This window comes from Chaetodon auriga, chromosome 11 (assembly GCF_051107435.1).
Source record: "Chaetodon auriga isolate fChaAug3 chromosome 11, fChaAug3.hap1, whole genome shotgun sequence".
NCBI classification, from domain to species: domain Eukaryota; kingdom Metazoa; phylum Chordata; class Actinopteri; order Chaetodontiformes; family Chaetodontidae; genus Chaetodon; species Chaetodon auriga.
This window is the reverse complement of record NC_135084.1, coordinates 16,843,925-17,129,773: the sequence shown is the minus strand read 5'-3', so window position 1 is coordinate 17,129,773 and position 285,849 is coordinate 16,843,925. Positions and strand designations below refer to the sequence as shown.

The window sequence follows — 285,849 nt, the reverse complement described above, 5'->3', positions numbered from 1 at the left end:
GTATTCTGCTGGTAAAATATATATATTATTGTTTTTAGGATCAGTCTGCTTTAAGTTACGTTCACATTAGGCAACTGTATCATGGTGGAAAAACTAAAAATGTATTATAAAAAAGGATGTGAACTTGGATGCATGGAAACATATTATCAAAATAATCTGCTTCTTTTTAAAAACACCTGCAGTGGGCTGCACCAGCTGTGTGTAAACTCTAATTTTTAATTAATTTCTATCTTAGGACAGAGTTTATGCCAGTGTTTGCACCAGCTGAAATAGTTCCAACATAGGCAGAAGTTATAATGTATGTCTTACACTGAGCCTTTAGCACATGTAAAGTCATCTGTGAAAATATTGGCATGGCATGGTGCATCATTTTTTAAAGTGTTGAGTAGGAGGAGCGAATTATATCAGTACAAACTAACGTCAACACACTATTATCCAGCTGCTAACGTGACTAAACTTGACATGAGACACTAATGTTATACCAATATTTTGGTTAGTTTGGACTTCAGACCAAAGTAGTTAAGATGAACTTTACATCTTAGAGGTGCAACCAAACAATGACACAGCTTTAGTATCAAATTAACTGGTTTCCACATTATGTAAAGCTGTTGCAACAGGCCACTGAGTATTATCATTAAAAACTGGTAAACTCTGAATCTAAATGACCTTAATCAAAGTTCATCTTTCTCTGGTTTGATAAAAGAGGATCCAGCCTTGCCCTCACTTGCCTTTGCCTTTGGGGCATGTGTCATTTAAAAAGAACACCATAAACACCATGAGATCCTGGGCCAGATTAAACAGGCCTTTCTTGGCACTTCCATAGTCGCCAACACTGACTTGTTTTCAAGCATGAAGCAAATCATATATTCTAACACGCAACAGTCTCTTCCGTGGAGGTATTGTCATGTTGCAACTGCAAAATGACGATGAATTGAAATACAGTTTTTTCATTACCTCAGTAATATGAAGCTTCACGACAATCTGGGCCAGAAGCCACAAAAGTGTGTTGGATGATATAAAATACTGTCTGTAGTTTGTGCAGAATGAATCTTGGCAAATCTTTTGTCAATCTCTTTACAAAGTTTACACGTAAAGGTCAGTTCATCAACCTGGGTGATGTCATCAGGGGTATCTTAAGTTACCCCTTAAAATAAATTGAGGCTCCAAAAAGTGATGTCAGGGCGCAAACACTACATGAAATTTACTGTTCAAGCTCCTCAGAGAACAAATCATTTCCATTTTGGACGTTGAGTGAGCTTTAATGTCTGTTTTGCCAGACTGTTCTTATCCCCTCATCATCAAACTGACTTTACAAATGACTTGTCATACTCAAGTTAACGTACAGAACTTTCGTGTCCTTCATAATTGTACATATTTTAACCCAAAACATCAACTTTTCCTAAACTGGAAAAGGCAACTCATACAGACATTTACATTCTGGCTAATTTACTGAGTATTAATGATCCCTTGAGGGTTAATCCTAACATTACGATGACTCTCTGATCTAGTTTCTATAGACTGCAATGTTCACTCACAAGAAAGAAATACCAAAAACTAATGGCACAATTTCCAGGAAATTTATTGAGCATATTTATGCTCCCCAAAGGGATAAACCCGGTTGAATTTAGTGACTCCAAATTCTGTCTTTCCCTGAAATGCCGTCATTTCATTTTGTTGAGCGTCATGAACAAAGTCAAACTAAAGCTCAGCTTCACTGAAATTATTCAACAAAAAAATTCCACACAGACATGTAGTTGTAAGCTGTCCAACACACCATATGCTTTTTAATGTATAAAACACACCCTGAGCAGCAGTATAAGATCAATAAATTACACCTCATAAGCAAATAGACAGACAGTGTTTGTTTTATGTCCTCTATTGTCATTACATCATTAGGAATTCATGTAAAGTGCTTTAATTATGCATTAGGCCAAAGCTGGAGGGCCCACCTTAAATATTTATTGATGATAAATGTCATATTTCATTATAAACTGGCTTTATTCATGGTTGGTTTACTCTTTGCTTCAGTCAACATTCCAGCATGTTTGCAGTCACACTCTGCTCCAGCAATGCTTTACAGGCTCTATATTAGTGAAGGTTTAAACAGTTTATAATACAGTGCTAACAATGGTGGAAAGACTGTAAACAGCTGTACTGAACTACAGCGTTTCTTCGTAGAACCGCAGGGCCTAACGTTCCGGGGATTCAAAGCTAAGCAGAAAAGCAGCATGTTAAAATTTAAGTTCTGTGTTCAAGTGTGTCATCCTTTCTCACAATGGTCATACGACACCTACCCATCATTACATAAGCAAACCACAAACGTAAATAACTGAAATAATGGGATGTGAGGCTTTACCTGGCTTTGCTTTATTAGCATCTATTCAGTGCCCCCTCAGATGAATAGATGCAGGTGCTGTTTGAAGAGAAAAAAAAAAAAAAAATTGCTGCTCTGAATTCATTTGATTTGCTGTGGTGCATCAAATGAACCACAAACTGAGCAGATGGGAACATCTGCAGAATGGATGGTGGTTGATTTCGACCACAGCTACTGCAGTGATCCTAGGATGTGAACACACTATGGCTTACAATAAGAAGCACCCTTCTAAAATTGAAAGACTAATTTGTTAACTTCTTCAGCACTGCCTGCTGAGCCCTTCCATTATCTGTTGTTGCTGTATTATTTCACCATTTTAATATGCATGGATTTCTAGGTCAGCATACATTATGTAGTCTTTCAAGTTTGAATGGGAAACTGTACTGAATTGCACAATGGATATGTGATCAAAATCACAGTGGTATTTGAAGCATGGCTGCAGTGATCCTGGATCTATAGTAATGAGAATTTTTCCCTCTAGCCAGGATTTCATCCTCTCTGGAGGAAGATCAATTGTAATCATCTGAACCCTCCATAGTAATGAAAGTGATGGAAGGCCTGCTTTCAGATGCCGTTTTCACAAGCTCCAATGAATGCTCCATAACTATCATATCTGGCTATTGATCAGGGCATCACACAACACTTACTCGTGTGAACAAATATGCCTCATACAGTAACTGCCACAATCAGTGTATGTGTTTAGTTACACATCTTCCTCTGGAGAAAATTTGCCGTTTCAACATGATGTTATGTTTTGGGGTCGTCAAGACCCCAGGTCCACTTAAACAACTCAAGAAACACACTTAATCACCTTGATACTTCACAGCTTTTCCAAATTTGATCAGAATTGCTTGTAAACGTAACTTTGACCTGATGCATGTTTCAGATGTGTCTTACAAAAATGATGCTTTACTTTCGTTTGGTGTCCCAGCTGTAAAACAAGGTTAAATATGATGGATTTTCAAATAGTTTTATTATTACAGTTTGTTACAACAGGGAGTTATACGTCTAATTTACGACAAATTTAAGTGATGTCAGTATGTAGGATATAGCAAAATAGCTGCATAGGTCATCTGTTCAACTAGGTATAAGCCCATATTTCCATTATTGTTAGGTTGCAACCAATAGTGGCCTTTGTAATTATGACGAGAACAAAGGAGGAAGTCAGGTCATGTAGTATAAAGAGCAAGACAGTCTGCATATGGAGGAAGGTGGGTCGGCCAAACAAACACAGGACCGCTGTTCATGTGAAAGAGAAACTATAAAATACGTTTTGTAGTAGGTACTACATTTTCCCTTTCTTTCCCAAACACAGAGTGCATATACAAATGTTATATTTAAGTTTTATGTAAGGTCTTTGACAATTATAAATAATTAGCCTTTAAATACATAAAACTAAGGTGTTACAATACACTTTGGCTTTGCTGTTTCTGTGCGTTACTGCACAACAAACACACAACTGCACAACTGGGCACATACAGTACTTTACAATACTTACTGTAATACTGTAATACTGTATATCCTCATATTTAAACACTGCCATGTTCAAAATCAACGACAGGAAAATTTGATTTTTTCGCCGGATGAAATCTGTAATTTTCCACTCACCCCATACCAGTCACAACTCCAGTGAAGTTTTGACTGATACCGGACCATTCATCCTCCCAAACTGCTGATTAATGGGACAATCTTTTAGACAGAGGAAGGAAAAAAATCAAACATAAAATGTCCATCAAATGTCCCTGAATACCTCATTATTTTCCCCGCTAACAGTGCTCTGGTGACGTGGTGTGGTGAGACTGCTGGTGCCTTTTTAAAATATTCACTGAGGGAAATAGAGGGAATAATGACTGGAGGTGCAGTGTAATTGTTTGGCTACAAACACCTGATTATGGTGCACAAAATAGTTTGAGAAATGTGATGGACATTTTATGCTGTTTTGTGGCTGTAAAAGGATGGCTCCTTTAACTTTCACGGTCTGCGGGAAGGCTAAGATGGAAATGTGGGGGCTAAATCAGTGTGTCTGACAGTTATTCAAATGTCAGTGGAGCTTTGATTAACATGTGGGCGAGAAGATAATGAATTTGAATGAATTCCTTTAACAATGATAAGACAACTCATGAACAATGAATAAAAGGAATATGTACTTTTATATTACATCAGTCTGCTAACAAATGGTGCAGTTTTTAAATCTTTTGGGGCAAGTCCAATTCAAGTCTCAAATCTTTCAAGACAAGTCCAAGTCGAGCCTTAGAAGAATAGTTTTACATTTTTGGGAAATGTGCTTTTTCACTTTCTGGTGTGGTGTGAGAGGAGAGGATATCATTCTCATATCTCCTCAGTAAATATAAAGATAGAGCCAGCTTAGCTTACATTTATATTGCTATAAAGACTGGAAGCATCGAGCAATGTGTCTAATGGTAACAAAATCTGCCCACCAGGACCCTCAAAGCTCATTACTTAATAGATTTGATCCAATTTAAATAATCCATAGAGAAACTGAAGTGTAAAAAATAATTTGCCGGGGTTTTTTATGTTTGTTTTTTTAGCGGGTGATGATGTGATGAAATATTTCTTGACTGAGACCAGTAACTTCCTGGAGTCGTAGCTGGTTTGCCTGCCAACTGGTTCTGACCAAGAAATAATTTGGCTCGTAACCCCCCATAAACACAACACTTCTGTTTATGCTAAGCTAAGCTAACCCGCTGCTGAAGCTTTGTATTAAATGCACAGCAGTGACAATGGTATCGAACTTCTCATCTAAGTCGGTTCCAAAAAGAAAATAAATGGATTTTCCATTAAAGACAAGATCAAATCAAGTCTGAGGTCATGTATTTTTTTCCATAAATGAGACCAAATCATGTGAATGCATGTGCCTAATAACTAATATGCACAGCATGTGGCTGTAAGGCCTGCCTGTCACTGTAATTTTAACTTTCTTATTATTTCAGGATTTACATTAAATGAAGTCAGTTTTATTTATTGTCCGAAATCTCAAATTCATCTCTAAGGGCTTTAAAATCTGTATAGCATATTCTCAGAAACATCAGGGAGAGGAACAGAGGAGGGATCCCTCTTCCAGGGCGGATGCAATAGATTGTGCAATAGTCATATGTGCAGAGTAGGCCGAAACAACTGCAGTGATAAATGACAGTAGTGGATAAATTGAGTGCAAATATTAGGACCTGGGCCACACCACATCTTTTACCACAAATACCTGGAAAGAGGAAAAACTAAACAACTTCACCTGGCCAAATCTTGCGATCAGTGTTGAATGTGCTTCTAGGTATCAAGTCAAGCCAAGTCTTAAGTAAGTTAAGCTCCTGGCAGTCAAGTCCAAGTCACGTCTCCAGTCCTCATTTTTGTGTCTTGAGCAGAGGTGAATACAGCAGAGCTGTTGCTATCTGAGTGAAAGCCTTTCACATGTAAATGCACACACTGCAAAGCCATGTTCATCAGCTGTGAGTTGTCTCTCTCACTGAGACAAAGGCAGAAGAGAATAGCGGCCATAAAACCTTTCCCATGAGCCACAAGTGCACATTAAAGTTTGACTGATGTGGAAATTATTTCTTTACATATGGGCACAAGCAGGGCGCCACACATAAGAGCAGATTCTCCTTTAAACAGTATAAACAATAAATTCAAAATGTATTCATTTCCAAAAATTATATATCTAGTCAGGCCATCTTGCCAGTCATATAAAACATACCATGAAGAAATGTTCTTTAACTCCTGGAGACACTTACACAGTAAACGGCAGTATCATTAAAACAGTGTTAACAATCAAACATATTCTCTTTAAATATTTTGACGCCACTACCTAGATCTACCCTGTGTTCCTGCCTCTCAGTTACCCTTCATGGAAAACATTTGTCCTGACCGAGGAGCTGGAGTCAAGTTATGCTGTTGGGCACGTTTATCCATCAACAACAATTACCCTGAGAGGAAGGCACGGCTGTGAGGCGCGGGCTACGAGGTAAAAGCAGACGGCTTTACAATACTCAAAGCTGCTTTTCGGCTATCATTTAGCTTCGTTAATGAATGATTAAAGAGATGCAGTGAGGTGTTCGCCTCTCAGTGAGTCAATTCATGGTCCCTCAGGTCTTCAAACACATCATCATCTCAGTGATGATCCTTCAGTTCCACAGTGTCTGGATCACTGCACACCACTGAGCGCCAGGCTAAATAAAATCTAAACCAAGCTCATAATGCTGTTATGTTCTTCTTGTTAAATCAACAATCCTCAGCTCGAAAACAGATGAAACCTCTGGACAACTGTCTATCAAAGTGGGAAAGTAAAGAAATGCACATAATCAGCTATAACGGACAAGGAACTTTTTGTATACTTATTTGCTTTGTATAACAGCTGAATGTCTGTTTGTTTGCTCCTTTTGGCACTGCATGTAGATACACTGAGAGCCCCTAACAACTGTAGTCAAAATTCTTTCTGCGAGCATCCTTTGCCAATAAATAAACTGGATTCTGGTAATTTTAGATGAATGTTTAGAGTCCCTTCTAGCTACAGTTTGCCTGATGTCAATCTCATGATCAATAAACTTTCCCCCAGTATCTTTCTTATGTCACTGTCACTTCTAAATGCTATGTGACATCTTGATTTCACCTCTGATACGTGCCTGGGTTGCTTTCCTGCTGACGCCCCCTGTTGAGGATCATATGATGCTCTTGTGTTGCTTTGTAATGTTTTGCATATGGCTCCAGGGCGAGGGTCCAAACTCGGAGTAGAATGGTGTTTTTGTTCAACATGGATCATCCCCGAAGAGTGCAGGCATGCACACTGCTGCCTCAAACAAGGTTGTCAAGATGTCCGCGGAGGCCCAACGCCAGCACGCCCCACCAGGCAGCTGCTGCCTGCCAGGCGCCCATCTACAAATAATCAACTGTGGGAGGAGGTGTCAGTCTGTTCTGTCAGGGTATACAGTGTATATCCAATCCTGAGTGAAATGTTCAAAGCTATTACACAAAGAACTAGGCTATAATATCTTTTTGAAAAGTGCTGAGAATATAGTAGAATCAGAATTTAAGCAAATTAAGCCAATTTTGAAACTATTCTGTGACTTCTATGCATGAATGCATTACTGATTACTTGCTAGGCACAGGCCCAGGGCCCCCTGACCCTCACACAACCTCTGATTGAGATGACTAATAGCATTTCTTGTTGGAAAGTCAATCACATGACTACTAAAGAGACACAAAACAACCACAAGAAGACGCAAAACGAGCACAAAGAAGATGCACAACTACAGATGCAAAACGACCACAAGGAGATGTAAAATGACCACAAAGAGACACACAACAACCACAGAGATGCAAAATGAACACAAAGAGAAGCACAACGACCACAAGAAGACATACGACAACTATAAAGACATGCAAAACTACTACAAAGAGACACCAAACGACCACAAGAATGTGTAAAATGACCACATCAAGACAGAAAACAAATTCAAACAGACGAACGACCACAAAGAGACACAAGACGACTACAAACGATGAGGCTGCGTTGGTCTGGGTGTTTTGTACCTTTATAGGAGAGGGGGGCCTTTATATGTGGAGATTATTCACAGGTAATAACACTGTAAAAGATTATGCAGAGTCATGACAGAAATGTGATGATTGTGTTCTTCTGGTTTACAGCACTATGAAGGTGCATTTAAGGCAAATTTAGGCAAAAATATTTCGTTTTTTCGTGTTTTGTAATTGGTATTTTGCAGCGTCCCTCAGTGCTTGATTAGTGGCGTGCTGCTTTGATGCTACTGTAGGACACAAGGCATCGTGTTTTATCATTTCACACTGAACAAGACTTCTCCTTGTATTACAGAAAAGCCGATCAGAATTTGACAGCTCTGTGATCAGGTGGCACGTCAAACTCCATTAAGCGTGACTGTGATAGCTACAGGGTCCATGCCATAAATTCCTAAGTGTTCTGTTCACACTTTTTGCTTTGATATTTTTAGTTCATCTCTGTTTCCTGTGGCAATTAATATTGGTTTGACCACTTTTCATAGAAAATCGCCATGTAAAATGCTGCATGAAAATCCTCCAGTGCTACGACTTTACCCCCGTTGCAAATTGCTTACAGACAGTCGAGTTAACCGCAATCAGTTTGTATAAACAACATGAGAATATAGCTCATGCTACTGAGCCAATACAGCGTCTCACAGGCCTGGCTGCCGACACAAGTTATGTAAACGCCAAGGCGACAAGGCAGATCCTTGAGAAGAGGTGCCCGGTAGGAAGCAGGGCCATCATGCCAGCTCTGAAGCTCTGAAGCCATGACACGTCAGGGAAGACCTAACAAGTTGTTCCTTTACGTTAAAGGAAAAGAGGAAGGACTTAAAACTCTGTATTTGAGGAAAATTATTCATGAATTGAAAACTGAAGGTAATTGCTATTCAGGCCCAATTCCACAGCTCCAGGGTCACAGTAAGCCTGAAGTCAGCGGTGTCTCTGCCTGGTCATCGTGGCACTGCCATCGCCAAGACATGAAGTCATAATGTGTCAGCATTCATCTTCCAGCTCCCGAGTAAATCTTAAAAATACTGCTATGTGGAGGAACGATCTGGATTTAGATGAACGGAAACCAACAAACCCTTAAACCTTCGGTGGTTGGAAGGAAAACTTGCAGTGTGACATCTCTGTATTATCGGTCACTTTCACTCATTCCCTCCAGATGGGTCCTTGAAGTGGTTTTCAGAGAGTTTCTGCCAAAATAACTGAAAACCTTCAACCCAGTTGTCAGAGGATTTTCCTCCCTGCACTTTTATTTTCCCATCTACTGATTCAAGTGATTCTAGGAACATCTGAGCCTCCTCATATCCATGTAAATACAGACAAACGCCAGCCTGCAGTTTCAAAGTGAGCGATCAGAGGGGGTGCTGCCAGCAAACAGGGTCCTCTTAACAGGTGGGAGGGACAAACCCAGCACAACCTGTTGTATAAAGACCGTGCATCTTCAGCAGGAGAGTACAGGATTTAAACATAAAACTCAACTTAAAGGAGAAATTAAAACTACTGGATCTCGGTTGTAGACACGTGAGACCCTACAGAGACAATATAATAGGAAGATTATGTATCCTCTAACAGGCTATAGGATTATAATGATGATTTATAGCTTGAACAGACTCTTTAGGTCCCCTCTTTGGTCGCTACAGCGTTAATAGTCCCGGCAAGCCCCACCTCCACTACCACCTTTTATGATAATTTCAGCGTGATCTCTGCACGGACTCAGGGAGCCGCTGAGCGCTCGATCTGTCGGCTGCTGCATGTCGATGAGGCGCTGGACTGACACAAGCAGCCGCTGAATCACTGTCGGGACTTCTTATGAACGGCGTCGTGTCCGTATAATGTCGCCGCTGAGGACGCGCGGCTGAACGCGAATATCCTGGATCCAGTTAGAGAGGAGGTGAACGCACCTTGCATCCAGCCATGGGAGGTCAGATCACCAGAAATACCTTGTACGGTAAGGAGCCTCTGGCCTCAAACGACAGTACTGAGTCTTTATTATAAATGAAGCCGGTGATTATTCTAAGAGGAATAGAGGCGAGTTGCAAGCGTGTTTGTGCAGCCTGAAGCCTGAGTGCATGCAAATTGTAGGCGTCCTGATAGCCTAAAATAAATGAGAGGGGGGAAAAAAAATAAAAAAGTAGCCAAGTTTTTACCACCTTCTGTAAGTCACGACTGGCTTTGAATGAGAGGAAATACGAACAGGAAGTTGTGTTTTTCAGAATGTGATAAGCTTCTGTCTACAGCATCATATTATGAAAACGCTCCAGAGATGTTTCAGTTTACAGGAAGTCAAAGCTCAAAGAAATCAGACAGGGCAAAGTGAAACAAGTTGGTGCAGAACTTCTTCCACCTGGTTTGTTATTTCTTTAGTGCCAGGCACTGAAAGTGATACACTTGCAGGCCTCATGAATGACAGCATGTTGGCAAGGAGTGTCACAACTTTGTGTGCTTTTATGTTTCTACTCATGTGGCCATGAACTGATCACGTCTCAAATGGAGATAACAGGTGCACTGGACGTTTTAATTGATGAAAATTCTTGCAGAAGCTTTGTCTACAAGCTGATACAAGATGTAATTTAATTTAAATTTAATTTTCTGACTTCTTCCATGATTAGTTTCATTGGTTATACAGTCATAATGTCTAGTTTTCCTTTCTGGCAGTCATACAAACTCACCATGTATGAAACTTATTTACTATATTGCAATGTAAATGTGCCTAATACTGTAAAGAAGTAAAGCATGAATGTAAAGTTGATTCATTGCTGCTGTTTTATTCAGACTTCTGTACATTCATTGTTTCCTTTATATTCTGACACGGTGAAACATCCTGCATCAAACATTTGTCTCAGAGAGGAGTTATTGATTATGTTGACTGTAGAGCTGCAAGATTAGTCAATAAACTGATTAGTCGATTTCCAGAAAATTACTCAGCTACTATTTTGATAGTTTTCTTCAGTGATAAATTTTTTAAGCAAATCATTTCCTGGTTCCAGCTTCTCAAATGTGTGGACTGGCTGTTGGTTGAACAACACAAGCATTATAAATCAACTCAATCAACTTCAGGGCTTCAGGAAATTATATAGACCATGTGCTAAAATAAAAAAAAAAAAAAAAAAAAGTTTAATCGACAATGAAAAGAGTAGTTTCATCCCTCTTTGTACATTTGATGAGGTTGGCCTTCTGTGAATTTACACTGGCAAAGATGAAGTGCAATGAATCTGATGATGTCTTCTACATGAGCTGATTTCACTCAAATTGTGAAGCAGACACATGCACTATACGGGAATCTGTGGCTTTGAGACGAACCCATGATGTTAATTGATACATAGTACACATCCAGGCAACAGTAAACACCTAATTTCCCACACGGACCCCCACCAATCCATATAGTCCTTTCCCCAGTGAGGGGCCACTGGTGTGAAGTAATAATGTAAGTGCAGGCAGGGGCGCTGCTAGAAATTCTTGGCCCTCTGACAAGAACTCTGTCAGGGCCCTGAAAGTGTAACCCATGTCATGTTGCAGGACCCTGTCCAGCTCACAGGCTCATGAATCATTCAACTCTCCCCATCTTGTATTGTATTTTGATGACTGGATTCTTTTCTTAATGTGTGGAGTGTTTTAAAAGTCTTCAATGATTATCTCATCGGTGAGATTACATGTGAGAGGGATTATAGCTCTTGTTTTCTTGTTCGACAGAAAGTGTGCTTTAGTTTTAGCTTGTGGTGTACTCTCATTTAGAAAATAGCTCCACAATGAGCAGCACTGATGATTCATTACTAGAGCTGCAAGTTGATTAGTTTATTCATCATTTAGTTGATTGGCAGGAAATTAATCAGCAAGTATTTTGATAATGAATGAATCCATTTGAGTCTTTTTTGAAGAGAAAAATGCCCAGATTTTCTGGTTCCAGAGCTTCAAAAATGAATGTTGTCTGGTTTCTTTAGTCCTCTATCATATTAAATTGGGGATTTTAGAGTTTTGGACTGTTGGTCGGACAAAATAAGGCATTTGAAAACATCCCTTGGACTCTGGGAAACTGTGAAGGCCATTTTAGACTAATTACTAGACCAAACCATCAGTCCATTAATTGGAAAAATAACCCACATATTAATCAAGACTGATAATAACTGCTACTTGCAATTAAACAGCACTGTAAAAGTAACAGGATACACATTGATACAGAAAGATGTTTGAGAATCACTTTTGTTTACCTCTTATTGAAGCCACACAAGCTATGACATATTTTCAAAAGAAAAAACATATAAGTGCCCTTTGGCTCTCGAGGATGCTGCCTGTGAGTGCTCGTCTTGTGAGGGGGGCCACCGAGCCTTCGTACTAACGTCACACCACATTACGGCCTCAGTTGAGGCCTCTTAGTGAGAGTGAGCCGGGGGATAAAACACAGAGGAGCGTAAGAGGCCAGGTGATACTGGCCAGGGCCGTTCTTTGTCTCTGCACTGTTTGTGCTCCAATTAATGACAGCAAAGGCAGTCACATTGTGCGCAGCAGTGCATTAAGTAACATTATCCTACCTTAAGTTGCTCATCTGACACTTGTTGTGGCACCTCTCTTTTATCATGATGGAGCTCTGGTCACTGTTTAGCCTAATGTCTCCGTCAGGTTGCGTGACTTTTTAAACACACTTCAGCAGCCACTGTATCACAAGCACCTCTGGCTCTAACCAGCTGCCATTTACAGTAAATCAAATGTGGTATTTTTATTTACCCATTTGTTTACTTTATGCACACTTTATATAGTCCTCTGAGTGCTGCAAGCAAACTCCAACATGTCTGAAATGTAAAAATAAAGCTGAGATGATATGAATATAGTGAGAGTAAAAGAAGATATTGGATTAGATGGTGAAGCATGAGTGTTGCTACACTGTCTGTAGAGTCCTGTGAGGTGTCGCTTCTGTTTTCAGACTTTACAGGAAATACTCTATTCGGTCTCAGGCCTGCTCATTGATGGAGTACAATACAGTCCTGTTTTATTTTCCTGAAGACATCACGTCTGACATGACATCATGGATGCAATATGGTTGAAAGATTTGTTATGACTTCATTTAAGACCACTGTTGTGCACAGAGCACAATTCGACATTGTTCTGCAGGGACAAGAGCATGCGAGGAGGTTAACAAATACACTGTACTGAGCCCAGAACACTTGGCAGGGACTCTCTGATTGTGATTTGAGGGGAAAGGCTCCTTCTCGTTTAACCTCAACAAATTATACGTTTTTACATCCATGGAGGGATATAATGTCGTCATCCGCTGCTCAGGCCTCTATCTCTGCCCTGAAATCAGAACAATAGGGGTGTTACAACAGACCTGGTCTCAGAAGTCACATGACTGGTCACCGCCAAACCTGACAGCCTGAATTGATTTGCCTCTAGGGTACATTATAACACTCTTGACCCACCAAGGTCACTCAAAGGAAAACGTGAATATCTGTCTTTCAGCGACGTCTCTTATTTCTCTCACAGACAAGTACAAGCAGCTCCTGCACAGTCTTCCAAGTATAGGTGTGAAAATGTGAGCAGTTCTCAAGGACAGAGTGATAATTAGGCCTAAATTATTTATTTGGCTTCAAGTTTTGGCACATTGGCTGGGTTTTATGGCACTTTAGGACCTTTAAATGTCATTATAGAGAGGACCTAAGTATTGTAAAGTAGGACACTGGATCAAATCACTTGAGATATTTGTACATGTTATCCAGCGGTCCTTCCTTACATCTAATGAGAACCCAGTGTTTGTGAGAAAATGCCTCCTCCACAATACCACAGTGACCTTGGCAGTGTGCTTTGAAGAGAAATATGGAAACAAAAGGGGAGAGTTGGTCTTAATGAAAGGGAGTGAGTGTGATACCAGGCTCATGACGACTTTGAGCAAATTCTTTAAAACCCAAAAGGAGAGACGTGATGTGAAAAAAAGATGTTTTGCTCTATTATGAGTTACTGTAAGTGGGAGCAGTCATGATTCACACATGTTCACATGGGAAAATTTTGAAAACCTCTGCTGCAGATTGTGAGTCAGTTGTTCTCCTTTGGATCGGCTCTTATTTTGCCACTTCCTCTGCCCGGTGAAGCACAATAAATGTCACTGAATCTAATTTAGTAGCTGCTATTTTGCACATATGATTGTGTTCATTTTCCATTTTTTTCATTCTGATAAAGCACGCCGTGTGTACTTGACATAAACACTGTGACTGATGCACTCATTAAATCATGACTCACAACTGGAAATAACATGCAACAGCCATGTCTTGCTATTATAAGAGTAGCTTTGAATATACTGTATCAGCCAGCTGAACACACACACACACCAAGACCTGAAGAACTTGCTCTGTGCTGTGTTCATGTAGCTATTAGAGATGCTGCATGATGCACCTTAACATGTTGGCCATTGTTTTTGTTCTTCATCCAAGGACATTTTAGCATGTAATTCATCTTGCACATTGTTCTTTCATGGCTACAGTAGGTGTGTGGTTGTACTTTGCTACCTGGAATAGATGGAAGCAGAGCTCAAATATTAGATTATGTTAATACATTTTTGCTTAACTGGATGTTACCGGAGAGGATGTGAGAGGAAGTGACATGTGACAGAGTCCATCTGACGATGTCAGTATTTAAGGTGAAGCCTGCCATGCTACCGACGTGATACAGATCCAATCTAATTATCTAATCTAATCTAAAATTTCAGTATTTTACTGTAAATTGTGCCCCAAGAACAATTTGTTCAGTAATTTATTTTCTGCTCCCCACCTGTGGACCAAACAAAGCATCCATTTGTATTTCTCCACATAGATTCTCTGAATGGACCGTTTCCTGCCACATCCCACCGATGCCACCACAAGCCCAAACGCTGCATGCCCGTCCAGCCGTGCGGAAGTTTGTCCTCCTTCCCTCTGCTCTTCCATCCCAGCACCAAGGGCTCCCAGATTGTTATGGACATGTCCCAGAGGACCGTCAAGAGACAGGCCAGCTTCTGTAACGCCATCACCTTCAGCAACAGGCCTATCGCTGTGTATGAGCAAGTTCGGCTGAAGGTAAAAAGAAAACACTAGTTGTGTCCCAGTTGCATATTTTATATGATATATTCTCAATCTGACAATGTTTATACAATATGATCTGTTAAAAGTGGAAAAATGACAAGAGCTTAACTGAGAAATTCCAGCTGCAAAACTAAAAAACACTGGATTAAAATTTGGTCCAGTTTAGGTTAATTTACAACCCAGAGTCCCAAAAAGTTGGGACACCGAGTAAAACAAATAAAACAGAAAGTGATGATTTACTAATCGATTGTGACATCTGCTCAGTTAAAACAGCACAAAGTCAATATATTTAATGTTTGACCTCATCAGCTTCATTGATTTTTGCAAGTATCTGCTTATTCTGAATTTGATGCAGCAACACATTTCAAACACATTGGGACAGGAGCAGCTAAAGACTGGGAAAGTTGTGGAATGCTCCAAAAACACTTGTTTGGAACATTCCACAGGTAAACAGGTTCATTGGTAACAGGTGATGGTATCATGATTGGGTATGAAATGGGCATCCTGGAAAGGCTCAGTCATTCACTTTGTGAACACCTGATTGTATGAAGGACATTACTGCATGAGCTCTGGAACACGTTATAAAACTGCTGTCGGTAAACACAGTTCATCTGCAAATTCTGTTTTTATTTACAACATCCCAACTTTTTAAGAATCAGGATTGTAGCCTTAATGCTGTAAGCCAATCTTCTCTCTCAGTATGTTTCTATTTTTCTTCTCCCTCTCGGTCTCTCTCTCTCTCTCTTTCTCTCTCTCTCTCTCTCTCTCTCTCTCTCTCTCTCTCTCTCTCTCTCTCTTCATCCCCCTTCTTTGCTCTCCTGTTTTGATTTTCTCTCTTTTCTCTCTCTGCTCTTGTGTGGGCCAAAGCAGCAGCAGCTTAGAACAAGTTTCCACTTCACCTATCAGGCCATCTATGTCTCGAAAGTGAGAGAGCAGGGCAAGCATTGCCATGTGAGGTATATTGTTATCAGGCACGGTAAATGCTAAGTAGTAAAAAGAGGTTTGAAATAAGACAAAAATTGTTTGCAGGTGATAAACATACCAAGGTAACTAGTGCTAGTCTTATTTTAGAGATTTTCAGCCAAGCTAGTGGCTTGGCAGTATGGATGGCAATTGTGGTTTGTGTGTTGTTCCATACTGAAATATCTCAGCAACTACTGGATGAATTACAGTGGAATTTGTTACAGACATTGAAGTCCCCCGAGGATCAATTCTAATAACTTTGGTTAACCCCTAAAGTTTTATCTAGAGTCGTCATCACATCAGAATTTTAATTTGTCTGATACTTTAGTTTATTACTAAGTACCCACAATTTCCATCAGCTTTGTGCTAACATGCTGAAATAAAATTGCGAACATGGAAAATATTAATTACACCTGCTAAACAAAAGTAAATTACACCTGCTCCACACTTGCATGTTAGCATGCTGACATTTAGCATTTAGCTCAATGCATGATGCTCCAAAGTTCAGCCTCTCAGAGCTGCTTGCATGGCTGTAGTTTTTTAGCTTATAGTTCACAGAACAAAGAGAGAGAAAATATAAAGATTCATTTTATATTGATTTTCTTCATTAATTAAAAATATTTGCTCCCCAGATCACTAAAAAGCAGTGCTGCTGGAGCGGTGCTCTGCGGCTTGGTTTTACTTCTAAAGACCCATCGAGGATCAACCCAGACACGTTGCCGAAGTACGCCTGCCCTGACCTGGTCTCCCAGAGCGGCTTCTGGGCAAAGGCCCTGCCAGAGGAGCTCTCCAATGAGGGAAACGTCATCTCCTTCTGGGTGGACAAGAAGGGCCGGGTGTTTTACAGAATCAATGACTCCAGCCCAATGCTGTTCTTCAGCGGTGTGCATGTCTCTGAACCTCTGTGGGCTCTCATAGACATCTACGGCCTCACAAGGGGGGTCCAGCTACTAGGTGAGTCATGCATTCAGAACCGGGTCCTTTCTGAGAAATGGTGACTCTATTTGAACTTAGCAACAGTTTGGGAGGTTTTTAGTCATGCTAGCACCATGCACCATGTCAGTCTCTCAGTTGGTTGTTCCACCACTTTGGTCACGACTGAAATATCTCAATCTGTTAAATCTGCTAGATGGGTTTCTATGAAATTTGGTGCGGGCATCCATAATCTTCAGAAGATGCAGTCCGACTTTATTGATCTTCTGAATTTTCATCAGTCCAATGCTTTGGTTTACAAATACCTACAAAACTCAGGACATTCCCATCTGTGCCAGCAGCACAATCAACACACTAGCATGTTGATGTTAGCATTTAGCTCCAAGCACCGCTGTATTACAGCCTGACAGAGCTGTTAGCATGGCTGTAGACTCTTAGTTTTCTGACTCTGATGTTTTACCACTGGAAACCATTCTGCATCAGATGTTTTTTCAGTGTGAATGGTTAAAAGGGGATGTTACACACAGCTGCTCTACTTTTCCCACACCGACCAAATAGCTCAGTGGAAAAAGATGGTGGGAGATTAGGTAGATTGTATTGTTACCACGGTTGTTAGTATCAAAGAAATGTCCCTAAAGGGGGAATTTCAGAATGTCTGAAACCCCTCTAACAAGTTCTCCGTGCTGTTTAAAGGGTCATTACATCAAAGACATTAAGAGCAAACAGGTCCCCCCCAATCATTAACAGCAGTTTTTCACCGCACTGAATCATCTGAAGTATGTTTGGATTTTAGATTGAGATGCATTTATGAAACACATCATGCGTTGAAAACAGCTGTCTCCAATTTTTCAAAACAATACAAAACTATGCAAAATAGATAAATAGGAATCCTTGTGGATGCCTCAGTACTTATTTATAACCATTTCCAAGAATTGCACTGCCTCTCTCCAAAGAATAGAAGCTGTCAGCGCCGTTAATAAAAATAGAAGAGGCTCCCATATTGTGTAGATAGTGCCATTTAACCTCATTTCTTGCGGTGTGGTTGACAGCGAGAAGCGTGCTATCTCCTGATGGGCTGTTTGGTATCCAGCGCCAGAGTGCGACTATCTGGGGTTCACTGGCCTTGCAGTGCTGACCAGCACACAGCTCTTGTTGAAGAACAAGAGGAGTGTGTTGGTCATCCCAAGAGGACAGACAAGGGGAGGGATGATGTCAGGTAATGACATGTCTGGGGTGTTTTTTCCAAGACAATCACACCAGAGGAATGTCTCACTCTTGGGATCCAAGTCTGAATTTGACTTCATGTGATCACCCTGCCATCACCCCAAGCGAAGAATCATATGATTAAAGGAGAGTTTTCACCAAACATTTTAGTGTAATAACAGAATTTTGTCAACTTTATTAAAGTCAGAATTTCCCGTAATGTAGTCATATGCATATGGATGAGGCCAGCAGCCCTAAATCCCATCGTTTCTTCTCTGGTTTTCCCACATCGATCACCTTTATCCCCACATTGATGGCTTAAACCGAAAAGCCTCGGCCCTCAGTCAGCTGAAGGATCACTTGGCTATCAGCTTTCCTCTATAGCCTGAGAGCGCCACTACTCAAGAGCATGGTATATCTCAAAGGCCCAGTATTGTCTTGGCATTTGGCTGCAGTTCAGCAAACACTTAGTCTCTAAAAAATGGACGGACACATCAAAGTCTGGTGTTGTGAACTGGCACATGTGCCTATTTTCCTTTAACAGAACGGCGCATTTTGATTCTTAATGATGCTTACACCAGGGTCTGAAATTAATGCTGCACCAGCTGATAAATTGAGCCAAATTTCACCTGTTGTGGGCTTGTTATCACACAATCTGTCCAGGTGGGAATTACAGATCTACTGCAGTTGTTCTCCCCCCCCGACTCACCCACCCCACAGGAGACAAATGGAGCGTGGACCTATGAATAAGCTCTGTGGAGTGTAGAAAATGGCTTGGTTAGGTGACCTTGATTTGGCTTTTGAGATAAATGTTCAAGACTGGGAATATAAGGGAAAATACGTTGCGATAAACTTGTTGACTTAGTCAGCGAGAGAATGTGTTTTAAGAGCTTTTGTGTATTAAAGGGGCACTCCAGCAATTTTACATACGAGGATCTACTTGTCACCAAGAGTACTACTCAGTCTGGGAAACAGTTGCATAATCTTCTGCGGCTCTGAAGGGAGCTTTTTAAGGGGAGCTCTGAAGCATCGCACTCCAGTAACATTGTCAAAATCACTGCAACAGAAGCAGAGAATTCATCTTTGTCATTCCACAAATTCTTCCTCCATGTCAAAACCATTACCCACAATGCATCTTGACTCCCAACAATTTGGTTGAAGATGCAGAAGTTATGCTAGCAGCAGCTAATGTAGCCTCCAGCTGCAAGCCTGGCGTGCTCTAACTCCACTCTTTCAAACTTGTAGCCTTCAGCCCCAAACCGACGCTGACTCAAGTGACATCACTTGAGGCAGTTTGTCCGATTGCACGCAGCTCTGTCTGGAGCATCAAAAGGCTTTAAACAACTTTTTTCACATATACAGTAGTAATCCAAAAGACCTGTCAATAAACCTTGATGTATAAAATTGGTAAGTAGAAAATAACCTTGATGTCTTTATCTCCCAAGATGTGGGCTTTGAAAGATAAGTGCATTTACCAGAAAGAAAGGGTCTGATGTATTAAATGGTCTAATGACAGTATTTATGTTTCAGTACTCAGGACCAAAAGTCAAGATATTATGACATGTGCTGCTTTGATTTTAAACTTTTTCTCTCTCTTTGAATTTTTTGTCTGTCTCTTGTGAGTCCCCCAACTTTATCAAAGCGTAATGGTGCTGAATCACTGGAGTTCCCCTTTGACTTTATATATAAATATATGTGGGTACTGATAACAGATTTTACTTCCCCAAAACATGTAACCATTGTTTCTCTAAGCTGAACCATTCTTGTGTCGTGACCTCATTCCCCAGCTGACACAGCCGTCAGCTCAGACCAGTCAGCCTTCGCTCTCTCACTTTAACACCCATGTAGTGAGCATAACCGGTGCTGATCACGTCCTTTCTGTGAATAGCTTCTCTTTGCCTTTAATATTACATGGACAGAATTATGAAAGTGTCTCTGCTCACATGCCAAGACGCATTATCGTATCTGTCAGAATCCTCCTGTGAAACCCCACCTGAGCTTAAAAGTCTACTGGAGACAGTCTTACCAGCACAATGCGTCATTGCTCGTCTGATGTAATCTTTTGGTGGTTTGATTATTTTGCTTGAACGAATTGGTTCTGTGATCCTTCCTCCTTCCATATTTCTATAAAATCAGAAGCTGTAAAATTCATTCTGAATTCACGATAAAGTTGTATCATTGTGGGAACCATTTCCAAAATTACTTGAGTTTTTGTCATTCGGTAGCAGTGACCTACTGTGAAAATGATCATTTCAGCCGTCAGATGTTTTTTTTAGCCTGTGGATAATCCGCATCAAACACATGCTCCGCAGGATTCTCATACCGTTGTGTCTGTTTGATCTCTTACAACCTTACATGCTGTATTAAGGAATTCATCAAAGCCATCCATCGCTGCCTTTTCACCTGTGCTGTCTCTCAATGCATCCTGCTGCCAAACAGCTTTACTGCTATCAGGTCTTATTCTGATGTTTAAGGATCTTTTCAAGAGCGATGTTGTTTCCTCTCCAGGCTGTTATCAAGGGAGTGCAGTTCAGCAGAGAGCCACCCATGCAAAGAGTCAAAGGTGATCCAGAGATCACTGAGACAGCTTGAAAGCTGAGATGGTGTTGCGTAAGAGAGGAAGCTAAATTAATCTGCTGAAATCAAACTGAGCCTCAGGGGTTGTCCAGACCAACAATGCTGCCCATGCAATTTAAGAAAGATCTGTTACATCACCATACTTGTCCTACTCACGCAGCTATCAATAAAGACTAAAGTGCCTTGCTTGGGTTTGGTACAGAACAGCCTGTGCTGTTGAGGATCTTGCGGTGCTATGCTGAGACACATTAGCCCTGAGAGGGACTTATAAAAGATTTCCTCAAGTGTATAATATGTCCGAAGCAACATAACTGTTTTCAAAGCACAATTTGTCAGCTGCATATGTCTCTGTTTACTATATTTATCTCTTATAAGAAACCTTAATAATAATAATTAAAAAAATCACTATTTCCTCATTTTAAAAACTTTAAGTCTGAAAGGTTACTTTTCAGTTTTTTTGTTCACTTTGCAGCATTTGAGTTTTGTCAGGTTTGTCGTGGAAGCTCCAGAAATCAGGTCACAAATAACTTGCAAGTGTTTTCAGTTTCATCTCCCTGAAGTGGAACACATATGGGAATGCTGTGCCTTTCCGCAGTCAAAAACGATCTTCCCTCTACACATGTATGGCGGCAGTCTTAACAGAATGTATTTGTTTATGGGACGACTCCCTAGAGACCACACAGCGTCCGCCGTTTTGTACAGGTATGATGGATTCTTTCCAAGTTAGATAAGCAGAGCGAGTCAAAGGCATCTTTTGATGGATGCAAGATGCTCTACTGGGGGTTTGTTTACTAGAGGTAGATGAGTCACTTAATCACTGACAGAACGGTAGTGATCCGTGAGACCGGCGTCAGCTAACATCATCTGCAACCTGTCTCTCTAGTCATTAGAGAAGAATCCAAGATGGCTGCCAGACTGTCAAGAGGCTGAATACCTCTCAGGTGATTAAGAGGAGGGCGATGACATCAATCATCTCTGTACACGATATTGCGATGCATTAGGCCTGTAGAGCATCATAGTGGGGAAAAGCTGCTGTAAGATTTTCATGCTTACCAGCGTTCAGAGACATCGCTTTCTTTCCACCTCAGAGGACAGAAGCTGCAGGACCCGTTTTTGAATGCAGTCTGCATGCAGATTTTTAGCCATGTTAGTGGCATGTTGGTCTATCTCAGCATTGGATTTCTATGAAATTTTATAGATATCATGTCTGGTCATCAGGATGAATCTGTATGACTTCAGTGGTTCCCTGATTTTTCATCTAGCGCCACCAGCAGGTCAAAGTTTTCACCTGCTGTGGAATAGATACATTTGTTGTAGAGACATTGGTTCCTAGGTTATGACTTTCAAGTGACATGAGACGTGATCAAGTGACTTTTTCTATAGCGCCACCATGTGGATTTGTGTGAAATGTCTCAACAATCTATTGGATGGATTTCCAGGAAATATGGTGCAAACATTAATGCCCTTCTAATAAGCTAGTGCCATTGTTCATTATTGATTAATTACTCTATGAATTATCAGAGATTAGTGAAAAATTACATCATAATTTCCTTAAGCCTAAACTGATGTCATCAAATTGTTTTCTCTGAACTTCTTTCCAAAACCACCACGAAATTCAGTTTGCTATACAGTAGGTTAATAAATGGATGAAAATCTTACAACGTAGAAGCTGGAACTGGATAATATTTGACATTTTTATTAGAAGAATGATCTAAACAATTAACCAATCACCAAAATGCTCAAATAATGAACGTATTGTATCAGCATCTCAGCCTGTTAAACAGCTTTGTCGTGTTAGCATGCTGACATTAACATTAAGCTGCGCCTCAACACATTACTGCCAGCGTGGTGGCGGACTCTCTTTTAAATCGGTTGGTGCACATTTGCAATATTTCATCATATTGGCAGAAATCATTTACAGTTCTTCTTATCATGTGAACCTAACGTTATTCTAATTGAAACTGAAGCTGCCTGTTAGCAGATTAAGATCTCTCTACCTTTGACTCGCACCTGTTTTGTCAACAGATAACGAGATAGTATGAAAATGCTGAAAAGCTCTTTGCTGCACAAACAAGTTGGGTTGTCTGAACCTGACTGTGCTGTACTTTCCTTTCTTTGTTTCTATTTTTGTCTATGTTCACTCAGTGTGCCTAACGCTCACGCTAACTTGCTACAGATCTTGCTTATTGTTTCACTTGTCAAAACAGATTATGTGGAGTTTCACAGGGTTTTGATCTGTGGATGAAATGGTTTTTAAATAAAGAGGTCACACAGGTGCAACCTGACATGAGAAGCCAGATAGACAGTGTTGGTAAAAATGGTTCAGTATGACAGGATGAGGAAAGGCTATAAAACTCAGAATACAGATATATAAAATCAAATACAAGTAGAGCTTTGAATTCAGTCGTATACTCTAATCATGTTATTATACTGTGAAGGCGTGGTCCTACCTGTTTCCACAGAACATCATAAAGGAGCACAACTAAAGACTTTTGTTAATTTTGATTGATGCAGACGTGTGAAAGGCTTGAAGGGTCTGATTACCCTGATGTACTGCAAATGGATGTTGTATGAATACGTTTGATGTCAGGTCTGCTGGTTTCAGCCAAATCCTGCAAAAAACAATAAACTGGAAATTCAGGATGGTAATAACAATATGCAAAGTTATCAGTCAAACAACGGTTTCCAGCCAAAGGCAAACTGCAGACAGCGAGGGAGAAAGGCAAGAGAAATGCTAAATGTCTCCATGTTATAAACATTTAGTAATTTCCCTGAGCTGAATTCTTTTGGCAGATTTAGACTAAAACCATGAATCAGGCTGTCGCTCTTTTTTTCCCCTCTTGCCCTCTTTTTCCTCAGACTGTATGCTGATCACACCAATAAATCATATGGTTCTTTTTCAAGAGGCTGGATATTTAAACCTGATTACTAGTCACATTAAGATTTTGCAAGGCTATGCTCCCAAGCTCTCCTCTTTTGGAAATTACTGAAGCCTGCAACTTATGCACAGGTCAAAAGGATCCGTTAGGACCCTGTTGATACCTTTTTTGGGTAAAAATCGTAAGCCTAGAGATGATTGTGCTCTAAGGCTGTGGTAAACGTGTGCATTTCAAAGTAGGTACATTGTCCACCTTAACTTTCCCACTATGTCCGATGCTGAAGCTGCAACTATGCTCCTTGGCAGTCAGCCGCTCCTTTGTCCCTTCCCAAGGCCAGCAATGACATGCTAGCTTTACAAGCTAAATTTAATAATTTTTGTATCAAGGCAGTATTTTAACTGCAATGTTTTAATTGTGATGGGAATCAGATTTGGAATTTCTGATAGCAGTTTCACTTTGATTGGCGTCTGCAGCTGCAGGCTTGCCACTTGATAATGAAGATATGTAATTATAGTACATGAGTCTGCTAACAGCAAACAATGTAAATTAGAGAGGAATATTTATATGTGGTGTGGAATTGGGATGCGGATAACATAGATAACTTGAATTCCAAAGCAAAGGCACTTCATTTGTGAATGTCACTTAATTAATTAAGGGATTATCTTGCAGTCTCTAACGCTTCAACATGGAGAAATATTTTAAAGATGTAAACACAGTGGTGAGGCAGGACTTCAGATTGGACATGTAGTGCGGTCATTAAAAAAGAAGAGCGGGAGAGGAACAGAATTTTCATCACAGAAGTTGAAACAATTACTGATGATAGCAGTTCACCTTGTCCAAGATAATAAACCCTCTTAAAAATCTGCAGTACATTGGCTGTAATCAACAAGACAAAAACGCCGGATTAAGGAAACCATGGTAATGGTGCCTCTGAGCCTGGTGTGAGCCAAGAGCAGAGCAGGGCACCAAGAAGTGACTTTAAAGAATAAAAGACATGTTAGAGATTCACACACTTTGTAAAATATTGCAGGGTGAATTCTCTTTGTCGAGGTATTTTGTTTAGCGTGAGGGCTGAAGAAACAAACTTTGTTCATAGCAGCATACAAAGCGCATGTCTCATGGTCACTTCACTCTGTAAGTGGACTAATTTTTGTAATTTAATTGCAATTTCCTTTTCTCTCTGTATCCCTTGCCAGCGACAGAGGCATTGTAACTGTTATAGTTGGTATAACAAGATTTTCCTTTTATTCCACCTTTGGAGCTTTATTATAACTGTTGGTAAGTCATTCAGTTGGTTGACAGTTGGTTACAATGAACCGAGAGGCCTGCTATAAACTAAAATGTTGGAGGACTGTCCCTTGACCGAACATCTGCCAGCATGTACACATCGGGATTAGGGTCTATGTATTTATAAGAGCTCTGTTTCAAGTGATCTCAGAGCTAGGAATTTATTTGATTTGTTGAACCAAAATAAATGCCGCTGGACAGGCTATTGTGCGTCAGCTGGGATTTAATCGGCCCAGATGGAATCGAACAGATTTGTGGAGAAATCAAAATAGAAATCGTAATGGAGCCTGTCAGGTCTGGATCCTGGGAGCTGGGCTGCACAAGGGGAAGCCTTCAGAGAGGAGGCTAATCATTTTCAGATGACCAGAGTCTCGTCCCAGTGAAGACACAGAATGCGTACTGTGTATTCTGTGTGTACTAGTGTGCAAATGTGTCCATCTGTGTAGTTTTCATAGAGGTTCTCTTAATATCGTTTTGACCAAAACAATGAGATGAATCTGTAATTGAAGAAACGTGTTTGAAATCAAGTTGAAACACCTCATCAAGCAATGGATACTATTCCTCTTTGACAATACTAAAAGTTCTTCGGAGCAGGCTTGTCTGAAAGTGCATGGTGTTTTATGCATGTGGAGACACTTAAGTTAGTTCCAACATTGCTTTTAACTGATCTCGGAGACACTGTGCCCTTGTGACATCCCTTAAGTGCTGAGTGTTGCTTTCACTGCTGCCATTTGTCACCTCCCCGTGTCCCATTTTCTCTCCACGATCACGATCCAAAACCCTGAAACATCTGGCACTAAAACAGACAGAACAGAAAACGAGAGACTCGACTTGATCTCTCAAAAACGCCACATATGTGGCTCCTATTGCACATGGCATCCCAGACACTCAAACTGTTGGGCTTCTCCTGTGTATCGATATCGTAGCGTTCTCTGGCCTTTTAGCCCCCCCTGCTTCACGCTCGTGTACTTGTGCCATTATCTTGACCAGGATACCACTCCTTAAAAGCTCACCAACGCAGGTTTTTTTCTTTGACAAGTGAAAGCCCTTCCCTCTCCTTTTTTGGGACTGACACACAATCTCCCTTCTCATGACAGATGACTTCACTCACTCATTCTAGACAGAGCCCTGGATAGGCCCCCTAGGCATGCATACTTAGGGCAAATCCCCAAACACACACATACACACACACACACAATTGGTGCAGCTGACCTTGTATAGAGGTTGCAGCTTCGCTAAAACCCCCAAAAGCCTCCTAATCCTGTTCCACCGGGCCGAGGAATAAACTGAACCCTCCCTTGTCTACTCAGGACCATGCCATTGTCTGACTGAGAGCTGTTCAAGACTAAAAAAGGAGCAGAATACATGAAAATCCCCAATTCAATTCAGTGACTCAGATCAAATAGGCTTCTTAGTAATGCACTGGAATACATGCAGGCATTTCAAGACGAGGTGGAGCCAGACTGCGTTTGGTTTGTTTTTTGTCTTATTAAACGCAGGACGTCGGTCGTCACTCTGGCTTGTGTTAACAGTGAAACAGGATGCCAGTTTTGTCAGTTATATCCTGGACATCCTCCTCTGCCAGTGTCTCATTCACTTTTCAGGAACAGGTTTTTCCAGATTGCACCGAAGAGTAAAGTTGAAACTTGTTGTAGTAGGTAAACATAAAATAGGTCAGGAGGTTTTCTGCAGGTGTATGGTTTGGTGTGGCTGTGTTTTACTTCCTCCATAATGTTCAGCAAGTCCGATTCCTGATTTTTTTTCCCCCTCACAGCTACAGTGTTTAATAAAAAGCCAAAGCCAAAAGGTCAGCCATTGACCCTGCAGAACAGTGTCAGTCTGGTATGTGTTCCTCTATTTAACCAGAGCTTTTCTCCTGTGATTAAGTGCCTGGAGCTGTCCAAAGACCACTTCATTTTACTAGGACAATTTCAGGCATACACTTAATCACATCTGTATTGTTTTGGTGCCAGAAAAAAGTGATTCAGACTTTGCCTTGCTATGCAAAAGCTTCAAGGACTTGAACCCTCAAAGTTTAAAAGTAGAATATAATCAACGTTATGTTCAAGACATGCTATTGTAAAACCACTGAAGCGTTGCCAAATGTTAAAACTCAAAAAATGTGCTACACAAAGCTGCAGTGAAATTTACTACAGGTACCATGTTTAATTATCTAACATAACTCAAAGGACAATGGACAAGACTGCACCTGTCTGTGTGATGGACATTTTAATGAGTGAGCGGTCTGACGGGAAGAGTTGGCTCCTTATCAACTGTAATAACAAACAGTCTTTACGAACTGGCAACAAAAAGAATGAAGATTGTTTGCGCTTGTGCGTGTCCTATTTCAGCAATTATCCAGTCACTGTTATGAATGATACAGGAAGTATGAACAGGTTGAACAGACTGTTTCCAGCCATGTCCCTGCTATGTCTGTGTTTGTTAGGGCAGCACTTCTTTACACCTGTGCATGCAACCATTCTGTGAATGCAGCAAACACGCTGCGAATGTTGGTGCACACACATAAACACGTCTTCATCATAGGACACGTAGATAAACATAGTGTATTGTGTGCTTCTAGCTCTGTAATCTCTCTGTTTGACTTGATGCTTTTCATATTTGTCAGGTGTTTTATGTGTGAAATTCCATCTCAAACTCAGGAAGAGGTCATACATATTTATTTGGTACACGTCTTTATCTCTCATTGTTTTGTCTCCTTTTATCTTTTGTACATCTTGTTTTTTTGCAGAAGGTAGAAACTTCCTTGTAATGTTGCTATTCTCCTCACAGCTTGTTTTGACTGCGGCACCACTCTCAAAAACAGACACTGCGAACCACAGGAAGCCGTAATAGCAAGAATAGAAATTATCTCTTGTATCCCAAAGTCAGCTAACTTTGCCTTGAAGATGATAAGGCTGCTAATAATAAGAGCCTCATGCTCGGTTGTGGACACTCTTGACTGAGGAAGTAATTAGGCTCAAGCAGTTTATCAGTGGCTGGCCGGAGATGTGCTGTCTTTGTGTGATAAAGAGGAGCTGGTGAGGTATGCCCTTTCTCTCAAGTGTCCATCCCACCCTATTCTTCATCCTGTCCTCCTCTGTCGCACTCTCCTGCTTCATCCACTTTTCACAGGGGAAGCCCAAAGCAGATCAAGGCTAAGAGCCACACAACTCAGCCATCATGTCACTCATCTGCTGGCCTGTCCCTCCCCGCTCTCCTCAAATGTCCAATCAGGCTAATTTTAGCCCGTGTTAGAGGGCCGTGTTAAATTTGGCAGCGTGTCCCTAAGCGTGCCACGATGCAGATCCGTTTGTACCGCCTGTGCGCATGGAGAGACACACGCTCTCTCTGTTTTCGTTTTTGCAGCCATGTTCCCATGTGGCTTCTCTTTTACAGTGAGCAGAGCTAGCATAGGAAGGGCTGTATGTGAGGGGGCTGCACAGCACGGAGAGACATGTGATACAGTTTTCAGAATGCCTTTCCCTTTCAATGATTGGAAAATGAGCCGCTTTTAGCATCCAGACACATAACTGAAAATGTTAAGGGGTAGCATATAGAACATTAAGTCACTGCTGCTGAGATAGTTTGTTATGTAAACACCTAGATCTCATGGCGGCTGGCTGCCTTCATTAAAGAGCGGCCTTTTTATACATACAATCTTTGGATTTAATAGATGATGATAACATCTGCATTTTCACACCTTAGGCTCTTGATTGTGGGAGCACTCCAAGAAGACTTAAGAGTGAAAATAAGGATATGATAAGTCAGGAAATGTGGCACATTATAACAGGACTCCGAGCTAAAGATGGAGTGGGAGGCTCAAACACAGCTGAGCTTTGCTGTCTTTCAGTGGCTTCATGTGCATCTCTTATCTCTTCATTGTTACATAAAGCTGTTATGTCTCTTTTACTGTGATGTAGCTATTGGCCTGCAGCTACAATATGGTCCCCCTCACACACACACGCGCACACACACACCCACACACACACTTGAAATTCTGGTATGTTTCTAAACATGTAAACACTTAGGCATTGCGACTACAAGCTTCAGCAGGGAGAGTGCATTAGAATTAATACGTTACAAAGCAGAGAAGCCGGAAGCACCATTTGTTTACAGTGACGGGTATGATGAATGAACAGCACACAGACAGTGAATGTAAAACAAGCCAGTGCTGTACATGGAAATATGCAGAATACTAAGTGGGTCCATCAACTGAATGTGGTTTGGTCTGGACACTTTTTCCTTACTTGCAACAACTGTAAATGCAGCTGTATTAGTCACAGTCTGGTGTTATGATGTTACCCAAATAAAAATCATTGGAAAAGCAGAGAAAAGACATTCTGTGTTGGTTCAGATTGAAATCTTCACTTCAAAACACCACAAACAAGTGATTATATAACATTTCTGTGTGGGTTTTTTCCACAGACAGTGAGATGCTCCCCATGGACTGCCTGCGTCCTCGTTCTTTCGCTGCTGCCCACCGGGCCTCCATTCAGCGAAACGGTGATGACCCTCGCCTTTCCATCAGCCTGTGTGACCTGAGCCTGCAGCAGCAGGAGGCGCACCTAGAGGAAGATGATGAGGAAGAGGAACGGCTGCAACCCCTGAGCTCCACCTCCTGCCATGTGCCGCAAAACTCTCAGAACTCCCAGCAGTGCTTGCTGCTCCCGAGCCATTTGGACACTGATCTGCACTTCCACCTGGTGCATGGCATCCATGTTACCGCGCTGGATAAGCACACGGTGGCACGGCTGGACCACCGTGGTGACGAGAGGACCCTGGTGTTCACCAGCCGGCCCCTGCGCTGCTCAGAGACTGTGCTTGTGAAGGTGAAGGCGGGCGTCACACGGCCCGGCGCTCTTTCTTACGGCGTGACATCGTGTGACCCGGTCACCCTGAGGCCGAGTGACCTCCCATCCAACCCAGAGTCCCTGGTTGACCGCAAGGAATTCTGGGCTGTGTGTCGAGTGGCGGTGCCACTTCACAGTGGAGACATCTTGGGCTTTGTGGTGAACGCAGAAGGGGAGGTCATGATGAGTCATAACGGCATCAGTGCAGGGATGCAGCTCTGTGTCGATAACTCCAGGCCGCTGTGGATGTTCTACGGTCTGCACGACACCATCACACAACTCAGGATTTTAGGTTTGTTCACTTCATCTTCAAATCTTTTTTCTTTTTTGCTACTGCGTCTTCATTTTCTAAAACAGCTTTATCATCTTAAATAAAATTTGGGAATGCAAAAAAAACAATATTTATAGATGTAAGCATTCAAGGAAAACGGAAACTTTTCAGAATTAAAGAGAAAACAACTAGTCCTAAGAACATAATTTTAACTTTCATTCAGTTTGAGTGCGTCCTCACTCCAGGTCAGATTCATGTTCCCCATGTGTCTGGACTGTGGACAGAAACCCATAACTCCAAGCCAAAGAGCCAAACTAGGATTTTACCCTAAACCCCTGTTGGCAGTGAAGTGACCGGGACGTTTAACTGCTGAGTCACAGTCTGACTTTTAAATTATAATAAACATTAGTCTCATTAGATTTCAGTGACCATGTTTGCATCAGCAACGGAGGCAGCAGTTTTAACAATAGCTTGATTTTTCTAACTTCACTCGAACATGTCCCACAGATCTTTACAGGGTGTCGTTTGTAACTTTCCATTCAGAAGTTAACGCAGTCTGTGATCCTGCTGCGACCTTTGGAGGCTGAATTCCCACTCAGTCGAGTCATGAAATAGTTTCCCCCTCCTTTGCTGTCTGGACCGCTCTCTGACTTTTTATCAACTCGTATATCTCTTGGGAATTTGCGTTCTACCCCCACAGTTCGCATATGAATGTTAACTTTGTGTCTTCAGTCGAGCAGATTTGATGTCAGCTCCGTTTGATTCCTGCAGATTTCACACAGTGATAACACAGCGTTACCTGAAGCTCCCCTGAAGTTTATCATGCCTGGTGTTGAGAGTCTGGCTCCCTGGATGTGGGACTGCATGCACAGTGTAGGACTGTCTGACTCTCTCTGAATTAGCAGAATGAGAACATGTAATGGCTGGCAGGTTCAGGAGCTGGTGGCTTAATGATAAGCAGTGGCTGTAAGTTTTGGAATAATTTTCCTCTCCAAATGAATTTCTTGGTTTTGTTGGTTTTGAAAGCAAAACCATGCAAATGCTGTGGCGATGATCACAGGCTGAAGATATGCTTTAGATGACGTGTGGAGAAGCGTCATTTTCTGGTTTCACTCAAAGAAGATGCGTCTGTGTTGCAGTAAAGATCTTCAGATCATTTATGATTTAACAGTTCAGGACATATCATTTGTGCGCGCGCAGTAAGTGTGTCATAGCAATTTCCATCTTGTCCAGATAATTTAAGAAGTGTTGAGTTGAAAAAATGAAGCCTCTGATTTTGCTAAGAGTTTATTTTCAATGACTTTTGACACAGCACACATCTTCAGTGGAGAGGTAATTAAGCTTCACCACATTTTGTGCAAATCCAATTTAAGTTTGAAATATTTAGTAAGACTTGCTCAGCTTTAAAACTCCTGCACTTAAGGATTTTAAATTCTCTATTTTTCATAAGATGGAGCTCCAGCATTGCTTGGACTTAGTGTATTATGCTGCGACTGAAATACTGCAGAGTGCAGCAAGCACAAATGTGAGTGCTTCTGATTTGTTTACAGTCGCTGCAGATAAATACATTCATCTTAATTCTTTGGAGGCAATCTTCCTCCACCACAGCGTCGTCTTCTGGCTACGTTGATAATGATTCTACCCCAAAAAAGTTAGCCGATTTCACGGGAAATCTAGAATTACAGGCAAGGTTTTCAGAGAAACTTCAGAGCTGGTCAAAATGCATCGAATCAGTTCATTCTCGTTGTTCATTTCTGGATTTCTCTTCTCCTCTCTTTCATGTACTCAGTCGGACCAGGGCTGAGGAGGTTATTTCTGTCTTGCGTGGGCTCCCAGCAGCCAGCATTATGTATCAAGAGGGGGGCCGTGATAGCTCCTTATGATGCCCTCCATATGCATTATTAAAATGTAATTGCATGGAGGTTTGAGATGCTGGGTTTTCCACCCACACCTCCCTCTCGTCACACTGGTCCTCCAGTCATCTCTGCACTTCCTCTTTTCCTCTTGCGCTTTCTTACTACCCCCCCTCTTGATTCTTTGGGGTATGAGCGTTCTTCGAGTCATTACCCACTCCAGCTGTGGGGAGCGCATTCGTGACGTCTCTGCTCACCCACTCGCTGCAGCCGCACGCCACGAGTTGCCATGGAGACATCTAGCCACTGAGGCAAGTGACAGTTTGTCATGGCTGGGTGTTGTCAAGCCTGTGAAGTGGAACAGATGGGAGTCTGTTGCTCTCACATGGTCATTTTGTCTGTGTTATCCTGGAAGCCAAGATTTTTTAATTTCCTGTTAGATATTTTCAATCAATAATGGCCTACGGTAGTCGTGTATTTCCTCATTACAGCCGTGCTGCGGTGGTTTTACAGCTGTAATCTTGAAGCTGCTTTAATCAATATCTTTATATTAACAGCTGCTACTACATGTATGTGGAAGAGGTCACTGAGTGTCAGACCTACCGAGAATTATCACCACATGCTGCATATCTCTTCAGCTCCGTGGAGCGTTGCGATGTTTTTAACTTAATATTTTGGTTCACTCTCGCTGCTCTAATAGCAGCGTTTTCAGCCACATTAGGCAGCCGTTTTCAGTGAGAAAGCTCAAAAACAACTACTATATGACACAGTTAGAGACTAACTGGTGAACATAGTGGAGCATTGAGCTGCTAAGGAGCCAGATATTTTCCTCAGGAGTTGGTGGAGATCAAAATTGAGCAAAAAGGAGGGAGAATATTGATCAGGTGACCACAAACATAACTTAAATTGAATGCTGATATAGCTCCATTTCTGCTGGATGCGTAAATAAGTCGCTGCATGCTGTCGAGTTTGCCATATCAGCTTAAAAGCTTATTTTAGTGTTTACAGCCTAACGTCTGTCAGACACTAACAGAAAAAGAATTGGCTGGATGGGGGGGGGGGGCAGAGATCTCTATATTTGATGAGCAAGTGCTGAAAGCCACCATTGACATGGTGAACCACAAATAAGCCTCCGTTACTGCCTGCATAGCTAAAGACATTCACATACTCATTCCTGGTGGCACAGCCTGCAGTAAATTCATAATATGAGAGAAGATGAAAGGTCCCCTTGATGAAGGGGTACATGAATAGACATGAAGGTTAGCCATTCTTCTTTATTAGAGTTGACCAAGACATTTGCTAACAGCCGGGCTGCCTCACAGGTCATGTTAAGTAGGTAATGGAAGGGTGTATAAACGCTTCTGTATGCAAATATGGCTCTGTATCTCACTCCTAAATATGAAAATATAAAGGATAAATAAATAGGTGACTCTGAAAAAAGCATGTCTCAGCAATTGATCCCATGCAGCGCCATCCTTAAATGCAGTCACATCGCAGGAAGGCTTTTGTACGGACTACCACAAGTCCTGCGTTCAGTAAGACTTTGCTACATCTGTTAATTTTTTAGCAGCAAACTGGTTGTTGCATGACTAAAAAGCTACTATAGTTTGTTTACGCAGGCTGAAACCGAGGCTGCAGTGGTTGGAGTGGTCCGAGGAAAAGGCATCAGAGTTCAGTGCAATGGATCAGGGCACGTAGCTCCAGTTATGCAACAAACTGTATACATTTTTGTGCGAACAACAGACCACATAAATGTGCCCTTTTCTTTTTTTAAGCCAACAGTATTTCACTTTTTCTGCAATTTCTCACCATATGTGGTTCTTTATTTAGTTGTTTCTCCACTCCACACTGTCATTGTAGGAAAATGCGTATAAGCAAATTGTGGGTTAGGATGTAAACTGACAATATTAGATCATTTGACACATGGAGGGATGGTGATGCCAAATAAGTGGCCATCCTGAAAGTGCAGCAATATTTCTGCCATGGTCAGTTGAAGGACAATGTGTAAACAACAATGCCGTGTGCCTGCCAGGCAGAATAGATCAGAATTTGTCGGTGGAATCGAGGTCGGTATTCTCGTCTGTGAGGAGAGATGAGCTGCCAATATGAGCACTGATGTCAGAGCCGCTGCTCATGGGGTGCGGATGGGGTTGGATCATACAGGACAGACAACAGATAGACTGTGGAAGCGTTTTGTACCCTACCCAGAGGGATCATGGGCTCATGAAGGAGGAAGGAGGAGGGGGAGGTGCTTGGCGTCTCTGACGAGACTACACCAACTCATCGGCTCTTGACTCACTCACACACACCCACACACAGACGCTGTGGACTCACAAGTCATCTGCTTGGTGATAGAAAAGATTTGATGTGTGTGTGTGTGTGTGTGTGTGTAAGAGAGACAGCGAGAGAGATGCAACAAGACATCCACTCTCCTCCATTTGCTAATTATCAGCTCTGACTCAAGATGCACAGTGTGAATGATGGAAATTTTTCCTTCTCAGTCACGGAAGCGTTGCACTGGCTCTTTTGAACACAGAAGTGTCTTGCTTTCAAAGATTGTCAGTATGTTTGCAAATCTTTGGTGTCTCTTCTGCACATTCAGGCTCATCTCTGCACCAAGACCTTCGAGGCCCGTCGGTCCCCAGCTCCCCGTCCTGTACACCCAACACCCCCACGATGCTTTGCAGCGGCAACTCTGAGCCCAACCTCAACACACAATTGAACATCAACCTCAATTCAAGCCTCAACTCCAACTACCATACAGTCTTCTCCTCCTCCACAGGTTCGTCCCAGTTTATTCCTTTATCTTCTGTCTACCTCCTCATCTGTATTCTCCATCTTTTCCAGACATAAACTGTGCACAGAGAATTCTGTTTCTCCTGTAATAAGATCATCCATAAAAGCCAGGTCTCCGATTCAAGCGTTTGCATATGCTGTATATTTCCTGTCCATTCTTTTGTCTTGTTTATCCCTTTTTTTGTTAATGAAATTATTTAAAATGCAGACATGCCGGAGAGCACTGAAACAGCCAGCAGCACACAAACACCGACTGAACAGCACCAACACATCGACTCACAATCCGCATGTTAGCACATGAGGCAAATATTTACCTTGTTGATTGGAACCAGTGATCCTCGACATCACTGCAGTCCCAAGCTGCAGACAGTATGACAGGAAAGCTCCTGGCAGATAATGGAAGCAGAAGGAGTGAGGACTGGAACACAATTATTCCCCCATAAAGTCGTCCTGAAGCTTCATTAGCAGAGAAAAACAGTGGGCTGGGTATTGACAGCTTAAATAAAAGGTGCCTTGGATATATGTTGCAGTTAGTGTCCGCCTGAAGTACTTGGAAAGCTTCCTCCATTTTTTGACATTTCTTTCTCTGTTTTCTCACACTCCCTCACACATCTCTAATTTGTTTTTCTCTCATCACCTCAGGTACAACCCCGAGCTCTCCGTTCTCCAGCCACCCAGAGTCCCCCACCTTCCCATCCTGCTCGGGTTCGTGGAGCGACGAATGCACCATTTGCTACGAGAATGCGGTGGACACGGTCCTCTACGCCTGCGGACACATGTGTCTCTGCTACGCCTGTGGCCTCAAACTCAAGAAGATGGCCAATGCGTGCTGCCCCATTTGCAGGAGGACAATCAAAGATATCATCAAGACCTACAGGAGCACGTAGTGCTGGACAATGTGTCGCATCAGTTCAGCTCAAGAGGTTGTCAAAGCCATGTGAGACTTAATAAAGACGGACACAGCGCAAGTGAAAGCCCCACTTGTTTGTGTGTGCAGTCTGGCTCAGGTACTCCACAGCAGGACCCCATCATTAAAATGTTTTATCTATGTTAGGTCTAGTGCACAAAAGCTCACAGTTGCTCCTGCCTGTGACATCTCAGACCATCAGAGAAAAATACAGTGTGATCAGCTGCAGTGACTGCAGACAGGCCAAACATGTCGCACCTTGACCTACTATCCAGTGATTTGTGCATCTGCGGAAGAGTAAGAGCAATTTGAGGAATCTGCCCCACTTCCCACAGAGTAAACCTTCATTCTGCCAGTGATAGCGCTGCTGCTAGCCAGTTTGCTGAAAGTAAAATTGTCCAGAGCTGCGGAAGAAACAAGGAAAACAAATCTGTGGTTTCACTAGCTGCTCCTTCACTGCTTGTCAGAGAGTGCTGGGTCAGAAAGTAGAGTGAGAATCCATTCTCTACTAAATCTGAGAGAAAATCAAGATTTCCAGACTGCTTCCAGAGGCCAGTGAGGAATTAGTAAAAAGACGTTTTTGTGGTGAAAACTTTGCAGCACCTCTAAAATAAGCCATTTTTGAATGCTCCTCCTGCAATATATCATTGAAATGCCTAAACCTAATGGGTAAAGAAATCCTTAAAGGAACTCTGTTGTGTAATAAATGAAGTGGTTTGTCGGATATATCGCTACCTGCTGTGCTTCTGTGAACTTCAGGCAGGGTGAGATTGTGCGAAGGGTGAAAAAGTGTGAACGTTGTCACCATAGAAGGTCATGCTTGCTGTGAATGAGGATGTAAATCAGTGAAGAGGGAGTGAGGGAGGACAGAGGATGTTGTATGTTTGGGATGGAGACAGGCGAGGAAGGGGGCACCCTCGCTGTGCGTCTGCTCATCGTTTCAGCGCAAAGAAAGCGTTTGCTCACTCAGGCACACCAGATACATCAGACGTTTGTATGAAAGCCTGTAAATGTAGGACCTGCATGGTTTGCATGTCCTGCTTCTTGGCAGCCGTCCCCGCCATCTCTGGCTGCTGCTCAGTGCGCCGGCTGGATGCTGTAATTGGACAAAAGTCGTTCAAATAAACACTGGTGGGCAGTGAAGTATTTTTAAAACGCTGAAAGAGCACACAGGGATGACAAAATCAGCTTCTTCATCGCTGCAAAAACCCATGCAACACTAAGTTACAGATGGCTTGGCTTAATTCAGGTGACACACTTCTCTCCTTCATATGTACATTTAATAAGAACACGATTATTTGCTTTCAGTGACGACATGTTTCAGTACACTGTGTCTTCAAGTGGAAAAAAAAATTCACACGTGTGCAGTCAGTGACAAGGATGTAGCTTGTTATTGTGGGAGAATGTGAGAATTTCATTTGCATTATCAGTTTCTGAGTGCTGCTCTCTGTGGGTAAAAGCAAACTTCAAGGACATTTTCACTTGACTAATCTCATGCATTATGTAGTGCTTTGAATTGTTAAGACATACAAGCTATTTTCAGGTGTAATTTTGGCCTTGATGAAACATTACTCAGTCATTTGTAAAGCAGTAAGTGCTGATTGTTTGTTTTCAAGGTGTTAGCTTCAGCTTAAGTCATCTGCGGAGGGAAAACTAGCAGCCATGTTGTGTTATGTTTGAGTCACAGTTAAGTTTTCTTGTGTGCCTTTAAAAAGAGAAGTCTGGACAACCGTCGGTCTGTTAGGCTCCTTACTGTGAAAACCGAGGTTCATATCCATCTTAAAGTCACTCTCATGCGGTGGTGACGTCTCTGACGCGAGCAGGTGTAACCACACAACCTACCGACACAAAGCCAACATTTCAGCGTGCTTAATATCAGCGTGTGAATTTAGTCACGGCTCAAGATGAAATGTTTAGATATCGCCTTGTCCCTTCTGCCACTGCATTTGCATAATACTGGAATTTTGATGCTCAGCCTTTACGTTTCTACCTGTTGTTGTTTTTCCTCCTGACCAAATATGACCGTGCAGAAATAAACCATTGTGAAGGATTTTTGATAGAAAAACGGTATAGATGAGTGTAATATTAACTGTACATTATGAGGTTTATTTATTTTGTCAATGCTACTATAAAGAATTCTCACTGTTTGTTTTATATGTATGGCTATAGTGTCCAAAAAGTAAGAATATTGTTCATCGTATTGTTGCATAGTTAAAGATTTTAGACAACTTTACTCCCCTGAAAGGCTTTGAGGATCAGCTGATTTTCATGTAAAGGAATAGTTTGACATTATGAGAAATACAGGTATTCACTTTCTGGTGCAGAGTGAGATGATCAATACCGCTCTCTAGTACATTTACTCAAATACAGTACTTCAGTACAATTTTGGATGCAGGAGTGGAGTATTTTAATATTCTGGCTCAGTATCCGTGTCCTACTTTCACTTAAAATGGCTACAATCAAAACACACTTGTAATACAATTGTATTATATCACCAGTGTGTTGAAAATATACAGAAATATACTTTAAACATTAAAGCACACTTTAATTGAGAATGCTAATAGTATTATGCAAAAGACTTGAAAATAAATGTACTTTTCTAAGTAAACTGCATTGCTATCAAAAGCATTTGTGATTTAGTACGCTTTTTGAAAGTACACTTAAGTACAATTTATAATACACTTACAATGAAGTACACTTTTTAGAAGTACTTTGAAATACCACTTTAAGAACTGCAGAAATAGTATATTCATTTTTAGTAGTTTAGTAGAATTTAGTAACATCTATTTAGAGGTATATTTTTTTAAAGTCAAATATACTTAGTAAGCACAAAAAGTAAAAGTGTACTTGTAATGACTTTTCTATACTTAAATTGTATTTCTAACACACTAAAGGTTACTACTTTTTGACCAGGGAGGATGCAACGTGTTAATTGTTGAGTGTCAGAGATGCTTGTTGTTGCTAGCTGTATCTCCTATTTTCTTTATGCTAAGCTAACCGTCTGCTAGCTGTAGTCACTTAATATGAGAGTTGTGTCAGTCGTTTCATCTAACTCTCAGAAAGTGAATTAGCCCATTTCCCAACATGTCAAACATTTGCTTTAACACCATATACTAGAATATGGTCGTAAAAGGGAACAGAACGTGTCAAGTTGGCATCGGTCACCTATTAGTTGATAAAAATTATGTTTGTCCTACTTGTGCATATTTAAATTATATCTTGAATTTGTGTTGTAGTGACGCAGGCGTGAGTAGTTCCCATATGGCCGTAATTCTGACAGCCTATTTTATCAAATGTGACCAAATCTTTGCTGTCCAAACAAAACAAAACCAGCAAGTTGTAAGAGAAGGTGGGCACTGTGCATCTTGGACAAGAAAATCAGCTCTTAGCTTTGATTTCCTGGGCCTGGGATTTCTATTAGTTGTTATGAAACATTCTTAAGTGGTTTAATTATGTTCAGTTTGTTAAATAAAGTTTAAATCTGACTCACTGACTGTGTGCCTTTAAATATTTCTTATTTATTACATGAAATAAAAGACATTTTGCACCCATACAGCACGTCTTTAGGTACAGAAGAAAGCCAATCCCCTGCTTTGGTTTGGGCATCTAACTCGAACAGCAATAACAAGTTAAAAGTGACCGTTTCCATTTCACAGCTACAGTCCGTATTGTGTTTTATGCACAGCAGGAAACTGAAGTCAATCTGGCACAAAAGACGGGGAATGAGAGAGCATTAGTGCCATTACCTTTTCCCAAAACATACATTATACAAATGGTTGCTAAAACGTCTTCTGCAAGAAAATTCAGACTGTGCAGAACAAAAAGGCGGCCATCTTTCAGATGCCTAACACCCGACACAATCACTCACCACAGTAGTATACTTGACTAACACCCCACCATATACTATATGAATAACAAAGGCAAGGGCTTTTAGTAAACAGCTATAACTCACAGAGAAAGTGTTTAGAGTCGTGGTATGTAGACCTGGCCAGAGTGAACATCATCTGTTATTTACTACCCTGTGGGCCTGGCTCTAATGCAGCACAGTTTTATGCTGCACTCCAATACGCACAAACACAGCCCATGACGTCCGGACATGAAACAGGCATCAGTGGCTGCCGTTCATGACCAAGTGTTCTCAGAGTTGAGAGGGAAATACACAGCCTGGGTCTGTGACAGTGACATGAATACAGTATATCTCAGCGGTGTCTGTGTACACACAGACTTTCCACCCAGACCTCTCAGTGAACCTGGCTGCCGGCCTTCTGAAGGCTTAAGGGCTTGGCAGACTTGTTTGAGCTGTGTTGTGGTATCTCTTCTAGACAGCTGTTTGGTCAAACACAAACTGTCCATTAAGGTATCAAATTTGTATTCCAAAAAAGCATGACACTATTGATTATGAATTTTAACTAGACTTCAGACAGTCAGAATTTGAGTTCGTTCCTCTGTTGTAGTTAAGGCTTTAAGCTTTTGATGTTCAGCGTGATGTAAAATCTTTTCCTCTGTCTGCTTTGCAGTGTCCAGGGACAGACTGTGAGAAGAAGTGCAATTATATTAAAAAGTACAACTTTGTTTGTTCTCCAGATCAATTGAGGGATCTCACCCATACACTGTCTAATTACTGTGTTGATGAAGACAGAGGTGAAGGTTACTGTGAGGTTGTGCTCAGCCTGCAGTTACAAGCTGAGTGCTGCTGCCCTCCAGAGGCCAGAAGCAGCTCCAGCACCTTCTGCACAGGACTGGAAAAGCATCAGCAACGTGGGACAAGGTCAGAATGAAAATGTTTTCAGTGCAACTAAAAGGACGCACCTTCCAACTGTCCATTTAATATCCAGTCCACTTATACATTATATGAATGATGATAAAAATAGACTGGGAAGAGGTTAATTCACAGTCATGATCACTATTTTTATATTCATTTTTTCTCTTTTTTCCTCATTCTATGATAATAACATACATCAATTCAACAGAAAACTCTTGACTCAAAGTCTACTTACAACTGTGGGGTTTCTCAGAGCTTTAAATCACATCTTACGGTCTTCATCGGCTTGCTCAGCTGTCAAACTAGTACTTCTAAGGCCAAGGATTGACTTCCACACTCAATATATGTGAGTTTTTTACCACAGCATGCAACAATGTCTGACACAATGACTGATAAACTAGCATCATATTTGAAGTTATAAGCCTCTTGGGGTGTATTTATCTCTCTACACATCTTGCATTTCCCTTTTCTTCTTTCTGCCTCCTGCGATGTATCATTTGCATGCACAAATAAATGCAAACTGTGCATGAGTACAACAAGCAAACAAAGCAAGAAAGCAAACATGCTTGACACTCAGCCAGCAGACAGGCATGTTATAAGATGATCAGCAGGCACCCATATCTTGGTTCCAAGCCAGTGAGCGTAGTATGAATGTAGAAATCCCAGTAGAGGAAACAGCCAGTGGGATGGACATATTTCACATTAAATTCCTATGGGCTGTAAATCTTATTATATTTCAGGCTCCAAATCCAATATATCAGCAATATGCAGTGTCTGACACTGGAAAACTGCATCAGTGTTTTGATTTGGTGTTTCTCTGATTATAGCTGAAGGCGACAATATTATAGACTACAACTCCACAGTGGTAACTTTAACTTTTGCTTTGTCAGTTGATGCTAAATTAAGCAGCCCAGTGACCACAGAATGAAAACCATCTAAGGTTCTCCTGAAGCAGAAGTTGCTGGAGGAGGCCAATCAAAGGGAACTGCACCACTATCTGGCTCGGTGCTGTGGGTAAGAAATGAAAGGGATGCTGTGCAACCAAGTGTGATTTAATTTATTTGCAAAACAGCATCCAGCTGGTCAAACACTTCAGCCGTATTGCATATGCACAGATGTGAGTTTATAGATATAAACACATTCGATATTGAGAGCTTTTACTTATTCCAAGGCACAGAGCTTTTAATGCAACAGAACTGAGAGGCCCATAACCAGTGATTGTGGCCTGTGATAAGCTCTCATTATAGCGACTGTTTATTATGCATTGATTTGCAATTAATTTAGCAGCTAATTATTCCCATCGCTCATGACTTTCACAACACCATGTGGGGCATTAAAGGCCAACTAATTTTTTTTATTTTTCACTGCTACAACAAACATTTCTGCAAAAAAGGGAGAAAATTCGTACATTTGTTCTTTTCGTGACATTACAAGAGCCACATGCTATGAACAGTAACACTGGCTTTCATGCAAAAGTCTTAACAAATAGTCACCTGGGAAAAGTCCACTCCTGATATTAGTGTGCAGGCTAGCTAGATAATTAGCTGCAGCAAATTAAACAGCATGTAAACTTACTTGGAAATGTCACTTTGGTCCCGTTAAATGCTAATACCACTAACAACACACCGTCTCACTATGACATGTGGGCTACAACACAAGTTTGTTTACTTTGTTTCTCCTTCCCTGCAGCGTCAACACCAACACTAAAACAGTTATGTGTATGCTAAGTAATATATAACAGTTGAAATGATCAGACAATGTTGGTGAATAAGCTGTCGATATACACTGCTCAAAAAAAATTAAGGGAACACTTAAATCACACATCGGCTCAAGATGAACAAATTATTCAAGTTGATCATCAACCTGTTGAGGACAAAGTCACACCAAAAATAAATGTCAAAAATAGAAACCAAGTCAAGTTGATCCAACTTGCATGAATTTCATCACAGCAAACGCAAGTATGGACGTGCCATCCTGGAGGAGCTTGATTATCTGTGCACCCTGACCAGACAGCAAGCACTGCCTCATGTTACCATTAGTGACAAGGACACTAACAGAAATAGAGAAGAATCAGTCAGGAAGGATAAAGAGAGAGCTATTGTCTGTGGCCACCACATGCAAAACCATCCCCTTTGTGGGGGTTGTACTGCTTTTGTCTCTCCATTGCACCTGTTGTCACTTTCATTTGCACCAAAGCAGGTGTGACTGAGTGACAATCACGTGTGCTTCTTCAATGGACAGACTGAGATCCCTTAAGTTTAACTGACTTGATGTTATACTGTGATGATTAAGTGTTCCCTTATGTTTTTTGAGTAGTGTAGTTTAAAGTAAAGAATATATAGTTGAAATAGTTAGCTAAAAACAATCAATAAACAATTGAAATAGCTAAATGTGATGGATAAAAGTTGAAATAGTTAGCTAATAATAAGGGTGAAGTAATTGAAAGTGATAGTTAAAAGTAACACATAAACAATGAAAATAGTTTAAAGTAATGAATAGCTTTAATAGAAAGCTATAAGTGAGAGATAAGCAGTTGGAGCATCCAGTTTCTGCCACCAGTGATAAATGCATTTGACCAAAGCAACCAAAAACATCCCCTTTTAATAATGTTAAATAACATGTGGTTTCTAATCTATTCATAAGAATGTATCTGGAACATGGCGGGTGGCGTTGATGGAGAGGTACTTTTGCTAATTTGACAAGATGTGGGAGTACATGTCAGAAAAGGTTGCATACCACTGTAGATGAGGACCAAACTTGATGTGTGGGCAAACAGTAACTATGAGTGATGAGAATTAAAAATAAAACAAAGTACTGATGATTGTTGAAAAGTGCATTTATTTAATTCATTCTTTTGGCACTTCAGTTATCATCACTGGTCACACAGTTAACATAAAACAAAAGTGAGCATCCCAGTACTACTGTAGCTGAAGAGTTACGTCAAATTTACTGCCCAGCAGAAATTCAAAATGTTATCATGACTAATAGAGCAGTTCATAGAAATGTTTAAACGGTTGTCAATTCTTTCATCAGTAAATTTCTTAAAATAATAATAAAATAAGTAACATGATTTTTTAAGTAATGAATAAATATTTTCACTGACGTTTTGATTTTGGACAATTAGCCTCTGAAATAGAAACAGTTTCAGGGGAGATCGTCAGGGACTGTTTTTACATTGAAGGATAAAATACTGTGATAATCAGAGATGCTCACAAATTGTTTCGTAAGGACAATATTACACAATTAAGTGGATAAAATATTTCACATAAAGGTGACATACAGTATAAAGAGATATAAAAAAAACATGCAAACAGACAGCACCAAGATGAGACTAACACAAAGCAGCTTTGGCAACAACTGAGATTTTCTTAACGGAAAGGAGGAGGAAAAGGTTTAATTTCAACAGCTCAAGGCATCGTCAGTATAATGAATCATTTCAAACATGCAGTAAGCTTTAAATGCTTAAAAAGTTTTAAAAAATGACATTATAAACTTACAGAGAAAGGTTCAAGTTAAAGGTAACCACTGTAGAATATCATCAAATCATTCTTCCACTCTGGTGTTCTCTTTGGCTGTGTCATTAAGTCCCAATATACTGCTCCTAATGCGACGTCTCAGGCACTGTCTCATGTAGACTCATTTGACCAGATGTCTCATTTTATTTCAAAGTAACAATTTGATCGGCTGCTCTTTCTTTTGGCAAAGGTACCGGGCACGATTTCAATCCTTACTTAATGTCTTAGGGTTAGCCTTTTTCACAAAATAAATGCATCTGTTTGAGTAGTCTTTACACGCATGTTCAGAGTTCTGTCAGCTCCACACATGAGCGCTAGTGCTTTCTCTCGAGGTAATTTGAGGGAACCCATCCCTTCCTTTGTCTGCCATTGTCTAGAATCTTGCAATACCACCATCCATTGGGGTTTCTATCCAGGACCTCCAGACTGGTCCCCTCAGGAAATCCCATGGTCTCCTCATCGCCATGGTAGTCTGCTATGGAGACATACACCTCTCTGAGGTTGTTATGAATGATGTGGGGCTTGGGTTTCACTGTGGATACAGGGAGGGCATTCTTCTGAGAGCCGAGGCCAAGGGATTCAGAGCTACCAGTACCAGATCTGTTCCTGCTGGGTAGTGCTATGTTGTTTGGTGCCAGGCTGCGTGGCACCGTGCCGAAGGAGGCATTGCGTCGCACTGTGGGGCTGGCACGAGGGTGGTCTGTGGAGTTGAGGGACTCATTTCTCCTGAGAGAGCCAACAGGGCTGGGACCATCCCTGATTGGGGCTGATATGAAGACAGACTGAGGTCTGACAACCTGCTGCTGTTTGGCACTATTCTGCTTCCGTGAACCGAACAAGCCAGTAGGTTTGGAGAGGCCACCGGGAGGCTTGGTTGGGATGGGTGGGGTTACCTTCTTTAGGTTTTGGTTGATGTTGTTCAATGCCTGCACCCTTTGTTCGTTCTTTTCAAGGCTGTTGGACTTACTGAGGCTTCCAGGTTTAGTTGGGGTGCCATCAGATTCCGACCCTGCCATGTCATCTTGTTGCCTGATGGGCTCCAGGTAGTAAGTTGGAGCCCAACCCTCTGCATCTCCCCAGCGGACATACCACCAGCCACTCTCCTGCTTCTCCACCACTTCCACCTCCACTCCAGCGGGGAAGCTGAGCTCAGACTCTTGGACTTTCTCATATGGATCTGTGGTGCGATACAGGTTGCAGCCTTCCAGGTCAGAGTCTCCCCGGCTTCCTTTAGAATAGATGGAAGAGAGATCAGATGTGCTCTGAGAGGAGAAGGAGTCCTCTGAGGAGATGACTGAAGCTGTCTCAGAGTCCTCTCCTTTACCTTTGGTGCCATTCTTCAGCTGCCCTGTTGGCCGCAGCTGTCTTCTCAAGGTGCTGATGTCCATCTTCTCTGCACTGGATGCCTTGGCTAGTTGTGGTTTAGGCCTCACCACAGGCTTTAGTTTAGAGGAAGACTTGGTGAAAGAGGATGCCTTGGTTTCCTCTTGGTCTTTCTTGGTTCTGGATAGATCTGGGGTTGACTCAGTGGAGGCAGATTTAGGACTGACTGCCTCCTCAGCTTTGGCTGAAAATGGGCTCCCATTCAAGTCAATCTTGAACTTGTTACCAGCAGGTCTCCATCCACCTGATGTTGGGTTTGCAGTTTTGCCGGTTTCCGACAAAACACTTGTCTTGGAGGAATTTGAGTCCCTGCTGCACTGCCTCTCTGGTGTCTCCCTAAAAGGCCGGAAGCCATCATTCTCATAGATACACTCTTCTTCCCCCTCCACCTCCCCCTCTGCCTCATGGCCATCTTCAAAAGACTCACCCATCTTGAAGGAGGCACTGTGGAGTGAAGAAGCCGGAGAAGGCTTGGAGGACAGATGGGATCCCTTCTCGGAGGAAGTGTCCTCATTCTTTCCATCCACCAAGGAACCTTCTCCTCTCAGAAACTCAAACTCAGACTCCAGATCCAGATCACCAATGGCAGGAACATCATATTCTGGCTCTTCATACACTGGCCTCCCAGGAGATACAGGAGACTCTGGAGCTTCTGACCCAGGGCTGCTGGGAGGTGCAGTCTCCACTGAGTCCTGTTTTTTGACAGGTGGAGCTGGGGGTGGAACTTTTGGGCGGCATAGAGTGCTTGTTCTGCGATTCAGGTTTGGCTTTTTGCGCTTGTCAATGTAGGAACAGGGAGCCCATCCTTCCTTCTCTCCTATCTGAACATACCACCAGCCACCAGAGTTCTTCTCAATGACCTAAAATGCATGTTCAAAATGAGTTTTAGTATCTATGTGAAGGCATTTTCGATTTAGATTCAGAAGGCAGGGTTGTCACTGAGCTAGGATGAATAAAATCATTGAGCAAGAGATATACAGTCATTACCCAAGTTTAAGATTGTCATGCTAGTGAAGTTAACCTTTAAAAAGGATGCTTACCTCTGCTTTCTGTCCTCCATTGAAAGTGATACCATCAGATATACAGGACTGGAAATCTGCGATGGTGTAATACTCTGCTTCAACTGTAGGGGGCTCTGGTGGGGATGGTAACTGAAATCCCTAAGCATAAATGAAATTTGCACTGTTAGACATACTGTGAGTGGTGGAAGGTAACTCAAGTACTGTATTTAAGTCTGGTTTAGACAGAATTTCCATTTAATTTTACATTTATCCGACAGCTGTGGAAACTAGTTGCTTTTCACATAAAGAATTTCCATTAAAAAGCATATGATCATCTTATAAAACAAAGTTTTGGATTTGGACCAGTTTTCAACTTTCTTGACTTGAGGCTGCTAAAAAAATTATAATAAATAAAAAAAATTAAGACGTCTGCAGCTCCAAGTTGTTAGCATTTCCACCAAAGAAAGATCTGACCTTTAAACTTCTGAGATGGTTTCATTTAAATAATTGTTTCAGGTAGTACAAGGTAAAATGAATTATTATTTCACACAAGCACAAAAGCAAAGATCAGAAAAGAATCCAAGAACCGAATACAATATTTTCTCACTGAACTTTGTTTTTCCTTCTTTTCTAGCCCATTGATCATCTCATGATCCCTCACATTTATCTTGTGAGACTTATGAGGGGGCCTGACCCCAGGGACTCGACTAAAATACTTAACTTTTTATAGAGTTGTAAAAACCAGCTCCACCTCAGTGAGCTGCAGCAGTAAATTGCTGCTTTCATACTAATGCATTACAATGCAACATATAAATATTTAAGTCACAGGACTCACAGGATTTTTCAGCAAAATGAGCACTTTTACTTTTGATACTTTAAGAACGTCTTCTTCTAATTAAGCAGGATTCCGAATGTCACTACTATTTGTTATTTGTTATTGTTTGTTGCTAATTCTTCGTACAATGGAAAAGTTGCAGATATCAAAGTCCTGCGCATGACCATTCATTTCAGTTAAATTCAATGTACACATTATGCCTCTGATGATCCCTTTAATTGCTCTTTAACCATGAACAAAAGTAAAGACTGTAAACTGCTATTTAAAATGGCTCACAAGGGGTATACATTTATTAGCAGCTATAAATGCAGCCTTTCTAACAGCATGAGCTTCAATCAATAAAAACTACTTAAATGACTGGATGACTAAAGGGATGGATGGATGGCTAAAATATCAAACCCTCTTACCAGGGTTGCATCTCTTCGAGGAGGAGGTTTTTGCCTGAGGACGGGGGAACCTGTGAAACAATCACAGACCAAGAAAAGCATACATGATTACATTGAAGAAAATACATTTATGAGCCTCAAGAAATTTAACAATAAGATTTTTAAGTTTGAAATTGAGAAATTAGCAATTTGCTGAAACTTGACAGAACTTCAAGTCTCGACATAAATTCAAGCACGCAACATGAGATGACTTACCAATTTCCACCCGGTGAGGGGCGATGCGGGCAATAGCTGGTGAGGCAGGCTCTGCTTTACTCTTTCCATCCTGTGGGGTATTAGCAGGGCTGGAGTCAGCACATGGGATTGGCAAGCTGATCTCCTTCCTGGCCACCTGGGGGCTCTCTGGGACACCTTCAGTTTGCACATCTTTCTCACTCAAGGCTTTCTTGTTAAGCAGGTTACTGATCTCCATGATGTTTCCAATGATCTCCACTGGGCCCGTCACAGTCTTCTTACGGGGAGAGAGGTCATCCTTCAGCTTCTTCAGGTAAGAAGCTGGAGCCCACCCCTCTTTATCCTGGTACCTGTAAGGTAAGTTGGAGGAGAAAATGATGTGAACACATCATCTTTTCGGAATGGTAACAAATGTCTGAAGCAAGTGAGCAGAGGTTTACCTGATGAACCACCAGCCCTCCAGGTTCTTCTGAATCACCTCCACAATGACTCCTTTCTCAAAAGCAATTTCATCCTTGCCCTGGCTGGTGTAGGGCTGCACTGTTACGTATTTCTCTTCTGCCAAAGCCAGAGCAGAGAATGGCAATATTTTAGAGGCCATAAGATCAATAAAACAATATAATTATTGGAAAAGAGAAAGAAAAGAAAAAGAACAAGTATATTCTATCAATCTTTTGTGAAGATTTTTTATATTTATGGGGTTACAGCAATATATAAAAATAGATTCTCTTGCGAGACATTGGCACCAATTTTGCGATATGATACTGGAGCAGGGGTATATCTTTTCTTTAAAACAGGAACTGCTCTGCTTTCTGGCAGTTGGTTCAGCAAGTAGAAGTGGTATGTGTGTTAAAATGGTTTGCTTTTTTATGAAGCTGAGAGACCTTTATAATGCAACGAATAACTGCAGGGCATAATTAATTCTTGCACTTAAAAATATCATGTATGAATCTTGTAGTGTTAGCATCATTACCATGGGCAAAACATTCTGATATTATTGTCTTATGAGCTGCAGTCTGATTCCCAACACAAATAAGGGTTACTGGGGTTAAAGGATAGCGTCACATTTTTTTTAAGTCTGTCTTAAAATAAGACTCACATGCCCATGTGTACATTGAAAAACTACTTGCTCCTCCTCCTGTCTATACTGGCCTCAAAGAAATGCCATCTTAAGTGATAGGGGACAAAATCCACAGTCCCATTTCAGCTAAAACTTGCAATTGGGTATCTTCTAGCATTACAGTATTTTTAGCACAAGATTCCATCTTTTTGCGACTGTCCCTCCACCATGGCTCAGCGAGGAAACACTGTGGAAACACAACAACAAGAAAAAGACTAACTTTGGAGGATACTCGTGTGATTTGACAGCCTCAAACTGCTTTAACCTCAGTGCATTTCTGCACGAAACGGAAACCGTGAATTTTGTCCCACTTTCATTGAAAACACTTTAGAAATGGATGCCTTTGCGGTCAGTGTGAATAGGAGGAACAACAATGCTTACAATGTACATATCTGCGTGAGTATTGTTTTAAGGCAGAACAGAGAAAAAATGTAATCCTTTAAAGCTTGGGACAAACTGAAGACTTGCTGAAAGACTGGACAAACCACACATTAAGACAGTCCATGCACAGATGTTTGTCTTTGAGAGTCAGGAAGGAGCACAAGCCTCATAACATAGTAAATACACTAGACAAAACACTGATCCGTAACCAATGGAGTTCTAGCAGTAGACGATCCGCAAATTGAGCGAAAACACCAACTGTTGCATGTTCTTTATATGCAGTGGTATTTGCACTGAAAAAGACACAATAAAGTGCAAATTTTGGGTGACATCTTGGATGATACGGTGTAGGCTGTACAGCCTATGGAGGGAACTGCAGGTGAATGAACTTACAAAGCTCATTTCAGGTAGAGCTGTTTATTTTACAAGTGACACCAATGGTCACCAACATCTGTCACAAACATCAAACATGTTTAAAATAATTTAAAAATGACTTGCAAGATAAGAACTATTACATATCACACACTATAGCTGTCGGCTGTCAACACCGACTGTCCCAGATTGCAACAGACCAGGTCCAATCATCACCATCAGTCATTACACTGAAATCATCGTCAAGATCAGAGCAACAGTCATAATCTGTGTGCCTGTTTTCAGACACTGATCATGAATCGCAACCTCAATGGTTCATTTCCTGTCATCTCTCTATCAGCATAAAATAAATAAATAAATAAAATGTAGTGGTCCATACTATAAACCACTTTAAGATAACTAAGGTCACAGGTATTCAGAAAAGAAACTGACCAAGAGGAACCACAGCACATGGAGCGAGCAACTAGTGTCCTTAGCCTTGTGACTCTGAGCATCTCCTAACTCAGCACATAACAGAGAGCAGAGGCTCCATTCTGACTTATGCACTCCCATGAGGCCAAGGGGCAGAGCAAAGACATCATTTCCTGTCATTATAGCGATTCCTGTCTGAGAGCAGCCGGCACAGGGAGAAGTGTTCAAGAAGGAGAGGAGCACATAAAAAGGCCCTGTTCTGTATGCTGTCCTCCCTCTTGGTACACAGGAATCAACATTCTGGTGACAAATTTTTCCCTTTTCCTCTTCTCCACCCGTTTCCAGGGTTGTGTCAGAGCTTTAATGGGTGTGGGATTGTAATTCCCTTTGCTTGCAAAAACTACAGTAAGCTCCACGGGTAAAGATATTTCTGTACGCTTTATTTTCCTTTTGCCGGGCTCTTCCGGCCTCTTTGTGTTGGGGCTGGTAAACCATTTTCCTCTCACCAACCTCTTTCAAACAACATCCAGCAATGCAACTAAGGGAAACTCTGAATCAGATGCTATGTTAACCACAACATGCATCGCCTGCATCAGTGTTATAAATTATTCTTGCAGAGTCAGCAAAATATCAGTCTTTTTTTTTTTTTTTTTTTTTTTTTTTTAAACACAAAGCAGGATTTCAGTGCTAGGGTGGAAACAACTCTCTCTCCACTCCAGAGAGCAGCGTCCACTGCCAAGTGCAAAGTTTGGGCTGAACTCAATAGCCTATCCTCACTCCTCTGTCAGCAATTCAAATGCATCTCCTGTGAAAAAAAAAAAACCCTTGGCCTTGGTAAGAAGAACATGTGCAACTTTGTGATTGAGAATGTGATTTTCTTGCTAAATAAGTGACAGATTAATAAGGCTCTTGTTTATCTGTCAATACTGGTTGCTACCCACACCACAGCAGGATAAATGTCTGTTTCTGCCACGCTTTGGTAGAACACACGCTGATTAGAAAACTACATACACGCTTCATTTTCTCATAAAAAAGCAGAATATGGCTCTAAAATGCAGCGTGAGGCATTCCAAAGTCTATTATGCAACTACTTTCAGATGAGTGGGCCGTTTTTTTTCTGGGATTCTGGGAAGATTGGTTTTGGCACGCGGTGTTTAATTATAACAAAAACGCTTACATGGAGCAGTTTTGTAACATAATTTGAGCTTAGCATCAATAATTGGTGTATATAAAAGTTGCTGATTTCACCTTTGCTTTCCAGGCTCATTTCATATCAACGTCAGTTAGTGGTTAGTTGTGGTGGATTGTGGTTTATGATAAATGCTTTTGCGGGATGACGACACATGATGAAAGGCTGAACAAATGTGTGCATGTGGAGAGGGACGAGTTGAGCCATGTGATAAGAGGGGTGAGGAGACAATAACAAAAGGGAGGGAGGGAGGGAGGTGATGCAGCATCTGTCTCAGTTCACCTCGGCTCTGCTGCCTGCTGATGACACCCCCCAACGTCCATCTCCGGTCCAGCCTCTTCAGATGAGCCTTATGTCGCTTAGTAACTGACAGACAGACACACGTGGTGACCAGACGACAACAAACAAACACACATGGGAGACACGAAGAGCAAGCACAAATGTTACACAAACACACAGCACACAAATGACATGGATCCAACCCGGAGAGGCCAATTATTAGCTACACGGGGGACATAAAAACGAGACCACAAAGCAAAACATGGTGGACAGTTAGAGTGGATGGGTGAGGTTACACAGGAAGTGTTAAACCAAGACATCTTTTCTGCGGCCTGTAATTAGGATGTTGTTAGAATGGTTTTCCCATCCTGTTGTGTTAGAGCATCTGGGACACACATTTCTGCAGCAGGAATGCCATCCAATTAATAGAGCAGCTGACAGTACCGCTGGTTGGAGTTGTCAGAAAGTCTATAGTTCCCTGTGCCTGTTGTAGGTAAAACAGCGCAGATGGAAAGCGTTTCTGCCAGCTTGTGTCACATGTCAGAATGATTGAAGGAGCCTGTAAATTATCTTATGTAGGACAAAGAAGATCCTTTTTATCATTAAATACCCTTAATTTATCTGACAGAATCTGAGAGACAGGTGAAAATGAATAAGAAAATCGTATCCCACTATTGCAAAGACTTTTAAAGGAATAGCTTGACTCCATGCCTGGTGAAGAATTAGAGAACACCACTCCAACTGTGAATATGAAGCAACAACAACAACAAACCAACAGTAAGCTTAGCTTAGCACAAAGACTGGTTCTGTCCAAAGGCCACTAAAATGACTTATGAACACATTATATCTTGTTTGTTTCAGTTATACAAAAATCAGCCCATAAAAACTCCACTTCACCGTCCTATGGGGGTTACGTATGAGATCATTTCTTGCCTCTGAGCAGTTGCCAGGCAACCGGCAGAGACTCCAGGATGTTGCCAGTCCCAGCCAAATAATTTAGACGAAATGTGTTAATTTGTGAGCTTCAGAGGTGTTGGTAGACTGATATTTAACCGTTCGGCAGAGCCTGGCTAGCTGTTTTCTTGTAGTCTTTATGCTAGGCTAAGCTAACCATCTGTAGTCTCATATTTACCATACAGACATAAATAACTCTCCTCCAGGAAGCATATTTCCCAAAATGTCTGACTACTCCTTCAAGCAATAGGTTTATTTTTTGCATAAAATGTGATCAAAACAAGGAAGGGGGGATGTTTTTACTCTTTGATCAGCGGGTAAACTCACATCTCAAGCTGTCTGAGCTTTCAACATGTCTCTTTTTTTTGGCTTTTGAGAACGAACGAACATGAATTCCAAATGCAGGTTTTCAGAAATGTGTGTTTTTTTTTTCTGTGACAATGTGGTGGCACAGCCTGCTGAAGACCACAGGACTGACAAAGAAATGCTGTATGAGCTTCATGCCATTCCCATGACCGACCAGACACATAAACACTAATTACACTGACAGATTGTCCTTGGTGAAAACCCCCTGGCAGCAAACTCCAGCTATCTCTGACAGAGTGGAAAGGAGAGTTGCGTGCGCACTTTTGCATTTAGGATTCTATCTGTGTGCTTCTGCATTTGTGGTATGTTTATATGTTGAAATCTTCTTTGATAAATGTGTATTCTGTAAGTCCCAACGGGGAGAAAAGGGCATTTAAACATATTGTGAAACAGAAACACTGTTTAGCCTAATGTATTCCCTCTCTCTCCCCCTCCATCCTTGAGTCATAAGATATACAACACCGAGGGGATCCAGGGTCCCATTGTTACAGAGTACAACAACTGTACAGCAGAAGATGTTTTGGCCAGAACGCTGGAAAATCTTGATGTTTGTTTGGAAGTGTAACACGCAACTTAATTATTTCCGTGCCTCCACTTTGTTGGGTTTTCTCTAACACAATACTGCATAAATCTTAACCAATAAGCTGCAGTTGTTGCACTACCTGTCAAAACTATCAGTCTGTCTGAGTATTTGACACTAATTGAGCTCTATTGCTCTGATATTAGAATTTTTCCACTCCTTTAATATTGAAAATGTTTGAAGAATGAGACAGCTTGAGCTGCTCTTGGATGGCTTGATAACCGTATCCGACAGGGATCGAAACGACTCCATGATTGGACGCTGTCTTCAGCTCCACATGTGTCTGCATTATATTCTGGCAAACTGATGTCTACATAGGTGTGTTTCTTATCATGGTTTTGGATCCTTCTCTGACTCCAGTAAGCTCACGAATTTTAACATCAACACTTGTCTCCTGTGCTGTAACTTATCAGCAATCCACAATGATAAGCAGACATTGCATGAAATAGCATAATTCATGTCAGAGCTTGCTTCAATTAACGATGTAACCATGATTTAAAGAGCACGACTCTTGAGATATTCCCGTTTTATTCCTTACTGCTGATGGAAACACATGTCTCTTTCATGAGCTCACTGTGCGGAGGTCATATCACGTCATATTGTGCTGCATCTTTACTGTACAGAGCATCACTGTACAGAGCATCACTTCAGTGGTTGTGGTCTGGTCTCTGCTGGCGCTCCTCCTTGCTGTTTACCCAGGCCTGAATCTACACTCTGTTCAAGTGTGCTTATAATGGCAGGCAGACAGAGAGAGGTGTTCACTCCAGCCCGGCGCCAGCCGTTAGCGTAGGCCGGCAGTGGTGAAGTAGACGAATTTGCTCCATTTTGTCACAGATCAAAGACTGAGGATTGAGGGCAGAGGTGGTATCTGTGTGTGGGTGTATAACAAAGTGTGAGGTGTGTGTGTGGGCAGAGGCAGGAGAGTCTGCAGAGACTTACCTTCCCCAGCTTTAGAGGCGCCCAGCTCCAAGTCATCCCGTGTGCCACTGTGGGAGTTGAGATAGGTCGCAGGGACCCAACCCTGCTCCTCTGCGGTGCTGACAAACCACCAACCTGTGGAGACACACAGAGGCTGAAAATCACCAGGACTGTGTAGGATGTTTAACAAACATGTCATACAGTGCATTACATAGGAAGATACAGCCTAAACTTTGAGTGGAAGGAATTAAAATGCCTTCGGAGGTCTGGAAGATATGTTGAAATTTTGCAGATGAATTTGGGCCTGTGATAAGATTCCCGCCCCAAAAAATCCACATGATAAATCTCAACAAAGACAGATGAAAATGAACACGGATGACGTACGACCATAGATCTTCCAGTCTGGCTTCCATCCGCCGTCAAATCACTTGCATCTTTGTTTTAGTCAAATCACAGGGATGACCTACACATGAACATGAGAAACTTCACTGTGTTGCCAACAGAATCTACAACTACAGACAGGGCCAAGAACATCAGAGGGAACGCCGGCTGGCTGTAGCTCGACTCGTGACGAGGTCTCGTTCAACCTGCGTTTCATCAGGATCAGTCGTGATTCCAGTGGGTAGGACGATCCTGAAGCACTGTTACAAGCCAACATATCCATTTGCACTGTTGCAGCTGATTTGACTCAGTTCCTCTGACAGCATTGCTCTGACAGTTCCTTTATGACAAATGCCTCAGCTGGAGAGGTGCACAAGTCTGATCCCAATAAAGCGAACGAAGTGCATTTATCCACTGTGTCACATAAGGTGTGCTGATGTAAAGTACGACAGGAGACCTAAAGTGAGAGCTAAGTGACAAAGCTGGCACAAAAACAGTCCTATATGTGGTATGCTACACATGCACTATTTGCTGTGGTTACAGGAATACAATATGGCTGACAGCTGTCTGGACAACCCATAAAGAGGAAAGGAGTGTTCCATTACACCTCCACAGCTGGTCCAAACGTCCAGTGTACATTTTCCTACAAAAATGGTGTGTTATGAGGTAGTTTAATTGCACATAATTAATAAAAAAAAAGAAGCAGAATGTAGTTTGAGAGCCTATCATATTAATTGTACAGTACAAGGATGAAGCAAAATTACAGGATGCTAATATGGAAATAAGAGCAAAGACATTTTACACCCCTGCATTAGGTAATTGTTATTCATCTATATGTAGTGAAAAATGTTCCTTAATCATGTCCTTAATCTTACAGTCATGCCGCACAATTAGGCAGGCAGCATTTAAAGGGCGCTGTGAATTAGAAAAAGCTAGTTTATTATTGGTGTTTGATTGTTGACGTGAACATGCAGTGTCAGTGTTGAAGACTTTTTTTTCAAGAGAAATGGTTTAGTACAGTCAGAGAGAATTTTAAAAATTACTACACGCACCATTTCCCACCTGCTGGATGGTGGCATGTGATCTCTCAGAGCGGAGATACAAACCTCTGCCAGCAGTGAACAATTGGCCAACCTGTTATTACATTCAGAGATGTCATGGTTTTCTCTACATTTTACTGATTTCTGCATTTGTGCCTGTAAGATTTGGTATCAGGTTCCTTTCTCAGGCAGTTTCATACCATAGTTATACTTATAAATACCTAATAATTGTGTAATGTTGGCAATCCCAAATTCTAATGACTAACATGACTGGATCAAATTGTTCTCTGGCCTTACGCCAATCTGTCCACCAACTTTAACTGGAGTGCTAGAAGATGTCCTGCTGACAGACTGCATGACTTTTTCAGTGCAGGAAATCACAGAGAAAATCCTTCCAGGGCTTTTTTATCTTACGCAATCAATCTCTGTGATTCATGTGAGGGATGATTTATTTTACTGAGGATCCTGCTAAGCTACACAACAAAATCATCTGTATAGTGGGGCTATTTTGCATAGAGTCAGGGTGGGTCTAGATAGGAGGATGCTGTTAGTGTTTGGCTCTGAGCAACATGCTGGCTTGGACTCAGGTACGTAACAAGCCGTGTAATGCACTCAGTCTTTGCACCAAAGCTGTGGCTTGAACAAAACCTCATGCCAATAAATCAGAGAGAGCAACAAGCTATAAAAAAAACAAAACAGTGCCAAGCAAAAGGACACAAAATGCAGATACGGTGGAGTTGAAGGTTTGTGAGAAAATTCAAGGATTGTTAAACATTTATTATACTGTCATCCTAATTTTAAATGAGTTCATTATACCAGCATTTTGCAATACTTCATTAAGTCACTGACGACATTAAAATAAATCTGATGTGTCCTGTTTAATGACCAGCAAAGGGCAACGTCAACTACATTAGTGGTACATTAAATTAAATTGACCATTATAAAGAAAGGTCAGCTTGGCAGAATGAAAAAGACCTACATCAACTAAATAAAGAAAAAAATTCCTTACATTAGCAAATTGCCATTTTCAAATTAACATGGCAGCTTGGGGGAAATGTTATTTTCACTTTAGCAAACTGACACTTAAGCACATAAGCAAATCCAAGACTAAGGTGTAGAATGTGCTTTAATTGAGAGCACTTGGCTGTAAGTCTGAACATACATGCACAGCGAAGCCGGTCACTTTAAAAGGCCTCAGTAAACACATGCTGTTACTGATGGCTCGGCCCACCTTGCTTGTGTTTTTCAGCCATGCTCACATATGGCAGGTGCTTAGGCTGAGTTCACCGAACCTCAAAGGAAGCAATAAAAGCAGTTTTAAAAAACACACACACATTACACAAGTGCTGTTTTCGTGGCCATTGCAGGTTAATGTCAGACAGGTTGCACTTACATGAAATGCAAGAGAAAAGCCCGCTTCTAATCGAGAAACCTGCTTTGTGTCTTTCATGTGTTCATTCACGGAGTAACTGCAATTCAATCTCACACAAAACGAGGTCCACAGTGGATGTATTACACATATACAGTAAAGTCCTCCCACTTATTCTAAGCTTTTTTAAGATATTACTTTAAGGTAATAGTTTTTTGTTCATTATCTTTGTGTTTTTTTTTTTCTCTAAGCTGCTGTTAATTTTCCCACTGGGACTGATAAGTGCTCTATCTATTCATCCATAATTATAGAATAGAATATAATTTGCTGACTTTGCTGCTACTAATCTCACCAGCATGTCGCTTTGCTAGACACAGTATTGCTCTATTAGTTCAACACCACTTAATGCCTTAACGCTACTGTAATTTTGATCTTATTGTTTGATTCTATAGTTATTTTATACCCTTTGTAACTATTTATTTTTTTAGTTGCATGTTTTTTCTGGCATTGTTTTGCTGCTGTAATACCAGAATTTCCCCTCTGGGAGATCAATGAATATCTTATCTTGCATAGGCAACACAAAATGACAAAAATCCAGCTTTCATAAACTATGTGCTGAACATGAACTTATTTAATCCATAGGCTATGTTTCAAATGAAATGACCCTATAAACGTCACATATCATCTCTTTTGTTTGCATCATTCTTGAGGAATATCTATTGGCAGGGGAATATGATTCTGAACTTCATCTGTGACAGGGTTATCATTAGTGCATTCATCATGACCAAGACTTTAAACTGAGGTCATTACAAATGAAACAGCTGTTTCCTGGGTCTCCAGCTGCCAAGACAGAGATTTTGCATGAAGTGAAAAAGTTAAAAGCAAAGCTGAGTGAATTGTGAAGAGTGAATGAAGTCGTGGATTCAGTTGCTGAAAGGTGAAATTGCAGATAATAGGAAGAAGATTAGGAGAGGAACGTGCTCTCTCTTCCTCGTTTCCGGATGGCAGAGATTATCCGAACAGATGTGGGAGGAACAAAGGTGAAGGAAGCATACCTTGTGTCTGGAAATATGTGTGGGGGTGTGTGTTTCTACGAGTGCACATGTATCAGTGCAACTGTCTGGTTCCCACAGCAGAGAGTGCTGACACACATTACAAAGCTACACCTGCATCTGTGCCTTTGTTTTTGATCAGTCGATAACACAAACTGCTTTCCTCCATGTATCCCTGCATCGTTATCCACGTAAGGAAAAGTTGAAAATCTTGGAAAGCTGCTACAGAGTTTCAACCACAACGGAAAAAAAAAGAACACAGCCAAATGCTGACTGGCAATACACTTTGCTAAACATTATTCAATATTACGATTATAGCTACTTAGTCAACATCCTGAGTAAATCAAAAAGCTTTTAAAGCGTTTGAGCAGAGTTTCGTTTCGGGGTCAGTGGTTGCATAAGACAATAGCTAAACCCACAACCCTCTGGTGGAGATCTCACATAACACCATCACACCATAGGATCATGACCACAGGCAACAACCTCAAATGTCACAACCTCAGAAAGCAAGAAACCAAACAGTTTGTCTTGACAACACTGTTGTACTAGACTACAAGGACATCATGAAGCACTGGGTGTTTGAAGTGTAGCTGAGGGCAAGTTGTAACTAAGTCTGTGCTTTGGTATTCGAGTGCAAAACTGGTCAGATTACATGTGTAATAAAATAAAGAAAATGATGATGTGAGCCTAATTTAGACTGCATGAAACATGCAGATCTGGATTTAAAGCACAAATGTGAGATTTGGGGAGTGGTGGGGGGTTGGATGAGAAGTCAGTATAACTCTCATATCTGTCTGGACCGCAGACCGGATGGTAAGTCATGTTATGAAAAGGCTACAAATCGTTTTCTATTTTGAGACATATTTTCTATTGATCAATAAATTGTTAGTGACGCTGAATATACGGTGTTGCTGGAGATCCTTCACAGCGATCCTGTCCCCAGAGGAAAGTGGGTTTAATGTGGCTTCGTTGACAACGTTGTCATGGTCAGTGATTTGCTATCAGCTCCTAAACCTGCAGACACAGAATATGTATTGTTTCCTCCAGTACACGATTTCTACAACTCGTGTAAATGTAGCTGTGAGAATCTGAGTCAGACATAAATACAGACTAATTGTCTGAGAATTGTCTGCCTCGGCTTTGTGTTGGCCAATCATAAAAGATGTGACATAATTGACCGTGAATAAAAACAAATAAGCGTGTTTCCAAAAATGTCAAACTGCTCTTTTAAATAACTATGAGCAAGGCATTTCAAAAAACAACTGACTGCATTATGAAGAAAAAGAAATGTTAGCTATGTAAGATGAAAGCTTTGCAACAATTTGACAATGCCAGATGGAAAAATGCTACTGAGGCACTTATTTTTGCAAAGAAAAAGTATGAAATGTAAACAGATGCTCACTCTCAGACTTTTATGGAGCTGTCCTCGTACGCTCACCTGTATTATACCCCTGCAAGTGCAGATACAGACACATAATGAGACTGAGCAGCAGTTCTAAGCTCTATTTGTCATACAGTATCTGCCATCTGGAAACTCGATCAGCTTTAAGACCCATGCTTCATTTTTACTGTAATCAACAACAGATTCTAAACTGAAACGAGAAACTAGATTTATGCCATTTGGGGTTTTTCCCAAGGTGACTGGATGACCTATAAAACAAAACCACAATCTAGATACACAATCAATCAAGTCAGATAGCAGAGCAACAGCATGCCTAACACACTGTGACATTGCAATGCTCCTTAATATCCTCCTCATCCCTACAAATATATCATTGAGATAAATAGACCTTTAAATGTACTGAAATCCGACATCAACATTGTTTTGTGCTTTGGAGTAACTCTGTAATACTCGTGAAAGATTTCTACACATCTAGCATGAATATGAGAACCACAGATTCAGCAGCACAAGAAGGCTTTTTTTTTCCACGACCTGAAATGATGAGGAATGCAGTGGCTCAGCAGTCCTGCAGATATCTGACACCACTGTTGAGCAGAGCAGGAGAAAACACCATTCATTTCCAGCTTCTGTATTCATTAACAGTGGATCCAGTATCAAGGCACAAGGGGGAAGGTACCCAGTCCAATACACACACTTCTAGTTTTCATAAAACACTGGGTTTCAATTACCTGGGTGGCTCTGGTGTGGGGGTGGGTTTGGGGGAAAACGGCACAACACAGCTTTCAAGGGCTGATGTTGACCTAAGGAACAACCTCCCAGCCTCTCAATGGATCCCCTCATGGTCTGAACGAAGCTATAGCCCACAGCTTGTGTGCTCTCTACTGATTTGGAGACACAGCAGTCCTTGAGGGTCTGAAAGCCCACCTTTTAAAATGCTGGTTTAACTCAATGGTCAATTCTTCTGTGACTGCGAGAGAGGCACCTTTATGGCTCCACAGACTGATTTCTGTGCACTATTATTACGACTATTTGTCCTCTTAAATAGTGTTAATGCTCCTGTTCTTCATCCACTCTGCCTGCGTTGCTCTGTGACAAGATGCAAGAAAAAACAGCAGTAGGAGCCTCCGTTGAAATGCCCGTTACAAACCTCCAATTTGAGTTTCCATATCTAAAAATACAGGATAAGGTTAATTTCTTGAGACAGTCATGAGTACTTCCTATGGTAAGCTGAAAGAATGTGGAGGATGGGGATTACTATGAGAGGATAATGTGTCTTCCATCTGCTGCTGCAACTTCAGCTTAAAAAAGACATTTAACACTTGGCAAGTTTTCTGCGTCATGTCTTTCGTGGTTCATTGACAAGAATTATAGGGTTTTTCTTTTATACAAGGCAACATGTTCTTGCTGAAACTGCACAAACTGAAGGCTTGCACACTAGCAGCACTAGAACACTGACCTTGTCTTTAACCCTCCTGCCTATCAGAGACAGAAAAACTGCAACAGCCATTGTTCATGATGCTGTCACACTTGCAGGAACCACTGATGCTAAAATCTGCATAAAGCTTGCAGATTTTTCATTGACCCACTGATTATAATACATGTTTTGGTGCTACTATCTATGTACTGAAGGAAGTCAACTGTCATTCTAATAAACTGTAATCTGTGCAGGCTGAACAAGAGGACCTAGGGAGTACTGTAGACCAGCGCTACAGTAAACAGCACAATGATAACAATGATAGGAGAAGCTACTAATAAAAAAGGATCCAAGTTGAATTTTAGTGAAATGAAGGCCGGCACGATAGCATCAGCAAACTGTTGTTGCTTTAGCTTCCCTACATAAATCATATTCATTGAACTTAGTTTCTCTCCATATCTTACCCTGGTCACCCCCCCACCCCCAATTTTATCTAGATCAGGAAGTTATGTCATTATTCACATACTGCCTTATAAAATTTCATAGATAACTTTCAATTCTACAGGAGTAATGCTTGAAAGAGTAAGTCTGCGCTCTTGGCGTAAACTCAGTTCCTGGAAGAATCAGCCTCTCTGAATACTGAACTCCTGCTGAGCTGAGCCCTGAGATAATCTCGCTTCCAGCCTGAAGACAGAAACAATGTTGTATTGGTACATTTTTTCCATGTGAAGGTAAAGAAGACATTTTGCACATCCATCTCTGCCATGCTGAGGGGCCAGACCTGCTTAATCTGCCAGGATTGGACTCCAGCAGTCTCTACAGGCTTTCAGCCAGGCAGCTGAACATCACCCGCAGGATTCCTCTGTTACCTTCCAGCTTCTCTATGGCTCAGATTTGTCAAACTTAAAATCTGTTCGTGAGGACAAACAGGGCAATTTTATACAGTTAAGATCGCTGTCTCCATAAGTGACCCTTAAGGCTCTTCCTGAAATTTCACTCACTCCACCCTACTTAAGTAAGCTCACTGGAGCAGTAGAGATACAATACAAACTGTACATGGGTGGTGCCAGGGGGTCTTTGGGGGAGCCAGAGGGACTGACGGATGTGAGCTGGCCTCTCCAAAACAGACAGGCATTCCTGGAGTTCATCTGGCAAACTGTAATTCATAGAGACTGACTTGGAATGGAGACAAGTTAAACCCTGATTGGTCCACAGAGACAGATTTTCAACACAGGACTGGGCACAACACACCTAACGCTGCCCTTGAGGTGTAGGCAAACCAGCTGCATTAAGTACATTATTTCCAGAAGTGACTGCAAATTATGTTTTTCCTTCCTACATACTACCCCATTAAAGGGCAAAATTTAAACCACTGAGTAGAGAGCATCTGAACTGACCAACAAGGCTGCAAGCTTAACTTTGGTTAACATCTCTCCAATATAGTGTAAACTGAGGAGGCATCCTGGAGGATCCATTAAGCCATTATAATGAACCAACCTCTCTGAACCACTAACTTTGGCAGGAAATGTCTTTTTCCATTTTCTCCCCGAGTTTCTCCCTGCGCTACTCTCTCCTCCTGAGCCAGCATCTCCCCCTGGCAAACTCTCATAAACTAGAGAAATAAAATAGCTGCAGAGGGAGTGAGGACAGAGTTAATAATTATAAAACACATTTTGAATACAGCATAGGTTTTGACAATACTAAAATGTAACTTGAGTAATATTTTCATATCGCTCCTGCAGATTGCATGCATTTTTATGGGTCTTAGCAAACAGCAACGCCTGAGTTTTAAAAGTATTATGCCAGAGAAACTACATGCTACACAAGAACATCAATCAGTCTACCTTGGTGTACCCTGCTGATTTACCACATACTGCACCTACTTTAAACTTAACAAACCAGAAATCAATATAAACTACTGTACCAACTGAAAGAGAGGCCACGACACAAACTGTGCGATGGAAAATACTGTCTTGGCTCGGGACAGCAGGCTGGAAAAGTGGAGAAAGCTGAGCTCGCTTATAGGTCTGACCTAGATTCACTAGCCCTGTTAAAGGCGCATATTATCTAATCCAAGGTAAGGAAAAGTCGATAACTGCATGGGCAGCAGTCACAGCCACGGTCTATGGTACAGTTGCTTTTACAGCAGGACTTCTGCTAAAGGACTGGGGTGAATGGCAAAAATAACACAGAGCCGTTTTTTTTTTTTCCATTTCTTGATCTGTCACTGCTACACTCTCACACCTTTGTGTAAAAAAAAATCTCATATAAAGCCAGTCAGACACACAATGCTGATACAAAATGAGATGGCAAGATGACAGCGTACAGATATTTTCCACTCAGTGCATCCAGAGAAATCTGCATGGCATTAAAGGAAAATATGTGACTATAGCTGGAGGCTCAATAAAAAACGCTTTTATCATTATAAATGTAATAGCCACCTTTTAGTGCCTCTAACTCAGCACATTTAGCTCTGTAATGCACAGATCAATGTGTCAGAAACCATTAAAGGGTTTGTACTTATCCTGCAAGGGAATGGATGCTAAATCAAATGAGCTCTGAAATCTTCTTAGCACACACCTGGTCTTGTTAGTATTGGCAAAGGGATATGGAGTGATGTCACCCAGCCAAATGGAGCAGATTTAGCCGACTTCCATTGCAGGAGGTGTTGAGTTTTTACTTAAATGCTAGCACTGCTGCTGGAAACAGTCTCCATAGCAAGATGTAGAGGGGTGGAGGGGTTGTATTTACTTCAGATCTCTGTGAAAGTGTCCATCAGTGTATAATAAAACTGTCAAATAGCATTAGTGTGTGTTTTAAGAAGCCTAGATCCTACTGTTTTTGCCTTCTAGAAACTCATGACAAATCCAACCGAACCAGTGATGAATGAATGAGCTGAGCTGAGAGTGGCAACAAAATATAGCCTGCATCAGAGAAGAGGATGAAACAGAGCTATAATAACATGGAAGCGAAGCTGCAGCAATAACACGGAAGCCATAGAAATCATAAATCTGCAACGAGACCTCTGAAGTGCACGAGTTTCAGATTCTGCATGGGTCATTGACACGCAGAGCAACTGCTACAGCTTTGCATCGTGGTCAGCTGAAACACAAAAGCGAAGACGGGGCCTCAACTTAAAAAGCACAGGACCATGCAGCACAAGTTCATGGAGGAAAGCGCTCATATAAGGCCCCCGATAAAAGGACTTCAAGGTGTTGGAGTATCCGCCTCACTGTGGCTCCCCATAGAGTTGAAATCCTACTGGAGCAGGGAGTGAAAACAAATACACGAACCCTAAGGCAGGACACGTGACACTTCAAAGTGATCCGCCTATGCGGACCCTCTTCCTTGAGGCCAGTGTGGCATGGCATTTTCACTCACACCCATCATGAAACCCAAGTCCCATTGCCTTCCTGGCCACTGCTTCCTCCTCCATCTTTCTTTCCCCACTGAAGGACACATGAGTCCCATTACTGTTTTACTGTCTCAGCACACCATTAAAGCTCAACGTCAGACCCTGTTTCTGGGCCCTCTCCAGTCACTCTCGTGCTCCAAGTGGCAAATTCTCTTCAAAATAAAAGTGACTCAGGGAGGTGCTTAGACCAGTGATAGTTGATAGTTTTACTGTGTTTAAGACACATGATTTGATACACATATAGTGAATAACATGTAACTACAGGGTCAGTAGCTTTTTCTGTGTCTCTGTGTCAAAACATCTGCAAAACTATGTAACCAGTTTTCATTTTACAGCATCTCAAACACAAATATCATATTTACATGTTTTTTTTGTCTTCAATAGATTCAAGTTCCTGGAAGCATTACATCATATTCCTAGAATAACATGAAGCTTTGCTTTATGTCAGTGTGCTGCTGACTCATTAACCACTAACTATTGTGAAACTGAATGACATATTACCTAAAACATCACGTTGGCCTTGTTTGCTAGCTCTTTCCAGGGGTGAAACAGCTGACTAAGGACTCTGCAGCTGGCATTTGTAAATCCGGCATGTCTTACTGGCTTTCCATTAAAGTGAGGTGGAATAATTAATGCGAGTCTGGAAGACATTCCTCTTGCTACAGGCAACATTTTGGCCCTCAGCCAAAACCAATAGTGGGGAAAAAACAGGGCTGACTGCAGGCCAAAGTGAGCCTCCAGATGGGGCTAAGTAACAGCTAGCAAGCTGTGGACAAAGGAGGTGAGAGGGTTGAGTTAGGGAAAAGGGCAGCATGTTTGAGGAGCTATGGTCTGAATCATGAAAGAGTCTGTTTGTGTCTGACATACACACAACATGCATGCAAACTGTTCCTGCTCAACATGTCTTTGTAGCACAGTTGTTTTGATTACTCACCACTTTCGCTCTTTTCAATGACGTCGACCACCTCGCCTGCTTGAAGGCTGATTTCTGCAGGCTCTTGTTTCTCGTAACTGGCCACCACCACATACTGTTCCAGGAGCATGGGATCCGAAGCATCCAGACCTGGGGTTGATGGGAAAAAACATGCTGTCAGCCAGCTGCCAGCCATAGGTCCACGAGAACGACTGCTGGGCACTCGTTGTGCCATAGGCCACTTTGTCTGTAGAGCTCAGCCAATCACAATATTCACAGGGCTCAGTGCATCTTCCTGAGAGTCTAGCCATAGAGCTGCATCCCCCTCCAGCCCAACAACGAGGGCAACGGAGATGCTGAGAGTCTAGGAAAAGAATATCCCTCCAAAAAGTGAAGGATCATGCAGTCAAGTGCAGAAGATCCATTCTGTGTTACTGAAGAGGCCTCATCCTTACTGTCCAACGAAGCTGGGACTGGGACATTAGATGCAGGTAGGCACATTAACACAGTGGAAAGAGGAGCAGCAATGAGAAAGCAGAAGTAGCTATAGCAGTGCTAGAAAACTGAGCTAAAGCCAGCTGAGGACAGGACAGTAGAGTGGGAGAAAGAAATGGTTTCCCTTGGAAAATAAACCATCTGCTAAAAAGCCTCTTTCTCCTCAGTTGGGGCTGGAGCTGGAGGAAGAGTAGGGGGTTGTGTACACCAATCATAAGAGTCGGCACTAGAGGTCTTAAATAGAACCAGATGAAGGGGCTGGAGCTGTGCTCAGAGGGATGGCCCTCTGTCTCCATGAAACACTAGAGCTCTGACTACGGCGTGCAGCCCAGCCAATGGAAATCTTCCTTTCTGTACTTCACAGAGTTAACCATATAAACACCAGCAGTGACTTAGTTTTTGCAGTTTGTGCCTGTTTTCAGAACTTGGTCACATCCACTACTTAACCAGGGTTTGGTTCACTCTAACTAACAACAGGGAAGCCTTTTTTTAAGACAGAAGCATGTGATTCTGTTTGTAAAAACGTCTGAAGAGCCTATAGTTACTGATATATTCCACTACATTTTTCCCCCTCACATGGGTAAGGTCACATTAGCTGAGCCTGGCTGAAGCCTTAATCATGAAAAATCCTTAAAGCAAGCATAGCTGAAGGAGCTAAGGCAGATCTAACAAGCGTCAGCTGGATTCCAGACACGAGCCCAGCTGACTTTCACTTCACACATTAACAGGAGCTTCTGCTGACCACTGAGTTCAAAGCTCCTAATAGAAGAGAGATAGCGGCTGCACACTTAAGATTAGATCTGTTTACCCTCATAACGCTGCAACAACAGATGCACAATGTACTTTTATGGTGTCTGAATAACAGTAAAAGATCCACAAACAAAGTACAGATCACAATCTCTATTTATGGTTCTATTGGTATCAGTTGGTGAGAAGAAAAATGAAATATGTAAGCTCGTGACTCACACAATCAACAAATATTTCCAGAAAGATAATGTCACACGAAGAAGAGAAAGCAAAGCGAGCTCAAATAAAAAATATATTTTTTAAGTGTGGTAATCACAGTTTCTGGAAAAAGGAGCTCTGTCTTATCCTGAGGATGGAAAATAAGAACAATTCAGTCCAAAAGATGGAAGGTTTGAGGCTTAGATAAGGAATGATTGAGGCAACGTGGATTAAACTGCCATTTCTCCAAAGGGGTGACCCGGAGACAGTTCTTCAGACGAAAGATTAACATTTCTCTATCTGGATAATATTTTGCGCTCAGTTCAGGAACTACACTTGAAATGTCAAGGAACTCATAACTTATGTGGATGAACTCAACACCATTAGCATCTCAAATGCTAAAACTGCCAAAGAGTCTGACACTGGATTACTGTGGTCTGTCTGTGGTTTATGAAGCCTCACGTTATTTGTGCAAGATGTTTTGTCAAACCACAAAGTTGGGTGCAGAAACACTGGAAAGAACATATTATTTAAATTCTGGGTACTGCCTTCTTGTTCTTCAAAGTATAATATGACAGCAATTACTTTAGTTACAGCAAGCAGTGATATTTATTTTGACACTATTCTTGGAAATGTGTGGTTGGGTGGTTTGTTTTAACTCGCAGATCAACGAGCACTGGTCACTAATGATGTAGCCTCAACAACGACATAAGAAGACTGACTGCAACATGTTTTGCTGCAACTATTGCTACTGCTATAACTATCACGATCCACCATTTTCCTTCTAATCAGACCACAACAAAACAGCAAACCTGTGAATTTATTCTGTACCTTTGCTTATTTAATAATGAATCTGGCCTTGAAATAGAATTATGACTTGTCGGGAACCGAATTCCAAATAAATATGTTATTGCGGACATTGTCTAAACAACAAAAAAAAGAAAAAAGAAAAAACACATTTGTTAACAATATATTTTCAAGACAGATGGACATAAAACGCATGACCTCATAAAACCAAATTCTACGTCAAATGATGTAAATGGCGGTTTATAAAACACACGATTAACTACTGCTGTGAGTGAACAGTAAATCTGAGACCTGAGGTGAGTGAGTAAAGACTTTGTCAGCAAAGTCAATAGGCCTGAAAAACAAAGGCTAATATTTCAGTCTCATTCAGGAAATGAAATGTTTTGCAACAGCAGGAAGACAGAGCCAGAACAAGGAGAACATGTGTGAGAAAAACGGGGTGAAACAGTGCTGGACGGGATAGCTTTATTTTCAAATGGACTATGTACAGAGACACCAGAGAATAAAATGAGACTTAGAAATTACTGTGTACAAAATAAGGTTTTGATGAAATGCAGCAGCGCAGTAAAATTACAGTACTTCAATCAGTCACCGCCTGAAAAAAGCCGGTTTAACATGGTATACGAAAGTTGTTGAGCAGTGATTGCTTCTGCACATGCCAGGGGGTATGCGGAAAGACTGTGAGTAGCTGCACTGATTTGACAAAACAGAAATTACGATTTCATTAAAAGCAAACACGGTATACATACATCCACCTACAGAACCATCTTTAAAAAAAAGGGCATGACAAGCCAGCACAGCAAGCAAGTGCAGAAGGTCGAAATAGCTTAAAGCAATGGATAAATGGTTGAAAAAGTTAGCTAAAACCAGGCTAATGGGTAAATGGTTAAAAATATAGCTAAAATGGATGAAGGTTAATTGTATGAAAAGCAAACTTAGCCAAAGTGATATACACATTGTAAAAATAAATACTTCTATATCATTAGTAATTGAAATTAAATTCATTAAATTCAAATGACCAGATTTGGAAAATGATGGGTGGTGTCCATGAAGGAGTGCACAAGTTCATCTGACGGGGCTGTGGGGATACGTCTGACGAAAAAAGGTCGGGAACCGTTACAGAGTGTGTGAGCATGCGTGTGAGCTTATATGTGTCTCGTGGAGCATGTGTACGCAAAGCGTATACCTCAAGTATTTATGAGCTTTGAAAAGGAAAGTATTTCCTTCTTGGCTTCCATGAGATAGCCCTATTAGCCACTCTCTGTGTTTATATCTCTCCTCAGTCAGATTTATACATGTGCTTCCTGCTCCCACCCTTGCACTCCCAGAAGTCCTAACTCCATCCAACCTCCACCTCCACCCCCACTCACCCATCATCAGCTCCATCCAAAGATGATGACAGTTGGGAACTTTGCAATAATTCACCACCAAGAGGAGGAAACCAGGGAGTCTAGTCTACCCATTTATACCAAGGAATTTTTCTTCGTGAGAGATTTTCAGGGATCAGTCATTTTGGTTGATAGCATGGCTGGCATTGGCCTTTATGTCTTAGTGCCATACTTTGAACCCTGGGGTAACTTTACGAGAGCAGATCTGGGTTGAGAGGAGTAAAATTTGGCAAAGTGCAATGCCTTTGTTTGGCTCATCAGCAGCAGATGTGCAGTTGGATTAGAAAGACACAGGACTGCTGTTCAATGTAGTACAGATGTACTCATGTCATTGAATCAGTATGTGGCCCTAAGGGAGACAGGGCAGACCACAAACAAATAGTACAGAAACTTTCCCTAAAATCATCTTACAGTACGATAGCCTTCACAAGGCTGTTAAAACTGCTGAATATCTTCATCATCTTCACTTGATCTGGTGATTGTCTCTGTATTTTAGGGCTAGATAAGAGCGCAAATGTCATGGAAGTTAAAAGTACCAGAAACATTTTGAGGCATGGCTGAGATTTGCAAGATTTTGAAACCGATTGTTTACAATCATATTTCTTCGTCTTCTTTTTTGCCTTTGCTGGCACATTGCAACATCACTGAAAAGGTTGCCGCCTCCAACTGTCATGCATTAAACCACTGCAGGACTGAGTGTCACGGAACTTGCGTGTATGCATGCACATGACAATAACAAAAATGGGACCCGCTTGTACAAACATTGCACCACTACTACTACTAGAGGTAACTTTAGTAGCAGCGTCATTGCACCGGATGTTGCTAATTCAGAGGGTTTCGGAAAAGTCCGGAATCAGAGGGAAACTGCTAATTAAATAAAAAGAGCTTTAATCCTCCACTTCATCAGGTTTTCCAATAAAAACTCTGACACCCCTCTTAATGCTTGACAACTAGAATATGAAGAAACTGCAACTATATCAAAGAATGCCATAATGTAAGGTGTCCCAACAACTGACCCTCTATACAAAACTATAGATCAGATGAATATATTTTTCTGATCTCATTCATTCTCATCTTATTTTCTGGCTTAAACATGGTATTCAAAGCAAAAAGAGCCCGCGGTGACAAATGGTCACTTATCAGGGACTGAGCGACCTGTATTAGATCTGCTCTATGCTGGAGGGAGTGGAGCTTTGACTCTGCCAGAGTTAAGTAGTAACTTGGGAAAAAACAAACATTTCCATGAAATGAATGGCCACATCTACGACTTTTAACACCATCTCGTAGAAAAAAAGGCAAAATGTCTGGCAAAACCCGGTTTAACCACGAAATGGATCTTTCTGCTACTGTGAGACTCATTGTGTGAGTCGGGGGTTTCGTTGAGAAAGAAGCTGCTGAAACAGTGTATGCCTGTTAATTTGGAACTTCTCATTTGCCTTAACGATTTCCTATGCCAGTTTAAAATCTTATCCATCTGCAAATACAAACAAACACACAGCCCTCTTGACCCACCCCCCATCTAACAGAACAGATTAACCCCTTTTCCACTCGACAAGCGTGCACACACACACACATGCATACCCACATACAGCATGTAAACACCCACACAGACACAACCTCGAGCACACATACACACCCTCTAAGCCCCCGGAGACCCGCAGCTCAAATAAAGACAGCAAGTCTGCACACATAAACACACTCCCTCAGTCCGTGCGCAACACTGAAATGGTTTCCACTTGCCACGTAAACCTCCTCTCCTCTCCAGCTGCTTTTCACATGCACTACACCCCTGAGCGCTCCATTTCTTTTCCTCTCTCCTCAATCTCTAACTGTCTTCTGCTCATCTCACTTTCTTTTTTCATACAAATTATCACTAATGCTTTAAAGATGATCTGAATCTGCTGAAGCTCAACATCCTAGAAAGTAAACAGCAGATTATCTGAACATCTGACTTCATTTGAATACTCAGGTTGTTTAGTTTTCCTTATGAAACAGTTATCCTTGTCTTTTTTTTGGCCTCATGTTGATAAAATATTATGTATTTCATCACCATAGCCAAAGGGTGCTTCCTTTCGGGCTTGGTTATGATAGCAGCCCCATTTATCTGACAGTGATTTATGCTCATGCCCGATATCAGCAGTCAATTCTGACAAGTCTATTATATGTTAGACCTTATGTAGATAGCGGTGACTTCTATGATGCTCCGTCACTGATGGAGACTTCGATCTCATACTGTGGAGCTCTTGAAGTGGAAGTCACAGTTTGAAGACAATAAATGAGATATGGGCCAGAATCTTACTGAAAACATATGAGAGGAAATCCCAGAGTATATAACGCAATTCCCTTTTAAATCACTTTCTGTCCTCTGGTCTCCATCACCTAAACAACAAGGAAAAACAATCACGACGGTGATAAAAATGATGAAGACAACGATGGCAATGACTACATTTAAATGCAAATAAATACTCCACTATCTAATATACAATACTCTGAATTTTATAAGGGTCATGTTCCGTTTGGGTATCCAAAATTAGATCTTATTCTGATTGTAGCATTTTCCAATTAAGACATGTGGGATATGCCGATGTTATTTGGGTTTTAGGAGCATTCATTACGCATGTATGCAGCACATCCTGACTATGCGTCTAAACTGGGGTTTTTACCGCAGTTTGCAACACATGGCCTCTCGCCTGTTTACAGTCAGCTCTGTGTGTTGTCTAGCCAACAGTTTGCAGGGCTGGAGTAGAGGCATTTCTGGTCTGAAGGAGGTACACACCTACTTTAAACTTTCTGAAGTACTTGGATATCAACAGGTTTTTGGACATGTAAAAATATCACAACGATGACCTTTTCAAGAAGGCGGTTGAATGGAGAGAGGCTGTGTTCATTAAGCGTCTGCACAGCTGCATGTTGATTGGAACATTGGTGGAATATTCATTTTCATTAGCCCTGCAAACTGCTTAGAGGGAAGACTGTCTTTTTTAGAATAAGGGCAAAATCAGGGATATTTTGTGCATGTAAACATAGACAATGGGACCAAGAATGAGCGATTATCTATGAGTGTGTAGGTAAACAGAGCTTAGTCGAACCTCTAACCACGAGCAGTTTTGTGGTAAAGGGCTACATTCTCCTGTTTAGGGCAGGGGCTCAGTAAACTCTTATGGGAGACCTGCACCATGTAATTATGGAAACCATAGGCTGCAGCTACAGCACAAATTCACCACAGCCTCACTGCACTTTATCTGCTGTCCGGCTTTAAAAGAGAAAAATCAATCTTTCAGCTGTGTTAACCACTAATGTCCAGCAAGGGGACTATGGTGAAGGTTTGCAGAGGGCTTGAACAGTATGTACTCCATGTTGATGGTGAAAAGTAAGTCATCATGAGCACCAGACATAAAGTGTGCTATTATTGTTTGCATTGGTAGACTTGATCCCATCGAATGATTTATAATGTACATGTTACTACGTAGGTGCTAACAGATTTAATATCAAACCAAACCAAACAGCTGAAATGACTATATGACGAACTTTCCAGGCAGCCAATATGAATATAACTGGAAACCAATCTAATATCTTGCACAGACTGAATGTAGGCTACTTCACACACACACACACACACACACACACACACACACACACACACACACACACAGACACACAGCTGAAATAAGACAATTTTTCCATTTCGCTATGTAGCTGGAATCCCCTGTTACGTAAAGCCTCAATACCATGGAACACATAATGAAATTAGGTTGGGGTCTTATTTCGTTTGGTGGCAACTCCGGCACAGCTTTTTCTCAGAGTGGATCGCCCACAGAAAATTAACTTACAGGTCACTTACTGAGACTTTCATTGCCCAGCTATGTCATACCTAACTGTGGCAGCTTGCAGGAAGGATGGCCACAGCAACTTTGTATCTGATTGCAGGACTAATGTGTAATTTAGTAATGCATGTGGGTATTCTGAGACTGCATGCACACACAAATATACAACACTTGCACAGCTGTTCACTAAACCCCTCTCATACTTTTCCTGCAGCCTCCTACGCTCGTATCCCCATGCTCAGCTGAGTCATTCAGTCTTTCTGTCTTCACTGCACTCTCTCTCTCTCTCTCTCTCTCTCTCTCTCTCTCTCTCTCTCTCTCTCTCTCTCTCTCTCTCTCTCTCTCTCTCACACACACACACACACACACACACACACACACACACACACACACATAAACAAGCCTGGCAAAGCAAATACATAACATAGAGGTACAAACAGGTGGTCTCTTTCACCTAACACTGCTTTCTTGAGAATTTCAACACACTGCAGAAGCGTTGGGTCAGGATGTGTTTGAAGAACATGTGCTCTTCCTGACTGTCCATGTGGTTGCTTTTATGTTTTTATATTGATAGAAGAAAGCAAACTGAATAAACTGACTGGAAGCAAGACTGACGAACATGAATATGAGAGTAGAACTGGCAACCCCAAACAAGAAAATAATTTGATACTATTCCTGTGACCATGTGCACCTGGCAACCATTTTCCACTTGCCCTGATAAAGGCTTTAATGGCTGAAACTTATATGCATGTTTTTGCTCTTATTATGATTTAATGTTGAGACATTAAAGGATTTTTACTTGGCTACCCTCTTGAGTGTCTCAGACCTCTCAACAATTCTCCTCCTATAACAGTGTCATACTCATTATGGGATGTTAAAGAGGTGATCAAAGTTGACGCAGCAGAACCAGAGATATCTTTTTATTCTAAGCAAGGGCTGCAACAAGCAATTATCTTTAAAAAGTATGAATGCCATTCACAATTTCTCTGAACTCTTGCTGATGTCTAAGCAACAGGCTAAAATAAATAAAGAAATGTGACAAAGTACTAAATCTTCTCATTTCAGAAGCTCAACCCGCAGAATATTTGGCATTGTTGCTTGAAAAATAACTGAAACCATTAACTGATTGTCAAAATAGTTGCTGTGACTTCAGGCAGTTTATCAGATTTCATGCAGCTTTCTCTGGAGCCACGGAAGATTCGAAATTTTCACAGTACTCCCCAAGAGCCGGAAACAGACTTTGATGTGTAAAAACAGCAGAGTTCCCCTTCACAGCTGAAGTAGTTTTGTGCAAATACATATACTCAAAAACAAATGATGAAAACTGTTACTATTTGTACGTAAAAAGAGGCCTCAAACACACACTATCACTCAAGTAAGCAGTTTGGATCCTTACCTGATTTGCGTTTGCCGGAGCCTCCACAGTCTCTGCAAAGGAAGCAACACCAGAGAAGCATGGTCAGTGTGAGTGTGTGTGTGTGAGACAGGTCAGTGCATTAATACAGCTTGATCAATGCAGTGACTGGTTACTGCTGAATCTCCAGCCTGGGACCATCCAAGTGCAGTTGGCACACAAGCACCAGCCAAACCCTCGTTGAGAATGCACGCTGAACTTGACCCACTACCAGAGGGAGGGAGACAGGGTGGGATACAGCATACTGTACGGGTGTGTAAGTGTGTCAAGGACAGTAACAAAACAAATCAGCAGATATTCTTGCCAATATCCTCTAATGCGTCCACTGAATGTTATCTGTTCAAATGGTAGATATGGTGTATCTGAGCGCGATGCAGCTGCCTCTGTTTAACAGAACAGCATTTATTTACTTCACAACAGTATCATATCCCCTTGATTAGTCCCATTCATGTTTAGATGTGAGAGTGTCTTTCTGTTCCAAAGCATGGACTGAAGCACAACACTGAAAGGATGAGCATTAGTGTCAATGAACCCACTCTGTGCTTTCACGCTCATCAGAGCCACAGAGCAGTAATTTGCCACTGACTGTGTGCACATTTACTGTACATGTCTGTGTGTGCTCCTTCTTTGGTTTGGTTTCTTTTTATTTAGACTGGAGCAGATCATTTGCATAATTGAAAACCTGTCACTGCTGTTGGATCTGTTCAGCCGGGGAAAATATGATGCTATTATTTCAGTTTGACAAAAATTAGTCATTTAGAATTAGAGAAAACAAACATTTGCACGATGAGCACGGGATAAATAGATTCAAATTGATTCATTAAAGTGCTGTCAGTTCAATTTGAATGCTCATGCTTCATTTACTGAAATGCAGGTACATAAACAATGATGCCTGACATAATTCATCCAGTTTGATGAGATTATACAGCAGAAATGTGTAAACATTTCTAAACAGAACAAAATTCCAGACCTGTATCTGCATGTACTGTACATGTGTAGCTTGTAGCATGTTGTACATTTTAGGAGGAGCTGGCTGAGGTGCAGAGAGAGCCCACTGAGGAGAAGCCGAGGTTTGACGCAGATGGGAGCAGACACCTGGCTCTCTGGAGAGGCCAGCAGCAGGACTGCAGCCATGGCCGGTTATGGATATGAGTGCATGTTTGGATAATCCTTGTCCAACATTTGGTTACAAGGTTACAGTCTGTTCATCAGCTCTCTCTGTTTCATTGATTCCGATCAACAAGAAAAGTACAACTTCAACTCTTATTCAGTTTCTGAAGTAGAATATTTTCTGCAGTAGTACAAAGACGCTCTGTCACATTTAGGATTTGCTTTTAGAGAAGGATAAAAAATGTAAAATGGCATTGAAAGCTGCAAAGTGTCTGGCAAGCACCCTAGTTCAAGCTAAGCCACACTTCTTGCTTAATCAAAACATTTTTTTTTTTTTTACCAATAGCTGTATTCCTCTGTTAATTCAGATAAAGTCATTTTTGGCACAAGGCTTCTCTGTTTCCAGATGCATGAACAAATACGAGTTATGAGACATTTCCAATCACACATGTAACAGCTTACAGCTCAGTTCGGCTTCATTAAAAACATTCATGATATACTTACTTCATTTTGAAGTAAAACAACAAATGCAACTGTGAATACACTATTAAATTGGATTGTGACAGTAAAAACAATGTTTATATTGGATCTTCTAGCAATGCTCATACTGTTGAAGCGAATTTCACAACTTTCTATATGACATGATGTGCAGCAAACACAGTAATGCTTAACATTTATGCTGAGCCAACATAAATATGGTTGCAGTCTATTAAAAATAAGCATAGTCTAAGAAGATGATGTGCAAAGTATCACTGGAGAGGGTTTTAAAATCAAAACAACTCACACATCATATACAGTGTGACTAGTTCACCAATTCTTTTCAGGATGGAAAAGCAAGCAGCTTGAGTGGCACTATTTCTTTCTGTAATGTAGCATAAACTCTGGGATAGATCACAGTATGTTTATGGTAACAGCTTCAGATACTGTTGACATCAAGACATCGTGTGATACAAATCAATTGTAATACATGTTACGCATTTCTGAAGCGTTTTATGAAGCATCCTGTGTTTATTTGGTGAAAGTCTGGTAGGGTGGAGATGAAACTGAGAGAAGCACTATGGAGGGATGGGGAGAAATGATGGGGATAAAGTAGATGCTTGACCTGCCCTGCTAGCTCGTGACCCATAGCACAGAGCTGGAATAATATGCTTCCCAGGAGGAGACTGAGCACACAACTCTGGCTCTGTGCGCTTTCCTCCTATCACCAGTAAAATCTAATAGATGAGGGGAAGGTAAGGGGGGCGAAAATATGTCCAAACACTATTAAATGCTTAAGATTTTGAGCCCGTGTACACTTAAACCATTAGTTAACAATAGAGAGTCACAAAAGTTGGGAGGAAGCCTTTACAATTCATAAAGTTCTGGTTTCATTCCGTGCACGCCCATGCCAGGAGATGCACATGCGGTATATGGACATACACATAGACTGCATGGGCTGAACACATCATTAAAAATCCAAGCCCATGAGAGTCCATCCTAAGCTTGAGTTGAGAATAACCATCTGTTCGCAGCTCACTCTTTGTAGGTGGGCCTATTAGAAATGGAATGTGTGAGACATTAGTCCTTTGCTCACATTTCTCAGCCAAGCCAGAGGACTGAAGTGCCCGCCCCACTGCATGTATACATTACACAGACACTCCCACCTGACCTAACGTTAACCTCTGCAGGAGTAACCTCCAGCTCGGGGGTCAATGGGTCAGCGTCATTAAACAGGAAATCATAATGATAGAGCTGGTTTGTGCACAGAAAAGGTACAGTAGGGATTTTTGTGTGTATATCCTGAAGAAAGGTAATGACACTTATTCAAATCCTCACAAAAGCACGGTAAACTCATGCACACGGGCCAATATCTCCAGCAAAGCTTGGTCATGATTACACAATGATGTCAGGGGAAAAGAATGTTAGTTTGACCATGAATCGACCACTAATAACTTCCCTTGTGGTGAAACGGTGATGTAAAATTAAGCTTTAGGCTGTAAAGAAAAGACTTTAAAACAACTTTATTGTCTCTCATATACAAATGCATGATTATGTACTTGTATTAATCGTGTTGTGTTTACACATTCCCAGTCTCGGGGACTCAACTCCCATTTGGGGACAAAAACAGGGTCCCGTAAGGTAAATCGGTCCATTTCTGGTTTTCGGTTAAGGTTAGGGGGTTAGATACGAGCAGCTGTAATTAAAGCTGCAGTAAATCTCCAGGAGATTAAAGTCAGTCAGTGCAATGTCTTCCAGAGTCATGTGTGTATCTGTTTACATGCATATGGAAGGAGTCCACAGTAGCTGTACCATAATGCATGCACATCTGGAGGAATGTGTTTTGACCACAGGTTTTGTACCAGCAGTATGATCATATGTTTTGAATAGAGGCTACAGAAGTGAAATGTTTTGTTTTCATCTTGACACGAGCGGCTTTGCTCAGAATTGCAAATAGTCTTTACGACAACAGTTACTGTGTCAAAGAGTTACAGTACACAGCTTTGAATACTGGCTGTTACTGTTTTAAATAATCAATTGATTTAATTCTGAAGACTCATGCATGATCAGATGTCCTCCGCCTTCCGTCATGTGAAGATGATAAAAGACAAGAAAACATAATTCTTCTACTTCATGCTGCTGTGAGTACAGGAACCCCTTTGACCCCTTGACTGAATTTAGATGAAGTTTTTATCTCCAAAATCATTCAGCATGGCAGTTATTCCCTTTCTTTTTCTACGGTATCTTAAGCCACAGACGCTATGCTGCCGTGGATCCTTGACGTCAACATCACAATCTTCACAGTTCTCACAATCTTCACATGACTGACTCCCATTCTTCTTGTTCTCGACAAGTCTACAGAGTGTGGAGCAGTTAACAAGGCATCCAGTTATGTGATATAAAGGCATATAAAAGCATTGTTGACAAACTACCTCAGCATTTATAGAGCATTTATATCCTTTTATCCACAGCAGTGGTGTGCCAGGAGATGCTGCCTGGCACAGTGCAGACATTCATCGGGGTGGTGTGAAGACCCAGCATCAGTGACCATACTGGACTCAATGGGCCTCATGCAAGAACTACTTGTACAGATAGTCTGCAGTTCTCTACAGTGAGAAAAATGTCACCTGAAATCATAACGTCTCAAGGTGAATCATTCTGGATTCTAAATATGATAGAGATATTGACTAACCGAGACAAACATCATGCCAAATTAATATTCTGTTCACCAACCATCATCATCCTCCTGGCTTGCCAATTTACTGAGAGGTTTTTAAGATTTGATCATTGTTATTGGCATACTTCCACACAGCAACTTATTCAGCCCAGCAGTTGTTTGGAAAATTCTCTCCCTCCAGCAGCTGCGTCAGGCTCTTATGCAGGTCTCTGTCTCGTATCATCCTCTGTAGCACCCGACAGTGTAGCATCGCCTTGTGTAGGCTATAATGTTATCCTCTCTAATATCCCCTTGACTGCCTCTTATATCAGTCATGGGCTGCTTTGCTTTAGAAAGACATTTTCTATTATCTACCTTCATTTGAAGCCATTCTCTCTTTTTTCTGTCACAGCGCAGTGTTTCTCAAATGACACGTCGTTGACAGCTGTGTTATTAATGTTTTCTAATTGCTTCTTGTCCTTGAACAACACTGCTAACACTGTTAAGTTTGTTTGCTGATTTCCTCCATGATTTGAGACTTTTCTACATTAAAATCTTGTTTTTGATGACGTTTATGTAAATGAAACTTGCCCACAAACAGCAGAGCAGGTACCCTTATATGGCAATTTTAGGGGCGTTGAGTTTGTGCACTTCAGGGACTTTAGTGAATCTGACTTGGAACATTCAGATGATCAAGCCCAGTGGCCTTGAACCTGACTTGACTGGATGTATGCTCAGCGAGTACAGTCCAGGAAGTACTGATACTTGCAGTTTCCTCAGGAGAAGGTCTTAATCTTTCTTTTTTTTTTTTTGTATGCTGCATCAGTGCACTCCCCGCTGGGTTCCATATGCTCAGACTCGCAAGTCAAAATGTAGAGCTCAAGTCTATTAGACTACGACCGCACAAGCCGACCAACCTTCAGAGGAACAAGAAGTTTACGTGCCAATACAACTAAGAGCTGGAATACATGGGCAGAGGCCAATCAACATGTCAGCAAAATACAAACAGATGAATAAATAAACATGAGCTGGTTTGTAAAAGATTTGTAAAATGTTGATGTGGAGACACATTATTGAATTATTCATAATTGCACCATTGCCCTTGACCAGGTTGCTGGCCTCAGAACTGCAGATTGTCTCCAGGCGCTGCGCTGTGGCTGCACACTGCTCCTAAATAGTTAGGATGGATCAAATGCAGAGGACAAATTTCCCCTTGGGGATTAATAAAGTGTAACATACTTATTACTATTCTAAAAAATATGAAACAAAGCAATGTCACATTGCAGATAGGGCACTAAAAGACATCTTTCAGTGAACAAGCAGAAACACGGGCTGGCACTGATGGTACAATTTATCTCAGCAAAACGCCTTAAAACTACCTGATGTCAAAATCATAAGCACGATCACCTTAAAAAGCACCTGACTGCAGCTTGTTGCAACAACACAAAGTCGCCATTCAAATCTGCATAATGGTCAAACTAACGCTGCAGTGTTGAGAGAATGATTGATCACCAAAACCTTGCGTTTTAATTTTATATCCAGCCAGTGGCATTCATTATCATAAAGGAAATCTAAACTCTAGAATTCAATATTCACTGCATGTGCTCTATCATAATCAGTTATTTGAGGTGCCGATACGAACCCAACGATGTAAGATTATGAAAAACATGTTTCTATTATAATGACTATTTGTCTTAATTTCTCTCCAAGTTTCTCAAAAGTTCCTCTTTCTTGTGAAATATTCAACAGTGTTCAGCCTTTAGGCCCCTGAAACTACTTTAAAAGAGGAAGTCATTACTTGAATTTGAAGGAAGTGTCACTTTGGTCCAAAGGTTCTCAGGCCAAATAGAGTCAAAACCAATTATTTAAGCATTGTATATTTGTGCAATCTCATTTGCTGACTTAAGGCAATGAGGTGTCTGAGAAATATTTAGTGATCACGTTTTGATATTGATGCTACTATACTTGAGGCATCACAAGAGAAGATATTTATTTTTCAGCTCATTTCACTGCTGTCTAACTGAGAACTTTCCGCATAGGTAAAAGCAGGACCATTTATTATACAGTATCATTCCTGTAAAGTTCACAAAGCTACACGCTATTTAACATTAATCTATTCATTATCATGTATCAATACAAATCTAAAAAGGCCAGTCAAGCCATTAAAAATGCCAATTACTATTTGCTTTGTGTATGCCTGTCTACAAATCAGCTCAAACATAAACCAAACCTCAGCCTCGCTGCAGTGTAATGTGATACTTTCAGCCTATTGCATGGCTCCCTCTTGTGATGGAGCAACGTCAGAGCCATTTCTTTTCTTCTTTACTGTGCGGTGACATCTGTTCACCGTTAGATGGCAGTAGCAGATGAGGACATGGCCTCACTGCTCATGCCTAGGGTGGCTGACAACTGGCAGAAATACCAGTAAAATGGATGTGAATCATATTTCATGGTGGAGAAAGTGTCACCAGTATGACTGGGCTCATAATTAATCAGTGTAATAGATACACATTTGAGTGATTGGATGAAAGGCTTTTTACTGCCTGTGCTCACAGTGTATCAGTACCTGTGGCTTTGCCGTCATCACCTGAGCAGAAAAACAAAATACTTCTCAAAATATCAATGCTTACTTTACACAAAATGTAATAAAATAGCTCTCCAATTAAGCTGGAGTACAACTTTATGGTTGTAAACAGTCATTTTTCCTTTTTCTGACACGCTTCTTCACCATACCAAGTCATTCTCAAATGAACCGCCACCCAAGTGAACTCAGCACTTGGGTGGCATGGCTTTTAGACAATCTCAACATCTCAGTTTAAGCTGCACTCGACCGTCTCTGTGACTGGAGGAGGATTTCACTTTGAAGTGGGATTAACATGTAAGGGCAGCAGGGGTTAGAGGTGGTGGGCCTGGCCGGAGTGGAAAGACCCCCTCAAGAGGTTACTCTACCACATTCTTCTCTTTGAGCGTGCTGGGAAGTGTACAAGCAACACCTGATTTTACATTCATATCATTGTGGGAAGAAATATGATCACAGACATACTTTGATTGCACACAGATCCGACTGAAAGAATTGAATTTGAACAAAAAGTACTGTAGCAGCCGGTCTGTAATTACTCCCACTCCGACTTTGAACTGAGTATGACAAATGACTAGCCTGAGCGTTTTATCTGCTCTGAGACTTGAACTCAGCCGCACTCTCATGACTCAACTGATCCTTACGCATTCGTTTTGGGATCAGGTGTCACCTCCCAGAAATCATTATTAATAAAACACAGTGCCTCCCAACCAGCATCCATCAATCAACCCTGAGACACAGCAAAGCCTCCGGATCAAGATGGGTCAGTGCGGGTGAGAGGCATCTGTCCCAGCTGCTGAACCACACACACACAGTCTGCGGCTGTAGCTTCCACAAGGTTTGTTTGGTATCTAACAGTTCATATAACACAGATGATGCTAATGCTCTGTGATAGCTTATGATTTGTAAAGTATGCGGTGATAGTTACTCACTCTGTGGGAGGGTTGAGGTCCTCTAACTTGGTCTCAAAGAACTTAAGGACCTCCTCACTTTGGGAAATGTGGGAGGGAAGCTTCATCAGAGCCTGCGGGGGAGAAAGGGAGGGAGAAAGCTACTGGTTGCAACAAGAACACAAACTGAAATGGTTGCATGTATTTTCTGAAAAAGCATTGTAGTTTGTTTTGAATGGCAGTGAGTAACCAGGTTATAACACTTAGTCACTGTACAGTCAGTCAGATGAGAAGACCAGGCAGGGATGTGGAGGGTGTGGAGGGGAAGGAAGAAGGCTCTGAGCCCAGAGTGAGGGTTAAAACAAAGGAAAAGACACAGAGGTGATGGATTCTAACTACTGCCTGTTCAGCTGCATGCACATTCAAAATGAGATGCATCAGCTCGCTGCACTTGAATCAGAAAAGACTTACAGGAACAATATTAAAAAGAAATCTAGTTTTGTTGCCTTTAAGCTTCTTGACTTCACTGCAAATCTTATTTAGTTCCTTTAAATGAAAACTGCTGCCACACTTGGCAGAGCACCTGCCCCACATTCCCTTCTCTGACCTACTGAATATAAGAGGGTTAGGTAGCCATCTGCACACACTACTACGCTTCAAGTCTGCTGATTCATTCTTATTCTTTAGACTGTGTTTTACCCTTGTGTGCCCCTATTTCCCTTGTTTCCTTTATGGGCTGCCTATTTACATTGGTGACAGGAAACGACCAGTGCAGATAGAGCAGTGGCTTTCCTGCTGAGGCTGGTGGGGGGAGATAAATGTTGAAGCCTGCCTTGGAAATACTGCACCAAATGTTCAGGGAGTAGAGAATTGACATAGATAAAGTGCTCTTTCAGGCAACACATGAATAAAAAAATTAGTATTCAACTTTTATTGTCCCAAAAGACAAGAAGTATTGTGTTAACAGTGAACAAACAGACACTATGGACTCAAAGTACATCTCTGAGGACAGTATGAGACATACAGCCTTGGTCTTACTTTGCAGTAATTATCCAGGTGCTTCAGTCGTCTGACGGCGACGTCTCTTATGTGACTTCTGCGAAACAAGACTTTACCTGAGGAAAAACAGCACTGTCAGTTGCAAATACATATCCAAAAAAAAATCACATTTCAGATAATCAGATGAATGATGAAAAGACAGATCCCTCCTTTCCTCCCCCGTCAAGTGGATTCAGACATTACTGATGGTGGGATGTAAACTATTGAGGAATATATGGAAAACTCATTCAAAGTTGTTTGAACAAGCTGTTAAAGTTGTTAAGTTGTTAAAATAGAGGTTGTAATTGTTATACTGAATGACAAAAAGCTGGACAGATTGATTAATGGAAGCCAATAGGACCCACTCCCCCTTTTTTCTTCCATCTGTTAATGAAATGATGAAACCACTGGCAGGATTTTGCTCTCCCTGTATTTTACTCATGCTCAGCCTCCCCTCAAAAACTGCTCTCCTTCATGTATCTATGTGTATGTCGATATGTACACTGCATGCATTACTCTGTTTTATTGAAATCCTAGATGTATATGGGGGGGGGGGGGGGTAACAACATGAAAATACAGAAATAAAACCCCCAGCACTGAGCACATCTTCTTTGGATAACTGTTTGCATCACAAATTATTAATTCATATGTTGTCAGTGTGAAATCCAGCTGTGGAAACATGACATGACATATTAAAAAAACAACAACCTACACTGAATTCATGTCTTAAATCTTTAATACTACAGGCTTGATTTGAAAAACCGAAGATCTCAAAGGGGTCCTCTAATCCATAAATCAATGAGAGCAGTTGTAAAAAGTTGCTCTCCCCCCTATTCATTCTCACTTTAGAACTCAGAAAAGACTGCCCGCTAATATATCACTAAAACCCACCTAACAGTGAAACTGTGCATGCTGTTTGCTGTGAGTGAGCGAATACAGTTCACACCATGTTGGGCTGACAGAGAGATCAAAACAGCACTGGGCAGACTTGAGCAGTACAGCTTGTCTAACAAAGGATCTCTTCACTGCTCTCCTCTGCTCAGGGCCCACAATGAGTTTATCAGATTAGACAAATCCCTCTCTGCTAGCCTCCCACTGACATGGCAGACCGCAAATTGATTTGGCCTGGGTGGAGTATGGCAGTTAATAAAACAATGAAATGTGGTAGGCAATGCTATGGAGCATGTAGGAGTACTAACAAACGTCAGTTGTGCATGGAAATGTCTGAAGGCGTTTCCTTTGCTTGCACTTAGAGCAGTCTCTTGGATAAATCTGAAATTGACGTTGACAGCTGTCTGTATGATGCATTGTATTTATCACCTGGTAAAAAAGGAATAATCCTCTTTTTGGGGTCCTTCTGTCCTCCTTCAATGGGGAATTTGTCGAGGATTCGCATCTGCAAAAGTGAGGGAGAGCGACACAAACATGAGCTGGGCAGCAAAACTCAAAAACATGCCTTTTCGATTGGCACGATAAAAAGAAAGAAATGCCAATGTATAGTACGTATGTAAATGGAAGGGGTCATTATCTTGTAACTGAGGGCTAAACCACATGACCTGTCTTTTATCTACCACAAGATTATCAGGAAAAAGTGGAGGAATCTGAGATGAGAATAGAACCAAAAAAAGGAGATTGCAAGCTCTCCTGGAACAGTCAACCTTCTTGTTATGGTACATGAGCTCAACGAGGGGTGTAATTACATATGATCTGAAAAGCTACTGTGTCGTGCAACTACAAGCAGTTTCACTTTGATCTCTGGGGCAGCAGACAAGGTTACATCACCCACACTTACGGAAAAACAAAAAAATCAAAGCAAGTTCCACTTAAGGAGCTGGAAAAGACGTGAGAGCAGATAATTAACACTTTGATGTTAACACTTGATACTGCAGACCGTTTACAGGATCCATGTATTGAGAGATCTGGAGAGGTACAGACATAAAAACAGATACTGTGTCAAGTCTTTCATGGTGACAGCGCACAACTATTTCCCTCTAAGTGCAGCAGTTTGTAACTGTTTCAGTCTGTGTCTGCTCAGATACTCATATATGTGCGCATCCGTCCCATGTGTGCGAAGAACACTTGCCTCGTTGTGTGTGATGTATGAGCATGTTTTGTGGAGTGTTGAAAAATATGCATTGCAAATGTGTCTGTATCAAGGACAAGTTTCTCATTTCCTCCCTGCATAAATCACCGCAATACCGTGAACGAACATGAGAGCATCCTACAGTAACGGCGAGCTCAAAATCCAGATGTGGCCCCGCCTTTGTTGGTTCTGCCTTGCCTTGTTCCAGATGTGCTTTGTTAAATGGCAAAGACCGTGAGCGTCAAACTGAAGCACACTCAGCTGGGAGGAGGAGACTGGGAGACTAGTCTCGGTCTAAACCGAGCCAAAAACAACCAGGTGGACAAACAGAATCAGACTTGGAGGGTAATGTTGGACCCACTCTGTCTGGGCCTGCAGGAGTTGTTTGTGGGACCTCTCCAGTACGCGTTGGTTTGGTTTCTCCTCTTGTGGTTCTTTCTTTTCTGCGCCCATCTGCTGCCTTTGCTGAATCTCAAAATTTCTCTCAGGGCGTGTCATTTCTCCCCTCCTCCGAAATATAGACAGCTAACAAGAAATGGTTTCTTTTGAAGAGGACAACCGTCATTATTGTGGTTCAAGGGCAAAGTAAAAAGGGCTGAGCAGAAAGAACAGGCCTGGTTAACCACACCTGCACTTAAACATGCACAGCACACAGAGTTTTATGCTCCTAAAACTGCAAGACATTAAATATATATACAAACCATTGTTTTTCTTTAAAATACTCTGGCAATAATACAGTTTTACAGCAAGGGCTGTAATTTCCAAAAATCCCAGTTTCTGTAACAGTGCACTGGCAACTGTTGTGTTTGTCTGACACACTAAGCTGCACACTCATCATGTTATCAGCCTCCCAGCTGGATGGAGCCGTGCACTCCCTCTAAGATGGGAGTGTTCACTCAGCACCTTCAGAAACCAGCTCGGCCGACAGAGGCTCCACATCCAGAAGCGATGATGACATCACCCCCCGGGGGACCTGCCTGGATGGACTCACAGCTCCAGAGCACAGGTGTGAAACGCCGTTCCTATGGCAACAGCCGAACAACTTGGAACAAAACTCTGAGAGAAAACATTTCTCACATTTCATATACCTTCAATTCAGCAGCTTCGGGGACTCGGGAGGCTGTGTTTATTCTATACTTTTTTCCAAAACTCTGCAGAGGATGCTTGGTTCTGTTAAGCTGCACAATCAGCCAAGTGTTCCCACTGGGAAAATGAACATGTAGCAACAGGTGCTGTGATGTAATCACGTTTCCCTGGGTCTTTTTCCACGCTCGATAATCAGCGTCGAGAACAAACGCCAGAGAAAGACACAAATGCTCGATCATCACATAAATCTCTATTTTGGCATCATAACATTGTGGACATGACTTACGGTGACAGGAAACACCCAAACAGCTTCTGTGCACTGTAATGATAATCATTTGAAGCATTTAAACTTAATTGCACTCGCAGGAGTGGGGAGGGGAGGAGCGGACAAAGAGACACTGCACTGAGCAGAAGACAAAGAAACTGCTCTGAGAGGAATCTCAGACAGGGGGAGTTTGGAGGAATGTTTGAGTGGGAAAACAATCTGATCCCATCTCTGGCTTGTGTTGTGACATCTGCTTGACAGTTGTTTACTGCAGAGAGATTACGATGCAACAGCCCTCTTGGTCACGAAGTGCCTGAGATTGACTTGGACTCACATTTTGTCGGCAATGTTGTTACAAAAGCTGCGTTGTCAGAAACAAGTAATGTAAACTCACATCTTATGTCTCCTCTGGTACTGAAGCAGACTGCTGCAACAGTGATGAGTGTTCAAACCTTTGGGCTGCTCCTCTCTGCAGCCCGCCGGTTCATTTGACTATAATCAGTCTATTCATTCAGAGAGGAAACCCTACTGATGGTAAACATCAAAGTTTGTTTACAGGTCTATTACATATTTGAAAAAAAAAGCTGTGGAAAGCTTTTAGTGGCTCCAGAGGGAGCTCCGCGAAGTCCAAATCTAATTCTAAATTGCCTACAGTGATGTCACGAGGCGCTGTCAGTTGGTGCTGAAGGCTACGGTCTGAAAAGTTTGAAAATGAAATGAAGTTAGAGGGAAGGGAGCTTACCAGACCTCTGCAGCCTGCTCCTCATCTCTGCTCGAGACTGGCTCGAGGCTTCATCAGCTGCTGCTAGCACAACAGACCGAATCTCAGACCTAACTGTCAGCGACTGCGTTGCATTGTGGGTAATGTAGGCACCAGGTTTTGAAAAGGAATGGAACGAGGGATAAAAAAGATGTCTTCAGGTCTGCTGCATCAATTTTGATCCTTTATGAAAAACCAAACGTCCAACGTGAGTGGACAATGTTTTAAATAACCTTTAGTTTGTCTTCCTTCATAGCGCCTGCAAAGAAGCCCAGGTTTAACAACAGGTTTTTTTTTGTTTGTTTGTTTTTTTACAATCTTATGTCTGGAATGTAGGCCAGCCAAATTATAATGCAGACGGAGTAGAGCTGACCCAGGTCCAAATCCCCAATCCAAAAATAATGACGACTAAGGGGTTTTTGGGGAAGTTTCTGTCCAAAAGGAAACCAGGCCAGCTTGCACACTCCACAATCCCCCTGTGGAATGCTGTGACCCATGTGCTCTGTGGTTGAAGGGTGTGGAGGTGGGAGACCTCACTAGCCTCCCTCTTGACGGTAAACTCTGTTTGACACACTGACCAATTCTCCTCACGTCAAACATGCGCGGGTCAGAAACATTTCCCTTCAGCACCAGAAGCAGCATTTGGTGGACTTCAGGTTCAGCAGCACTCAGCATGAATACAAATGTCTCTAAGGAATCAGTGCGCTTAACTTAAAAAGAGCATACTTCACTTTAGGTCAGCAGAAAAGACGATTGGAAGGAATCAGATAAAAAGGAGACAGGATCCTAATAATTTATGATAATTGCTTCCCTGAGGAGCAGTTATGAGTTATGTTTAGTGCACAGGAGAGGTTTGAAACATTAGCAGTGAGTGCACTTTTGGACATCCATTTGGCAATGAAAATGGATGCTTCATCCTTAAAAGATAAACAGCAAAGCTGGCTGTTGTTGAGAAGGGGTTTTCTATGACCAGCTGCACGCCGCTGACTTCTGTTGGACATCATATGAATGATCGTTCGCTGTGTGAAAGGCGTTTCTTGTTCTGTGACCTTACTTGACTTTTCTGAATTCTGAATTAATTGTTATCAGATGAGATCATGGTCACATTTTGTCAAGGGCCAAGATTGTCAAATGCATTTTTTTTCCCTGTCAGCTTTTAGTGAACATAAAACATGCAATTGTGCTGCAAAGACAGAGAACTGCGCAGAGATGGGCAAAGACTGTAGGTGTCATTTGGCTGACATACAAACAAAAGCTCAGTTTCTGCCTGGAGAAAAGACAAATATTTTAACACAGGCGTTACAAAAGTGACTGTCATGCTCACATTATTGAAACCAGGAGGAGACATGTAGTGGTTAAATGGCTGTCTTATCTAAACTTCCAAGGGAAAGCATCTTCCTTGCAGTCAAAACTGTGCATTACCCCAAACCCTTTCCTGACCACAACTTCCTCCTTATTTTTTCCAATGCGCTCTGGGATTGCTCCTTGCATTACGTAAACTTCAATATGAATTGATTTCTAAAAAACAATTGTTTGAATTCATTTTTTCTAACAGTGGATGTTTTATGCACCTTACCTTGTGATTTCTTTTACAACTGGTCAATCCAATACTAGTCACAGATTATCTGCGACTGCCAGTGTGCTTCACTCAAGGCAATTCATCTTTCACCTATATGCCCATGTTCATATAAGGATAAATAAAACACACTATTCCCACCCATTTTGTATGAACAGCTGCAGACTGTTGTTCTTCACAGATTACCGTGGCCAGGCAAACACACCCAGGCAGCAGGGATCTATGGACAAGACTAATGTTTACAGAGACAGGAGAGAAGCTCTGTTTCCATCAAACAGACCAGGGCAGAAATTTTCCTGGCTATTAGCAAGAGACCGGAGAACAAAGGGTTTCCTCTGCTGCCTTCCACACAGCCAGCCCACCAAAGCCACAGCGCTGCAGAGTGCAGTCTGGCAGAGAGTTATCTGAGACGAGTCAGAGATGGTCTTTTACAAGTGAAATGCTCGATGAGGTCTGCAATAATTTAGGCTTAGACCGCTCACACTGTTGCTTAGGCTACTTAGCTGTTTCTAACAAACAGGGCTGGGCGATTAATCAAATTTTGTTTTAAATTACAATTTTGGCTTCCAGCAATTATGAAAACAAGATAATTCAGATAAAATGATTTATTCTGATGCATTCCATTTCGCAATGATGCTCTGGCTTTGTCTCGTGTGATAAATCCACTGCTCGCCCTTCCTTTACAGTAGTGCACTTCCTCCCTAAAAGTCCAGAGTCACTCTCAGCCTGGCTGTGGCGTGTTAAGTTTTGCTCACTGCGGTCAAGCGAGCCACTATTTCAGAATAACTTGTCAAGCCAGCTGCTGCTTGTTTTTGATACGCATCAATCTGTGCTGGTATAGGACCGGTTGGAGCGGCCAAAAAGGATGAGGGTGTCACATTTCAACAATTATTCTCTCATTTAGGGACCGAATAAAAGCAACATTATAAACATATCTAATATTAAATAATTGAATTAAAATAAAACATCAACAAATGCATGATGTTTCTAAAGTCAATGAGAAATCGTGATCTCTGTATTGACCAAAATAATGTTTTGTGCCATAATCGAGCGGCCCTACTAACAAACAAATCATAGGGCAGGCAATTCAGCCGTGCCTTGTTAAAATATAAACCTGAGTCAATGAAATGCAGACATTTCACTGTAGGCTACTGGATCCCTCAAAAGAATCCTGAGGCATAACTTTGCCCCATGCTGTATTCTGCATACTGGCTGAGGTCATGTTTTCTTCCTGCATCTGCTGACTGGATTTCCCCCATTTCCCTTCTTCCAAGCAGGCTCCACCAGCAGTCTTAAATGAGACCTTTCACTAAGCGCACTGCCGTCCAGCAGCTGAGCAGAAAAGTGGGACGGGAAAGGTCAAATTGACCTCACAGAGTTTAAAATCAAGAGGACATTCTCAACATATAATTTGAAGGTTTGGAACTGCTCATGTGTTAAGTGGCTGTGGGAGTTTATTTATTTACAGCATACCTGTAGGTCAAAGAACTTGCTGTATCTCCTGTAGATGACATGGGAAGTGGAGTCTGAGTATGTGACGTTGATGAGGTACACCTAGTGAGAGAAAGACAAACACAAACAAAAAGAGGTCCATTAGGAGCAAAGACACCACGGCACCGCTTCAGCCTGACTGGCCCTAATGACACAAAGTGCATTCCCTCCTGACTTAACTTCAAGAGGTCATCACAGGTCAGATAAACTCATTAAGTTCATTTGTTTCCATCACACATTGGAAAGCTATCAGGGGTCAATGACAGGGCCAATAGATTTCAAGTATTATGTCATAAAAAACATTTATAATGAAATACATCTGTGTCTTCGAGTGCAGCAGACTGAATGTGATGTCAGTGGTCTTAAATATTTCAGAGCAATCTTAAGCCTCAGTTTTACTTATTATTCTACAGTGCTGGTAACAAAAAGCTGCAAAGTTGCATTTCAGGGACTTGTATAACTAAGGACATTTTACTTTTGAAAAGTGCACCTGAATCCACCATCTGAGGAAACAAATGATACTGCCAACAGTATTCAGCACTTCTATCTATCGCCAGGAATAATGACAGGGAAGTGTTTACTCGTACAATAACTCAAATAGGAATATAATTTCCTTGTCAGACATCAGTCATGAACTGAACAAAACACTGTTGCCGGATGTTTTCCGAAAATAAATTCTGTATTTGCCTAAATAATAAAGGGCCAACAAACAACTGTGCACGTCCTGAGGTTTGGAAACAGATGGCCGCACCTACTGAATTTCCATCTAGGCGCATGGCACAGAATGTTTACAAAAGCAGCATTTACACATATGGTGGCAATCTGCAAGGGCACCAGTTTGAAATGTCGTCTTCATTCTGCACACAGTTCATTAAGGAAAAGTGTGCAGCGAGGCGGAACAAGTCCTCCAGCAGCTTGCTAATTAGATACAGACAGCATGACCAAACACTCTGGATTTAGGCAACAACATGGCTCAAAGTGAGGGAGTGTGAGGTCAAGATACATCCCAAGAGAACCACCGACCACATTTATGTTTGAACATGACAATACAACTTACACAAGAGGAAAACAATCTGAGATTAACACATTGGCATGAGTTAATTAATGTGGAATTTTTTATGTAAGATTTATAGTCGTGCTGGGAATTGACTGTGGTGGTTGCAACCGACATTATTGATCCAAAGCCTACTGTTATTTAATGCGAAAGGATTACATTCTTTACAGCAGATTTAAGACAAGCAAACACCACAAATTAGTGCACATTTCTGTGCGGGTTCATCTGCACTAAATCATTAGACTGATGGTCATATAATGTAGCTGAGCACATTTTTATTACACATATTAAACTCTGTATTTAACAAGGGTGTTCATGTAGTAAAGTGAACAAACTGAAGACTCCCCATTGAATCTTATCTCTCCTGAAATTATCCTTTAGCAGTGTATGTAAACAGGGATCAGTTGCCATGCCGCATCCGGCTCCAGTGCCACAAGTCCCTGGAAGGAAGTCACACTTCAGTGGGGACAAAAGACAAAGGGTTGCTTCTTTCCTCTCTCAAACCGGATAAGCATTTTCAGTTGCTTAGCTCATAGATAATGAGATTTTATTTTTTTTCTCCCTCTTCTTCCCTCGTGGGGACTTCCCAGTCAACCCTCACCTCCGGCTCCCATCCCAAGGGAAAGTCTGTGCCCTGTGTTTAGAGGCCTCGGGGAGCGTCCCTCGGCAGGAGATGGATGATGCAATTGATCCTAACTCTCAGGTTAATTAATCCAATTGTACCTGATGGACTAATTGATTTTTGCAGTCCCGCTGAGCCATGTCCCGTGGCCCATCGGATTTGATTACTCAAGTCAGTAAGATAACACCCAGACCAGACCCTGCAGTGAAACATTACTAGAGGTCTACAGCCATGCTAGCAGTGCTACATGCAAATCTTAGAAATGCTAAAAGGCTCGCAGTACTAACTGAATGAACGTATTTTGACCTGACAACGGCACCAGAGGAAAAGCCAGAGGTTCACCGGGATTCAACCTCTGGATACCACGAATGTCTGTAAAAAGAAATCAAGGCAATCCATCCAACTGTGCTGAAAAATGTCAGTCTGGACCAAAGTGGTAAACCAACTGACCAACACTGCCATCCACTGAGCCACACTGCTAGCAATGGCATCAAATACTTCTTGGCCATGCACTGGTCAAGACTGAAATATCTCAACAACTATTGGATGGACTGCCATGACCTTTGGTGTACACATGTTTGTCCTCCACAGCATAAACTGTATAACTTTGCTGATGCCCTGACTTATCCTCTCGGGCCAACAGCAGGTCAGAGTTTTCAGCTACAAGATGGAGTGACTCAGTGAGTGAGTGAGAGAGGGAGCTTATGGTTTGTCACTGACTGGTTGGATGGTCACCTGATAAGGAGTCCCAGTCGAGCCAAAAGACACAGGGAGCCCTGACACAGGAGGGTTGGCCTGTAACCAGCAGGGTGCAGAGCAGAGCAGTGACTGTGACCTGCCTGCCTGGCATGACTGTTACACGTGTCAGCATGGGTTTCTCCTCCAGCAAGTTCCACCTGTTTTAATCTTGGCCAATCGTGAGAATCTATTTGAATCAAGAATAGGGGCTGTCCCATTGGCTAAACTCAGAGGGAGGGGGGTGGGGATATGTGCCCGACATCATCTTTGCCATAACCACCCAAGTAACCTGTGCAGACTGACTACTGACTATCAAAGGGATACTCGCCACATGGTCACACTGATCTACTAATATGTTCAGGTAATTATCGTTGAATAAAGGTTTGGTGTTTGTGTGGATTTACAGTACATTTGTCTACAAAACTGATTCAATTATTCCTCTATATAAATTGAGTTAACTTAGAGAGAAGTGAGCTGAGATGATCTGAATTGGGTCTGCATTTAACATTACACCCTTCAAAGTCATGATTTTTTGTAATTTAGTGCTCAAATTTTGATTTTTATGGTTTTTGATGCTTACTTTAAAAAGCTGAAGGAAAACAACGGTATGTAAGAGTGCTTCTTTCAAGGTTTGCAGGAAACAGGTGATACTAGCTGATTGATTTTGTGTTTTCCTGATAAGATAGTAAGTTCTTCTTATTTCTTATTATCACAGTAACATACTGTGGTATGTTACTACTAGTACTTAAAAAACCATGGTCTTAAAAAGAAAGTGATACGATCCAGAGAATAATTCTGTATCACTTAAGGAGCAACCTGTAAGATGAGATGTTTCACAAAATATGTGAACAAACAGGTTACATCGTTTGTTTGTTTTTTTTTTCCTGTGACTAAATGCTTGAGATAACCATCACCACATATTGCAACCCTTCTGAGAAAACGTGTCAGCGTTTGGCTGGTTGCCATCTGACACTTCGCACCCAGACGCACAAACACAAGTATTCAGTTGAGGTGTCATTGAATAACAATGCAGAAGACGCTTTGACTAATTTGTTTCACTAACTTTCACAGGTAGTGGAATTATGATATGGGCTGAGTTAAGAGGTGCACATTCTTCTATACATTCAGACTGTTTTTTAAATATTACTTTATTTATAGTATATTTGTATAGTATTTGTACTCAAATTCAGCATATTTATCGAGTAGATGAAGGAAATATTCAATTATGACTACAAATGGGTAAAACTTCCTTCATGTATTTATTTGCTTACTCATATGTTTTAGGACAGTCCTTTGTTTGGGAAAAGGGAATATAAAAATAAATTCTAAAGATAAATTAAGATAAATAAGCCAGTTTAAGTGCTCTTCTCTCCATTTCAGCCCTGCCACATTAAAGTGGTGTTATCCCTCAGATGTGGCTGTGATGTGAAGCGTTGTTGTTTGTGTCGTGAAAAGTGGACGAGGAGGAAGAACTTTAGCCGGTTTTCTTTTGTTCAGGCATTTCGCTGTTTGTAGATGTTTCTAGTAGCCGATAAAAAAATGATGTTGTCTGTCAGGAGCAAGTAAGGACAAAATCTGAGGCAAGAAGCTTTTTTGAGCATTTTAATCTCAAACTAATATTTTTCAGGTAACTAATAAGCAAACTTTAACCACTAAAATGGTACTGTGAATTACTTCAGTTACAGACATTTGTGATGGTATGGGATCAGAAAATGTGCATGGGTCATTTTAGCAGCCAATGTTCTAGAAAAAAAGAACGAAAATGCGTCATATCATCTTTTTAAAAAGGCACTTAGCTCCACAACAGCTTGAAATCGGTTCAATAGCAGTGTCTGGTTCCCAGATGGGTGTGTTAATCTGTATTTTGTTGTGCATTGGAAATAACCATTAACCATGAAATTCTGCTATATTGTTAAGGTTTAAAATGAACTGTAGTGTGTCCATACCTTAAAAAAGACTGCGAGTGTTGTGCAAGTTCACATGTCACAAGAGCGAGCTCGAACTTAAGTTTGCACAGATTAAAATGAGGTAGTTCACATTCTTTCTACTGTGTTTTCTTAATGAGCAGCAACGGTTGTACATCTGCTACAATGTAGTCAAAGTACTCGGGATGTAACAGAGAACATTTACTTGCATACTGCACTTAAGTACAAATTTGGCGTACTATATTTGAGTATTTCCATTTTATGAAATGTCATACTTTTGCTCCTCTACTATCTCAGAGGTAAATACATTTGTCTGACAGCTTTATTTACTAGTTACTTTTTCAGAATACATTTTTTGATTAACTGAAGGATTAAGTCTTCCTTTATGGGTTGAAAAATTCTCCTACTTCTTAAGCTAAATAAACTATTTAAAAACTCTCTTGGCTTAGCTGGAAAATGCATCGTCACAAGGCTGAAAACAGAGCTGTCTCTCTGAGCTCATGAAAAGCTTTCGTGTGATTTGTGTGGTGTGGTGAAATAGGTGGTTCTCACAAGAAAGCAACACTACAGCATGGTGATTTTATACAATATGATGCATTGGTGTAGATTCAACTATCCAGCAGTATATAGAGTGGTTAAAATTAGCTCAACCTTAAACATCTACAGCAGTAAAATGCAACACACCCATTAACGCAGCAGTAATGTTCATCCAAAAACATCAGTGTGTAGCATCCAACAGTGAATTCCCCTTGCCTCACCCTTCCCAAGCATGTATGAGAACCTGCAGTGGCCTTCAGGCAACATAAAAACGCAAAAGTCTATCTCTAGAAGCAGTGTTTGGTTTAAAACATAGCATTGCAACATGAAAGACTCCATTCAAGAGGATGCACTCCATATGTAGATATGAAGGGCTTGTTCTAAGCAAACCAAAACAGCATTCTTAGTTTCAGGTGATTATACACTGATGAAAACATGGTTATTTATATTCCATGTCTGCCAACTGATCCACCTCAAACCTTTACACTGGACCTGTAATTTGATGAGACGACTGTTTGATTTTTCACTGCAGGGTTTCAAAGACGAGAACCATCGGAACAACAACTCCCTTGCTGTTTGGGGTTCTCCTTGTGGTTGTTTATCTCTGTAAAGATTTAACTGACCGCAAAACCATTCCTCTCCAAGAAAATGTGAAAAACAATGGCGGTGAGAGGGCACCCACAAAAAACAGCTCCTCTGTGTACTCCTGGCCAAGATGTGAACCAAATTTGACTGCTGCCACCAGCCCAGACTTCAGCTCTTTCTCTAATATGATTCAAGACTTTCTCTACTATCGTCACTGTCGCCATTTCCCCATGCTACTGGACACACCTGACAAATGTGGAGGAGCAGATGAATCTGCAGACGTCTTCCTTCTGCTGGTCATTAAAAGCCCCCCTGCGAACTACAACCGCCGAGAGGTGCTGCGCAAAACCTGGGCTAAAGAGAGGTTGTACAAAGGCGTGTGGATTCGAAGGATCTTCATCTCAGGAACGATGGAGAACGGTTTCGAGAAAGAGAGGCTAAACAAACTCCTCAAACTGGAGCACCGTCAGTACAATGACATTCTCCAATGGGACTTTCAAGAATCACTCTTCAACCTCACCTTGAAGCAGATACTCTTCCATGAATGGCTGGAAATAAACTGTCCAAACGCTCGCTTCCTGCTCAATGGCGATGACGATGTCTTTGCCCACACAGACAACATGGTCGAGTATCTCCAAGGCCTCAAGGATAATAATGGAAGCAAGCACCTCTTTACTGGGCATCTGATCACAAACGCAAGTCCCATTAGATCATCAGCGAGCAAGTACTTTATTCCATTTCAGGTGGACGATTCAGAATCATATCCTCCCTACTGTGGTGGTGGAGGCTTGCTCATGTCTGTTTCCACAGCTCTGGTCATATACAAAATGTCCCAGTCCATTCCTGTTATTCCTATTGATGATGTTTACATAGGGATGTGTCTGGCCAAAGCAGGGCTCGCACCTGCCTCTCATATGGGTGTGAGGACACTAGGATGGTACATTCCCTCCAAAAAACTAGATAAATATGACCCATGCTATTTTAAAGAACACCTAGTGGTACACAGACTCCTTCCTGCCGACATATATATTATGTGGCATAGAATACACGAGCCTGATCTGAAATGTAGTAACTCAAAGGAAACTGAAACTGCCATTTACAGGTGGTAGAAGAGCTTCCAGCACTAAAGGGATGAAATTTTCACCATAACCGTTAACCTGTACCATAACTGTCTCCAAAAAAAAAACAAGTTTTCACAGTGTCTAAAACAAGATATTAGACAGTTATAATAATTATCCTTATTACTAATAATGACCTACTTCATATAGACTTCATTTTTTTGTTTTTTACAGTAGAATTCAATACCATAGATAAGCAAATGTTTATGGTACGATAATCATTGATTTAAAAGTGTACCATTGCAAACCTAGTTGTAACTGCAACTGGTACAGATCTGCAGCAAGACCTTCCATCTAACCGAAAATAAGCTGCACATTAGCACATTATTACGTTGTTGTTTTTTGCTACAGTACACTGTACATATCTGCTCTGTGAATCGCATCTCCTGTGTTATCCATTGAGAAAATAAGGAGAAACCAAAAGGGAGAAATTTATATTCTAGATTTTGTTACGGCTCCGCCAAACAGCATGAAAATGTACCTGCAATTACCCCTGCAGCTTGTCTGGATGTTGGAGGGGCTGTACTCTTCACTCCCACTGCAGGGTTGTTAGCTACAGCCCAAGTTTATTCATATTCCTTCTGTCAGGGCTCAGCTTGACAGCTACTGTCAGTCAAATAAAGACACACCCCTCCAGCTGCCAAAGGGAGCACTTCTGATATTTCCCTGAAGACCTTTTTCTCCCTTTTAATTATACAAATCTACTGACAATAAACTTCAAAAATACATTGACAATATTTCTGACTGCACTAATGGATGACTGTGAGATTCCAGGAGGTTATGCTAGCAGCTCTGTGAGGCTGTCTTTAGGCACTGCGGTGCTTTGTGCCGTGACTTTGTGTGTGTATGCATGTAAGAGCCATCCTGCAGTTTTCACATAAGGTGCATTTTTTTGTGGCTCACATTTCACGGCAGTATTTGATCACTTTGTTATCATTGTACTTCAACGCCAGAGGTGCATTATGCAGTTAGTGTATTTGGTTGTCTGACTGCATCTTTGTGGGCTGGGATAGCCTGTTTATATATTCATATAACATTCGATCTTTGGATATTTGAAGCACATATGAAGCTTTGTTTGTTTAATTTGGGCTGGTTTAATTGAAATTGATGGGCTTTAAGCTGTGATTGGGCTGAAAACGGTCAGTCTGATATGACAACACGCCATCAAATTCATGTACCGTGTTTTTGTAAGCTACCGTCCAGGGACCCCCAACTAAAAGGGCCCCAAACAGCTAAAAGATTTATTCCAGTATTTAGCGATACAAAATATTGAATTATGGCACTATTCTAACTCACTGTACCCCAGAATAACTTACAAGAGGCAAATATGCAACCCAACTGAATACTACTTAAGTTCTGTGAACTTCTACTTCAAAAGAAAACATTGTACTGCTACATTTATTCAGAAAAGTAATAATTAAAATGTGACACATTATCATTCATTAAACTATCCAGCATCATGTAAGAATGAAAAGCTCCACCTTGAACAAACGTGAAGTAAATTGAAGTAACAGTGGGCTGAATGCCTCCTTCATGCTTCACTTTAAGCAAAAATTGGAATGCAGGACTTTTGCTGTGTTGTATTAATGTTACTATTATTAGTTAATAGTTTTACCTCAGGAAAAAATAAAAGTTTTGAGTACTTCCACCACTGCCAATCCCAACATTGCCACTTAGAGGAAGGGTGAAAAGTAAAGCACGAGGGCGTTTGCCTGAAGGCCCCCGAATCACTCAATCCGGCCCTGGTCAAATGTCCATCCATTCAGATTTCACTCAGAAGCCTCAAACGTGAACCCAACGATGGCACAAGAGGAAAATTCAGAGGATCACCAAAGTCACGGGGATCCATCCTCTGACCACCATGCCTGTACAACATCACATATCGTGTCACACCGATATTTCAACGCTGGACCGCCGCTGCCATCCATAGAGCTGCAAGCATGGCTAAACTTTCAACAGATGACATGCAAAGCTACATCTGAGAAGTCAGATACTTGAACAACATGACAAGGGAAGCACAGAACAATGAGCCTACTTACATAATGTTTGGACGGATTCCTCCTCTTCTGCACGTCCACGACATTAACGTCAAGGAGCGTGCGGAGCTGCATCTTGATAAACCAAGTAGGATCTGCACCCAGAGACACTCTAAACGCTACAAAAGAAGATGCTCAGCCATGAAAACGATACAGAGCATCAAAAACCCGAAGGAAAGCGCTTTTAGAGCACTCTGGTGAGAAAAGCAAAGTTGGTGAAAAGGGGGGAAAAAGCCTCTCCGCACTGAAGCTTCGGAGCATCCATGAAAGGATGGTGTCAGGCGATCCCGTAGTTTCTGGGCTGCTTGTGAAACATGACATCGCAGTAAAAGTAGCGTTTAATCCGTGTTCTCCTCCCTCCAGAGGGGCTGGCCTCTGGACAGGAGGGCAGTGCAAATCAATATGCAGGGAGGGAAGGGGGGGGGGGGGGGGGCGTCCTGCGTCGGCTGGCTGGACACACTGTACGGGCCCCTTTGAAGAAGTGAAGTCAGGCTGTTCGGGACCTCTTTCTTCTTTCTCATGTGTAACATTAGACCGATCTGCTTTAGTTTGAGAGTTTGGACGAAAGTTTGCATCGCCTATATGTTGAAAAGCACATCTGCCTCCAATAAACAAATAAATAAAAATTGGGGGGAGGTAGCTTTTATTAATTTAATTAATTTTCTAAATACGCATCAGTCGAATGAAAGCACAGTATTAAGAATACCTGATATCTAAAGCCACGTATTTGTGACAGTAAACTAAACTAAATACACCTCTGGATGCACATGTTGCACTTTTAACGTAAAGAAAACAGCTTGCATGCTTAAAACAACAGCTGCGCGGAAACATACAACTTGGTGTCTGTAGGCTATAGCCTCCAGTCACATTATATGCGAGCTGAACACTACGCCCACGGCAGAAGTGTTTGAGGCCTGAGCAAGGAGGTGAAGAACGTTGAGTTAATGTTGCCACACGGGGGCGCTGCACAACACAAAAAGTGGATCCACCCTATTTACTAATGGGTGCAAATGGTGCATATTTTAATTTTTTAAAAATTATTACTATTGCTATTTTCACTGAGCAAAAGACATTTAATCAAGCACTGCACGTAAAACAGTTTTGAGATATTTGTGTTTTATTTGAGGATTTAATGCCACTTTAGACTTCTACTCTACTACAATACAGAAGGGAATATTGTACTTTTTACTAAAGCTATAGTTTTTAGTGTTTTGGGTTCTGTGCTTACCTTATAAAATGTGATCATTTGTTTAAAAAAAAGATATATAATGTAGCTTATTAATGTTTTTTTGACATGTACATATTATCATTGTCAAATATAAATGTACACACGCTGTATATACTGTATATTGACATGGATACATGAACACACTGTCATATCCACCTACTTCATGTAGTTAAAGTAGCCTGTTGCATTAAATTAATCATTCAATAATTAGCCTTTTTTTTTGTGCCATTGCACTTTTGCATTCTTGTTTACAATTTACAGAAAGCCTGACTTGTATATACACCTAGATATTGTATTCTATTGTTCATTGTATCTGCTTTTCAGATACACACTTTATATCTTTTTTTCACCTAGTTGTATGCACGTAATAGTTAAATGTCTATGTTTACCATTGCTGTCCTTGTTCTTAACTGTATGTCTATTTCAGTGTGAGTACATTGAGAGCAATGAAAATCCAGTCAAATTGCCTGTGTGTGTAATGAACACTTTTATGTTTGATATTTAAGTACATTTTGCTGACGACACTTCTGTGCCTTTAAATTAACTTGTACATTCTCATTGCAGAACTTTTGATTTGAATGGAGTATTTTCACATTGTGTACTATTGCTACTTTTACTTAAGGATCTGAATACTGCTGTGAACATAGTTTTTATTTTTATTTATTTTCTTTTTTTATGTTTTCATTGTTAAGTTCTTCGCTACTAGTTGAAAGACACCAAAACTAAAAATCAATGGGCCTACTGAATTTTACATTAACCAATGATCAAGCAGTGGGTTATAATAACCAAAAGGAGTCTTGATGGTACCTTAATATAGCCTATATTGTTTTACCTTTGATATTGTTGATTACATATCTGCCTTTTCTGTCACTTATGAAAATAAAATGTTAACCAAACTGAATCAGAAAGTTTTTCGCTATCTGTTTCACTAGTTGGTTGGGACAGTCCCGACCGATGATTGTGAATTGGCTAAAGTGAGTTAACCTACTATTTATAACCCATCGTTGACCTGAATGTGGCTAAAATGCTGAAGAACTTCTAGTTACCATTTTTTTCCTCGTCATGACGACAGGAACACAAGAAGCATGCGTGGTAGGGCCGAGGGGCTGAGCCGCTGAGCACGTCCTGCCGAGGAGATCCAGGAAACAGATACAGCTAATCAACCGCGTCAAGCTAGCTAGTAACAGAACAAGTGATAGAGGAAACGCGGACAGTTAGCTTCCGAAGTACCGCTAAACACATCGTACATAGTAGTACACAAACCCGAACAAGTTAAACAGCCGCATTCGTACCATATATATTGACAATAATGTTAAATTCCGTGAAAAAATACGCATTTTCATTCGGCAAAACAGCAGCAGCGTGAACGTTAGGCTTGGCAAAATGGCATAACGCTGTTAGCTAACTTCCATGCCCAACGGTTACTCCTCAAACATCAAACCTCACAAGACCTCTCTATTACACACTCAAAAAAGACAACAAACATCGCGTTGTTTGCCCGTTTGTTATGTGGAACGCATTGTCACTGATTTTCTCTTAATTTCAATGACTAAAAAGTGTCCAGCACGTCTCTTCCACAGTTACTGTTTTATTTTGAACGTTTTCAGCGGAAATGCAAATCATCACGTTAGCTACCTTGACGCCAGTCCGCTAACTTCTGTGTGGTCAGCCAACCGAAGCATGGGGTCCTTTGACTCACCCCTTTTCACTCGCTAACGATAGCTAAACATTAAAATAATGCCGATATGGTCGATATTTACAGCTTTATTTCTTAAAAAACGGGACCACCAGCCTGTGCGGAACGGCGAGGTCTTCTCCGTCACCCTCACCTCCCCGATCAACGTCCTGTGAGCACTGCTATCTGTGATGTGATTATGAATAACTGCCGTCGAGGGAAGTTATAATTGACATTATCATAGCTGAATGGCTACAACAGCAGCCTGTCCGCCTTCATTTAACGCCTGCATGCAGTTATTCTATTAGCCATTTGAGCTCCGCGTCGGGAGGAACCGCTATATTTTCTTGGCGGAAATAGCTGAAGACGCCGCATCCACAGCTCGTCCGAAAAGATGTCTTTCTTCAATTTTCGGAAGATATTCAAGTTGGGGCCTGATAAGAAGAAGAAACAGTATGAACATGTACACAGAGACGTTAACCCAGAGGAAATTTGGGAAATCATTGGGGAGCTGGGAGATGGGGCGTTTGGGAAAGTGTTCAAGGTAATGTATTACATCCGCCTTGGGGTTTTCTAACCTATTTCTTAAGACACTCGCTTCCATTGTGTTTCATGTGGGTCATAACGTTAAAATGACAGCAGGGATAGCGAAGCCCCGTTCAGGCCACCTCCTCCAGGCCACTGGAAACTGACATTACCCCTTCATGCGTCTGTGCTATGACAGTTACTCGTACTGTAAGCTGGACTTTTACTGTTACCTGCCTGCTAACATCTTCCTGTTGTGGATATGTAAAGATACGTGTGTTGAGGGACACCTTAACTCACCTGTAAGTGTGTCGGGGGTATTTTAAGCCAGGCCCTGTTCACTGTCACGTCAGAAATATGACTTTGCCATGTCATTGAGTTGGCCTCAAACTGTTGAAGGTATGATTCACTTCCACACAGTAAACGTGGCCTCATAAATGTCAGACTGGATTGTCTAAGAGCGATCAGATGACAAACAGATCAACATTTTAAAAAAAATAATGCTATAAATCCTGAGAGCAGCTGCCCTTCAAAGACAGATGTGGCCATTCTGCAGCCTACAATGGGCCATTTGTGAAAAGGCAAGGGCAAGTAGCTTCTTAATGCAACACACTGTGACAGGTGCACAGGTGTGTGTGTGTGTGTAAATTTAGTGTTTACTCTTCAGGTTGATGGTCTATTTGTTTTGCCAACGCACACTGTACATTATACATGAGGTGGACACAACACAGGCAACACCACCACAGTATAATGCACATTTAATGAAATGGCCCCAAAACAATGTTTGTGGAGCTTTTATCGTTAAGTTTTTGTTGAGAGAGTGCCAGAGAGGGGTCGTTCCCTCTCAGGCTGTCGTTTGTGCTGTCAGATTGCTTTATATGGCGTGGTTTTGTGTCCACCACCTGTAATCTCCGCTACCTGACGTACCTCTCCAGGTTATCTATGTGTTGGGCTGAGAAACAGCCTTTGGAAAGGTCAGCAACATGAGCACCAGTATGTGTGTCTGAGTGGAGGGTATATTGCACATGAGCTGAACATCACCTTAAAGCAGCCTCTTTGAAACAACTTTGCAGAGAGGATCGGGGCAAAATTAGAACACAGACAGTTAACAGATGAGAAATGTAGGTGGTCTACTAGTTTAGATGAAGATCCGTCTCTTCATCTCTCACTCTCTGACTTATACGGCCCCTTCCTGGAAGTCTTGTGATCAAATATAATATATATAATGCAGCCCGACACTGGCCCAGAAGTCTTTATTTTCCAGTTTCCCAGTCTTATTAGCTGATTAGCTAACTGTGATGAAAGCCAGAACTCCGCTCACGTTTTCTCGTCCTACAGATGTAGATACTCTTTTGTGTGTATGAAACGCATAGATGGTCTGGAGAGGAGTCGCCTTCTGGTCACATTACTATAAACACAGGCTGCATATTTCATCAGTTATTTCACAAGCTTTTGATGGTGGCCTCTTTTGGGTGGGGTGACAAAAATTGCCAGCAAAGTGTGAATCAGCTGTTCAAGAGAGCGAAAAAAGAGAAGAGACCTGAACTCACATGCACATCAACGTAGCTTGTGTTGTATCTTTTATTAGTGAAGAGGTGTATCATTTTTTGGACCTAACACGTTCGCATTTCCTGTCAGATCACATAGTTAGATTTTGACAAGAGTGTGAGAGACAAAATTTCAGCCCTTCTGCCGAGCACTGTGCCCGTGCAGTGCAGCTCGAGTGGTGTGAGATTTATCCTTACTACAATCTATTCAGACGGGTGAAATGATTCGCTAGTCTTACAAGATCAACTAACAATGTGCAGGATTATATGATTTGTTATTATGACACGCACAAATAATCTCATTTAATCCCTCAAACCAGACCAGCACAAAGAGTTTAGGGTAAAAATTTATGACTGAAGGCCGCAGACTGCACTCCAATCACTCAATGGCAGACAAATTGCCGCTGCCCTCTCCTTCTCGAAGCGAATACTGAATCTGCATATGTATTAGTGATGGCCTGCGCTAGACAGGCGTCAGGCAGTACAAAGGGAAAGACACAGGGAGTGTGTCAGGTCAGAACTGTGTAAATATAGGGTGTGACACACTCTGCAGCAGTTGGTTCTAACACTCCCTCCCTTTTCTTTTTCCTTAACTCCCTGAGATTGTGTCTGTATCCATAAACATTAAGTCCAAAGCTGGCCTTAAAATAACTTCTCAGCTACTTGTTTGACTGAGTGTGTGGTATTATTATTTTTTGCTTTAGTCTCTTCAGTACAGCCTAATCTGGAGTGAAGATTCTGGGGCTCATGTTATCAATGCAGACAAGCATAAGCCGTTTCCCTATTAAATCATACATTTATTTGGTGTAATCTCTAAGTTTCTGCCACTTTAACCTTACGTTTGAGCTAATAGTCGGTTTGTCAAAGTGAAAAGAAAGAAAAAAGAGAAGGCAAGATCGACAAGTTCAGCATTTGTTAGAGTAGATCAAAAGATGATGGGGTGTGTTGGAAGTATTTTGATTTTAAATGTTTTTTTTATTATTATTTTCTGTAATTTTCTTTCTCAATATATAACAATGTTATCTTGAAGTCTCTATGAAATGTATTTATAGAGACTGCTTTGATCTACACAAGCCATAAAGAGTTTCAGTGTTTATTGCTCTGGATTCAGAATGGCTTTTGTCCTAAATGAAATTGTTAATGCACAATAGCCACTCCACAGCACTGCCCCAGCAAAGCAAAGCACGCCGCTTATTCTGTAGTCCAGCCGGCAATGTCAGAAATCTATCGAGCAGCACGCTCAATTGATACAAGCCCCCCATTTGTTCTCTCTCTTTACAATTTTACATGTTGTGAATTATGTGAATTTAATCAGTTTTCTACTTTTGCTTTCAGGCTCAGAACAAGCAGAATGGGACCCTCGCCGCTGCCAAGGTTATTGACACGAAGACAGAGGATGAGTTGGAGGATTACATGGTCGAGATCGACATTCTGGCCTCCTGCAACCACCATCACATCGTCAAACTGCTGGACGCCTTCTATTTTGAAGGCAAACTTTGGGTAAGCAAGCAAGTGCCTGACTGAGAGAACTATTTTTTCCCCTTGTCTATTGCTGTTGAGTTGAAGCCAAGGAGACACGGAAGCAGTGAACCAGTCACGCATGGAGACACACGAGTTCACAAGCCAGTGTTCGTTATGCTGTTACTCAGAGGACTCTAGTATCATTCTATTAATGGATAGTAGCGGCGCATTTTTTTCCACTGTCGCTTACATTTGAAGAGTTTAAAACCCATCATGTGACGCAGTCAGAGGCTGGTGTGCAGCTAGGACTCCATGTTCCCCTGCAGGATTGCCTCACCTCCCAGAAGTCACAGGTCATAATTTGGATATAATATATATTAATGATTATACGTCATCTAATTTAAATGCACAGTGTGTCATTTCTGCAGCTTGGGGTCTCTCAATAAAGACAGTGAAAACAGAAGAGGCAGCTTGATGATGTCAAAGTAGGGTGGGATCATGGGAGTTGTTGTTTTAATTGTTAAACAACCACCACTGCTGATGGCAGTCTGTGTGACGTGACTCAGGCAGAAACGCTCAGGGACGTGGCAATGTTTTAAAGTTTTATTCACGTTCCATTTAGTCTCGTTCGCTGACTTCCTTCTTCGCTCTGACGTATCATCTGGTGTCTCCCGTGTAGTAACAGGCAAATGAAACGCAGCACCACGTTGAATAAAATTAGGGATTTCTCTGGGTTTGAACATGATTGGAAATATTTGGGATTATGTAAGTCCACAACTCAACAAGACATAAAATAGGTCTAAGCGTTTGTACACCCTTTGATGCAGAAATGTTGCATATACCCTCAAAGGATTCATTATATTTCTACAGTGTAGGAATGTTCTGACAACAGTTGGAGCCAGCTGAATACTCCCCACTGGTTTCTTCATTGTGACAAAAGAGTAAAATTCTAAAAACCCATTTTTCGTCTGTGTCTGCTTCCTTAGCCAATGCCATTTTAATACATCGTCAGTAGATCTCATTCTGAGTGCAGTAAGAGGCCCCAGAACAATTAGGTCCTGGCAGGTGGTGTCATGTGACCGTCCCTTGTGGACTGGCCACATCTATGGGATGATAATGGAGTGGTTTTGGTGGCTAGAGAAAGTGCTTGTGAATAATTCAGAGCTGCATACAGGTTGTCCCTCAGGCCCCCGTCTTAAAGCAGCATGATGAATGTGTGACTGCCTCTGCCTTGCGTGTGTTTGGTCAAGTTGATATATAATATGTTTGTTTTTTCAGCAAAAGATTAATCAGGAGAAATTTGTAGCTGAAAAACAGCATTTCCACGCATGTTGAATTTCAGCTGAGATTTCGATCAGCAGATTTTTATTTGTGCACAATTGGAACACCCGTCAGCATCAAGAGACCGTAAATTACAAGCGAGATCTATTGTGATTGAGAACAGGAACAACCACTCGGTTTCTCTGTGTCTCACTGCCTGAATAGAGGGCGGGGCTCGGTTGTGGCTTTGATTGATTTTCGCCTATCATCTGATACCGTGAGCTGCCAACTGACTGGCAATGCCAATGTAGATGAAGTGGCGGTTGGGTGCATTACATCAGCTCTTACAACTGAGGTCAGGAGCTGGTCATTTTACATCTCCATAACAGTTCTGTTATGCTCATCTAACGATAGCTGAAACGTGCGCTGTGAGCTGGAGAATCCATAGTTATGGATCTGATTATCAGACAGCAGGTCATTTGGTTTCAGCACATCAGGATATTTGTTGAAGGCACTACTACATCATTATGTTGTACAGCATGCTGTTAAGACTTTCATACTGTGAGTGACAAGTGGATGTAGATTTAAGCTGTGAAGGTTGACTCCTGGCCTTATGTCATCAGTGCATTTCCTTTCACATCTTCCCTAATAGAAATGATATGGTTTGGAAATGTATACCTGGAATATTTGTTTGTGGCAGGAGTGAAATTATGGAATTATATTGTCTACACTGCAGATGACGTCTTGACTCAAAAGAGGGTGTTGGCTTAAATTTACTGTAATGCTTAACAAAATGAGGAAATCATTCCTCACTGTATGATGAAATATCCTGGATGTGACTCAGATTTAGACGTATACAGACACTCTAAAGAAGAATATTTTGTAGGAATTGTTCTAACACAATGACCAACCATCACAATCTACTCTGCACACTTTTTGCTTAAAAATCCTGCTGAACAGACGTACTGTAGAGAAACGTTAAGGAGAGGATCCCAGTAACTGTCTCCAGCTTACAACTCGGACCTCCACTGATGTTTCGATCCAGTGAGGACTGACACATAAAGACAGTCCGGAAATAGAAAGGAAAATATGTGTGGATAGATGATGCTCAGTGTGGCTGTTCTGTGTCTGATCGATTGGCTTCTTGGAATGTCTCCACGGCATAATCAATAACATGGAATAGGGGTTGTGTCTGCTCAGTCTTTTTCCTATAGAGATCATGTTGTTCACCTACGTTGCATAACACAAATTCCTCCTTTAAGCAAATTGTGGATTGGTTGCGTTACAGCACACATGACTTATTTCTCCCCTCCTTTTGTTTTGCCGTTGCAGATTCTGATCGAGTTCTGTGCGGGTGGTGCGGTGGATGCCATCATGCTTGGTAAGTCCCTCGTTCATTGAAGGAAACAGAAAATTATTATAACATTCTGGAGCTTTTTTCTTTGCTCCATCCTCAAGTGCCAGCTCTTTTTATTCCATCCAGAAGCCTCCTCTGTGGGATTTTTTTTTCCCTCTCCCCAGTTGGAGAGGCCATTCCAACTGTGTAATTATTGTGGCTCAGCTTTCAAGGAGTGGTTATTCCACTTCTGGTGCATGCAGTTTCTCTCTCCTAAACCTTGAAGACCTCACTACTTTTTGTTATGCATGAATTACCATGACAAAGAGCATATCAATTAATTCACTTTGCTGTTGGATGTTGACGCAGTCTGCTCTGTCTGACTCACCTAGAGCGAATTTCATCCCCCAGATTTATCCAGTCATACATGCTGGCTGGTGTGAGGGTGGAGTTTGGTCCTCCAGTTGCTATTGGATACCATCAGGCTGTCATATTTTATGTTAACATATCCAAATGGATTATTCTGTGTTTGTAAAAGTGCATCACAACAACCACAGTAACAAAATGTGATTGATCCGTGTGCATGTTTATCCACAGAGCTGGAGAGGCCCCTGACAGAGCCCCAGATCCGCGTGGTGTGCAGGCAGACCTTAGAGGCCTTGATTTACCTCCACGAGAACAAGATCATCCACAGAGACTTGAAAGCCGGGAACATTCTCCTCTCCTTGGATGGAGAAGTGAAACTGGGTAAAAAAATCTGCTGCCGTTGTAATATTTCACCGAGTGTGAAGGATTATTCAGCGAGGAAAGGTCACTCATGTTCCAGCGAAGCACATGTTGGGGTAGTCGCTGTAGAGCACTACACAGAACAATAGCTGATTCGCTGTTGATTTCTCTCTCAGATATATGTCCTTGGTGGCCACTCTGAACCGTCCTGCAGGGCCACCACTAATAGGCTTAAAAAGCTAATAAGTAAAGGTAATTGTGGATCCCTTTGCCATCAGTGCCATGGCAGCCGGCAGAGCTATGCGACTTTGGGGATAGTGGTAACAAGTACACAGCGCAGTGTTTACATATGATAAAACTGGAATGACTCATTCATGTGGTGTCGAGTTTAAAAAAAAAAAAAAAAAAAAGCTCCAAGGAGAGGACTGTATTTTTTATACCCCACTTATGGACTGGAGTTGGTGATACATTGAATTGGTTACATAATTTTGCAGAAGTAAAAGTATTCATGTTGCTGCTGTAGCATCTATAGCTGCTGGCTCCCCGATGATTCATGCTCTGTAGGCAGAGGGTCAGGACGCAGCCTAGCAAACAATAATTATCAAGCAGTCACCAGGGACTTAATGATAGATCTCACTTTCCCTCAAATGCGTACATACTGTAAGCAATGTGAGAGAAAGACGGCAGGTTGGAAGAGTTTGACAGGTGACAAAGCTGCAGGGAGTGATGATGTACTCCAGGAGTATTATGAAAAGGAGACTGAGGTGTCTCTGCCCACTTACAGGGGTCATGTTTGAAAGCTTGAAGCAGGTTAGTTAAGAAGGACGTTTGTTAAAACTGTTGCTCTCGTAGAAATGTGATACATGTTATTTAAATCTTCTGTTCCAATGGATCCACAATACATAAAGTGTCATTATGGAGTTTAGTTTGATGTGCTGATGAAAAGGATCTTAATTCATTTCTGCTTTCAGCTGACTTTGGGGTGTCTGCTAAAAATACCAAGACGTTACAGAGAAGAGACTCTTTCATCGGCACTCCGTATTGGTGAGTCATGCAGTCTGCATGCTGGAGGGCATTCACCCCTTTCAATCTGATAATTGTCTTAGCGTGGCCCACAGCTACGGGTGATGATTTTTTTATGCTCTGGCACAAAAGCTGTGTGGAATGCGGGATAATGGAAAAAGCCTCATTCAGCACTCGGGTGTTTGATGACCTCAGCCTAAAATGCTGCATGGGCTTCCTATCTTTCAAGTTCCAGACCGACATGCACGCACGTACTATTTTATTGTCCTTTTTCTTCAGTCGGCCGTTAGGGATCATCAAGCAACACGCCTGAATGCCCACACTAACTCGCAATCCAAAATTAACCTAATGCTAATCACAAACCCACTGACTTCTAATTCTGCAGGATGGCCCCAGAGGTGGTAATGTGTGAAACCTCCAAGGACCGTCCATACGACTACAAGGCCGACATCTGGTCCCTCGGGGTAACCCTGATAGAGCTGGCGCAGGTTGAGCCACCCAACCACGAGATGAATCCCATGAGAGTGCTGCTGAAAATAGCCAAGTCCGAGCCGCCCACACTCATGCATCCCTCTCGCTGGTAAGACGGTGCGCTGGTGATAATTAGACAAGAGGTGGCACTGGAATGTTTCCGGATTGGAGATAAGGATGTTGTTTACTGTTTAATGTGTGAAAGCTTGGTGAATTGTTAATGCTTGACTGAATGGCCACAGGGGGAAGAATGCTATTCATTTGATTCCACGAAGCAGCACACAGGGACATTTTCTCAGGTCTGTGGACAGCAGGCTGATTCATTTTTATTTATTCTTCAAAGGTCACCAGAATTCAACGACTTTCTGCGAAAAGCACTTGATAAGAATGTGGACAATAGGTGGAGCTCAGTACAGCTCCTACAGGTGAGCTGCCCTCCTTCATTCACTCCCTGCTGTTATCTCACAGCATGTAACCGTATATGCAGCTTACAACATAACCCAAAGAATGCATACACACTCAACAAATAGTAAAGGTGTCATTTTCTGTTTTGCTCTCTGTTCTTAGATGTGATTCAGCGCTCTGTTTGTGAAGAATAAATATATCTTTCATGTTGATGTCTTGTGTCCCTGTGCATCTGTGTAGCATCCTTTTGTCACCAGTGTAACCGATAGCAGGCCTCTCAGGGAGCTCATCGCCGAGGCCAAAGCTGAAGTCACAGAGGAGATCGAGGATAGCAAAGAGGAGGAGGAGGAGGAAGAGGTCGATACACCTGTGGTATGCAGTTTTATTGGTGTGCATATATAATAAGCGTAATATTTTTTTTTTTACCACTGACTGATGACATATTGCGATGTTCGCATTGCTCAGGCGGCTCCTGGACACAAGCGAGCGCCGTCAGATGCCAGTGTGGCCAGCTCAGAGGATGACAAAGTCCCACCGACTCCCTCCACGCTGGAATCTGTTACAGAAAAGACGGAAGTCAACCATGCTGAGGACCGGACCAGTGATAAGCTCTCTGATGAAGGGCTTGGAACAAGTGAGGTAGACAAGACTGAGGAGGAGAAACTCAATGAGGTGTCTGATGCCAGTAATGAAGACCTGGGGCCTGGGCTAATAGAGCCCACCAAGGACGTGATCTCACAAGATCCTACAGAGCCTAAACCAGACGGTGGTCAAGATAAAGAGATTCCTGCTGAGCCTGTATTATCACAGCCAGAAGAACCTGTAGATAAAGTGGATACTCAAGAACTTGAAACAGATGGTCAAGAAACAGAGGAGGAACAGAAGGAGACACAAGAAGTGAAACCAGAGGATGAACCTCCTCAAGTAATAGAAGAAGAAAGAGGACACGAAGCTGAAGAGGTGAAAGAAGAGGAAGAAAAAGAAGCAGGTACTGAAGAATCCAGAGAATCACAAGAGCAACCTGAAGATGCGCCAGAAGAACCAGAATCCATACCAAGAGAAGTGGCACAAGTAGAAGAAGAAGAAGGCAAAGAACCCGATGAGGAGATGCTTCAACATGAAGCAGCAGATGACACAGATAATGGCACAGATGTAAACACAGAGAATATAGAATCGAATGTAATGGACACCAACATAAATGGAAGTGTAACTGACTCCCCCGCTGAGATTTTGCTGGAGAAGGAGGCCATCGAAAGTCAGCCAGAGGAGAAGCCTGAGGATGAGGCCCCTGAGGAGGCAGGACCGCCTGAACAAGACAATCAGCCCAGAGAAGAGGTTGAAGTAAAGGAACAAGCACCAGATGAATCCACAAATGGAGTCAGCGATGAAGCCAAAGACACCTCTGAAGAGCAAGTGGTCCCATGTAAAGATGCCCCTGTGAAGGAGGATGAGGAGAAAACCACCCAAGCAGATGAGAGCACTTCCCAAGATGCTGTCTCTGTCCTGGAGAGTGAAACGGATTCAGAAAGCAAGATCGAACATGGTAGTCCTGCTGTGATCAAACCAGATGTGGAGAAGGACTCGGACTCTGGAAGCAGCTCTGCTGCTGATAGCAACAGCCTTGACCTCAATCTGTCCATCTCCAGCTTCCTGTCCAAGAGCAAAGAAGGAGGCTCTGTATCTATGCAGGTAACATGATCTGTGCCTCACTCACAACCTCAGTTGTTAAGTTATCAACACTTTTTCTGATCACTTGAGCCCCAGACACATTCTTGTTTCATTTGTAGGAGTCAAGACGTCAGAAGAAGACACTGAAGAAGACACGTAAGTTCATGGTGGACGGCGTGGAGGTCAGTGTGACGACGTCAAAGATTGTGACAGATAACGACACCAAGAATGAAGAGATGAGATTCCTGAGGTACGTCTGTGTGCAGCCTGCCTGCCATTCTGATGGTCTAAATATGTCACATGGCCTATTTAACATGTCTGCCTTAAATAGTTCCTGTTCACGTCACAACCCCCACAGCTTTTTACAAATGCCGGGTTATCTCCTGTGATGAACGCCGCGTTATGTTACTGTCATCTCCCACGTTGCCTTTTAAAGACATGAGATATCCTCGCTCCAAACGTTTACACCAGTGCTGTCTGACTAGTTGCTGCTGGGTTCTTGACCTCATGTCAGTAACGCACAGAGTTAACATGTATAAATTTAGCAACTAGTGATTCAGAAAACAGGAAAGTAAGTCTCCAATTAAATATGAATGGGAGACATTGTAATCAATTTTAAATTGCGTATGAAAAATAGATGAAGAACCAGACCATAAAATCCCATCTCAAAAATGAAATATTTAAAGTTTTTTGTGAATAGAGAACTGTATCATCAATGACGAGCCACTGAATATGAGATGCGTTAATATGGTGGCACCCTGACTGCACTGTTGTGTGTGTGTGTGTTGTGTGGTTTCCTCAGGCGGCAGGAGTTGAGAGAGCTGCGCCTCCTGCAGAAAGAGGAGCAGAGGGCCCAACAGCAGCTGAGCAACAAGCTGCAGCAGCAGAGAGAGCAGATCTACCGGCGCTTCGAACAGGAAACTGCTGTGAGTCAGTTTGTTCATACCACAGTGGTTTGATGTTTTTTTTTTCATTTGGCCAATTCCTAGGAAATGAGCTGCTTCTTCTGAAAGTTGGTCTAATTTTGATATACATAAAACATGTAGCCAAACACCAGTCTGTTGCTATCACTTATCATTTCCTCATTCAGCATTTCTACTGTGAAGAGCAAGTTCTCTCAAAGCCAGGCTGAGATGACTCCATAGAAATGTCTCTTACTGTTAATCTTCCCTTCCCTCCTCCGCAATTAAGGCTTGAAACTCATGTTGTCAGGCTGATGCCAGCGTCTGTCGACTCTGTCTGTGCAGGCTAAGAAGCGTCAATATGACCAAGAAGTGGAGAATCTTGAGAAGAAGCAGAAGCAGACCATTGAGCGACTGGAACAGGATCACACCAGCCGCCTCCGGGACGAAGCCAAACGCATCAAAGCGGATCAAGACAAGGAGCTCTCCAAGTTCCAAAACATGCTGAAGAACCGGAAGAAAGAGGTACTGTAGTGCACGACTGCTTCTGCATGCAAGTGCTTTTAGCAGGGCTGATTAGCTCTTAACTGGGGGAGCTAGGGGGTCGTAAGCATTTGCATGTCATAAATACGAGCTGTTTAATGGTGCATGTGTTTAACAACTTAGCCGGTGGCTGTGTCATATTAATCCTATGGGAGTGGTGTGCCTTGCTGTTCTGCCTGGTGCTGTATGTGTGCAAATGATAGCAACAGACAGACTGTGCTATCTTTCTCCTAGATGCTGCTAGCTCCATGTTGTTGTATCCATTATTCATCAGCCCCGAGGCTTCTAGTTGCCTCCTAAGCAATACTGTGCTACTGAGTCTATTTGTTATTTTTAGAGAACAATTTAATAAAGGTTCAGTTTCAGGCTAAGGATGAAACCTTATCATGATGGTGTGCTGGGCTTGTTATAAAGAGTCTGTATTAGAGTTTTCTGCCTCTTTCTCTGCTTGGCAGCCTTAAACACTTTGATAGATTTTTTTGGGCGTGCTCGTCGTTTGTGTGTTTCGCTTTACGCAGCTTTTTTATGGCAATCATGGCAGTTGGCATCCATTGTACATTATGATGCCTTGGTGGTTGTTGTGCAGCTTGCAATTTGCTTTCTGGGCCATTTAGAGTATATTTTCGTTGTGCAGGTTGGCTTTAAGTGGTTGCTTCAGCCCTCAGCTATGTACTTTGTTGTGGCTGTTTAGCTGCAAAAACAAAAGCTATTTCCTATTGAAAAAATGCATATTTTGTCATTTGCAATGTTGTATTCTTTATTCAAAATGTACTGTCATTGTGTATTTAACTAACCATGTCTCTTGTATGAGTGTGTGAGGTGGCTTTGGTCATGAGATGGCCCACTTGGTGTTGGCTGGTGGTGTGGGGCTCATCTGGAGAGATAATGAAAGCCTTCATTAGGGTAACTGATGTGGAATCATCTTTAATGTCATCTCTAAGAATTCAAGCAAGCACAAACACAGAAAGCTCCTGTAAGAACACTTGTAATAGTGGACTGAAACTCACCAAAGTTTTTGTAGACATACTTAATTTCTTAAGGCATGTAAGAAAAAAGGCCTTGGACTGAGACAGCAGGCCATCTGTGCTGACAGTAATAATAGAGGTTATTTCTCACTCTCACTGTTTGTGGCCTCTGTTGAAGAAAGATCCACCCACCTAGATGGTTTAGTGTAGCCACCAGTGTCACAGTGGTACACTGGTGTTAAGCGCTGAGCTGTAGTCTATCAGCTGCACTCCGGCATCGGGGTGTAAGCCAGAAGAAACGGCATCATCCACACATCTGTTCGGTCCGTAAGCAGACTGAAGTGGGTCATGGGCACCAGGTGAGATATTACATATTTCGTTTTCACCAAGGTGGAGTCCTTAAGATGTCCAGGACTTCTGAGAGTGAGCTCCACGTTTCAGGACTGATGGTCATAGTCGCCAGATGATTCCAACTCAGTTACTGCATTTTAATTCCTAGAGGGAAATGCTCATCTTACTGGCTGTGGGACTTAATTGAATGCGAAGTAATACGGTGATACATGAAACGCTTACAATGGGAGCTGATTTTGAGACTAACATCTTCTGCCATGTGTTTCTTTTGACATGACTCTAACTCGTAGATTTCAAACTCACCGTTCTGAAAAACTACTAATCAAAAAGACTGACTGACTAGTTCGGAGGAGCATCAGACGTAGGTCGTGGGAATCAAGCATGCTGACTTCCAATCAGTTGGTGGCGGGATGCAGTTATATCCTCTCAAAGTGGGCCGTGCATGTCTTCTACTGTTGTTGGCCAGCTTTGTCAGATTTTCAGAATATACAGCATCAACCAGCTTCTGCACACACACTGTAGGTCAAACAGGAAGTTGGACAGTCACCCAAACACATGAGAAAAGAGCTCATGAAACGCTTAAAGGAGGACCTGTCTCTCCTTAAGACTGCAGAGGTAAACCGTCAACCTGCTGCCTCTCACTCTGTCAAATGGTAACATTACTCTTTCTCTCTTTTTCTCCTTATCTCTCTCTATATATATAACCTCATTCATTCTCTGTATAATCTCATTCCTTCATATGCACACAAACACAAAGACCTGCTGTGTCTGCAATGGCTCCCTTTTTCCTAATATATCGAGCGCACTGTAATAACTTTCTGACGTTTTATTAGAGTGTCTGAAATTTCAGCAGTATGATTATACGCATGATAATCATGAGACTATAGAAACTGTGTTGCTGTGATGGGCTAAGATGCAGATCAATGAGCAGAACTGCTTTATGGCTGGATTGGATTGGATTGGATAGCAGAGTTGTGATCAATCAATATCAGTGTGATGAAGCAACTTGATCTGTTATGTATTTAATAAGTTTAGCTGGAACTGGATGAGCCACACCGTCAGGCTCGTCTGTAAATGGGTTCTGTATTGAGTTTCCACTAAATGTAATACACTGTGGTATTCATCAATATCACAGTATAATAATGACGGCTGATTATTCGTTCAATTGATAGAAGCTTTGATAGCTGAAATCACTCTCGTCCTGTCAGCGATGATGAAAAACGATGAAATGATTCACAAGTGTCCGCTCTCATTTCACTGCTCGCCTTAGAGTAACCCTGCAGTGTTTATCATGCGCTGAGCGGGAATCAATGAACAGGGGAGAAATTGCAGACACAGCAGACATCTGTACTGAAAGCTCGTCCGAACTCTGTTTCACTGTGCATCTTTTATGAATTAGACATGAGTCGTGCGCACAAAGGCCTTCTTTTCTTTGAAAGGTAACTCTTAGATTATTAACACTCCATGAGCCAGTAGCATGGAAAGCAACAAAACTGCCTTTTAGCCAGCTGGATTAAGCTCGAGTGCCGGAATTATGAGCCGCTTTCAAGCGTGAGAAGAGATATTAATAACTAATTAACTGACCTCCTCCTAACATTCATCCAGAGCTGTGCTGTGCGCCGCAAACTCACCGACATTCCCAAAGTGGGAAACGGCCATCTCTTACATAACTTGGGCAGAATCAGTGTGTGTGTGTGTGTGTGTGTGTGTGTGTGTGTGTGTGTGTGTGTATGTGTGTGCGCGCGTGTGCGTGCTGGTGTGTGTTTGTGGGTGAGAGTGCGATCCTCAGCCTGCTGTGTGCTGTCTGTCCCTGATCAGGGCGAGTGCGCTGTGTGCTCTCCTCCGCAGGCAGTGGCCCAGGTTATGATACAGTCTTTTCAGTTGTCCTCATGCGCACTCTTCAACGCTCAGATGCAGGATGTAAGTCCCCCCCCCCACACTCTCTCCCCCGCCCTGTTTCTCTCCTCTGGCCCATACTTAGATGTGAGCAAAGTTAAGTGACAGGATAGCTTGTGATGGTTTTGCTTTAAATACGACACATGTAAGCATGGGCGGTTTGTTTTTTGCTTCTTTTTTTTTTTTTTCTGAGTGTTGTCGTCACTGTGTTTGTGCGGTGGTTCTCTCTTCCTCTCCTGCTCAGTATTTTCCCTCCACCAAACCACAAATGTTCTACATCCAGTCTGTGTATTTTATATGGCGTTGATATTGCATTACATCGTTTGCATCAGGCTACATTGAGTGTGGGAGTGAACACTTGAACACAGCGCTCTTTCCCAGAGGTGGTGTAGTTGTTGATTCCCTTCTGTCTGGATCCATGTTTGTCAGCCAGGGTCCAAATATAGAGTGACCGCCTTACAGGATGGATGTTAAAGTCACTTGTGAATAATTCAGTTACGGTATCACATTGTAAACAGCACAATTTGGATTCAGCAGTGTAATGGTAATGCTAGGCTTTCTGCTGATCGAGCGTGTTATTATATGATCTATTATGCCTAATCATAGTTAAGTAATAGCAGTGCATAACCTACAATTTGCCACCAGCTGGGTGTTAGACATCTAAAGAATAGATCTTTACATCTTTATAAAGTGAGAAGAAAAGGAAGTTTAGTGAGCAGACAGCTCTGGCACGTTAGGTAACGGGTCATGCATAATGCAGACTGTGCTCTGGACGGTGTTAACGTCAGTGTCGATGTTGTCTCACATAAAGCTGTGAATCTGAATCTTTACTCAGCTGTTAACTTTTCTTCCTCTCTCTCTTCACCTCCATTGTGGATCGTTGCCATCCATGATCTCTGCGTGTCTCCTCCTCTGACTCCAGTTGATGATGTGACATCTTAGTGCTCTGTGTTGTACTGAGCTTGAAGTGGTTGATTCGACTAGATGATATCGTTTTATTTCAGGCCGTTTTTGATACTTTAGACGCATTTGCACTGTGACATGTTCGTGTGCTGTCTCTCTCTGCTGTCCCTCTGTCTGATGGCTTCCTCTGGCTGTTTCTCATTGCTCTTCCTCTCTCTGGCTCCTCAGGAGCAGGAGTTCCTACAGAAGCAGCAGCAAGAACTGGACGGAGCTCTCAAGAAAATCATCCAGCAGCATAAACTGGAGATTGCCACTATTGAGAGAGACTGCCTCAACCACAAGCAGCAGCTGATGAGAGGTAAGGTGGAGGAAGAGCAAAGCAATCAGCACTCACCACCTAATAAAGCTTAACACAATTTCTGAATGTGCATTTCCTACATTAGAGTTTCCATTTATTTCAGTGTGACATGAAAATCAGATTGTGGAGCGTAGTAAAGCCGAGTGAAGCTGTTGTGGTGCGTTCATGTGCTGCTGAGAAATTGGAAACTTCTGGTTCTGGTTTCCTGCCAGCACAGCTGAAGGCACCACATCAGCAGACTCTTGTTATCAATCCGTGCTTAGATCACATTACAACTAAATTTGACAAAACAGGCAACCTGATGTGACTGTTTACTCAGGCGTCGAGCATCCTGTGCAAGTTTCAGGTCCCCCAGTTCATTTTCATAACAGACATGAAAGCAACAACCGCCTGAAAGGTAGAAAAAATAATCCTTTTTTAAACTTATGTCATCTAATAACAGAGTGTGTGTCAGTGACTGCTGTGTGTGACATGCACAGAACGAGGAAAGATGTGCTGCTTGAGGAGACGTGTCGCAGCTTGCCGCGGCTGCCCGACAGCGTTGCCTGTTTTTCATTACTCTACTCGTCACAGGCGAACATGCATGTGCTTGTTTGCTCAGTCATACTTGTGCGACATTAGAAGGCGATATTTTTGTGTGTTTTGTAGCTCGAGAGGCCGCCATGTGGGAGCTGGAGGAGCGCCACCTGCAGGAGAAGCACCAGCAGCTGAAGCAGCAGCTGAAAGACCAGTACTTCCTGCAGAGACACCAGCTGCTGAAGAGGCACGAGAAAGTAAGAGCTTTGAGAGAGATGGAGTCAGAGGAAGCGTGCAGTCTTATTTAAATAATCCTGCTGAACTCCACCGCTGTGTGTTTTCTTTTTGTAGGAGATGGAGCAGATGCAGCGCTACAACCAGCGGCTGGTAGAGGAGATGAAGAACAAGCAGACTCAAGAGAGGGTTCGTCTGCCCAAGATCCAGCGCAGCGAAGCCAAGACCCGCATGGCCATGTTCAAGAAGAGCCTGCGGATCACCGCCGCTGCCGCCATCACCCTGGAGCAGGAGAGAGAGCGGATAAAGCAGGTACAGAGGCTGAAGTGGCTGAGCACGCACGCGCTTTTTTTAGCAGCACTATGTCACCCTCACAAATGGTCACACCTCGGATCTGTCCAGCACAAACACAGCGCTCTTAACGAGCCCGGTCTGGCTGAGCAGAAACTTTCCATTCACCGTTTCACGAGCTTCTCCGGCTCTGCATCGTCCTCCAAATGCTGTTTCTACCTCGCCTTGTTCAGACCAATGCGCAATGTGGAGGAAATCTAAAACATCTTAAAAATTCTCTGCAGCTAGCAGGAGGATGTTGCCTAACACTAAACACAGAACAGTGGAAAGCAGATACCAAGAAATTATGTCACAGCTTAATCTGGGCAGGGTTGTGCGTTCTGCATTGTCATGACAGCGCGTCGTATTTTCGCTTAGTTTGCTTCTCAGGAAGAAAAGAGGCAGAAGAACGAGAGGCTGCATCAACACCAGAAACATGAGAACCAGATGAGGGATCTGCAGCTGCAGTGTGACTCAAACATCAGGGAGCTGCAGCAGCTACAGGTGGGGCTACATCACACACACACACACACACACACACGTTTTATGTGTGGAAGTGTTGACCTCATCTGCAACTGTGATTCCATTAAAGTTGGGACACTGTGTAAAACATAAATAAATACTTTCTTCCCCAATCATGACGCTCTCACCTGTTGTTTTCTTACAGAATGAGAAATGCCACCTTCTGGTCGAACATGAGACCCAAAAGCTGAAGGAGCTGGACGAGGAGCACAGCCAAGAGATAAAGGAGTGGAGGGAGAAGCTAAGGCCCAGGAAGAAGGTATATTTGATGTCCACTCCCTGCTCGGCTGCCTCTTACAAATTCTCTCTACATTCTTACCACATTCAGTAAACAGTCATCCTCTCAGCGGTTGCCTCAGTTGTTTGTATCTGCTGCCCCCTGCAGGCGTTAGAGGAGGAGTTCACGCGGAAGCTCCAGGAGCAGGAGGTGTTCTTCAAGATGAGCGGCGAGTCCGAATGCCTTAACCCCACCACCCAGAGTCGAGTATCCAAGTTCTACCCCATCCCAAACCTGCACAACTCTGGGTTATAGCCCCGTGTCTGCCTGTGCTGCTGGACAGACTCTTATCAAACATGGCTGCGCTCCCAGACTCCTCCTGGTGCGGCGGCATCATTTCTGCGACCGTTACTGATAAACGTGAAAGTGTCCTCACTGCTTTGACTCCACAGTTAGTGAGCATGACGTGCCTACACACCGTTCCCTCACTTAATCAGTTTTTCTCAGCTCGCGGGGAAACGCCGTATGGATGATGTGCACTTTCTTTGAGCATGTTCAAATTTTCAGAGTGTGCAGTTGGTAGTTAAGGCCAATCATGCTTGTCAGATTATTGAAAGCACAGGCTGCTACAGTATGAATGATCTCCAGTGCCTCTTTTTTTTCTGCATTTAGGCCCTTTCCTGTGTTTTCTACAGCTTGCAGTACATACAGAGCCCCCTGAATGTCTCGCACTTAAATACCTGGTTATCATTTCCACCCCGTTATCACAAGAGGGATTTTAATCAATGTCACTTAAGATGGCGATTAAACTCTGAGATCTTATTTTGCTGCATGTAAGGCAGAGCTGGTTCAAGGGAGATGCGCTGATGAGTCAGCTGACTCGGGAGAAAAAGTCTGTTGTTGTAAGACTTTGTTATGTCTGTGTAGTTTTGCGTGGGCGCGTTGGGATCGTAAGGCTGTGAGTTCCACTTAAAAGAATCGTACTGTGTCGTAAATGAGTGAAATGTTACATGTGTGCACCTACATATGAAGTTTAATCAGATACTGTGCTCACCATGAGGAGTTTACCGTCTCCAGAGCAAACATGTGTCGCTTTAGTATTTCAGTGACTCCCAAACTTACATTCCTGGTTTAGTGAAACACAGAGGTGAGCTGTTACTTCCTGGAGAATGATTGAATCACTTTACCTTCTGGGAGTTAGGTTGGGCAGTGGTCTCACAAACAAATGCTTTTGTTGTGAAGACAAATGAATATTAAAGGAATGTAAAGCTGTTGATTTGCACTGTTTTGCCGCTTGAGCTGAAGAAAAAAAATATGCAGTAGTGAACTGTCAATGTGTTTTTGACAGCGAGTCTCCTTTGTCTCACCCAGGCCTATTCAAACTCCAAACTGACCGAGTCATTTCATGTTTTTTACTCATTATTTGACTTGTTTTTTTCTTTTTTTTAAAAACGTGCCCTTAGTATTTTATGACCACATCTAGTTTTCTAAACATGTACTCCTGATGTATTGATGCTATAATCGCTCTTTTTGGTGAGCCTTTCCTCTTCTTGAGACCAGTGTTGTACGAGAGGTAAAATGCTGTATCTGTAACTGTGTGAGCTTGGACGCGTGAGGAGATGTCCATCGCTGTATTTTATGAGCAAAGTGTCGACGGTTCACAAAAAGAGACGCACTCCAAGATAACCTGATACGTTTCTTTTGCCACATCAGTGCATGTTATCATTTCTGTATGCCGACATTAACATTGACTTGTGTTTTTGTCATGAATGCTGGATTTTTATTGGGGTTATTGGAGACTGTGTCGTGTGAATTACACCATACGCCCCGTAGATTTCAAATATTTTTTTATTTCGTTAAGTTACAGCATTTTGATGTGTCGACCACTCGTCATTCTACCACAATGAATATTCTTAGTATATGCAGTTTTTGATGTCAGATCAAATGTATTTAAAGTGTCTTTATAAATGGACATTTTTCTTTTTGTTGTAAATAAAATATTGACTGTTTATTTGACATTGGAAACTCCGTGAGTGACATTTTTGTTTTAGTCATGCAAATATCAAGACTCACAAGTCCAAAAATAGATTTATTTGCATGTCTTTCAGATTCAGACGGATCAAATGGCAATAAGTTCAATCATGTCAAACATATTCTGGGAACATTTTATAATTTAATCTTTCCAACACTTTAAGAAAATATATCATTTTCAGTGCGCTCTCATACAAAAATATACACTCCAATCAGTCATTTCTTAGTGATTATCTGAGTCCCTTTCTCTCAACCATTTTTTTTTTAACCAACCTTTCAAGTAAATCAGTCTTGACTGCAACAACATTTACTGCGACCCTCGTCCCCACCTGCTGCACACCTGACCCTCACCCTGGCTGGGGCTGTGTCAGGTTCAGATAATGCTGCTTTCTATCTTTAAAATGTTTCGTATGGGGGTGAATGGATAAATGCTGTCTTTAAGGCCAGACGCTGCCTTGATTTATGTGGATAATCTGACAGAATTATACTCTTTCATGAAACATTGAAGAGTTACATTTAACACTCATATAGTCCTCAATACAAGATAATCCTCTAAAGACAATGAATAAAAAAAAAAAGTACACCAGACACTCAAGTTACACAAGCTGTGGGAGGAGATGCTGAGTCCAATTAAAGCATCAGCTACTTACTGCTTAAAAATAGATATTCTCTTAAACAAAGCTGCCCCTGGAAAAAGTTTGAATGCAAGCAACTACTGAGCAAAGTAAACATTTACACCCACATGTAAAAAAAAAAAAGACGTCTGTGTCAAAAACACTGACCAGCAGCTAAAGTCATTCCTCTGCTGAAGCTGTTTTAAAGAGACTGATGCATTTTTTTGGCCACTTTTATTTTCTCAAGTTGTCCTCTGACTTCTCTACAAATGGCAAGAATAAGGAGCACTTTTGACTACTTGCGTTGCTACAGATGAACCTAAAAAAAACAAGATGAGTAAAAATGAAATGTGACATGACCCAGTAGTACATTAAGCCTTTAGCCACCGATGGCCTGACGGCGATGCTTCTTGTGACGACCGACCACTTTGTTGTCTGCAGTGGATGAAAGAAAATGGGGAAATCATGAGTTACATGTTATGTAATGCTGGACATCTTTGATGTGGTTTGACAACATTTTGACTGAGGTTACCTGCATCCCTCTTTTGCACTCGGTGTGGAATTTGGACAGTGTAGGACCCTGGTAGTCCTGGTAAACCAGGGCGTCCTGGATCACCTGTAAACACACAAAACTCTTGTCTCAGTCATGCCACTATAATATTACTCTGGAAAACATGCAGCGTTTCATCGTCTCTGTTTAAATGTACCCTTGTCTCCTTTGGGTCCTGGGTACCCTCTGTCTCCCTTTGGTCCGGGGCCTCCTGGAGGGCCGGCGATGGTGCCATAGGCTGTGCAAGAGCAAAGGCGCAGATTCAGTCATGATGAAGCAACATTTTCCAGCTACGCTTACATAAGTCTGGATAGTTTTCCACTGCTGTGAGATTGAACCTGATACAGTATGTGGAAAGTCATAACTGTGTCTGCTCACTTCTGAAGAAGTTCATGAGGTCAGCTGTGACATTGCCGTAGGCACCGATGACGCGGCTTTGGCCAGCTGGTCCTGGAGGCCCAGGTGGACCAGGGGGGCCTTGAATCGCTCTTACATTCGTCTTCCAAGGACCTTCAACCAGATAGTCCTGCAGCAGGCCTTGATCTAGAGGGGGGTTGTGATATCAAAGTACTGTAGAGACACTCGTGTGGCCATACAAAACTAATTAAAAGCATCATCCTTGGCCATTGTAACTCACTGAATCCACAGCAATGCATTATGGGAACGGTAGTTAGAGCATATTGACCAACTAAGTGAGTAAAATGTTTGACAGCTGTAATGCACTTACTCTTGATGTAGTCTGTGACTTTCAATGCGACGTTGGAGTAGTCCAGTGTCTCAGCGAGCCTGCTGTGGTCCATGTCTCTGCGCTCCGAGCCGTAGCGAGAGCGAGAGTCGCCCTGAGAGTTGCCCTGAGAGTAGCTCTGGCTGTGCGTGTAGCCATGGACGTAACCCGGCTCTCCACGCTCTCCTTTCTGACCCCTTGGTCCTGGAGGCCCTGGAGGTCCGATGATGGTACGACGGATATTGTCGCCTGAAAAACAAAAGTTCATTTCACGTTTAAGTTATGGAGGTTCTGTCTGACAGCACATACTGATCGCATGTCTTTAATCTGTCTGTGTGGGAAGTTAGCAGCTCACTGGTCAGATACTCCTGAACTTCAGCACGGATGCTCTCCCGAGGGAAGTTTCCACTGTAGGATACTGATCCGCTGTAACCGCCCGATTGGCCTGGTGGTCCCTGAGGACCTTGAGGACCAGGAGGACCGGGAAGACCTCTGAACCCAGAGCCTGAGAAAGATTCAGTGCAAAGTTAATGTCATTCTAAGTGCACAGCAGGATGAGGAAACCTTATGGCCCCATTTAGGTTAACAGCATCAAACAAACAGTCATAACAACCACAGAATTGAATTAACGCCTGCTGAATGTTAAGCTACATAAACTTTGGCTCTAACGCTGGAATGTTGTGTTACATCACAATAAAGATAATCTTAGAACCATCAGCTATCATCTGATGATGACTTAGCCTCTGGGAGCAACGGCCAATGTTTTGGGGCTTCAAGCGTAGCCAGCGGATATCCGGAGAACAGGTAACGGATATCCTGGCCAAGACTTCCTCTTCTGTGTGTCAGCCATTGTTTACTGTCTGATCAGCAGACTCGAGTTGGAGTTGAGAGAGACCACGAGTACGACTGCATTGTTTGACACGTACCCAGTTTACCAAAAAAAGCTAAATTGTAGTCAGATGATAGCCGATGGGTTCTGAGATTGAATCAGGCCAATGTGTTCTCCAAAGGCTGCTCAAATGTGATTGGCCAATTCAACTGGGACTACAGATGGACTATAAATGGAAACCAGAACGCTTCCTCCACCAAACTCTTAACCCTTGCCTACAGATTCTGCATTAATATGCAGATTTGTGTTTATAGAGAATACATTAAAGAGGGCTCCAGGGTGGGTCAGTGCACTGTAAAGTCACTGTCGGGTGTGGTTACAGGTGTAAATAATGAGATTTGGAGATTTTATTTATGGATGGATGTGAGGTTCAAATGCAGATGGACCCTGAAAACGTAAATGTTGAGGGATGGAACTGATCTGAAACAGTATGTTTTGACAGATTGGTCTGGACTTGAATAAAACATGGTGTACTGGACATGATCAACTGGAAACTATTGTTACAGTGTTAACACAAGCCTGCAGCATGAAGTGATTGAGGCTGATATGAAGCATTTCCACGTTCATTTTCAGGGTTTTTTGCAGAGTTTTTTTCCTCCTGTTGGAAGCAAACACACTGAAAGTGCATCTGCAAACACATCGCCTTTGGTTTATGTTTACAACAAATTCAAATTTGTTTAGCCATATGTGCATAAATATTTAATCCGGTTTTCAGTAAATATTCTCTCAGGGAAGCAGATATGATGATAATTAATGTTTGGATGAGTGTTTCCTTTCACACAGTGTAATAACATTGGTTGTAGGTTATGGTTTCCATTCAATGAAATGGTGTGTACAAGATGTGCCTGGGTCATATTTATCTGACGAGTTTTATATGTTGTAAGAGCTAACGTGACATTTGCTATGTGAATCTTAGCCATCACATTAGCTGTTGAAAGAATAAGTATTAGCAGTGACTTTTTATACATTGTGTTCATCCTGTCTGTCAGACTTACTCTGCAGGTAACGCTGAATCTCCTCCAGGCTGTGGCCACGACCTCCTGACCCGTAGACAGTGGCAGAGGTGACTCCTGGTGGTCCCTGAGGACCAGGGGGGCCAGGCTGCCCTGGGATACCAGGAGGACCAGGAGGACCGTGTTGCACAGCAGAGTTAATCCATGAGCGGAAGTCTGAATCTAGGTAGATGAAAGTGGGAGGAAGATGACGAGTGGGTGACTAACTTTTCACTGTTGTTGGAGAATGTGTGATTAGCTTTCCAGGTGGAACAATGTCAATGTCTGTCAATGGAAAAATCAAATAAAATTACTTCTCATCAATGAAGAATAGTCAATCGTAGCGGTAGAAAAGCCAGAGCCCGCTGCACCAGAAGCCCCAGGAGGACCAGGTGGACCGGGTGGACCGGGTGGACCTCTAGCAACCCCTCTGTCTGAAAATGACAATAAAAGCAGTTTGATGGATTTAGTCCAGACTCCACTCCGGGGTTATTGTTTTCTGTTAGTGCAACCTGTGCTCACCATTCATGATATTGAAGACATATCTGGAGATCTCTTCTACATTGTAACTGCTTGAAACTCCTACTGATGATCCCGGTGGTCCTGGTGGTCCTTGTGGTCCTGGTGGTCCAGCCAAATATCTCCTCACTTCATCTCCTACGCAGAACACAACAGAGAGACATAGTTTAGGCCGGGGCTTCCTCTGAAAAACTCAGTCCTCAGACTTGTTTGTCTTCACAATGAAAAGAGAAGAAGTTGAAGAGTTTACAAAGACAGTGAACTGTAAATATCTGGAGTGCAGCGTGGATAATATTTAGATCTGATACCATTTGGCTCAGCTAAGATATGTATCATACTCACTCTGAAGCATGGTAATGAGAGCATTGATTGTCAGGGAACCAGAGCCAGGTCCAGGAGGACCAGGTGGTCCTGGAGGACCCTGGACGCCGTTGCCGAAGCTTGAGCCTGAACCTGCAATTGCACAACAAAGTTAACGGTACCCTCTCCTGCTATAGTTTTATTATGATAACATCAGTGGAAAAGAGCAGGCTTACGTTGGATGTATGCAATGATTCGAGTGGCGATGTCGTCCATAGAGCCTGAGAAGCTTCCAGGGACTCCTGGAGGTCCAGGTGGACCTGGAGGTCCGGGGGTTCCAGACTGCAGACCGCGTCTACCTGCACAGAACACATGAAACACGTTCAGACTCTCCTCTGTCCCTCTGACAGCCTATGAGTTTGTGACCTCGCTTCAGAAAAACTCTTACTCAGGTAGTCGCTGATGTACTGGTGCATCTCACTAGAGGAAGCAGAGGAACCTGGAACGCCTGGAGGACCAGCAGGACCTGGGGGACCAGGAGGCCCTTGGGAGACTGAGAGTGAGCCTGAGGAAAGACGTTAGGTGGAGTCAAACATTGAAGCCACTCTTAACTAGTTGAGATACAAAAAAAACAACTTGACTTTGTGTATTTTTGTAGTTTGGATAATAATTGTGATTTTTTTCTACCTCTTGAAGAACCGGGGAGACCAGGAGATCCAGTGTCCCCTGAGAAATGATGAACAACAACAAAAGCATTATCCTCATGTAACACACAGGCAAATACAGTTTTTATTCTGAAATACAGACAATGAATCACTGACAACATTCACAGATTCTGTAAGTGTTCGTGGGTTTACCTTTAAATCCTTGTGGTCCTTGGGGTCCAGGAGGCCCTGGTGGACCTGGTGGTCCAGGGATCCCGTGTCCCCCGGAATACGTCGACACTGTACAAAACAAAAAACAAATATGCAGTTATACATTAAGCCTGCACATCCTCAGCGCTTGAGGTTATTGCAAATGTGTCTTTCTAAAATCCCTGAAATGTGATGCAGTCTGATCTGTGTCTGCAGGCTGACCTCTCTCAGAGCTTCCTGGTCTTCCTGGGCTGCCTGGCACACCTGGCTGGCCTGGTTCACCTGAGACGCACATGATATATCACAGTTATTTATGTTGGGAAGGCTCACAACTATCTATGCTGTGAGTGATTTAAAAAACGCACACATATTAGAGACAGATAATTACCTTGGTATCCTCTTGGTCCAGGCAAACCTAAAATAACGATCGACATGTTACAATAAAGTACTGCTAAAACTATAAGAGAGGATGTTTCTTTAAACGAGGCACACAGTAAGAGATCTTCACAGAATCTGATCACCTTGAGATCCTTTAAGCCCAGGAGTCCCGGGTGGTCCTGGTGGTCCTGGGTAGGATGTTCCTGGAAGAGAAGCAGTGTTGAAATGTTACTGTTCATTACATGTCGAACAGCATCCAGACATAGCACAAGGTTTGGATCATACCAGAGCTGGATGCATATCCTGTGTCTCCTTTGTCTCCCTTAGGTCCTGGTCTTCCATATCCTATACAGCAGAAAAGATTGACATGAAGACAGGATGAGCTTCACATAAAAAACAAACACACCACAGTGTGCAGAGTCTGTGCTTGAAACAGTGGATTAAATGAGCTTAAATACGTACCTGGCTCACCTGGAGGTCCAGGTGGTCCTGGAGGTCCTTGTCTTGAATCTCCTGATGAAAACATTTTTTAAACAGTCAGCAGCAAGATCATTCTCAGATGATGTCAAACAAATCATCAAAATCCTTAAAGGTGATAGCTTTGATGGTGTGTTTCATTTACCTGGACGTCCAGGAGGACCTGGTGGGCCGGGTGGGCCAGGTTGGCCAACCAGATTTGAGGATCCACTGGAGCTAAACTGGCCTAAAAGAGAAGCATACATTTAAGTCACAAACAGTATGTTGCTCTGTGGAGGAGGATGAACCAGGCTAAAGGTGCAGAACATTACAATTTCTGTTTTATTTTGCTGAACAGCGGCCCCTGTGGTCACAAATGGAAACTGCAGGATAAAAGGTAAATACTGTACTAACAGGTCGCTGACAGCAGCAGAGGGAGGGAGTGGTGTCATCAAACTGACTTTGTAATCTAATTTTTCTTATTTCCTAACATTAACCACCACAAGCTACCAGAGTAATAATAATCTAATAATATAGCACAGATATATCAACAGTCACAGAAGCCATTTTTCTGCATTGCGTACTTTTACTTTCATTTTTTGTGCTTTTACTGAAGTACGATTGTAGATGCAGGACTTTTACTTGTAACCGAGTATTTTCAGTGTGGTATTAATACTTTTACTTAAGTGAAGGATGTGAATACTTCCTTCACCACTGCAGCTACTGGCATCAAAATACTTGCGTGCACTGAACTGGATTTCTTATGAATTCAGCTTTTCATTTGCAGCATGAAGAGTGTGTTATTTATTTTCCTCTCAAAAGTCACACAGTCTCACTTTAATTATATTCTGTAGCAGATAATGTTACACCATGGATGCAGCAGGTTATTTCTCGCCTCTAAATGCTGAATGCCTTAAAGCAAACCAGTAAAAAAAAAGCACTCACTCTCAGCTCTGGTTGAGCTTATACTTTCAGTCGTTCTCACTGTTATTCCTGGTTCTCCCTGCTCTCCCTTATATCCTCTGTCACCTTTAGGACCTGTGAAGACACACAAAATGCATAATATGAGGCTTCAAGGGCAACCTATTTGAATATAAGAAATTTCCTTTAGGGCCAAAAAAAACAAAACACCTACCAGTTTGGCCAGGCAGACCAGCAGGGCCAATGGGACCTGAGGAGGTAAATCAATAAAGACTATAAAACACACACTCACACATCACAAAAGTCATGTGTATTGCTACTACTGATATGATATCACTGAGGGCGGAGATGGAAGATATACAGAATGTCGAGGACATCATCTGTATACTTTCCGGACTTTAAAAGTTCAGACCTGATAATCCTGGGGGTCCTGCAGGGCCGGGAGGACCAGCAGGCCCAGGTGGTCCTGGGATGGCAACAGAAGAGGAGCCAGCTAGAGAGTAAAAAGTCAGAAAACAGAAGAGGTCAGATATACCAAAACTACTGTCTAATGCATTGAAATCTAAGTTTTATCAACTTCTGTTACCTGCACTGATGACTCGTCCTGGTGCACCTGTATCACCTAAAACAGATACATGCAATCAGATGCAGAGTAACAGTGCAAAACACATGATATGTTAGAAAGCAGAATGCCCTCAAGGGAGCTGGAGTTTAGTAGCTGTACCTTTGGCTCCAGGTTGTCCTGGATTTCCTGGTATTCCTAAAAGTAAAAAGATAAGTACGTTTTTAGTGTTGTGAACATTAAAAGGAAAGGATTTACAAGCACGCTGCAGAATTAAAAATAAAAGTACAACATGTGCTGTATTAATAGTAGAGTGGTACCTGGTGGTCCTTGAAGCCCAGGTCCTCCTACAGAGGGGAAAATATGATTAATACATCATGTCATATTATCCACACATGATCATTTTAATATAGCTGAGGATCAAGTTTCATAACTCCAGGCTCAGTTTACCTGGAAGTCCATTATCTCCGGGAGGCCCAGCAGGACCTCTGAGTCCAGGGGGCCCAGCAGATCCACGGTCACCTGAGGGCCAAAAATAAAAACAGAATTTATAAGGATTTTTTTTTTTTTTTTTATGCATCTGAAATCCTAAATATTTTGTCGGAGAGGGAAAGTTTCTTTCTTTGTTTCTGCCTCGTACATTCTTGAGTTGTCTAATGTGTAATTCTCGTTCTATGTAAACTTTATATAATGACTCGCTCACCTCTGGATCCTTTTTGACCATCAGTTCCAGACAAGCCTGATGACATAAAAACAAAGAAAACACAAACACGATATTGAATATTGATCCATTAGCTACTCTAAAAAACAATCTTTTGTTGTTATGTTTATTTTCAGTGTCTGTTACTCCTTTAATGAGCAGTAGGGAGAGCACAGGAGGCTCCATGAGCAGACGCTTCTCTGCTGCCCTCTGGTGGATTTATTTAATACACTCTACTGCCACATTGACATCAGTTGTAATCAAGGTTATTACAGCTAACTAAAGCTGATCTCGAAACTACATTACATTTGCTGGTGATTTTTTTGTTTTGATCACCTTATTCCATTGCAAGCAAACTGAATTAATAGTTCTAACTCTCTGCCAGAAAACCAAAAAGAAGAATACTATAATCCAAGTGTGTGAGAATTAGTTAATGATCTGAGACCGGAGGTCCTAAGACTCACCCATTGACCCTTTGGATCCTTTCTCTCCAGCTGATCCAGGCAGACCTGGTAAACCAGCTTCACCTGAGGAGTGAGACAACGAGGTTAGGAAACTGTACAGAGTATATAATATGCCAATCTGACAGCTTTAAATAGAGTTTAAAGCTGAACTGACCTTGCAGACCTCTGAGACCTTTGTCACCAGGTTCACCTGAGATAAACATGAATTAAACTGTGGTTAGAAACAATCATTGACCCCACAAATCCTATTAAAACCTGAAGTAGTCACAACAAACCTTTGGCTCCTTGAAATCCATTAAGCCCTCTGTCACCTGCAGAGTGACAACAGTGACTGTGAGTAACATTATAGTATAAAAAATATACTAAATTAACTATGACTTTCACTGTATTTAGCAGCCGAACAATGTCCATGTAACCCACCTTTAGACCCTGGCAGCCCTGCCTCTCCACGGAAACCTTGAGGACCTGGTTGACCTACAGCAAAACAGTTCATGTAGAATGTCAGGGATTCAGTCGAGGCGCTGCCAACAGTAGTTTCAGCAGCTGCTGGTAAATTTGAGATAATATTCAGCTAAGTGCGTGTTTTTGGAACAGGGAGAAACTGACCGGGTGGTCCAGAAAGCCCAGGATTTCCAGGTGCGCCTAGAACAGGGATGAAGAATGTGGAGTTAAAGAACTGACACAATGGTGTAAAAGTGGGAACTGACAAATGCAGCAATCTACAAAGATTAGGAGATACATATATGTGTACTTATACATAAATGCTACAGTTTCAATATCTTTAAAGGCACAATTAAACAGCACTAAGAGTGTCTTTCTTTCCTCATTTGAGGTTTAAATGGGTTCCTTCTATTATAAACAGGAACAATGGACAGCAAACCGTTAGAGCCTTACAATTATGAGGAGGGATGGGACACAGAAAATGTTTTTGTGAAGCTTTGTTACCTGCTGAAACAGTGAATTAATGCTGTTCTTGTGCTTGTAATTTAAATAATCCTCAGAGAGCAATTCAGAGAAAAGCATTTTCACGTTGAACAGCCATCACGTGCTCAAACGTCCATGTTGTGGTGTTTTCTCCGTAAAAGCAGCAGGAGTTTAATCATTTAGGGTGTTTTTATTCCTACTGACTGTATGTGTCTACGTCCATAGACATATGTTTATGGTCTGTGTCGAAGCAGAGATCTTGTTTGCTTTTCACTTAATTATGTGCAGGCTTTAGCAGCAAACTGCCTCTATGCTGCCACCTGGTGCTGTTTGTTGTTCATACATCATGAGCTAATAAACCGGTAAAGATGAACCTTTTCTCAAAGGCAATGTCAAATGAAAACACTGAGAAATTAGATGTTTTCATTTGTTGTTTATGTAAACATGTAAAGAAAATGAGGGTCAGGAGTTATGCTCAATGATCTCACCTTTTGGTCCGATAGATCCTGCAGGCCCAGGAACTCCAGGATCTCCAGGAGAACCTACATAAACCAAACACACGAGATCCTGAAGTGACACAATCAAGACACACTCAGAGCTTTTAGTATCACTGATAAACACAGAAGCTCTGATACCGCTGGGAATCTGAGTCATACCTTTATCACCTTTCGGTCCAAAGCCTGAAGGTCCTGGCTCACCTCTGGGGCCAGCTGGGCCCTCACGACCCCTGATACCTGGTAGCCCATCCAGTCCATGATCACCTGATCAGATTTTGCATACAGATAAGATGTGTCACTCAAAACAAGCCAACCAGTGCTCTTGCACCATGTAGTTTGAACTGAGGCGCTCTCTGTACCTTGGTTTCCTTTCTGTCCTTTAGGACCCTCAGGGCCTGCATGTCCCATTGGACCTGGAGCACCTGAGGTCAAAGGTCACAGTCAGTTAATGACATTATGATGTCACATAATAGTGCTCAGAAAATATAAAATACCGGTAATGAGGAAGGAAAACATTAGTCATCATTCCTCACCTGGAGCTCCAACGAAACCAGCATCTCCTGTGAAAAGTGAAGCAAAAATTTGATAATGATGAGAGACGACAGACATATTGAAATACACCTGATCTACAGAACTACAACTGAAAAATCTGAAAAAGATTTCTGTAAGTAAGTGATTTCACTCCCAAACCTTTAGGTCCAGTGTCCCCTGAACAGAACAGAAAAAACATAAATGAATGTGAATTCATTACAGCTCATGCTGATTAACTAGAGAAAGGCCGTTTACAGTCTATTAAAGAAATGAAGTGTGAATTTCACCTTTGGGTCCAGGCAGTCCTCTCTCTCCCTGCACTGAGGATGCTAGAAAACCTGAGACAGAGGACACCAGTTCAGTGAAAATGACTGTAGTGTGTGTGTGTGTGTGTAAGTTTATGCGGTCAGTAAATGTGTGTCATACCTCTGAATGCCTGTGATTGGATTTCATTTCTCAACATGTGGTGGATCATCAGCTGAAGAGCAGCGCTGTCTATGTGTCCTCCAGTCACTCCGGTCCCGAAGCCAGCACCACCACTGAGGCCGGTACCACCGGCACTGCCAGCACTGAAACTGGTTCCAGAACTTGTACTGCCATGGAAACTGGTACCATGAGCACTGCTGGCACCACCACTGAAACCGGTACCACCAGCACTGCCAGCAGCACCACTGAAACTGGTACCACCAGCACTGCCAGTAGCGCCACTGAAACCAGTACCACCAGCACTGCCAGTAGCGCCACTGAAACCAGTACCACCAGCACTGCCAGTACCACCACTGACACTGGTACCACTAGCACTGCTGGAACTGCCGCTGAAACCGGTACTAGTGCTGCCTGCGCTGCCACTGAAGCTGGTGCCGGCACCTCCAGCACGAGCCCCACCGGCCCCACCGGTGCCTGTACCACCACCTGTGAGGCTGAGATCTATGCCATTGCCACCGTTGGAACCACCGCCAGCACCAGCAATCGCAATTCGTGTTTTGGAGCTCGAGCCTCCACCTCCACCTCCAGCGCCCAGGTGTAGCGTGTTGTCAATGTGGCTGCTTCCTCCACTGTCCAAATTGGCGTCGATGGCGTTGGAAGAACCTGACAGCCGACTGGTACGAGCAGCAGCGACCGAGGACTCGGCCTCCAGGGTAGCCACTCGATTCTTCAGCTTTCTCACATCCTCAGCTGAGAAAGAGACATCAAAATTTGGTGAGTTGCACATATGAGGAGCACACATTTAGGCTGTGATAAGGAATAATTCTCACGCTGTAAGTTCAATAACTAATATAGCATCACAGGCTGCAAATGTATCTGTGGTAGCCACAGTCTAGGATGAGGAGCTCTGACAGCTTTTTACTGCTTTAGTCCTTATTTCGTTGTAAGTGTCATTAACTTTCCTACAAAGCAGTTTGTGTTGCATTTATGCATGAAAATGTGCTATAGAAATTAAGTTTCTTGTTATTCTAGTCAGCATTTTTTCAATTACTGTTATTACTATTAAAAATGTATAGCATTCACAAACTAAACAGTCAATAAGGAAGTCACTTTTCTGATCTAAATGAAAGCACAGAAATGTACTGTGACATGAGAAAGACAACAGAAATAATGAATATAACACTGTAAACTAATCTGTTTGAATGGGACAGGGGTGTATTTGGGTGGGCTGCCTACAATAATCACAGATCAAAGCCAAGAACTCCAATCTTCATCATTTAATGTTCACATTAATGTTAACTTCAGTGTCCAAATTAATGGACGTTTAATTATCTCACAGGTCACTTCTACCCTTATTAAGCCTCTCTTTGATGTGTACACATCTGTATGTCGTAACTATTCAATTCACATTTAATTTAACACATAATATGTAAAATACAAAGATTTTATGAATCTATGTACCTGTAACCCACCACAGAGTGTCGTTACACTGACGGCTGTACATTGTGTGCTTTCTGACTATGATACCAAAGTGAACCTGAAGACAGTAAATAGACCAGATGTACTGCACAGGATCAGATAACTGCTCATTAGGATTTTAAGTAAATCCATTAAATGAGAGGTTATTCCAGGTAATTTTTTATCGCATTTTTGTCAGGAAAAATCCAAATCAACTCTCCTTCTGCAGGAAAACAAACTAGAGTCTCTGATGTCATCAAACAGCAATTTCTGGAGCTGCTCCACTGACAATGAATGCCAGACCGACTTTATGGCAGTGAGACAGTACCCACAGATCAAGTTTCCAGGGAAAGGAGTACATTTACTGCCTCACAGCTCTTAGCAGGCCTGTGAAATAATGCTCACCAGCCTGTAAAAGCTGAAACACACATTTTACTGGCGCAAAGACGGTCACTCCCACTCGCTTCATGGCAGAGCAGCTGCACAGAGTCCTCTCACGACCCCTGAGGTTTTATCTTTGGTGGGAGATTTCTGTCTTTCCCCATTAAATCTCTTAATGTTTTATAAGTTGACCGTACCCAGTGCAATGAGCCCAAAGAGGAGTCCCAGCAGGAGCAGGGAGAGGAGGAGAAGACCCAGCAGCCATTTCCACCAGGAGCAACAGGAGTCGGAGCAGCAGCACAGTCCTCCACCTCCGAAGATGCCGCTGTCTCTGTGAATCTCTGACGACGGAGCAAAGAGCAAAATCCTCACTTTCAAACACTCAAATACTCGCCATCATGTAAATGTCAACATCCATGCAATCAAAGATACCTGCATAGGTGGCTTTGTCTTTCATCACAACTCCAGATGATCCATCTGATGAAGACATAGCAAACATCAGTGATTTAGTTTTAGAATCAAAACCATTTTTTGTTATTTTATCGATGTTTTTAACAAACACTCACAGTAAGAGTTGCCTGTCTCCGTCTTCAGTGGCATCGTCTCACTGTAGCTTGAAATAAGTTTCTCTTTCTTTATTGAGTCTCCTGACAGTGAACCTGTAAAATTGAGCACTTTTTAAACCATTTTTACTGTATTTATTGTGTTGCAAGCATAAAAACAGCACACAAGATCAAAATATAGTAGACAATATTATGATTCAATGCAATTATGCACAGAGAAAGAGCTTCAACCACTACCAACAAATCAAAAACAAAAAAAAAGAAATAAAAAAGGAATCATGTAATTAAGCAAATATCTTCAATTTAAAGAGAGAAGAAGAAAAAAATGTCAATAATTCCTGTTAATAAGCAAGATGCTCTGCTTGCAGAGGTCACTACGTCTAGGACAATTAAAATTAACCATTAAAAACACTTTTTAATTCAGTTCAGGTGACTTTGTCATGTTTGACTGATATTGATATGGAATGAGAGGACTGTGCAGATCCAGGAGGCTGAAACTTAGTCAATGTGTCACGACTTCATGTCCATTAACAGCCCCCAAGAGACCACTATCAGGGTTTCATGGTATACTATTATGTGAAAACAGGGTGGGAGAAAATTCAGAGTTTGTCCAGAAGGGGGCAGTAGGTCTCTGACTAACCTCCTCCGACATGAACACTGGTGCCGCTGGTGAACTGCTTTCCGCTGTCTTTGGCCAAGATGAGCATCTCTGTGTCCCTCCTAGCCGGAACGTTCTCCTTTTCAGAGATCAGGAACTTATAGTCTTTCTTATAAGTATCATCAGTTTGGGATCTAGTGGCTGACAACAACAGGAAGAGACAGACAGTCAGGAATCCTTTCAGAAGTTTTGACTGTGATAACTTGGGGAGAAGGGGGAATTTAAACTATTGTGGACTTACTTGTAGAGACTCCAGTGCTGACGACACCACCACCATTTGACAAGTTCTTTTGAACGCCATAACCTGCAAATACACACATATACACACATAGATAAAGACTTCCGTACAGTCAGGAAGATGCTGTTTTGAGTGCAAGATATTTGAATGTGTGAGGATATTGATGAAGCATGTCAGAGAACGCGCTGATGTACCTCCCAGGTTGGCGTTTACGTTGGCTCCGCTGGTGGTGAGCACACTGCCAGAGGTGGGAGCCAGATTATTCTGAAAGCCGTAAACTATAAACAAGAGATGGACACAGGGGAAAAAAAGAGAAGTGTTTATTTATTTATTACATTACAAACAAGACCACATTTCACCTGCAGGTAACAGGTAGTATTCATGGGACGTTTGGTCTCACCTGACAGGGATGAGGGTGAGGTGAGGCCGACCGGCGAGGAGCCTCCTGGCATGTTGTTGGTGTTGGTCTGGTACGTGTAGCTGCTGGTGTTGCCATTGACCACCGTGGTGGAGGAGGAGGGCAGCGTGGAGGTGGACCAAGAGAAGGATGGGAGTATAGTATCCAGCGTGTCATACTGGCCTGATCTCACACTGCTGTCGTACTGCCCTGATTTCAAACTCATGTCATACTGTCCTGACTTCACACCAGTATCATACTGGCCTGATTTCAGACTGCCATCATACAGGCTTGATTTCACCCCAGTATCATATTGACCTGATTTCAGGCTGCCACTATACAGGCTTGATTTCACACCAGTGTCATACTGGCCTGATTTCAAACTTATATCGTACTGGCCTGATTTTACACCAGCATCAAAATGCTCGGATGTCAGACCGGTATCATACAGGCCTGATGCATCAATGGTGTGGAAACCATCTGATCTTACACCAGAGCCAAATGAAGTTGAAACTGCAGGAGAGAGAAGACACAAAGAAAAAAAAAATCTGTCAATAATATTCTCTCCAATGCAGGATTAAAAAAAAAAAAAAATGAAAGTTGAGACTTTCTTAATGCATTAAGACATTAACCAAAATTCAAGTTGCATTATGTGTATGTAGAATATGTAACAATGCTTAGATATTTTCCTCCTATGTTGTCCAAAATGTCCAAAAGGAGTCTGTCAGGATTCTGGACATACTCTAACTGTGGTATGTGTTGTCTGAGATCAAAGGATCTATCTTTCTGGAAACCAGATGCTTAGCTCTGTGAGTCTGTGAATGTAACGTAATACACAAGAGGCATGAAGTGAGGCCATTTTAAACCCCATATCTTTAGGAGGGAGACAAGGTGTCTATGCATCTTCAGTATGTGCATATATGATTTACTCTGGTAAGAGTATATACCCGACTGAGAGGCCACAGAGACGGTCTTGGTTTCCACGCTGGCTTTTTTAGGGACAGGCAGGGTAATGGAAGTGTTGGAGGAGCGAGTGGGGCTGACGCTGCAGGAGCGTCCCTTCAGCAGCTTCTTTACGTCATCCAGCTCCGTCCCTGCAAAACCACAGTCGCACAAACAATGCTCAACAAGAGAAATATATAAAGAAATATTGTACTTTTTACTCTGTTACATTTACTGCAAAGTCATACTGTAGAGCTGCAACTGCAGAAGCAGTTGAAGTAAAAAAAAAAAAAAAAAAAGGTTGAAATTATCACGCTGGACAGCAACTTATAGAAAGTTTTTTTTTTTTACTTTTAAGCACATGTGAGTGATAATACTTGTTCTTTTACTTGAGGGAATATTTTGACAGTTCCGGACTTTTACTTATAATGGAGTATTTTCATCAGTGGTGAGAAGTATTGAGGTTTTCTGACTTGAGTAAAAGTAGCAATTGAGCACTGTAAAAATATTCCGTCACAAGTAGCGCATCCTAACTCCTAACTGCATTCATAACTTTACTTTTGTAGAGGTACATTCTCTAAGTATTAGCAGCAGAATTTGCTTTAGGTATAAAAGTAAAAGGTAGAGGGCCCCGGTCAGACTGTCTGATTAATGTAATATTACTACTGATGCATCAGTTCTAATAATGTAGCTGGTGGAGGTGGGACTAATTCTAACAACTTTATATACTGCAAGGTAGTTTGATCTGTCACAGTGCATCATACAATGTGGTAAACCTGATGTGAACCTCATATAAAGTAGCATAAATAGAAAGTATAAATCCCTCAAAATTGTACTTAAGCATAGTGATTGAGTAAAAGTACTGAATTACATTCCACTTCTGGCTTTTGCATTGCTGGACTGCAACTTAAGTAAAATCACTAAACCAGTGCTGAAAGTACAGCTCTGTAATGTGACACCCAGCTGAGGGGGGTTAAGGTGGCACAGAATGGCTAACTGTTAAAAAAATGTGGATTAAATTATCGCAGTTATACACTTTAATCAGCAGGGGGAGCATTCAACTTCTATAAAACTCCATTTTTTTTTGTTTCAAATGGGAGGTGGTGCAAACAGTGACTCATGTGTGCCATTGTTGCCACCACAGATCTGCCCCTTAACTTCTTCCCTACATGAGCACAATGCAAACAAACTCATGATCCTCGCTGTTTAAGTCTCACCCTTTCCTTTTTGCTGATGTGCTGTATATCTCCGGTGTGGGGGAGCTGCACATGTGTTACTGATTGAAATTTCATGGAGGCAAACATGCATGTGAGAGGTGGAGGAGGAGTAGGAATGTCCTATGCATGATATGCTGAACACTGAGCCAAAGCATTTGACAGCAACATAATTCAAAAATCATACTGCTCCAAAATGAGCCAGCAGTAAAAAAATCTTTCACTGTCCAAGTGGTTCTCTGAATGAACAGACTCAAATAAAGATGCTTTGTTGCTTTATGAGGGATTACATAACCAACAGCAAATGGATCAATGTGTCTCAAGTGGTCTTACATCTGCAGGTGGTGGGAGAGGCACTTTGTAATCTGGCTCTGATCTCGCTCTCTGGAAAACACACAATAGACAAAGGAATCCCGAATTTAATAAAACTAAAACCCGGACAATCCAGAGTCAGATGGTGCAGAAATAATGAGGAGAGGAGGGGAATAAAATGAAAACCTCTGCTTTCGCTCCTCCCTCTTGTGGTGCTGGAGCCTGCAAAGAAAACAGAGAAAAAAGAAAGGGGGAAAAAAAAAACATAAATACACACACAGACACATTATGAGGATAAAGCTGGAAAAACACTGTTCAATCAGAAAGTACATAAACCCACACAGGTCTTATTCTCACTTACAATAGATTCCATAATCTTTGCGTGTAAATTCTGGAGAGGAATTAGCACTGGAACTTCCTAGAAGAAAACACAATAACAGCAGAAATGTTAACAGCACCCTCATGCACGAAGGCTTCCTTCTCTTTTCGAGTTTCTGTTCTCGGCACCCCTGGTGCCAGCCGGGCAGCGCTGGGTTTATGAACAGGATCTCACCATCATAACCTCCTGAGCGGCTGGATATGTTCTTCCTCTCCCGGAAAACTGGCGACAGGCCACCTGATGAGCCAGCAGTCTGCGCTCTCCTGGCACCACCCGACGAGCTGGACCTGACCTTTGACACCGAGCTCACGAGATAACTGCTGCTGCTTCCTCCTCCTCCTCCTCCACCTCCGTAACCATCTCCGTCTATGTAGCCCCCCCCTCCATCGCCTCCCCCTGAGGAGTCTCCTCCATGGTAAGCTCCCGAGGACGAGCTGTAGCCGCTGCTGTTCACACCTACAGAAGCTGGAGGGGTGATGCATGCATGTTATTTTTGATTTCCTGCAACTGTATCCTCTCTGCAGCGAGAATAAACAAACTGGAATATGCCTGAGTCACATGAAGGTGACCTAAACGCAGCAGTATAAAAATTTGTAGACAGTTCTGAGACAGTGGTTTGTGTTTAATCAGTTGTGTCAATCAGCAAAAACTGACCCAAGTCAATACTGATCTATTATTGTAAACTTTATTCTCCATACATTTTGTTTCACGATTACCTGCAGGCAAATTTCAATTTTCTACCAATCGAACACTGACAATTAGACCCTAATTACCAAGTTCTTCCCAGGAAAGATCAGATGAATTAACAGTTATGTATTATTTCCTTGCGTGGAAATTTCGGGACGTTATGGGCAGTGGTGGAGGAATGATTCAGACCCTTTACTTCAGTAAAAGTAGCAATACCACAGTACTGTAAAGGTACTCTGCTGTTATTTTCTAGATTAACTGAATGACAGTTGGGTTTCTAAAAATGTCAACACGACTACACAGAGCTGACAGTGAGAGCGTCTCTTTTGTCCAACTATTAAATAATAAAAATAATAATGTAACACATTTTTATGAAGCTACACATATTCACCATTAACAAGTTGCTTATTAGCATGCATATTAGTAGCATAATGGCTCTTTATTAGTCATTATAAAGCATTTGTTTATGCCTTATTCTTGTGCTTAGAGGGTGATTAAGGGTTAGGTTATTAAGATCCTAATTAATGTACAACAATCTCTTTACTTACTTAGGCAGTAATAAGGGCATTATTGAGGGAAAAGTCTACTGGTAATTGTAGAGAATGTTCAGAATGCAGAATAAGGCATTAGTAAGTGCTTTACAATGACCAATAAGGAGCTAATATGCTATCAATATGCATGCTAATAAGTAACTAGTTAATGGTGAATATGTGTAGTTTAATTTCAAGTGTTACCCAACTATCTATTGGAGTAAAAAATACAATAATTCCCTATGTAAGTATAAAATGGCATGAAAAGGTAGCACTAAAATAAAATAGAAGTACCTCAAATGTGGACTTGTGTCCAGAACTTTCAAATTAACCTCGACCAACAACGATAAAATGCTAAGCTAAATTACCTAAAGAACCTAATACTTCCTCCAGCACTGCCTGGAAAGTTTTTAAACTTGTGAAGCGAAAGGACACACAAACCCCTGAAATAGAAATCACTGTGTCTTTCTACTGGGGGTTAAAAATATGACGTTCAACATCTTGAAACCTCTCCAGACACAAAGCCACAACTTCCCAATGGTGGACCATGAGTGGAAATTTGCTCTCACATGAAGTGAAATAAGTTCCACTGCTGCTCTGGGTTAAGACATTCTTCTCCAAGCCCAGCCCTCCAGCACTGCTGGACATATTCCTGTGATTTGATCCGCTGGTTCCCTCTAGCAACGAGAAGACACACAGCAAAACAAGGAGAAGCTGTTACTCATCGGGTGCTTCCTTTAGAACCGCTCGGCTATAATTACTGTATCATGCATTTAGTTTACTGCCGATAAATAAAGCAAGCATGAGTGGAGGAAAGAGACACTCACTTGGTGGTAGAGAAGTCAGCCTGGTGGTGGAGGTTATAGTTTCTGTCACAACTGATAGCACATAAAAAGATGGACAGTCATTACTCTGTGCAGCTCCTGGCACTTATCTGCAGCAGACGATGTGATTGCAGCTTCTATATGTTAGTGCTAGATGGCGGGCGTTGACTGGAGTGTTGAATGACTGGCATGGTGATCATTTTTACGCGTCCTTAATTTGACTTTGATTCATTGGTGGGTTTACCGCCAATGCGGTGGAGTCGGGAAGGCGTCAGTACCACCTTCTAAGACAGGGAATATGAGCAGTAAACAATGGCTTTGTATGCCAGTTTTGAGCATTATTAAGAACAACATTTAGGTTGACATTGACAAGTAGTAGCCAATGGATTAGTATCATTATACTCAGTAATGACTATCTTTTGTTGATGAGTTATTCGACAGTGAAACCCTAAAAGTTGTTCTTCATTGTCTTATAAATGAGCAGCTTTGTAAATCATTTATTATCCATTAATGAAGCCATTGGTTGCAACTTATAATAAACCCCAACAAATCATTTATTAGGAAGTGGTACCAACATTTCTGAATGCTGAGCGGTACCAAGTGCTTCTGTTTAGGTAGTTCAGTCAAATTCAAGTTCGCGTTATTTTTGACAATCTCATAAATTCTTGTCTAAACTAAAGAAAAACGAATAAATCACAGACGAGATTAAAACAAACACGCGAGAGCTTTGCTGTTTACTTTGATCAAAACTTCTCAGCACAGGACACACTTACTTTAGATTCCCCGGAGCTTTCAGCCAAATCTCAAGGCCTTCATTTGCGGGTAGAGTTTGCTTAGTTGTCATGGATACAGTTTACTTGTTGTGATGAGACGTCAGTACAGATTAACAACAAAACCATCTCCATGAATGCTCTGGGAAATTTGCAGTAAGTGGATCTTTGTGCTCTTTAGGACTTTTTCCAGCATCACTGATGAAGCTTCAGTCTCTGTGCTGTGAACTTATTTATGCTTAGGCGTCATTTTCTCACTTAAAATGAAAATGTATTTCAGTCCCTTTCGAGACAGAGGCTAAATATGAACAATGTGTCGGAATGAAGTTTGTGTAAATGAATCATGTCATGTCCATAATGAACTGGGTGAAGATAATTGGCACTAATAACAGCTGTCTTCCACTAGGAGGCACCTTGTTCTGCAGCGCCAGCCTGTTGAGTTATACTGGATTCTGTTATAGATAATGTAAATTCCAGTTGAATTTCATGCTGCCTCCCTGCTCCTGTCCATCTCCTCCTCCTCCTTCCTTTTAGGGGCTTTCAGGGTCAAGGCTAAAAACCAGAGGTGATCATGCTTTTGTTGCTGTCACTCCTCGACTGTGGAACAGCCTTGAGAAAGATCTCGCAGAAGCCAAATCGGTGCATAAAAAGCATCTTAAAACTCGCTTGTTTTGGCTTTTTAATGATCTTTTTCGGAACATTTTTCCCTCTTTCTTTTCTCTCTTCTGTGAAGCACTTTGTAACCACTGGTTTGAAAAGTGATATATACACAAAGTTTACTAACTAACTTTTAGGAGCGACACATAAAACAAGAGAAGAACACGGGGACCGCATTCAGCTGATTACATGTTTGTCTCAGTTAGCGTCAAACATGTAATTAGGCGTTCCTTGACCTCGTGTCACAAGTCGTTCGGCCAAGATGAGCCGTCCTTCTGCATTCGGCTATGACTACTGGAGGAAAACCCGGAGCATGACTTACACCCTGAGCCCTCAGAGTGAGTGAGGAACAGGGGTGGAAACCCGAGACCAGTGAAGGCATACCATGATGTTAGTGATCGTAAGCCCCCAAAAGAGAGACGAAAGCATCACCCAGGAAAAAAGTGCAGAAGACTTTATGCTACCCCAATCTGCCAGCTTTCACGTGAGGAATAATATTTTTATGTCTCTTGCCAAAATCAGTTCTGTAGAAATGGGACTTTGTTACTGGAAAAGAGGGGTTTGGGGTTTTTTTTAAGACTTTGAGCTCTATAAATGTGACTCAATTCACCTCCATTGTGATGGAGCGGGCAGAGATCTCTAAAACTGAATCTGCATTTACCTACAGCGAAGCGTGAAAAAGTGGGGTTTTTGTGTGTGTCTGATTTGAACCAACCCTTTAACTTGTGTTTTTGTCGCGGCTTTGTCTCAAAACTTCAGAAATAAATTCAGAAATCTCACCCTTTTCTTCTGTCAAGCCTCCTGAGAAGTCCATCTGTCTTGTTAACTCGTCCATCCCATTTTATCTGGTGAGATGATGATAAAGTGATGACCACGGCCATGCATACGCTGTCCCAACTGCTATTAAAAGTTTCATCTTTGACTTTAAAGTGTGGTCAAATGGCATTTTAGCAAACATCTGATGGGAAAAATGTTCCAAGTCATGCCGGGCATGATGGGGGTTATAGACCAAGCGGCTTTTGTCTGATGTTTACTCCAAAAAAACTTCATGCCAATGATGATAACGACATCACAACAGTCTCATGATCATTCTTTAAAAGCCACAATCTCATACTTCAGTAGATACTTGAACAACCAGCTTTTAATTAACTGGAGACAGAACTTCTGCAGTAAGCCCAAGATAGATCAGATCACATTCAACTCTCACCTACAGTCCATTTCAAAACAAACGACTTTCCAGACACTTCGAAATCTCATGTGAACCATGGCTACCACAAGAAAGGCTGCAGAAACTAATGCATCATCCATAGATTTCAATAGACTTTGTATTCGTTTTATGTCTTTGGAGAGCAAACTAACAAAAGAACAAAAGAGGGGATCACTGCACAGCTCTGAAAGACCATCCCCTCACCACACCCTGCCAGCCAGGGACATTTAACAACATGTGCTTCATGTGCTGCACATAGAAACAGAAAAGCAGAAACTCTCTTTCCTTGGAAGTTTTTCCACTTTCCTCCACTTCTCAGAAAAGCAAAATATGAGTGAATATCAACAAAAGCAACATTTCTAAACACATCTACAACTTCCATAAAGTTTGTACAAACCTCTCTTTTAAGGGCTGTAACTGATCTCTGCACAGCACATATAAAAGGCTGCTGTCACATAAAGCTGGTGCTACTGCTCGGCCAGGTCCTGCAGTATATTTAGAGGGATGTAAATAGCGCAGGAAAAGTACATGTAAAACTATCCTGAGATCACTCTAACAGGCTAATTATATAGATGCCACCTGCAGAAGAATCATCCCAAAACCCCCCCTACTGCATTTTACAGACAAGTTAAGAGGTAATGTTTTTTCCCCCCACAGGAATACAGAGGACACCACACAAAGCCAATAAATCCAAACTAGAAAGAAAAAGAAAAAGAGCTTGACAGCCCATCACCAAACTCCAGAGTGCAGTTAGTGCAGAGATGCAACAGACACGTGGGAAGAGACCCTCACCATCCAGCATAAACGAGTTAAACATAAAGAAGAAGTCTCGGGGATATTCCAGTGCCTGTTGTTAAAACTCCATACCTTCAGCCAGCTCGAACAATAATCTATCAAACTCCGATTCCTCTCAAGATGGACCGACTGATCCTCGGGAGGAATAACGTGTTCAAATGAAGCTGACGCGCCGTGGAGGGATGTTCTTAAACTCCTCGGTCCCTTTGTGTCTTTTCGCTCAACTTTCCCAGACAAGTCAAAACAGAGATTTGGGCACCGGTCCCAGCCGCGCCCATCAGCGCTGCAGCTTGGCAGGCAGGTGTAGAAGACGGCACGAAAAGCTGAACCTTGAATAAAAAAAATTAGCGCCTGAGGGAACCAATTAAGTTGTCAGACTCACCTCTGCAGAGACTGATTGTCGACTGCGAAAAAGAAAAGTGATGAAGTCCCCCTCCTGCTGCTGCTGCTGCTGCTGCTTTAGTCACCACTTTCTGAAACTGGCAAACTTTTGGGAGGAGGTGGAAAGGCGTGATTTGGGGGGGGGGGGGGGGATTTTTTTTCCTTCTCTTTGTTTCTTTCTTTCATGGATTGCAGGAGGGCAACGATCTCAGGGTCTGCTGATCTGCTGTGTGCAGCAAATCCAGCTTGCTGCAGCTGGAACACATCTGGTGCGCACTTTGGAAGCTGAAACAGAGCATTTCGCCTGTATGGTTTCTGCCACTTATTACATAACTAAACAGTATTTTACCACACACTCGAGCACTTTTTCAGGCAGAAGACGCGTGCAAGCATCAAAATACTTGTCAAAGTGATTTTAACTGACTTCCACATCTTTGCACAACAGGCAGTCCAGCATGTTTGTGCAGCTGCTGAAGGATCAGTTTTCCTGTTTATTATTGAGATTAGGGGCTATGATCGTTTTCATGTGACATCTGAAGATGCAGCATCAGACTGTTTCCACCAGCAGCACACTCCCAGAAGCTATGAGCTGTTTTTAACTGTGTGATCATAATAAGAGTTCCCTATCCATTCATTTGCATTTCTGCAATTTTGAGCAAAATTGGATGCTTTATTGCTCCGCTGGCAACCACAAGCACCAGTAGGATCCTTCACCCACCACACCCTGCGTAGACATCCACCCACCCAGCATGAGTCACAGTGAGCATGACTCCAATCTGCTCAAATGATGGAAAACAAATGGCCCCAAGGACAGTGTAACAGAGGAGGAGCTGCTCCGCTCACATCTACGTGTGAGTTTGAATAAAGCCATATCTAACGGAAAGGGGCTGGTTTAAAACAACAGATTCCAGGATGGTGGAAAAAAAATGAAAAAGGAGCTAAAACACACTCGAGTCTGTGCTGGGGATAACAGCTCTCCAGATGAGGGCTTGTTATTTCTCTGGAACAAGGGGGCAGCAGTTTCCAAAGTGCCCAAATTAGGTGAGATTAGAGTTCAAAAGAAGAGCATTGCACGGCAAAGAACTTCATCATTCTGGGTTTATCAAGATAATGTGAGGCACTGATGATTTAGTCTACCACTGTGAAAGTGAGAGCAGGGTGTTGTAAGGAAACCACCTCTTTTCCTCAGGTAAACCAGGAAACATCAGTCAAAGTGATAAATTACAAGAAGTGATGGACGAGATAAGATGTACTGTTTTTCTTCTGTGGGTGATGAAGGAATATCTGACATTATGCGTCTTCATCACAGTGTCTCGTGAAGTCTCAATTTATTTGGTTGTAAGATCGTATAGACTCCACAGGCTGAGTCTGCTTTTGACAGTTTTATAGAGATAATGCTGAGGTTCGTCTCGTCATGGAGGCCACACTTTGTTCTCAGCTGAGCTGGTAAACCTCTCTGGTAGAATCTCTCCTCAGAAAGAGCAGCAGAAAATAATTTCCAGGAAGGCGGCACTCTGTGTGTGGTCGGACAAAAGACAGGCAGCTCAAGCCCTTTTCTGGGTTTTATCTGTATTTATGTACCTGGATATTTGACTTAAAGACAGTGATGAAGGGAAATTGTGGAGACAACATGTAACAATGTATTTTTAGCCTCTTTTCGAATGATTTTGGTATTTTTCAAACCCTCCCTCTCCTTGTATGGACATTAGAGTTCTATGTTTGATGTTCATTTGAATCTTTGAGCAGGTTTATTGTCCTTGTTTTCAGCAGTATGTCTATTTCTATCCTCCTGGACATTATTCTTAGAGCTGGAGTCAGATTGCTTGTATGTGTACACACACTCGGCCATTCTGGTTCTTGTAAGTCAAGTAGAAAACTCAATTTGAGCTGAAACAATTACATTCTGTCACCTGACAGAAAACAAGTCATTATTCTGATAATCAATGAAACATTTCAAGTCATTTCTGAGGCAAAAAGCCCAAATATCCCCAAATTTCAGCTACTAAATTATGAGGATCTGCATCTTTTCTTTGTCCTCCAGAATAACTAATGCAGCTATAGGTTTTACAGTGTTGGACAAAATAAGCAAATCATGCTGGGTATTTTTCATAATTTTACATTTTTTAAACCTGATGATTAATTGGCTGATCCAGAAAAAAGATCAGTAAATTGTTAATGAAAATAATCGGATCACAAGTATGAATGGACTGAGAGCAGAGAGAGAGGAACACGTGTGCTATGTGGCTACGTGGTAAGTTCTGGTTTATGTGGTCAACATACAGTATTTCATAACTTTTTCACTCTTTGGCCATGAAGGAAAACACATGTATCACACAGGGGGATATTCAGAAATGATGTGTAATAACTACAATCATCCAACTAGCAGCCACTCGGTCAAACTGACATTTCAGAAGCACTTTTCAAAGTCACAGGCCTGTTTTCACAGACGACACTCGGACACGTCAGAGTAGGAATAGCTCAGGTGTATATAATAAGATTACTGGTGGCTGAATTCCGCTCCAGTTTCAGGTCTGGGCATTGTGGGGGCTGGCTCTCTGTCATACTGTCATGAATTACTGGGACACTGAACTAAAACGGGCGCATTGTTATTAGTGGCACCTGTGCTTTACCTGCTGTGACAAGTCAAAATGTCTGCTGGGGAAAAGGCCTCTCATGCCAAACCAAAGGGGTCTAAACCCCCCACATTCACTGTAGGTCAGTTTTAGCAGTTTGATTATTTACTCATTTGTTATGACTTTGCAAAATTGGAAACCAATATCAACTATGGAGGATCCTGCATTACTGAGTCATTTTTGGCCGCGCCTCGTAGATGGGCCCCGTGCTGCCATTTAGAAAACATGTTGTGCAAACCTGGAAGACAAGGAAGTGCTTGCAGACGAGACATTGGCACTACATAAAAAAGAATTTTCCAACACAGGGATAGCAGATAAGGCAGAGTATCAACTGGAAATTAAAAAAAACAAAAACTATTACCCCAAAATACAACAAAGGACAGTTACGTCTCCTCCACTAGGAAAGGGACTCTAGAGAAAGGGCTGGTGTCAAGAATCTATGTTTAAGATTAATATTAGATGTGAAGGGAATAATAGTGTCTTACTGCTGTGGTATTAATAGCCTGCACAAACATGACATGAGTGCCCAGCACACACACCTATATTTGATGAAAGAGCTGGCATTTTGACTCAGTGTCTCACATTGCCTCTAGATTCTAGTCATACCATTGCCGCAGTTACTTTGTGTATATTGCTGAGGAACAAGCACAATACAGTATTTCATGTCAGCTACTCAAAAGTAAAAAAGCACAGAAAATTGTCTCCTGACTCACACATAGTAATTATCTTCAACCCTCAGCCTAGCAAGATTCATCCATATAAAATGTTAAAAATCCCCATTCCCTGGGGTGTGTAATATCAGTCTGCCAAGTACTGATGTTCAAGTCTAGGCAGGATCACGTTTTAACTCACACCTTTCTCCTGGCGGCTACAGAAAAACACAAGTGGAAAAAAAAAAAAAAGTAGGACAGAAGAACAAGTCTCAGAACTACCTTAAACATGATGAATACATCAAAATGTAGGAGTTTTAAATAAACCCTATAATAGAGATGAATCAACTGGTGAGAAGAGCTGAATCATAATATGACTCGACCCTGGTAACAAGGGTAACCAACTAACACTGCTCCAACACTGAGCTCATCCACAAGCTCACAGAAAATTCACTTTCCCTGTTTCACTTTTGACTCCCTTTCGGCACTTTACATTGTGAAACCGTCCAGTGGAATCAATGTGTCCCGTTTTACTCACACTGGAACAAGCTAATAACAAGCCACTTCTCCAAGAAAATCCTGTATATATATATATTTTTTATTATTATTTCATTTACAAATGTCTTATTATCATTGTGCTTTATTCAGTTGTATTGTCATAAGGAAATTCCATATCTGTGAACGTTTATAAAAGCTTCAGACAAACACATGTTTTGTTTCATTACAAACTCCACTGGAGTCATTTTGCATGCAGAACTATCCCAAAACAACAAGAGAGAACTGATGAGGCTTGTGGATATGATTTGCGATCAAACATGATGAGGCAGGATGAATAACATTTAAAGCTTTGGTTTTGAACTTGTGGTTTGTGTTGCAACTTATCTAACCGACAACAACTACAGCTCCCAAGCTGCTCTTCGGTAACGCGTCATCAAATTCTGTCCAATCGCTGCGTTTGGAGGTTTTCTTGAGCCGCAAAAATAAGGAAAAGCAGGAACATCTGACATCGCACAGTTTTATGCGATAGTCAGCGTTTTGTAAAAAGAAGTCTGCTGTTACTAGTTATTGCGAAAGTGTTCATGAATAGCTTTGTTACGCGCTTGCGTTAGTTTTGTTTCTTCAAAGGCGATTTTTAGTGTCTGTCCAGAGGAAGCTATGTGACTAACGTTAGCTAACGTTAGTAGTCAAGCTAACTTGGTTGCCTTGACGTGAGTGCATTCATAGAAAAAACAACCTTAGTTCACATGAATCAAATTAGGTTTCACCGATGGAGATTACTCCTAAAGCGGCCAAATTAAAAGTGTATTCTTCATCTTGTAATTCAGTGGAGTCAAGCCCCAGTGAATACAAAGAGGAAAAGGTAGGCTGAACTGCAGTTTTTATGTAACCCGGTGAAATCAAGTCTAAATGATCTTACGGGAACTCACATTCTGTTAAACATGATCTAATATGCACCATTATCACCTGTTGAGACAGTTAGTCATTCACTGATTGTCATCTCCGCAGCATCATCAAAAGCTGAGTTCCTCTCTGAGGGAGAGGCTGAAGAGATCAAGGCGCTCCTTCACCTCGCCCGTCTCTGTGGCCAAACGTCTTTGTGTTGATGATGATGAGGAGGAGGAGGAGGATGGCCAACAAGTTCCAGCAGATTCCCAGGAGACAGTTAATAACCCTCCACTGATTATTCCCAATGTAGATGTAAACAGAAATGAGGCGAGATCAGGGAGTGAAAGGTTTTCTGGACCTATTCCCGAACCAACGCATTCTCCCTCAGAGGACTTTGCACAACAACTGAGGAAGGAGGTTAAAGACAAGATGGAGACTCTGCGCAGACTCAAGATGGTTCAGATGTACAGAAGCAAGGTGTCAGCTCCCTTTAAAGTGTCTGGGTTGCTCCTAATATTAGTGTAAGGGGAATTCATTGGTGTAATTAGACTTAAAGTGGACATTGTTTGACACATCCCCTGTCTCTCTCCCCAGAATGATTTAACACAGCTCCAAACCTTGATTGACAAGTGGCGGAGTTGTGCTCAGGCTGCACTGTATGAGCTCCAGTCAGACGTCCCCGTTCATGGAGGAAAGGCCAGCCTGTCAGAGCTGATTGATCTCTTTGGGCTGGATGATGGCATTCTGCACTTTGACCGCACAGAGGAGGACTTCACTACCTAATTAATATGTTTAAAAACACGAGTAACATTTGTTTCATCAGTGCACAAAATACTGCAGAGGGACAGTCATATTTAAAATATGAGTTAACTAATTGTTTGTTGCTGCTATTCCATTTTTATTCACAGCTTAAGTTGTACGTTTCATGTTACGTTTACTTGCTAAGAGGAGTTTAAATAAAGTTGTGTTATCGGTTGAAGAGACGGCCGTGCTCAGTTGTGTTTCAGCTGATCAAGTGAAGGGAAGTTCTTCATCCTCAGACGCTCGACCTCGGCCCAGAGGAGAGCCAGCTCCTCCGCCTGTGCTCTGACCAAGTCCTCCAAGTTCTTCCTCTGAACGATTTCCTGATAGCGCTCCTCTGTTTTGGTGGCCTGATTTTCCTCTGAAGCTAAACACCAAATGCGCCACGTTATCAGTCAGAGCAGGCTCTATAATCTGCAGTGTGATTTATTAGAGCTGAAATTATTATTTTATTACCTGTTGCTTCATAAATGTGTCTCCTCTCTGCCACGGTCACGTGCATGCTGGGTAGCTGCTGCTCTACATTTACGTTTTTCTCGGCTTTCTTTGCTGCATGCCTCTTAAGCTGCTTGATCTTGTTTATGCGATGCTGCACACTCTGTTGATGAGTCTGAAAGTAGAGAATAATACGTACATTAACACGGTAAAGGTACATAAAGTACACAGCGCAGAGGTGACTGATGAGATCACATTGTTAATTTTCTGTTACCTTTTCCTGGAAAGCTATAGTTTTCTCCAGACTTGAAACTTGCTTGGACACAGAACTGTCTCGATCTGTCTTGTTGAGATACTGAAAAGACAAAGGAGTAAGTGACGTGTGTGAAGTGAGAACTCAGAAAAACAGATGGAGCAACATAAAGCGTCTCAACACGTTTTTCTATCAAGCGTCTGCTCTCGCTCTTGAGGACAGATCCCATTGGGCAAAAATGCTTCATCATAAAATGTTCCCAGGATGGATTTGTTTATATTCAAAGTTTTTCTTTCTCAAGGTTTAGGGGGCCTAAACAATGACAGGAAGCTGCATGCCACGCCTCAGCAGAGCTACCTGAAGCTTTTTCCAGAGGAAACTGGCATCCAGGCCTGGAAACATGTTTTGCGTGTGCCAGGATCATCGACTCGTTCAAAATAAGATGATGGATGACTCATCTGATCGTGTATTCTTTCCTTGCACAACCAGCACCTCCCTGTTTTTTTAATATCACTAACTCATGAAATTCCTTGTGTTAATGTGTGTTAAGGGGTTAATGAATTGCAACCAGCGGTGAAGTATCTTCCTGTCAAGTTCAGTGGTCTGTATTTAATTAAAGTCCCTGTTCACGCCTTAGATTGACATTTGAAGCAGTGAAGCTTTTCTGTTTTCCTGGAATTTTAAATCATTGCGTAAACATGGCTGAAAAGTTCAGACAGGAATAAAGAAACCATAAGTTTAGTTTTCAGCCAGTCTTTGCCTGTGGGGTAACAGTTTTAAAGATGCAATAAGAAAAACTTTTTTTTTAAAAAAAAGAAGAAAACAGCGTAGGAAGTTTGCGAGAATTGGGGTGTGTCTCAAAAGATCATCCATCTGTACTCGGGGATGGTAACAATTTTCTGCTCACAAAACATCCAGTGCTGCCAAAACCAAAATACCTGCCTTGATATCACCGACTGAGGTTTGTCCAGAAACAGGAAGAGAACACGATTAAAGTTTCAGCCCAAGCGGTGAGATATCAGCGCTATTTCAAGCAGATGCTTAACTTTTTGAAAACCTTTGACATAAGGTTACCAGGAATTACATACAAGGTCGAATCTGTTTGGTGTGCAGTAGCATTATTAATCAGGAAGGGTTCTTTAGTGTTTAATAAATAAAAGTGTCCGTAGAGAAGCTAAAAAAGCAGAACTAGGGTGTTTTAGTACCCAAATTCCACTTACATCCTGTTGTTCTTCAGAGAGCCGTAACATCTGGATGTCCCTCGCCTTGTTGTTGAGGTCCTCTATCTGCATCTCCATCATCTTGTGCTCCCATTGCAGCTGGATGATGCCCTTACGGAAGTCTTTGCACTCCACCATGGAGGCTATCTTCTGCTCTCCAAGTGTCTGATCAAATAGACAACAAACATTTGACAAATAGAGACATTCTCATAACATATTTGTATATAGAGCCATCATAAAAATGCACATCCTTGTTTGAATCCATGTTTTACTATGACACTGTCTGTGTGTCTGGTGGTACAGGCTGACCCTAATGGTTCTGTTGTGGTCCTCCACCACACTCCTGTGGAGAAGTACAGAGTCAGTGTAGTCAGCAGTCAGGTCAGTGGTGGACACCTCCACCTGGCCCTGCTTGAGTAGGACCTGGACCATGATGTCCATCAGGAAACGGTTCTTCTCCTTATGCAGACTATAGGACAGCAGGACAACAAAAACACTTACATAGAGAAATAGAATAAATTCTATCAACTTTTCTTTCACTATATTACCTTTTATGATTGTTACAGGTTATATATAAAGAGACAGATTCTCAAATTTAAGACTTGTGGCTCAAGAGCCATTCTCTCAGGTCATCCATGCTGTATTTTCACCCTTATAATCAGAATGAATGGCAACATCCCAGTCATACCTCTCCAGTTCGTCTGAGAGATTTTTAATTTCCTGTTGAGCAGCCTTATCCTCATCTCTCCTCTTCTGCAGGAAGGCCTGCATCTCAGCAAGAGTCAAAGCTTTTACTTTTACCTGCAAAGGACGTGCAATGTGATGATATGTGCAATTAAAAATTGTTGGAAACAGACTATAAAATGTTGTGTAGTGTGAAAAGCCTGTGTGTGTGTTCGTCTGTATTTCCAATCTTTAACCTGTTTTTACCAATTTTACCTTTTGCTCACTCTCTACTTTGATTCTGCGGACCTGACAAAACTTTTCCCAGATCGATGGGCTCAAGCCTTCAGGTATATTCTCCGGAGCATCCAGCTCCTCCATGGCCTTCAGCATTTTTCCGAGCCCATCGGGAGCCAGAGAACCGCACAGACGCTGCTCTTTAAACAGGTTGGAGTTGTTGTCGGTCTGGGTCCTCATCTTTTGAACCCTGAGGCATATAAGACCATGTATGCAGCAACTGTTAATTCATTTACAACTTGTGATGTGGATGTGAAACCATGCAACTTTCAACATATGAAGCTATGAGTCAGCACAAATGCCTTATGTTTAATGGTTGTAAGTAAATGGTATTACAAACCTGGGTCTACGCTTGAATAGCTTATACAGCTGATCGACCACATGGCTTGGTACATCAAAGAACTCCTTCCTGAATTCTTTGTCAAGAACCTTGGGAGACATGGACGGATATTATATTATGTGTCTGCACTTAGAGTCAAAATGATCTCAGTATTTTACCAGCTGCCTTACTTTGTCCTCAGCTACAGTGCTGTCATAGGTCTCATGAAACAATTCTACTTCTTCTTCATGTCTCTTCACATCTTCCTCAATTTCACCCTGCCAAAGAAACATATGTTGATCAGACGAGAGCATCATGAAGCATTTGAGAAATAGTGACTGACAGTCTTAAAGCCTGAACAAATGAGCATGCTGCACAGGTTAGCTCTTGCAAAACACGCCTGAGCGATGGGAAGATTTTTATACTAGAATTTGGAAGAACACCACTGCCATTCACTCAGGTGTTTGACGAATAACAGAAGCTCAAGCTGGCAGTCATAAATTCCTTCGGCATTACTGTGCTCCAGTATTCTGACCTTATGTGCCACGGTTTTCTCAAGTTTGAGCTTGAGCTCCAGCTCTCGATTTCTTATTTCCTCTTCCACAAGGACTGAATAGACGAGATAAGTTATCTTGAGCTCTTCCTGTAAAATACAAAAGAAAACATCAAACAGGATTCTTTTTAAGGTGTAACATACACGAGGTATCATATCTCATAATTATCTCAAGTAAGAAACCGCAACGAGAAGAAAGGCCTCTTCATTTTGTGCGAGGAAAATGAGAAAAAGGGAAACAAAAAGAACGAATGTGATGCAGATTGACTTCACTTGTCCATGTTATGAGTCTGTGCATGTGTCACATACATGTACAGCACGTGTGTGTGTGTGTGCCCGTGTGTTGGCTCACCTGATATATAGCCATTTCACATTTCACTTTCTTCTCAAACAGCTTTGTCAAAGTTTCATCAAACCTCTCAGTGGCATCCTTGGTGGACGCCTGCAGTTTCTTCATTTCAGTTTCCAGTGACTGCAATTACAGAGTTCACCGGATGACTTATATTGATCACTGATCAGAACTGAATCATATTTCTGATCACAGAAAAGCAGCAGATCCGTGAATGTATTAACCGTAACACCTTTTTGTATTTCTCCTTCTCCTCACTCAGGTCTTTGGTTTTCTTTTCATACTCTTTATAGACTTTTTTCTCCTCCTCGCTCCAGTGGATTCCAGGTTTGGTCAAAACAAACTCAGGCGGAGGTATTTCCTGTGGAGTCAATTCAAAAGAAACTATGTGCCCTTCATGCTGATTTGTCTAATTCAACTGACACTGACTAGAAAAGAATTCAAGTTAAAAAAAGACATAGTTTGTCTGAAGCTAGAGAAGTAACACTTTGCTGCGTAATACGGGATCAGTTTACTACAGGATTAATGCTTTGACAAAAAAGTGAATATTGTGGCCCACCATTTTCAAGATGTCCTCTTTTTTCACTTCGAGCACTCTGTCCATCATGTCATCAAGAGCCCTGTCTCTGGGGTTATCACCCTGCAATAGAAAGGCAAAAACGAAACCTCAACAATGTGACAGAAATAACTAATGTTATTTATGACTTGCTGCATTTAACTGTATATCACACACAGGCATTAGAGACATCCATATGTTTGATTTAATGTCAAATTGAATCTTGCTGTTGTCAATAATAATGGTAGATGTAGTTTTCATATATGGAAGTATTTGAAGAATTTGTAATTAGCGACAAACAAGAGTTGAAAAACAAAAACACATTTATTATAGCGGCATACTTTGGCAGCCAAACGTCTTTGCTCTTCCAGCTTCTTCCTCTCCTCCTCCTTTTTCTGTTCTGGGGTGAGGTACTTCTCTGCTGTCATCTACATTGGGACGAAGGCCATATGAACTGTGATAAAGCGTTTTGTATGAAGGTAATCACATACAATTTCATATTTCACTAAAAAAACAAACAAACCACAAAGCAGTTCAGGATGCACGCTTTGTTTGTTGAACTTTCTGTGAACCATGTCAACTGTTTAGATGTTTCATGAGGAGGTCGGTAACCTCAGAGTCGTCCACAGTGAGCAGCCTCTCTGGCCGCTCACTGATGGTCAGGCTGGGCTCCCACAGCTTCTCGGTCATGTCCAGCTCCAGCACGATCCCCCTGATGTGTCTGTTCCTCTCCTTGACACGGTTGAGCTCCTGCACCTTCTGCCTGTGCACCGCCTCAAAGTCAGCGTTGAAAGCTGTCTTGATGCGATATATCACATCCTAGATTCAGAGTTGAGTGACAGAAAAAAAAAATTCTCATGATCATGACAATAACCATGCACTCACTTTCTTTCTTTTATTGTTTTTGTTCTTAAGTGTGTGTTTTGGGCACTGGTTTGGAAAAGTACTGTACAATATAATCACACTTTTGCTGAGAGCCAACAGTTTTTGAACAGGTTCACACCTGTAGCAGAATTATCTGGTTGATCCTCTGCTCTGTGGTTTGCAGGCTGAACTGATCGTGGAGGTAAGGATTTGAATATCCTAACTGAGCGGACAAACTTCCCGTCACAGCAGCACTCTCTGCCTCGTGGCCTTCCTCTCCTCGCTCTTCCTCCTTCGTGCTGGTTGTGTTGGTACTTTTCTTCAGCTGAAAGACAGGGAGAGACACTTTGAGAGGGCCGAAATAAACGTTGAGGATTTTAATCTGTGGTCATAAGATTATAAACTTCATCCCAAGAATATTGCAGTGAAGAGAACCATTGTAACAACTCTCTTTAGGCCACACGGTCATAAATTTAGAAAAGTTTCAACACTGGTGGACTGGCATGTTTTCAAGCATTTAAAAAGTTACAGCAGTGAAAGGTCACACATTCAAAGCATCACATTATTCTCCAGCAGAAAACCTGTTTTGACTTGAATGGTTTTGCTATAAAATGTATTTCCAGAAAGTGAAAACACTCATACTGAGGAGGCTGTATTGTCATAGCTTTTAGAATATATAGAACTTCTGATAAGTTTTTTGCAGTAACTTTGTATGTTGCCTTTCTGTTTCACATATCATTTAATAATGAAATGAAGAAATAATGCCACCATTTACGGTGTCTTATTTGGGATTTCAACTAATTAGTTTGTTTAATAACCTTTGTACATGCATTGTAATATCCTTTAGCCCAGGAAGATTAACCACCACTTTTACGGAAGCTAATGGGCATTTTGCTTACGGTGCAAGCAGCCTTTTCAAGCTTCCTCATATTTTGAACCCTGCGAAGGTCCTCCATCTCTTTCTCTGTTCGCGCTTTCAGAGGGTAGTTCTTCACCTCATGTTCAGAGTGAAAGGCCTGTGGTAGACAGCCAGAAGTGATTTAAAACTCTACGTACAGATCATAAAACACTGTGATGATTAAAAAGTGTTACACACTACCTTAATGGCCTTGCCTTTGACCTTCATAGAATCCCAGCATTCTCTCTTCAGGACGTCACGAAGGTAACATTTTTCTAAGATCTCCCATTTGATTTCATTTCTCACCTACAATGTGACCACATTAAAAATCACTGCCATCATGGCCTCAACGCAAAATTAGAACTTCACTGCATTCATGTTTGTGCGTTAAGCATTACTCGAGTAACTTCCTCCTCCACCATGGCCTCCAGTCTCCTCTGCTCCTCAACATCCAGGTTGAACTCCTGTTGTTCCAGATGCTCGATATCTGGGAGGCTGTCGTTTTCGCGCATCATCTCCTGAATCTGACAATACAGGAATCACAGTTTAGTCGTCATACTGTTCATAAGAAAAGGCTATTGTGAACATCATTTCTACTAAAACTTGATTACAAATGTGACTTGTTTGTTGAACTAATGAATATTTTTCATGATGGACATCAAACATTCTGCATTTTTTATGTGAAAACAAACCAATAAAACTGGAAATGAAGCGGTAAGTTTACAGTAGGGAAAACATTCTTCAGACAGACACTCGATGATACTTTAAGATGCCACTGGATCACTTTCAATTGAGTGTTGACATTAGCATGGCGTCATAGCTTGTTTACATATGTATTTTTGTACACTATTTATTGATTCATGCATTTATTATGAGAATTCCACACACAGGTTTTATCCTTTAGTTTTTCAGTGCTTTAGCTTGTCTCGCCACCCAATTTATTGTGTGTGTATATGTTGCCCTTGATAGCGAGCTGCTGCATATAATTACAGGGATGAGTCTTATTGGATTGAAAAGCACTTACCAAGCATGGTTAATGACACAGTATTTGTGCTTACATGCACTGTGGGGCGTTGTTTTGTCAGCAAGTTTCATGCCTGCTGTGATAATTTTTCCTGCTCAAAAACTTATGACTATCCTCTTAAGTAAAGCCTAAAATAAACAAATATGTAATAATAACACTCTCTTACAGTGTCACGTAACTCTTTGATGGTTTTCCTCAGGTTTTTCTTTGTCTCAGAATATTGCTCATTGTCTTCTTTCATAACCTGTTCAAAATATAGATTGAAAACAAGTCAGATACTTCAACTCCAACAGCATAGTGAATCAGTTAGTATTAAAATATGTGCGCTTAAGCCAACTTCACTAGACTCCAACACCTGACAGTGAGTAAACCTAAATGACAAACAAACGTGTTATTTATGCTACATTTTACAACATGGGGAGAGAAAATAAATCATATGCTATCCAACACTTTATCACTCAACGTGATGCAGCTTGATTGAAACAGAAGTCTTCACGGAACACAGGTGAGTCACATTAGAAAGCGTGTTGTAGCATAAAGCAGGCTGGAAAGTGCCTCTGCTCATTTCTCATGTGAGATTTTCAGTGAGGTTTATTCAAAGACTGCCACACCTTCAGTATCAATTTATTGTTATCAGGAAGCTGTGTCAGGGGACAAAGCGCAGATTTTTTTATTTTTTTTTTAGAAATGCTTATCTGCTTTATAGCACTTTACCACTTGCCAATTGGTTGATGTTCTCACTCACAAAGTGAAGATAAATCAAGCTGTTGCTCAGAGACACTTTGTGCCAAAAGCAACACAGCAAGATATCACACACAGGTGCAAAGGGCACTTTCATAATCCCCCACCTGCAACGTCGCAAGGCTATAAAAGAAGTGTCTAACATAGTTAACATTATGACACGACCGCAAATATGACAGTATGTTAGTCACTGACCGCCTCTCGCCTGTTTTCCAACCAGGTGGGGTGTGAAGGTGGAGCAGACAACAGGCTGTTATAACTGTCATCCTGCTCTGTCACATCCACTGTCTCGAATCCAACACTGACCTACGGAGTGTCAACAACGCATATGAAAACAACACTCAGACAAGGAAAAATAAAAGCAGTTACTTTGACACATGGCTAAAATGTTCATTTGGTTAAGTAACAAGTGAGGCCTTTGCATGAGCAATAAATAACATCATTTACTATTTATTAGATTGTGAAATCTTCATACCAGATTTAAACCACAGTGACTTAACGAAGAACACGAAGAGAACACACAGACCATAAATTCACATTTATCATTACATTCTTGAAATTTAGTGGGACGCCTCACACTTTTATCACCCACAGTGCAAACATAATCCAGCTCAGATGCAGAATATCATCACTATTATAAGTCTGTAATACAAGTTTTCTATTGAAACTGCTTTAAAGCGTGTTGATTCAATTTTCTTATCATTTTGGGGGTTGTAGTTTCTGGTGCTGTTGACTTTTCTTCCATTTTCTGCAGCTGCAGTGCACTGCTGTTTCAAAAGCAACAAAAACCAACACAGTTCGTACACTGTTGTGTAGAACTAATCTACTGCTAAAACGGAGTAGAATACAATTTACCTGACTTTCCTCTGATTTTTCAGTGCCACAGGGAGACCCTTGGCCCCACTCAGGCCAGTCAGTGAGGATGGGATTCTCTGTGTTGAATATGATCTTCAAGGAATGATCCATAGTCTGGCTATACTGAGTAGCTTCATTCACTTTACCAGCATCTCCACCTTTAATTCTGTATGGAGCCATGTAAAACACACAAGATATACACAGTTAGAGAGCAGATACATGAAGATATTTGTTATTGAGGTCTAATGATGGCCAGTTGATCCATAAATCCAAATAAATATAGAAATAGCCATTTTATGGTGTTTTTAAATAGAAATCAGGTGAACTCTAAATTTATTTGTTTCCTTCTGCCTTATAATGAAATTATATTTACATTAAATAGCCATTTTGTACATAAGACAGACCTAAAATGAGACAAAGCTTTGGAAGAAGTAATGAAAATTGGTACATACAGAATGATTTATATAACAGAATTTCAGGAACAAGAATAACTACAAATGATCACTTTATAGTAAGTGTACAATTACAATAACCTTAAAGGAAAAGGCTGCCTATATTCTACATTTTTATTATCGTCAACAAATCCCATGAAAGACCAAACTAACAGTATTTAGTTCATCTCTATAATTTCCAACTTCCCTACCCCATCTGTGGCCCTCAGCACCGAGCCCATTTGTCCCCACCGAAGACTTTAAAAACAGGTCACAAATATGTAGCTTCATTCTTAAAAACAGTCTCTTTCATTTAAACTTATTTCATAAAACAGCAAGGCAATGTATTATTAGCATATGTAACTCAAACAGAAGTTAATAGCGCATTTGCTGAGGACAGTTTTCAGCTGTGAGTTCGGCATGTGAGTGAGTGTTTATGGCAGCAGGGCCGTGTCTATGGGATTGACTGATAATGAAGGAATGTGAGTGAGATCTGATTCGGTGGTGGGATTGTGCTATGAAGTTTACAGGAACTTTATCTTCCTGCAGATTACAACCACGATCCCCCTCAACCCACCACTACAGCTGTATTTATTTACTATGGTCCCTCACAGCCAACGCTTGGAGAGGAAAAATACTGTTTTATGTGCACTGTACCAAACAGCATAAGAATAACATCACTACAGTGAGCAACAGTTCCCTCTGCTGTTCACAGCGGTGCACTATGTAAGCAGGACGGGCTGCTTGCTGTTTCACCTGAGATTAGTGCACACGAGAGAGCCGTCTTTAAAGCCGGCAGTGAGGAGTGTCTGGCTGTCTGCAGAGAACGACACACATCGAACGCCACCATCGCGGCTTGAATGACACTGCAGCTCAATGTACCGCTCCTGTAGGTGCATTGTGATATACACAACAGACAATGAAAACCTGATTCAAACATTTGCAGCAAACAAGAAAACAACAATAAAATGGGCTCCTACCATGGAAGCAGCTTCCCGGATGCGTAGTAGGCCATCTCGGCCCACAGAAGCCAGCCATAACTGGTGAGGAGACAGAACAAGAGAGACAGGGCCCAGAGGATGACCCCTCACTTCCTGCTCTGGTTTCAGCTGGACCACCTGTTGACTGGAGACACTGTCTGTGTCCTGGACATTAAAATCAGAGAGCAGGATAATGATTTGTGTTAATACACAGATTAAGAACACATACCTGAGACCACTGTTTCTATAAACAATTGCCATATTTTAAGACACAGAGCAAGTAGCAATAATAGTTTTCTATAATTGTATCAATGATATTTCAGGTGGATGAAGAAAAAGACACATTAGGCGGCAGTAAACCTGAGGAAGCGTAAATCGCAGAAGAGTTTTCTCCTTGTGGCAGTACGCAAAGACCTCACTGACTCCCAGAACACAGGATTTAAGTGGATGAGGCACTTCATATCTGGACACTTGGAGGACACGAGTGGACAGGCAACCATGCCGGTCAACACAATCTGGACCTGCAGGTCAGTAGAGACACATAATAAATGAATAAATGTTTTCAGTGTTTCCTATCAAAGGAGAGGTTTGCTGTGGGGGCAATCTTAAGAGGATAGGGTGGGGTGCTTACATACATCTGCTGTATATACATGGTTGTATCCTCAGTATGCTGCATTTTCATAAACTATGACAATCATGGGTCACATTTGTGTCCCAGTCTTATGTAACTTTTTGGTAATCCTGCAGCTACAACAATACTGAGGAATTCTTCAGCAGTTGATCTTGACACTTTTGCTTGCAGCACAGAATATATCATCTTAAGCATGTATATAAAATACACATATAGAATAGCTCTATAAACCCTGTTACACAATATTTTGTGCAAATTGTGTTTTAACCAAATCCGTTTTATCCTCAGTTGTTTATTACCAAAGTCACTGTCACTGGAAATTTTAATTGCCACATAGATAGCACCTGTAAACACACAGTCATGTTTTATAAGCTCATTTAAGCAGCGTGTGGCACGACTCATCTGTGGCCACACACTGGACTTACTGTTTGCACTTTCCTCCAGAGAACCATCTGTCTCACGGTCTGTCTTGTTCGACATAGTTTTCCAGGCTGTATAAACAAAGGGTGTGTCTCGCTAAACCCCTCAGTCGTTTTTCTTGTTTTTTTTTTACGGTGTTAGTTAGAGCATGTCCAAACATTTGGATAAAAATGTCCAGTTGAGTACTATTAATCCGTTATGCGAATGTCTCTGGATATGGCTGGAAGCAAAACTGAAGCCTACTGTCACAGCATTCCCTTGCATGAATGATGAGATTCTCAGCCTTAACACAAAAGAACAGAAGGCGAGTGGTAGCCCAGCAAACTACAGCTCCATTATTTACTGCTTACAGATTTTGTAACCGTAAAACAAAGGAAGCCAGCGGCCATGATTACTCTCTTAATTTCTACCAACCAGCACGATCATTGACTTTTGGTTTAATACCATCACTCTTGTTTTAAACCTCTTCTCATTGACAGGAGATGATTCTTTAACTACCAGTTAAAAGGTAACTTCTTATCTTCTGGTCAATGTTCATCATCACTTCTCCCATGTCTGCAGTGGATCTCCCTTACCTCTGGCTGAAGTCGTTGCTTTAGGTCAGTATCACCACAAGAGCTTAACAATGGATCACACATGAGCCCCTCAACTTGCATTTTTGAGACACAATGGCTCCTGGCCCTGGTCTGCAACTCTCCTCTGGATATGTACCAGATAACTGTATGATACTTTGTGTTCAATCAGTGCTATCTTAAAAAAAACTGCTGACCAACTCCCCAAATTCCCTTTAATTAAAAAAGAGAAAGTAGTGAAATAATCTACTCCATCAGTGCTGTACCTTCAAGGCCCCTCACAGGCAAAGACAGCACTGTGAGCAGGCTGCCGTCATGATTTTTACCCCCCTCTCCAGAGCACAGTGCAAGAACTTTCACCTGCTCGCGGTCCCGGGTGCCCTGAGTGGAAAGTGACAGAATGGGCCCAGGAACAACTGGAAAAGAAAACCACATGACAAAAGTGTGCAGGTGAGCTTGATCTTGCTCTATCTTTTAATATTTAAACATAGTGTTACTAAATAGATGTGTTACAGTAATAAGACAATCATTCTGTATACATCTATAGTGCATTTCAATTCTAAAACTGCATTTGCTTAGTGTGACAAAGAACAAGTTTTAAAAAGAGTACTTACCTGTGTATCCTATGACTGAAAACCTCTTTGATGGCTTTGCATCTAGTACATAGATGTGTGAATCTGAGGCACCAGTGAGAAGGAAGTGCCCCCCTTGATCAAAACTGTAAAAGTACAAACACACGCGCACACACACACACACACACACACAAATAAACCACATTTTCAGAGACACAGTATATATACAAAATAAGAAAACAACCATTTAATGTGACATCTTGATTTACGTTCTGGTACACATATGGAAGAGCAGTTGTCCTCTTGGGTTTTTATTGGTAGAGATAACGAATGCCTCTACTTCATACATGTATGATGAGATACTTTGTTACAAGTAACTGAAACATCACATGGATGGAGGATATTTACACTAGGTGATCCACAGGAGTGTGGTAGAGATGAACCTGGTGCACCAGGCGAGGCTGCTGCTCCCTGTTCAGGTCAATGAAAAGGACATTTCCTGAAGCTGTTCCAACAGCTGTGTATTGTGCGATAGGACAGCAAGCCAGACTTGTCACCTGAACAGATACAGATTACAAGTTTAAGTTTACTTCTATTCTGATAAATTTAGTTATTTGGTTTAAGTTCACATGCGTTTATATGCTGGAAATCTGACCTCAGTTTGAAGAGACAGGGAACCAAGGCAAATACCATCTGGAGACCACAGCTGCAATTCTCCAGAATCTCTCACTGACTGCAACCACCAAAAGCACAAACATCACAACTCATTTAAAGGACAGTGGCCTAAATTACAAATGCCATGATGAAACCCTGTAATTCTTGAGCAACACAAAGGTTTTACCACACAAATTTTCTTGTCAGTGTGCAACAAAGCCGCTGCCACAAAGTTGCCACTGAGAACATCCAGGACCTTCACAGTTTCATCTGACCGGGTTAGGTTCAACATATAGATTTGCCCCTGAAGAACAAGAAGCCTTTGATGTTCTCAGATTTTCTTTTCAACATTTATTTTCTGTATTTGTATGTATTTGATGGAATAATCATTGTGAGGATAACAGATTTGAGTACTTACAGTATTAGAAGATAAAAGTAATGTTTCATAGTCAGGAGAGTACATCACAGTTGTGACGGGTCTTTCGAATCGCCATGTTTGTGTGATGTTGATCTGAGTCCCTTTGATTTGCAGACAATGGACCTCACTCTCCTGTAAAACATAAGCACGTTAAAGTTAAAGTAAATTGGGGTACTTGAGAATTCCCGAGCCCTGAAATTGCAAATCCAATAACTGACTGGCAGAAGAATGAATGTATTATTCTTCCGTACATTTCGAAGGTATCATACTCAGTGTGCCAAACAGGCGTTAATAGACATGTGGGCTTGTACCTTTCCTAAAACGATCAAACCATTCTTGTTAACGGTTAAACCTTGAAAGTTGCTCTGCCTGAGTTCAGGGATGGCATCAGCAGCTGAAACACAAAGCAGATATCAAATGTCTTTTCCATTGCCAAATAAAGTTGGGCAATATTTGAAAGAGTAGAAATGCTCACAGTGACTTTGTAAATATCTACCATATCCCAGTGTCAATGTGTGTGTTGGCTTACTTGTGGGGTTGAAGGGTATTGAAACAGAGAGGGTCTCTGCATCAACACGAAGCAAAAAGCTTTCAGCGCAGCCCACATAAAGCTCTGAGGTGGCCGTCCAGCAGATGGCAGTTGGAGTTAGTCTGGCTTTGGTGCAGAGTTTACTCTGTGTAAACATGTGGAGTTGGGTAACTGTTTACTTACTGTGTTTGTTTGTGTGCCTGATAACAACATTGCTTTCCAAACAAATAGATTCATAAATCCAAAAATTACAGCTGTATCACAAAAACAAACAAATTAATAGCTGAAAGTGAATTTAGTTAGTGTACAAGTGACAGTGGGACAATACCACAATGTTCTCTGCTTTGTCTCCCTTGAGCCCTGCAATGGCTGATGGAGGCATCTCTGGACCAAAATAGGCCAGTTTGTCGCTGACAGTATGAGAGGTGGGCACCAATCTCTCAACAAAGGAACCATCAGTTGCTGGAAGCTCTATCACACTGCAATTCAACAAATACGACATACAACTATGACATACACATATGTAATATTGTTTGACCCATGCTAGAATCTGCATGCGTTCTTCAGTCCCCATTGCACTTGTGAATGATAATGTTGGTAGTTTTATTTATCACTTAAATCACATGCAATGCACCGAAAATCATGTCCATATATCGCTACAGAGTTTAACTAATTGCTTGTGCAGTCAAGTTTGCTTTACCTTGATTTCAGGACATGAAGGCTGGCACTCTTCTCAATATTCCAGATAGTGAGGGATGTAGCACCCAAAGCACAAAGCTGGAGCCAGTTCAGAGGGTTGAACACTAAAGAAATGACATCGCGCCCAGCTTGTGGTTGTGTACAAATTGGCTCAGCGTTTTCCCAGTTCCTGCATCACACAGTCATGGTCACAGTCACAGAGCTGCTGTACCTAAATAAATAAAACTGAAAATACATAGTGCACAAAATATGGTACTGCACAGCTTTTGTGGCTTACCACACTGTTATGGTGTGGTCTGGAACAGAGGAACAACAGCCCAAATAAGGACCACCATCACTTAATGTCAGGGATGTGTAATCCAGCTGTGCCGTTCCTTGAAAAAGAATAACTGGTGTAAATGGGTGCTTTTACAGTGTTTGCTGATTTTGATGTTGGACTTTTAGTTGTAATGGAGCACTTCTACGCTGTGACATTGCTAGTTTTAAAGATTTTGAGTACTTCCCCATGACTGATTAAAAAAATATATATATATATTTAAAACTATGAAAATTACATAGATTCAGGTATTTCAGCTGGATCATAACATCACCTTACCTTTTAGTTCATTCTTCAGCTGAAACTCAGGAAAAATGTACACAAATATAGATGGGGATAGCTTTTGCTCAGAGAAAGCAAAAATCCTATTGTTGCCATTGGCTGTCAATGCACCAATGCCTCTGCCAGGACTCTGAAGGACACTTTGCATCTTTGTCTCCAGGTTCAGGAAACAGATATGGCTCCCAGATGGATAACATACTGTTTTATTGTCGACAAACTCGATACTCTTGTTTGTAAAACCTTGTATCCACCTGAAGGGAGTAAAACAGACAAATGTTAATTAGCCGCTGTTTGTACGTCCTGTTTATACATACAGTTCACAACGGTGCTAGCACTGGGGCCAAATATTAGCTAGCTTAACTGCTATGGACAACTATGATGAAAATAGTACATTGAAGATGTAAATATACTGCACTGAAGTGAAAATACATAGGTGTAATTGTTGCGGAAACATACCTGACTTCTAAACTTCCACTTTTATCCATATTCATCCAAAAATAAAATTACACTTAATAAAATTACGCTTCTCACCGACACAACATACAAACAGACGGGCGAGTCGGTGCGTATCCTTGGCAACCAGAACACACCGAAGAAATCACGCTATTGGCTGATACTTCTTCTGATGCAGCGCCCGTTTGATACAACCATCCCGGAAGTAGGGTTTAGATTACTTTGATAGTGGTAAATGTCCTGTCGACAGCAAGGTATTCTCTCACTCACTAAACCTTTCCGTTCGTGTCAAGGCCACTTTCAGACTTATTTTATTCACCACCCGAAGTGTAAACATGTCCACGGAGAAGTGTTTCGCCAAAGGTAAGACGTACGGAGACTACTCAGCTAACTTCAAAATTATCTTGCAGGCTGCTGACATTTGTATTCGCAGTCTAAACCACGATAAACAGAACAGTGAACTTCCTAAAATATGTCGGGTGCATATCAGAGGTTTGCTGAATTTTCCACCTATTCTATTGCTGTACATTAAAACCTGCGCAAAGCTGAACTGAACACACTGCAGGATGTTTGCCAACCCATCCGATCTCACGATGTGAAGTTTCAGAAGCAAAGACGAGGGAGACATTTTTTGCGGTCATCATGACTAAGCATTATGTAAACCCAGCTCGTAAAGCTAACAGTAGATAACAGGGGTGCAAATAGTCAACTCCTTTTTTTCTTGAGTATTATGTCTACAGTCGAATTGAATACACTTTCAAAGACTGGATTAGCACAGTATTCGGCGACTGTCTGCGGATGCTGTGATGGGAAAGACGACTGATAAATCCGAGAAGTACCTCAGGCTACTTCACTGAAATAATAACATACTCATTTAAAATATACTATGCACTATTATAGTCACTTATTCGAAAATAACACAATGGCTCTCCAGTCTGACAGGAAAAGGCTGTTTCCTGTCAGACTGTGAAAGAAATGAATTACTGACACTAAGTAAAAGTAGTAATACTATAATGTAAAAATACTTCACTATTAGTAAAAGTCCTGCACTAAAATAACAGAAGCGTTATCAGCAAATGTATTGAAGTGTCAAAAGTGATCAAATGACCATATGTTTAGCATGTAGAATATTAATCTATAAAGAAAGTAGAAACTGCAGCTGTAAAGTACAAGCACTAAAGTTCCTCATAAATGGTTTGAAATACAGTAACTGGAGTAAATGATTCCATTCAGGCAGTTATGGTAGCAAACATAAAACAATATGCTCTCCTAGATTCCCTTTGTCATATATGGAGGTTTTTTTTTTTTTTTTTTTGTCCTCTTTCAGGAAGTGCTGCACCTGGTCCAGTCCCCCAAGGCCACATCAGACTTTACAGCATGAGATTCTGCCCCTTCGCTCACAGGGCCAGATTAGTCCTGAATGCCAAAGGAATCAAGTAAAGATGCTCTTCATTATGCTTCATTTTAAACCATAGCATCACAAATACATAAACATGAAATTCTTTAACTTCTTCTTTTGATTAAATTTGACCTCCATTTGTCTTTTAGGCATGACATCATCAACATCAACCTGAAAGACAAACCTGACTGGTTCCTTCAGAAGAATCCGTTTGGTCTTACCCCAACACTGGAGACGACAGCTGGGGAGGTGATATATGACTCTCCCATCACCTGTGAATACCTGGATGAAGTTTACCCCGAGAAGAAGCTGCTTCCTTCCTCTGCTTTTGGTAAAGCTCAACAGAAGATGATGCTGGAGCATTTTTCCAAGGTATATTATGTCAACACTTGCATCTAATTCCTGTTGTTAGGAACAGCTACTGTTCATCATCTAAAGAATCATATTACTGCAACTGTTTTCTACAGATAACACCATACTTGTACAAGATCCCAGTGGCAAGAAAGAATGGTGAGGATGTCTCAGGACTGGAGGATGAACTGAAACAGAAGTTTGCCAAATTAAATGAGGCAGGTTGCAAAGCAGAGTGCTCTGGTGCCTTGACACATTCTGCAGACATGCAATTTTGTTGATTTTTGGTTGACTGGAAAGTCAAAACTGTCCACAGGAATGAGCGTAAGTGCAGCTGTAATTGTCCATGAATTGTGATAAATGGTCAGAGATACTGAGTAAAGTCAGATCATCCATGTGTCTGTCTTCAATGACTACATCTGGCTAGTTTACAGTGTTTTATACAACACAGATGAATGTAATGTTAATTTTTCAGGACCTCGTTAATAAGAAGACCAAGTTCTTCGGTGGTGATTCCATCACAATGATCGACTACATGATGTGGCCGTGGTTTGAGAGGCTGGAGATCTTTGAACTGCAACAGTAAGTAATAATCTCTCAGGATAGGACTTAAAAAGAAATACATTTTATTTATGCAATTTTTTAAAAAAACTCTAAAGGTCACCATAAAGAGGAGCAAAACCTACAAATATCAAGAGCAGAGAATCATAAGTGGTCTTCTTTGTCATCTTTCCTTCATGACATCTGTCATATTTCATGAGGACAGCTTGTGTCCATGTGTTGGAACTTGGTCATAGGTGAATGATTTGATTCCCTTTGTCTTTTCAGCTTCCTTGATGACACACCTGAGCTGAAGAAATGGACGGAGCTCATGTCAGAGGACCCGGCCGTCAAAGCCACCATGCACAGCGTGGACAACCACAAGGCTTTCTACAAGAGTTATGTTGAGGGGAAACCCAACTATGACTATGGCCTGTAGAAACAAGGCGATCGGAACCTTTAACCGTCCAAATGTATGTTGCTTTGGTCATGGTTATTCTGGAGTCTGTATGAATAATAAAACAGTGAATACCATGTTGAGTTAACATTGAAGGGATACAGTTTAGGGGAAAATGTGTTTTTATTGGACATTTAAGACTTCTTTTGTTACTGAGGGGAAAATATGAAGTCACTACAATGAGGTAAATATGACTCAAGTTCTTTTCACTGATTCATTCCAAAGTTTGGCACTTTTTCTAATAAAAATTGGAGAAACAATGACTGACCTGTATCTGAAATTTGTACAACATAAAATTTGCATTGCGTTTTCTGTAGAGATGGGCAGATGGTAGTGAGGCTTGTTTCTGCCCTGTGAAGCACATTGTGCTGGAGCTTGTGTGAGTACCTTATCTTTTAGTTATACTACATACTTACATACTTTCAATGCCCCATGCAGAGATGGAGAGGGCCTTTTACTCAGCAGCAGGTGCAACAGAGTGATCTTTACGTGGTAGTCAGTATTGGTTATTGGTAGTGGTTAGCCCCTGTTTGTACCACCCATGAATTAGCGTACATAGAGTTCACAGAGGTACTAGCACTGGGGCTAAATATTAGCTAGCTTAACTGCTATGGACAGCTATGATGAAAACAATGCATTAAAGCTGTAAATATACTGCACTGAAGTGAAAATAGATAGGTATAATTGTTGCGGCAACATACCTGACTTCTAATCTTCCACTTTCATCCATTGTCATATAAGAATAAAATGAAATACAAAAAAATTACACTTTTCAGCAACACAACCGACAAACAGGAGAGTCCTTGCACATGCCAGGCATCCATAAAACGCCCCAAAAAACACGCTTTCACGCTATTGGCTAATACTTCATCTGACGCAGCGCCGTTTAACGTTACCACCCCGGAAGTAGGATTCACATTAAATAACACCGCGATAGTTTCTGCAGACAGAACGCTCACCTCTCAGTCGTTGACCTTCTGCGTTCGTGCCACTTTCACTCTTTATTCACCACCTGAAGTGTAAACATGTCTACTGAAAAGTGTTTCGCCAAAGGTAAGACATGCAGCGACTACTCATATAACTTCAAAATTATCTTGCAGACTGTTGTCATTTTTGCTAACAAGCTAAACTACGACCAGCACATCAGTTGCTTCCCTAAAATCTGTCACGTGCATATCACGGCATTATGCGCGTTTACTTAATTTTCAATTGAATCCATTGCTTTGCATTAAAACCTGTGCAAAACTGAGCTTACACACTGCTAGATGTTTGCCATCCCTTTCATTTCTTCCGCTCTGACGTGTGCTGTCACGATGTGAGCTGCCAGACGCAATGACAACAACGATATTTTTTGCAGTCATGGTGACAAAGCATTACTTAACCTCTCCAGCCCAAATAGGAAATAATGAATTGATTTTTATTTACTTATATTTATTTTTATCATGGGTATCATGTCTACCATCGAATTGAATACACTTTTAAAGACCGAATTAGCACAGCGTACAGAGACTGTTTTTGGATACTCTGATGACACGCAGTTGTGAAAGACGACTGAAATGTTCGGGAAGTACTGTTTTATTGATAAATTAACTAAATCATTTAGGATATACTATAAACTGCTGTAGTTACTTATTAGAAAAGATCACAATGGCTCTCCAGCGTGACTGGAAAAGGCTCAAAGCATAGACTTTTTACTGTTTTACACTGTGAAAGAACTTACTGAGACAAAGTACAAGTAGTAATACTATAATGTAAAAATACTTCACTATTAGTCAAAGTCCTGCAGTAAAATAACAGAAGTGTTATCAGCAAATTTATCAAAGTATCAAAAGTGATCAAATGACCATGTGTTTGGCATGTAGAATATTAATCTATAAAGAAAGTAGAAACTGCAGCTGTCAAGTACAAGTACTAAAGTTCCTCATAAATGGTTTGAAGTAACTGGAGTAAATGTAAATGATTCCTTTCAGGCAGTTATGGTAGCAAACATAAACCAATATGCTCTCCTAGATTCCCTTTGTCATATATGGAGAATGTATTTATTTTCTCTTTCAGGAAGTGCTGCACCTGGTCCAGTCCCCCAAGGCCACATCAGACTTTACAGCATGAGATTCTGCCCCTTCGCTCAAAGGACCAGATTAGTCCTGAATGCCAAAGGGATCAAGTAAAGATGCTCTTCATTATGCTTCATTTTAAACCATAGCATCGCAAATACATAAACATGAAATTCTTTAACTTGTCCTTTTGATTAAATTTGACCTCCGTTTGTCTTTTAGGCATGACATCATCAACATCAACCTGAAAGACAAACCTGACTGGTTCCTTGAGAGGAATCCGCTTGGTCTTGTCCCAACACTGGAGACAGCTGGTGGGGAGGTGATATACGAGTCTCCCATCACCTGTGAATACCTGGATGAAGTTTACCCCGAGAAGAAGCTGCTTCCTTCCTCTGCTTTTGGTAAAGCTCAACAGAAGATGATGCTGGAGCATTTTTCCAAGGTATATTATGTCAACACATCTAATTCCTGTTGTTGGTGGGGTTTTTTTCATATACCTGGCTACTGTTCATCATCTAAATAATCATGTTAATGCAACTGTTTTCTACAGATAACACCATACTTCTACAAGATCCCAATGGGGAGAAAGAAAGGCGAAGATGTCTCAGGACTGGAGGGTGAACTGAAACAGAAGTTTGCCAAATTAAATGAGGTAGGTTGCAAAGCAGAGTGCTCTGGTGCCTTGACACATTCTCCAGACATGCAATTTGGTTGATTTTTGGTTGATTGGAAAGTCAAAACTGTCCACAGGAATAAGCGTAAGTGCAGCTGTAATGTGATAAATGGTCAAATATATTAAGTAAAGTAAGATCATCCATGTGTCTGTCTTTAATGACTACATCTGGCTAGTTTACAGTGTTTTATACAACAAAGATGAATGCAGTGTTAATTTTTCAGGACCTCGTTAATAAGAAGACCAAGTTCTTCGGTGGTGATTCCATCACAATGATCGACTACATGATGTGGCCGTGGTTTGAGAGGCTGGAGATCAATGAACTGCAACAGTAAGTAATAATCTCCCAGGATAGGACTTAAAAATAAATACATTTTATTTATGCAATTTTTTTAAAAAACTCTAAAGGTCACCATAAAGAGGAGCAAAACCTACAAATACCAAGCATAGTACAAAAGTAAGAGCTGTACGGTGAAGAGCAGAGAATCATAAGTGGTCTTCTTTGTCATCTTTCCTTCATGACATCTGTCATATTTCATGAGGACAGCTTGTGTCCATGTGTTGGAACTTGGTCATAGGTGAATGATTTGATTCCCTTTGTCTTTTCAGCTTCCTTGATGACACACCTGAGCTGAAGAAATGGATGGAGCGCATGTCAGAGGACCCGGCCGTCAAAGCCACCATGCACAGCTTGGAGACCTACAAGGCTTTCTACGAGACTTATATTGAGGGGAAACCCAACTATGACTATGGCCTGTAGAAACAAGGTGATCAAAACCTTTAACCGTCCAAATGTATGTTGTTTTGGTCATGGTTATTCTGGAGTCTGTATGAATAATGAAACAGTGAATACCATGCTGAGTTAACACTTAAGGGATACATTTAAGGGGAAAATGTGTTTTTATTGGACATTTAAGACTTCTTTTGTTACTGAGGGGAAAATATGAAGTCACTACAATGAGGTAAATATGACTCAAGTTCTTTTCACTGATTCATTCCAAAGTTTGGCACTTTTTCTAATAAAAATTGGAGAAACAATGACTGACCTGAATCTGAAATTTGTACAATTTGCATTGTGTTTTCTGTAGAGATGGGCAGATGATAGTGAGGCTTGTTTCTGTCCTGTGAAACACATTGTGCTGGAGCTTGTGTTAAGGAATAATAATAATAAAAAAAAACACTGGAATCTAAAACCTCGCCTTCTAATACACAATAAGAAATCGAGTGCTTGACACTGAACATTACAAAATGTAATAGCTGCCATTTGATTCGCAGCAGTATGAATGAAAACAAAAATGCTGCATCACCAGTTGGTAAATGATTCCGGATAGGCCGGCATAATATGGAAGAGGTATTTCTGTTGAAACGTTTCCCCGGCTGACAGAAGTGCCTGGTCCTTTTACAGGTAAATATTGAACTGCCTTTCTGAAATGATCATCCTTCATGCAGATGAGTTGCTGCTGCTTCTTTTAGAGGCAGAGGGATATCTACTGAAAACCCCTCCTCCAAATTCTGCCTCTAAAACAAGCAATACGAAACAGTCTTACAGAATAAATAGATTAACTATACATAGGTTAACAATTTACCCATCAAACCCGTTTAGCCACTAGAACAACAGAAGCCACTGTTTTCTGTTGCTACGCATTGTTCGGGGGCCCTACTCTCAATATGCTGATTACATTGTCGAGTGTAAAGAAAGCAGCTGCTGCAAAAACCACCACACATCTCCATATCAGCCATAACTAAAATAACTGCTGTATACGCACCTTTTCATTTCAGTACTTCTTGTATCTGTAACTATTTTTGACATTATTCTTAGTAACACTGAAAGATATTTAAGCTCTGCTTGCACTAGAAGTAAGAAAATTTTCAGAGAGCAAGCCAAAGCTCACACATGGAGGCTGTGGTGTAAACCTCCATTTGATAAGTGAGGCGTGTACTCTTGTATGAGCACAGGCGCATTTCTCAACATCTCGTGGAAATGTCTGACTGTTGCTGCATGAAGTTCCCTCTGCAACACCAGAGGCCGGAACAGATTGACGGGCTCTGCTTTGCGAATGATCTCAGGAACCTGGATTTCTTCTGGCACTTTACTGTTCCCAATCAGGACGTGATGAAGCCTCTTCTCCTGCAGGCTCCTCTGCAAGAAGGTGAGCATATCCCGAAGCCTGTGCTCCATGCTCTCAATGCTCCACGCTGAGGGTCTTTTACTCAGCAGCAAGTGCAACAGAGTCGTCTTTACGTGGTAGTTAGTAAGGGCACTTTTTCCTGTGAGCCCTGTCTGCTTTTTGTGCAGGAAAGTAACAATCTGAAGGCAGTGTAAATGACAAGAATTTTGTGGTAGGCGTTTAGAGAAAAGTTTCAGCAAATTCCTCTCGTAAACAGCAAAAGAGAGAGGCCAGTATGGCTCTGCAGAGCTGTCACAATCTGAAGGAAAGTGTGAGACAAAATAAACGTCTGTATCCTCCAGCTGAACCACCGGGATGATGTTGAGCACGATGACTTTCCCCGACCGGAATCGGATCTTCAGAGCACCGGCAGCATCCAGATTGCGAAAAGTGACCTCGAAGTCGTATTTGTGAGAGATGCGTCCCCATGCTTTGGTTACAGAGATCTGAAACCACTTCATGACTTGATCTTTGGCTAAGAACGATGTGTTCCTGGAGCACAGCAGTTCATCAGGACTGTGGTCCACTTTGAGTGCGTCATTCCTGCTGTGCAACAGGCAAAGCATGTCCTCTCCCAGGTTAGCAGCGCCACAGAGACAGTCCTCTTCGTTCTCCCCAACCCTGGTCACCTTTATTTTGCCACAGCCTTGCATGTCTGGAGGCATGTCACTGGAGGGGCTGCACCACAGATGGAACTGGAAGTAGTACGGATCTGGAGGCGAGAAAGGCACTATAAGGTCGCACACAAGTGGCTTGCACACCTTCCAAGACTCGAACATGCTTCCAATCCCAACAAAGTCTCCGACTTCCATGTCTGCATCCCTGTCACACACGCTCCTCAGCGATTCCAGCAAGTCATCAGCAAAACCCTCGACAAACTCCCTCACCCGCCAGTTTTCATGGGATGAAGTGTAGGTGCATTTGTCACAGAAGTTGCTCAGGACATCCTTATCCAGTACAACCGTCCTGGGGGTGACAGATCCACTCTCTGAAAATACATCTTCCTCCTCCACTGGTCGGATTTCTGCGTCAGCAAGATCCACCCTGCACATCTCGATAGTGAAGAATATGACAAAAGACACAGCGGTCCAAAGGTACCAACTATAACCCTCCTCTGAGCCAGTTTCTTCCTGCTTTGAGTCCAGCTGTGAAAGCTCTTTCTCCAGCTTGGCCTGCTCCATTTCCAGCATCTCCTCGTGCTTCCGCATGCGAGCCATCAGCTCCTCATCCTGGTCCGGGAGTGTGGTGTTCTCTTGTGGGAAGAGTAAGGGATGGTTCAATATGGCAGCGGCCACCACCACACACATTCGTGCTATGGCCCCCTGCATCTTCAGCCTGTTTCTAACATGCACAGTCAAGCACCTCGAAGATGTCCGGGGAGCTGCAGCTCAGAGCCTGAAACGAAAACAGAAACTGTGGTTTACTGAAGGCAGAAATGTGCCAAATAAGGTACTAAATAAAATGTATAAAAATCATGGTATATATAAAGAAAATCCAGTTATTTTTGTAAAGCTAGACTCCACCCCAGGAGGAAGCACAGATTGTACCTCTAAATATAGAGGCAGTGGGCTGAGTGACGCACTCGCCCAGCATCGGACTGTGCAACAGGGGAGGAAGGAAGATTGAACCCTTCAGAAGAACGCTGCCCTTCTCTGATAACCCTATTTAGTTTGCCTCTATTTTAGTTTGCCTCTTTCCTTTTACATCCTGTTAACATTTTGCACAGAATAAAACTGAATGCCACCTCCCTTTCTGGAAAATGTCCAAATAAAGTTTGTAAATGAAACACTCACTTGACATTATTATCTTCTTTCCTGGACGTCATCAGATGACCGACAAGTAATGCAATATACTGTACAGCAGAGGAAATTACATAAGTCTCTTGCGTATGTTTCAAGCTTTTAGTAGACTTTAAAGAGACAACTGCACACTGTTCTGGTAAGGATGGACTGAATTACTTAAACTATCGTAGCTATAATCTTTTGAAAGGAAGGCACATAAATGTTCTAAAATGGGACTTCCTTTTGAAAAGTAGAGAAATGAGAGATAGGAAGTACACATGCATCATCATCTCACTGTAAAATCATGAGATTAAAAGCTATTCTCTGGCAGACTGGAGCTTTAAAATGGCAGCAGTACTGGCAGAGTATGTGAGGTCACAGAGCCAGGGAAACTTCCCATGACTTACTCACTGGGATGTTTTCCAACACTTACATTGCACAGTCCATCCAAACAAACATCAAGCCAGACAGAGAGGCTTCTGCTGTAGTTGATTAAAAATTATTTGAGACTATCTTTTGTTAAAGAACATGAGGGCTATAATCAATTTAAACAAAGACTGAGAAGTAAGCCATTACTCGTGCTCTAAATGACAGCATTAGTGAACAAATCTAGGAGGAACAGCCTTGGTCTGGTATGACCACTGATTAAAGCGCCTTATGCTTGGTAATGCAAACAAAACTGTAGATCGACTGCTGTGTAGGTAAAATGACATGATTAACTAACACTACTATCTTTATATCACTTCTCTACTTGAGCTACAAATTTAACACTTGCATTTAAAGTGATGAACACGTTAATGTATCTATAATTATAATCCAATAATATATGTTATTCTGAAATGGACCATTCTACATAATGAGTACATATACAGTACAGATATTTAAATTATTTTCAGTGAAAATGTTTTACAGTTTTACATTGAGAAAGAGATTTTGATTACAAGACTTTTAGGCCCCTATACTTCTTTACAGAGTATTTATACATTGTGGTATTGATACTTTAACTTGGCTGAGAAAAATATAAGTAAAGTGCTTTAAAAAATGGGAGAAACTACTTTGAAATGAGTGAAACAGGTGTCTCCCCACCACCACTCCCGCACAGTGAGCTCAGGGTGTTTGGAGTGAGAAGCTCTCATGATGGCCGCTGTCACTGTGGACGAAAATTACCGCCTCAGTTGTCCTGGCAACAAAACAGTGTCCCGCGCGCATCACGGAAACGTGCTGACAGACGAACATGAGTCACTTCACTGCGCAGCCAACAGACGATGCTGTGTAAAGCCCCGAAGCAAACACAACTAAAACGTTTACTTCCCGGAAAACATGAGCAACAAACGTAATCTGGGCAACGTGACTGCATGTGTTCTCGATGTACTCGTCTAGAGAAGTACATTTACGACGATATAAGTAGTAAAAACAAAACTTGCTAAACTCACCTTTGCCGTGTTCTCTGGCTGTTCTCATGTTGCGGTGGAAGTAGCCTCGCGACACTGCGGACAACGAGGAAACACTTTCTCAGCGCCTTTCTTACACATTTCCTGACTGTGAGCTCCTCCCAAACGGAGAGACACAGCCCAGCTTCCTCTGCGCAGCAACAGCCGGGATTCAGAGCTGCGAGGAGCGTCAAATATCACAAGTAGTAGTTAAAAGTAGTACTGTGAAAAGAGTTTAAATCAGTCTGAATAACAACCTACTGGGCTCTGTAAGCTATTATAATGGAATATTGCAACGTGGTACTCCTTGCTTGTAATTCACGACTTCATTGCTGTATTTATTGTTCAGATTAAGAATTTAATCCAAACGAGCAGAAAAAACTTCCCATTGTAGAAGCTGGACGCATGATTTTATTTATTTATTTATTTATTTTTTAAAGTCGCAATTAATGTTACAATGTCTGTCCTGTTTCTGCTCATTCTTCCGCTGTTCCTCCCCGAAGTCACCTCTCTTGCCCCACGCACATGCATTTGACTGCCATTACCCTTCCATCCACCAGATGGCCTCAGACTGTTGTCTTTTCTACCCGATCCCGTCATACGCCTCACCTGCCCATCTCCTCACCTGCACCTCATTCCCTCATCAACATTGTGCCTCATCAACGTTGTGTTTGTGGTTTCGTGGCCTGCCTTTCGAACTTCTGAACCCTGCGCCTTGTTACCTGTAACCTACCTACCTGATCTCCTGGAACTCAAGATTCTTTGCCTTACAGTTATTCATTAGTTTACCTGATTGATCTGCCTTCCTGGTTTAGACCCTTGCTGGCAGTAAAGTACTGGCTGTGGACATGATTCTCTCAGTTAATGTTAAAAATGTACATTACACACCTCAAAACGCCAGTTATGCAATGACATTTATTATCATCCATTTTTATGTGTTTATTATGTTACTAGTTCCATATTGATTAATCGAAAAGAGAAATATTGTGCATCCACAAGGTGGTGCTCCAGGCCTGAGGCCTAAAATAAAGGAGGCAGGATACAGAGGACGCACAGGCTGACCACACCTCATTTCTTAAAACGGGCTTCTCAGGTATGACCCGCAACAATAATCAAACATGACCTTTGGAGGCAGAAATCCACTGATTTGCAGCTATAAAACATTAACTTTGTTTCATTCATTCACAGACACCGCTGCATCAACACTGAAAATACTGCTAACCTTGTGGTAAAGTGATAAAGTGTAAACTGTCGCTGTAAACCTCCTTTAAGTTTTGTTTGTCTCCAATGTGAAACCCCTCAGGAAATGTTGTGTCAGCACCTTGCGTCATGTCGCAGCACTTCGCTCAGTAGAAATGTGTCTGCTCAGTGAAGCTTTCTCACACTGCAGCGATGACAAACTCCGAGACCATCACAGAGGGGCTCCCTCTGCAGATTCTTTGGGACTGGCTAAGACACCAGAGTCTTCTCAGATCTCCATTTTTCCCAGTTTTCTTCTCTCTGACAGTTTACCTGAGCTGCTGCTTGCCCTACATTTGTCTGGATTTGCTTTGTTCCAGACTGACCCTGGTCCACCGCTTCAAGATCCGGCCTCAAAGCAAGGTGACATGGACGATGGCTTGGAGGTGCTTGAGGAACATCTTGCGCAACCATGTCTTTTTCATTTTCCCCCTGTCTGTTGTGGTCTGGTACTTCAGACCTGTGCATTCTCCTCCACTGGCACCTGAGATGCTGTCTGTTGTCAAGGATGTACTGGCCTGCCTCCTTCTGTTCGACATGCAGTACTTTTTATGGCATCTGGCGCATCACAAAGTGTCCTGGCTCTACAATTTTTTCCACAAGGAGCACCACTTCTACACGGCCACCTTCTCCCTGACGACAGAGAGCACAGGTGTCTGGGAGATGCTGACCCTCAGCTTCTTCGCATCACTGAACCCTGCACTCCTGGCTTGCCATCCACTCACAGAGATGCTCTTCTATGTGACTAACATGTATCTGTCTGTGGAGGCTCACTCAGGCTATGAATTTCCCTGGTCTCTACATAGACTGATACCCTTTGGCCTCTACGGAGGAACTCAGCATCACGACCTCCACCACCTCAAATTCAAAGTGAACTACGCGCCGTACTTCACACACTGGGACAGGCTTTTTGGCACACAGGAAGGAGTAGACACGTGGAGGAAGTCAAGGAATACAGAGACTGTAAAAAGTTCATGATTATTATGTCAAGATATTTCCCCCCCTACCCCTCCATCCCTCACCCCTCCAACCTACTTGTTTCCCCTTCTACATCCCTCCTTCATCTTCTCGGCTTTTCTCCATCCATAATATGCATTTAACTATGCCAAACCCATATCTTACTGTTGTGGTCTTTGTTAATGAGAGATAAATGTAAAAACAGAAATAAAAACACTCATGTGTCTGATGTGATGTCTCAACAAAAAGACAGAGAGGCTCATTTAGAAAACTGTGTCTGGTTGTCTTATTGCAAACAAACCAACACTACCTGATGTTAAAAGTGAATCCAGGCACATTGGTGTCACTGTCGTAATCTTGGGCTGAATGATGAGAAATGAAAGCAGACGGAGACATCAGCAGACCCAAAATAACTGGGCTAAAATGACGGTCTTCCTTCCTCATGGATTTACTGGATAAAAACAAGATTAAATGTCATTCACATTTAAAGACGTTGCACACACACCCCAGCCTTCAATCCTTGTGAGGAGCGTCATTGACACAATGCATTTCCAGACCCGTTACCGTAACCTTAACCATCACAACTAAATGTCTAACCTAACCCTTACCCTAAACCTAATTCTAACCTAGGCCTTAAAATCTAGTCTGAACCTTCAAAAAAACCATTTGAAGTCCACATTTTCCAAAAGTGTCCTCTCTCTGTTGGTAAAAACTTGTTTAAAACTTTCTGTAAAAACTTTCTATATTACACATTCTCTTAAAGTTTCTATCTCTACAAATCGTTTCAATGTTAAGTTCAATTTATGATTTTTCTTTTTTCAAAAGTTTTATGGGTAATATTCAACCACAGACATTTAGATCAGTTTCTCTGGAAAGCAACTTCTCTACTATATATATCTACTTAATCAGAATTTCCAGAATGTGGAACTTTGATTGAGCAACTAAACCACTGCGGGAAAGTCCACATGATAACACTGTGGCAGCGATAACTGGAAGAGGGTTCCTGTTTCAGCCACTCATCAACTCTTCATCAACAATCATGTTCTAGTCTTCAGTGTGGAGCTGCATTGATTATTTGATCAACAGAAAATTAATCACCAACAACTGTTCCTGTTTAATCGTTTAAGTCATTTTTCCACTCAAAATGCCAATGGATGACTCCAGATGGTTGAGCAACAGATGTTGTCAAATAGGTAAGACCTGAGGCACCTGACCTCCTCTCCACCATGGAGACCTGGACAGAGGTCCGGCCACACTAACACAGAAGAGGCAGCAGGCCATTCACACAGACAAGTGAGAAAAGCAAACATACAGAGGGACAGAGACCTGATAGCATGCAAGCTAAGGAGAAAAGGGAAAGGCTGAGTACTCAGGTTAAGATATTCATTGAGGCTGAGACTGACTGACCCACTGCAAGGATGGTGGTAACAGGTGCAAGACCTGGCCTGAGATATCGAAGATTTGAAGTTGAGGCGAAAAGATTCATTTTTAGCTCAAGAGTCAAACTATTTGATATCAGCAGGGAGGTTATGTCGGATAAAAGGCTTTGGAGCCAGCTGACTTCGTCTTAACCCTGGGCACTGACCTGTACTCTGAGAGCACATTGCACAGGATGCTACAGAAGGTATAATGAGATCAGACAGATATGAAGGGGAGAGCTAAAAATTTTATGAGTCATGAGAAGGAACCTTAAAGTCTGATCTGACATGAACAAGGAGCCAATGAAATGAAGCTACAATCCATGTACTGTGATCCAAGCTGCAGCATTCTGAGCCATTTGAAGGCTTTTTGTACGAGCACTCGGCCCAGACAGCAGCCAACAGCCAACGACAGCAGCTTTTCAGTAAGTTTAACTGTGGCGTCCAGAAGAAATGTCAAGAGATTTGAGAGTAATGTGGATGTAGGACCATCTGTATTACTGGATACTAACAATGGTTTCAACATATAAGGAACCAAAATCCATGTGACACTTTGACTCACTGTACATTTATTGAGGCTCAATGCAGTTGTTCCATCACTCATAAATGACACACAGACTTTCTAAAGAGACAGCATGAATTCTCAACACTAGAAGAGAAGCACGCTTCAGAGCAAGCAATGCATGGCAGAAAATGTCAAACCATTATCTAATAAACTGAGAGGCAGATAATTGTGAATCCTCATGTCATTCACCTGTAACACCTCTGCAGATCCCAGCCGTGCTCGAAAAATCTAACCTTAAACTCTGCTTTTACAAAAATCTTAAATCAATATTTACAATTCAATCCTATCATGTAAACATCTCAGTTGATAGCTTTTTTGAAATAATACAGTACTGTAAATATTTTAAAAAGTGCACAAAAGACACAGAGGACAGAGGAACACAGAGGAAGTGTCCACGGAGAGGGAAGTTTGGGCGTCCCTGCTTAGACTGCTGCCCCCACGACCCGGTCCCGGATAAAGCGGGTGGAAATGGATGGAAATGGATGGATGGACAAAAGACACATTCAAGCAGGAAGATTTCATCTAACTGCCACGGGACAATATATCCGTCACCTCCTCAGCTTTGCGATTTTTGCCACCTTTTGTCAGACTTTGGATCAGGATCATCCCTGCGTTCATGCCCTGACTCTCCATCCATTCCCTGAGGAGTTGGAGTGTCTGCTCCTTACTGTCACCGGGGTGGTTCAGTTCACAGGCTTCAATATCAGTGTTTCGCATCCCGCTACGTACTGCTACATCCTTCATGTCTTTCCACCCAATCACGCGTGCAATGTCAGACAGGTGAGGCTCGAGATCCTCTGTGAAAGTGAAAGACAGGAGAAATGAGGACATAGTTAAGAAAAGGGACATCATCTTCCTGTCCCACAAAAATAACTACACTCATGGCAAACAGAAACAGGAAAATTGCCACAAAAATGGCAAAACACGTAGATGAGATGTACAACTGTTCCTTGTTACCATTACTGCAAAACTGTCTTTGCAGTATGTTACTCACTACTGACTGGTTAGCACGAACCTAAATAAAATAGATCCCTCCAAGACAGAAATCGGCTGAGTAACACGATATCAGACTGAACAATCACGTGAAATGAAATGCCAGTGCAGTCTGATCATCAATCAATCGGCTATGTCATCGGAGAAGCTCATAATATAGAGAAACAGTGATAAGCTTGACTACTGCATCAGTTTCTTACCTTTAAGATGCTGCATCTCCTGAGAAGCACAAGTAGAATGAATGTTAATAGAAGATTTACTGTTTACGCAAGCTTTACAAATACAGTACCAGTCAAAGGACACACCTTCTCATCTATCAAAACTATAAAATGCACATATAAGCAATTCTATGGTAAGCAAATAAATGAAACAAAGCAAAGTGTTCTATTCCTTAGACTCTTCAAAACAGACACATTTCCCATTGATGACAGCTTTGCACACTGGGAGCCATGCTGGAGAAGTGCGTTTTTAATTTTGAATAAATCACCAACAGTGTCACCAACTAAGAATCAGACTACGTGATTTTTTTTTTTGTCTTTGACAATGTCAACACTGACAATATTTTGATGTCTTCAGTACTAATGTACAATGTAAGAAAAAATGTCCAAACTTGTGACTGGTGTATGTATGACAGTACTGACACAGAGCGAGCACATAAGCAAGAAAACGAGCGATTTCAAACAACTAACCTGTACCTCCAATAGAAAGGGGCAGCTATGTCATTTGAGAAGAGACACAAAAGCATTTATCATACATGCACATGTGCAAGTGTGACAAAAGAGGTTAATTCAAACTGTGAAAAACCCTACAAACATCCAACAGCTGGGTCAGAGCCTCATAAACAAACTGACAGAGATCACACTGGAGGATAACTTACCACATCAGCTGCATTTCCATTTGGCAGCTGGTCTGGTGTCTGTGGTCTCTTCTCTTATGAGAGCAATTATTAAAAAACAAGATACACAAACATATTATTAAAAAGATGCAAAACCAGCAATCAAATCTGAATGTTCGCTGAACTGAATGATAACAGAACCACATGTACTGTTACTGTGCTATTTTACTGAGAAACTCTAGTGCCCTCTGTTGGTCACAGTACTTATAGCGATAGAAATACTCACTCTTCTTCCAAACAAACACAGCCACTCCTACTGCCACTCCTACTACAATTAATGCAGTTACTCCAACAGCTATGCCGACTGTTTTCCCTCCTGGACAGACATGGACATTACAATTTTATTACAAAAAAACAATTTCTGTTAATGACTTAATTCAAATGCAGTCACGCTAAACTGAACCATACCATCAGTTTTGTCATTGCAGACAGTGTCATTGTGGCCTGCACAGGGTACTTTGATGCCCTCAGCACATCTTGAAGCAAAAGAAAAGCCAGTATGAGTGACAAACAATTATGACAGCAAAATTGACATTTTTATCTTTTTTTTTTTTTTTTTTAAATTCTGCTGGTGGTCTATGAGGACGAATCAATTCATTTTTTAAAAGGTGTACATACATTTTCTAGTTTCTAAATATTTGAAGGGAACTTACTGCTTACAAGGGTGGCATAATCTGCAAATTTCTGAGCCACTGACACAATAGTGATCCTTTATACATCGACACTTCCTGTCCTGGGCGGCGGTACAGGGTTCATCTTCCTCTAGATTAGCTAAAAAAATAGTAAAACCACACAACTTACATTAGTGGAACTCACAGACCTTCGCATTGCTTACGGTACAATCAACATTACAAGAAGCATAATCTTTAATATGGTGGTTGTATCAGCTTACCGGGATTTACAATATTTGTTTAAAAAAAAAAAAAAAAAAGACCAATAGATAATAACGAAAATAGTTGTCTGCTGCAGCCCTACCAGAGATACTGATGCAATCTATCAGATTGTCCCATCACTACATTAGCTCTATTAGAAAATAATACTTTATAATGTATACTCAAGTATACGTAGCTTATCTTATCTTAAAGGCTGCCTATATTAGGCAGCATGGTATCCTCCCGATTCTGACATGTTACAGTAGAAATGGTGCAGGTGGAAATAAGAAAATTACTAGCGGCTGAATTCCATTTAGCTGCTTCAGCTTCAGGGTTCTTGTACTGTTCATGCTGGCTCACTGGAATAAAGTTTATACTACCACCTGTGTCAAAATGTCTGCTGTGAAAACGCTTTATTGCACCGAAACCTCGTTTTTTTTTTAATTTTTACCACATGTTTAGTTTTTGGTTTTACTGGAAACAATGAAACAGTGATGTCCCAATGTGTTTATACCACTGGACTGAGAGCAGGATGTGCAGGGATCGCAGAACATCTGGTTCGTAGGGTGACTGCTGTAATCCCCTGGACGACAGGGATTGCATTTTCCATAATGTAGGTTCGTAGTGCAGTGCTCCACCAGATGCTGGCCTACAGCGTGGACACACAAGAGACAGAAGAAAATAACTGAATCAATCTGAGCCAGTCTGTGATATGCTCACCCGCATGGACAGCCACATGCAAACATATTCTAAAAAGTCTCCCTTTCTGGCATAACAGACACAACAATCTGAATTAACTAACACTGAATGTTGACATCTGCGGGAGCTTTTGCTTGACAGGCCTGTGTCCAACAGTACGAAAGTTGTCATTACCCACCTCTAAATAATGTTATGCTTGCATAATGCGGTCTTGCACGCGAGGTGCAAACGTCAGTGTATGAAAAAGGTGAAACATTAAACAATCCATTATGCACATGTTAGTCAGGTATGCTTACCTCGCATACGACTCCTACATTAAAGAACTCGTAAAGTGGCTTTCATATTGCTTTTCACGGTCTCATGCAGCATCTTACCAGCAGCACACAGACAACAGTCCCTCCCTTCATGGCTGTAGGTTCCGTCCACACACTGGGAGGATACAATCCTGGCGATAGAAAAAGTGAAAGTGTGATGACTATCAAACAAAAACTTAATTTAGTCATGTAATGGTGGCTTGAGGATTGGTCTTAACTCGATTCCAGAAATAACAATGTCCTTTTCAAAGTTGTTCTCTTTGGGTGATGTTCCCATTTATTGCAAATAAATGAAAACAGTTAAATACAAAACAGAACTTTATCCTGAAGTTGATGTTGAATTTAAAGAGCACTGGCTTTCCTCTGGCTGTCGGTAAGAACTGTTGTGCTCCCCACCACCGTTCAACTCAAACTACCAATCTTCACCTCATTTTGTACAGCTGCTGCTGAGCAGCTGGTGGGTGGTTACTCACTAAACAGAGAGACAAAAACTACAACGCACCCTTGTGGTCAAAATAAAGAACTTGCACAACATAAGTGAAGAATGGCTCCTACGGAAAGTGAAAGTAAGTAAGTTTCATTTCACAGTAAGTTTTAACCCAAAGTATTAGCTTAAAGAAGTGCCTGAGTATAACGTTTCAATCATGACGCCATATTGTCTTCGTCTGCTTCTCTTTCCTAACGGTTACATTTTACGAAGAAGTTTGAACTCAAGTGTTTGTGGCCAATAACGTGACCCTCTCACTTCTTTTCCCTCTGGAACTCATCCGAGCCCCAACCCCCCAACCTGCCGTCTTCAGTAACGATTAACTGCAACCCTGTTAGGTAATCTCCAATTATGGATCCACTGTTAAATGATATTAACCCTTCACTCAGACAGAAGCACAGTCAGCTACACAGACTGAACACCGCGCCTAACGCCATGTCACGATACAGCATTTAACACTACAGCTCACAAACTTCATATATACGGGCTGTTTAATTCCCTTACACTGAGATGCGCTGGGAGAACAAAACGAAGATGGTAAACCACACGGGCGACTTGTCGGGACCGTCTGCCATGTTCTCCACACTTCCTGTAACTTCAACTGTAAATGAGGCGTTGACAGTTAACGCTTGAGACAGGATCCGCTTGGGACAAGGTCCGACTGCGCAGGCGCGACTGGCTTTTTCTTTTTCTTCTTCTTCTTCTTCTTCTTCTTCTTCTTCTTCTTCTTCTCTCAGTTGCAGTCACAATTAAACAGTGCACTCAATATGTGTAGCTAACAATATAGACTGTACATAAAATTGTACTGTATAAAAATACAGTTCTGTATATTTTGTACTGTTAAGGTTGACAAGATGGTAGGCTGTGCTTTTCTTCATGACTAATACAGTTACTGTGCAAAACCCCCCTCATTAACTTACTCTCTGCCTCTTGGGCAGTACCTGGGATTTTAGAAACACTGAGAAAGTCCCCCACATCCCACCACCTCTCTGAGAAACGCAGGGATTTTTTTCTGTTCATTTCTTATTTCTATGTTTATTTCCCAGCATGAAGGTCTAAATGGTGCTCCAAAGCCCTCTCAAATATAATTGCTGAAGGCTTTATTTATTAGACTGTTCGATTGGCCCAGTCAAGTTTAAAAGCACTGAAAATAGGTTATAAAACACCCACCACGTGAAAGTTTCTAATTGCAAAATGTAAAATACCTCAATGTTGGTGAAACACATGACCTCAGTGACCTCAGTGGTAGCTGTGGCTGTGGTTACACAGACTGTCAAACTTTATTTCAGCGCATTTATAGAAACAAGGAGCCACAAAAGAATTAATAAATTGGAAAGAAATAACATTTCTCTAAGTATTTAATTTTATTCATTCAATTAGTTATATAAGAAGATTAATAAAGAAATAACATTTCTATGGTTTGCAGATGCCAGCCATAATACATGCAAAACTCAAATTGTGCCACTAGGAGGTGATATTGCTCTTTGTTGAGAGTGATGGCCCCTGGGAGTGAAGAGGGGTATGTTCTTCCTGGATCTGTCAGAGTGCTGTAAGACAATTGGTCAAAATGACTGAGATTTGATTGCATCTAATAACTGCCATCCACAGCACAAAGTACAAGACTGAAAAAAAACCCCAGCAATCATTTAGCTCAGGCCCACCTGGTCAAATTATGTTTGTAATGCATTCCTTTTAAATCATGGCTGTAATTTAATTTTCGCTAGCAGCATCCATGCTTTTTGGGTTACAGCCAGTTGTGAGGTGCTTTGTGAAAGTGAAGTCTAAATTACTACATTTTCAACCAGCTACTGACTCATATCTGTCTTTTTCTGTTCCCAAACAGGAAATCGGCCATATAAAAATAAAGCAAAGGTGATGCAGACAAGCGAAGCATTGCACATCTGGATAGGTGCCACCCTGATGCCGACTGTAGAAAAGAAAGTTCTGTAGAATGAAAGTAGCTGCACTTCTATATCAACACAATAAGTCTGTCATTTATAAAGTTCTTGCAGAGTGAATTAATGAAGCTCTTAATGTGTTATAGGCCTTTCTGTCTGTCCCATTAACAAATGAATGCTTCACCCCCACCCCACACCAAAACAACACCATATTTCTTTGATCTCTGCCAGGTGTCGTTAACAACATATTCATCTTTGAGTGAATGTATTGAGTGAATACAAGTGAAGACAGGAGTATTTGGCTGGGGAATAAAAACTTAACTTTAAGGAGAACTCCTGAGGGATTTGGTTGTTTTTGCAAGTGTACCAAATTTCAGCCCTTTGTAGTCCCAGTGAGTCCCAGTGTCGGATTTGTACCAGTCTGCCGCCTGCTCATTTGGCCCACTTAGAGAGCAAAATGAACACACACATGCACTCTTTCTCAAACACACACACACATACACAGACACACAGGTGTTGAAAAAAAAAAAAAAAACATATTAAGGAGAAACTGAAATCACTTTGGTTATCCCTTAACTTTTCAGCTAGTGCCATTATCAGGCCAATTTTATTTTATTTTTTCTTTGTAAGTTTATAAATAGATGCAGATACAGATTCCTGTGCCATTATGTGCATTGTGTGTGTGTGTGTGTGTGTGTGTGTGTGTGTGTGTGTGTGTGTGTGTGTGTGTATGATGCGTTTTGTGCTAATTAGAAAATGTTACGATGCCAGCATGCTAAAAATAGTGAACACGGTAAGCTTTATACCTGCTAAACGCCAATGGTTCACATTGTGAGCACATCAGCATGCGGACATTAGCATTTAGCTCAAATCAACGCTGTGCCCAAGTATAGCCTCGCAGAGCTGCTACATGGAACTATTTCCATGCATCCTGAGTTGAAACAGCTAACATGTAATGCATATCCAAACCTGAAAAAGCAAGTAGACCATGAAATGACCACTATAATTATTTTTTTTATCAACAGAGGTGACTCTTTACAAGATGGCTTTATATGTATGAGAAGAGAAAAAGAAATCTCTTTAAGAACGGTAATATAAGGACATTCATACAATTCAAATGTGGCAAGTGAACCAGGTGAGCCTCCCCCTCAGCTGCTAGCTTTGAGGATAAATAAGTGGATCGGTTTAACATGGTCTTCTTGGCACAGATGCATTTATTTTGGCAGCTCACCCTCTGTTATGTGTGGAATAATCCTTACGATATAGTGTAATAATAATCGCATATAAAACTGTTACCAATAGGCCACAATGAGAGCACACCTCTCCTCCATTCTGCTGTGCTGCAACAAAACCAAATGGCTGCAAAACCACAGCCAGAGAAGTGCAAAGCTCATAGATTTCAGCTGTGTGGAAAGACATTATCATCCACGGCCAATGTGTTCCGCCTCCCATCGCCCCCAGGTCATATGCAGAATAAGGCAGAGTAATAGCTCCACTGAGATGGAGGGGAGGAAAAATAAAATAGAATAAAACAATGTTTTGTTGTTCGGAGGAAGCTGCTAGAAGGGACCATGTTGCAAAGCCTCCCTGGAGACACAGGAGAAGAGGGAGGAGATGAGTCGGGGAGGCAGTAGGTAACAGCTCTTGTCTTTCGGTAAAAGAAGCACCAGAAAGAGAGGACACTTCAGAGGTTGTCGCTGCCTCTGTCATTAATGTTGTACTGCATTGTCGTGTGTTTCAGATGTCGTTCCCTATAGTCTGTTTTTAGAAAATGGGTCACGACAGTGTTAACTCAAAACTAAAATCAACAAGCAAAGCAACAAGTTTTTTTCCCTTAAAGTACACTATGCATTTGTTAAATTAAAATTGAACGCATGTTGTGGAGGAGTTCTTCATATTCCTTATTTGTTCCTTGAAGTTGAGCTTCCTCTTTAACTTGAGCTGTAGCACTTCTTTTATAGAGCCAGAGCTGTTAGGCCTACAGGTAGAAATCATAATCCATGAATGCACTGAGAGTGAATATGAAAACTGTATTTCCAAAGGGATCGGCTTTGCTCTTTCAATTCAGAGTAGCTATACTGCTGTGACTTTGACATTTAAACATAACCACCGTGACAGTTTTCACTTTTTCTGTCTTGAAGTGAATATTTGAAGTATTCACCTTAAAAAGAACCACACTGACAAGATTCACAGTTTTAGCATTCTGAGCTCATATTCAGATGCTGAAACCGTGGTATTGGGGGGGATGATAATTCAGGCAGGAGTGTCTTTATTCTGGATATCTTGAATGCATTAAGAGCAAAAGAGGAAATAACTAATGCAAGGCAAAGACATCTATTGCTAACTGCTTTTCTGCCTTGTGTCCAGTATAGAAGAAACGGGGACTGGATGGGGACAAACCTGATGCTTCTTCACACAGAGAACAGGAAGAGAGTCATGCTGCTCTTCAACTACAGGAAATAACCTCTGTACTGATGACGCAGGTCTCAGGGGAATGCTCAGCAAGTTCTGTAGACGCGAAGCCTTCTGTACGCTCTGTAAGTGCATGAGCGACGGGGCTGTGCAAGGCCGTGCAACATGTTGCAGCAGGGACACACACGTCCACGCGCTCAGTTCTTTGAGTGCCGTACATTAAGAAGTAAGCATTGTGTTCATCACCGAATCGTCAAAAACAACCACAGTATCTCACTGTCTTTCTCCCCCTCGGCACCAGCTTACACACACGCACACAAACTAGATAAAAAGACGTAAATCTGTAAAGCTGCCACTAGACGATATGTCTGTGCTGAGAGATTTCCCCCCACAACACATCCAGCGGTCTGCCTAATTAGAGCCGAGCGTATCTGTGGGCAAGGGAGTGTCTGCACATGGAAGGGGGATTTGGCCGAGGGTGTTCATTCACTGGGCTGTCTGGTGGGGAAGACAATGGAGAGGAGTGCAGATTGGATGCCTTGTTCCAAACTGTGCCGAGCACTTTTCTCCAGCACAGAGGAAGGACAAGAATAACGACGGTTGAATATCCCATAGAGATGGATTTATCGGGACTATTGATATTGGAAAAAATCCGGTTAGAGACTTCATCAGAACAGAGCAGCAGTGGGAGGCTGAGCTGAGCCTGTAGGCCAGGGCAAACTGACTCCAGCCCTGCCTGTCCTGTCCTTTACCTGTCCTCTCTGTCCTCAGAGTGGGCCCACTCCAGTCATTTGTCCTTTGTCTAGACCATTACACGAAAGGACGTTTTCCCATTCTGACCTGCAGGACAACCCTCCTCTTGTTTCAGCGAGCAGAATATTTGAACATTTTATATGTCTATAGTCCTCAGGGTGTCTCTAAACCTTATGTAAACTGTAGCAGTGATCTACATCAGAAATTCCCAACCACGGGTACTTACCCAAGGTGTGGCCTACTTCTGCAGTTGTCAGGACGAGAGACATAATTCATTTGAAAAAAATGCAAATGACCATTTGTTTTAGAAAATACACATCCTCACATTAAGTCAACTGTTACAACTGAACACCACGTGTTGCGATTGAGCGTGTGTGAACATAGTCAGCAAGCGAACAGAGAAGTTAGAAGTGATGACTGGGTTCAACAAAAGTCATGGAATAAATGTTGAAATAGTTAGAGTAGCTAAAAGTAACGGACGCACTATGAAGCGGTTTGCTAAGAGTAATGAATAAACTGCATATCACCAAGGAGCAAGCTAGCTTGGAAGATGGAAACGCTGACATTCAGTGGCTGGAAATATTAAGGAATTTATGGAATAAGTGAAAAAATTTTTTTTTTAAGTAATGAGTAATAAATTCAGTTTTTTGACTAACGAGCCCAACACTGCTAACTGGTTTTGCTAAACGTAAAGAATTAAAGGTTGTAGCAGTTGAAGTAATGCAATTACAGTTGAAACGGTCAGCTATATGCAATGACTAAATAGATTTACAGTGAAGCCTATTTTAATACAACATAATAACCAACCAATAAATCTCATGGAGCATTCACTTCAGTGAAATGAGTCCACTTTTACATGAAACTTTACTCATTCACCCACAAAGAAAACACACAGAATTGTGTGATCAGACTCATCTCACACACACACACACACACACACACACACACACACACACACACACACAGTCATGCACATAAAAAGCACCTTCCACCCACCAGCCTGGAAAGTATTAACCTTTTCATCTCATGTCACCTTTTCGTCCAACTTCATGCATCACGCTCACATGCCTACAGACACATGCCACACTGCACACATGCACATGACGAGCTGGTGTGAGCACACACAGATTCATACACACCAACAATACAGACACACAAACGGCTGCAGATATCTCAGAGGAACTTCAGAGAATTCAGGGAGTGGAGAGTCATTTGGTTAAAGAGGACCAAACTGCAGGAAATGAGAATCATTGACCCTCCCTTGTGACCGAATTTACAATCTGTGCCTGAAATCAGTTGGAGGAAGAAAGAAAACAGAGAAAGTTAGCTGGAGAAGGAAATGTTTGAGCGTCTATAAATAGAAGGCCCACGTTTGAAATGATTCTGAAAGGCATGCAGTCATTTATTATTCAGCTCATATTGCTCCATGTTTATCACATAGAATGAGTAAAAGAAGCCTGTTTGGGATTTAGATTCACTTTCTGACAATAGCACATTGGAAACTAGTGATAGGCTTTGCTGTATTTATGAAAGCACAAAGACATACAAAGTCTTTTCTGTATATAAACTCTGATTTAGATGTGACAGGTTTGCATGAATTTTTGAAATAATACAAACTTACACACTGTGCTGCAGCATAAAGCTTGCAACCAAGTAAAAGAGCATCGAAGTGAAGCTTTAAACCAGTCGATCAAATACTGTATTTGCCAAAAAGCTGCTGTATCCTGTAAAGCCTAAATCAGTTTGGCTCCTCAAATGCAAAACCAAGCAATCTATTTGTCTCAGATCAGCACCTATGTCATCAGCTTTGTGCACTGCTCGGCTGTCCTCAGACAAAAGGGGATTTAATTACACCCCTCGAACACTTTGTGCACCTTCGTTTAAGATTTTTAGCACAACCAACAATGACGATGGGAGGCTGCGTTTGAGCGTGAGGCATTAATGAAAACAAACAGTACATGGTGAGCGTGAAGAGAAAAAAGCCTTTTGCATTGAAAAGGTGCACGGGGCCTCATTCATAATTCAGAGGCGTCGCAGCGATATGAGAGAGGAGGACGCATCTGTCTGCATTACGCCAGCGTTGCCTCTGCGTTGCATCACCCTCCCGGGTGGTTCGTTTTCGAGAGTTTAATACGCTCCCTATCAGTTGCGCTCTGGCTGTGGCTAATTTCAGCCCCAGATAAGAGCCTTTATTTGTCACCCAGCTCCTTTGGCCTGTCACACAGCCTAGAAGTGCCTCCTCTGTCTGAGATCTTTGAGGGAGTGCTGACTGGATGCGCTGCTGTTTGTCTATATGTTACTTGTGACTGTTCAGTGTGCAGCATCACAAGTGAGGATATTATGAACCCTCAGCACTAACTCGAAACCCATCCCCCACACACACATGTATAGCTGTCTCCCCACACAAAGAGAGGCGCATGTGCCTTATTACACACACGCACACACACACACACACACAGCTGGCTGCTGGTCTGTCTGACCTAGTTTATTTCTGTAGGCTGCTCTAATGGAGGGAGCGAGCGTGGTGTATTATCTGACTGCTTCTGATTTGCATTTCTGCCCTGTCACTGGCAGATGGCACCAGAGGTCGAAAGCAGAACTTTTTGGAGGCCCTCTCTCACACAGGACACGCAATGCACACACGCACGCACACGCACACATGCACACAAGCTTCACACATATCGATGCTGAAATGATCAAGGTGACTTGCTTCCTGCTGTATGCACTTCATAGCAGGTGAAAGAAAGCATTTTGCATATGATGCAGGTGTGTGGCGGCAAACACACACACACACACACACACATACACACCCACACGCTGTACATGCAGCGCATGTGTGCGCACGGGTGGAGAGGCTGGTGCTCTGAACCGTCGCGTTTGGTTGACACCCTCTGCTCTTGCATAGTTCGTGCTTAATAGGAAGGAAGTGATGAATCACACACACTTATTTGTGGTAGTGGTGAGTGTTCAAGTACAGATAGGGTCCGTCTCTCTCACTCTCTCTATCTCGCACATACACACATATATGTGCACTCTCTCTCTCTCTCTCTCTCTCTCTCTCTGTCTCTCTCTCTCTAGAAATCACAGAGGAAGTGAACAGACATGAAACCTCAGCACTTTGTCACTGTCTATCTGATGGAAGTCTCTGTCATGGTTGAAATCATTCAGAAAGAACATGATGTCGGTTTTATTGTGACACAGAAATGGTGTGTTTACGTGTCAGCCATTGCGGCAGGACACGTGAGACATCACACAAATAAGAGCCGATACTGTGCACCTCCTGTCTACATGTGCTGCTCTTTTTTTTAATTAAATCTGATCGAATCTGGCTTTGTGGGTTGCAGAATAGACGCACGGCAGCTTTAAGGTGTGTCCTCTTGTCCTGGTTTATCTGACTTGTACTGGAGCTCACGCAGAAACATCGCCCCATCCAGCCGGTCACAGGTGGTGTGTGTCGATGTATGTGAGTGCACTGACATTTATTTAAATATGTCTACTACAGGAGCCGATAGCAGGTTTTAATGTCACGTGTGAGATGTCAAAAAATTAAAATGTGCACTTGAAAATAAAGTGCTGCGCACAGATGAGAACGTGGCATCCAAGCGTGCGCGCGCACACACACACACACACACACACACACACACACACACACACACACACACACACACACAAGCCATCAGTCTTTATTTGGAGACAGGAAACGTCAGGGTGTGCTCTCACTCTCTCTCTCTTTACCTCTTTCGCTCTCTCTTACACACACACACACACACACACACACACACACACACACACACACACACACAACCGTTATTTAAGGGTGTGGGGACATTTTCCATGCGGTTTGAGTGGTTAAGCTCTGCAGTTGTAAAGTGTGTAAAAAACTCTGCCAGATCTGCTCTACGTAAAGACACAAATGGATAAAGTGGAGTGGGGGTGAGACCAATTAGTTTGAGGCTCTCATTGAAGTGTTGGGCAAAATTTGGCCAAAAATAAAAAAAAAAAACCCACACAGCTCTGTCACGCCAGAGAATGGCTTTTCCATGAGCCTTGGTGAGCTGAAGAGGCCAACTGAGATATGATGCTCGAACTGTATTCTCCGAGTTCAAAATCAAGGGCTGAGTTCAAACAGAATGCTACTTGTGCTCGAAAACCCCCCTTCCTTCTTTTGTCTTTTGCTTTCTCAATTTTCTTTGACATGGCCATCTCCTCTCTGACTCATCCCTCAGGTCTCAAGTGTATTGTGGCGAACCGCTGCCGAATTCACTCCTCTTTTATATCCTTTTTCTCTCCTGTATCTCGCTTTCTCCCTCTTTCCATTTCCGTTTGTTCTGCGTCTGTCTCTCTTCAGCAAAGGTTAACTTTTAGTTCAATGTAGATAGCTTTAAATAATGCATGATCCCAGTTAAATATAAATGAGCTGGCTTCTTTTCTTTTCTTTTTTTTTAAGAAAATATTGTAAATTATCCAGGGTATGTCAATCTTGTGAGCTGAATTCATTCAATATTTGGACAGATATGCAGGAAATGCCAGACAGGGATAGAATTGAGTTCTTTCTGCAGTCAGTGTGGCCCTCTGAGGTTTTTATAAGCGATAGAGAAAACTAGTCATTAACTCACAGGGAGCTAATTGTGTGGTTGGTGCTCTGGTTTAAAAGAGAGTGAGCAAAAATCTTCTGTGCTACATCAGGATGCCTCAGCTCCTTTAATACAGGTAACACGGGCCCACAAGGTCAGCAGCAGAGGAGTCTGGCATGTGCTGAACCTTTCTCTGTGATCCTGATGAAAACCTTGAGATAAATCACATGTGCATTTGCGCCCTTTATTTCGCCCTGACTCTTGACAGCACCACAGCAGCGTCATCCTCACTTGAGGTGGTCTCTGTGACAGTCTCGGGGATGGCCGCATTGTGTGCTGTCTCTTCACACCAGCCGATGTGTCATTTTTACCTCAAAACCTGTTAGCTACGCAACAGTTTGGGCTTTTCGTGTCTTACTTAATAGCCTGAAATGGATGCGAGTGGAACTGACATAAGCCTGTGTGTTTATCTGTCATTGTCTACGGCTGTGAGCATGTGCTATGGATGTCCTCTGTGTGTGTGTGTGTGTGTGTGTGTGTGTGTGTGTGTGTGCCCTCATGTATCTGTTTTTGGATGCTGTGTGTGGGTACAATCGCTGCGCCCGCCATGGATGTGGATAATATCCGTGTGCATGCTTGCATGTGTGTGTGTGTGTGTGTGTGTGTGTGTGTGTGTGTGTGTGCTCGCTGTGTGTTCTCATTTGATGGCTGCCTGCTATCAGTGTTTGTTTGGGGTTAAAAGCCCCTGTCTCTGAGGGTGTTAGCGGGGGTCATCTAAACCGGATCTGCAGCAGAATCGCTTGAGAGGCAGAAGCATAATCTGTAGCTGGCTTTGTGCTCCCAGATTAAAATGATGATGTTTTAAACCTTTCTCACGGCCGCAATATGCCTTTGCCTCCCTCCCTGCTACTCAGTATGTGTGTGTGACAAGAGATCCTCAGAGCCGGGTTCAAGAAAAGGACACCTTCCTCGCTATTTATGAAACGGGGAGCTTTAGCACATTATCTGAGTCGACGCACGCATGTTCTATTCATCTATTAATTTGCCATCAGCGTGGTGTAGCTATAGCGTATCTTCTCCAGTGTTTGAGAGGAAACAGCTGCTAATCCTAATCCCCCCCCACCCCACCCCCCCGTCTCCCCCACGGGATTCTGTCAAATCACAGGCCCTTTAAAAAGCTCTGGCTGGCTGGTTCCAGGGCTGGTTGAGTGGCTGGCTGACTGGCAGGCTCTAAATGAGAGGATGGACCATGCTTACCCACTCCCGTGACTGACATCCACTAGGCCTCCAGAAAGTATGTCACTTGTTTGTAAGTATGTGCATACACATACCAGAAATTTCCACCGCATACTGCATCTCCAGGAGAATCAGCCAATACGGTGAAAATAGCTCTATCCATAAACATCTGTAGACAAGAAGTTATGCATACCATGCTGTGAAACAGATTAGAAAAACAGACCTTTTGGTTTACACAAAATGTTCTGAAAAACGACCTCCAATATTCACATCTAGGGGGAAACTGATGTGCAATCTGGGCATCTGTAACTCAGGCGTTCAAGTGGGTCAGCCATTGGTGGCTGGTTTAAACCTTTTCTTCTCCTGTCCACATGTACAGAGGAATAGATTGACATTTTGGGTAATATGCTTGTTATCTTAGCTTAGCACAAAGACTGGACACAGGGGGAAACAGCTAACATGGCTCCATACCTGTAAAACCGTTCCATTTTAACCCTTTTGTATGGATTAATGAACAGGAGACAACATTTTGGTAAGTGAGCTTTAGAGGTGCTTGGAGGTGGATTTGTTTCTTTTACCTTTGGACAGAGCAAGGCCAAAGTTTCCCCTTGCTTCCAGTCTTTATGATGAGCTAAGCTAATGAAATGACCTTGTCATCTGCTTCCCGGCAATAGAGTGAATAAGAGTATTTCTCATAATTGAACTATTCCTTTAAGTGCCCTTAAGCAAGACACTCAACCCCAAACTGCTCCTGATGTGTGTATGTGAAGGTTTCAACAAATGGATGGAGTGTATGTAAACTAAACACCATATGGATGAACGAGGAACGAAAAGAGCAGCACAGAAGAAGAAGAAAGAGAAGAAAAAGACAGTCACACCTGCAATTCCTCCTTTTTGCATCATATCTGTGGAAACAGCCTTGGTGTGTGGCGTACACCACTGTCACAATCTTAACAGCGAGACGATGTAACTTCAGAGAAAATAATTAACACATTCTTCCTCTTACAAATGAAAAGTTGAACTCACGAGCAATAAAACCTCTGTTGCTCAATTCAGTACGCTTGGAGGTTTTGCTGCTGCAGTCTTAATTGGTCTGGTATGACCACGGGCTTATGAGAGCAAATATTAGCTAATGCTACATAGATATTGTCCTCTAACTGGGATTACTGAGTCACTTTGCTGATTTTATGACTAATGACAATTGTATTCTCTACTTGTACTATGAAACGTTATTCACACTTGTTAAAATATTATTACTATGTTGTTCAATGAACCATCATGTTGTAATTGCCACTTGTGGCCAGAGTGGCCGCTGTTCAGATGTTACACGACTCACGTTTCCAACCAAATTTAGAGCAACTTTTAACCAAATTTCAAGAGAGTCTCCAAAAGAAATTTTGGATTAATGCGCATTTGCATCCCATCATCGTTATGAGACAGTGAGATGGTTAAAAGGGAGCCCGGACAAACCTCAAACCGTGGTGAACCAGGCAGAAAACATGATGGAAATCTGGCATTTATGTCACTGGAGGACCTCTTTGTCCTCAAATGAACTCTTTGTCACCTTTTATCGATACATCCACTTTTCAACTTCATCCAAGCGTAAAAAACTTTGGCACTTCTTGCGAAACTTCCAAAAATTCACTCGTACGCTCGACTTAAAACCACTGGAAGACCTAAACACTGCAGACTGATTTCCGGATGCATCATTTGCTGAAGGTGATCAACTGAAAACACCAACCCTTTTAAAACCACCAGAACTCAAGTGCGTCCCACTTCATCCTCCACATGCTCTCAAGATGTACAGTATATTCCTTTTTTTTTTGATGCATCTCATGAACTGCAAAGCCCTGAAGCAATCTCTGTTCTCTGACACTCTGAAAGTCTGCAGTACCATTTCGAACTTTCACTCTCCAGCACAAACACTAATATCGGTCTTGTCCATCAGCCGTTCTCACATCAGTCATTTCAGATAATGACTCTCAGCTGGGAGAGACAGAGAGTGGAGGGACGCGGAGGCTGAGCAAAGAGTATCAGCCGACACGCTTGCGTCTCTCTCCCTTGTTCTTGGTATATAAGGACGAGATGGGGATGAGGAGTGCGCGGGTAACTATCAGTCATCAGCGTGAGGATTAGGGACTGTCATCAGCAGCCATATGCCTCATATTACCCTCCTGATGACACTAGATGGAGAGAGGGAAGAGAGCGAGGGAGAGGCTTGGGGGAAGGATTACGCCCGCTCTAAGATTTCAGGGTAAAAGTCAGGTAGAGAACAGACGCTGTCAAAGTAGTAAAGTCTACGCACGCACATTTTCACAAGCACACAAATTCATACATATAAAAGTCCTGCAGCAGTAACACATCAGTATCACAGAAAGCCAAGAAAAACCACAAGTTCCTGTTGTAGAATCGTGTGTCTGTGTGTGTGTGTGTGTGTGTGTGTGTGTGTGTGTGTGTGTGTGTTGGCTGGATGTATGCATGCAGAGCCCTGTGATAAAGCTGATATGCTTCTGTCCATGTTTTTCGCCTCAAGCATGTTGACTGTTATTCAGTTCAATAGACAAACATGTGCTCTTCATTGATCACATAGAGGGAGTAAGTGTGTGTGTGTGTGTGTGTGTGTGTGTGTGTGTGTGTGTGTGTGTGGAGGAGGAGGAAGGGGAGGGGTCAGTGGCGACAGCAGTACAGTAAGTGTTTCCATGTGCTTCTCTTATTCATGAGGACACACATAAACACACGCAGACTGACAAGCATGCTGGCAAATCCATGTCAACAAAAACTCACACACACACACACACACACACACTCACACAGACGCAGAGAGGCAGAGCTCGTGTGACTCATTAGGTGACTCAGGTCCTGACAGTAAAAACAACATCTGAAAACATTTACCGTATATTCATTAAGACTTGGTCCAAGTCATGACGAGAAGCGCTTTAATGGATTTCCATCAAATGCACCTTGCCAGCTAAACAAACTGCGCGCACAGCGACGCGTTTCCAAACATCTTCCCTTCTCCTTCCTCCCGATTCCTCTTCCTCGTTCAACGCACTTCCTGTGTGCTATCGGTGGGCTATTTTGGTGCGTTTGCAGAAAGTTGGAGCAAGTCCACGGCAGAGAAGGTAATGACACTTTTTAAGAGCTAAGATGTTTTGCAAGGCGAGCGGCACCTTATGTGTTCTCATTTACTTCCTTATGGGTTTCTCTCCACTTGTACTTTTTTTTTTCTTTTTTTTTGGATTGTTTGCTCATGACGTTCTTGCACAAAAGCACAAAAACAATGACTGGATGTGATTCCGGCTTCAATGCAGTGGATTAATTCAAAGAATCTGCGAGAAATGAAGTGTGTCTGCATCCCAGTGCCGCTGAGCCAGCTCGCATGAGAGAGCAGCTCACGGACGCCGTCTTTTATCTCATTCATAGTCGTTTGTGTTATGAATATAATGTTTGTGTGTCATCCCGTAACCAAAATACTCCCATGTTAGCATCATTACACTGGCATGCCCCAAGATTGCGCATGTTTGCTCGTTTTCCTCATCAGCCGCCACAGCAGACCACCATGAAGAGGGGAGGAGAGGCAGAGAGGCACTTAGCATGTAAAAAGACCATATGTGTGAGCCTGAGTGTGGGCACACAGAAATGATACGCCTGTGGTCCTGCCTGGGCTTATGTGAGTCTGTGGGAGGCAGAGTATGACTTTGTTCATGCTGTAGTATATTTGTGTGCGAGCGCGATGGTCTACACGTGTGGGTGTGTGCGCTTTTTCCACAGGCTGTCACTCGCGCTGCTGCCGACTCTTTGGTAACTTACACTGCCTGTGTGTGTGTGTGTGTTTCTCTCTGTGTGTGTTTAAGCTTTTGTTTAATTTCTACTTCCTGTTTTATTCTTGGCCTAATCCAAACGCAACACAGCTGTGCAGTCAGCCAGAGAAAGAGGGCTTGGGGGATGGGTTGCCAGGTCCTGGTGAGTGCAGCCATGCTCTACAACTGCTACCAACAGATGGAAGGGAAATGGGGTTACCAGCTTGGGCTTATCTTCTCTTTGTAGGCCAGACTGACGCCCCCACACTCCCCCAACCCCCTCATTTGGTCATAATACTATGCTTAAATCTCTATATTTTGGTGTTAGCTTTTTTTTTTTTTTTTTTTTTCTCCCCCCTGTTCACAGTTGTTTGATGCACGGGCAACGAAAGGCCATAAAAAAAGGTGGAAACTTCTGCACGATAGATTGGTCGGTCAGTATTATGAGCAACAATTTTGTTATAAGTGACTTCGGCCTGGTCCTGCCAGAATGTGAAACTGTGTGTGTTTGTGAAATATTTGTTTCTTGAAGCTTGGTGTCTATTGCAGGGCTGCTTGGGGAACGACTGTAGCTGGTGAGCTAAGTGCTAACTCGCTAGCCAGCGCAAGTCAGTCAACACATCCTGGAGATTGTATTTTCTCTGTACTGTTCTGGCATTTTATTCCCCTTTGCACGGCATTTTGCTCTATAAAATGGTTACTGAAGAGAGAAAATAAAGCTTGGTTCACACAGTTTAAAAGATGTATTTGCACCTCTGACTCCTGTCTCACTTCTGTCTGCAAACCAAACATGCCGTACTTTTATTGCCCAGCAATAAAACGGCCTGTCCTCTTCTGAGGAGCTGAAGAAGAAGAGCGAACGGTGAAGCACAGCTTGGCCAGCGGCGCAAATTCACAGGCCAGAGTTTGACAAGTTGAATTTAAAGGTCCAGTGCGATTTAGCGGCATCTAGCGGCGAGGTCGCCTCCCCGACTGTGGACGCTTTAACTGGGAAAGGCACCAGTGTTCGGTTTGTCCGTTCTGGGTTGCTGTACATGCAACACGGTGGACACTGTGGAAGAGGACCCGCTCCCACTGCAGATATAACAAGCTCATTTTAAGGTAGCAAAAACACGTTTCTTATTTTAAGGTGATTATACACAAATGAAACCTGCCAATAGATCCCCCTAAATCCTCCACATTGGACCTCTAATGCACCTTAAGGCCTCCCTCACTCTGACTTATTATGTTACAGAAAAGGGCAAAAAAAGAAAAAAAAAAAAAAGGGTTACTGTCTCATACTTTCAGGTTAGCATCTGAAAACTTGAATGAATGTTGGAAATGGTCTTCTACAATGGACTGACAGCAGACTTAATGGGAGAAATGGACCAGCAGATTGTAAAAGCAACACAAATGTAATTTCATGCTGCTGTTTCCTTTCATGTCAAACTCCTGGCTGCATACGTATGACCCACATAACAGAAGGAAACTCTGAATCAAATATAAAAAACGAATATTCCTCACAAATCACCGGTTTCGCTATTTTCGTCTCATCTCAAGAGAGGTGTTGATGCAGAAAAATCAAACAAATGAACATCTTTTGGCGGCGCCGGTGCTCAAGACATACAAATGAAGCTGTATTTTGATCAGAATTAATATTTCAGCCGCTGCTTTTGCCGCCGTGTCGGTGTTTGTGTGTGTGATGAGGGGAGCAATCAAACGCACAGACGTGGACTCTCCAGCTCCACTGAAGTCGGCCCCCTTCGCTCTCTTCAGTCTCGCCTGCCTGTGGAGAGCTGAGGCATCTCTCTCTGGTCTCTCTCAGCCCAGCACAGCACATTCATTATTAATCTAGCAGAGTCTCTCCCTCCTTCTCAGCTCAGCCAATTACAGTCGGGCCCCTGCGACTGCTGCCTGTCTCATTTGACGCTGCACTGGTTGGCTTTGATGTCTCTATCAACACGAAAGAGCCGGGGACCAAGTCTTAATAGAGCAGAAGGGGATTATGTGACTGCCTGCCTCTGGGGGTGGAACATTTTTTTTTTTTTTAAATATATATGTTTAATTCATACTTTATTTTATTATCAGGAGACTTTGGGCCATGCTTTAGCCAGGGTCTTGCCACTCTCTGCTCCCCTATCACAGCGACACGGTCGTTAATCCTGTTACTCTTTCATTTGGGGAGTCACACAAGCCTGCGAGCAGAGCGGGCCGGTCTGCCCGAGGCCTCGCGCTCCTCCCTCCTGGGCTGGTAGCCTTTCCTTCCTCTGCTCAGCTCATGTGGAGAACGCCTTGATTAACCAGCAGCAACCGCTGGGCATGCAACGCTGATGGTTTGGTGCGAGGTCAGGCTGCTTTTCTGCCTCGCAAATGTTGTTTTATCAGAGTTCAGGGGTCAGTTTGCTTTGAAATCAATTCAAGAAATGGACGGTTACGCTGCAGGAGCAGAACAACTACTTCTCCATCTATTCTGAAACCAGTAAAGTGAAAGCTCAGCCGTGTGAACCACACTTATCAGTCAAGTTTGAATGAGAGCAAACTGTTGCTGCGCCTCAACAGATTTTTACGCCTTTCCTCGCCGATAGACGGCCATTAATGCAGACGCTCGGCTCCCTGGTTGAGTCAGTTATTTGTTTGAAGTGGTCTCATCGCCCTCAGTTGAACTTTTAATAATAATCCTTCCATCACTTCCCTACCTCAGGTCCCACCCGCTATTTGCAGCGTTGACCTTTAAAGCAGGAAGTTACTGTTAACACAGCTCCAGCAGCTGCAACGACGACGACCTGCTTTACAGCATTTTTCTCATCAAGCTCGGTGCATGGGCACATTTTTCCTCCCCGACTCGCTGCACATGCTCCACCTCACACATGCTCAAGTTTAGATTACGGGGGCTGGGCGCCGTCACTTAAAATTATGGCTTTAGTTGACAGCAGCGGTGTCAAGTTAAAGACTGCACCGGCCCCGCCGTTTGATGACAACTGCATATTATAAAAATTCCATTTTCATTCTGCATGATTTTCATTAACTGCGAACAGCGAAGGGAGAACATTACATAAACCTCTGATGTAATTTTCTGAGCATGACTCAAAGCACTGGGGAACCCCACGCAGAAGACACATCTCAAAGCTGGTCTCTTTAAGAAAAGACAACATTGCATACATTTATTAGGGATGGACGCCAATTCCAATACATGCAAATCACCATTGTCCTTTAAATGTAGTGTTGACATTATTGCAAACACTTGTCTCCCTGCTGTTTTGTGTATTATATTTTTATTATCTTAGGATAAAAAAAAACATTAACAATTACATGGGATGCCTTGTTCTGCATAATTTAACGTATACACAGTGGGAACAGGAATGGCAATGCTTTAGACATCATCACAGCCTCTTCATAACCCCGCCCACCCCCAACCCACTGCCCGCATGCAGTTTGCACTGCACAAAGACCAAAAGTCACGTGAGACAGCCTGCAAAGAGCACAAGAAGCATTCACAGTAAAGGAGGCTAGGAAGGAGGATAGGATGGAGGGGAGGGAGAGTAAAAGATGAGAGGAGTAGGGGGGGGAGGAGGAGAAGAGAGGGAGTGAAACAAAGTGACTGCAGCACTGGCCTTGGTTTAGACAGGAGAAGGAGCAGCATAGTCCTAGTATATCATTCTAACTTCTCCCACACTTCACCTCCCGTCTCCTGATTGTGGTACTCTTTCCATTGTCTTTGACACAAAAAATGTTTGTTTATATATGCATGTATATATGTATATACATATACGTATGTATATATATATATATAAATACATTTTTATAGCTACAGCACCTTTTCCCATGGGGCAACAGTGTCAATACCTCGCACATGGTACATGGCCGTGCCAAAGAAAAAAAGAAAAATAAAAAAACAATATATTGGTCAGGATATTTATCTTTTTTTCCCTAAAATTGGCATTTGACATGATGATATTCTATTGCCGTCTGGGGGAGGGAAAGGACAAAGGTTCTTCTTTTGAGTTTATATTCAAGTTTTCTCCTTTTTTTCTGGTGTATAATTTCTTCTTTTCCTGTTTAAAAAGAGTTCACACTTTTGTGATTTGCGTGTGCTGCTCTTCATCAAAAGGTTCATTTTCCGGATCAGAGTCAGTGGTGTCAGAGTATCGATAATGGTCTGGCTCATTGTCGCTAACGTCCGGGGTGACGGATGTCGAAGTGCTTGCCTCAGAATTCGAAGGCTCCTCCACGGTTTTCGTAAAATACAACTTCACCTGGAATTGCAAATTGAAACTAATTTCAGTGTGTGCCATTTAAAAAGAAAATAATCACAAACAAGTCTGCTCACTGCTCTCTCCATACAAATACTGACAGCAAAGCAATTAGCTCATTCAACAACAGACTGAGAGACAACAATCAATCAATCCGTTCATCCAGCTAATATCCAAATGAAATCTTTACCTTGAAGTTTGGCGAGAAGTAGCGGTTAGCTTTGTCTTTGTTGGCCTTGTCCAAGTCGTTCTTAGTGAGCGTCAGGATGAGGTAGTCCCTGTCCCTGTCGCTTTCCCTGCCGCTTTCCCTGCAGCTGTCCCTGCACTCGGCGCTCTGCGGCTGGCCCTGGCCCGGTGCCGGTACCCCCTGCTGGCTGTCTGCATTGTTCACCGCTCCGTTCTCCATCTTGTCCCCGCTCTCCTCTGGTCCAGGGATGAAGAAGGTGTTCACCCAGAAGTGGAACATTTTGTCCTGGGTGGCAGAGGAGAAGAGAGGAGATGCGATGAGAAATTGGGCGAATCAGAACATTCAAAGGAACTTTTGATTGAATTAGTTTCTGAGCTAAAGCTGACGTTTTCTTATTGTCAACAAGTCTCATTAAAAACCAACCCCGCGTCAGTCTGTCTCTCAGTACTTTCTGGCTTCCCTACGCTGTCTGTGCGCTCAGCATCAAGCCCATTTGCCTCTACTGAAGATGTGACTGTTTAAAAACTGCTCACAATTATAGTTTCATTTTTAAAAAAAGGCCCCTGAACACCCTAAAACACCCAGCTGTTTTAGGAAATTACTGAGCCTTTAGGCACTGTAGGTTTCAGCAAACATTACCCAAAAAAGGAGTAAACAGTGCATTTGGGGACTATTTTCAGCCGTGGATTAATACACTGTTGTTGCGTTAGTGAGTATTTACAGCAGCAACTGTGGGATTGACTCAAAATAAACTTCCGTGTGCCCTTGTCGGTAGTAATGACGGAGCCCGTCAACCAGTGTGGCTAAGTGATGTGTTTTTAAGAGCTCCTGGACAACAATGAAAGTCTATGGCGCTAAGGCAATGAGCTATTATCAGGCTTTAATGACACAAAATAAACAACACACTTTTGGTATTTTCATGGGATTTGTTGGCAGTTGACATAAAAATACAGAACAGCGTCAGCCTTATCCTTTAAAAAAAGCGTAATTGTTGGCAGCCAGCTGAGTGAGAAAACGCTTCGTCAAATGCCTGCTGCTTGTTCTCCGACCTGGCAGAGGTCATGACAATCAACAGCTCGAACAAGCTCTTAATGACCGACAGAAAGTTGTCTGCAACAGCTACCAAGCAAATGAAACTACAATAAAAGCCCGCCAACACGCACACTCACACACACACACAACTAACCTTCTTCATCATCTTATTCTGTTTATGGAAGAACTCCACTTTGATGTCTCCACAAACTGGCAGCGGCTGGGGGAATTCGAAAAACATGTGCTTGTCCTCGCGCCGCGTGTGAGCGGGGTTCGACGTGTGAATCTTCACTTTCAGCTGGTACACCACAAACTGGGGATCTGCAAAGAGTGTCAATGTTGCACAGGGAGGGGGGTGGGGGGGGTTGGGTGGGTTGAGAGGGGGGGCAAGATTATGAGATTTGTGAGTGGAAGAGACAGAAAACACAAGAAGAAGAGTGAGTGACAGAGGAGTGAATCAAGAGAGCAAGACAGGATTAACAGTGTTATGACATGAGTTTGACAAAAGAAACAGCACAGCACGCCATCACCAACCCCCCCCCCCCCAACACCCCCCGCTGAATAATGCAAAACATTATCTTAAAATTAAGGAGGAGAAAGGAACACCCAAAGAGACCCAGAACCAGAGACACAGGACCCTATTCTGATAGACAGTCACGGTTTGGTCTTGGACCAGCGCAACACGTTGCATATAGAAGAATTTTAACCTTCTTTCCTCCCATCAGGATCGCTGGTGGTGGGTGTTGAAGATGACATCATATGCCTGTAAGCTAGTCCTGTCCTGCTAGGCAACATGTCTACCTCAGACTGCTCCTGCCTGGTGGATCTCTGGGGCCATATAAAAGCAAATGAGTGAAATAATAATAATGGATGAAAGGCTCATTTACCCCAATGCCAATTCCCTTTCTTGAAGCCCTGAGGGGTCGGCTCGCTCCTGTTTTTAACGGTACTGTCCCCTTAGAGAGAAAGAAGGAGATTATCACAAACAGGGCTTGGCTGGCCTGTCAGGGGCTTGACAGCACAGCAGGCACAAACACAAGAGCTCTACACAAGTAATTACAAATATCTGCATCTACACAGCTTTTCTCACAAACAGCATACAGTGTGTGGCTTTAAAGTGGACGCGTACATCTGAAACATTCGACACGGGACCTCGTGTCTGTGTGTGTGTGTGTGTGTGTGTGTGTGTGTGTGTGTGCGTGTGTGCGAGTTACACAAAGGGGAAGGAGGAAAGGGGGAACTTGCGACTGCTGACGATCACAAACGACCACAAAGTATCTGAGTTTTCCTTTGCTGGATTAAACAATCGAGCAGAGACGTGTGATGTCGAGTTATGTTTAACAGAATCACCAGACCAGCTTCTCCTCTTTCACAGCTGAGCTGAGCTCAAACCTGAGGCTCGAAAAGGGTGATGCGTGTGCACCAGTATTAAGACGTCAAACTCAGAATAGGGCCTTTTTTTAGGTAGCAGGAAAGAGAAGGATCAATAGAGTCGTGGCTGTTGAGCACAGTCAGGTGTTAGGGTTTAAAAAGCCACAGAAATAAAGGAAGAAGAGGATGCAAGAAAAGTGTAACGACGTGTGACACGTTGGAGTGGAAAAACAGGATCGTTTGACCATAATAGAGAGCGTTTAAACCATCAAGAGCTGTTTTCTACATGCAGTGAAACACAGAGCATGAACATGTTGACACATCTGCGTCACTCTTCCACTGAACACGGGGGACAACAAGTGCCACTGTTTGCAATACACACCACTTTACAACAACGTCGTACCACTCAAGCTCCGAGCAAACATGCAGTGATATGCAAATACTCATGACTGACTGAAGCTAACTACTTATTGACACTCCAGTGTTATGGCAGCGGCATTGATAGAAATCACTGACCAACATATTTAATTCCTTTACTGCCTTTTAGTGACTTCAGCATGCTTATGTGGCGTTTACTGTCCTGCCCGGTGTGTCAGTGTACTTTACTTCACTAATGCAGGGCTGCAGGTGCACGCTGTAATTCCTCTGAAAACTGTGCACAAAAGGCTTGTATGCAACAGACTATAAAGGCAATCCTTCTAAATACCCAAAATATCTAAATTCTTAGAAGGCGATCAATTTCTCTTTTCATGTGTTTTTCTTCAGTGAGAGAACATTTATGACAAACAGGAGATCTGATTCAACATTTTCTTTTTTTTTTTTTAAGTGGGCAGAGAATAAGTCGGCCTTGTTGTAAGCAGCAACAAGAAGACTTAATCAATAAGAGGCTGCCCTCGTTCGTCAAAAGGTCCAAAAATACTGCAGCGAATTCAGCCACACTTGATTCGGTTTGAAAACCCCGGCGCAGGGCGACTCAGCTCCACCACAGATGACCCTCTCCTGTTCTATGGTGCTAAACTGCAGCGTGGGTGAGCCCTACAGTGCACAACGCATCCAAGGCTCTCGTTCCGTTTGAACAGCGCGATGCATGCCTACGCCCTAGTTTGGAGTTAAAGTTGAACATGAGCGTGACTCACTGCAGGTGCCCCCGCTGAACATGGGGAGAGTCTCGAACACCATTTTGTGGAAGAGGAGCGCCACCGGCTTGTACTCTAGCTGGTTCTTCAGTAGGTAGCTGTAGTAGTAGACGTAGCGGCGCTGGCTCGGGATCGTTACTCCCTGCAAGGACAGACACGATGTTACAAATGACATTCTCTCTTCTCTGTTTGCAAGTGGAGCTGAAACAAAATCACTTTCACAACAAAAGCCAAATGTTTTGTGGGCCCAGATCCTTAAAAGTGAGTATTTCACGCCCTTCCCTGCTTTATATCATTGTAAGTTGAATATCTGTAGGTTTTTGAATACGTCTCTTTAGGCGGTGGGAAAATGCAATTAGCATTTTTCACAATTAACTTGATTAATCTAACTAATCCGCAGACTGATAATGAAAATAATTATGAGTTGCAGCCCGATGTGCAACAGCTGATCTGAAGTGATAAGGAGCTGCTTTGCTGAGACATGTGGTCTGCGGTTAATGGCTCACCTTCTTGTCCCTTGTCCTGACTTCACCGTAAAAGTCAAGCGCTTCTTGGGCCTCCAGGAATTTGCCGCGATGGAGGAGATAGGCGCAGATCATGACTCCAGTGCGGCCCTTCCCGGCCTTACAGTGGATGGCTGCCACGTGATTGTCATCCTCGCTGAGCCACTGGTCCAGGTCTTCACAAAACGGCTTAATTAGCTCCAGCTGAGGAGGGTTGTGGTCTTCGAAGGGGTACTGTGCAACTGATGCGTGACGGGATGCAGGCCCACGCAAAGTTGCAACCAGAGGAGGAGGGGGTGTAGACAGGTCAGAGGAGACGAGACAGGGAGGAAGACACAGTGGATGTTTCGTGAGATGAGCTTTTTTGGTTTCGTTTTTAAAGAGCGAAAGCGTCTGTCGAACATGTGAAGCTGCCTACCTCTGCAGTTAAATTTGGCAGCATCGTAGTGTCTTTCTGCGCAGCTGGAACGGGAGGAACAAAACCCAGTTAACCAACACACAGAGGAAGTTATTAAGTAAACAAAGAGCAGTTCAGGTGCATGTGGAACACTTACAGGTTGTAGATTTTGTAATGGTTTTTATGCTTTGAATCCAAAAACCTGTTTGCAAGAGAGAACACAAGCAGGCAGAGAATATATTTATTACATCGATATGAGATGAACTGCCAGGACAAAACGCATTTTTCTTACATTTTACTTTTCTGTGAACACAACTCACCGTACTACATCGTCTATATTGTTTCTGTACACGCCTTCGAGTCTCTCTGCTGGAAAGCCCATAGCAATGATGTTTGGGTAGATATCTGTTCGGGCAGGAGTCAAGGAAATGTACCGCGGCACAAAGCACCACACTGAAGAATAAGTCGGTCTACCTATGCTTTCGACAGCTTACACAAGAAGAGTGAAGTGAATTGCTTTTTTTTTTTTTTTTATCTGAAAGAAGTTGCTTTCACGAAGAATTCAACATTGGAGCACAATTACAAAAATGCAGAGGCAAGCAGCGGAGCGTGAAAAAGTTTCAGCCAATGTCAATATGAGGGCGTCATTGTAGTTATGGATAGATGGGAGCACAGAGGAGGGGGCACTGACCAGTGTGTGTGTGTGTGTGTGTGTGTGTGTGTGTGTGTTGTGACAGATGGCCTTGACAGTGAGAAGCAGGCAGAGAGGACGGGAGTAACTGCGCTCCTGCACGAGCCAGCCCCACATGTGGGTGCACGAGGAGAGTCTCCGCTCCCTGACCTGCATTTATTTTTAGAGCCCAAAGTTATATTGGGATGATCGCAAATGTTCGCCTTATCTCTCTTTCGAGCGCAGCCGGACCGATTTGAATATCTGTGGGATCGAACGAAGGCGGCGTGAAGACACACAGGTAGAAAAAAAAACTGCTCCAACGAACAAATGTCCTTTGTGTTAGCAAGTGGCACATGCAGCACTCAGTGATGGACAAGAGACAAAACAAGGCCTTAGAAACCACGCACGCCAGACTCCACGACAACTTTAACTCCTGGCTGCACCTCTTCTCTCGTGCTGCACCTGCTTTTACAGTTGCCTTACATCATCGAACGGGGCTCCGCGTTTCAGCACAGGATAGTGATGGAAAATGTCACGACCAATTATATGGTGACATACATACAATCTTAAAGGCACATATCAGTGTCATGTTGCAGTGAAAAGAATAATTGAGTAGACATGCATGTCTTTGAGGCTCGGCTGCAACGCCTACCTGTAACTGAAGTCTGCTTGTCGCCATAAGCTGTGGGATTTCACACTTTAACCACTGACTAAAGGGCAACCTTTTCTTACACTTCCTGTGCCACGGTGTCAAAAATAGAAAAGCTGAATAATTCTAATTGGATATGTCTGTTTCATTTTGAGCAGGCCATATTTTTCCAGAGTCAAATCACTTTTTAACTGGTCAGAAAGATTTGACACACGCGTCTGACAATTCTGGTGAGAAAGCACGGCGGGCTCGACATAATCCTCAACTTTGCTAGTGTGCACACATACAAGTACCTGCCCATGCAAAAACGCAGAAGTACAACCCTTTGCATGGTGCACACAGCGCGCATGCGCACACACACACACACACACACACACACACACAGTTCATTGGTCAATCAGTAGACCTGCTAGTATAGAAAATCGTTGAAATCCAGTAGACATATACACAAAGATTACTGCAGTTTCAAGCATTTTTAGCCGGAAAAAAGGAACAAATGGCAATCTTCAATAAAACCTTGGAAGAGGAATTTAACAAGAGCCCTAGTGCAGCTCAGGTATGGTCAACACAGGCCTTGATGCATGAATTCAACAAGCCCAACCAACAGCAAACCTATGGTATTATTTGCATACTGTGAGCTACCTCCTTGTAGCTTATGGCAGAGTAGTCTATCTGTACACACTGTGCCACAAACCAGTCAATTTTTGCCTCAAAGACCTAATTAGGAGCCAAATACAGTTTTCTATGCTATGTGATGGGCTTCTCTAACCCTGTAAATGGCAAAGAGATCTCAGTCAGACTATTATAAGTGTTTTTAAAAAGCTGCACAGCTCCCAGGAGAGCCTCAGCTGGGAGGAAACGCACATACGGGACCCCCGACGGAAGCTCCAAGTAGGAGGGGGAAAGAAAAAAAAAAAAAGAAAGAAAGAAAGAAAGAAAATCTGCCGTTTCAGGCACGCCTTTTCTTTAAAGCCAGCCCTGCCTCAGCTCTATGCATACGCCAAATCCACAACTGAGAGCAAGAGAGAGGGGGGAAAGGGAGAGTGGGAACCGGCGAGCACTGAGCGAGGAGGGGGTGGGGAGGACAGGAAAGGAGGAGAGCAGAGGAAAGGGGGCAAGCAGAGGGAGGGAGAATTAGAGTGGGAGTAGTAAAGAAAAAGAGCAAAGGAGAGGTGGTGGGTTGAGAGGGTAAGAGAGGGAGAGAGCACTCAGACAGCAACACTGATACAAGATCACTGGCAACTCTATTTTAAGGGCAATTCCCAGAACTGTGATACTGCATTACATAACTGCAGAGAGCCCGTATTGTTTTTAGACAGCATGCCAAAAATGATAAAAGGCATAGTTCGAAAGGGCCCACATCTGAACAAGGGGAGACTTCAAGCCAAAGAAAGATGCCACTTTTGAGTGGCGTGCCCCCGGCACACCTGCATGAAGCTGTAAAGGCGCTACACAAGGGTCCTGCCACATGACACAAGCGTTAGCCACATGATAAAACCAGGTGAAAAGCATTTGATCAAACACTGCGATGCGCACATGTAGGCATCTGCAGTCACACAGACACCCCAGCTGACAGCTCTACCTGAATCCAGTTCCACATGTCATCTGTAGCGGCTCTATGAAATCAAAGTAGCCCCTTGGAAAAAGAAAAATGCTACTCAGCAATGTTACCAAGTTAAAGCAACAATGCTGATAATAACCAGAGCAAATTATACCACAAATACCAAGGCCTGTTTAATATTTTACATGCCGTACGAAACCAGACAGGGCTGCTACTTAAAGTCATCTTCATTATTGATTAATCTGCCGAATACTTTCCTTAGATAACTCGGTTCATCGCTTGGTCTACGGAGTTGTCAAGAAATAGTTAGAAAGGCCTAACGCTGTTTTCCGCACCCTGGGATGGCATCTTCAAATGTCTTATTTTATCTGACCAACAGCCCAAAAACAAAGATATGTAATTTTATCTCACGGAAGACAGAGGAAAACAGCAATTTCTCACTTTGAGAGGTCCGGAGCAGGTTTTTTCCCTCATAAACCAATAACAATAAAAAACCATAAAAACCATAAAAATCACAAACAGATTATCAGAAGTGTTGCAGGTGTATCTTGTGTTGACCGACTCATCAATCAATCGACTACTTGTTTCAGCGCTGACACCAGAAATATCAAACTCAAGACTCAAAAGGCCGAAAAGGCAGTTTAACATCCTTACACAAAGTCATGCACACGTACATCACAACTATAACCACAGGCTCGATCTCACCACTGTCACATGGTAAGACTTTGCATTTAGCTGGCCAAAGTCACGTTTATCATCAGCCAAGTGAATAAAAGTACCAACTTTAGCGGCACCAGCCATACAGCACCGGGGAACCAGGTCAACTATTATCAGTGGTAACAGATGAGAAATGAGTCCTGCACAAGGGCCTGAAATAGCAATTCTTAAATCTCTATAAAAGGAAAGAAAACACTCATTGGATTTGCTGAAGTTCATCGATGAATACTCACCCATGGAGCACACAGGTGATGTGAGGAAAGGTGAGGTGAGGAAAGGTGAGGGTGAGCTTACATCAGGGATGTTAGTCTCTCCAGCTATTTGCATCATAAACCAGAAACCTCACAAATAATGAAGTTACACATGTACTACCTAGATGTAAGAACAATATATAGAAACTATAGAAAATCAATCTGAGATAAATACTAGACACCATTTACCCGCCTTCGAACACCAACTGGTTAAAAAAAAAATACTGACTTAATGCCACTAACAATTTCACAACCTCAAGCTAGGTCCACCGCTGGGTGACTGGTGTGCAAGTTAAATGCTCGTCGTTTTTAATTAAACGCACAGTAATGTCTAGCTGATCAGTTTCCCAGCTCTAATATGACTGTGACATTTATGCGTGCTGGTTTGACAGATCCACCATCTTTCAAACATGCTGGGTGACAGCAAAGCTGCGCTGTCTGACCAACTAGCCAGCTAGCTAAGTAGCAGGGAAGCTAAGAACCTCACGTTACTCCACCATTTCTGGTTCCAGTACTACTACTCAAAGCAGCTATTACACCTGAATAGTCACTGTCCTGGGTGCTGTGAAAATAAGGAAGACAGGGAAGGATACATGTTAAGTCCAGGTCGAACCCATCCTCTTGATATCTCCTTTTGTTCCGGCTGACCATTTCTTTTATAATCGCAGCCATTGTAGCAGGTGACAGGAGTCTATATGGGGTAAATGATGAAAAACAGGTTTTTCTGCTATTGACCGTCTGGTCGTGTGTGTTGCAGTCAGTGGGTCTGCTCTCGGTCGCTGGCTGCTCTCTGAATTTTGCAGGTCCTCGCAGAGACGTGCTAGCCAGCAGAGCTAGCAGTGGCTGTCGGTAGGATTAGAAAGGCTTCCTCTGGATCATAAAGACGGGCCTTGCTCTGCTCCTCCGTGCAGGCCCGACTTTCCCAATCCTGCAATTCGTCTTGCAAATACCCCCGAATAAAATACATGCAGTTGTCCTCAAAAAACCTTGAGATGCCAGACACGGTCCACGCCGATGGCTCAATCGCAGCCGCCGCGATTGAGAGCGAGAGGATAGAGAACTCACCGGTTCCCGAAACCCGTATCCAGTCACTCAGACGTAGCTAGCTCGCTAGCTAACTAGCTAGCTAGCACAGCTAGCTAGCAACAATAGCTAATGCTACCTCCTTTTTCGATCCAAAAGCCTCCTAACGATTCAACATTGTCATCGACTGATTGCCAAGAACACATCTGAAAAAAAGTGACAGGCTCCACCTTAACTGTATATAGACTATACAAAGATCAGAAATCTGCACAGATTGGTTTGTCAGTTCCGTCCCGGGGAATCATCTTCTTTTCTCGTTCCTCTCGCTCCAGCTGAACTCTCAGGCTCCCATCATGGCCTCCACCGAAGGAAAAAAAGAAGGTAGAGCAGGCTGGGATTTTAGAACAAATATCCCACCGCCTTCACTAGATAGTTCCACTGTTTAATTAAAACCGATGGACGTAATATTAACCAATATTGCCTTAACAATTGACATACGACTCCTATGAACAACTACTGACATATGTCATTGTTTTAACCCGGAACAGCGCAACAATGGAGTTATTTCGTGCTTCTGGCGGAAGGATAAAGTGAGCTCGCATGCGACGCTCCCTTCTGTCAAAGTGATCACGTGTGGCTGTAATTAGGGAAGTTTCCAACATAATGTCACTTTTCGCGGTTGAAACTGTCATTTCAGACTATAGAAAATACGTCCATGAAACCTCTCAATCCATAACACTTTCATTGTGTTTGTAATGGAACATTAATAGAAACTGCAGTACCTTCATTGCGTTCTTCACACAATCTCCTCACATTAATCCTAGATTATATCAACGATGTTAATTGCATGGGCCACAGAAACTGACAAAAGACAATATTTGTTTACATTGTTTTCATTAGCGCACACCAGCAGTGAAAATAATTACGCATAGTAGTTGAAGATACATTAATAATCTGAATGTATATTATAATACAACAGCGATATATACTGATACTACTACTACTAATAATAATAATAATGTTTTACACTTTACAAACACAAATAAAAAATATTGAAACTGTTGATGAGGATGCAACCATGATATTTAACTAAGGTTTTTAAGGTAGAGTGAAGGGTTTTAAGATAAGATAGACATATTGATCCCATGCCAGGGAAATTAAGATGTTACAGGCAGCAATAATGGCAAGAATCAAGTATATATTATGTACATTATATACAAAAACAGTAACATTGCTTTGATTATTTGAATTGCACATGGTAAGATATGGGTAAATACAGGGCTCTACAGGGCTTGGGTTAGACTTCATAGAATTAATCAATGAATTAGTGGATATCCTTCTCTTTTAAGTGTCAAAAATCACTGGTTCCAACTGACTAAAAGGAAATATTCACTATTTTCTTACTACTTTATGATTGTAAACTGAATATTTTTGGTTTTGGACTGTTGGTCGGACAAAACAAACAATGTGAATATGTCACCTTGGATTCTGGGAAACTATGATGAGAATGTTCCCTTTTTTTCTGACATGTTATTGACCAGGTCATTAAACAACTTATTGGAAAACTAATTGGCAGTTTACCTGAAAACTAAAATAACTGTTAGCTGAATCTCAGGTGCATTTCCGCCACGCCAGCAAAAATCACTGCATGTGACTGTGTTCTGCCTCTCAGAAAGTGGCTCTGGAGGTGAGGCCCGTTACTGTTTCAGCCAAACTGCACCAGCCACAGAATGAAAGGGCCTTCACATCCATAATTTAACCTGTGTCCCACGCAATATGACTGTGCAAACCACTCCACATAAAATCTGTGATAACCAATTGACATTTTCGCATCTACATAAGCATCCTTGCACAACCTTCACACCTTTGTGCACTTATGGGTAGTGCATCATAACTTGGGGTGTTAAAATAGGTGTTAGCCTATACTCAGAAATATTAGGCCTGTAGGACACAAGAGGTTTACACCACTCGCCGTCCTGGTCATTTCTTAGTGACATGACATGTCGGACATACAGTAGTTGGAGATTTTATATAAGTACTGAGGGTGCAGTTCAGCAGATTTAAATGAGGTTACCTGGAACATCGCAGATTAAATGATCTGATCCCATGTGAGGCTAATTAGGAATGTGCTTCTTACAGGGGGAGAATGGTTCTCCTCATAGAAGAACGCTCATCTGATAGCAATGTAAGCCCTTACAGCTTAATGACTGGCAAAATTAATCAGTCCTTCAAGTTCACTCAACCATCTCTTAAGTGTAATTTGAAAGCATCTCAGGATCTCATTAATCTGTTCTCAAAGATCTAGCAGGCAAAGCCAATCCAGAGGCGGACCTAGTGTTTTCCAATGCAGACAAACAAGCACAAGATATTAGAGCATTTTAAAGAGCATCTCCACTGTTGACTGTGACTGCCGCTAGTTCACTCTCTATTTAACAGAAAATTGAGCTGACTGTTGGGTAAAAACCCACGCCTATCTTTGGTTCCAGTGTCAGTGAGTGTCATCATGGTGAGAGGAACTATGAAGCCTACCACAGAGAAACCCAACCTGACTGAACACTTCTACGCGCATTAATAGCAGTTTCCTGTTTCATCTGTGTTTTGCTGCACCAGTTCTTGCCAGCAGATGGCAGCATTGCACTTTTGGCTTTGCAGTCCCAGAATGCCGTTCTGCCCAGCCTACTTCAACCTTTAATCTTCTATTGATAAGCACGCACTTTGTTTGGTCAGAAGATAATGTAAAAAATATTGCGTAACTTGTGGCACCTAGATGAAATCAGGACAGAGATTTAACTGAAAAGAAAACATTTCAATCCATGACATTAAAGGACATATTATCTTATCTACACAGTATCTCAGTATTAGGTGGTCACAAATCTCGGAGGCCACTGGCTATCGTCTGATGATGCATATATCTGTTTAGAGTGATTAGGTGGTCACCAATGATTAACAATGACAAACAAGATCCTTTATTACTGCATTTGACATTCTTCGCCTTCATAAAACTGCAGGTGTTTATTACATGAATGCACATCCCCACTTTATAAAATCACACAAACCTCAGAGACATTTCAGGCAAAACCCAGCAAGACTTAAAGAACTGCTGTTTTATAGTGCTGACATTTGAGAGGAAGGCACTTTCACATTTTAAAAAATCAGTGTTGCAATTCACAAGAATGTGAAACATTAACATGATGAAATAATCAACATCCATCCATGTAAAACAAACAGGCACTGCAGGTAGTGATAAAACTGAAAGTGACTTTCATTCAGGTCATACAAACGCCTCGACAGACAGTGATATAATTGGCATAAAATGCTGTAAAAATCCTTCAGATAATTACATGTAGATATGAAAAATGATTTCCCTGTCTTGGTATGTGCTCCTAAACTTAAAAAAACAAACAAAATAAGAATCTCAAGTTACCATTAATTTATTAAAATATATAGCTTAAGTTAATATGCATATAAACATACAATGGATTTATAAATCACATAGTTTTATAGGAATGTAAAAATGTCACGATTAAACTGCTTAAGACAAGTCATATTGATTTGATGAAGACTTGTAAAAAACCCACCTCTGTCAGACTTTAGCAAACTAAAATTCATGACTCTAAATGCGTAAAACAAGACCCGATCTAAAGCACCCCCTTTAGGAACCAACTGTAATCTCTCAATAGTATGCTGCTGATTGGTGAGCAGAGCGCTGTGTTGATTACTTGTCCTTCTGAAGAGAGGTATAGTACTCGACCAACACCTTCCAGGCCTTGTTGGCCATGAATCCATCTGGAGGGTTCTCTCCGCTGCGAGCCATGTTCCTCATCTTGGTTCCAGAGATGAACTCAAACTCAGCATGTCTGGGATATTGAGGAGTGAGGAGGAGCAGCAGCATGGAGAGAGAGGGCAGGATAGGGTATTAGAAGAAGTGCTGTAGACTCTTCCAGTATTACAATCATATAAATTATCTGATGAGACCATCATTACACTTGCACAGGAATACCAAAATGTGAATATAAGTACTGTAAGTCTACAAGAGTGAACCTCATAATTTACAGTCAGAACTTGGGGATTTCTTTGGATTTATTCTACAATCTGCTTGCAGTGCCAACAAGATAGGGACGTGGAGTCACAGATGGATCATATTCTCATGAATTTCATGTTTTGTATGAAAAGTTTTGGACCAATAAATGTGTGCAGGAGGGAGTAATGTAATGCCAAATCAGAATTTCACAGCAGGTCTGCAAAAATGTGGTGACATGTTCCAAATCCACCTAAAGTGACAGCACTAATGATCTACTTCACAATTTGCTCCAGCTTTCTTACACTTGGGTTCATGCAGGAAAAACCTTTGCATTAAAAATATGTCAAGACAAAATCAATAATATGTAGTAGACAGCACTAGCAGACAATCACGTGAGGCTCTCGATTGTCAGGTTCTCAGGTCATCGAAATGCTGACTGCAGTTTGCAAGAGAACTCTTCACTCACCGCTCTGGGTCGTAGAAGTCCATAGCCTTCTTAACCTTGTTGTAGGCAGCAACCCTGAAGGGGATGATCTCCACAGAGGTGAGGCCTGGGGCCATGGTGAGGACCTTGCCTCCATGGGTGGGTTCATACAGGTCCTTTTTAGTCTCGGGGTGTGGCATGCCTGCTGGGTCCCGGCCAACAATGTAGAAGTTTGTTCCGGCGATCATCCTGGCTCGACAGTGCCACTGAACCTGATGAGGCGTCGGAGTTCATATGGGTTAATATTCAATCACAAGTGGTAAATGGTTGAAGAGTCAAGAGCTAGGCTGACTGTAACCTCTGACTGAACCATAAGCTGACAGCAGCCCTCACCTCTGTGGGTCCGGCGTACATCATAGGTGAGGGGAAGATGGCGACAATGGTGCTGGCTGGGTCCAGGATGCCCTCCTCCAAGACGGCAGCATGCTGCTTCATCCGCCAATCCAGAGGCACATCGTCATCTTTGGTCCAGCCGCCGAGTGGGTGCAGTAGGAGGACTGGATTCTTGTAGCCGCGCTCCAGCAGACGGCGCTTGGTGTCCTGCATCAGCAGGGCGTGACCGTTGTGGACTGGGTTACGCAACTGGAATGCAAATATTGCATCTAAGGAGGACAACAAGCAGCAGCACAAAATAAAGTTCACACAAAGACAGATTTTATAGTTATATCAGCAGTACTGGAGGACAGGGAAGCTTCATGATATGTGCAGTCCAAAATACGTGCAGGATATTGTGCATTTTAATAGCTGTCAGCAAACATGCTCAAACTGCCTTTCACATAACTCAACTGGACTTTTTTTCATACATTTGGCATCAAAATTGCCTCTGTTTGTGTTAAAGGATAAGTCTGTTAATATTCTATATTTTTCTTACTGTTGACAAATCCCAGGAAAAGACCAATGAATTGATACTGCTAACAAGTATTGTGTGTGTAGCAAAACCTAATAATCGTCTCCGTTAAACCTCTATTGTTGTCCAGAAACTATTCAAAACTCATCAATGAGCCACACCGTTGTACTGAGTGACATCAGAAAGTTAGAAAGTTTTGAGAAATGGACTAAAGCTTTGTTTTGGTCTTTTCATGGAGTTCGTTAACAATAAGAAAATAGAGAATACTGTCAGTCTAATCCGTTAAGTGCACATCACAGCATGCTTGCATCAGTAACAAAGCTCGACCACAGGCGCCACAGGGCAGTGAAGATGCTAAAAAACCAAACACGACCAGAATACATACTGTATTGTGGTGTAGATAAATAAACGACACAAGTGAGTGAGTGAGAGTAAAAACAGGTGATCACATTTAATTTTTTACATTACGCCTCAGAAAGATCCTGTATGTCTCCCCTGATGACTGCGCACAGACCACAAACATCACAATGCAGCTTTAAATTTACCATTTTATTTCATCTGGTCCTTTGTCAAGTTCCTCTGAAAGACAAACGGCGCACTGCTAAATAAACTGCTTTCATGTTTATGTTTAGTTTTTCACCAGCTGCGACGGATATTATATTTACTGAATCATAAGTGTCATGCCATTAGCTACTTACAACAACTTGTATGCCATTTCCTGTTCCCTGATTGTTACTGTAGCTTTATGAGTAATTTCTATTTTCTAACCTGCTTTCATGTCTTTGAACTTCTGCTTGAGCTCCAGCGGAGTGAGGCGGTACTGGTCGAGCCCATCGTTCCATCTGATTCGCTTCAGCACCTCCAGGTCACCACCTATCAGCCAGTCACCTCCCTCCATAACCATCTGCACAAAGTGATAAACAGATGATTACCGGTTACTTTTTGCTGACTCGAATATTTCCCTGTAACTGCAATTAGTATTAATGTCAGGTAAAAGCACCGTTTTGGAACTGTGTTTAATAAGGTAACATTTTCCTGTTTTGTTCGCCACAGAATCACAAACAACGACGTAAACGCCAGAAGATCTTACTGTCTGCACTGCAATCACGAGGCAGACATTGAAATTATAACTGTGTGATGAATGCCTAATTACCTTAATGTAAGGGTGTTGTGGACAAGTGGTGCCCCACTGTCTGGCACAGCGTTCCTCTTTGCGGTTTTCGTAGAACTCTGGGTTCCTGAGAACAGCCACACGCGAACCCTGGTACTCAAGAGCTACAGCCGCACAGCCGGCCAGCTCCTGCTTAGTCTCAGTGCTAACAGCCAGGACGATGGGAACTGACAAGTTGATGGCCCCACCTGATACAAGGCAAAAGTTATTTCAGAAATGTTATATACAAAAACTATAAACACTAAGACTACATCACAATCCGTAAGTACATTCAGATTTATGACGGCGGATAAGCACTTAAAACAGTGATTGTCAACCAGAGGTACCCCAAGTGGTACTTCTGCATTTGCCAGGAGGTATGTGATAAGATTGTGCAGAGGCGCAATTAAAGGTAGTCTTAAATTTAAAAAAAAATATATCCAAATATTGAGTCAATGGTAACACCTGAAGACCACAGGTGAGAGTGTGTTAAAACTACTTAGCAAACAGGAAAAGTAATGAATGAACAGTTCAAATAGTTAGCTAGAAATACTGGATAATACAGTTTAAAGTACAGGATAAACAGCTGAAATAGTTAGCTAAATGTAATGGATAGTACTATAGTTAAAATACACAATGTCAGCTATACAAACAATGGAACTAAATAAACAGTGGAAACAGAGTCAAAAAGTAGTGGATGAACGATTGAAAGAGAAAACTTAAAGTGATGCAAAAACAGTAGAAACAGGCTCAATGATTGACATAAAAATCTGAAAGCAATAGATAAATGATTGAAACAGAAAGATTAAGTCAGGCAACGGATTGTGATTAAAATGTCCATCGTCTGCCACATCAAGTGGTACCAACCAAAATATTGATCGTTTAATTGTATGAAAAGAAAATCAGAGTATCCACTTTTATGTATGTTTAAAATAAGTTCAAATGAACACATTTGGAACATGATGGGTGGTGTGAACGAAGGGTATCTGAGTTCATCTATAAAGGGGCTGTGGGGGTACGTCAGAGGGGCAGACTACAGCCATGCCAGGAGGTGTACGTTGGCCTGGTTTCACGAGTAGACTGCGGGCAGACTATTTTAAAAGATTAAGTTAATTTTGGTTTGATTAAATTTGTTTTGATTCTCAGTCGTTTCAGGAGAAATCAGATTGTAATGAAGTGGAATCCAACAAGACAAAATGACGAGCATGTTTTTAAATCAAAGGAGGATGTGGCCTCTGGCCAGCTGATGTTTGGTATCTTACCACTGCATCTGGGAGGTAGTTTTGATCCTTGTGAAGAACTGGATCGTGTGTCTTAGTTATGTGAGTTACATGAGACAGAAAAAGACAAACATTTGGTTCATATTGTCCTAAATACAGTGTCATGATCTGAGAAAGAAGCCTTTCAGTAAAACCAAAGATTCATTTTGTGTTGAAAGATGCTGAAATAATGACAGAATTCAATGAAACTGTCACTTTCACACTGTCAGAATATCTGGAAAAACTGAGTCATACAGGTAGCTGATATTCTTTCATATTCCTTTGTTTCTGTGTGAAACACGCTGCATGTCTTTTGCTTTAGGAACATGTGCAGTATGTGTTTGCAGTGATGATTTGTGTTTCTTTGGAACATGAATATCAACGGCTGGAAGTCTTTATTTAAATACGCTATGATTGTTTGTCATGTAATCGGCATTTTGGTTGAACCTTCCTGCTTCAGTGTTTGTGTGTAGTTCTGTTTCTTCATTTCTACTTTTCCTTTCATTCATTCTCACACATTTCTTTTGTCTTATTTCAAAATAAATTGCACTATGATTAAAAAAACAAAGCTTCTCAGTTTGAATGGGCACCAGCAGCTCATCTGGTTGATGCTGCGCTGCTGTAGGTTAACAGAAGCATACATAGGCGTGATTGTCACTCACCATCCAGCAGGCTGCCAAAGTGTAAGACCTGGAGGAACTCTCTCTCTCTCATGAAGCCCTTCAGAGGGCTAGCCCAGCCCTCTGCCAAAACCTGCACCCACTGTAGATCCAACTGTGGACAGAAGAAAATTACTCACAATAAACAGCGTGAAAGACAGGCCATACTGAAACATTTGCATAACGCTTAACATATGCTTCCACTTCAGAAAAGCCATGGATTACACTGCGCTGATGGCATTCAGTGTATTATAAATGTCAGTACAATAATCAACAAGTGTGTAATTACACTATGAATGAGAGAATCATGGAAACGTGGATGTAAGAACACTGGACGGTTGGAAAACAGGCGCAGTGCCAAACTAACAGAGAGCCTCATTGTGCTGTGTTGGAATGACACGTCGATAGATTAACATCCTCACTGAGCCATAACAAGATGCTCTGAGATAACATGTAGCACACGTAATAATAATAACATGCTGGAGTTATTATACTTTTTTGGCCTTGCTGCAGCTTGAATAAATGGTAGTTAACAAGTCCGCTGAACTTTCCTAACTATGTCTCACCAAGTGAAACAAAGCAAACTTCAAATACACAAATAAAGAGTGAAACAGACAATTTGACAAGGCCCACTGAGAAAGTAGACCGGCTCGATCTGTCATGAGAATTGACTGCCATAGCTTACTTTACCAGAGCTGTTACAGTGGTATGTTGCTCTAAATTCTGGAGGAAAACGAAACAGCCATTCTTCTTTTGGTAGAAATCTTCATTTACCTCCAGGGAATCGACCCGTATGGTAATTTGATAAGGCGAGTGCACTGCCGTACGCCTGGCTGGCTTTTATGCCTTTATTAGTACCCAGGGAAGTTAGCGTTAGTGCACAGAGTCCAAACAGTGGGGAGTGTTTATGGGTTTATCGTGAGCAGCTCTCTGCCATGTCCAGTGCTGACCCTCTGGCCTGTTCGCTGCATGATAAAAAGAAGACTGTATGCTGGAGTGGTGGGTCACCTTGGTGATGCTGATGGTGGGAAGCAAGTTTGCATCAGCCACAGCAAGATCCAGCTTGTTCTCCGGAACAAATAGTTCATTCAGCTCATCCATGATCTCGCTTGGTACAATACTCTATATATGAGGAGAAAAAGGGAATGTTAATATTATAGCTGGATACGGTTGGTAATGTAGGACTTTTGTCATTTGTTCATCTGATTAATTTCTCGATTAATCAATTAAATGTTTGTTCTATAAACTGTGTGTGTGTGTGGTCTTTAGTTGAAGATGTTGCGAATTTAGTTATAAATATTCTGACTATACTTTAAGATAAGAATACGTGAAAACTGTTGTAGCTAGATAGAATCCATAAAGATGAATGAAAGTTAAAAAATACTGAACTCATCTGTTAGAAACTACAGTTTCATTCGAGGTCTATTTCAAACAGATGTGGGGGCTGCTGTATTAACTTAACTCCGGCTTTTAGAGAAAACAGGAAGGTTAACCACACTGAAAAACTCTTGACCTTACCTTCATTTCTTCCTTCTGTCCCCCTCGCCTTGTCTCTCCTTCAAACTTTCACAAAGGAACATAAGTCTGCACTAACCAGTCTACAGCAGACCAGCTCTAAATGGTCTGGGAAACTATTCAATATAATTTTATGAATCTTCATTCTACTGAGGAATCACGCTGTCAGTGCTCTCAGAATGTTGAGTGAATTAAAAGGAATTTGATTGTATTTATAAAACCATTAAATCAGGCATGAATTACAGTTTCATCCTCCTGTGGACTTTTGGCTTTCTGCCCTACCAGGTACTTCTTGTACTTAAACATGTTGTCTCAAGTCTTATTAGTCATGATTAAAAGATGAAAAATAAACCAACTCAACTGTACAGGCAGATAACGATAATCCCTGCTACCTGCCTTTGGGCAATGTATTAAGCAATGCACCTATGGGAACAGGATGCCACCTTTACCATACCTTTTCACAAACTCATGCTGACACAGCACTGTTTAATTGAAACATAATTCATCTCTGCCTCCATGACAAAGCAATAAAAAGCTTACGTGTTTACACATTTGCTTTATCAGAGACTTGGCAGCTGAAGCAGTGTTAAACCGATGTGAACTCTGTGCCTGTATCTGTCTGATCTGTTGTGCATATTTACAAATGATCCTTGGGTCAAAATGGCACTGGGTACAAGAGAACGCCTTCGTCTAACTGTTGTTCTTACTGTGACACCAGAGCAAGACTCAGTACGTTGCTCTTTCTCTACATGTGAAGTGAGTCATCACCTATAGGTTCCTCTACACTGTCCTACAGCACAGTCACTTCTTTAAAACTACTATTTTTAGACTTAATTAACCTTTTATTTTGACACCATATGTTTTACATTGTGTGCATATGTGGTTCATTTCTTTCAGTTGAATCATTAGTTTTTGCGCTTGCGATGACCTGCTATACCAGCTGAGGTCCAAAATATCATCTGCTCTGAGCGACCAAAGACCAGCTCATGGTCACCGTGATGTTCTCTGCCTCTGGCTAAATGTTACAATCCTCTCACCTTTCACGTGAAAGTCCACAGCGCTGGAATGGAAGATCCAGAGCCTAATATAAACACCGCAATCTCCTCTGTGTTTAACAGCTAAAATCATTGTTTGGCTTTAAGAAACCAACCAGTCGAGCCCATCCCTGAGGATATTGAATTTGCCTTATGACCTCAGCGGCTTGTTTAATCCGGGATATATTATTCCGTTTGCTGGCAGACTCACAGGTACTAGTATTTAACTACCACCATGATGATGACATGTGTGAGGTGCAACATGAACAATACAGTGGCCCATTGTGCCTCGAACAGCTAGACAAATGTTGGGGCTTTATCTGACCGTCTGTTACACCCACCTGGTCCTTGAGCAGCTCCAGCACTTGGTTGAGGCATTCAGTCACTGAGAGCTCTCCTGTTTTCAGCACAAGATCTGGAACCTCGGGACGCTCATAATTTGAGTCAATCCCAGTGAAACCTGGCAAGAAATGTAAAAACCACAACAAGAAATGTCACTGAAACCCCATCGGCACTATTTTTACTTGAATACGACACAGTACGACCTCAACATGAAGTGAACTACCCTGTGGTTGGAGAAAGGGCTTGGCTTCACTTGTATGAATCACAGAGTGGCAGCATGCAAAAAAAATTGGGAGAGAGTTTACTGAGATGAACCTTGTCACACAGACCTTTGATCTCTCCGGCTCGAGCCTTCTTGTAAAGTCCTTTCACATCTCTGCTCTCACACACCTCAAGGGGAGCGTGGACAAACACCTCAAAAAATGGCAGCCCGGCACTTGCGTGGATCTGCCTCGCGTCCTCGCGGTCCTGTGGAGGAAAACAGTGCATACCATATATATTTTTAAATACAGTTTAAAGTGTTGCAGTGTATTCGGGTCTGCTGGTACTTTTGATATTGGACACAAAATTATGACCACAAACCCTTTAGTCCACCTGTATGTATGGTAAGAATCTTAATTAGATAATGTTTTTAGCGATCTAAATTGACACATATGCACCGGAAAATGATTGTAACTGTTTTCTGACCTTGCTGAAAGGAGAAATGAAACTGGTGATGCACACCAGCCCGGCATCGGCAAACAGTTTGGCAACCTCAGCAATACGACGGATGTTCTCCTCGCGGTCTTCAGCGGAGAAGCCCAGATTCTTGTTCAGGCCGTGGCGAACGTTGTCTCCGTCCAGCGAGTAGCAAGGGATGGCATGAGACACAAGGAATTCTTCCAGGGCAAAACTGATGGTAGTCTTCCCGGCACCAGACAAACCTGGAGGGAAAATGTGATAAGATGTGTACAGATTAAACCTTATCTAATGTACGTGGCAGACGAAGGAGCTGCCTCATGGCCTACAAGGTGGACAAGACAAGGCTTACCGGTGAGCCAGATGGTACATCCTCTGAAGCCTCCCCTGGTACCCACGACCTGCCCTCTCTTGCTCCGGCTGACATGGTGGGCCTGGAATACCACGTTGGTTGACCTGTTGAGATCCTAAAACAGAAGAACGCAGGCTCAGACTACGCTCAGACAAACTAAAGCAGTTCTGGGGAATTCTTCATTATAATAAGTAGGCAAACAGGATGTGAGTGGTTGCAACAAGCCATCCAAATGTGTTCATCTCAGGTCATGTTAAATATGCTACACAACACACATTCTACCTCCTGTTTGTTCTTCTTAGTCCTACCAGTCTTGAAACACCTGCAGGATAACCTGTTGTACATAAATTGTAGAGAAATACCACAGAGCAGCCTCAGGCCTGATCCTGTCATATTAGCACGTCACTCGAACAACCATGTCATAGCCTGACTGGTTTTTACGCACCCAGCCCAAAGTGACTATGTGGACCAGGCTGTGGATGAATGGGGCTGTATTGACTTCTAGAGGGGAGGGGTAGAGGAGGGAGGCATGGAAGGGATGGAGGGAGGAGGAGGACTGACTGGACAATGTGTCCAGTGTGCTGCCTGCAGCCCAGCGATGATGTGGCAGTGCTCGTGCCCACACGTTCGCCCTCTGCACCCACTCTCCCTTCTTCTCTACATCCATCCCATGGCTGCACGTATTGCATACTCACCCCCTGCCTCAGTCACCACCCCCTGTGCTTTTTAACCTGTCTGAAAAGACCCTCCCAGGGTTTCAGTCTCGATCTCACAATCGGCCTTTCAAGAGCCATTTTCCCCCTCTCTCTCACACACAAACGCAGACATGACTGTAAAAAAACAGTGACCTTGACGCGTCACATATAAAGGTGTATTTCAATCAAAGATGTGAGAAGATCGCCACATAAAGTTCGATTTTATGACTGTCTTTCAATTGGGAAGAATTTACTGAGTTTATAGGTAACCAATCTGGGCACAGCTGGTGCTAAAAAACAGAAATCCCACCAAATATGATTTAGTTTGGGAAAAAAAAAAAAAAAAGTGCCGTTAACTAACAAAAGTGTGACATTCAACACCGCAGAAACATGTAAATGTACACTACTGTCATTGTCATCAAGCCGCTTTAAAGTCTGTACCTGGAGCAGCATTTCAAAGCGAACCACTGCTGCACCTCACAGTATGCTGCACACGCTCTAATGATGAGCATAACCTTCCCCAAATGACACGTATCCTACACCTTGTGCATGTACACACCCACACGATGTGAGTGACAAACAGCTCTGTTCTTTCCAAACACAGGAGACACCTTCTCTCCTTCCATCAGCCTGCCAGCACGCTGCTCCTTATCCTCGCTTCCTTCCTTTCGACAGTCACGGGGACATGATGTATTTTTTTTGAGTCTGTGCGCTGCCATAAAAAAACATGGCACTTCATAACTGTGGATTTATTGAAGAAAACTTCAAGACCACTCAAGTCTTTAAAGTCTTTACTTCCCTTCCAATTATTAAAGTTATTTCATTTGAATCATTTCTCTCCTAGTTTAATTTTGCTTGCTTTCACATTCAAGTGTCCTGTTGAACGGCCCTTTCAGCTGCATTCCCGTGTCTGAACTGTGCTATACACTCTTGTTAGTATTATCATACCTTATATAACTCCTTTTATCATTCTCTCGGTTCTGCCTAGCCTGTATCCTGTTTCTCAATACATAAAACTATGATAAAATCTTCTGAAATTTCTCAGCCGAGGCCATACGTGCAATAATGGAAACAGGGCTGCAACTAATAAATATTTTCATCAGTGATTCGTCTATCATTTTCTCAGTTAATTGTTTTGTCCAAAATGTAGTATTTCTGTTAACTGTAGTAGTAATTCTGTTAGTACTACAAGTATACTGAAGACGCTGGAGGCAGCAAACGTTTCACATTTGTCCTGTCTGTCCAGGTTTGTAAGGTGTAATCAGTGTCACGACACCTTGAGTGATGTGTCACTATAGTTCAGCTGTGTGGGACAAAAGACACAAGACAGGTTTGTGCATGGAAATACCTTCGCAGCCTCCAATTCGTGGCTTTTCTACTGTCTTATCGCGATGCTCACTAACCTGATTCCACGTATGTTCTCTATGTTAGCAGCACTGCTGTGCAGCATCAGCCTGCCGTTTCACAGTGGCTTCTTTCTCCCCCTCCTCACAAGACAGCCGACGGTATGAATGGGCCGAATTGACTTGGATACGTTACTACAACAACCGGTCTATTCAGAGGCAGTAGTGGAAGTATCACACCTGGCAGTATGTTACAGTAAAGAGGCACAAAAGTTACTTCTGCAACTGAAGATGAGCTTTTGAAGCAACAACCCTGCGTTCCCTTGAGGGGGAAAAAGCCAAATGATTGTGCCCACTTTTCACTGCTTTTTCTGCGCGATCGCATCAGACCTCAGTGGTCAGAGAATCGCCAACAAGATGAACATAAAGCAGATGAGATGGTGTATGAACAGGACACTTGTTTTAACGCATATCTGGGAGGAGTTTTCCATGGTACTCGAGCGCTGGCGATTCACACTTTGCTGCACTTTTTTGACACACATTTGAGGCTAATCTGATGACAGCTTGTATCTGAGTTGTTTCTCTCCTCCCTTGATCTCCGCATCTACTTACCGTACGAAGCTTTTTCACTCCGGACATTTCGCACGACGGCTGGGCACCGGGCTCGGACACACAGAGGCCTGGATCGGGGGGAGTCTGCCGCTTGCTCGAGTTGTTATCACCAAACTTTCGCCTGCGTTAAGTTGATCGAAGACGACGAGGGTTTTTAAAAGGGACTTCCAAGACACGTAGCATTCCGCTGGCCCAGCCTCCTCCTCCGACGTCCATAAATCTGCATAATTTGCAGTGAACCAGCCAATACTAAAGCATAACGACATGACGGGGCCGAGCGCTGAAACCGGCAGAACTGGGCTGGAGTTTGCAGTTACACACGATATTCAATTACAGTACTGTTAAACAGGGGACGCGTTCCACTAAAATACACCCATACTCTGTGAGTTGCTCATATTATGACAGTTCCGGGAGATTACAGGCTGCTGCAACACTCAGCTCCGGTTACCAAAAAATCTATAGGTTTCCATATTGAACTTAGCTGAACCGTTGAAAACATTAATTAGCTAGCTTTTTTCATACAGCCGCTGTCAGTTAGCTTGCTAACAGCAGCTTTAAAGCTAATGTCAGTTACGCTAGCTTAATGGCAGAAGGTTTAGGTTAACGTTACTCTCTCTGCCGGGTGGAAATGTTCCCATTTCAGTCATGTTTTTCAGCAAACGTTAAGTAACCTCGCTTTATTGTTGACCGAGTAAATGTCAAGTGAGGGGACACAATAATAAATGCCCCAAACATGACATTAGACGTAACGTTACTGGGTGTGCTCGTGGGAGGAGTAGGCGTACACACGAACACTTTCCAGCTGTGAGAAGAAACATCTGCTATGAGAGTTAAAACACGGCAAGTCGTTTGAGGGTGTAAGTAATTCGTTTGTTTTTCCATATTAACTAATGCACTTTGAAAAGTCTGCAATTTTACGTGTGAGTAAGTCATCAGTGAAGGGCTTTAGTCCATCTAGTCTGTAGTTGTAAATGTTTGGAGTGCATTTTGGACAACCTGTAAAATCAAATTGCTCTTTTTACAGGCCTATAATTGATCTGTAAAGCATTAGTAAATGATTAAATCCCCATTGATAAACTATTAGTGAACTATAAACTATTATAACTAATTAGTGACAACTGACAAATCCTGTTTGAGAGTTTGTTAGAGTCAATGCTGTTTTATCTGATGCTCTTATCTCCTCCACTGGTTCACCACAGGACTCTGTCCTTTCACCTCTTTTATTTGTTTTTTATACCAATATGTGCCAAAGTGAACGCCAAGGACGATTTATTGTTAAATTTGCTGATGATTCTGTCACTGTGTCTCTTTTAAATTCAGATGACCAAAGACCATGGGCCTGTGGTGTCAGACTTTACCAGCTGGTGTAATTTATCCTTTTTGGACATCATTGTGAACAAGACCAAGGAGATGATAACTGATTTTAGAAAAGAAAAAAAAGAAAAAAAACAGGATGCCATCTCCCCTGTAGTTATTAATGGTCTGGCTGTGGAAATTGTACAGAATTAGAAATACCTTGGGACTTTTATTGACAATAGACTAACCTTTGAGCATCAGATTGACCAGGTATGCAAAAAAGTTCACCAACGCATGTATTTTTATCGCAAACTCAGGCACTTTAATGTGGACATCCCAGTCCCAGTCACCTCCTGCACCCAGAGTTCAAACTGCTTCCGTCTGGCTGTAGATTTGCATCCAAGAGATGTAAGACCAACAGATACATGAACTCTTTCATACCCGCTGTCACTAGTTTCTTAAACACTATCACAAGTGTTTTCAACTAGTTCTATTTATTGTTTATGTTGCTTTCATTGTATCATGTTTTTTATGTTGTATTATTATGTCCACTGTCGGGTGAGTTTTCATGTCATATTTTAGTCTATGTATGTATGAATGTGTTCTCTCTGCTGGCTGCACAACAAATTGCCCCACTGGGGATAATAAAGACACCTTCATACCTTGATACCTGAACGGAGCCTTATTACACAGTGGCACCCAAAAAACTTTAAGACATGATTACAGGAATTGATTTCAGGAGGACTATGAATCAGGCTGTTTTCTTAATGCAGAGCAGTTGCTTTGTTAGTTTTAATTCAGACCAACTGCACAGCAAGTTGTATGGTGAAGCAACTAAATAAATAAATGCATCATAGGCATTAAAAAGCATGCTCAGGATGTCCATACTCCAACAGAACATGGAAAATCAATACACTCCAAAAATACATTCTTTAATTCCTGTTCTACCGTGTGCAATAATGGAAATAAACCTTGAGAATAAGCGTTAAAGAAGTAGTAATACTGTAACGGTACAGAAATGAAATTCTCTAGCCTGGGATCATGGCACATTTCAGAGACACCAAATCTGACTTTTCTCAGGTATAACCAAAAAAAAGAGGTGAAAAATGCTAAAAACGCTAACAAGGCCAGCTCAAACTGTGGTTTGTTCATGGTTTGCACAGGGGAAGCATTCAGTCTAAGATGCTCCCATTACAACCACAACTTTCACTCCATTTTGCAAATAAAGCACAATAAAGCCACTTTAATGTCTCTTTTTCAGATTCTGTCTTGTCGGCCTAAACCTAAGCAGGATGCTTGAACAGCTGACACTCCGTCTCAAAGTCACAGCCTTGGAGCAGTTCCCTGTAGTGCTCTTTGACGTCCTCATAGAGCGGCACGGAGGCCCTCGGGTCGGTCAGACCGGGGAAAGTCACAGGCTTCTCATTGAGCAGTGGCTGCAGTCTCAGGTCGCCTCCCCCACAGTCGTATAGCACCAGGACTAAGTTAGCTGCATAGGGCAGCATGTGGCTGGTGCGGAAGGAGCGTTGGGTCTGTGAGGCGTAGTTGGTGGACTTCAGGGCGTCGCTGTCCTTGAAGAAGCCCAGGAGAGTAAGCAGTGGTAGAATAGTCTCAGCATGGCCGACCTGGACCGTCACAGCTTCAGTCACCTGCTGGCCTGACCTGACATACAGGACAAACAACATCTGTTTCAGGTCTGACACAGAATGAGCTGCGTCGAAGCGATCTCTGGCTCCTGTTTCTCAAATGTGACGATCGCTCATTAAACATCTGTGGGTTTTTAGTCGAACAAAACGAGACATTTGAAGACATTTGGCCCTGCGCATTTTAGTTTTAACAACTTTCTTACAATCGATAATCGAAATAATAAATTCATTGATCAATCAAGTTAATCAATCATTCAACCTTGGCAGATTTCACATGAAAATGTGGATTTATGGCCCTACATTTATACAGAAACTGATTTTGGTCAGTGGTCAAGGGAGGAAAATTGACAAGCACATTGAAAAAGCAAAGAGCAATGAAATGTGTTTACATGCATGTAAGAATAACAATCCAGTGGTGTCACAGTGGCTTATTTGTGCAGACAAATTTAGGAAAGGTTCATACTGATGTCTGAGTGAAGGAGAGAACTGTCATTTTCTCTCCAGCCTTACTTAAATTGCCGTTGTAAATTGACTGTAATTAGGAAAGCTGAATTGTGGACTCATTTCACCAAACTAAAAGGAAATAATTACATGAAAACACACAAGATATAACAACAACACAGTCTGTGTGGTAACTGCATTTGTGTGAAACTTGTACCATTCCACTCAAGGTTTTACTTTGGAGGTTTAAGGGTCTTAGTCAGCAAATGGACCCGAGAGCCAGAATCAAGGCACATGCACTTCATCAGAAATCTCATTCTTGATGAAGGTCACCTCATTCAAGACAGATCTTTATGCTGATTTTATGCTAACTGCTAACTTAAGTTCGCCACACCCGCTAAGGCTTTTGGTTTAAAACAAAATCACAAGTCACATCAACATTACGGCTGAAAACCTGTAAGTCAAGGAAGAAGAATTCACAATTCCATAACTAAAGATGGTCTTGCGATGGGATCACATCAGCTGCATACCTGCCAACACGCTGATGTTCTGACCCAGCAGTCATTACTGCATCATTACATAAACATGACAACACCCATCTGTGAACTCCGCCTTCATTCTGATCTCAACTACACACACTTGAACAGTTTCATAGACAGAAACATGAATACCTGCCAAAGCACACACACACACACACACACACACACACACACACACACACAGACAGACAGACTGACTGACATGATGGAAACAATACCAGCTTTGCTATCGCAGCTGGTAATAAAGCAACCTAAGCACACAGCACATTGTACAATTTGATCCCACTGGAAATTAATGTTTACCTGCTTGACTTTGGCCTGTTTTTCCATACTTCATTGCCCTCACTCACAACACACACCTATCACCACGCACTAGTACATATTTGTTGTGCTGTCCTGAGATATTGCTATGAATGTCCCAAAGGTTTTGCATATTCTTCCTTCTTTCCTGAGCATGCTACCTAGCAAGTTTAGCATTCCTGTGCTTGACAGCGACTCATCTCATCTTCACTCACAAAACAATGCACTTTGTCAGCAATACTGATTTACTCCCCTCTAAGATCCCACATCCCAGACCAGGTCTTATTCTCTCTGCTAAGTTCCTCTGCTCTGTTGTCATACCACACGCAAAGAAACAAACTACATACACACACACACAAGTTTGCGTACCTATCCTTGTTAGGACATTGCACTGAGATCAATTCATTGTGGACAGGCTGACCCTAACCTTAACCTAACCACCTTACCCCTAAACTTCATCATGTTCTTGCCAAACAACTGATTATTTATCTCAATTAATGAGCCAATAATGACACATACATTTACGACTAACCACATTTTGTACATTCCTTGTATCAAACAAGGGAATATTTCAGCAAAACACATAAAGTGCATTCAAAGTTGGCCCCTTCCCTACTTCGTACCCCCCTGCTTCTAGCACCCTTACTCAGAGATCATTCATCTTTGAACTCGGCCTTCGTTTTAATCTCAGGTACACACCTGTATAGCTCCATGGCTGCATCTTGCACCATTGTGATGCTATTGCCTTGACAAAATCTGTTCAGAGACAGACACATCCACCTGGCAAAGAACTTAAAACCATTTCTGTGGTAGTTCCTGCTACTGTAGGTGTTTCCAGGACCACATTGTTGCTATGATGACGCATATATGCACACACCAGCCACATTGTCACGACTGGTAATTATAATGGAAGCAGGAAGCAAGAACAGTCTGTTCATCTGTGTGCCTGTCTTGGACTGAATGTAGGACTTTAACCAGTTGAACAAGTTTTGACTTGTCTCTTTGCATCGTTTACTTGTTTAACTGTGGTACCACACATTTATTGAGATTCAAGTGATACATTCAGTCATACGTTTTAGATTAATTCTATTTTCCAGTGTAAAGGCAACCACCTCGCCCTCAGGTTAGCCTCCAGGGCTACACTGGCTCTGTCAGTATCACGCTGATAGACACGGACATTAATGTGTGTGTAATGGCATAAACGAAGACTCGAAATCATGGCTGAAACTAACAATATGTGCATCCTGGATAATTGATGCAAAGAATAATTGGATTAGGTTTTCTGTCTTTAGCGTCTATGTTGCAAAGAATTAAGAGACAGATGAAGGCATCGCTGGCTTTTTTTTCAATATTAATATTATAATATAATAATATTTCAAAGATGTTCCGGTTTTACTCACTTGCTCTCGCTGGCTGCATTGTCCAGTCGACTGAACAAATCATGGAAGAGGATGCAGCTCGACTTGCTGTTAATATCGTAACCATAGCTTCTTTTCCAGAATTGTTTAAGGTCATTTGCATACTCCATAACCTGTTAAACAGATAGCAAAAGTCAAGGCTCGCTCGGATGTAAGGTTAGGTTAAAAAAAAAAAAGTAATGTGTCAATCTTTTCTTATGCAAGGTACCATTTCAGGCTACGTGAGTGTTAGGTCAGCTTGTAACACAAGACACAAAACACTCTTTGTGTCATGAATAACAGCTTCCCAATGAATGATTACTGTGGCAAAGCAGAGAAAGCATTGCTTACTGCTCAGGCAAGAGTCCTTCTCTAATGTGACCTTGCAAACATTTCTCCCCCCCCTTTTTTAAAATGTATTTAATTGTTCATAATGCAGATTGCATAGGAATAACAAAATGCAACACATGTAATATTGGATATCTTGGTGAAACTCATATCCAGCCCCTGTCCAGGATTAAAAACAAACAAGTAGATAAATAGTTATTGGCTGACTAAAGTGTCTTTGGTGACCTTGTTCCTCCCAGGATTTGACGGTCTTGGACTGATGGTGCTGGATTCATCTAACACGATTAGACAGATCTGTTTGTTTGCTTTAGCAAATCACGTGCTACGTGTGTGAGAGGGTTTGATCCGTCTTTTTAAGGCTAGAGGGGCTGATGTATGCTCGTTTCAGAACATTCAATTGTATAAAAAAAAGTAACATAAAGTGAGCACTTGATGTTATTGACCACTAAACATCTCTGACCCTCATGATGAAATCTTACCTGTAGGCTTTCAAAGATTCATTCACTCACACATTTGATGGCACTAGCACATTAAACCTACAATTTCTAAATAGCTGAGGCCCGTACCTGTGCATCGACCTCATCAAAGAGCCGGCACCAGGGAGAGTTCACAGTCTTAATGGCAAACTCATAAGCGCACAAGTAAAATGCAGCTTCGGCCATATCTGGAGGGGAAAGGTTGCAGTGAAATGTTAATAAGTCATGAAATCAAACAAGCCAGGCAGCCATTAAAACAAACACAATAAAAAGCACTGACACCTGGCACAATTTGTCTGAAACTTAGAAACCATGGGGTGTTTTGCTTAAATACTGGAGCAGTTTGAGGCCTGTGAGACATCTTCAATTTAAATACATATTAATATACAATACAAATTAGAAAACAGCTCCACCTACTGTGCAAATACTCACTGTGAAACATGACTAATGGGATGTTTGCATTCTATGCCCACCAGTACTGACTACTTCACTTTTTTTTTTTTATTCATTTTTGTGTTTAGAATGTCATCAAATATTTGAGTGGATTTTCAGGCTGTTACTGGTGAACCCCTCCTCCCTCCCTGACTCACTTCAAGTTGCAGACAGGCCAAACAGATCAAGAGACGATGCCATTACCCGAGCCCTCCACACTGCCCTCTCCCACCTGGACCACAGGAACGCATGTGAGAGTGCTATTCATTGACTATAGATCAACATTCAGTTCCACTGTGTCTTTCAAGCACGTCATCAAGCTCAGACACCTGGGACTCAACGCCACCCTCTTTGACTGGATCCTCAGTCTCTTGACAGAGAGTCCCCAGGCTGTGTGAATTGGCAGTACCACATCCTCCACCCTGACTCTCAACACCGGTGACTGTTAGAGCTGTGTGCTCAGCCCTTTCCTGCACTCCCCGTTCATGCATGACTGCGTGGCCACCCACAGCTCCAACACCATCATCAAGTTTGCTGACGACAACTTTAAGGTGCAATATACCAATCTTTCCATCAGGTGTATTATTACTCCTGTGTGCAATATCAATACTCCAGTCAGGAGTACTATCATCCAATGTGCAATATCAGTACCTTTCGAATCTCTAATTTGAATGTGCAATATTGGTATTTCCTCTGTGCCATAGTGTAAACTTGAAAACACTCTATATTGGTACCACTCCCATATTTTACATCTCCCCATACTAGATTGCTACTTTCTGTATTTCCCCTTGTTTACATTGTTCAAATTTTTCAATATTCCTTGTTTATATCGTTTATATTGCTTGTTTGCTATTTAATATCTTTTTTATTGATGCCCTCTATTTTTTGCTATCCACGTTGCTGCTATAATACTGGAAATGTCCCCACTGTTGTACTACTAAAGGAATATTTTATCTTATCTTAACATTGGCGACGATGAGATGGTGTACAGAGATCAGAGCGCTGACATCTTGGCGCCAGGACAACAGCCTCCATCTTAATGTCAGGGAAACAAAGGAGATAATTGTGGACTAGGGGAAGCAACAGGGAGAAGGACACACCCCCCTTAACATCAATGGGACTACGGTGGAGAGAGCACGCAGTTTCAGGCCTGCCACACCAACATCATCACAAAGACAACCGCTCTTCCTCCTCCACAGGTTGAGGAGACCCGACGTAGACTCTGGGATACTCTGCGACCTCTACAGGTGAATAATTGAGTGTATCCTGACTGGCTGTGTCACCGCCTAGAATGACAGTTGCACCACCCTCAAACATAAGGCTTTACAGAGCGTGGGGAAAACTGCTCAGCCCATCACCAGGACGGAGCTGCCATCCATGGAGGACCTCTATATGCAGCAGGGCAGAAAGAAGGCCAACAGGATCATCAGACCCCAACCACCCCAGCCAATGACTGATCTACCTGCTGCCATCCTGCAGACAGTACCACTGCACTGCACAAACACTCCTTCCTACCTTCAGCCATTTCACAGCTAATAGTTTAAGGTAGCCCAACCATCCAAACAGACTTAGTAAATATTGCTTTGCTTTACTTCTAGCAGTACTTTATGTTTTTACTTGTCATTATATGTTGCATTTATTTGCCTTGTGTGCTTCTTGGATATTGTGTGATGTTGCGTGTTATTGCTGTTTTACTGCTGCACATCAAATTACGCCTCTCGGGACAAATAAAGTTCTATTTGAGTCGACTTGACTGCATATCTTCCTAATAAATATAATTCAGTTTTCCCTTTTATTTCTTCCTTTAGTGCCACTTTCAAACACTTTGTTCTGTTTTACTGCCTACTGTGTTTTATCGTTGAATATTTGTTGATGCACGTTCTGTGTGTGCAGTGTGGGCGGGCAGCTCCGGCTGCATTTCAGTGTACAGTACTGCATTGTGGAGTGCCCATGAAAGCTGAACCTTGAACCTTTACAATGTGGTAATGATAGCATATAGGTGATCTGGCCAATCCTCCACTGACCATCTGTGATATCATTGTAGGGGACTCCGAGGCGGTCTGCGATCTTCTCCTGGACCCTCGTCATCTCTGGACCCTGCCTGAACAGGTCCACCTCGGACAGAGCTGACGGGTTGTTATCGACTTCCTCCACAAACCTGGTGCACTGGTCGAAAAACCTCATCAGAGCATCATTCACCGCATGGTCAAACTCCTCATCTGGAAAAGGAACAGGTCATATTAAAAACGCACGTGGGTGGTGAATCCTGAACGCGACATCAAGCTCATACCTGTGATGGCCCACAGCTCTGTCAGTCCCGCCTTGAAGGACAGCGTGCTGTTGACACACCTGTGCTTTGAGCTGGTTATGAATTGGATGAATCCACCTCGCAGCTTCTCCTCTGAAATAAGCGAGGGGAACAGCTTTGACAGCCTGACGGCCAGATGCCTGTGGTCGTTCACACCTTTCTGGACGAGCCGGCCGTCCATGTCCTCGGTGTACCACATCGTCCACTGGGTCTGGATCTCGCGCAGCCAGCTCTCTTTGCCCGCCGCGCGGCTCTTGACCAGCTCGTAAAGCTTCTGCATCTTCTTGACGTTTTTGCTCGTCGGGTACCTTGTGCCGTGCCTTATGATGGCTGTCAGATGAATTTCGCGACATTGCGCAGACGGTGGCTGTAAAATCGATCTGTTTACAGCGAGTATGTCCTCTATGAGGTACGGGTTCACTTCCTCGTACCTCCCTTTCGTGGTGAAATACTTGGCGATTGCTGGTATGTTTGGGTTGTCCTGAAGCTTCACATCGTTACGGAAGCAGCAGCAAACGTGGACCGTGGTGGTGAAATAAAGAGCGATGAGTTTCCAAACAGCGGCCGGCATGATGCAGCCTGCGAGCTTGTACCGATGGCCGCGCGCACCCCCACCTCGGAGCCGAAACGGAGTGACGTCACCGGTCGGACTCTTCCACCAATCACAGAAGCTCTCAGCAGCGACATAGGCTTGACCCCAAACTTTTACATAATAGACAATAATGGACATTGACCACTTTTAACCACATTACCGCTTTTGTTCAAAGTCTATGAATAGCAGCACTGCAGCGCCGGGTGATTTACTTTATGGCCAAATATGATTGTTCCTCTGTAAATTCTATTCACATTAGCGTTCTCCACCCCTGACTTTACCATGTTTGAAGAAACCATTAAACAAGATCAAAGTATCGCCATAAAACATGCCCCGGAGTCAGTGGAAGAAGGACTATTTTACAAGTGGAAGTCCTGCATTCAAAGTTTTAATTAAGTGAAAATACAGAAGTGAAAGTACACATCATGCGAAACGGATGCCAGGATGATGCTTATTATACTATTGCATAATAATTACTGATTCATTAATGTGTTAATCATTGTAATGTTGTAGTTGGTAAAGGTGGAGCTAATTGCACTCACTTTATATACTACTGAGTATCCAACAATATCATCCTTTACTCTTAACAGTATATCATAGTTTATTTATTTTCTAGATTTTGTATGATTAATCTGGATCTGCAAAGTAAGTAAAGTTATTAAATGAATGTATTGGAGTAAAAAGTACAATATACCCTCTGAAATGCAGCGCACCAGAAGTTCAAAGGAGCAGAAAATGGAAATACTCAAAGTACAAGTGCCTTAGAGTTGCACTTCAGTACTGTATTTGAGTAAATGTACTTAGCTACTTTCCAGCACTGCCTGGAGTTGGAGTGTATTGTGAGATCTGCAGTACTGCTGCTCAGTGGTGGAAGAAGTGGTCAGGACCTTTCCTTCAGTCAAGCACTAAAACCACAGTGTAAAACCATTGTCAGTTACACTTGGTTTCGCATGTCTGTCTTTGTGAATGGCATAATATAACACTGTTAATACTGATGCAGCAAAGTGTTTACACTTTGCTGCTGTAGCTAATTGAGGTGGACCCAGTTTTAACTACATTAAATATCCATATGTGTATACCATTGGGTAGTTCCATACAGTAGTTACCAACCAAGGCCCCTACAAAGAATTAAAAGGTAAAGCTAAAGGGTTGTAAGATGATTACTGAGGTAGGAAAGAAGGAAAAAAACAGCTGCTACACAATTTGTTCGCACTTTTCTCTCATTTTTGCTTTTTTATTTGAAATGTTGCAACATTTTACCTCTCACAGTGAACTAAATTAGAGGTTTGGAGGGCAGATCTCTCTTTGATTGAACTCAGAGAAACTAAGTTTGATTTGAACCACGAAAAACCCCAACTAGACACTGCTTTTTTGTAAGGGCTCACAGTCCGAGCATACTGTGAAGCACTGGTTTAATCTTTAACAGTGTGTTGCATTTTATAAGTTCATCGTGTTTTTTTTTTTTTCTGTAAACTTTTAATCTGAAGTAATCAGTAACGAAATCTCTCCGTAAACGCAGAGGATCACAAACCACAGTATCTCACAGTATGTGGTGGAGTACAAGCATAACATAGAATAAAATATGTCATTAGATACAGTACTTGAGTGTACTTCATTACAGCCAACCACTGTTATTCTCTTCCCCTTATTTTAGTCAACATCTTGTTATTTAGAATTGTATATTATTTGCTGTATGATAAAAGTGAGTTCTGTTACCTTAATAATAGCACAAGTGAATTCAGTTTTCCTACTTCGCAATGTGTTTTTATTAATAAACAATTAAGTGGTTATATATATACATTTTATGGTACTTTCTGCTTATTTCCAATAACTATGGGAAAAACAACAACAACAGCTCATTTAGTCATATCTTAATTTTTAATTCATGATTCACAGAACACATTATGATGACAGGAAGACAGCCATATTTAAAATTTCAAAAGGAGAACATTCAGACAAACAGCCAGCAACATCTTTGATGGCAGAATATTGTTTTTCCATTTTTACAATAAAGGCAGCTAGAACTCCAGAATCACCTCGAGAGTCTTCCCTGTCTGCCTAAACCTCAGCAGGATGCTTGAACAGCTGACACTCCGTCTCAAAGTCACAGCCTTGGAGCAGTTCCCTGTAGTGCTCTTTGACGTCCTCATAGAGCGGCACGGGGGCCCTCGGGTCGGTCAGACCGGGGAAAGTCACAGGCTTCTCATTGAGCAGTGGCTGCAGTCTCAGGTCGCCTCCCCCACAGTCGTATAGCACCAGGACTAAGTTAGCTGCATAGGGCAGCATGTGGCTGGTGCGGAAGGAGCGTTGGGTCTGTGAGGCGTAGTTGGTGGACGTCAGGGCGTCGCTGTCCTTGAAGAAGCCCAGGAGAGTAAGCAGTGGCAGGAGGGTGTCTGCATGGCCGATCTGGACTGTCACAGGTTCAGTCACCTGCTGGCCTGACCTGACACACAGGACAAACAGGGTTCACAATTTAACAGAGCTTCTGCTGTAACACTGAAGGGGCTAGGGATTGAACACAGACAAGTGTTTTGGGTGCTTAATCTTTAATAGATGATTTATAAATCTTTCTTTTTGTCAAAATGATGAAACTTGCAAACAGAATGAAAGAGCAAAAGCAAATCAAACAAGACTGAAGGACAAGCAGATAAAATCAATGATACCTGTAATTGTTTCATCTATTCCACTCAGAGTTTTGGGACTGCACGTCACTTTAAAAGTTCACTTACTTGTTCTCGCTGGCTGCTTTGTCAAGTCGGCTAAACACGTCATGAAACAGCCTGCAGCTTGACTTGCTGTTAATATCATAACCGTAGCCTCTTTTCCAGTATTCCCTCAGGTCACTGGCATACTCCATTACCTGTTGGTGGGTATCCCAATTTAGCAACCTGTTTTGCATTCTGCCAGATGAGGTTTCAGGCAGTGTCAGGTCAGTTTGTAACACAAGACACAAAATGCTCTTTCTTACACACACAATGCCAAAGGGTCTCCCAGTTAATGAATAGTGTAACAAAACACTTTTCAAAACATTGGCTTCCAAATGTATATGCTGGAACAAGCCACTGAAGTTAACTATCAATAAAAACTGTGTTTTATAAAGTAGTAAAGTTAGTTACTCATATTCCTGAAAAAGAAGCGATAGCATATATAGATGATTTATATAACGATGAAGGCACAGAGTCCCTCTGACCTACATATGATAGAGCTGTTTGTTTGCATTGTCCTGTTTGTGTTGGATCCAATAGTTGGTTTAGTTTCTGTGCCCTCACATGACCTGTGCACATCTCGCTGACCTTAAATGCCCATCTGATCAGGTGAAGTGCCTCACTGGTCAGCCACTTTACTGTTGTGTAGAAAAACTTCCTGTTCTGCACTTGGTGATAAATTGCCCAATAAATAAATGAACTTGTGATGGTGAAATGGGAAACACATTTGCTGGCAATGTTGCAGAGTGTAGACATTTTGAAATGCAGGGCTGTGTCATGGTGTGTAATACGCCTTTTTCACAGAGGAAAATTCAAAAGTTGAAATAATAAATGAACTATGACTGGATTCCATTTAGCTACTTCAGTTTCAGGGTCCTGGTATTGTGCTTGCTGGCTCATTTGTGACTTGCTGAGACACTTGGATAGAACTGAGCCACTGCTAATGTTATCAGAAACACCTGTGATTTTTCTGTTATGAAAGAAATATCAAATATCCCCTGTCTGACCTTAGTCAGCCTCATGAGCATCATTAACGGAAGCATTTGAAGTTGATCACTCACTGCTCCTACCTTTGCATCGACCTCATCGAAGAGCTGACACCAGGGGGAGGTCACTGCCTTGATTGCAAATTCATAAGCACACAAGTAAAATGCAGCCTCAGTCAAATCTGCAGGAGAGAGGCTGGTGTAAAACATTTGGTGGTGAAATAACACAGATATTGCAGTAGTTTTAAAATCTGAAATGTCACAAAAGTGACATCCTCTGGAAAGCTTTAAGCGTCAAAGCTTAATTATTGCCTTTTTGAAGCCATACCCGTAAAGGCTCACTGCGACGCTCCTTACGTCAAAATTAGTAAATAGCTCCACCTAGTGGACACTTACTATCATTGTGTTTAAACTGACGTGTAACAGCTGATATACAGTATCTAACCTATAAGCATGGATATAAAGCCTCTTTCAGGCTGTGACACAGATTCAGTACTGTACATTTAAAGGCAAAATTACTCAAAAATTGGGAGATACTATTTTCATATGGGGATCTGTAATATACCTGGCACACCTATAGTCTTGATCAGTCATTTAAGAAATGCAGTTTACAGAGGGGAAACACAGGGGGCAAGGATCCTTGGAAGATATGATAAAGGCTTAATACTATAGAATACATGAACATATCCAAAAGTGCAAAAGAGGTAATGCTTATGTAGATATGACCATGTGTGATGAGACTGTATGGGACTCTGAGACGGTCTGCAATCTTCTCCTGGACCCTCCTCATCTCTGGTCCCTGCTTGAACTTGTTGACTTCTGCCACAGCTGACGTGTTGTTATCAACTTCCACCACAAACCTGGTGCACTGGTCAAAAAACCTCATCAGAGCATCATTTACTACATGGTCAAACTCCTTATCTGTGGAGGAAGAGAGGAACAGGTCATATTGAAAATGCATGCAAATCATTATGTCATATCATATCATCAAGCTCATACCTGTGATGGCCCACAGCTCTGTCAGTCCCGCCTTGAAGGACAGCGTGCTGTTGACACACCTGTGCTTTGAGCTGGTTATGAATTGGATGAATCCACCTCGCAGCTTCTCCTCTGAAATCAGCGAGGGGAACAGCTTTGACAGCCTGACAGCCAGATGCTTGAGGTCATTCACACCTTTCTGGACGAGCCGTCCGTCCATGTCCTCGGTGTACCACATCGTCCACTGGGTCTGGATTTCATGCAGCCAGCTCGCTTCACCTGAAGCATTGTGCAGGACAATGTTGTAGAGCTGCTGCATCTCCTTAATGTTTTTGGTCGTTGGGTATCTTGTGCCGTGTCTTATGATGGCTGTCAGATGAATTTCTTGACATTGTGCAGATGGAGGTTGCAAAATCGATCTGTTTACAGCGAGTATGTCCTCTATGAGATATGGGTTCACTTCCTCGTATCGCCCTTTTGTGTTGAAATATTTGGCGATTGCTGGTATATCCAGATTGTCCTCAGGATTCACATCATTGAGTAAACAGCAGGACATGATGAGGAAATGGAAGACAATGAATTTCCAAAGAAAAGTCAGCATGATGCACTCAGGAAGAGTCTTAAAAGGCAGCTGTCCCCTAAACCTTGGCAAACCTGAAACATTTGTGTGGCCACATCCCAACAGGGACTGTGCAGAGTCCAGTCCAGTTTGTTTACCCCAATTTCCTCACAGCAGCACAACCTAAAATGTAAAGTAAACACATTTTGTGCTTGCTATTGACATCAAAGAAATAATTGAAACAGTGAGAATGGAAAATGAAACTAAATACAGAAATGTTGTCAGTTTATAAAGATATCTTGTGGATCATAATCCAGCCCCTTCCTGTAATTGTTGTTTCATTGTTTGTATTGCAAAATTGGCAGCAAAGCTCATCTTTCACAAAAACGTGCGTTTGTGACATGTTTTCATGTCTTACGGCATCACTGTAAACCTGTTTTGTAAGAGGACAGTGTTTGTTTTACCTACGCTCTGACCACAATTTCTTGCTTTGACAGCACCTCTGTTAGGCGCACAAACACTCACATTATCGCAGCTCGAAATGACATGAAATAAAACAAGATAAGACATTATTGATCCCACTCAGGGGAAATTCACTTGTTCCAAGAATAAAAAGGCGAGGTAGGAAAAAAGAACAAGTAGAACAAATAGACAACAAAAAGATACAAAATCAAATCAACTAGAGATGTTATGTACATCATATAGAAAAGAGCAAAAGAGTATAAAAAATATTGCCTTGAGAAAAATGCCTCTCTTTAACAGTGGATTTGGAATTGCACTTATGAATAATAAAGCAATACATTGCACAAGATAACTTGCACAGATGACATGAATATTCATGCATGATGACATTAATAATGGAGTAGTGCAAAAAGTATGTTTGTGATGTTGTCAACATCAGCAGTGTGCTACGTTCAGTCGTTCCACTCCAACTGCTTTTGGATAAAAGTGACACTATTAAGCATTCACCACCTTCCAGTGCAAGAGCTCATCAAGCTGCAGCATGAAATAGATATTCAAGGAAAATATGTCCTTATGCAGAACAGTGCGGGTTGACTGACCTTGTCATTTATTTCCCATCCACTCCATTTCACTTTTTCATTTCATAGCCTTACACCTCATATTTAACTCATATTACCGTATCCATTGGTAAGAAGTCAAAAATATTCTGTCATTTCAATATGCCTGTTTAGACCCTTTAATATGTCACTTGTATATCAGCATTCATTCAGTTGTTATGTACTATTAGCTCCACAAGTGCAAGACCCCCCATCTACAGATTTTGACATCATGTATAATCAAAGTCTTGCAGGGACTGAAAATGATCTAGTCTCATTTAAAAATGGCATATATACAGTAGATATTAACATGCATAGCTCTTATAACAGGCATCAAGATGACGAATAACTCTTCATTTCTGTTAAGAGTTTTCAGTTTTGGTTAGTCTGCACCAGAAATTCTGGTAATAAAGTGCAAAATCTACAGTGTCCTGCAGAAGTCCCATGCAGTGGTCAGTCAATTCAAAACCTCAATATGCAAGAGGAATTAATATGTGCCAAGAGTCTGCAACAAGCAAGTACTGGGATGATCTGGCCTATTTTCCTGGAGCCAATCAAAAACTGTGCGCTTGCTGTAGTAGGATTTTAGGATAAAAGTCATGGCCTGTGCTTGGTTGTAAAGATTTTTAGGATTTGTCAGAGCCTAAAACAAAAAATCTCATGTTAGTTGGAGACAATTCTGTGAGGTGCAGGTCTTGGTGGCAGTCATGCTTTACATTGCAAAGGGGCTGTTTCAAACTAAACAGATTATGTTTTAAGAGATGAATCAAGTGGATTGGCTGTTGATCCCTGATGGAGTCACATATCAGTTAAGGCTGATATGAAGAGACAGTGAATGTTCTGTCAGACTAAACAAAAAAAAAAAAAGTACTCAGTGGTTATCAAGATAAGAAATGCCAGCTCACTTGAAGCATGAAGCATGAAAGACAAATAAAATTAGTGGAAGTGAGCATTGAAATGTCTTTTCACTCCTTGAGCTTTGATAAAGCCCTCACAACAAAACTATGCAGTGCAATTTCATGCTAGCTGTCTGATCTGATGGTTTATTGAGCTAAACAATCAGTACTTTGAGTAATCTGAGATTTTATTTTTGTTGTGATGTCAGTAATCCATTCGGTGTGCTCAACCCTTCACCAATAGATGGCTTCAGTTGAGTGAGGGGGGTTGGCTTGTGCTGTTCCAACGATGCATTTTCTGCGTGGTTGTCACTGTTGCTGCATTCAAAGGCTCCTCCTGTGCTCCGACGTCAGCCATACAATGTTTCATATATGTGGTCGCGCATTCGTTTGCTAAATAAAGTGAATTAAATATGCTAAGATATGCGTGGTCGATAGCGACATTTTTGTGTTAAGAAATCGAGTGTGTTGCTGCCACCCATTACGCTTCAGTCCGTCTTTTGTCATCGTGCGACGAAACATTTCTGATTGTACTTGAAGATAGCACGGGTGACGGTGTGAAGGGAACTCCCCGCTTCTCCAGTCACAAACCGCCTATCCATGAAAACACCGGACAGACTTACAGAGGGATTCGTACCACATTGCGGTCTAAGCCACTACAATTTGAAGAGAAGTCCCGCAACATTTCGAAGACAAGGTAATTACATTACACACATCTTTATTAGTCTTTTGTGGAAAGCAGACCTAGCTTCCCGTCCAGCCCTCTCAGTGAGGTTAGTTAGTTAACAGTCCAAGTCGTGGCAAGGTAACTGTTATTAGTTAATGTCTGATGCTGTAACACAAACTCTGAGTCAGACACTTGTATTGTAACAAATGTTATGTCGTGTCGGTATAACATATTTGTCAGACCACTTTTTTTTACGTATTTATTGCCAAACATACAGTTAGCTATGCTGCTGACTGGCACTGTGTTGAAATATTTCACCAGTTGACGACAAAACATTCCCCGTTATCGTTAATTCTGATCCAGCGTGATTGGCAGGGAAGCTACACTCCGTTAGCACCGTGTGGATTTAAACTCGAGCAAAATGCTGAGCTGCGTAAAATATAGACCAGGACGTAAAATACAAACATTTTTTCAGCCCTCCAATCTACAGTCATGTAGCTAACCGTTACAGCTAACCCCAAATCGCGCTACGAATACACGACCACAGTGGACGCTGAATTTTAGCTAGCGTGCTAGCTAGCTACACTACTGAAGACGCCAGCTTGCCTGTCTATTTTTAGGTGGTCAGACTATAAGCTCTTAAGCCACACTATACAGTGGCTGCCGAGGCCTTAATGTGAATGAAAGCAGTGTTTTTAGGATGTTAAAACCACCTGTGTCAGCCATGATTTTGATGTAACGCTATTTCACAGGTGTGCCTACTACAATGAATCGCCGAATAACGTTATATTGCCGGCTAAGCCATCCCTGGCTTTGTTTTTCTGGAAATATTAAGCTTAAGCTTTAATGTAGGCAAACATTTGTGTCTCTATTTCGCCCGGCGTCTCTCGACACGGTCGATTTGGGATCTGTTTTGCCTCGTGTATTCGCTAAAGAAGAGGGTGGTACGGGTGGCCTCATTTAGTCCTGTTTTCCTTGAAGTGTTACGGATACGTCCCTTCCCCTTTTGGAAAATGGGTGCAAACGTGATCACAGATGTGTTTGCACAGTTGTGTCGCTGGAAAAAGACACATCAGCCCTGTTAGGAGGACCTGCTGTGCATGACTGCTAACCCAACATCCACCAAGGCCACAGTGCAACTCACTGGTCAGACAGATGAGCCAACAGAGACGGTGGTCGAAATAAGCAGGGAGATGTCTGCGTGACGGAACTGGTGAGGAAGCAACTTTTCAACACTGTGACTGCAGTGAGTGTCGGGAGGGAAATGTTGAACTGAGTCAATGGAGGTTCTTGTTAGCACAGCATCTCACCCAATTGCAGAGGAAGCCTCATTGCAAAGCATGTCAGACTATCAACAACTGGAAACAATGAGTTTTCTGTAGGCAGCAGGCTCAGCTCTGATTCAGCCTTGGAAAACTGTCTCAGCTGACGGCCAAACGTTTTCACCAATAGTAGCTTGAATCATCAACTTCCCCTGGCCTTGAAAAGTGCTTTCCTGTCACGGTTGTCTTCAGAGAATGCGTACTGGTAAAGTCTATTATGTCATTAAGTAATCTTCATAAAGTTTTATATTTGAATTCAAACAAAACAAAACAGTATGTTTTTCTAATTCTGGGTTGAGCACACACTCCTGTTTCTCTGTGGAGGTATTGTTATGGCCACAGGCTGCAGATTACTTAATGACATTAGAGCGAGGTGTAGCTTTTCTGAATGAAAACAGCATGGCTTGCATGGATATGACTGATCAGTTAATCAGAGCTTCACATACATCCTTCCATATTATTAGCATCCCTCTCAGTGATGTTTGGACTCATCTGTATCCCCTGTTAGTGTCAGCCTGTGTAAATGTCTGATCTTGATTTTGGAGGCAAAATGTGAGAAACTGAATGCCAGGAAATTAGGACAGACACAGATGTCAAGAGGACAGGATGAGGGAGACAGACGAGACTCATGCATACAGGTTTTTATTTTATGTGCTGTGGTCTGTAAAGATACACTGTGAGCGTCAACTGAATATATTTTGGGTGTTCGTAAAGGTGAGTTTGAGGTAGTGGTTAACTTCCTAAATACCTCAATAGCAATGGTTTGCTAACACTCAGAAGAAAGTATCGGCTCTGCAAGTATTATGACTCTTGTCAACTTGCTAAAGATTTAAATCAATAATTAAAGATAAATGGGCAACAAACTTTATTGAAATGAGATTCTCAATTCAAAATCTTACAATAGAATTGAGAAGTTATGTTACCTATATGCACAGCAGTTTAAAGCTACATTAGTATGGATGTTTCTAACACTACAGAGAGCACCATAATTAAAATGATCTCATCTCACCTTTTTTAGGTATAAGACAAAAAAAAAAAAAAAAAAAAAAATTCTACTCCATTCAGTTGACACAAATAGATTCAATAAAGGAGGTATATACATTCAGTGGTCAGCATTAGATTCTAAAGTGTCCACATTGGGCCATTTGTCTTTTTTGTCTCCACCACACAGATGCATATATTATTTTGTCTTGTATTTTTTGACTGTCCCCTCCATAGATTTGAATGTAAACTGAGCACCTGTACTTACCATCGAATTGAATTTCAAGTCGAGGCAAAATTACACGTCACTGCCAAGTCCAACAAAATTTGCATTGTCTGCCAATGTTTGTTTGCCTGACAAAGGCTGAATAAGATCACTGTTGGATCAAAGCTTTCCTCATTAAAACATTGCTGTTGATGCAGTGTGTAGGTTCCTGGCAAATTCCCCCACCATTTATTTTTTTGTGTCACCTGTCAGTTTGTTTTTAAACAGGTTTCTCATCAAAATGGCTTCAAATGCCTAATGGGAAAACACTGTGTTCTGACATTCTGACACTGATGCACATTTGACTCTCGAAATGCATACTAGTCTTTTCTAAAATGATCACACATTCCTAAATGTGTGTGTCTGTGTATTTGAGCCTCAATAGTCACAACCAGGGAGCGATGCTATTACCCAATGGCCTTGGCCTGTTTGTTATTCCAGCGCATGGCATTACAGTGTTTGTCCCAGCTAACAGCAATTGATCATTTGATTTCCATCATAGGTCTGCCTCCAGAGAAACAATATGTAATGGCTTCAATCTTGTTTCTGCCATAATTAGAAACACATGAAGTTTTACTGCCACTCACATGATGTCCCAGTTTCCTGTGGCCTATAACTGCTTTTTGGCAATCTAGGCTAGTGGCGCTCTCATGTAGCCTATTTTGTGTTTTTCAGAAAAGAAATTCTGTCAAATTATGAGATTAAAATTTGATAATCCCTGTGGGACAGAAGAGCAGCGTTTAAGTTGTTATTGTCATTTTATTTGGCTCCTTGTGCTATTGTCTAGCCTGCTTAAAACTGAGCTAGGTATCCCCCTGTCCTGACTTGTTCTGAGTAACTCTTCTCATCTTGCATTCCTGTGTGAAGTTTCTCTGGGTGTTTGGTACACATGCAGTCAATGATACACCAGTGTGACTATAGTTCAGGTAGCCTTATTACCATAGACCTGCTCCTGCCCTAATTTTTGCATATTTTGCCCTATTTTAAATGTAAAATGCAACATGATGCTATATTGAGGGTAGATGCTGTGACTTTGGCAGGCCCGTGTGTCATTTTGTGTCCACAACTGTCCTTGAAGGAAAGCCACGAAGATAAAAGATTAAAACCAAATTACGTACGTACAAAGTGTGAAAGTGAAAGAGACACTAAATATATAATATAGCAAGGTCCGGGGGAGTCCTGTGAGAGATTGTGTACTATCCTTTTTACTACAGCAACTTGAAACTGCACCCAACTCAATGTCTGCTGATAGTGTAATGTGCATCTTTGGTGTAGAAAAACTTTCCTATGCTCATGTGTAGTAGAGGAATCTTGTTGTAGGAGGGTACTTGGATTAATTTACTGTATATCCATGTGAGGATGTTGAACATTGCTCAATTCCAGCCGAAATGGAAGTAAACTTTGTAACTATACATGAAAAAATAAGATGTTGTCTGTGGTTTTGGGTGTTGCCCTGTCTCCATTTGTCTAACCCCCTTCAAGCTTACTTTATGCTTCATGGTTTTCGAATGTGACAGTGTGTATAATGTGTAAATAACATGACTGAAGCAAAAAACAGTTGGAAACATTTACTGTACTTGAAGTCATATGTATAAGGTTTCCCTCTGAGAAATTTTAGCATTATTACTGCAGTTATGTGAAGTTTTTGCTTGAGAAGACCATGGCTTTTCGTACAGTGCCATGGAGCTTTGAGGTCATCAAATGTGATCATAAACGGGCTACAATGGATGGCATCTTCATGAAAGATTGCACAGGTCAGAGAAACAAGAAAGCAAGGGCCAGAACTCGGTGTACTGTGCAAGTTATTTCTCCTGAAATACAGCATATCGGTCTCAAAAATTCCAAAGCATTGGCCAAAAGAGAGTCCTCAGGTGATGTCAGGGTGTTTTAAATTGTATGGTTCACATTCAGTCCAGGAAGGACCTGCATTTTGTGAGCTGTGTTGTGTGAAAGAAAGTAAACTGCAACATTTATGCCATGTGGAAGAAGAATTTTCTAGTGTCAGCTATGCAAAAACACAGCTAGGAAATTGCATGTTTCTGCTCAAACATGAAATGTCATTGCAGATCGGTTAGTCTGTCAGTCTTGTTGACAAAGACCTTTGCAGTCTGGACAGCTGATTTATGAAAAGATGGGCTAAGTGCTGTGCTGCACAGTAATTACTCCCTGTTGATGACAAGTCCCCTGGGTGCTATCCTAGATATCATTTCTGATGTGTCTGCACCACGTGCAGCTGAACAGAGATGCTAGGAAAGTTATGCATTGGTGCTCGGGGGGCTGTGAAGGCCTGACATCCTACTAAGTGACTCAAAGCTGCAGGTGGTTTCCTCATTAGCAGGTAGCACCTACTAGTGTGGTTGTTGTTGTGCCATTCAGCTCAGCACCCCTGAGACTTCTTCCAGAGCCATCCATGTTCTCTGGTCTGTTAATTAAAAGACTGCCTGGACATAGTATTGTTCTGTGATAGCAGAGTGGCTAAGGTCTGCATGATGAAGCGCTTTTTGACCTGGAGTTTTAAGCATTTTAGAGTTTGTCCTCTTAATAACATGTAATGCCAGATCAGTTTAATGGTTTTGTAACACAGTAAAATAAATAAAATGTTGCCTTTGCCCTTGTAACATTTTATCAACTTTAACTTCATCGATTTAGGAATGAATGATAAGGGGATCCATGTATAGTCACTTGTTTGAAATTAAAAACAGACATTGCAAAAGAATAGAACAAGCCAGTTTTAGTGAAAATATTTAAACCAACACTGTATGTCATGGAGTTATGACCACAGCTCAGTGACACTTTAAAGGCCCTGCACTGAAATGGTATTTGTTTTTCATCCTATTTGGAATGCAAATTTCATTCTTCCACTACAACTGTGGTTATCTGATAAAATTAGAAGTGTAAAATTCCTAGGTAGTAGGAGGGTGTTATATAATACACGTTTTGGAGCCTCTGTAGTCAGCTGTTATGGCTAGCAGATTGATTATTCCCTGACTGAAAAAAGAAATATCAGGCCTCGTTGCCTGTGGTCCTACTTAACAGTAACTGTACTCAGTCAAGGCCGTCATCAGACCTCAGTGTGAAATTTCTCAGTTTCATAGATTTTTCTTGTCCTTGGTAGCTTGTGTGATAGTGCAACGACTTCTCTAATAGCTTAACCGTAGTCAAACCAAGACTGCTTTCATGTTCCTTGTAAATGTAGTGATTTTTATCTAAGATATGTGTACATTCTGTCACAACAAACTCGGAATTGTCTCAAGGAACTGTTAATTGTTTCATGTATACATGTCAACATGCCACATATATTGATCGAACCCTGTGGATCATTGTTCCTTGAAGGGATGAGAAATCTGCTGCTAAATGAAGCCGCACAGTGAAGAACACACTGTGGGCAGCATTGGAAGTTATTAAACATCATGTCTTCACTATTGAAAACTAAATGTGAAAGCAGAACTTAAAGTGTAGGTGTCGTTTACATTGTAAACTTCATGCCTGTGCTGATTCTAATTTACTTTTCAAGGCAGTTGTGGTGTCGGACCAATCTGGATTGGTTCTAATATTGATATTGGTCTTGCTTAAGGCTCTAACGCCATGTTGGTTTCTACAATCTTACAGTTTCACCGACCTTTATTCGTTTGTTTTTATACATACTCAGAGTATAAACATATCGTCAATAAATTCACGTGAATGGTTTTGATAAGATTTATTGTGCCCTGTAAACTCTTGTGATTTACAAGCATGAAGAGCATGTAGACAGAAGTAAAGGTTTTGTTTTATTGTTATTGCTCAAAGTAAAGAGGTAAAGGTCCACACAAGATGACAGTAAAATATCAAAGCACAATTGGAAAATTAAGACCCAAGAAAATGATGATCATATAAAGTCAGATTAAAGCAAGACAGGTGTCCTATTAAGAGACTTTTCTGTAAAGCGATTCACTTGGTGCCATTTAGTAATGAATTTAGTTACTTTGCTACACTGTGTTTGGTGGCAGAAATCTTAGAGGTAGAAAATGCGAAGCCTCGACATGTAAATCAGAAACTTTCTGCATGGTTAGTAAGTGGTAAAATGTTTTTCTGTGTGTCTGTGTGAGATTTAGGTGAGCTGACCCTTTTAATCTCTAAAATGCTGCACATTCCAAGCCTGTTATTCATCTCCTGTGTGTTCACTCAAGCCAAACACTGTTTTAATCATTTAGTCTGTCCCTCCCAAACAGTTAAACGAAGATAGACAGACACACTGAGGTAACTGAGCATCTTAGACGTTTATAGTGCTTAACCAAAGTTGCTTAAGGTCTATGAGGGATTTTCACGAAGGGTGTACTGATTATGAACGTGATTATGAAGAGTTTCTTACAAATAGCAGGAGGAGCCATAGCACCATACTTCATAAAGCTTGGTGTAAGTACTGTATATTAACTCACTTATACAATAGGACTGAACCATTGTATATTGTACAATCATATACTGCATATATGGTTACTTTTAACCATGCAGTCTTTCATTCAAACCACTGCTGACCCAGTTGTGTAAATACTGGCCTTGCATTGTCTTCCTGTGAGGTATTTGTATACCAGGTGTAAAGGGATACAGGTGAGAGTGTGGTGTTCACCCATCGTCAGTTTGTCTCACCAGGTAAAATACCTGTAAAGGGATACTACTCTTTGAAAAACAAGGACAACACCCTTAGGAGACAAGGCAGGGACATGGCAAAGCATTCCTTTTCAGAACAGTTTCTTTGGGGGGGGGCTTTTGGCTTTTATGTCACTGACATTGTTCGCTTGTTGTGCAAAGATATATCAGATATGAGAAGCATTAGCAGCCGTGTTTCCATCGACTTGTTCATTGGGAAAAGGTGACGGAAATGGCAAAATCCAAAAAAGCTTTTTTAGGCTCACTTCAGGTGATGTTTACATTTTTCGAAAAAGAATGAATGCATTTAACGGGGGATGGAACCACTTTTTCCAAACAAGTTCAGATACGGCCAACATTTAACTCACATGACTGATCAACTACTGACAAATTCCTGAAGACCCCTCTCCGTTTTTCTCACAGATTTCCATGGTGAGGTGAATTTAATGAATTCAAACTTCATTAAATTTTGAATATTTGCTTCTGACGTTGCTCGTCCTTTGCCTAACTGCTCAAATGATGAGATGTTAATGCCGCGTTGCTGTAAAATGGTAGCATGCGATTGTATTGGAGTAATTTTACGATAACAAACATGAGTATATGAGCACAGCATTGGACCCGATATTGATACAGCTGTTGGTGCATCTCTATCAATTATTAGTTAATGATTATTTTTCTGTTGAATGATTGATCGACTAATAGTCGACTAGTCGTTGCAGTTCTACCTCATTTGCTTGCATACAGTTAGATAAACTCATGATCGACTGTGGTAGTTGATGGCAACTGGCATAGCATGTGAAACATGGATGCCTTATAAATGCAGTGAGTGACCTGCTCAATTTATTTATCAGCTTGTATCCAGCAAGACAAAACTGATACCGTTTTTATCATTGTGCTGTCTTTACCTTTTCTGTTCTCTTGTAATCACATTTCTTTTTTCTCATTTTTTGTATTCACTGCACCTGTGGTCATGTACACGATAGCTTTGCAACTTTCCAGTTCATTTTGAATTTCTCTTGAGGATCAACCTCATGACCTGCAGAGCATATGTTTGGTTCAAGGGTCGCTGAATGACATTTAATATCTAGTCAAAGCTCTCCTTGCTGCTCTTTGCTTCTAGTTGCCTAGAAATTAGCTTAGCTTTGCGTGGTGCTGACATCACTTTGCATTTATGATGGGTTTCTTGGTGGAAACACTGGAATAATTTGCAATTTGGTTCAGCAACCAGCTCAAGCACAGACATGTTGTTGTGAAAAGCCTTTATGATGACTCCTGGTCCCTGAGTGTTCAGTGATTCTTATATTACGTAAGAGGTGTACTGTACTTGTCAGATATTAGCTACATTTTCCACAAGACGTGGTAAAACCGGCAAGGCCAACTATAACATGCCTCCGGTTGACGTGTCTGCATGTGCTTGTGTCTTGTGTGTTGAGGCTCTGTCACTGTATATCTGTCCTCACATGTCATTAATATTTATATAAGATAAGATATTCCTTACAGTGGGGAGATTTCCAGTATTACAGCAGCAAAGTGGATAGCAAAAAATAGAGGGCATCAGTAAAAAATACATTAAATAGCAAACAAGCAATATAAACGATATAAACAAGGAATATTGAAAAATATGAACAATTGAAACAAGGGGAAATACAGAAAGTAGCAACCTAGTATGGGGAAATGTAAAATATGGGAGTGGTAACAATATATAGTGTTTTCAAGTTTACATGGCACAGAGGAATATATGTGTACCTCTGCCAATTTGATGGAAGCCATTGTTTCCAACCAGGAGGTTTCAATTCTCACAAGTTGTAAGTGTTTTAAAGGCCAACAACAACCAAAAAAGACATCACAGAATGAAACAAATGTGCAGGAATAGAGATAGAGTGGGAGAAAGTACAATGAATAGGTGCTGGCTCCCGATCATGCAGGCAAGGAGGAGAATGTAGGAGGAGGCGGAAACTAAAAAACAGAGGGTGGTGACAGGTCAGAAAACAATGCTTCTTCCCTCTGAGGCCAATGCTGTTGGGCTGTTGAAGGACGAGGGAATTTAGGAACACAAGTACTAGGTTGTGTTGCGCAGGTGCCCTCTACTGTGAAACTCAATTTCAGATCAGCAGGGCAGGAATTACACCGTGCTGTGGAAGCCCCACTGTGTGGCCTAAATGCCCCTTCTGCCACACGGCCAGTCTGGCACGCCCTGGTCATTGTGCCCTTTTTCCCATTTAAAACGACATTTGATGCAGCAAATAAGCAGACTCACTTGTCCCAGTGTCTCCGCAACATCAAGAGTAGTGTCGGATTTCTCCCTCTAGTTAACTGCTAGTTAAAATCTGAACTCACCAGCGACTGGTTCAGGAGACGCACCCTGTTTTTTCCGAAGAAACCTTGCGTACGTGCTTCTTAAACTACATTCCTGAACACAAAGTGCTCGATGGTGTTATCAATGACTCCCGATGAACTCGAAAGCTCAGCATTCTCGTCGCCTTTTTTTTTAAGCTTCCCTATTTACAAGTAACATTAACATCTATTCACCCAGAAGCAGCTGATCTTTCTCTGTATATGACCTCCTCTCTCTGTCAGCTGCTGTGTTTAATGTTTAATGTCTAGGAAAGTGTTTCAAGTGCTCTCATGATCTCCGACTCAAATGCTAATAGTTGCATGGGCGTTGAAACTCGTTCAGATTAATCTTGATAACCCTTTGCCCATTTATAGACTTTATCGTTAAGATATACAATAATGTAATGAGTTGTCACACAGCATTTTGTGGAAAAGGCAAACATTTAGATTAGAGTTTTGATAAACTTAATAAACTATACCTGAACGGCCCTGAAAATTATTTAATTCCAGGCCTGTGATCAGGTATATAAGCCAACAGTTTTGTTAAGAGAGGGGGAAAAAAAAAAAAAAGAGTACGTCCGGGTTGCTACTCACACAAGTGAATGTTTGTTTACCGCATGTCGAGATGAAACTCATAGCTGAGGCAGTTTGGTTTTAACATCGCTCTGTGTTGTTGTCATACTCAATCTGACTCGCCTCTTCTTTGAAAGGCCGTTCAGAGCCGTTGTGAATGAGTCATTCAGCACCACTCTGGCTGCCTAAAGATGGGCTACGGATGGCGTGTGTTTATGTTTGTGTCGCCTTGACATATTGTCGCTCCTGGGTGGGATATTTTTCTGGTGATGTCACATGTACTTGTGCTAAATTCCTTACCCTCCCCTTGGCTCCACCAAACTCTCTGCAGGGAAAAAATGACTGCATGGGGGGAAAAGTGCAGTTGCTGTAATGTTCATATGATACAGTCTCACGTTTTCAAATCAGTCACTTTCTCAAGTGAGCCTCACTAATTTAGCTGTCTTGCTCCTGGTGCTTTTACCTTATTAAAATAATACGCTTTCTTATTCGTTTTTAAATTTGTGGTGGCACTTCCGCTGGATTTAGGTGTATACAGCATACAAGTGTAAAAAAGAGGAAGTGGTGACATGAACTCCCACAAAGGTCTGATCTATGCAGATAATGTGTCAGCTGTGTTGCATCTTTGAATGCTGCTTCACCAAGATGTTTCCGGAGGTCTGTCCTTCTTTGACATGATGTTGATGGTATTGATGTTTCTGTCATGTTTGGTGTCTGTTTCCTCCATGCTATGCTGATGCCGTGTTACCTGTTTAAGAACAATAGATTATTCACTTAGAATAGAAGAATCCATAATCAGCTTCAACCAGTTTGAGGTTACATTCGTTGACTTTAGATGTGAAACCCGGCATGGAAAGCCAGTGCTTTACCCATCAAGCTGAACAAATATTATCACCATCATTGTTTAATATGTACCGAGGTGGCTTGAGTCTGTTTTTGTCACTATTATTATCTACAAATCTATGAATTCAGCTGACTGCAAACTACAAACGTTTTACAGCCTCTCCTCAAGCCCTCGGGAGGTGACTGTTGTATGCCAAAAAGACTTTGGGTGTGGTAGCACTTTGAACTAAACTACTCACCTGTCAGCATACCTTCACTGTCTGCATGTGCAGCAGGCATGATAAAAGAGAGATATGTGCTCAGCCAACCTACACTGGGCAAATAATGATTCTAACAAATCAATGTTAAGTGATGTTAAAATAATTGCATGCCGGTTAAATTTCTCTGGGGAAGTGCGTACAGTCATGTCAAGTGCAATTGACATGAATGCTGAATTTAGATACTGGGCTAAATTATTAGTGTTCTGTGTAATAACAAACAAGCATTTCAATGTGAAACACAGGGTGGGCCATTATAACATCATACAACTGAAACAAACAAATGAGAGCAGCAAGACTGCAAATAAAGAAATGAAGTCCAGAGTCCCTGAAAGATTTAAAGATTTGCCCATGCGAGCTGTAACAAACGCACTTACATACACCAAGATCTGCAAACACCTGCGCTGTGCTGACGGTCTTTCTAATAGCCAAATTTGCATGATTAAAGCGAGAAAACTGTGCTTTGCACATGAAAGCAGCGTTCGAGAAAGCAAACCGTTTCGAAAGTAGCACCACTGTGTGCTCTCAGCATCAAGTCAGCTCCCTCCTGTGTTTTTTTTTTAATCCAATATTTCATTAATATTTTAAAGCAGACACAGAACAGAGAACATACATGATAGCAAAGGTAGGTGAAAACATATCACACAAACAGAATGGCACACAGGAAGAGAAGAAAAAAAAAAGGGGGAGAAGGAATTACAAATAAAACAAACACAAAATATAACAATTCTACCTTACATGGATAGTTCTAAGTGTACAGTTTAGACATTATACATGGAACAGGGAATGTGTAGCCAGATCAATGAAACAAAATCAACACCTGAGACAGAGCATTAGAGCAAAACAAAGGTTCAAACTGGGCGCCAATCCATATTGCAGTGACCTCTACATGCTAAGTCTGCTATATTGCCCGGCATGTGGTTCAAGAAGGGGGCCCAAAGCTTATCCTCCTGTGAAAAGCTCTCCCCTGTGTGCTGATCTATATGGATCTATAGCTGCTTTTATCACTTCAAGTGTGAACTCTGTTCTGCTGTATCAGCATTGTAGCGATTCAAAGTTCACCTCTGTGTGCCCCTGTGTGGTGTTTTTTTTATATTTATGGCATCCAAAATGCTGAACCCCATAACTTAAATCATTAAATTTTAGAATGAAGACATGGGTTCAGGTCACAGTTAACGTCAGAGTCAGGGTTTGGCAAGTAGCGGTTATGGTTAGGGTAAGTCTACAGGAAGTTCAATGTAAGTATATGTAAAGTCCCAAAGAAAAAAAAAGCCACTTCTCTCAACACCTTAAACATCCTGAAATGAATGATGTTAGGGTTGTAAGTAGGAGCTTGGTTACAAAAATAAGTAAACATACAACAATAGAATTTCCTGCTCTGAAAATGAATTCTTCAGCCTCGCTGCACGTAAGGAGCCTATCCGTGTGGCCTTTCTGGGGTGATGTCATATTTATTGAAGTTCTGATGGGAAACAAACAGGCTTTCAAGGTCAAAGTCCTTTGTTTAAGGAGCAGCTTCGATGTTTTATCTTGTATCAAAATCCTCAGCATCGTAAAACGGAAGCATTTCCAGACTTTCCTCTGTTTCTGTAGTTCTCTGTCCTCAAACAATACTTTCACTCTTGATCAGATTTCCATCTGTTTTGCTTGTGGTGGACACATTTTTATCAAAGCCCTGCCGCTTGGTCATCAGGCGATGACATGAAAAATGTGTTTTCCACAGCCTCGTGTTATGGCAGGGTCGGGTTACAGCCAATGGAAATGATTCAGTGCATACAGTGCATAGTATGTACTCCAGGTACTTGTATTTTCTCGAGGTCCAGCACCGTCACACTCTTTCCATCATTCCACTGCCAAAGTGGATATGAACATTTTATGAAATGTTCATGTACAAATGACAAAAGCCCTCATATGCAGGATTTGTGGGATTTCTGAGCCCGCTGTATTCAGATACCTGACTAAATACAGGTTAGTGTATTAGTTTCAGGATTAGTTTGTTTTTCCCAGTCCAGTCGAGTGAGATTATTTCTTCACCAAACTGGCTGTAAGCTGATTCGCAGACCAAAGGTCTTCAGCACACAGCTGACGCCACAACAGCTAATCTCTGATGTGTCTGACTTGTGCACTGTTAACACATTGATGCAACTGCTCGGTGTCTCTGTTTCTCCTTATTTCTACTAAATAATGCTCTCCTCTGCACTCTCACACTATGTGAAGGTACACAGCTGGGTTGTCACGTAGCTAAGATGTTGCAATCAGGACTCTCACGCTGTGCTGTTTGCATGCTATCCATATGTTTGTTTTTACACTTGCTCTTTAATGTTTTCATGTTTCATTGGAATTGTGGTGTTGTTAGGTCAAACTGATCTCCAGACCTCAGCAGGAATAAATGGGATGCCAGGTGTTGTCAGAGTTGTAGATGACCCAGCGCATAGCCCATTTCTTTGGCCCTGTTTTGCTGGCCTAAATGAACAGGCCTCTGAGCTGAGCCGAGGTGAGGCGAGGTACTGATGTGCAGTTTGTTGTCCTGCCAACCAGCCAGCCTGCCAGTGTGTTCAGCTGCTATCGGCCTTAGCTGAGCCGACTGAGCTGGGGTCTGACTGCGGGCCAGCCAAAGGGGTGGGGCCGTCTCAGCGCTGAGTGCTGACCTTCACTCAGATTTATGATTTCCTCCTTGCAGTCCGCCTCCCTCCCATCCTCCCTCTTTCCTCATATGCATGTAGTAGATCAGAGCCTGCCTCCAGCTGCACCACACACTCCCCTGAACACAAGCGGGCCACCCTGTGTCCACCGTCGACATCGCGGACTGTAAACAAACGCATGGTATGCTGTGAGTTCACCTCCTCGTTGACGCTGTGCCTTGGCTGTTGCCTGACACCTGGACGAGAAACACACAGTGTTACACACTGCAAGTTAAAGCTGAGAAGTGAGATATGTGAAAAAACTATGTTTAGCTGCTACACAGTGAATTAGACAGGTTCATAGATGCTTTTGTTTCTTTTGGGTAGAAAATTGGTTAACTTGAATTTTATGGAAAGTTGACATGGCAGTCTACTTAAACGGTAGCAATAAAGATTTATCAGCCTGGCCCTATCTATTCTGCTTATCATGTGAATAATTAACCACTGGCTCATTGTACATGTATTCTCTTCTCTTCCCAGCCATTACTTCTTTTTCCTTCACTTCACTTTAGATCTGTTTACACTCTGGTGTCTAATAATAGTGGTTTTGAACCAGAAACCCATTCATGTGGGTATTTCAAAAGTGCCAGTGCATGAAGGACTTGTGAATGCTGACATTTGCTCTGTGGTGAAGAGTAATGATTCTCTCCACTTGTATGTATAATCACGTATAAAGGAGCACATCATCTCTGAATGTTGCCACTGGTGTATGACAAGGTTTCCTGGCATTAAGGATCAAAGAAGAGAAACCTGTGGATCGATCGAGTCCTCCTACTGTTGCGTATTATTGTTAAAGCTTTGGAACATGAATTATTCATTTCATATTTCATGTTTTTGAAATGGACCTCAAGTAGTTTCATGGATGATTTTTCTCTATTATTAATTCAGAGCTTACAAACTGGCACTCTGGTCTGACCAGGCATCGTCCATGACTACATGCAGTACAGTTGTGAAAGTGGCTGTGGTTGTCATCACTGCATTCTGTTTTGTCTTTGCTTTAACAGAGGTGCAGTGTGTGGGGAAGAGCTGATGAGGTGAGGGCAGCCAGAGGAGGCCAGTGTGGTTCACCTGCTATCTATTAGCCCTAACCCTGAGTGACCCTACTACCTACCCCCCATCACTTCAAGAGGAGGCTGGGCTCCCTCTGGGTGCAAGAAAACACCATGTGCCAAAACTGGGGAGGACTTGCCGCTGCCCCATAGACAGACGAACCTCTTGTGAACCTTCCCCTCTTGTCAGAGGACCCTCCTAATCCTCCACATTGCCTCCTGGCCAAGATGAAGAAGGTGGCGGCATGGTCAGCAGAGGACGTCTCCAATTGGCTGAGCAAAGAGGGGATGCTGGAGTACATAGATGCTCTCCGTCAGACGGACGGCCCTGCTCTGCTCAGGCTCACCGAGGAAGATTTCCAGATGCATCCCCTGTCGCTTGTGTCGTCTGATGGCGGGCAGCAGCTGTTGGAGCGACTGGAGACCCTGCGGATAGAGACTCATATTGAGGCTCACAAAAACGGCCATGCCAACGGGCACGCTGGTGGGATACCTAACGGAACGGGCAAGCCTCAGAGGAATGGCACATTGAAGGACTTCAGGATGGAGATGGTCCACATCCCCATCCCTACTATTGAAAAGACACGCTCCTCGTTCCCTGCCGAGTGGGGGAAGACGGGCATAGCATTCATCTACGCAGTGGCGTGCTTTGTGACCACCACTGTCGTCATTTCAGTGGTCCACGAGAGAGTACCGCCAAAGGAGCATACCCCACCGCTGCCCGATAAGTTCTTCGACCTGTTTGACAGGGTGGAGTGGGCCTTCTCCATCTGTGAGATTAATGGCATGCTGTTGGTGGGACTCTGGCTCATACAGTGGATTCTGCTCAAGCACAGGTACAGCGTAGTTTATTCACCCAAATATCTTTTAAAATCTGAATTGCATCTAAATGAAAGAGTCATATTATTCATGCTCTTTGTCTTTTCTCCCCAGGTCAATTATAGGGAGGCGGTTCTTTTTCATTGTGGGCACGCTCTATCTGTACCGGTGTATTACAATGTACATCACCACTCTGCCTGTTCCCGGGATGCACTTCAAATGCTCTCCAAAGGTATAATACACACACACTTTTATTTCCCGCGCCATTGTAGTTTGGTTGAGCATGAAAGGCTTCTTTCGTACTTCACTGCTGTCGGCACAATTGTGCTGAATGGACAAATTCAGCAAAAATGAGATGTCTTTTTTGTAAGCTGAAAGCCTCTGAGTGCTCTCTGCTGACCACTGATTGGAAGATTTGTGCATGTCCATGTTTTTGTGAGTAAGAGGAGCTCTGAGTGTTTGCTTCACTCATTTTGTAGTTCCTATAAGGTCACGTTGCAGTTGCTCTGCTAGGACAGCAGATTTATGTCCTTTTACTGAAAGCCACCATGCAGCAGCAGCCGCAGGGTGGGGGTCTGAGGGATTCACAGCGTTGTGTTAAGAGCATAGACAAACTTATCAATTAACTTGCGTCAGTTTTGGGCGTGTTCTTGATATTAACCATTCATTAGCTCAGGATCGATTCTGTTCAGGAATTTGACCGACCGTCTTATCTGTGGGGAAAAGCCAACAACAGTCCTTCCTCTCGCGCATGACTATGTTTTGATTCAGAGTCTCAACGGACAGGAGGGGCTGTTCACACACAGGTCTGTCGTCACATGTATGAGAGAGAGGAGAGCGGAGTAAGGAGGGGCTGAGTGAATCATTGCTCGGCACACAGCTCGACAATGAAAGAACATTTTACCCATTTTAAATAGTAACAACAAGAAAGAAAAGAAAATATGTGGCGGTCAGTGCTGACATCGTGGCGGGCCTCCACAAATAAATCAATGTATGGGAAACACTGGTTTGGGAAAACTACGCTCATCTGACATGCAACCAAGTGTCAGGCAGCTAAAGTTTCTGTTACAGATAAAGCCTGTGAAACCATGAGTGTTGGGCAAATGTGAGTCAAGTTCAACGTCATGGTTTAAAAAAAAAAAAGCTTTGAGCATTGCAGACATGTACTGATCCGTGGCCTCCAGTGTTGAAGTGAAACACGTGTTATACCCGTCCACCACTCTCAACTGCCACACCCTTATGCTCTGTTCTATAAGTATGTTGAACTGCTTCCTTCTGTGGCAGCAAATGCGAACAATACTACAGGATGTTCACATGAACAAATGACTAGTTTACATGAGTATCTATGCTTTGTGCTGCTTTTCAATTCAGCAATACTGTTACTAATGTGTCAGAGGAAGTATTGGGGGAAGATCTTTGTGATACTCTAGATTTATCTGATGAATTAAGGGTTACTTCCCAGATAATGATTTACAAAACGTGTAGTATACCCCACCGCATTACAATACTTGTTAGTGCTGAGTGCTTCTACACTCTGACAGAGGCCATTCTTCATGCAGTAAATTTGTGTTTTTGCTTTTGCTTCCACTTCATTTTGCTTGTAATACATTTGTCCTTCACTCTAAAAACTTCAGATACAGATGTATTTTAACACCACATTACAATGTTTTGTTAAGTAAAGCGTCAGGATACCTCTGTAACTGAGATCCTCCTGCAGTGTTGTAGTGTAAGAGAGAATTTTATGTGTTGTAAGAAAAAAGTTGAAGTAATTCAGAGGTAAAATGAACACTGCTGTCTGGATTCATTCATGTCGTGCTGCTGTATTCTCTCTCTCTCTCTCCTCTGCATCCTGCTCTTACACATCATATATTTCATTAGCATATACCGGTTATATTATCAGTTATTGTACCTTTATTGATAATCTAAAGATGATGTAATGAATGGCTCTGGTTTTTTTTCAGCTTCTCGGGAACTGGGAGGCACAGATGAGGAGAATAATGAAGATGATTGCTGGTGGGGGCCTGTCAATCACGGGGTCCCACACAATGTGTGGAGATTATCTGTATAGTGGCCACACCGTCATGTTAACACTAACATACCTCTTCATCAAGGAGTGTAAGTTCCACTGTGTCTTTACTAGAGTTTAAGAACATACAGGACAGTTTGGCCTCTAAGCCACATGAAGCTTGTTTTACCTTCTTTGCAGCATGTCATTGTGAAAACCATGTCTGCTGTAATCCAATGCACACTTCCTGTAGAATGTCTGTTCAGATTTCAAAAGAAAGATACACATCAGAAATGGTGGCTGTGTTGTTAAACCTTGTGCTTTTCAAGGCCGAGACCAAGCAGATGGTCACCCAAAGCACTACTTCAGTGCCATCTGCGTCTCCCTGATAAAGTGTAGTACTGCTCCCCTTTGGCAACACTTCTCACCACAAAGCGTAGATGCAAAGGAAATGTAGAGGAAATGTTGCGCTATCCTCTTAAACATCTGGTCACATGTTGCTCTCAGCCTGTTCAGACATTGCCCTGTTACATAACCACATTTTCTGTTCCTCGTTTCGATTATCTCAAGTATTTGTGTTTTTTTTCACCCAGCGCTGCGCTCAGGGGTCAGAAGCAGTAGCATTTGAACTGCTTGGTCAAGTCATAGGCGTTATTACATTTCTCATGCAGACTTTGAGTCAGCAGTCCTCTGCTGCTTCACATCCTGCTGCAATGCTTTTCCACCAGAGTTGAGCCGACAAGCCTGATTGATACAGCAGTGACATCTAGTGGTGAAAGGCAGAGTGGTTGGCTAATATTCCTGCAGAAAAGCCACCTTTGGAACTTTTCAGGCCAAAAACAGTGTGTTTTCCTAGCGGCCCGCCTAGCTGTTAAACACAGCTCAGTCTCTTCTTTATAGTCGGTTGATCTGTTATAGAGTGTCTGATGTGTGTCTCTTGTGTATTAACCCTGCTCGATTGCTATGTTTAACTGGCAGATTCCCCCAGGCGGTTCTGGTGGTACCACTGGCTTTGCTGGACCTTGAGTGCTGTGGGGATTTTCTGCATCCTTCTGGCACATGACCACTACACTGTGGATGTGGTGGTTGCATACTTCATCACTACACGCCTGTTTTGGTGGTACCACACGATGGCCAACCAGCAGGTGAATGCAACACAAGTTAATGCTACTTAACTTGTGCTTTAATTCATTCGTGCACAGGAACAAACTGGAGCCTGTCTTTCAGTACTTGGGTCACACAGAGCTTGAACAAAGAGGATGGCCTGGTGCAGATAATATAAGGACTATCTGTACTTTTTTTGTTAGCTGCTAAAGCGCTAGTTGCAAAGCACATTCATCACATTCCTTTGTTAGCCATCTGGAATGCTATCTTCTATGTAAGGTTGGGCAACATGATGAAATATACTGTCAGACTTTATCATTCTTTTTATAGTGAAGCAGCCATGTCCTTTAAACGAGCAGGTCTACATTTATTTTGTAAATGCACTTATTCGCTATGTCGCCGAGAGTTATATGACAAGATCACTAACACTCTCATATCGGTACGCTAACTATGAAACCACAGCCAGAAGCCGATTATCTTATCTTAAAGACTAGTAATTGTTTGGCACATAACACCCCTGTTGTTTTTACAGTTTAGCTTTTGTATGGTTTGAGATAAGATGCGATAATTAGTGAGCTGTAAAAGAGCTGGTAGACAAGCTTTTAGGCAGAGTGAGCCTAGCGGTGTGTCCCCGGCTCCAGTCTTCGCGCGAACATAAGCTAACCGGCTCCTTACAGCTTAATTTACTGGCACAAGAGTTATATCAATCTTCTCAGTGAACTCTTTGCAATAGAGCAAATAAGCTTATTTCCCCAAATATTTATGGCTTTACAGGATTTTTGCCTGAGTGTGATGAAGCATCTTAGCCAAATCAACAGACAGTATTTCTTGCTTGTTGCTCTCAAGTGCAGCATTTTGGCTGTTCCACTCCCTGCTCTTATCTGTATGTAAAGGAGTCCACGTGGAGGGCTTTAGGAACCGAAAGCACAGCTGACACAATGTGAAATGGTCCCTGAAGAACTATAATATATAAGTAATTCTGGATAATAATTTGAAGTAAATTGCTCAAACCAAAAATTAACCGGTAAAGAAATTAGCCCGCTGACAGTATTTGTGTGTTTTGGTTGCAGTCGCTGAAGGAGACGTCGCAGAGCAACCCGTTCTCCCGCGTGTGGTGGTACAGACTGTTCCAATACTGTGAAGAGAACGTCAGCGGCATGGTCCCTCGGAACTACCAGCTGCCGCTGTCGTTGCGGGCGTTGCAGTGGAACCGCGGTGTGAAGTACAGCAAACTGGACCTCCAGTGACCCTCATCATTTCAAAGCAGGCGAGGACTATGACTTCCATAAGTGCTGTTTTTACCCATGGAAGATGGCACTGTTAAATGTAGCGCGCTGTCCTTTCACCTCTAGAATCAGACACATCCCTGTCCAAATGGGTAGCACTGTGACCCACCTAGTATTTTTTTTTTCCTCCGTGTGTATATATATATATATATATCTATATATATATATAGATATATGTATACTATAATTTTTGTTTCCTCTCGTCCTCTTTCTCTTCTGGTGTATTTGTCAACACAGAGCACTAATTTATATTTGTTTTGTGTCTTTTCCTCTTCGTGGGCCACATAACTGTTTCTGCTTTTGTAGCAGATCGATGAAATATCAACAAACTTCTCAAACTCAATCTGCTTTCTGGCCATAAGGACTCAATTCCTTTTTTTTTTTTCTCCTCTGCACAAAACCATAGTTAATGTCCTCATGTTCTTAGGAGATTTTTAGTGCAAACGGTGTCAATGAAAAGCTTATTTGATAACCAAAATGCCATAAGCATTTTTTCTCTCTCTCTTTTTTTTTTTTTTATAGCAAATTACTTTTTGTAAACTGTCCTTGCTAAAATGAGTCAGAGGTGCAAAAAAATAATTTTTTTAAGTATGTCAAACTTTATTTTTCAAAAACAAATGATGTCCAAGAGAAGATTTTTAGATTTTTACCTTTTTCAAGATGGATAACTGAGAGCATACGAATCTAATGTGGTATAACATTATTCCAGTGCCTTTCTTAGCTTGATTGTAAAACAGTTCAAGTACTGTGTGTCTTGTGTCTCTCTGCCGCGGGTGTGACCACACCGCGGTACGAGGTGGTACTTAGTTAACGGTCTCATTCCCATGAATGTAAAACAACTACGCCAGCCTTACCAGAAAATTGGTTTTTCCAAAATTCCGTGCAGTGACTGAAATGTCCCGTTTATTTATTGATGCTTTATGATGTCAGTTTGTGTTGAGTTGGTTAATGCTGTTCTAACAGAAGAAGTGACTGTTAATTGTATTTTTTTTATGTCTGTAACATTTCATTTTTACCAATCAGTCTTTAATCAACACCAGCCATGTTCAAAGATGGATCATTGATGCTCAGCTGACGGTGGACTCCACCACGTCTGCTCCTTTTACTTTCCAGCATTATCTGCTAAACATCACTGCCTGAGTGCAAATTGCATAAGAAATGTCTCTGAGGTGGAGCGTTAATTTATCCTGGACCTCACACTCTTTTGCATCAGCGCTGCATCTCTTTGCTCAGGAGACAATGAGCCCCTCTCTTGTTCCCACATCGAGTCCCATTTGAAACCCTCATCGCTGTCTTGTCTTGTAACCTTTTCGGTGATGAGCTCCTGAGGAAAATGTTCGATGTGACACTTGTGTTGAGTTTAGGGAACGCCAAAGTCGTGAATACTGAAGCTTCAGGCAACGTTTTTGAGCATGTCTGTGATGCATCTGTACGTGCTTTGTATGGTTTGTCTTGTGCTAAATCCAGCTGCTACCTTCCAGTCTGAAGACGGTGTATCCTCGGCGTTGCCTCCTCGAATGCGACGCCACAGTGATCTTTGTAGAAGTAGCAAATACTCAACATGGTACTTGTGTGTGGGAAACAAGATGAAGCGTGATGCACAGAGCTCATGATCTCTCTGGCCATATGTGTGCAAACAAGACAACATTGATTTCCTTGAATGTGAACTGCTCCTGACTGATGATCCGAATCATAAACTGTACATGTCGACTTTTTTCGTTGTGTAACTGACTGAACTGTAAAATATTGCACAAGTTCATCTATAGGGAAAGATTTAACTCATGTGAAAGTGAAATTTTAAAATAAACTGATCAGCTGTCATGAAGAAAAACTGCACTAAGCTTTAGGTTATACAAAATCCAAATAACGTTGATGTTGTGATTAATTTCTTTGACCACTGTCAAAAGGAGGAGGTGAGGAAAAAACATTACTTTTAATGTGAGCTTATGATACCTTTCAATGCCAACAACAGTCTTAAATGTTGAGACAAATTACAGCACAGACTTACCCTCCTTTCTGTAGCATTTTCCAATCATTTCACTTCTCGGAAGGAACGTTTTGTTAATTTTCAAGAGCACAGCAGGCTCCTCGCATACGGCCATATCTCGATCTGAAATGACGTTTGAAGCAATGGCCCAAACACGGCTCTCTAATAATGTTCGGGAGCTTTGACGAGGATGAAGGCTGGGCTTGTTTTGTTTGCTGATCTAGTTGGATTTTTCTTTTTGTCTCTAATAAATGAAACTTGGTTATCCTGTGTGTTTCTCTGTAAACTTCTTACCCACCTTGTCTCTTTTTTTTTTTTTTTTTTTTTTTGTGCGTATACCAGATGTTTGTAAGGTATGATAAAGGATTCTACTTGGGACACTTTTGAATAAAACATTTTACTATAATGTATCTGATTTACTATCGGTGTCTTTCTAAATTCATCCTAACACGGTTCTTACAGCTGATTGCATTGTGTCGACTCATTGTGCCAAAAGATGACGTCATGGCAGACCCTGGAGCAGCCAGCAGATGGACACATTGAGTTGCATAAATAAGACCAGTATAGTGATGGCTGGCCCCTCCTTCCAGAAAGAGTTCATGCTTCCAGTATGCATTTGTGCTCTCCACCTACTGACGTATGCCTGACATATTTAATGCTTGCTAACCTTTCCAACATGTTTCACTCATGCTTCAAACTTCCCGTAAGCTCTCTTCTTGTCCACTCAGCTGTTAGTCAGCAGAGCATGAGGTTTTTGAATAAACACCACATACACACACTTGCCCCTTGTTTTCGCAACCCTCTAAAGCCATTTCTGTAAGTCACACTTACTGGTAATGACTAAAAACGCCTGAAATCTGAGGTATTTGTAACATAGAGCATTCATTATTGATGAGTTATATTGTTAAAGCCTTGTTAGGTATTATTTATTATTCATTTAACGCTCCTATTCATCACAATCCCACATTGAGGCCATTTCTTCTAAATCCTGAAAGATGCACAGAAATATTTTCCCATCAAAAGAGTACAGACAAAACCACAACACAGGACAACATCTCTCCCATCAGACCATTCAAACTTTTTCAGAAAAGTTAGCGTTCACGTAGGATGCCGTCACTCCCAGCGAGGCTCTGAGAAGAAAATATGCTTTCTGGTTTTCCTTCAAGACGGCCAAAATTTAAAGTTAGTGACTGGCTTTTGCTCAATTTCATTCAAGGAATGAATGAAGGAATGAAATTACATTCCAGGAACGAAATTGTGAAAGTGCTCTCACACACAAAAAAAGGCTCCAAAAGAATTTTATCCTCCAAATTATCACAGGACTGATCCGGTGCTTATTATTTTGTCATCTCGCCATGACAGCCTCCAGAGATTCGAGAGATCCAAATAAAACTAATTAGATCACGACCTCAGCTGCTGATAAATTGTTGTTGGGGGTTTGAGTCACCTCTGGCGTTTTCTGCAGCTGCCTGCTGAAAGAGCAAGAGGGTCCTCGCAATTCCTCGGATGAAAAGGGGCATATATTTATCTGGAGCTGGCTCCTCGGCCAGCTGGAGAATTTGCTGGCACCCTGGAGAGACTGCACCGGCCAGCCAAGCCGAACTCCCACACACTACTACTGTACACAGTCAGATGAGGGGGAGGGTGGAGCGGATCTGCGCTCTAAACATCTTCTACTTTCAGCTGACTTCATTATATAGGCCAGAGTGATGCTCTCAGGATAGTCCGCAGCTTTGTGCGGCTGAAAATATTTTAATTACGCAGGTGTGCAATCTGTGCTGTAGACAGAAAACAGGCTGTGTTCTTAATTACTGATGCTTTATGTTTGATATGAGAGTTCGGGGTGATAAAGTGCTTTGTGTGTGGCTCTTTCTTTTGACTCAGGTGGTTACAGGAGTTCGGTTATTATTCAAATCATATTCTGCAAATGATTTGACAACATGAAGAATGTGTTAGCATGTGAAAACGCAGCCTGCTCTGGCGTCCAAGCTGCAGCAGCCTGTTTTCCATTCTGGCCGCTCTCTACGCTCTGCTGTCTATCAATCATTTTCCTACACAAGACATTTTCTATTCACTGTGCCTCAACATGTGAAGAAGCATAATCTTTTTTTTTTTTTTTTTTACACTTACACGATGGCATCACAATGCGCTGTCTGCTGCTGTAGAGCAACCTTTCCTCTCTCAAGGCCATGAAGCCAAGAGAAACAAGTCTGATTCATGGGTTCACAAGCAAACTCTATTCTCAGCAGTGCCGCGGCCTTTCACCGTAATACCATACTTAGTCTGCGAAGATAACGTTGTTGGAGTGCAAATGGAGTTCTGTCTATTAATGGATGGCTCGGAAAGTGGGTGGTATGAGAACGAGGGATTTGGGTAATAAAACTGCCATTGTGTATACAGTCATGTTCTGGACTGTGGTCCTCGTCCCCTCCTGCGCTTGTATTGCTGATAGTTAATGGACAGAAAGAAACGCACATCTGCATTCATGAAGCCCATTGATTGTTTAATGTCTTGTACAATTTAATAACGGCATCAGTTTGAACACAAAATTCCCCCCACGTCTCTGTGTTTTCAATCATTTTTCTAGTGCTGTGGAGTGTTTTTGCAGTGCATATGCATGACAATTCATTTCCTCCTCTCACTGATATCTATGACAAGTGATGCTGCTTGTCCAAGTCAGAATATACTTAAATCTGTAATAACTGGGAGCTTTACCCACTCATGGGCAGTGGAAACAAGTAGTGAGCACCCCCTTTCATGAGCAGTTGCTTATTTACACATTAACAGCAGTTACGGGGCAACATTATCATTCTTTTGGAGCTGTGTTTCCGGCCATAAGTGCAATATTCCCTCGCTGTTAGCTCTGTTTTTGGTCTCAACCAACTCCTGAGGGAAACATCTAGCTCTTTAGCTGCTAAATGCTCCACTATTTTCAACAAATCGTTGCTAACTGTGTGTGACTGCTGTTTGGTGCTGAGTAGGTAGTTTACAGTGGTAACAGCAGCCTGCTGCAGCCACAACTATGCTACGCTATGATAGCAGTGAGAGTGAACCAGACCAGACAGCCAAACAATGAGCTGAAACTCACTATTCAGCCCTGTAAAGCAGAGTGGAGCTGCAGGTTCAAGTGATCTCTCACACAGTCACTTGTTTTCACATTTTCATTTGATTCGTAATTAAAAAAATGCCGATTATAGCCACTTTAATTATACAGCAGTTAAATATTCTCTTTGCTGTTTTGGTTCACGTTTCTGCAAGCACAGATTTGAAGGACAGCAAAGGAGCTTAAAGAGCAGCTTTCAAAAACATCAAGTTTTTATGTCTTTTTTTTATTGCCAACTATTTTTGAGATGTGCCGAGGTCGTTAGAGAAGCAGCACCGCACAGTTCGGAGGCCTCTTTTTCATTTCACTTTTCCTCTCGAGAGGCTCAATGTGATCGAAGCACTGCGGGACCGGAACGAACTTGGCTGCAGCTGCTGAAAACATTGAAGGTTGTAATGATGATAGTTATTTTCATCAGACACACAATCAGACCTGGAGTGTCCGTCGGGGGCGCCGGGAGAGTTCCTGGTGGCCTGTCAGGCTGATTGGCCTGGAGTGTTGGGCCAGTGTTAAAAAAGCGAAATGAAATGGGTAAATCCAACACATCCAACTGTAGACTGTCCACCCCCCCCGCCTGCTTTAACCTGATGGTATGATCTCTATCTGTCAACAAACACTCCAAAACCACACAAGCACTATATATCTATGGTTATTTCTTCCTGTTGCCTTAATTATTAAAATGCGACTGGCTAACTCCTGAAACTGAAGATGCTGATTTGAACGATTTTGGATGTTTTTTCAACTAAAAAGGAAAAGATACTGTATGTTACTGTCATGAACAGCCAGCAGAAAAAATATACATAAAATAAATAGAAGCACTCACAGTATATCTGTGCACTGTGAATGTGGATTTTTGCCTTATTTTCCCAGTGCAGCCCTGCACATGGTGAGTAGTAATACCACCTCCTCCACATCACACCTCTCAAGAGGCTATGAAATGACCAGAGCTTAAAGAGGCGACTGTGCCCTGCCCTCACGTCAACCACTGTGTGTATCCCTGCTTCAGAGCCCTCTCATCTCGCCACACTCTGTCAGCTTGGGCCAACACTCCCTCCAGCCTCTTGAAACTGCATTGTAGCTTCAGTCCATCTACCACTGGAGAGGTGGCTCAGAAACTGGCAGTCATATTGCCGATATGACAAGGTGGTGATGGAGGTCATCGGCGGGCCATGACGCGCTCTAAGAAGGTCTGACGCTGGAAGTCACACTCCGGCTCAGGCTGTGCTGTTAAATACAGTACGTGACTTTGCCTCCTCTATCGCCTGTAATGCTGAAACTTTTGGACCGAGTCCCCGTTCGTGCTGGAATCGCCTCAGAGAACGACATACTGTGTGATATAACAAGTCAAAAGTCAAGTCGCTCCAACTGAGGGGACACTCTCATGACTGATGGAAACACTTTCCGTGCCATCTGTCCACAGTCCCTGCCACCAGTGCTGGCACAGCAGACGGAACACAGAGACGTCCGTCATCTCACCACTCTACCTGGAAGGCCGATTTTTAATGCGCCATCCTTGAACGGACTCTTTGATCTCTGGCTGCCGAGCAGTTTATTTTTGTTGAGGGATGTTGGAAGTGAGCCATGCTGTCGATACGTATGGGTGAGCAGATGACGGACTGATTCCTGTCACACATCACATCCTGGTTGTCAAAGTGTCATTTAGACAGAGACCACACTGCTGCTGAAACAGTGGATCTCCCGGCAGGTTGAGATTCTCTGTGAAACATAAATAAAACAGCATGTGATAACTTACTAATCCTTTTTGACATATACTCCGAAAAGAGTACAAAGACAATATATTTAAAGTTTTATTGCATCAGCGTCATTGGTTTTTGACAACTAATACACTAATACATACAACTTTTCAGGGTTGTATGTATGTTTTACTTTAAAGAACAACTTAACATCATGTTGAAAAGCATATATACTATTACATTATTCTATAATCCTTTTGTATTAGCAAACAGCTATCTATTAACATATCCAGTAAATCCAGTTTGTGGCCACCTGGTAAATGTGAGTCCTTTTAGTTCCATATTTGTCTTTTCAGCTGCTTAACTCTCACATCGGATGCTACTTGCTTTGTTTTTAGTTTGGTGGTTTGTGGGTAAATCAGAACTTCCTTGCTGAAGCTTCCTTGCTTGGAAGCAGCGCCGATGAGAGCGTTAAGAGAAAACCTGAACAGCTGCGGTTCATAGGAAGCAGTGCAGTGAACTGAAAGTTGCTAAAAAGCTGCGGAGAGTTGAGGGGAACTGTGAAATGTGGTTGGTAATTTCTTTCTGGATTCATGACCAGAAATGACCCCTTTCACATTATACACAGTCATTTGATCCACCGTTGATCTAAAATATTGACTAGAACAGCTAGTGAATACCCTGATTGCCAATCAATATTTGTGATTTGATGCAGATGCTGCTGACTTTTGGTAGGCAGAGGGCCATGTCTTAATGTTTCAATGCTGAGCTTCAGGTTGGGAGAGGCGACAGGTGCTTATGCCACAGCAGCAGTGTGTGCCAGAGTCACCCGAAGCAATCACTCAAACCATTATGGCAAACTAAGACCGGCTGTCTTCTTGCATTACTTGCTGGTCATCAATTCACAGCTGCTTGTAAAAGCCCACACTGAAAAGTTAATGTGTCTAAATCCAGAAAAGGTTCCTTTTCCCATCAGTATGCTGTGTGTTGAGTCAGAATCCAGACCTGAAGGGGCTTTGAAAGGCCCATCAACAGGGAATCAATCAATAAGGAATGATTTTGAAATATGGCAGCGTCGACTGAAAGCCAGCCTCCCTGCTCCGGTTTTCTCCTCCTTTGGTGGTTCTCAGTAGCTCTGCTGACCGTCATTGGCTATCTGATTTACTACTACACGTGGATCATTTTCAAAAACCAAAAGCCTCAGAAAGCCACAAAGACAGCGCTGCCTTTGATCTAAGATGTCATTGGGACTTTTTTTAGCTTTGCGATGACATTTGGACGCTATGAAAGAAGAACAAAGCTTTGGTCAGCAGATGGGGAAACGGGTAAATGTCAGCGATAAGTACAGACTCTACAAAGTCTTATGTAACACTGTATGTGGCTGTCATATTAGTTCAGTCAGTTACAACATTACCAGGGACAGAATAATGACCCTAAATAGAGAGTGCTGAGGCTGTTGAAGCCAGAAAGCACACACCCTGCATGAGGTGTCCTTGAGCAAAATACCGGAGCACTTCTGGCTTCAAAGGATGCTCTTCTGCAGTTCAGCCGAGCAGTAAAGCACATGGCTGAAAAGATCTTAGGCCATCAAACAATCTTCAAGACAACAGTTATTTTGAACGTCTTAGTCTGATTCTGTAATCTCTGAAAGTCAGAGGAGGCACTGTGTTCTGAAGCTCTGGAGCTGCTCAATTCAGGGATTTTAGACTCAAAAGTAGAGCCTGTAAAAGGAGATTCAGTTGCTGTTTCATCTTTATTGTATTTTTTAAAAGCTGATTCATGTTCCAGATCCTCTCAAGTCCTCTTTGTTGAGTAATCTTTGGCCGTGGGAACATTACCTTTCGCCCCGCCGTATAAAAGCAGAAAAGGAGTTTGTGTAACAAATATGGGAGATCAGATAAAAAAAATAAGACGCCTTTGACGTGGCTTAAGAGACAACGATGGCAGAAATAAGAGCTGAAATCTAAATCTCTACTGGCTGGTGAGCGTGTCCGCTGAGTGATGCTGTCTGTCTCGATGAGCATAAACGAGGTCAAAGGGTTTCCTTAATGGAGACCTGCACGGCTGATTTACTGCAGCACACGCAAATGAAGAGTGATCACGCCTGCAACATGAAGGCTTTTCCCGGCAGCCGTGCCTGACTGTGAACCAGATATCTCCAAGCGCTCCTTCAGGCTGAATCATCCACCAGTTTTTTTTTCTTTTTTTCCACCGATGTGCACCCATCCAGAAGATTTATTAGATTTTTACTGCATTTGCAAAGTCATAAGCGTCTTTCTTGACTAAACGCAGGGTGAGTATCCTGTTATGTCCTATAGGCAAAGATTCCTCCAAGCATCTATGAAGACCGTCTCACTGTAAGTGTCTCTCACACTGACGTTCTGCCGTGATATCCAAGAAAGAGTTGTCAACTCAGCTCGTACATATTACATGAGTGAGTAGCTGCCTCTGGAGGCCTGTCCAGTTATTCTGGGCGAGCTCCTCTGGCGCCATGTGATGTGGACAGCAAATGAAGAGGGCATCGCCGGCTACCAGGCAACTGTAACGCAGCGCAAATTAGCAACAACGCACGAGGAGCCGCAGATAAGATCTCGATCTCTCCTAATATCAGTCTTGTCTTTGTCATGCAAATACGGAAAGCACATTTGTAACCAACAGTGAGCGAGCTCCTTCCTGCTGAAGGATGCTTTCTCGAATCAGACATCAAAGCAGATCGGCGCATTCAGCTGCCAAAGAAAATTAATGATGCTTTTCTTAATCACAGTCACTCAATCTTTTTAACAGGATGACTTGGGAAAACTCCTCTGGGCCACACACTGACTCACATCAATATGAGCGAGACAAAGCGAAGGAGGGAAACAAAAGATGTTCCAGTGTGTGTGTTTTATCCAGTTGGTGGATGTGACTGAGAGCCAGAGTGTGGGCATTGCTCTCCCATTTTCCCACCACGGGCTCAGAAGTGACAGCTGAGACAAGAAACCGTGCCTCTCCTTCCCCCGTCGTTAGCACGCACAGCCACAGGCAAATGGCAGTCAACTCATCGGCCCTTTGTTTTGAGCTTTAACTCTATCATCTGTGTCCTCGACATCTCTGGATCTTTGCTGTTGTCTCTTTATTGTGAATACAGAATAATCTCTTCTCTGTCTTTTGTGTGCGGCTGTGAATCTTAAAATTCTCATTATTTTCTTCATTTTTCTTTCAACTCCTCTTGCTTTCAACTCCCACTTCTATGTTTCCAGTTGTTACTGGACAGCGTTCACTAACAGATCCAGTAAGTAAGACACTATTTTTACAGCCCCTCCGACAGAGCGGGTGTTAACCTTATGCAGTTTGTTGACATGCTGCAGGTGGCGGCCTGTTGAATGTCCAGCTGAGTCAGGAATGTGGAGGCTCTTTGGGTGCAAAGCAGACAGCAGCAGCCCTGCAGACAGGAGAGGGTTCTCCTAAAAAGCTTAATCTGGTAGTATTAAAGTATTAAAAGTGTGTCATTGTTTAGAACATTAAAGCAACATATGAGGCTTCACAGCATTCGGCTGCAAAAGCAAATACAGCCAGGTCTTTAGGTCACAGTACAAATCATGAGAGGGGTTTAGTTCAGTGACAGGCTGAGGATCAGCATAATGGCAGCTAGCTAAGCTACACCATCTGAGGGCCCTTTCTCGTCGGGCCCTGGGGGTCTCCTACTGATTTATTGCTGTCCTTCTGACCGCCTGTGTCTATATTTAGCTGTGCAGACTTTTATGAGCTTGTTGAAGCGAAGGTGTGCTGTGGCAGTGTTGCCAGAGCTCGCCCAGACACTTGGGCCGGTCTCCGCCATGACTCGTCCCTCCATAGGTTGCGCAAAGCCTGCTTAGTTTGCTGGGAACCCTGCAGAGAAAGGCATGTGCCCGAGGAATTCAGGGGTCCAAGTAGCTTAGACCTCTATAGCTCACAAATGCTACTGTCTTCTAGCTGCTCAGTGCTGGAATTTTAAGTACATTTACTCAAGTGCTGCACTTAACCAACAGTAAATACTGCCTACATACAGCATTAATTGGAGAATAATCTAAAGATATAATTTAGTATAACACTCACAGGAGCCATATTTATGCATGTAAAATGTACTTTTACTTTTGATACTTTAATGTATTTTTCTAATTATACTTACTTTTGTTGAAGTTGCACTGCAGCTACCTATACCTTCTTCACATGCTAATCAAACCATAACACAGGGAGCTATTAACAGCTAATGATGCAGTCCACTTGTGAGAGGAGGAGGTGTCTGCTTTTAAGCTCAGGTCAGGGTTGCATTGATAAATATTCCGAGAATACACTCAGAGAGCTTTGAAGTGATTTGTTTTCAGAGCAACGTGGAGCTATATGAGCACAGAGACAAGCTTTCATCTCACTGAAGAGGTATGACGCTCCTCTCCAGGCGCTGCCATTGGCCAGAATGTCAGCCCGCCTCCTCTTCAGTCATATCATGATACACACGGTGTGATGGAGGACAGTTTAACCTATGTGTGTTGAAGTGTGATTTTCTTAAGAATATAAACTTTAAAAAGCTTCATTTTTTCACTTCCTGTCTGCACGGATGCTGTGATGTTATCATTCATCACTCTGGAAATGTTTGGAGGCTTTGAGTGTTTGCTTTAGTTTTGTTGTTTACCCATGTCAGCAGTCCTTTATAAACAGCAGAGATACACAGATACCAATAATGATCAGATATTGGTCTGATACTGACTCAACAGCTGGATCAGGTATGGGTCCATCTGGTACTGGATGCCATTATTTCAGCACATTTCTATCTTTGTATTTACATTCTGTGTTGATGTGGCCTTTCACATAAAAGACTGATCCCAGTCTCCTCCACACAGGCTCAGCTCGTGAATTAAACAGAGCTATTGCTCAGCATGGGCCAATACCCAAAGTCCAGGTATCGGTATTGGGATTGAAAAAGTCGGATCTGAATAAACAAGCCTGTTGAGCGTGTTCTGATGAAGCTCTCTGGAAGTATTAGTTTCATCTAAAGGGCTCCAAAGAAACTTCCCAGAAGAAATTCAACTGGTTACGTTAAAAAACATCCACAGAAAAACTTTTTTTTATGAGCTTGTATTTCCTCAGTCATCATTTGTTGAGATTTCAAGATCTGTTCCTATTTATACTTTAATGCTATTTATTGTCTGTGCTCATTATTATTCCATATTCATGCTGTCTCTGTCGCTGTTTGTCATGTTTATTGTTTTACTTCTACTTTAAAGGAATGTGCAAGTTTCTATTTTAACAAAGTTCATGTCAGACTTCATCTAAGCCACGTAAAATATCTCTCCCTGCTCACAAGAGGCTGAATAAATAAGGTGCCTTGTAAAAGCTTTACAAGAATCCCTTTTTTAAGAGGAGCTTCTGACCCTTTTCTCAGTTGTTTTCGGCACTAACAGCAACAAAATCAGTTTTTTAAAGAGACTCTGACAAGTGGTAGAAATGTCCAATTACGGTAAAAGTAGACAGTGAAGCTTAGTATTTCCTGTACACTTCACTCTAGATGCACCTTTTGAGCAGGAGTTGCACCACCCCCAGCGATCACAGTGAAGCTTGTCCGTGTCCACATCTGTCACTGAGCTTAAACTGGGCTTTGTAGAATCACTATTGCCAATATTATCAATATCACCTTGTATTTACCTGATTGGTGACAGTATTTTCATTTAAACATAGCCAACATAGTCTGTATGTATTTGTACCAGTTGGTAGAACATCAGTTATTACAAAGTCATCAGACCTTTTTCTTGGGTATTAAGTTACATAATTCTGCTCTGTAAATATAAACAGTGATGAAAACTTAACGGGCCACAAGGGTAATTTCTCCGCTGCAAACTTCCTGGAAGGAAGCAGCCAGGAAAGACAGCTTCATCTTTCATCTTTTTTTTTTGTCCTAACACTTCAGCCAGAGACGATCATTCTGAGTAAAGAACAACACATTTTTCAAGAAAACATCACAGTTGAGAAGACCATTAAAGGGCTAAGAAAACACTTTTTTCCAGAATCAGCTGCGGAAGCTTTACGCACTCTACATTATCCCCCAGCCTTCGCGGAAGAAAGTCTGGCATACAGCCTCCATATGGTGTGGTTTACACCAGAGGAGGAACGTGCTGTCTCAAACTAGCTTCCATTAAATGCATTCCTTGTTAACAGCCTGATAACGGCACGCTAGTGGGTCCCAGCTCTCCAGCAATGTGACTCATCACCCAGGTGTGTTTACGGCTTATTACGCAAGAAAAAGAGGCTTCTCTGCAGACAGGCTGCCACGTTCTTTAACAAATGTTTCGGGCTCCGGGAAAAAGTCAAAGCAACACATCTTCTCAGGCGGTTATTCAGCGCAAATGTGTCGCAGGTGACGACCTTTTCAAACACATGCTTTCACTAACACAAACACGCGGGAAGAGAGGCGGAGATGGAGCGAGTGAGACGGTGTTCATGTATGCGTGAGGCTGAGGGGTTTGAGGTGAGCTGGAGACATCAACGGGGTCATTTCATTTCACACAGAACCATCAATTACATCCCACCTCCACCACGATATGAGTTTGTTGCTTTAGTGCAGCGGCTGCACAGCCAGCTGGGGAGGAAAGACGGCTGTTTGTTGTCTCACAGCCTGAGAGATGAGAGGGCTTCATCACAGTTTATGTAACATGTCTCTTTTCATTCGATACAGCCAAGGCTCCGTCCATTACTAGATGTAGGGTATCAATAATGTGATCAGTGCAGGGAGTCCAGTCTTTTTATACGCCACCAGATTTGATGCAGGATGAGAGCAAGGTAAACAAGCTCTGATGAGCAGATGAAAATGACTAAAAATCTGGCCTTAAACCACAAATTAGACACAGTTTTGTCTATAAAATTTACTGCTAAGGTCAATTCCTCGGGCACATCTCTAACATGCCTCAGTGCGGTGAAAATAAACATATGCAGGAACCAAAAAGGTCATTTTTTTTCTCTAATGACAACATCACAGCTGCTCTTTACTGCACCTTGACGTGTCAGACGACTTGGGACAGGCGTGAGAAGAGACACCTCTGTCACACACGACAGTTATCGGAGGAGCAGGAAACAATCCCGCCTGGACCGAGCGAGCACAGGGCGGCACAGCCTCCATTTTCTCCAGAAAAATGAGCTGATATTGGAGCAATCTGGAGAGGGTTTGGTGGAATGGCAAGCGGAGGGTAAGAGCTGATGAGCGTGTCTACTTGTGTGTCTTCTCCTGCTGCCGTGTTTCTGCTCTATTTGTCCTTGAAGCAAATGCTTTTCACTTATCAGGACAAGTAAAACATCAGCAGACTAAGATAGTGACAACAATGACAAGCAAAGATTTGTCTTTCTTTCAGGTTAACATTTGCCGATGCCACTTGATTTTACATCAGCAAAACGAAGGGCACTCATGAGTCATTTAATTGTTGACATAGACATAAAGTGCCTATTGTGTGAAAGAAATCCAGTCAAGCTCATTTTATCAACATAGCTCACACAAATTTCCCTCAAGGGCTATCAAAATCTGTACAGCACATGAACGCCCTTCATCCTTTGACCCTGCTTCCCAGTGAGTTGTTATTTTCAGTGAACAAAAAATGTAATTCTGACCTCCTCGACCCCTCAGCGTACGGTGGCCCTGAGAGCTCAAAACATGCAACTAAAGGAAACACATGCATGTAGACAAAACGTGTATTTGAATTTGGAGGCTAGCATGGAGAAGCAGGAGAAGAAGAATAAATCACTCGTCAATTAAACTTCAGCACCTCTGCTTTATGTAACTCTATGCGGATTGTGGCTCCTCAGTTTTCTTGGTTTTCATTTCTGTGCTTTGAGCTCTCTGGGCCACAGTTCATGTGACTGAGGTCATCAACAATGTTAGTCACACAGCACACCTGGAAGATGACGGGAATGCTGCATTCCAGCCAGTGACCCCTGACCCTCTGTTCACCTCACAGACACATTTCTCCTCTCTGTAACACCAGATGCAGAGTCTCTCCTCACACTTACTGTCAAGTCACCTTTGGATCACAGTACAGTTCTTTTTTTCATAAGACTTTCCGGTTGGAGCAATGTGTCGTGCTGAAGCAATAAGTCGATAAACCGATTAGCAGACTGAGCACTTGATTGAACAATTTTGATTATTAATTTAAAGTCTTTTATCGAGCTAAAAAATGCCAAACATTCACTGGTTCAAGCTTTTCAAATGTGAGGATCTGAGGGTTTTTTCTATTTTATATAATTTTTAAATGGAATATCTTTGTGTATTGGACAAAAAATGCAATTTAAAGTTGTCAAATTGAGCTCTGGAAAACTGTGATATGCCTTTTTTTTTTTTTTTTTGTTAAGTTTTTATGGATTGTATGATCCTGCAATTCACTGATAGGTGGAAGGTCAAAGGCAACTGCACTTTTTAAACAGGCAGTAACTACTTTTTTGGCCACATGGGGGCAGTAGAAACAAGCTGTAAACACAACACTGACATATTATCTCCTTTTAAACTGGTGCGGTCAACTTGTTGGCAGACTGTTGCCTAATTACACATCTCGCAGATATGGCGCATTAGCATTCACTTGCGATCGTGTTTCTGTCCACCTGATGAATGAAAATCCAATATTCACTCCGTTTACATCATTCGCTAAGTTGCTAACCTTTTCAGTCCGCTGTTTGGTGCTGGGCAGGCGGTGACTGTGGGTCCATCAGAGCTTTTGAGCTTAAAAAAAAGCTGCATCTGGAAACAGCTCTGACGAGAGCAGAGAGGGTGCACCAAAACAGAAAGAGAAATCAATATATTTAAAGACGCTAAACGCTCCTTAGAGCACGATCACGATCCATCGTGAACATGCTGATTGTAGCCTCTTAAAGATCAGGCTAGACGTCCAGTTGCCTTTAACTGAGCATCTTCACAAACGGATTCACCGACAGGTCAATGAATGATGAAAATAATCGTTAGCTGCAGCCTTCGCATTCTTGCAAAAAAAAGTTGAAATACACCCTATACTCACCGTCTGATTTTGACAGTGCCGATGTAGGACGGCAGGAAGGAAGTATCATTACTACATTTGCTAAGTCAATTTCCTGAGCTCTGGTTCTATCCATCTCCAGTGTGAGCCAAGTGATCAATCTGCAGCTCGGGATATGATATCATGTTACGATGTGAGACCACATCGATGCGATGTGAAGTCGGCGTATTGATATTGCTGCTAAAGTGCAGGATTCGCTGTAGTTTTTTACGGGCCAGAAGAGGCTCTGAAATAGATTGCCCCGGGCGAAAGCGCCTCTCTCGTCCTCACCCCAATGACGTCTCTCTCCTGTCTTTCACCTCCTCCCAGCGATCATTTCACTTCTCCAGGGACAGCAGGCCCAGGAAGGCGGCCAGCTGGTGGTGTCTCACTGGGACGCCAACAGAGACACCAAGAGCACAGTCACATGTAGTATCAAAGACATCAGTGTCTCAAGGGGGAAGGCTCTACAGAGACGCAGCAACATACCTCCTCTGCTGCCGCGCTTACTGTAATCCCCTCTAAGGTTTCCATACGGGACACTGGCACGATCATGTTTGTGTGTCTGCTGGGATTTTAGCTTTGTGAATGGTTACATAAATCTTTATATGCAAGCGTGTGCGTGGGTGATAATGATGTGCAAGCATATGTCTGGGTATACCCAAGACACTTCTCTCTGTTTCTTCCGTGTGTGTATGTGTGTGTGAGTGTATTACAGGAAAACAGTGACTAATGTCTGCCCTCTCTCTTCCGTAAGCTGATCTGTCCCAGAGGCGAACAAGAGGGCACCGGCTTTTCTCTGCCCAGAGATGCTGTAGAAACACTGCAAAGGCAGCACATGAACCCTTTATTACAGCGCGGCCGGACTCGGCAATCATGAACTCAATGGCGCCCGTGAACGGCCACTCTCCGAGCATCTCTCTCTGGGTGCCATAAGGTTAACACGGCGTCCATTATCTAACCCACAGCATCCAAGGGAGATGACCCATGCAGAGCTTCGACAACACAAGCTGAAACTGGTAGTGCAGCATTACTCACTCTGTGTAAACATGGGAATAGACGAGTGAGGGGGCAACGCAGATACACCTTTCAGGCCACTGCTGCTGATACAGCCATGACGATGATGTAATGAGTGTGTGAAGGTACAAGCACTGGTTGGCGTATTGGTTGTGGTTTTGACATAAGATCAAACACATTTTAATGCAAAACTGATGGATGATATTCTGCATCCTTTTGTACGAATACATGAAAGCCTGTTTCTTAAACATGATGTAAGCCGTGCTTTTTCCATGCAAGCATATTCTCTGTGGATATAGATATGGTCACAGAAGGTGACACTTAATTTACCACTGTCATAATGGGCACAGTGTCTGCTGCATACATAATTAATCAATGACTGTTTTCCACATTGGTAACAGCACGACCCCGGTCCTCACCTTGTCTTTGAATGCTGATTATGTTCACTTTGTTATTGTCTAACACACTCGCAAAGAGCCACTCAAAAGCAGCAGTAAAGAAGCAGATCATATGTGTTACATGATGCAAACCACTGCACTTGATAACTGAAGTTATCACAAGTCCTGCGACCTGTTATCATGGTAATATCCTCCTCCAAGATGCATTTCAAGAGCTGCAGACTTAAAGGGGAAAGAAGCTATCAAATAATGTGTAATAAAACTCTGCAAATACACCTTTACAGCCACGCTTTTCAGCAACAAGTAGTCATTTTTAAGCAAATAAGAGGTGGGAAAATAAGACGGCAAGCTGTAGACAAGGGTGAGATATGTTGAACTACAGCAGCAAAGGGAAGATCTGTTCACTCTATTTTTAACTCAGAATCTTAATGAAACATCCCCCTAGCGCCCATGAGCTCTTTCCCCCCCTCAATGAATTCATTGAGCTGAAACAGATTTAGGCAGTAGAATGAAAAATAGTGCATAGAAATGACTGGCTGGGTTAGATTAATATCACAGGGAGAAGAGATGATCGATTACTGAACTCTCGTCAGACTGCACAGCACGCTGAGGGTGAAGGTGATGAGCGCTGTTGTTGAAAAAGTATGTAATTACTGATCAGTCTGGTCGGTAAATCTTTTGTGTAATTTTCTTTACTTTATGTTGGGTACATACAATAACAGCCACTTTTTATCTTCTGCAACCATAACTTCAGAGCGAAGTCTAGATTTCTAATTTCATACACACTGTTGTTCTTTGTAGGCTGTTATATACTTTGAGTTCAGATAAGATTGGACATATTTACTGTAATTATAGTGTGTGAAGCTGTGCAAAACATAAAACAGAATGTGATCATTTGCTCATCTTTTTTGACATATGCTCAATTGCTGCTCAATGCTCAACAGTCCAAAGACGATATATTTAATGTTTTACCTCATCAGCTTCATTATTTTTGGTAAATATATTCTTATTTTGAACTTGATGCAGCAATATGTTTTAAGAAAGTTGAGACAGTAGCAACCAAAGGCTGGGAAAGATGTGCAACGCTGCAAAAACACCTGTTTGGATCATTCCACAGGTAAACAGGTTCATTGGTAACAGGTGAGAGTATCATGATTGGGTATGAAGGGGGCATCCTGGAAAGGCTCACAAGCGAGGATGGAGCGAGGTTCACCACTTTGTGAACACATGATTGTGTCATGAAACTGTCTGTAAACACAGTTTGTTTGCAAATGATTATGTTTTTATTTTCATTTTGCACAGCTACAAACTTTTTGTG

The 285,849-nt window shown here is 42.0% G+C and overlaps 17 protein-coding genes across 25 annotated transcripts; 8 read left to right on the top strand and 9 right to left on the bottom strand.

The window, feature by feature from the left end:
- The first annotated feature begins 9,621 nt into the window (after positions 1-9,621).
- On the top strand, positions 9,622-38,953 carry LOC143328206 (E3 ubiquitin-protein ligase NEURL1-like). The gene is made up of 6 exons (XM_076743222.1): positions 9,622-9,854; positions 14,702-14,943; positions 16,545-16,866; positions 29,217-29,933; positions 34,368-34,547; positions 35,204-38,953. Exons 1-6 carry the CDS (start codon positions 9,821-9,823, stop codon positions 35,446-35,448), a joined length of 1,740 nt encoding a protein of 579 aa, XP_076599337.1. The 5' UTR covers positions 9,622-9,820; the 3' UTR covers positions 35,449-38,953.
- Positions 38,954-43,048: 4,095 nt separating this feature from the next.
- On the bottom strand, positions 43,049-98,936 carry LOC143328447 (SH3 and PX domain-containing protein 2A-like). 2 transcript variants are annotated; one of them, XM_076743591.1, is made up of 14 exons: positions 98,642-98,936; positions 90,006-90,086; positions 84,083-84,158; positions 82,763-82,839; positions 81,767-81,858; positions 73,996-74,027; positions 65,162-65,290; positions 54,176-54,289; positions 51,340-51,423; positions 48,025-48,142; positions 47,606-47,934; positions 47,372-47,421; positions 46,169-46,288; positions 43,049-45,988 (listed from the first exon to the last, which is right to left on the bottom strand). In XM_076743591.1, the coding sequence occupies exons 1-14, from the start codon at positions 98,711-98,713 to the stop codon at positions 44,060-44,062; spliced, it is 3,303 nt and encodes a 1,100-aa protein (XP_076599706.1). In that variant the 5' UTR covers positions 98,714-98,936; the 3' UTR covers positions 43,049-44,059. The 2 variants fall into 2 exon arrangements, with proteins under 2 accessions (XP_076599706.1, XP_076599707.1); XM_076743592.1 differs by lacking the exon at positions 51,340-51,423.
- Positions 92,732-96,593, top strand: LOC143328483 (N-acetyllactosaminide beta-1,3-N-acetylglucosaminyltransferase 3-like). Its single transcript, XM_076743640.1, has 2 exons — positions 92,732-92,798; positions 95,432-96,593. The coding sequence occupies exons 1-2, from the start codon at positions 92,791-92,793 to the stop codon at positions 96,591-96,593; spliced, it is 1,170 nt and encodes a 389-aa protein (XP_076599755.1). The 5' UTR covers positions 92,732-92,790.
- A 2,546-nt stretch (positions 98,937-101,482) lies between the features above and the next one.
- On the top strand, positions 101,483-121,716 carry slka (STE20-like kinase a). 3 transcript variants are annotated; one of them, XM_076744004.1, is made up of 19 exons: positions 101,483-102,085; positions 104,949-105,113; positions 107,667-107,715; positions 108,268-108,417; positions 109,368-109,440; positions 109,805-109,999; positions 110,234-110,315; positions 110,536-110,667; positions 110,761-111,984; positions 112,083-112,213; positions 112,766-112,889; positions 113,211-113,390; positions 116,573-116,644; positions 117,752-117,881; positions 118,530-118,654; positions 118,749-118,943; positions 119,340-119,465; positions 119,629-119,742; positions 119,869-121,716. In XM_076744004.1, exons 1-19 carry the CDS (start codon positions 101,936-101,938, stop codon positions 120,013-120,015), a joined length of 3,564 nt encoding a protein of 1,187 aa, XP_076600119.1. In that variant the 5' UTR covers positions 101,483-101,935; the 3' UTR covers positions 120,016-121,716. The 3 variants fall into 3 exon arrangements, with proteins under 3 accessions (XP_076600119.1, XP_076600118.1, XP_076600120.1); XM_076744003.1 differs by lacking the exon at positions 116,573-116,644 and adding an exon at positions 115,247-115,339; XM_076744005.1 differs by lacking the exon at positions 116,573-116,644.
- A 53-nt stretch (positions 121,717-121,769) lies between these two features.
- col17a1b (collagen, type XVII, alpha 1b) lies at positions 121,770-145,512 on the bottom strand. 4 transcript variants are annotated; one of them, XM_076743999.1, is made up of 56 exons: positions 145,427-145,512; positions 143,823-143,887; positions 141,619-141,669; positions 141,361-141,468; positions 139,749-140,039; positions 139,557-139,613; positions 139,382-139,417; positions 139,217-139,267; positions 137,675-137,821; positions 136,731-137,240; positions 136,525-136,608; positions 136,334-136,396; positions 136,075-136,233; positions 135,438-135,530; positions 135,304-135,348; positions 135,069-135,212; positions 133,033-133,782; positions 132,894-132,944; positions 132,766-132,783; positions 132,609-132,635; positions 132,435-132,497; positions 132,235-132,339; positions 132,067-132,120; positions 131,261-131,296; positions 131,075-131,128; positions 130,930-130,965; positions 130,809-130,844; positions 130,655-130,717; positions 130,194-130,229; positions 129,941-130,012; positions 129,811-129,837; positions 129,653-129,688; positions 129,515-129,550; positions 129,341-129,421; positions 129,143-129,178; positions 128,953-129,045; positions 128,174-128,254; positions 128,014-128,064; positions 127,837-127,896; positions 127,695-127,754; positions 127,562-127,588; positions 127,396-127,455; positions 127,177-127,263; positions 127,007-127,045; positions 126,768-126,884; positions 126,556-126,678; positions 126,362-126,472; positions 126,023-126,157; positions 125,815-125,934; positions 125,504-125,683; positions 123,975-124,124; positions 123,623-123,868; positions 123,274-123,438; positions 123,053-123,133; positions 122,878-122,961; positions 121,770-122,780 (listed from the first exon to the last, which is right to left on the bottom strand). In XM_076743999.1, exons 2-56 carry the CDS (start codon positions 143,875-143,877, stop codon positions 122,725-122,727), a joined length of 5,637 nt encoding a protein of 1,878 aa, XP_076600114.1. In that variant the 5' UTR covers positions 143,878-143,887; positions 145,427-145,512; the 3' UTR covers positions 121,770-122,724. The 4 variants fall into 4 exon arrangements, with proteins under 4 accessions (XP_076600114.1, XP_076600113.1, XP_076600115.1 ...); XM_076743998.1 differs by lacking the exon at positions 145,427-145,512 and adding an exon at positions 145,117-145,242; XM_076744000.1 differs by lacking the exon at positions 145,427-145,512 and adding an exon at positions 144,250-144,268.
- A 4,140-nt stretch (positions 145,513-149,652) lies between these two features.
- sfr1 (SWI5-dependent homologous recombination repair protein 1) lies at positions 149,653-150,997 on the top strand. The gene is made up of 3 exons (XM_076742254.1): positions 149,653-150,068; positions 150,215-150,571; positions 150,689-150,997. Exons 1-3 carry the CDS (start codon positions 149,976-149,978, stop codon positions 150,875-150,877), a joined length of 639 nt encoding a protein of 212 aa, XP_076598369.1. The 5' UTR covers positions 149,653-149,975; the 3' UTR covers positions 150,878-150,997.
- Positions 150,998-151,086: 89 nt separating this feature from the next.
- On the bottom strand, positions 151,087-166,911 carry cfap43 (cilia and flagella associated protein 43). The gene is made up of 38 exons (XM_076743399.1): positions 166,883-166,911; positions 166,424-166,677; positions 166,106-166,202; positions 165,830-165,997; positions 165,458-165,608; positions 165,130-165,274; positions 164,912-164,994; positions 164,601-164,732; positions 164,370-164,486; positions 164,184-164,261; positions 163,937-164,085; positions 163,571-163,674; positions 163,223-163,372; positions 161,694-161,854; positions 161,334-161,498; positions 161,110-161,240; positions 159,923-160,088; positions 159,263-159,373; positions 158,493-158,570; positions 157,701-157,826; positions 157,504-157,608; positions 157,304-157,420; positions 156,544-156,729; positions 156,153-156,359; positions 155,882-155,968; positions 155,544-155,624; positions 155,217-155,345; positions 154,988-155,107; positions 154,618-154,725; positions 154,274-154,360; positions 154,104-154,192; positions 153,743-153,953; positions 153,492-153,604; positions 153,113-153,272; positions 152,804-152,968; positions 151,605-151,685; positions 151,352-151,505; positions 151,087-151,262 (listed from the first exon to the last, which is right to left on the bottom strand). Exons 1-38 carry the CDS (start codon positions 166,909-166,911, stop codon positions 151,087-151,089), a joined length of 4,971 nt encoding a protein of 1,656 aa, XP_076599514.1.
- A 133-nt stretch (positions 166,912-167,044) lies between these two features.
- On the top strand, positions 167,045-169,888 carry LOC143328073 (glutathione S-transferase omega-1-like). The gene is made up of 6 exons (XM_076742989.1): positions 167,045-167,242; positions 168,207-168,315; positions 168,428-168,650; positions 168,746-168,847; positions 169,105-169,211; positions 169,458-169,888. Exons 1-6 carry the CDS (start codon positions 167,215-167,217, stop codon positions 169,606-169,608), a joined length of 720 nt encoding a protein of 239 aa, XP_076599104.1. The 5' UTR covers positions 167,045-167,214; the 3' UTR covers positions 169,609-169,888.
- Positions 169,889-170,536: 648 nt separating this feature from the next.
- Positions 170,537-173,116, top strand: LOC143328072 (glutathione S-transferase omega-1-like). The gene is made up of 6 exons (XM_076742988.1): positions 170,537-170,679; positions 171,682-171,790; positions 171,903-172,125; positions 172,234-172,335; positions 172,581-172,687; positions 172,966-173,116. The coding sequence occupies exons 1-6, from the start codon at positions 170,652-170,654 to the stop codon at positions 173,114-173,116; spliced, it is 720 nt and encodes a 239-aa protein (XP_076599103.1). The 5' UTR covers positions 170,537-170,651.
- Positions 172,711-177,863, bottom strand: itprip (inositol 1,4,5-trisphosphate receptor interacting protein). The gene is made up of 2 exons (XM_076742987.1): positions 177,739-177,863; positions 172,711-175,919 (listed from the first exon to the last, which is right to left on the bottom strand). Exon 2 carries the CDS (start codon positions 175,850-175,852, stop codon positions 174,245-174,247), a length of 1,608 nt encoding a protein of 535 aa, XP_076599102.1. The 5' UTR covers positions 175,853-175,919; positions 177,739-177,863; the 3' UTR covers positions 172,711-174,244.
- Positions 177,864-179,127: 1,264 nt separating this feature from the next.
- On the top strand, positions 179,128-180,119 carry LOC143328461 (cholesterol 25-hydroxylase-like protein). The gene has a single exon (XM_076743609.1). It carries the CDS (start codon positions 179,128-179,130, stop codon positions 179,950-179,952), a length of 825 nt encoding a protein of 274 aa, XP_076599724.1. The 3' UTR covers positions 179,953-180,119.
- A 1,788-nt stretch (positions 180,120-181,907) lies between these two features.
- Positions 181,908-186,815, bottom strand: fas (Fas cell surface death receptor). The gene is made up of 9 exons (XM_076742309.1): positions 186,679-186,815; positions 185,748-185,818; positions 185,189-185,323; positions 184,456-184,573; positions 184,211-184,278; positions 184,029-184,118; positions 183,785-183,837; positions 183,108-183,126; positions 181,908-182,711 (listed from the first exon to the last, which is right to left on the bottom strand). Exons 1-9 carry the CDS (start codon positions 186,747-186,749, stop codon positions 182,437-182,439), a joined length of 900 nt encoding a protein of 299 aa, XP_076598424.1. The 5' UTR covers positions 186,750-186,815; the 3' UTR covers positions 181,908-182,436.
- A 17,264-nt stretch (positions 186,816-204,079) lies between these two features.
- On the bottom strand, positions 204,080-214,959 carry LOC143328050 (phosphatidylinositol 3,4,5-trisphosphate 3-phosphatase and dual-specificity protein phosphatase PTEN). Of its 2 annotated transcripts, XM_076742951.1 has the most exons (10): positions 214,147-214,959; positions 210,023-210,107; positions 209,860-209,904; positions 209,724-209,767; positions 209,309-209,547; positions 208,803-208,944; positions 207,183-207,251; positions 206,450-206,616; positions 205,267-205,548; positions 204,080-205,079 (listed from the first exon to the last, which is right to left on the bottom strand). In XM_076742951.1, the coding sequence occupies exons 1-10, from the start codon at positions 214,223-214,225 to the stop codon at positions 204,894-204,896; spliced, it is 1,338 nt and encodes a 445-aa protein (XP_076599066.1). In that variant the 5' UTR covers positions 214,226-214,959; the 3' UTR covers positions 204,080-204,893. The 2 variants fall into 2 exon arrangements, with proteins under 2 accessions (XP_076599066.1, XP_076599067.1); XM_076742952.1 differs by lacking the exon at positions 207,183-207,251.
- A 2,562-nt stretch (positions 214,960-217,521) lies between these two features.
- On the bottom strand, positions 217,522-229,738 carry LOC143327790 (bifunctional 3'-phosphoadenosine 5'-phosphosulfate synthase 2-like). Its single transcript, XM_076742270.1, has 12 exons — positions 229,568-229,738; positions 226,918-227,032; positions 226,575-226,810; positions 226,217-226,355; positions 225,887-226,005; positions 224,005-224,118; positions 223,000-223,111; positions 221,082-221,287; positions 220,697-220,832; positions 219,415-219,683; positions 219,064-219,293; positions 217,522-218,433 (listed from the first exon to the last, which is right to left on the bottom strand). The coding sequence occupies exons 1-12, from the start codon at positions 229,592-229,594 to the stop codon at positions 218,292-218,294; spliced, it is 1,845 nt and encodes a 614-aa protein (XP_076598385.1). The 5' UTR covers positions 229,595-229,738; the 3' UTR covers positions 217,522-218,291.
- A 1,792-nt stretch (positions 229,739-231,530) lies between these two features.
- minpp1a (multiple inositol-polyphosphate phosphatase 1a) lies at positions 231,531-239,373 on the bottom strand. Its single transcript, XM_076743799.1, has 5 exons — positions 238,733-239,373; positions 238,467-238,661; positions 236,101-236,198; positions 235,190-235,320; positions 231,531-232,525 (listed from the first exon to the last, which is right to left on the bottom strand). The coding sequence occupies exons 1-5, from the start codon at positions 239,319-239,321 to the stop codon at positions 232,147-232,149; spliced, it is 1,392 nt and encodes a 463-aa protein (XP_076599914.1). The 5' UTR covers positions 239,322-239,373; the 3' UTR covers positions 231,531-232,146.
- A 2,015-nt stretch (positions 239,374-241,388) lies between these two features.
- On the bottom strand, positions 241,389-244,612 carry LOC143328506 (multiple inositol polyphosphate phosphatase 1-like). The gene is made up of 5 exons (XM_076743679.1): positions 244,033-244,612; positions 243,760-243,954; positions 243,118-243,215; positions 242,072-242,202; positions 241,389-241,785 (listed from the first exon to the last, which is right to left on the bottom strand). The coding sequence occupies exons 1-5, from the start codon at positions 244,610-244,612 to the stop codon at positions 241,401-241,403; spliced, it is 1,389 nt and encodes a 462-aa protein (XP_076599794.1). The 3' UTR covers positions 241,389-241,400.
- A 2,333-nt stretch (positions 244,613-246,945) lies between these two features.
- sgms1a (sphingomyelin synthase 1a) lies at positions 246,946-269,691 on the top strand. Of its 2 annotated transcripts, XR_013077821.1 has the most exons (7): positions 246,946-247,221; positions 262,075-262,955; positions 263,053-263,170; positions 264,900-265,053; positions 265,922-266,088; positions 267,118-269,054; positions 269,089-269,691. XR_013077821.1 is itself a non-coding variant. In XM_076743686.1 (6 exons), exons 2-6 carry the CDS (start codon positions 262,348-262,350, stop codon positions 267,292-267,294), a joined length of 1,224 nt encoding a protein of 407 aa, XP_076599801.1. In that variant the 5' UTR covers positions 246,946-247,221; positions 262,075-262,347; the 3' UTR covers positions 267,295-269,691. The 2 variants fall into 2 exon arrangements, 1 of the variants encoding a protein (XP_076599801.1); XM_076743686.1 differs by having other exon boundaries at positions 267,118-269,691.
- The last annotated feature ends 16,158 nt before the right edge of the window (positions 269,692-285,849 follow it).

What these genes read in the sequence shown, in the direction of transcription:
- LOC143328206 (XM_076743222.1), top strand. Translation starts at nt 9,821, where the DNA reads ATGGGAGGTCAGATCACCAGAAATACCTTGTACG. An exon ending in CACACAACTCAGGATTTTAG is followed by an intron (nt 29,934 to 34,367) that starts GTTTGTTCACTT and finishes CTGCACATTCAG; the next exon opens with GCTCATCTCTGCACCAAGAC. An exon ending in AGTCTTCTCCTCCTCCACAG is followed by an intron (nt 34,548 to 35,203) that starts GTTCGTCCCAGT and finishes TCATCACCTCAG; the next exon opens with GTACAACCCCGAGCTCTCCG.
- LOC143328447 (XM_076743591.1), bottom strand. Translation starts at nt 98,713, where the DNA reads ATGCAGCTCCGCACGCTCCTTGACGTTAATGTCGTGGACGTGCAGAAG. An exon ending in GACCTCAACCCTCCCACAGA is followed by an intron (nt 74,028 to 81,766) that starts GTGAGTAACTAT and finishes CTTCCTTTGCAG; the next exon opens with AGACTGTGGAGGCTCCGGCA. An exon ending in GAGGGCTGGTGGTTCATCAG is followed by an intron (nt 47,935 to 48,024) that starts GTAAACCTCTGC and finishes CTTACCTTACAG; the next exon opens with GTACCAGGATAAAGAGGGGT.
- slka (XM_076744003.1), top strand. Translation starts at nt 101,936, where the DNA reads ATGTCTTTCTTCAATTTTCGGAAGATATTCAAGTTGGGGCCTGATAAG. An exon ending in CGTTTGGGAAAGTGTTCAAG is followed by an intron (nt 102,086 to 104,948) that starts GTAATGTATTAC and finishes TTTTGCTTTCAG; the next exon opens with GCTCAGAACAAGCAGAATGG. An exon ending in TGCTGAAGAGGCACGAGAAA is followed by an intron (nt 118,655 to 118,748) that starts GTAAGAGCTTTG and finishes TTCTTTTTGTAG; the next exon opens with GAGATGGAGCAGATGCAGCG.
- col17a1b (XM_076743999.1), bottom strand. Translation starts at nt 143,877, where the DNA reads ATGGACGAGTTAACAAGACAGATGGACTTCTCAGGAGGCTTGACAGAA. An exon ending in TGGGCTTCAAGGACCACCAG is followed by an intron (nt 129,689 to 129,810) that starts GTACCACTCTAC and finishes TTTTACTTTTAG; the next exon opens with GAATACCAGGAAATCCAGGA. An exon ending in AGGACCACAAGGATTTAAAG is followed by an intron (nt 127,046 to 127,176) that starts GTAAACCCACGA and finishes ATCATTTCTCAG; the next exon opens with GGGACACTGGATCTCCTGGT.
- sfr1 (XM_076742254.1), top strand. Translation starts at nt 149,976, where the DNA reads ATGGAGATTACTCCTAAAGCGGCCAAATTAAAAGTGTATTCTTCATCT. An exon ending in GTGAATACAAAGAGGAAAAG is followed by an intron (nt 150,069 to 150,214) that starts GTAGGCTGAACT and finishes TCATCTCCGCAG; the next exon opens with CATCATCAAAAGCTGAGTTC. An exon ending in TTCAGATGTACAGAAGCAAG is followed by an intron (nt 150,572 to 150,688) that starts GTGTCAGCTCCC and finishes CTCTCTCCCCAG; the next exon opens with AATGATTTAACACAGCTCCA.
- cfap43 (XM_076743399.1), bottom strand. Translation starts at nt 166,911, where the DNA reads ATGGATAAAAGTGGAAGTTTAGAAGTCAG. An exon ending in ACTCCTGTGGATCACCTAGT is followed by an intron (nt 163,675 to 163,936) that starts GTAAATATCCTC and finishes GTACTTTTACAG; the next exon opens with TTTTGATCAAGGGGGGCACT. An exon ending in GTGAAATGGCTATATATCAG is followed by an intron (nt 154,726 to 154,987) that starts GTGAGCCAACAC and finishes TGTATTTTACAG; the next exon opens with GAAGAGCTCAAGATAACTTA.
- LOC143328073 (XM_076742989.1), top strand. Translation starts at nt 167,215, where the DNA reads ATGTCCACGGAGAAGTGTTTCGCCAAAG. An exon ending in GGAGAAGTGTTTCGCCAAAG is followed by an intron (nt 167,243 to 168,206) that starts GTAAGACGTACG and finishes GTCCTCTTTCAG; the next exon opens with GAAGTGCTGCACCTGGTCCA. An exon ending in GAGATCTTTGAACTGCAACA is followed by an intron (nt 169,212 to 169,457) that starts GTAAGTAATAAT and finishes TTGTCTTTTCAG; the next exon opens with CTTCCTTGATGACACACCTG.
- LOC143328072 (XM_076742988.1), top strand. Translation starts at nt 170,652, where the DNA reads ATGTCTACTGAAAAGTGTTTCGCCAAAG. An exon ending in TGAAAAGTGTTTCGCCAAAG is followed by an intron (nt 170,680 to 171,681) that starts GTAAGACATGCA and finishes TTTCTCTTTCAG; the next exon opens with GAAGTGCTGCACCTGGTCCA. An exon ending in GAGATCAATGAACTGCAACA is followed by an intron (nt 172,688 to 172,965) that starts GTAAGTAATAAT and finishes TTGTCTTTTCAG; the next exon opens with CTTCCTTGATGACACACCTG.
- itprip (XM_076742987.1), bottom strand. Translation starts at nt 175,852, where the DNA reads ATGCAGGGGGCCATAGCACGAATGTGTGTGGTGGTGGCCGCTGCCATA.
- LOC143328461 (XM_076743609.1), top strand. Translation starts at nt 179,128, where the DNA reads ATGACAAACTCCGAGACCATCACAGAGGGGCTCCCTCTGCAGATTCTT.
- fas (XM_076742309.1), bottom strand. Translation starts at nt 186,749, where the DNA reads ATGGCAGACGGTCCCGACAAGTCGCCCGTGTGGTTTACCATCTTCGTT. An exon ending in TTCTCCCAGCGCATCTCAGT is followed by an intron (nt 185,819 to 186,678) that starts GTAAGGGAATTA and finishes TTCTATCGCCAG; the next exon opens with GATTGTATCCTCCCAGTGTG. An exon ending in CTGTTGTCTGTGTGCTGCTG is followed by an intron (nt 185,324 to 185,747) that starts GTAAGATGCTGC and finishes TCCACGCTGTAG; the next exon opens with GCCAGCATCTGGTGGAGCAC.
- LOC143328050 (XM_076742951.1), bottom strand. Translation starts at nt 214,225, where the DNA reads ATGGCTGCGATTATAAAAGAAATGGTCAGCCGGAACAAAAGGAGATAT. An exon ending in CATTACAAAATCTACAACCT is followed by an intron (nt 209,768 to 209,859) that starts GTAAGTGTTCCA and finishes CTCCCGTTCCAG; the next exon opens with CTGCGCAGAAAGACACTACG. An exon ending in TCAGGACAAGGGACAAGAAG is followed by an intron (nt 208,945 to 209,308) that starts GTGAGCCATTAA and finishes CTGTCCTTGCAG; the next exon opens with GGAGTAACGATCCCGAGCCA.
- LOC143327790 (XM_076742270.1), bottom strand. Translation starts at nt 229,594, where the DNA reads ATGTCCGGAGTGAAAAAGCTTCGTACG. An exon ending in GTTCAAAGACATGAAAGCAG is followed by an intron (nt 219,684 to 220,696) that starts GTTAGAAAATAG and finishes TGTCCTCCTTAG; the next exon opens with ATGCAATATTTGCATTCCAG. An exon ending in TGTACGCCGGACCCACAGAG is followed by an intron (nt 219,294 to 219,414) that starts GTGAGGGCTGCT and finishes ACGCCTCATCAG; the next exon opens with GTTCAGTGGCACTGTCGAGC.
- minpp1a (XM_076743799.1), bottom strand. Translation starts at nt 239,321, where the DNA reads ATGCCGGCCGCTGTTTGGAAACTCATCGCTCTTTATTTCACCACCACG. An exon ending in AGAGCTGTGGGCCATCACAG is followed by an intron (nt 238,662 to 238,732) that starts GTATGAGCTTGA and finishes TTCCTTTTCCAG; the next exon opens with ATGAGGAGTTTGACCATGCG. An exon ending in AATGCAGCCAGCGAGAGCAA is followed by an intron (nt 232,526 to 235,189) that starts GTGAGTAAAACC and finishes CCTGTATGTCAG; the next exon opens with GTCAGGCCAGCAGGTGACTG.
- LOC143328506 (XM_076743679.1), bottom strand. Translation starts at nt 244,612, where the DNA reads ATGCTGACTTTTCTTTGGAAATTCATTGTCTTCCATTTCCTCATCATG. An exon ending in ATACAGTCTCATCACACATG is followed by an intron (nt 243,216 to 243,759) that starts GTCATATCTACA and finishes TCTCTCCTGCAG; the next exon opens with ATTTGACTGAGGCTGCATTT. An exon ending in AAAGCAGCCAGCGAGAACAA is followed by an intron (nt 241,786 to 242,071) that starts GTAAGTGAACTT and finishes CCTGTGTGTCAG; the next exon opens with GTCAGGCCAGCAGGTGACTG.
- sgms1a (XM_076743686.1), top strand. Translation starts at nt 262,348, where the DNA reads ATGAAGAAGGTGGCGGCATGGTCAGCAGAGGACGTCTCCAATTGGCTG. An exon ending in TGGATTCTGCTCAAGCACAG is followed by an intron (nt 262,956 to 263,052) that starts GTACAGCGTAGT and finishes TTTTCTCCCCAG; the next exon opens with GTCAATTATAGGGAGGCGGT. An exon ending in ACTTCAAATGCTCTCCAAAG is followed by an intron (nt 263,171 to 264,899) that starts GTATAATACACA and finishes GTTTTTTTTCAG; the next exon opens with CTTCTCGGGAACTGGGAGGC.